General features: G+C 34.1%; 13 protein-coding genes across 15 annotated transcripts; 5 read left to right on the top strand and 8 right to left on the bottom strand.

The window, feature by feature from the left end:
- Positions 1-733: 733 nt before the first annotated feature.
- Positions 734-1,559, bottom strand: LOC106712541 (alpha-(1,3)-fucosyltransferase C-like). The gene is made up of 2 exons (XM_014505139.2): positions 1,219-1,559; positions 734-1,007 (listed from the first exon to the last, which is right to left on the bottom strand). The coding sequence occupies exons 1-2, from the start codon at positions 1,557-1,559 to the stop codon at positions 734-736; spliced, it is 615 nt and encodes a 204-aa protein (XP_014360625.2).
- Positions 1,560-3,460: 1,901 nt separating this feature from the next.
- LOC106712558 (alpha-(1,3)-fucosyltransferase C-like) lies at positions 3,461-6,815 on the bottom strand. The gene is made up of 3 exons (XM_014505160.2): positions 5,959-6,815; positions 4,012-5,099; positions 3,461-3,906 (listed from the first exon to the last, which is right to left on the bottom strand). Exons 2-3 carry the CDS (start codon positions 5,031-5,033, stop codon positions 3,642-3,644), a joined length of 1,287 nt encoding a protein of 428 aa, XP_014360646.2. The 5' UTR covers positions 5,034-5,099; positions 5,959-6,815; the 3' UTR covers positions 3,461-3,641.
- Positions 6,816-7,479: 664 nt separating this feature from the next.
- Positions 7,480-13,950, bottom strand: LOC106712542 (alpha-(1,3)-fucosyltransferase C). Its single transcript, XM_045683430.1, has 3 exons — positions 13,886-13,950; positions 8,107-9,181; positions 7,480-7,750 (listed from the first exon to the last, which is right to left on the bottom strand). The coding sequence occupies exons 1-3, from the start codon at positions 13,893-13,895 to the stop codon at positions 7,480-7,482; spliced, it is 1,356 nt and encodes a 451-aa protein (XP_045539386.1). The 5' UTR covers positions 13,896-13,950.
- Positions 13,951-29,675: 15,725 nt separating this feature from the next.
- Positions 29,676-32,106, bottom strand: LOC106712543 (glucose dehydrogenase [FAD, quinone]). Its single transcript, XM_014505141.2, has 3 exons — positions 31,950-32,106; positions 31,410-31,543; positions 29,676-31,241 (listed from the first exon to the last, which is right to left on the bottom strand). Exons 1-3 carry the CDS (start codon positions 32,104-32,106, stop codon positions 29,676-29,678), a joined length of 1,857 nt encoding a protein of 618 aa, XP_014360627.2.
- A 9,501-nt stretch (positions 32,107-41,607) lies between these two features.
- LOC106712569 (deoxycytidylate deaminase) lies at positions 41,608-45,295 on the top strand. The gene is made up of 5 exons (XM_014505172.2): positions 41,608-41,850; positions 41,936-42,085; positions 42,423-42,511; positions 44,387-44,600; positions 45,180-45,295. Exons 1-5 carry the CDS (start codon positions 41,810-41,812, stop codon positions 45,256-45,258), a joined length of 573 nt encoding a protein of 190 aa, XP_014360658.1. The 5' UTR covers positions 41,608-41,809; the 3' UTR covers positions 45,259-45,295.
- A 1,723-nt stretch (positions 45,296-47,018) lies between these two features.
- On the bottom strand, positions 47,019-128,074 carry LOC106712544 (N-alpha-acetyltransferase 15, NatA auxiliary subunit). The gene is made up of 16 exons (XM_045683582.1): positions 127,902-128,074; positions 127,541-127,625; positions 127,190-127,452; positions 125,758-126,065; positions 125,550-125,684; positions 125,056-125,196; positions 124,234-124,501; positions 123,499-123,655; positions 122,958-123,082; positions 122,107-122,320; positions 50,983-51,080; positions 50,555-50,653; positions 49,943-50,051; positions 49,612-49,775; positions 48,630-48,806; positions 47,019-48,028 (listed from the first exon to the last, which is right to left on the bottom strand). Exons 1-16 carry the CDS (start codon positions 127,956-127,958, stop codon positions 47,840-47,842), a joined length of 2,589 nt encoding a protein of 862 aa, XP_045539538.1. The 5' UTR covers positions 127,959-128,074; the 3' UTR covers positions 47,019-47,839.
- Positions 109,601-120,454, top strand: LOC106712576. Its single transcript, XM_014505180.2, has 2 exons — positions 109,601-109,841; positions 116,760-120,454. Exon 2 carries the CDS (start codon positions 116,760-116,762, stop codon positions 120,084-120,086), a length of 3,327 nt encoding a protein of 1,108 aa, XP_014360666.2. The 5' UTR covers positions 109,601-109,841; the 3' UTR covers positions 120,087-120,454.
- Positions 128,075-128,336: 262 nt separating the features above from the next.
- On the top strand, positions 128,337-129,196 carry LOC106712568. The gene has a single exon (XM_014505170.2). The coding sequence runs from the start codon at positions 128,469-128,471 to the stop codon at positions 129,150-129,152; it is 684 nt and encodes a 227-aa protein (XP_014360656.2). The 5' UTR covers positions 128,337-128,468; the 3' UTR covers positions 129,153-129,196.
- A 3,461-nt stretch (positions 129,197-132,657) lies between these two features.
- On the bottom strand, positions 132,658-134,959 carry LOC106712559. Of its 2 annotated transcripts, none has more exons than XM_014505161.2 (4): positions 134,770-134,959; positions 134,512-134,688; positions 133,889-134,233; positions 132,658-133,578 (listed from the first exon to the last, which is right to left on the bottom strand). In XM_014505161.2, exons 3-4 carry the CDS (start codon positions 134,224-134,226, stop codon positions 132,915-132,917), a joined length of 1,002 nt encoding a protein of 333 aa, XP_014360647.2. In that variant the 5' UTR covers positions 134,227-134,233; positions 134,512-134,688; positions 134,770-134,959; the 3' UTR covers positions 132,658-132,914. The 2 variants fall into 2 exon arrangements, with proteins under 2 accessions (XP_014360647.2, XP_014360648.2); XM_014505162.2 differs by having other exon boundaries at positions 132,658-133,575.
- A 441-nt stretch (positions 134,960-135,400) lies between these two features.
- LOC106712545 (nuclear transcription factor Y subunit alpha) lies at positions 135,401-140,528 on the top strand. Its single transcript, XM_045683568.1, has 9 exons — positions 135,401-135,516; positions 136,764-136,937; positions 137,634-137,697; positions 137,814-137,936; positions 138,219-138,310; positions 138,784-138,957; positions 139,336-139,418; positions 139,671-139,764; positions 139,959-140,528. Exons 2-9 carry the CDS (start codon positions 136,773-136,775, stop codon positions 140,028-140,030), a joined length of 867 nt encoding a protein of 288 aa, XP_045539524.1. The 5' UTR covers positions 135,401-135,516; positions 136,764-136,772; the 3' UTR covers positions 140,031-140,528.
- A 1,545-nt stretch (positions 140,529-142,073) lies between these two features.
- On the bottom strand, positions 142,074-150,671 carry LOC106712546. Its single transcript, XM_045683429.1, has 15 exons — positions 150,552-150,671; positions 147,703-147,887; positions 147,390-147,571; positions 146,723-147,251; positions 146,300-146,450; positions 145,852-145,990; positions 145,342-145,450; positions 145,194-145,273; positions 144,905-145,002; positions 144,339-144,459; positions 143,901-144,103; positions 143,473-143,649; positions 142,812-142,893; positions 142,589-142,706; positions 142,074-142,295 (listed from the first exon to the last, which is right to left on the bottom strand). Exons 1-15 carry the CDS (start codon positions 150,634-150,636, stop codon positions 142,149-142,151), a joined length of 2,406 nt encoding a protein of 801 aa, XP_045539385.1. The 5' UTR covers positions 150,637-150,671; the 3' UTR covers positions 142,074-142,148.
- A 684-nt stretch (positions 150,672-151,355) lies between these two features.
- On the top strand, positions 151,356-237,443 carry LOC106707324 (homeodomain-interacting protein kinase 2). Its single transcript, XM_045683402.1, has 24 exons — positions 151,356-151,652; positions 160,317-160,493; positions 218,681-218,823; positions 222,503-222,696; positions 223,600-223,669; positions 223,939-224,074; positions 225,202-225,420; positions 225,839-225,993; positions 226,817-226,993; positions 227,116-227,269; positions 227,382-227,483; positions 227,647-227,757; positions 228,128-228,304; positions 228,773-228,892; positions 229,926-230,146; positions 230,938-231,003; positions 231,910-232,017; positions 232,574-232,785; positions 233,685-233,866; positions 234,546-234,764; positions 235,067-235,144; positions 235,298-235,485; positions 235,839-235,943; positions 236,188-237,443. The coding sequence occupies exons 2-24, from the start codon at positions 160,320-160,322 to the stop codon at positions 236,372-236,374; spliced, it is 3,498 nt and encodes a 1,165-aa protein (XP_045539358.1). The 5' UTR covers positions 151,356-151,652; positions 160,317-160,319; the 3' UTR covers positions 236,375-237,443.
- Positions 237,444-246,868: 9,425 nt separating this feature from the next.
- On the bottom strand, positions 246,869-286,881 carry LOC106712582. 2 transcript variants are annotated; one of them, XM_014505192.2, is made up of 3 exons: positions 286,806-286,881; positions 285,194-285,657; positions 246,869-248,198 (listed from the first exon to the last, which is right to left on the bottom strand). In XM_014505192.2, exons 2-3 carry the CDS (start codon positions 285,639-285,641, stop codon positions 248,056-248,058), a joined length of 591 nt encoding a protein of 196 aa, XP_014360678.1. In that variant the 5' UTR covers positions 285,642-285,657; positions 286,806-286,881; the 3' UTR covers positions 246,869-248,055. The 2 variants fall into 2 exon arrangements, with proteins under 2 accessions (XP_014360678.1, XP_014360679.1); XM_014505193.2 differs by lacking the exon at positions 286,806-286,881 and having other exon boundaries at positions 285,194-285,876.
- Positions 286,882-288,358: the final 1,477 nt, after the last annotated feature.

The raw sequence follows: 288,358 nt of genomic DNA, 5'->3' as shown, positions 1-288,358 counted from the left end.
TTGAGATGTATATATCATAAGACAATAAGAAGTAAAGCATAAAACATGAAAGCTCTTTAGTTGAAGCAAAATCTAAACTAAACTGTTCCTTCTTCCTCGATGAGACACACCACTTTTATGTTTGCGCATGAGCGAGGTTAACCGTTTAGTGAAAAAGGCTCTTCAAATAATTTGTATTAAATCTACACCTAACCTAACACTAGTGTTACAACTAGCGTTTTATGTTACAAGTTCGTAATAGCATGACCAAAGGCGTTAAGTGAAATTATTATTCATTTCGTTTAAGGAATCGGGCCCTGAAGAATCCTTCATATAGTGCCGCTCGTTTAGAGCTGCTAATCAAAATAATTTGTAAAAAAATCGATTTTGAAAGAACTAGAATGCTTCAAATTAAAACAGGGTGAGTAAATTTCACTTAGGAAAGTTTTTATTTCAAGTATAAGACAATTTTCACGTTACACAAGGAAATGTGAAGGTCACAAAGTTGCAAAAAAATATCTTGACATTGTCGATCGAGTTTAAATATTAAATTGATTTAAAACTAACACAGCTGACATCGTAACAATACAAAAATATTATTTATCGGTCAGTATTTATAGTCGTAACACCCGTATAATAACAATATTATAATAACTCTCATTGACTTTGCAAAAAGAAACATTAAACAATATATTATAATATAACACAGGTGTCACGATAGACTAAATTCACGGAGCCCCAATGCAACCACAAATCACGAAGAATTACATCGTTTTCTATAACTGGGGTTCCACCAGATTCTAAAATCATCGTAAACCGTTCTTGTCTCCATCATGGTTTTGTTATTAAGCGCGGCACACACTGCGCACACGGTGTCCATAGTCTGCGGGTGTGCGTATGTGTACTGAGACTTCCACCAGAAATACTGACCGTACTGCTCTGGTGTAGTTATTAACTGCGCTATGGTGTTGGCCAATTCTTGAGGTTTCATCTGCAAAGCATCCAAGTACGTGTTCGGAGGTAAAAACCTATACAAAAAGATAAAATATATAAGTCACAATCGTTGACCATGTCTGGCGTGATTTTATTTTATTCAGTTTCAACAAAAGCATCGTTTTTCTTTATAAAAAGTTTTTTTAAACAAACGTAATAATAGAGCTTCATAGAAGAGATAACGGACTAGTAACTGTTGCGAGTCTAACAGTAACGTTGTATTCATTAATTGGAATAAATATTAACCTTGAATAATCTGCACCACCGTACACAATAGGTATCATGTTATGATTTAGAGCTGTTAAAAGTTTCTCAGTCACATAATCTTCTGCGAAAGAGTTCTCAAAAGATAAATAAAAATAATATTTCTGTCCTAACATGTTGAGGCAGCTATACATAAGTTCTCTAGGACATTTGTAGGGACCACAATATCCATATATATCTACGGTTAATTCATATCGTCGTAAATGTTTTTGTAGATGCTTGACAATTTCATCCCTTCCGCTTCTGCCGTTACAATTTGATACAAGCCAAGCAGCTGCTTTACTCTTATTTTGCACTATACGAAAATCATTTCTAAATGCCATATTTTTCACCCATTCCAAGTTCTTCCTTGGTCCGACAATTGCTCTATTACGATTTCTTATCTGTACATATGCGAACAAAATATCAGAATTCAATTTATATGTCGCTGTCCAGTTGAAAAACTCATCAAACTCACTGCTACAAACTGGATAATTATCAGCCGACTCAATGTTGAAATAAATATATTTCTGATGAGGCGATCGTTTTTTCGGAAGGCTGGATTTTGATAGAGCATTTATAAAAACCCCATTGAATGCTATAGCGTCAAATTTTGTTACGTCATCACCGAAAAAATATTTATCATAAGTGACATAGCAGTTAATCGCGGAACAATTGTTTTTGATAAAAGCTCGTTGTCCCTCGCCCAGTTGAATGAACGGGTCGTGATTTTTACAGTACCTCCACAATAATATGAATTTTAAATCTTTCGACAAACAATCCTTTTTGTTATGCCCATCGATATAACTTAAATCTGCGACATTATCGTGAGTCTCATTCACAAGATGCTCTGTTATTGTTATGTAACTATTTCTTGATAATTGAATAACACATATGAACATTATGAGACAAACCGAGATTATATACAGAAAGAATTTGAAGGCAATCGATTTGTTTAAAATCGAAGTTTTACGATATTGCTTAAGTAAAGACATATATGAAGCTAATTAATGTATTCTGTTGGTACCTGCAAATAAACATAAATCATCAAATCATAATGCTAGAAATGTTTTACCGCGAAATATCTACGTAATACTTTAAAATAATAGTTCACGCAGAACTGATGAAGAACACCGAAAAGAACAATGAGTGTGAACCAATGTTTTATCTAAAAAATGAATCCCAATGTTTCTTTATGGCTTTTTTGTTACATGCACTTACTTGATAGAGTAAATATTTGCTTGATGTTATTTACAATTCGCATATTGCTGTTTCGATCTCTTTTGGTTTTTGCATTTTACAAGATTGTTTCATGTGTTATTTGAACTCATGTGAATATTGTAGGTAACAGCTATTATTTTCAATATCTGTACAATATAATAAATAAATATTTTGATAAACTTAATTTGTCAGTTTAAATGTGAATGTCAGAAAAAAATGAAGCTTATAAAACTTGTCAATAGTGAGTCTATTTAAGGATGATTATAGTTTGATAATTCATTTGTCAATTCACCAAAGATGGGTCAAGTAAAGTCGGATACGAATCTTTTCAATTTCCGACGGTTGTTCTCGCAGAACTTGCTCCCAAATAACATCTAGTCTTGTGAAGCGCTGCTATCGGTTCATTCTGTCAGAAAATATGTCCAGTTCAGTTTCTTGATTATGGGTCTCACTCAGCGGGTTGGGCAAGAGAAAATATGTAAAACCTACATGGACATGGAAAATGGCATATAAGAAAAAAAACATGAAATGACAGTGACAGGACAAAAAGGATCTTTGTGACACTTTTTGGTATTAACAGGAGGGCGCTAGTGCGCTAACATAATTTAGTTTGACTCATGTTCACCGGGCAACACCGGGTCAGATAACTTGTAGATCTATACAACTAGAAAAATAAACCCGTACATTATGTTCCTCTCCTAGTAGAAATGAAACCCGGGACTTCTAACAAATTGACGAATGAGCAAGGCTTTGTTTAGAATAAAAATTATAAGTACAAGTCTAGTTGTTATATCTATGCTTAACCATCGCCTAAGATGTAAAATTATCTCATCTCACTCATCTGAATATATATTAAGTAGAACACTCGGTCAACAAATATTCAGAACAGTTACGGTAACAAATTATTTAATTATCGGATATTTAAATATAAAAAACGCTAGAAATTCCACTACATCATTTATTTTAGCACCACTAAATGGATTCTGGACGGCAGTGGAAAATAATATTAAAAGTTATGCTGGAGTAAAATACAATATATAAACTTTTTGAATGCTTATTAACGAACCATCAAATACTCTTGAGTAGCAATTAACAATAGTTATATGATTTATAAAACATAACACGTGATAATCTTTGGATTATATTAACATCACAAAAACTATCTAACAATATAACAACACGTGGTAAAAATCTATAAATATGCTTTAACACCGATCGCTATAAGCTGGGTTCCACCAGGTCCTAAAATCATTATAAACCATTCTCTGGTCCATCATAGTTTTATTATTAAGAGCGGCACACACTGCGCACACGTTGTCCGATCTTGATGGGTCCAGGTACGTATACTGAGATTTCCATGAGAAATATCTAACATACTGCTCTGGTGATATCATTAATTGCGCTATGGTATCGGCCAATTCCTTGGGACTCATCTTCAAAACATCCAAATAGGCGTTCGGAGGCAGAAACCTATGGACAGATGAAAGTAGAAAGTTATAGATCAATAATTGTTTTGTACCAATATGTTAGTAAACGCTTGACATAAGTGTTGCTTATTAAAATATTTTAATATACCTTGAATAATTTGCACCACCGTAAACGATAGGTACCATGTTATGATTTAGAGCTGTTAAAAGTTTCTCGGTTACATAATCTTCTGCGAAAGAATTCTCAAAAGATAAATAAAAGTAATATTTCTGCCCTAACATAGTGGAACAACTGTTCTTATCTTCACCAGGGCATTTATAAGATCCACAATCTCCATATATATCTACAGTTAATCCATAATGCTGCAGATACTTCTGTAGGTATGTCACAACATCCTCTCTTTTATTTCTACTGTTACAATTAGATACAAGCCAAGCAACTGCTTTACTCTTATTTTGCAATATAGAAAAATCCTTTTTAAATGACGTATTTTTCACCCATTCCATATTTCTCTTTGGTCCAACAATTTCTCCACTGCGATTTCTTATCTGTACATATGGGAACAAAATATCAGAATTCAATTTATATGTAGCTGTCCAATTGAAAAACCCATCAAACACACGGCTGCAAACTGGATAATAATCTGACGACTCCGTGTTAAAGTAAATATATTTCTGATGAGGCGATCGTTTCTTTGGAATATGATATTTAAATAGAGTTCTTATATTACGACCGTTGAATGCTATGGCATCAAATTTTGTTACATCATCACCGAAGAAGAACTTATCATCAGTAACATAGCAGTTGATCATGGAGCAGTTGTTTTTGATGAATGCACGTTGCCCTTCTCCAAGATTGTAAAACGGGGCAAAGTCTTTTGGTGTCCATAATAAAATGAATTTCAGATCTTTCGGGAGATGATTCTTTTTTCTAAATACATCTACGTATCTTAAATCTTTTGCAACATTATCCAGTGCCTCTTGTATAGAACTTTCACTTATAGATACGTTATCTTTGGTTGTTAGTTGTATAAGACATATGGAGATGATGAAACTGATGGAGATTATCAATAGGAATACTTTGATGGTAGTTGTCTGGATCAAAATCGATGAGAAACGAAATCGCAGTGGAATAAATAAAGACCTATCTGCAGCGTCTTGTCCAAACATTTTATATATTCATTAATTTTTACGGGCATTAGTCATAAAACCTAATTCTGACTGGTTGAGTGGTATCTGTAAAAAAAATAAAAGACAGCTGTATAAATAAATAACATAACAATACTGTAACAATAAGCTTAGCTGACTGTACGTAGGAGTACCTACATTCCGACGAAGAATAAAAATCGAATGTAACCTCGTTCGTCAAAATATGTTCATTTGTTCAAGCTAGAGGTTAAAATGCATTGGACGTACAAGCATATATAAATACTTCCGTATCCGCAAAAACATTAGACGTCATATTAATTACAAACTTAGGATGGTTTTCCACCTTCAACGATATTTATCTTTATGAAATAGAAAAATATGTAGATATTTAAACAAATAGTATTCAAATTTGTATAACATAGCTTTTGCCCACGACTTCCATTTAATTAAACCTATTTAAAAATAATATAGCCTACATTATTCAGTGATAATGTAGCTTTCTAAGGACACAATTATTTTTAAATCGCTCTAGTGGTTGTTGAGATTATTCGATACACATAAAAATTAAAATGTTCCAAGTGTCAGAAAATTATTGTTATTGTAATGTTTTTTTAACATTGTACAAGTGAATTTTTTGTAATTCTGTTCCTATGTATACTGCATTGTACTATATTATTAATAGTAATTGTAGAAGTTGATTACAACAATGAATATTTCACATAGTAAATATATTATAATGCCTTATTTATATTGTAACATGTTAAAAAATATATGTATTTTTTGTAACTTGGCTTTATATAAAAGAGTACCCATTTTTAGTACAGTCAGCTCCCTAATTGTGTAGACCATTTTTGACAAAAAAATTCTTAAACTGGAGGTATTTAATCAATTAAGATTTATCTGAATAATTTAAAAACGGAATTGGAACTAACAAACATACACTTACTTGTAAACTTGTCGTCGCTGTATAATCCAAACAAAAACGATTGCCGTTACGTGAAATGTGTAAACATTAGGTTTTCGAGCACTTTAAATTCGTCGAGTAATTCCGCACATGCGCATCGTATCCGCCCAAAACACACCGCATCATGATATTGGAAAACCGATAAAATGTCTTGAAAAACACAAATCACATACTTGTAAAGTCACAAGAATATTTTTAACTACATGTAGCATTAATTAGTAATATATACGATTCATTTATATGAACAATATTATTCGAAATGAATAAAAAATGACCACAACACGAGTGAAACGCAAAGACGGGTGAATTGTGCGGCGACCGCTTGACTACTGTTTCTCTGTCAAGGTCAATAATATTCACGTGACGTAGTTCTAGGGTGACTCAACTCACAACTCCATAGTTGTACTTCCACAAGTACAAAATAAATATGCATAAAAAAGCGTTACTAAGCTTGAAGGGAATATTAGAAACGTGAAATGTAAAACTGAATACACATCGTTTTCTACTATTGTTTCTCTTGTATAACAATATTTCTATTTCTCTCATCATCCCCCTGTCTTTATACCTCAAATAAGGTGGGCACACCAGGTTTTCGTTCTCCAGATCGATCTATCTTTCCTTTTCTCAGTCGTCACACCCTTCTTGATCATATATTCTTTCATGCAATCCATCTCTTTTTAGACCTACCCCTGCAGGTGTACCCTTCGAAATTGATAATAATGCCATTCCCCTGATCTTTTAAATAATGTTACTTAATTATTGTGTAAATGTAATAAAAATATTGTTACATTTTATAAATAGCGTAGATAAACAAGACATCTCTAAAGGCACCATGCATCACCTATTAGCTGCCAGATAATATAATAATAAAATAATATATAAAATAGTATTAATAGTTATATACCAGATTCACGATAATTCAAATTCACGGTAGTAAACACATTTTCTGCAATTTGATTATACGCAATATGGAGAGGTGTGCTATATTTCTGGGCACGACATAAAGTGCTTTCAATGATGGAAACTTTATAGATAATTGTTATAAATAGACAAAGTAGTCTGAAGTAGCGATACGCAATCAGGAAAAATACGATGCACTTAAATAATCAGATTAATGCCAATTCCCTTTACATCATGAGAACCGGTTCTTTCTTCTTCTCATTTTTCATTCACAATTTTTTTTCGTGATCTAATTGTTGGTTTTTGAGACCAACATCCCTGTATAAAACATATGGTTATTTTCGTTTTGACAAAGATAATGAATGACGATATGTTTTATACAGAGATTTCGATATCAAAAACGCCGATAAATTAACTGTAAATTTAGTACGAAGCAGGTATAAATTTCTCGCGATCCTTGCACATCTCTCTTGCTTTTTCTACATCCTTACATCACGTATATGATATATTATTTAAATTACAGAAACTAAACATATACTTAACAAAATCTTTGTATTTTTTCTAATTTCTAATTAAAAATATCTTATCAATATATTTAAAATATCACAACTTGCAACGCTTCCTATAATTAGGATTCCACCAGGCCCTGAAATTATTGTAAATAGTCTGTTGCTTCATAATACTTTCATTATTAAGGTACTCGCACACCGCGCACACACTGTCCGTATTTGATGGGTCACGGTATGTGTAATAAGATTTCCATCTGAAGTATTTTTTATATTCTTCCGGAGAACGCATCAACCGAGTCACAGTACTAGCTATGTCTTCAGGTGTCATCATTCTCGCATCCAGATATGTATCGGGAGGTAGAAATCTGTGTAGAAAATTATTTTAAAAATTAAATTAACACACTCAAGCATCAGTCATCCAGATAGACCCTTTGGGGTCTATAGGAACATAGTGGGGGTTAATGGTGGAAATTAAGGTCGTGGGTTCACGAGTTGAAAAATAATTAACTACCAAAGTTCACAGAAACCAATAAAATTTTGAGGGGTCTAGAAGAAAATAGTTTGGGCTTTCTTCTCTAGCATAAGGAAACTTACATCTTGCTAATGTGATAAACACTGATATAACATCTATGATAAAGAATCGGTGTGATTTGATGAGGTTTTGTTAAAGTTGAAAGTCAAAAGAGGTAATATGTGTAGTCCGTAATCGTGAATTACCTACCTAGAATAATTAGCGCCACCAAACACGATCGGTACAGCGTTATGATGCAAAGGTGTCAGAACTTTTTCAGTCACATAATCTTCCGCAAAAGAATTCTCAAATGACAAATAAAAGAAATAATCCTTCTCTAACATATCGTCGCATTGTTTTTTCTTATTTCTAGGACATTTAAATGGACCGCATTTACCATAAATATCTAATGTTAAGCCATACTTTTGCAAGGCCCTTTGTAATGTTTGCCCTAATTCCTTTCTTCCACTTCTGCTGTTGCAATTTGATACAAACCACGCGGCTGCTTTACTTTTATACTTCAAAATCGATAAATCCCCATCAACAGTCATATTTTCTGCCCACTTCATGTCTATTCTAGGTCCTACAACTTCTCCATTACGATCCCTTATTTGTATATAAGGGAATAGAATGTCAGAATCCAACTTGTATGTAGCTGTTAAATTGAAAAAATCATCGAACACTGGATTACACAATACATAATTGTCAGAAGACTCCATGTTGAAATATATATATTTCTGATGAGGCGATCTGTATTTAGGAAGATCAGATTTTTTTGCGTGTAATATATTTCGACCGTTAAATGCTATAGCGTCAAACTTTGTCAAGTCTCCGTCAAAGAAATCTTTATTATCAGTTACATAACAATTTATCTTTGAACAATTGTTTTTGATGAATGCAATTTGGCCCTGTTTAAGTTGGCTAAGAGGTTCGTAGTTTCTCGGCGTCCATTCCAAAATGTACTTAACCTCATTCGACAGTCGTTCCTTTCTTTTGTAGATCTCAGTATATCTGTAATCAAGGCCAACATTCCGGATTGCCTCTTCTTCAAGGACACTGATGGTTTTGTACTGATTCGTTCTTATGAATTGCGTTATGAATATAGTAATTATAAAACTAACGGAGGTTATCCATAGAAAAAACTTTAGAGACGTTACGTGGAAAACGATAGAAGATAAACGGTAGCACAACGACTTACAGAACGACGTGTCGTTTAGATCATAATCTTGAAGTAATTTGGCTTGTCGGCTATGACGAACATTGTTGTGAAAAGGTGGATCGTTTCCTGTGAACAATTGAAAACACTATTTAAAAAAAATAAGTATGTGAGGTACATAGATAATTAAGTTATACCAAATCGGAAATATATTTTATTTCTATTAGCGTTGGATCTATTAAATGTTAATAAGCATCTTTTTATTTTATTGTTCTCTCTACGAGGCGATCTGCACTGACGCGCCTGTAATAAAATATTAGCAATCGACGAATACTCGCCATTGCGGTAATCGCAATACACCACAAATATAATTTCATATACTTCTCGGTTTCCACTGATAAATGTGGCGGACATCTTTCCTATCCTTTCTCTCTTTACTGGAGACAAATAACAAACTCAATTCGTAAGACAAAACATACTTGATTTCATAAAATACCTATCATCTATACCACAAACTATAAAGAGTTTCAATATACCATTTTTAGGCGTTAAGTCATAACATTATGCCAAAAAAATATTTTTTAATATCTTCTTTGATAAAGAGCATAAAACGACTGACCAAAGTATTTCACCATGACATAAATGATCTTAAACCAAACTGTACAAGAAACGTGCACTTTTATTTATTTCTAAAAAATACTTCTTTGTGACAATAAGGTTGGCGCGACAATGAAAATTACTTGACAATGGAGGTCAGGCGCAACTGATGAATTAACTATTCAGTACTAAAAGATAACAAAAACAAACGGCATTAAACGTTTTCCGTTGCCAAAGAGTGCATATTAACCTTAGGTTTTCACTGCAGATATGAACATACAGAAACAATTTGTCATCCCTTTCATTATCTTTGAGAAAACAAAGATACCAATATGTTTCTTTACAGGTGTATCGGCTGTGAAAACTCACGGTAAGACATGGCGTCAAACAGCAAACAGATAAAAACCTGTTTTCTGAAAAGGAATTATCCGATGGACAACGATAATGACCTGAGTCTGTTTACAGTAATTACAATAAAAAGTATATACAAAATTAAGAATGTTTAAAAAAAAGTTATTTCTATATTATATTTAATTGGACTTATATCACACTTAACTCACGCCTGTAACCCAGAAAGGTAAGCAGAGATCACGGATCCTCCATTTGGTATAGCCAAATGAACCTCCGCAATCCACCATTCGCCGTTTCGGGAGACGGAACGTGACGGGTGGCGAGCCTCGTCGAAAATCAAAAAACACATTAGTATATCGCGGGATTCGAACCTAGGACCTGCAGATTGCAAGTCAAGTACTTAACCCCTACTTTATTATTGTATGTTTTATAATTATAATCATAGTTTTGGTTTATCGAATGATATTTGAATAAACAAGTTTTACATTTTGTAAAATAAATATTATGAGAAGTAAATAATTATTAATAACATATCTTTTCGATAAAGAAATTTAAGATATTTCATTTGAATGCGTATTTAAAACCATAGCAAGAAGTAATTGGTTGAACGTGTTTGAACAATTGTTTCAAAAATTCTGATTACCCTATCGTAACCAAAATACACAATAAAAATGATGTCATCAAGGAATGTAGACTGTTGATAATTTTACATTCTTAGGATAATATATCTTTAGAATTTTCTACGAAATCATTCAGTTTCATTGCAATAATGCATCAGCACAATATTAGGTTAAGTAGAAATATTCATTCCTTCTTAAACTAATAACAATAACAGACAAAAGATTGTGACATATATGTTAATCCAGCAAGATAATTTATAATAACAAAATTAACTCATATTTACTTATTCCGCTTTGCCTAAATATTGTTTGCCTGCGAAACACCACAGGCACTCCCCTTTTTTCACTGTCTACCTATCTAACAATCCGTCTGCGGCGATTATAACATAAAAAATTAGCTGTAGCTTACGACTCCGTCTGCGCGGAAGTGAAAAAACTCTATAAGTAGCCTATGTGTTCTTCCAGACTATGTTCTACATCTGTGCCAAATTTCATCAAGATCTGTTTAGCCGTTCCAAAGATACCTTCTAACAAACATCCATCCATCTACGCTTTCGGATATAGAATATTAGTAAGATTATTTTGTAATTAATATAGAAAATTCGTCAAACTCATTTCTTAATTCTTATCGATATATATAAATAGGGGTTACTTAAAAAAAACCTATTGTTGCCTTTGAAAAACCTTTCAAGTGTTTGATTAGAAAAAGTTTTTATTGGTACTTTGTAGTTCTTAATAACACTCATAATGTCATCATTAGGCTAGCTCGCTTCCATTTCATTTTGCTCGCATCGTTTCCGCCCACTCGCTGCCCATAAATGGTCAAAGAATATTTACCGCGTGGTCTAAAAATATTCGCCACATAATCTTTGAGTTAAAAACATTCGAAAAACATACAACGTCGGGGAAGACTCAAAAAGATATTTAATTATTTTCGTATGGGTCGTATTTCAATGGTTAGAAGCACATGTCAACGATCGAATTAATATCATGTTTGCCGCCCGCGCCTAAACAACTTTGTACGAACTCGCTACGGGTCTAATATAGTTAAGCGTTTGAGCGTTCAAACCCATTAACTAAACTACATGCAAACATATCTGAGGGCAACCAAAAATAAAATAGCAAATAACACAAAATTTAACCTTAATGTAACACAATAACTCTGAATAAACACCCTCACCTTTGACAGTCTCAAAAGTCACTTTCATTTTCACATAAATTTCCACAACCAATATAAACAGTTAAAAAGTTTGTCACTGTTACAACAAGGCCATGTTTTTTTTATATTTTAATTTGCACGATGTTTCGTGACTGGTGTAGATAACATACTGACGTGTGGTTATTCCAAATTACGTTAGCAGATTGATTTTATCGACCAGTATTGCTGATAAAACTATTGTGATAACACTACGATTGTAAAGTGCAAACATGACTCATGGTGTATTACATCTACATCCACCCACGGCCCACGGCACTATGGTAATAAGAAACAAATGAATAAATAGTAACTAAACTTTTGTATTTTGCTAACGGACGAAATCAATTAACTATCTTTAAACATTTTTGCTAATACTACTTTTTTAATAACCATTTTTAATCGTTTCATTCCACGGGAAGAATGGTATTAGGAGCACTAGAAACAGAATTGCATCTATGCGTAAATTTATGAATGTGGAAAAAGCATGACTGGTCTGGATCACGCTAAATGGAAGTCTGTAATCTCTGCCTAGCCCTCTAAGATACAGGGAATCAGTTGTATTGTTGTTGTTATTTTTAATCCATTTGTTTTAAATTTATGGATTTATCAAGGATCGAATATTAATTTCTGATCTACTCGTTGAAAAGCGTGAGTGCATTTTCAAACAATGTTTTAAATGTCGTGGCTATAACTTAATACTAAATCAGTTCTAATTTTTCAAAATGCATAAACTTATGAACTATTACTTTTTCGGTGTAATTTTAGACATAATAAATATCATTTTATCAAAAACATCTTATAAATGAGTCGAGTCCAAACACGTGTAAAAAATATTACGACCCTTTTGAAAAAAAACAGAGATACGAGAGAGATACATCTTCGTCGTAAGGTGGTATGGGGTTCGAAACTATTGAGTTTTGGACAATTGTTTTGACGTAAGAAACTTACAATCACATACTTTAACTACAATATCTATCTCTGCCTAAATGTAAGTTAATAATAGGGAATATGTCATAATATTTGAGGTAAAATAGCCGTACTATCGCATGTTCAAAAATGTCTTATCGTAACAGATAACAGGATTAACAAATTCAAAACCATAAATGGATTCAAATGCCGACTCGATCTTATATCAACATCATAAGATCTTTGACCATAGAGAAATGGATAATTCAGCACCGCCATAGTCCTAATAACTACCACTTTTCGCGGGGTGAGGTAAAGATGACTATCGTATTATATTGTCGCATACGTAAAATTGAAATTTCTTTGTATACGAATACTAAAATGATACGAACGGATACTGATGAGTATACAATCAAGCTAGTTTATAGCACTTATTGTTGTTGTTTATAACATTTTTATTGGACAGAGGAAATCACGCGCGCTTAACAGATCCTGTCTCTTATACGTCAAAGTCATAAGATAAACGACGCGACGTGATAAAGAATGTTGGACAATTAGTAAACAGTCACTATTAACTTATAATATTATTTTTACAGAAACAACTTGTGGGAAAGATAAAATTAAATACTTTCTCACAGAATGTTGACATTCCCTTTGCACAATTAAAGGTTACGAAAGAAAAACTGTAAAAATCTTAACACGTTGTGTTTATTGTATTAGTAGATGTATTGGACTTTACAAGATTTCGTTTATCACATCTGAATGCTCTTGTTACACATTTCCTTTTTCACACAATCCATCCATACTTCGCTCTTTTTTCGGTTCGATTTCTATTCTAGCTTTGTAGCCATTCACATTTAATCTTATTAATGTGCCCATTATTTCTTAAAATAATATGGCATTCTTTATTTTAAACCTTCTTGACCCACCACACATAAATTTTAACAAACGAATCTCAGCTGCATGCAATCTCCTTTCATCCGTAACTTTGGTGGTACATCTCTCAGATGTATTCAATACGACAGGTCTTACGAACGACTTGTAGACCTTCAGGTTTAGTGGCATTCTTGCATCACAAGTCACTGCCGTGGCCAGTAGAAACAAGCAAGCACAAATATAAAAAAATTAAAGTAATTAATTTTTTATTCAAATTAAACTCACCGTACGACATCCTATTGCACTTATTTATCGTCTGAGTATTATAATTTTCTAAAAACAAATTTTTAGTACACCCTTATAGTTTCATTTAATAGGTTCGTTCATTGTAGAGTGACGAAACGCGGTTGTATAACGTATTATTTTCAATGTAATCGTATAGCGTACAACGTAGGGCTGACGAAAACGAAATTCTTTTTTTTTATATTATTAAATTAAATATCTGGCAGTTGTTCTTTACATTTTGTTGTATTTTATCTTTCTGTCACATTGTTAATAATTTAAACATTATAATTTTCTTTAAGTAACGCCTTGGCTAATACGCTTAATTTTAATTTTTGTCACTGTTTATTAAGACGGTTATGGCAACCCTGATGTAATTAATTTTAGTTTAACTAGGTAATAAACACGCTACCAATAAGCACACATTTGTACACTATCATAAACACAATTTTTGTATTTCCTTTTATTTGCATGTTATAGCTTCAATGACACACAACAAAAAACGATGGTGGTATTTTAATGAGCAAAAAAAAAACAAAATGTACACAGGAAATTAAATTAATGAGATTTAGTTATAGATTCAAGTTATATCAAAGTAAAAATTATTTCAAAAAAATACACTAATTATAACAATCAAAAATAATTCTCGTTACGTAGTACTATTTGCTGACTTTGTCGGGTGTCCAAACAATAAATCTTTTTTTGGGATAATCCCGAACCCTGCTGACTTGCCGAGTGCTTCGTCCTGTAACAATGATAATCCTTATATTATTGGTGTAGATTTAACCTCCTTTATATATGTAATGTGGGACAATTTTTTTTCTACAATATCAGCCGAAAATGCTTTTTCAAGCACCGTTTGCTATGTTTTTTTTTTTAATAAAATAGAGAATGTAGGCACAGTTTTATGCTCTAATCCTACTGTTACTTAAAGGCGAAGTCAAAAAAATATATATAACTTTACCTTTAATAAAAGATTTTAGCATGTTATTAGAAAAGTCTGTCTACGAATTGAAACATTTCGCTGCCACATTTATCTGGAAGGGCAATCAAAGGGCGATGTTGCAAATTCTAGCACCCGTTAAAAGGGTTTTAAAGTGAGACTACGCAAAATTTCTGGCGTAACGATAATTTTGAGTCTGCGGCAGAGCTAAGCGGCTTAAAAGGGTGGCTTTTCAACCAACATCAGAATGTATGCGCGTGGAAATATCAATATATTTTACGAAAAATGAATTATGAGTCAAGAAATAAATAACATATTATATAAATTAATATTTAACAATTATAAAACATATGTACTCGGTAAAAAAATGTAATTACGTTTGAAATTATTAAATAACTTTTATGTCTATTGATTAATTCCTTTTATGAGAGTACAAAAATTTATTCGATAGCCCCATCGTATGTTTAACTCGGTTAAATTGGAACAAAATTATTAGATAAAATGGTTCCGGATCGATTATTAATTTCGATCTTTTAAATCCCTATGCATCTAATTATTATTATAAGAACGTGACGCAAGAAAAGACCACCTGATGACTACTGTCTTTATTAAAAATCTTATTTCTTATTTTCAATTGCCGATTCAAATCGTCGAAGCGAAAAACACAAACAATGCCTTCTTTGTAAGATTTACAATAGCGGTTGTATTGTAGGGGACAAAAGACACGAGACAATGCACAAATAATTGAAAAAAAGAATAAAATTACATAACTAAACGGGGAAAATAAAAGTAACTTAAATACAAGTAAAATTCATAGTTCTGGATAACTTTTGACAACTTAACTCGTTCAATAAGTTAAAAAAAACAACTTTGAACCAGGAAACAGGAAAACGGGTGTATAAATTAAGAAGTTGCAACTGCGAAAGGAAATAAAACGCGGAAACATGTTGACCACAGACAATATTCACGAAAACGAGGAGGAAGACCACAAAATAGATTCAACCACAATTATACCGAAAGCTTGTATTAAACAACGGAAGTTCGCCGCTTACTCGCCATCTGCATGCCGACACCCGCCATTTTGGCAAACAATAAAATAAAAGGACTAATCATAAAAAATAACAACACCTTTTCTTTTTTATTGTTATAACCTCAAATTTCAACTGTCACAAAGAAAAAAATATGCTTCAATAGCACTGCTTGTTTTGTTACTGAATACAGACTTAGTGAAGAACAATATTGTTCGTTTTGAACTTTAAGAGATGTTTGGATTAAGTTCATGTAATTCCTTGCATAAGTCTATAAAGATTTTTTAAACTATTGGATTATTCCAATGAATTTTTTTTTTTTTATAAGAATCAAAATTAAACCTCATACTTCATTTTGTTACACAAAAGATAAGTTTTGTTGTAATTACGTAAATAAACACTATTTTTATACGATTGTAAATTTATTATAATATTTTTGTTACAAGTACAATTTTCATCGAGATCTCAAACAATAACTCACTTTTTCAAGATTTTAGAATAAAGCTGAATATGATCGAATAAATTTAAAGTCGATAGTAGAATAGGGAACGCAGAAGACATTTTACTTCGCAAATGAACCTCTTGAAGGTTGCTTTGTTTCGCAAATCTTCTGAATACGATTTTCAAATGGATTCAAAGACGATTTAAAGATGAATCTGCAGCTAACGATCCACTTAAATATTGCAGATATTTAATTTAAGAGTCTACAATGTATAACGATGTTTGATTTATAATTATCGAAAGAACTTTTTTATAAAACAATATTCTTAAACAGCAATGGAATTGAAGGAGGTTGACATCAAATGCAATAATATTTATTTATATAACAAAATACTGTACTAAATTTTCGTAGTATAGAATAGCATTTAGCTTTCTAGAGTCGCAGTGAAATCGCTGACTATAGTAGGGAAGCAATGCAATATATCTTTGTAAGGATAATCCCAAATTGTGCTGACTAGCGGCCGAGCTTGTCCTGTGACGATATCATGAAGAGTCTCTTGCGGTCAGTCTTACAATTTATTTGGACTTAACGTTGTTATCTTATACAGAATAGATTTTTTTTTAAACAAAGTGATTGAATACGAAGAGTTATATTATTTCTCGCGCTATGTTCGTTCTATTGGATTTTTTACTTTCAAAATATAACATACACATGTGACAAACTGACCATTAAATGTTGTAGTAAATTTTTAAATATCTGTAGAGAATTATTTTGTTCGTAAATTGTTAAAATGATATAAAGAAACTTTATTCAATCCATTAGAATTGTTGAAAACATACAACCATACAAACTAGATACACTTCTCACTTCCATTCATGCGAAAGGGATCTGAGTATATCAAAGAGCGAACTGTTTCAACTTCAGTCAGTTGGAGGGTTTAAAGCCAGCGCAACACAAAATTTTCCGCGTGACAATAAATTAAAGATAGCTCTCAGTCTGCGGCTCTAATCGGCTTAAAACGGGCTGGCTTTTGAGCGGATTTCTAATTGACGGTACATAAATGGATGCAATGGAAAGATCGGTTGCCTAAAACCTATGCTTACAAACTCTTCATTAAATTAGACACATTAGTAATTAATTTATTCAATTTGATGCAATTATTAATAATGTAATTAACGTTGAATTTCCGATCAAGCTCAATAGATGGCGTGAATATCAAATTTATAATTCTCATACTAAAGCTACATAAATCAATACAAACATTAACAACATACATGTGACACTAATCAACGTGGTAAATTGAGCAAATAAAAAGGCCCCTATTATTGTGCTCTAGGAGATAAGATGCCTCGAGTCTCGAGGGAGGCAATTATTTAGATCTGCACATGACGCTAGCTTCGCAAAGATAGAAACGTAATACCCCGTCATGCTTGAACCGTGTACTGCGGAATGGAGTAACTTTAATTATGTAGAAAAAGATTTTTTATTCTATGTTTAATTATCTAGAATCTTGACAATCCTCTATAAGGTTCAATATCTTCAATACAATTCAAAGGTAACGTCGGAAACAATTCGTATTCTATCCCAATCGATCACGTTGTTACCACCTTTTGGATGTAGTAAAAAGTTTGATCCAACTATGTCAAATCAAGCATTTAAAATTAACAAAATGTGACAATGGCAAAGATGTTGTGTAATAGCCACGAAGAAAATGTAGTCCAATATGTACGTAATCCGTTCCCTAATATTACAATTGTTCTCAAGCGTTTAACATACAAACTCCTGGTTCGTATTGATCATATACCGTAGAAAAAGGTAGCGTAGGATATAAGGTATAAGACTATAGCGATTTCTTAAAAAAAAAAATTCATGAAGCGCAATGGTCTCCAAAATGTGATTCTACAAATTATTTGAAACTTATAAACAAAACTTACATAAATTCATTCAATCAGTTATTAAGATCATACATAAAAATAGATTACGGGTTTCATTAAAAAAAATCCTGACACATATTGTTCTATAAATTTTATTATAATCCTTACTAATAAAATTGATGCGAAAGTTTACATGAACGGCTCAACGGATCTTGATGAAATTTGGCGCAGATGTAGAACATAGTCTGAAAGAACCCATAGACATTAATAGCCTAGTACGTCCGCACCGAATCCAAAAAAAAAAATACTTTTTAAGTTTTTTTTTTTTTTTTAAATTCAGTGCGTACGTAGTTTCGGATGACAGCTAGTAATTAAAAATATAATCTCGTAACTTGCACCACAAGGAGTTACAGGCAGTTACACACAGTTTATTCACAACTTTGTACATTCTCGCAACATGTCGCCTCGTGCGAGGATAACAACCGATTTTATTGCAAGACTTTTCAATAATTTATAACATAACATATGGTGTTTTCCCCGAGCCCACGGCCCACCACCCACAGCAATATAGTCATAGCTCGAATAGGAAAGTTGTCAGGAACTTTATTTGTTTAGGCCAGTACGTTACACCTGTGTAATACCATTCTGTATTGCCGAATGGAATTTCGAAATTAAGGATTGTTCTTATCTTATTAAAATGCAAATGTTTAAATGAATGGGTGTATGGATGGATGCATGGATGGGTGTTTGTTAGAAGGTATCTCCAAAACGGCTGCATGCATGTCAATGAAATTTGGCATAGATGTAGAACATGGCTTGGAAGAACACATAATTATGTTTTTTTTTTCTGCGCAGTCGAAGTCGCGGGCGACAGCTAGTCATCAATAAAATTAAATCAATTTTTAATCTAACAATAGTTAATTTTACTGTGAAAGGTTTTACGTTTCTCAATGAGGTCAACCTAAATGTAAACTTTGTGTGACAAATATACTACTAAGGATCTATTTTACACGAATAGTCCAATATAAAAATGCATTAGGAATTTTTAACAACCTCCTAGTAATTTAATAGAAAACACTTATACCCAAATGTGTGTATAACACCAACCACTACAGTTGCAAAAAGGAAGGCTAAATGAATTTGATCCGAATAGAGACCAACTCCGGGCAATTCCCACTTTTCTCGATGCAATTTTACCCTCCAGGGAGTTGACGAGTTCAGTCTACAGTTTAAGCCTCCCAGCCTGTACACGTTTCACTATATACATTAATAACTAAGTATTTAAATAATAAATACGATTTTTATAAAGCTGTAAATATCCTCCAAAATATCAAACAACATATTATTTTTAAAAATTTATAAATGTATTACTTATCTTACTAATATTAGAAATGCGAATTTTTGGATGGATGGATGGATGGATGGATGGATGTTTGAAGATATCTCCGGAACGGCTTAACAGATCTTAATTAAATTTGGCATAGATGTGATGTCCATGGCCTGGAAGAACACATAGGCTTTTAATATTTTTTTTATTTCGCGCGGACGGAGTCGCGGACAACAGCTAGTGTCTTTATAAAAACTATTAAGTAAATCATGACAAAAATGTTCTTTTAGTATATTGACACAGAGTAAAACATGCGTGTGAACAGTGTGTAAAGACATATAATGACATTAAACTAGATAAAAACGCAGTAACAATGTAGTGATTTTGCTGTTAACACTTAAACACTGATTTAAAACCTATACATTTATCTATACATATCTTAATTTTATAAGTAAAACGGCAACACTCTGTATAAAGTCCAATGTTAGCCATCATCTTTTACTTTAGATATTTGATGAACATAATTGTCTTTTAATAAGAGTTAAAAAAGATTAATTAAATTCATGATAGACATTTATTTAACAGTTGCAAGGAAAAAAATCAGACGTAAGTTGGCAAAGAAAAACGGCGCCGCTTCTCGGCCCAACTGAATAATATACGAACAAAGAATAACGAAGTGGGAATACTAGCGCATAGTGTATAAGCGGTAGCGGAGACATTTTAATAAAGGTAAATTTTAGCAATAAACAAATACCAATGATTGAGAATTGTTTAAATAAATTTAAATTATTTTGTCTTAAAACATTCATAATTAACAATGTGCGTATTATAATAAACTACTCTGCAGGAACCTATTTTTTTTCGAAATAAAAAGTATCATATGCGCTCTTTCAAATTGACATATATTCCTGCTTTTTATTCATATGTGTTCAGTTGTTTTGAAGTTTCCTGGTAACAAACATCCTTCTACACTTTGGTAAGTAGTTATAAAATTAGTAAGAACAGGTAATGAACCACGTAAGAGTCATTAATTAATTCACCATCGAGTTAAACACGTCCAGTTAAGCTTTAAACAATTGCATAAATAAAAACAAAATCGCTTCGCTCATCACACTGTTAGCGGGCGGAGAATTCAATCAGTTTCAAGCGCGCGGTGATCTCGGCTGCTAAGGGCGTGTGCATAAATAACGCGGTGGCGTTTCGCGTCCGCCCTCATTCCGGCCATGGATCCTTGAGGAGTTATTGCCCCCGACTGCGATGGATGGCCACTGCATAAAACTGCTGAGGTTTGCAGGATCTTCTTAACGATTTATATGAGATTACATTTCCATTACTTACAACACAGAAAAAAATGTTATTTTATAATAGATGTTACAGTAATTATATAAGATTCAAATACAATTATAACGGCTCGGCCACGAGGGAATGACTTTGAGTTTTAACTACGGAAACATAATTAAAGCATATATGTATACATATTTGTAAGTCGGCCTCATTAAAAAAAACAGAAATAACTATGTAGTCAATAACTAATTTAATCAGCTCGAGGAAAATAGGTTCGTATGTAAGTATTGTACAAAAGTAAGGTAATGTATTAAGGTAAAATTCGTATACAAATGAAATAGCAAACAAATTCAAGTAAGCTTAGTACATTCTAAGCAATTGATTTAGCCAGCATACCTCTTTGTTCATTCACTTTTTCTTGTTTACGAATAAGAAAATGTAAATTGTTGTTCAGTCTTTGTACATATTAATTACTTATATTAATTACTTGAAGAAAGACGACAGAGACTAAAAGAAACAGAGACATTAATATTATATTTTACTTGTGGTACTTCTTTGATACTTCCAAAATCTAACAAAATTCCAGTGTTCGATGCCTATCTAGTCCCGAAAGGCCACCACATTGAACGGGGTGTAACTTTATAAGGGTACCGCAATAAACCCACTACTCTCTTGTCAGTTATTTGCACTTACACAACGAGACTTCGATCTTGTTTTTTTCTATCGCCTACCAGATAGGATTTTGGATGTTGAACCTTTTGTTAAGAACCTTAGTCACTGGACTGTTAATTAAAATCTAAAAATTAAATTATTCAAAGAAAAAAATTCAACACCAGTTTTTTTTTTCATAAAATAGTAATTGAACCTTTATGGAAACTAATGACATGTCTAGTACATGTCATTTCAGATCTATCTAACAAATTTAAGGGACTAAAACTACAATCTATTTACAATAGTTATAAAAATTATTTTCAGATATAATTTTATGATATAAATGTCTTTTGCTGCATTTCCACAAAACACTAGGTGATTTTAGTGAAAGACTAGTTTATTCTATTTATGTGTGGTCTTGTTATGAACTCTAGTAAACAAATATTACCTATACATTATCAATTCACATAATAAACATACGGCTAAATTAACAGAGCTTAAACTATGATTAATTCCAAAGTCAGTTCGTGAGGATATCACGAAATGTGGGATTAATCCCCTTGACGTGATACGCTGGAATTCTCTAAGCCATTATCTATAAGGACTAACATGAATTGAGTATGTTGTTAACAATTTCAAAAGCATGGAGTCTTTTCGCCTTAACTTATTGCCATAATGTAACGTTAATTCTTTCGTAGTAACAAGATGCCAACTACTAGTCACTTCGACACGTACAGTCAGCTTCATAAATATAGTGGCAGCCAAGATATCCAAATATATAGGAACACCTAAAGTGATCAATTATATAAGTACAACCAAAGTTATCAAATTAATTGAAGCATCCACTCTGCTCAAAAACACCGGCGCGTTCACATCGTCATATATATGAGTACATTCAAAGTGCCCATAATTATAGTAACAGACATAGCGTCAATAGTAACGAAGCATCGAAAGTGTGCAAAAATATCGTAACATTAGACAAAATTGAACTCTATCTCTATTTACTTAAGATACACTTTGAAATATACTACTTCTGTTAAATTCATTTGACGCTTTGTATCAACATAATAGGTTGTCCAATAAGTTCGTTCCGATTTTCAATAGGTATCTTAGAATAGACCCGAATATTATTATTATTATTAATTATTGAAAACATATGACATGTTTACATAACACATGCATACTGAAAAGCTTAACTTCAGCCATATTTTGAGAAATGGTAGGACACGATTCGTTCTTTTCTATCAGTTTTATAAAAACTGATTGACTTAATTTTTGCCGAAATACATAAGACGTTTTGCTATAAAATCGAACAAATATAATTTAAAAGACGTATGCCAAAACTTAAGGGCCTTTAAAATTTCCATTAAAAATGGGCACGAACTTATCGGACAACCCAACATTTTTCTTCTTATTATTATAACGTTTAAAATTTATAAATTGACGATACATGACAGATACCTAATCTACCTATCTATATATATAAAAGAAAGTCGTGTTAGTTACACTGTTTATAACTCAGGTTCGGTCGAACTGATTTAGCTGAAAATTGATGGGGACGTAGCTTAGAACTAGGAGACGGACATAGGAACTTTTTATCTTGTGAGCATTTTTTTTATTCCGCGCGGACGAAGTCGCGGGTAAAAGCTAGTAAGTAATATCAAATTTTATTCTGTCACAATATGTGCTAGTTTCAGTGTTTTACTATTTTCGCCGCAGTACGTAAGTTTAATGGTTCGAATCCCAGGCTTACAAGGTTTTTCTTTTTCAATATTATCAATATATGTATGTATAGAGCTTGATTTATTTTTAATGAAAAGGAAAAATCTAGTAATTTACTTAGAATATGTTTTTTACTTAACAAAAACAATTTTAAATTTTTATATTTGGGGTATTAAATATTTAAATAAAATTAATAACGATTAGGTTCGGCCATCTATACAACTTCTGTTAAATTAATTGACAATTTGTATCAAAATATTTTTCTCTTCCTGTTAGGTATCTTCAGTCCGGTTGCAGTAGAATTTTCCAAGCATAGATTTATTACACGTATTCGATGTCGCCAGTGACAGTCCGAACGGAATTTAATGACGAAACTTACAATAATAAACGTGAACAATAAAAAAACATGCTAATGACGTCTCGGTTAAAAAAAGGGACAAGGAATATTGTGGTTCCTTAATTTTTAAAGATGTCGAATAGTAACCAATAATTGTTGCGATAAAGTTCAATTTTATATAACGCTTTGATAATAAAATTAAAAACCTTAAAAATGTAAAAATAAGTTTGGGATTCGAATCGCCAAAACTGGGTATTACAGCGAGCAGTTAAGCCGTAAGGCCAAACTGGCATATATGGTGACAAATTAAAATTTGATATTGCTTATCTATCTCGTACCTATCTGTCATGCGGGACGTAAACTTGAAGTAAATAGGAAAAAAATATTTTCATATAAAATGTCAAATGAATTTAACAGAAGTAGTATATTTCAAAGTGTATCTTAAGTAAATAGAGATAGAGTTCAATTTTGTCTAATGTTACGATATTTTTGCATACTTTCGATGCTTCGTTACTATTGACGCTATGTCTGTTACTATAATTATGGGCACTTTGAATGTACTCATATATATGACGATGTGAACGCTCCGGTGTTTTTGAGCAGAGTGGATGCTTCAATTAATTTGATAACTTTGGTTGTACTTATATAATTGATCACTTTAGGTGTTCCTATATATTTGGATATCTTGACTGCCACTATATTTATGAAGCTGACTGTACCAATACGAGAGGGAGCCAATGCGCTTAAAGCACTGACAACTTAACCTTAACACAATATTTTCAAGTAAACACTTCGATAAGGTAGTAATAAAAATAATTTTCAACTAGCCTTATGGAAAGAAGAAACATTTCAATTCTTTTAAAATCTATGTCGGGAAAAAAAAATCTTCTTTCCTATAATTTATGTAATTTTTACAATCTATAGTTTATTTCTCTTTTTCCATAAATAAAAACACCCCAAAACCATTCCATCATTTAGCATCACTAAATGTTTTACCCCTAATGCGAAACATATTCTATTGCTATTCTCTTGGTATAGCCATTTTAAATTAGACGTAAATCCAGACAAACGACGCTAAGAAACAAAGGTGAATTGTTACTTCGAGTAGATTGAATGATCGACTACGAATCAAGAAAGACTTACTGTAAATACATTTTGCTAAGAGATTTTTTTTTGGTACTTTTAATCTTTCAATTGAATTTTTCCCGTGCATTGTCCCTTATATTTATATATAAATCGTACAAAACATTGTAACAGCATAAAATTACGTTTAATATAGTTCCTATTTCTCCAATATGCTTTTTAAAACATCACATCACGTATCTGTCAAACCAAAAATCCTTCGTAGCTTCGTAGCCTCGTAGCGCTACAAGGAACTGTCTAGTCAGGGTTGTCGAATAAAATATTATAATAATTTTTTATTATATAATATATACATACTAAATACTTTTTACACGACTACATTGTATACCAATGTCAATATATGAAAAAAGCTAAATCTGAGCTTAACTAAAAAACGAATTTCTGTAGCTTTTATTTAATAATTATGACATGCTTTTACATGACTTCGTCCGCGTGGCTGAGTGCAGAAAAAACTTAGTAAGTCTATGTGTTCCTCCAGACTATGTTCTATATCTGTACAAAATTTCATCAAGGTCCGACAAGCCGTTTTGTAGTAACAAACATCCGTCTATCGAAATTTTCGCATTTGTAATATTTAATATGATGTATTGTTTTGTTTTTATGAAGAACGTTGCTGAACCAAGTTGCATAAAATGCTGTAGGACCAGGAAAATAAGATTTTTTTAAATTACACCTTTACTTTGTCGACAATCCTATTTGTTACCGACTCGCAACGTTTAGCTCGTGATCGAGTGTAAGCAAAAATTGAAAGAAAAGCCTTTAGTTCTACTGACAAGTGAGCATTCGAGTTATTCTAACTTTATCTTGCCTTTTACAAGTATTCAATTCATCTTTATATAAAAATTATGCATATATTCTTTCTTTATATTAATGTATCAAGTACCTACTTAGTAATGTCGTATATATCAAAAGCAAAACGTTGTTTATCCGACTAGAATAAAAACAAAAATCAACTATAATGAAAGCCTTGTATTTTTCCATAAGCTTTCCGTTTTTTTTTTTCAAATGGGAACTCGCTTATCCTCAATCTCATTTGCCTGAGCCTCGTCCGTGCAAATTATTCAATTTAATGCTCGAATTCGCTATTTTTCGTCCATTATTACCCACTTCAGCAAAATCCAAGATAATTTGATTTTATTAAAATGGCTTCTAACAGTCTTGGAGTCCGATTACTCTCTGTAGGTAAGTTACAATTAACTAAACTATAATTACTAACTGCGTAATGTAATTCAGACAGAAAAGTTTAAATTTACAAAAGTTACATAACAGCAATTGCAACGAAACGAATAATTGCGATAATTATTTTCACAGGCGTTTTAATATTTAGAACATTGAATTGTGAAGTTAAAATCATATTGGTTAGCACAGTGACATACATACTTTATTAACAAAATAACGTCACTGTTATTTTTTAATATTATTTAATTGAAGAAAAGGAAATGAAATTAGTAGGTACTTAGGTACTTGCAACTTGCACTTTTTTTTCTTTTTTTTGTTTTTATATTTTTTTTTGTGTGTGGCAATAAATGTTTTTTCTTTCTTTCTTTCCTTCAATAGCGGATGTCGATAGGCAACGGTTTCTTTGCTATTGCAGCGAATCCATCCACCAAGCTTGCTCGTTTGCCACCTAATAATATAAACCTTGACACAAAGATGTTGTAACCCAAGGTTTCTTATTGTGATAAAAGGTTTTAGATAACGTAAACGATTAATTATTAAGACACCATCTTTCCATTAAGTATTTGGTAAGTGATAACCAGTTTGATCCATTCTTAATCGTAGAGGTTGTGATGTCACCATATTTCTTCTTAGCTGACTTCAAAACGAAGGAGGTTATCAATGCGACTGTATTTATTTATTTAATTTTTTAATGCAAACAAAAATTAACTTTTTTAGAAATCGTACTGATACTTCTCTATATTATTATTAAGTTATAATTACGATTTTTATTATTTAGTAAACAAAAATATCATGCCATCATCGATCGATCTGTTCATTAATAAAATTAAAATAGATTTCAAACACAACTTTAGAACAAATCATTTAATTTCCAGAAATACTATATAAATTTCTAGAATAAACAGTATCGCCAAAATTATTATAATTTAACTATAGAATATTACTATTAACAGCATTGTAACTAGATGCTGACTTAGCGTGAGTAACACTATACCATTTAATAACCACTGTTGACTATAATTACATCCTACAAGCGAATCTACCAAATAATTATCAACAATAACAGTCTGTAATTGCTAACAAGTATAAAATATTTGGGTTTCACGCTTTAGCGGTTGCAATTTACATAATATATTAACGAGGTTACAACTTAAGCTAACGGAAGTATTAATGTGTAAAAAAACGTACATAAAATATAACAAAATCATTTAATTTATACTGGAATTTAGTTTATTAAAATCTTTGATCATGTAAAATAATTTCTATTACAATTTGCAGAAATAAAATGCGTTATTATTTTGTAGAATCGCAGAGAAAGCGGCCACATCAAACTGTATTCCACAACATTAAACCCCGTTCCTACATAAACCCCAATGCGTCATTACCCTCCTTCCACTAACATTGGTTCTCGATTTAAGTTCGATATTCAAAAATCATTGGCAGAATGCATAGAGAATATAATAAACAAAGAACCTTTTTTATAAATACAAAAAATATAATTTTCCTTAACTTTTTTATATTTATTAATTGACTTTTTATATTTCAAAAGCATTTTTTACTATATTTAACATAATAATAAACATTGACAGTTTGGTTGCAAAGCAATAGGTTTGATCTATGTACCGAACTACGTTTAGGTACAATCCACCACCAAGAAGAAAATCTATGTCCTTTTATATCTTGCTTGGTTTTTATATTTAAATGAGTCTGAAATCGAGAAGTTTAACTAAAAATATCTTCATTCGAGTTGCGTTCGAGCGATAACCGCGCATATGGTAATTGACGGAGACCGAGATAATCATTTCCTAACAGCCCCGAACGAGACTTTGTCATGTAAACGAGCAACTTTACGATTGCGAGCAAAACTCAACGACGTCGCACTCAATTTTAAGGGTCAAGAGCTACGGAGGCTTCATTTTAGTAATCATCGAGCTTTAGCAATTTTCTTTATTACTGTGACAAATGAAATTAAAGGTCAACCGAAGTAAAGATGATTAGAACTTTGTCTCATTACGTTCCTCATCCGAAATAATTATACAATGACGGTTTATTTCATTGAATCTAGTAAAACCAAAACAGTTTAGATGGATAGATGGCTAGATGATTGTTTAAAGTTATCTCCGGAACAGGTCAACGGATCTTGATTAAATTTGGCACAGATGCAGAACATAGTCTTGAAGAACACATAGGCTACTTATTGAGTCTCTTAATTCCACACGGACGGAGTCGCGGGCGACAGCTAGTATTTAATAGATTTATAGGTGACAGAATTGAGGAGACCAGAAATATGTTGAAGAATAACTTACATTGTTACATTTTGTTTTTGAATGTTAAATGGGTGTTTGCATAACTAATTCATTTATTAAAAGCTTTCAAGAAATACTCTAACCTTTCAGTAAGTAGCGACAATAAATAATATTTTACTAACAAACATAGACCATTAAAAATGCATCAATCTCAAAGTAAGGTATTTTCTTCAAACATTACGGAACTCGGCAGTAGGTCGGGTAGAGTAGAGACTTCATTACCATAACTTGGCGTTGGGACCTTTGTCATGGTAATCAATACAGCGCTTGCACCCTTATAATGATAATGGCTCTTAAATGTAGACATTACGATACTTACGATACCCTACGTCAGCAAACAGTCGAATAAATGCGTAACTCCAGAGATTCTCATACCTCGCGATCCCACTTCGGGGCCTAGTTAATATTGAGTTCGCCGTAAATTGTATTGAATTCTAAAAAAATATCTGAACACGTTTTTTTTTAATATAGCAATATTTTATAGTTATATTTAAATTGCTAACACGTAAGCCTTATTTTTTATATTGACCCAAATACTTTAAATTCTTCAATGATAAGGTTCTTTTAATGATTCGCCTTAACCCAGTTTTGTAATCTTACGTATTTCAATTTGATTTTTTTTTTAAATGTCCTATATACTTTTGTTGTTTGCCATTAAAATAATTGTTACCTAAGTTATATAGTTAACGATTTATTATTATTTTTAATAAGTATACTGCAACTATATTTAACTTGTAAATAAAACATAAGAATTTTTTTAAATGTGTTTTTAGTAGAAAAACTAATAATACTACTTACTAATAATTCCACTACCGAAATACGTATATTAAACATAACTGTGACCTCTATTTATCAATAAGTATAATTGTGATAATGTGTTAAGGTGATAACATTTACCAAGAAATGTTATGGTATAGTATTTTAAAATAGTTATTGAAAATATTTCACCTTGAACCTTTTTAAATAACACATATTATAAAATTTAAAGAATGACCTTTAAAATATAGTTAGAAACTAGAAACTAATGTGTTCTTACGAAACTATGAAACCTTGACAGTTTTATTCTTAGTTATTGCTTAAAATAAATTATGTAATAAAATGTATATTTATAGATCACCTGTTATGCGTCTCCATTGAAGGTGCGTGCAATGCGTCTACACAAGAGTACCTAGGCCACAGTCAACCACTTGAACTCGAAAATCAAAAAACAGTGGTTCATAGCGGGATTCGAACCCCTACAGTTTACAAGTCAAGTGCTTAACCTCTGAGCAACCGATGCTCTAGCCACCGACGCTCACAAAATGTGAATTGTATAACTTAAGTTACTTTTTAGTAGTTCCTCAAAAATTCTAATTACCTAGTCGTAAACTTTTTAAATAATTTATTTTTTAAATTAGCGACTAAACCAATGGTAGCTAAATTTCGAAGAACAATATTAGAAGCAAAATACATAAAGATTTTTTTTTTATTTCAATACTTATGAAGATTAAGTCAAAAGTATTCAAAGGAATGATTAATGAAATAAAACACGCGTGAAATTGAAAGTTATTCTAATATTTAAATAAAATATTTATCTTGGTACAATGCATTGTAATCTGCCTTAATTAAATCAGCTGCTTTTTCACCAATCATCATGGTCGGCGCGTTTGTGTTCCCACTGGGTATTGTCATCATCACTGATGCGTCAGCCACCCTCAGACCGGACACGCCGTACACTCGCAGTTTCTCATCCACTACACCATAAGGCCCCATCTCACACGTCCCCACCGGGTGAAGCATTGAACCTACAGCATGCCTCACATAACATCTCCAATACTGATCCGTTCCCCATTTAAGATGGTTACAAGCCCTAACATCCAACTTAGCAATCTTTCCGCCAACTTTTCTGAAATATGTTGTATTTGAATAAAGCAACATGAACTTCAGACCCCGAAATGTCGTCTCAACATCTTCTTCATCTCTAAAATAACCCATGTTTATAACTGGATCATCAAATGGATTGGAACTTTTCAATGTAACTTCGCCTCTCGAACGCGGATGCACATTTATAACAGACGTTATATCTATTTCACGATCAACGTTAGCCTTGCTTACTGAATAAGAAAAAGGTTCATCGAAATTCGTAATAGTACGGAATCCAAATAATATGATAGGCGAAGCGGTAGCACCGATGCGTACGTTGAAGATTTGAAATTGTGGCCTTTGTGAACAACACCGTTTATCAACTCTAAAGAAACCTGATTGTAACGGCACAGGGTAAGAATCTAACTCGGTGGGAACTAATAAATTTTGTACTACACTATGTAAGCCTCGTTGGCCTGTAAACACGATCGGTGTATAGTGATGATCCTGTAAATTTTTGCCAACTGGTAAATCTACAATTACTTTTATACCGATCGGTGTTAAGACCTCTCTCGGTCCGATGCCAGACAACATTAGAAGCTTGGGACTGTCAATCGCTCCCGCTGACACAATAACTTCCAAATTAGCAAACACATTAATCTTTTTCCCAGAAACAAACACTTCAGTTCCATAAACTCGCGATGTTAGATCATCTATTAGGATTCTAGTAACTCTAGCATATTTAACTATTTTTAAATTATATCTTTCTTTTCCTCTCAAGTACGCCTCAGCTGTGCTCGATCGCCTTCCATTTGCGAAAGTGAAATGAGGTCGACTTACACCCAAATTATCTGGTCCATTCAGCTCTAGAATTTTTTTCATTCCCATTTCTTCATATGACTTCAAAATGATATCATTCACTTCGTTAAAATAACTATTTGTTTCAGGTCTTGTTACTAATACTGGACCGTCTGTAGAATGTAAATCTTGATGATCAGGATTTTCCGTTATAATTGGATCTTTCATACCTTCAAACTTTTTGAAATATGGTAACACCGAGTCCCAGTCCCAACCATTTGCAACCTGTCCCCATTCATCATAATCTTCAGGAACTCCCCTCGAATATACTTCGTAATTATTTGAAGATGATCCACCGAGCATTTTACCGCGAGTCATGTAAATTGCTCTGCCTGGATGTACTGTGCCAATATTTTTATCGAGATAAGCCTTGTAGTCCCAGTCATATTCTGTATGACCTAATGTCCCAAACAAACTCGGAGCCTGAAATAACAAGAGAACATTACGAAGAGGTTAATTGTAATGTATTTATTATGTAAAATGATATAATTATCTTTGTTACAGATGGCGATGACTAGCGCCACTGCAAGGTTAAGGTAAAACGGTAAGTCTTCATAGGTAACAATAAAGAATTCAAAAATAAGGCCGTACCACACTAGCAGGAGGTGGATCCCCTCCAGCTTCCAGCAGCAGGACCCTGAAGTGTGGCACCTCGCTCAACCGCGCCGCCACGATGGCCCCCGCACTGCCTGCACCCACCACGATGAAGTCAAACTTATCGCCATCTGGAATTTGCAATGATATCCTTACTATTTTTTTTAGTTCCGGATCCAGGATTGTGATTTGAGGGAGGGGCTAAATAAAAGGAATACTGAAAAAACAAATTACTAAGTTTACTATATTTTTTTCATGGGTGAAGTGTAATAATTTAGATTGGACATGAGGGTTAGATTCGCTAGAGTTGAATGCCTTCAAACTCACACTCCAAAAGTTAATTCATTTTCGCTTTAAAGAATATTCGCATATTCAGTCGTTAGGTTTGTTAGGAATATTAATTACTTTTTTACTTATTGGCGGGAAAATAACGCACTGCAACTGCAATTAGCTGGGACCAAATTTATCATTCAAACATATATTTTAGAAATCGATTTTTTTTTATTCCCAATAGGTTCCATGCAAAAAAATACTTACCACGTAGTGGATAAGACTGTGGCCATCCAGCTGGTATTATTGCTTGAGCCAAAGCCATCAACTTCAGTAACCATCTCACCCATGGCAAATAACTGGTCGACTGCACAAACCCCAAAAAATTATTCACGAACACATTTAAACCATTTAATTGCGACATGTTTAGTCAATTTTATTATTTATTATTATCAATTTTATTATTTTATAAAAAGCATTACATTTTGTTTACACAGATTAAACAAAAATAAATTCTTTAATTTTTAAACTTTAAATCGACCATTTCTAAACACGCGCTCTAACGCCGATTTTTAACAACAATACGCCAATTGGCGGCAAAACTGACGGTTGCGTTTATCAATTCGTTTGACGGACAAAACCAGCTAATATATCGCAACACGCCCGAATTAGAATAACTAGTTTTATTATTAACGAGCAAACAAAGAATTTTTACTTCGCCTTTATTACTTGATAACTAAAGAATTCATTGAACAACGTATATCCACTAACAACCAATACATACTGATCTAAGATTACTATCAACCACCACAAACCAGTCTCAAGCATTGAAAAGAGAGAAAAATCGTTAGAAATTTTTATAACTAATGTCAAGATCATGTTTACATCACTTTAAACTATTCATTGACAACAAATTGTGATGTTTTTTTTTATTAGAAGTACAGAAAATAGTTACAATCTATGCATACTTTAACATGATCTATTTCCGTGCAAAATGCTCATTTTCTATCATATGATGGCAACCAATACGCGCGTTCTGATAAATATGCAGATCATTCCGAGAAAAAGGACATATTGCTTTTAATACTATAAAAGGATGCAAGGATAACACCGTCTGTGACACTCAAACTAAGGTCTAATAATGTAAGTAGACTGGTTAAATAATCTAGTCTAGCTTTTAAGCGAGAACACTTCAATTATAATTTATTGCTAATAATTATTCGTTTTTAGCCGACTTCAAAAAGAAGGAGATTATGTCTTTTATATTCATGACCTATTTAACCAATTTACTAAAAACAAAAAAAATCATCATCAGCTCACTATACGTCCCCACTGAGAGGATCGGAGTCTACCCAAAGTTAGGGGTGACTAGGTCATAGTCAACCACGCTGGCCTAGTGCGGGTTGACTTCACACATATCATTTAATTTCTTCACAGATATGTGCAGGTTGTAACACGATGTTTTCCTTCATAGACAGAACGTCGGATAAATGTACATATGTAAATCGAGTATCGAAAAACACATTGGTACATGGCGGGATTCGAACCCAGGACCTGCAGATTCCAAGTCATTTGCTTAACCCCTGAGCCACCGATGCATATAACAAAAAGTATTGTACCAATATCTGCTTCACCATTAATATCATTTTGAAAGCCCTATTCTATCTATTGCTAAGTTAGACGGTATTATAATATTCAAACTTTATGACTGCTGGAACGTTTTAATAACATGTGGGCAACGCAGGTGGGTATAAATGTTTTCAGATATCTTTGCAAGTCCTAACTTCTCGGGAGTCTAATACCAGTTTTGCCCATTGCGAAACAACTGGAACCTTCCTGTAACCATGTACGTTCCGCAGAAACCTTATATCAAATTACAAGCCGCCATAAAATTTGGATAGCACTATAAGTAATGTATTGATACAATACGTCTTTAAATTGATAAAAAAGAATGGCTCAACAGCATTGACTTTTAGATTTATCTATGAAAAATGTATGTAATTTATGTAATATCCATAAGAACCTGATAAAACTGTTGATAGAATCCCTGGGTTCCACGACCGGAATATGTGAATAAAACTACCTACGTTTGTTTATTTATATTTTTATATTTTTTACGTGGAATGTTTGTTTTATCAAAGACAACGAAACAAAAAAAATGTTTTTCATAGATATATAACATATAAAAGAAATTTGCCCCGACAAAAGGCTTTTTTTTCGGCTCGCTATTGTGGTTCGGATTAGGTATATAAGTTACTAGCTGTCGCCCGCAACTCCGTCTGCGCAGAATTAAAAAACTTAAAAAGTAGCCTATATGTTCTTTCAGACTATGTTCTACATCTGTGTCAAATTTCATCAGTATCCATCCATTCATCCATCTAAACTTTCGCATTTATAATATTAGTAAGATATGATGTTTTCATAAAATTGTTTCGTGGTGTAAACTCGTAGTGATCGTTCTAGACTCACCTATTCTTGAGCTGTAATTTATTTCTAAATTTATCCAGTAATTATTCTAACTAGGTTACTAGGTTATCTAATTTCATTTTATGAAACACCTAAAATTAAGTACGAGTCATCAAAATCGTTTCTTTACGACTCGAATATCTTTAAATCAAAGTCTCTTTGGTTGTAAATCGACTTCGACAATAAAGGAAGAAAATTTAAAGAAAGGTTATTAAAGACCAATTAAAGTTGTGTGCATAATTTTTCTGATATAGACGTTTTTAGTATTTGTATTCCGTTGGCCTTATTAGATTTACAGAAATTGACATGATATCGAAATTGATATCGCAAATAGCAAAATTAATTGTGTTTAGCAACGAAAAAATAAAAATTATACATGAGTTGAACTCGACCACGATATTATCAGCAAAAGAATCTACGATTTTTTAAATCATTTCTAAGCATTCTGTATATATAATACGAAAATTTTCACAGACATGTTGTAACATTCAAATCTTGTTTTATTGCCCGAAAACACGTTACATACATCATACGTAGCACAGTTAGAATGAACTAGTACTATTCGTGCGTAATTACCCAATCAATCGATATACATACTGGCCACTTACATTTTGTTCATTGTTTTTGAAATTCTTTGCCCTTGAATAGATGTAATAGTTCGATAAGGACGTATAGTAGTAGTAGGGAAGGCCATGCGGGAATTTTTGGATTTACTCGAGCCCAGCAGCATAAAATCACGCAATTTAATGACAATTAAAATGGACCACAAAAGGGGTCATATTTAGAGCACCCGAACAGAATAGTATAAAAAACTTGAGAGGTGTGTTGGGACACCCGGATGGAACGAAGTTCCTTTCAATTAATTAGTGAAGGAACCAATGTTTATTCTATGAATAAAAAACTTAAGCCTTCACAAGAAGTACATTTTATTTCTATGAATTTTCGTTATATGTATATGTATTGTCACGTCGTTGCCATGGTGAAGTAGCGCTGATTCGTCTATAGCAAAAAGTGTCGTGACAACTTTTCGTAAGAATTTTTTCCGTCTAGCCCCCTTTCACAACGCGCGATAAGGAACTTCGTTCCAAAAATATACCGATAAAGTACATTTAGCCTCTCCCCCTCCCTATGAGCTGATGTTGATGGTGAATTGTCACGTTTATCAAATTAAAAATAGGTCCTAGAAATTTCTACATGGTTACAATATGGATTGGTTAGTTCGGGAAATGGCGATTTAAAATCAGGACACAAGTTCTCGAGTCAAGTTCTTATTGTGCCATGCACTAACGCAACGCATTCAAGGTTTGTTCGGCCCATAGTCGGAGGTCGTGTGGTCTATAAATTTTAGTCAGTATTGTCACATGCAAACTTTCAATTTATTCGATTGATGTAAGCCGTATTATGTTACTTAAGAGGAAGAATTATAAAATTATATTCTTGTATTTGTATTTTATGTAAACGTAGATCGTTAAAACGCAAATAGTCCCGAAAATATTTTATAGTAGCGCCATCTTTTACATAAATATTAAACTTTCCGCGCTATGAAGTTATGAACGCGCACAAATGGCGTTTTTAGATATTATATGAAAATTATGCCTACCGTATCAGATAAGATTTGTTTGTGTATAAAACAGTATAACATCTTACTTATCTTCTACTTACTTGCTTTCTGATTTGCGATTTTGTAATAATATCGATGGCCCCAACGAATAAACGTGCAATCGAAAAACGACAACTTTTCAGGAAGATATAAAAACGTTTGGAATCACATAACTTTAATTACATAATAAATAGACAAATATAATGTGTGATGAAATTAAAGGTAAAAAAGATATCTTTCAGCTCATATATTTATTATAAATGAAATATTATCGGTTTACTACATTATTTAAGAAAAACCGTATTAAATTATTATTCTAGTGAATAATATGTGACTTGTTAACATTATTGTATCACTGCACGTTTATTCGTGTCATAAATGAAGCTTAAACAAGTGTAGTGAAATGTTGCATGGTTATTCCACGTATATATTTTTTTCCCTGAGCCTAGCTCTGGTCATCTACACACTTATTCTTGTATATTTTGTTGCTTTTACATTTTTGTAAAGATAAAGGCCCGTATATTTGTGTTAACAAGATCGACTCAATATTTATGTAATACGACTTTATTAGTGCATGGTAAATAATGTAAATTAGCTATTTTTTGTGGAAGGTTCAATAAAAAATATTGTTAATAAGAATAATTACTATTTATTTATCCAATTTAGAACGAAGTAGGTACTTATCAAGTATATTATTACTAAAACAAAAACAAGAAAAATCTAGCAGAAAACAATTAATAAGTGGTTACTAATAATTCTCCTCGTCACTATCGTTGGTAACTGAGGTGGAATTTAATGGCACTAGATTTCTGTAAAAACACTGGTAATGGTTTGGTATGGCTCCCGAGTCACACAGACTTATTAAATCTCTATATAAAGGAAGAGGTATGGGTAGCATTCCAGTGTATGCGAGTTTTAGGTTTTCAGCGTGTTCTATAGGTTCCCCTCGTCGCCTTCGTGAGTTAGTCCTCGTAATAGCTTGCATTTCTTGTAATTCGTCTTCAAAACTGTATCTAAAGTAAACTGTATCAGGTTGATTATAAGGAAAAACTACTTCTTTAATTTTGCTCCAGTAAATTTTATTACCATCTGTATCTTTTAACCAATTCTTCCCTTTAATTAATTCTTTAAAATCTATGAAATCAGCTTGCGTCATTTGTTTTACTTGATACTTATGCCCGGTAACTTTGGCATTCTCTATCAAGGAATACATTTGATCAGGTGTGTAGATAGTATGCTTTTTCTTAGAACGCTCAATAGCAGCATGCATAGAATCGCCCTCCGATTGGCTATGACCTTTCTCCAAAAACCTATGTGTTATTTTTATCTTGTATTTCTTCGCCGCTAAAGAAAACATGGCGAATACAAAACGATTACGATTTTGCCCTGCGCATGAATCAGAATAAAAGGATATGTTTTTTATTCCTAATTCAACGTGTGCCTGGATAAATGACCAAAGACAACTAGCTATTTCTATCGCACCCCTTTTCGCAATTTGACAATGCCAGACGTAGCAGTAACCTTTCTTCTCTAAGATATTATAAATCGTGAAATTGTATACAGGATACTTTCGTTTATAATGAAATATGCCTACTTCACTTTGGGGGATATTTAACACCTTTTCCAGATCAAAACATGCTACAACACTGTCACCTGAACAAAATTTTTCCTTTTCTTGTTCCTTTAATTGCCTTACCATTTGTTTTTCTTTCAAGTGCTTTTCATAGTCAGCTTTTAACTGTTCTTTTCTAATATCATCAGAATTTTGGTAAATTGAACATATTTCACATAAATCTTTTTTAGGTTTGTGAAAGGATAGGTTAAACTTCGTATTAAATATTATTTCATATTGCCGTTTAGTTGCTTTGCATGTTTCATTGTACTGGTGGTTTGTATCTATCCATTCTAAATATAATCGGTGCATTTTAGAGACATTCAATGTTTCACACAGATATTGCTTTTGACTATCTTTACGAGTATAGTGTGATTCAACTCTTTCAAATAGATTTACATGGTCAATTATACTTTTCTCAGTCTCTTCTGACATTCTTCTTGGCCTATTCTTATGAGTTCCTCTGTAATCTTTTAAATAATTGTCATCTCCCAATTTATCAATAGCTGTGTATACTACTTGCTGTGTAATAGACAAGGTACTTAAAAACATAATTTTACAAACTTTAATCATGGAATTAGTATCATCGAATAGTTGATATGTTAATGTTTGAGTACGATTATTTTTACGTTCAACTGTAATTTTTTTGACGTTTTCTTTTTTTACATGGCGGTTAATAAAATCCCACTGTCTTTCGTGGTCCCCGATAGCCCAAAAATTTTTAAAAATTTTACTCCTCATATTTTGCTGTATCTTTTCGTAACATTTCAGTTTGCAGTTGCATGGTGGACCTATAGATTTTTCTACGTTTTGCTTTTTAGTTCTAACACTTTCATAACTTTTACCAGAATTTTTAAGAGTTTTATTTTTGCGATCTTTCCATAAATTAGGATCTATTTTTCTCTTTTTCGTAAGCGGTTCTATAGGAGTGACGGGTCTTTCCTCTGATTCTGTAGTTACAATATCCTGTGATATATTTTGTGTTTCAATACTATGTAAAAAACCCTCTAAGTCGGAGATATTTCTTAGATCGTAATCATTATTAATGTATAAAACAGTCGGCGTGGCTACAAAATCTATTTTTTGTTGGGTTGATGGAGTCATTACAATAGAATTATCAGTAGTATGTAAATCATCATTATTATTTACAGATTGCAATGGAGTAGGGTATTCCATTTCAGGTAGTAATGATTCAATAACATTATGAGAAATATCTAAAATGTCATTTGTTGGTACATTTGGTGGTGAGGCATTATTATCATGTGGAGATACATTTACTACTATTAGTGGAGCCGGTGTAATAAAATCATCAGGTTCTGAGTTGACTTCTTTTAGGTCTGATATGCCATCAATGGGGAAAGAACTTCGCGAAAGATATGTGAAATTTTCTGAAACAAATTACTCAAATGACTACATTACTATGTTTTCAATAACTATTTAGTTACATTTACACTCAGCCCCTCACCCCTTACGCAGCCCTTGGTAAGTATATATATATATATATACTTACCAAGGGCTTATATATATATATATACGTGGGACACTCAGAAAGTTTTGCGACTCTAAAAAAAAATGTTCTATAGGTAAATATATTTTTATTACATCTTTTCAAAGGACTCTTCACTAGCCTCTATACAAAGTTTCATGCGTCTGAACCAGTTTTCGAAACACATTTTCCAGTCCGCCGCAGACACCTCGTTTACAGCCTGCTCCAACGCTGAGAGCGCATCATCCGGCGACGAAAATTGAATCCCTTTGAGTTGATTTTTTATTTTTGGGAATCAGAAGAAGTCACACGGTGCTAGGTTAGGACTTTAAGAAGGGTAACCCAGGAGTTTGACCCGTGTGCTGTCTAGGAAGTCCCTCATTTTGATTGCGGTGTGGGCGGGCGCATTATCGCGGTGGAGCAGTAGCGCGCGGAGACCTGTGTTTGGTTGCTTGTTGCTCACAGCAGAGAAAACTTCTGCCAAGTATTTGGTAGTATACCATTCGGCGTTAATGGTTCTTTGGTTTCGTAAAAGAATTGACACCAAGTAGCCAGTCAATTTGAAAAAATTCACGATCAAAATCTTCCCTCCCCTTCTAGGTCGCTTTACTTTGGTAGGCGTCGATTCGTTTTGAAACACCCTAACCGTCGACTGGCGCTTTGTTTCTGGATCGAATTGATAAATCCAGGATTCATCACCTTTAACGATGTCGTAAACACGCCGAGACTAGCCTGCTTCAAATTTGGCTATCATATCATGGCACCAATCCACCCTTGCCTGCTTTTGAACATCGGTGAGGTTGTGCGGCACCCTTCGTGAAACTATGCTCTGCACCCGTAGATGCGCGTGTAGAAACTCGTTAAGGCTTCCTGATCCAATCTGTAGTATACGCTGAATCTCTTGATATGTAATTCGTCTATTGTCTTGGACCAAATTTTTCAGTGCTAGCACGTCTCCTTCCGTAACAGCCGTCAAAGGGCGACCACTTCTTTCTTCATCCCCCAAAGTTAGTCGACCTCGCTTAAATTCATTATATCAACGATACACGGTTGCCATAGAAGGGCCTTCATCCAATAATACCATTTGAAGTCTATCGTACGATTCGTCTGGTTTCAGTCAACATTTAAAATCGTAAAAAATCATAGCGCGAAAATGTTCTCGACGCAAATCCATTTTTCAATGAGACACGGTAATTTTAATAAGCTCGCAGAAAATGTGTAGGGTAGTTTTGAATTTAGAACGTACCTATTTTTACTTATAACTAATCATATTTTTAAATAAATTACAACAGACCAGTCTCACATACATAAAAACTTTTTTTCGCAATACTTTCTGAGTGACCTGGTATATATATATATATATATATATATATATGTATATATATGTATAAGGCAAAACTTATAGGAGGATTATATCTAACCAACAACCAAAGAAAAAGTTTCATCATTCTCACCTTTAATTTCATTTTGTTTTTCAAGTTCAATACTACTGTCGTCTTCATTAATAATATTGTCTGAAAAAAAAAAGTACTTAACATGGATCAAAAAATGTTTACTCGATACAATATACAATATATATACAATATCAGCTGAACCTGTAAAAGCAAATAATCCTTCTAAAGAGAATAGTTACATAATACATAAGACAATAAATTAGCTAAATAATGGGCAACTGCCGCGCGGTGCCTGTGTCAGGTGATTTTCGTTCTTATTACATTTAACTAAAAAAGTTGTCGGAGTCCACATAACATGGTACCACCTGTTATAAAGGGAAAGAATAATAAGAATCCAATTTCCATTGATTAAAGTGTGTATCCTCTTACTTACAAAAGTAGTTAATCAATAATATGTAGGTACATACATACCGTGTATTTTATAGTTCACCAATTTTAATATCTTTCTGCAACGACTTGAAGTACCTCTGTGTCTATTCATAATTATACTTATCACTCATTAATGATTTAATATGAATATTAACAACAATGCATGTGCCCAGTAAACATACGAAATTACGTAATAACTCGAGCAAGTTCGCATCCGGACTGACCTTACGGGGTCTAGCGATGTCACGCGCATCTTACATACCCCGCCCCCGCTTCGCCCCTTTTGTAACGAGCGATTGCAATAGACACTATTGGGAAAGTAACCGTTTATTAAACGGTTACTACCAATAACTTCAAATTCATGATCGAATAATATTAGGGCTTAAACCTTTACAATAGTAGAAAAAACAAGAGAAAATGTTAAAAGACAATAGCATAGCTGTAATTATTATATTCAAAGTTTTGCCGCCTGCAATGAGGCATTACTGATAAAAGTCGCTTGCGTTTTTACACGAAAAATCGTGCAAGAGTTATTACCCAAAGGAAAGGATAGACACGAGCGACAGATTGATTTAACAAGTTTATTCTGGTGAACTCAAATAAACTAATAATCGGCAATAAGCGCATGTTTTATTATTCATGTGATATGTAAATTTTTTTTTCCGTACAATAAAGAAATATTGTGCTATAAAAAGGCTTATTCGAAGTCTAAAATATTCAAAAAAAAAATATAGGTGTATAATAGGCCAAGCAAACGAAAAATACGAAAAAAAAAATTTTGGGTAAGAGCTCTTACACGTTTATTCGTTGGGGCCATCGATATGTTGGATTTACTTTTGTTGCAATTCAGAAAATTATCGTGTTTTTAGATTGGTAACACTGACGTCATTGCAAATACTACGAATTTGACATTTGACATATCTTCATTATTTCCCGCCTAAAGTTGTACACATTACCATATCAAGAATAATATGTAGTATAGTATGTACAAAGTAAATCAATTAAATATCAACTGTTTGAATGTAACAATGTCAAGTGCCAATTAATATAAAGTGTATTCCTCAGCTGGTCGGTAACAATTCAGTAGTCGCTCTTATCAGAGCCAGTTTCTTTCAATAAGTTGTAAATAACGACAAAACTATGGATCTAACCGAAGAGACTAAAAAGCTGTCTATTATCGAGTATGTTCTATAAAAATGTGCAGTGTTGTGCAAATAAATATGAGTGGTTGGTTTTATGTTTGTTAAAGATAATTTTCAATTGCAGTGAGAATTTACAGACTAAACGAACTGGGTATATAGACTGGCAGGAATATTTTATGGCAACGGCTTTCTTAGCGGCTAAACGCAGTAAAGATCCAAGTTTTCAAGTGGGAGCTTGCGTTGTAAACAGAGATAATAAAATTGTTGGAATAGGGTAAGTAAAATTACAAATAGACAAATTACTTACTTCAATCTATGTGGAATTGGTTCCTTTGTTGTTTTTGAGCATCTGTTATAAGTTAACATTAGATGACTGACTGCTGTTTTACCCATCAGTCAATAACTCAATAAAAAATACTAAGCCAAAACTAATAAACCTTAAAGCCTTGGGCGCTTACACCAATTGAGTGGGATAAGGCCAGGAAGATGATGTTGACTCGATAAAAAAACTCAGTATGTGCTAGTGTGATATTATAAATGTAGATAGCTGCAAGATAGAGGATTTGTATAAAATAGGATTGAATTTTTTAATAGTGGTTTAATTTTTCCAGATACAATGGTATGCCAATAGGATGTAATGATGATGAATTTCCTTGGGGAAAAAATACACCATCACCATTAGATAGTAAATATTTATATGGTAAGTTTGTATATCTAATAAAAAAATAGATTGGTCTAGAAAGGTTATTTACGGTAAACATAATGAAACAACATCAAAGAGATGGGTGATATTCATAGTAACCAGAGCTGGGCATTAACTCGTTAATCCGTTAATCGTTAATTAACGAAGTTAACATTTTGCTTAACGGATTAACTTTTAAGTTAACTTCAAAAAGTGTTAACGCTTTTGTTAACTTCCGTTAAACTCAACTTCCGTTAATAAAAGTCCGTTAATCGTTAAATTAGAAACTTGGAGACGTGCTGTCATTTTGTTTAAATTACACCCCACGCCACGCTGGTAAGTTCAGCTATGTTGAGCGACTGTCGGCGACTCGAATGGTGAACGAACGAATTGATAATTGATATATGTGAAGTTCGCGTGCAAGTGTATGCATCAGAGCGTCCGGGAAAGACGTGACCAACTGAAAAAAAAGGTTCGAAATAGTATATTTCATTACTAGTATATAAAAGCAAGAGTATGTAATAGCCCACATTCCGAACGCTCTTTGTCTCAGCAATACGCCACTTTTTGAGCAACTGTATTAAAACACTTTTTTACTCGTGCTTTTTCTTTAGCTTTTCCAAACTCGTGCGTTCTCTTTCCCAACTGTCAAAATAATGTATATTAAAAAGACAAAAACAACCGCGAAGTTTTTACAAAAAAATCATTGAAGTTTTTATCATTCATGCAAATATTTCTAAAAAGAAGCTCCTAATTTGTTACAATATCAGATTTAATGATTTGATTCAATGAATTAGGTTAGGTTTCATTTTATTTAATCTCATTAAATTTAATTTTCATTTCATATTAATAAAAATAATCTACTGAAGACTTGGCTGTTTGGACATAGTTACCTTTGCCTTTCCAGAATGGGTGAAGAAAAATCTCTGTTTATATTCTTTTACGGTTGGCGCCATTTTTCAAACATTTTAGTTAGTTGAGTTTATTGTGTTTTTATTATTCTATTAAATTGTTTCATTTTTCGCAACTATATTAAAAATAGTTGTTTAGTACACGTGCGGAACTGTCATTACAACTTGTTCCAACTGTCAACCCTCACCTTCGGCTACGCCTCGGCTCGGGTAGACATTTGTCGGAACTCTTTGCAATGACAGGCTTTCCGCACTCGTAATGAAATATACTATAATGAATTCATACTTGTCTCTAATACTAATGTGTTATAGAATGTATAGTCAAATTACTATTTTAAACAAGTGTCGCCACAATAAGTGTGAAATTAGTATGTACAATTTTGGTATGGTTAACTGTTAACGATTAACTTTAACTTGCGTTAAATTTTCGAGAATTTAACGCTTTAACGATTAACGAAGTTAATTTTTTATTTAACGAATTAACGATTAACGAAGTTAACTTTTCGATTAACTGTGCCCACCTGTGATAGTAACCAATAGAATTTATTACCAATATTTTTTCTTAATAAGTTTATATGGCATTCGGGTGGGATTGCAGTTTTAGACACCTTAAACAATACATTTTGAATGATGTACAGTCAGACCATGATAAGCAGGAAACATCTTTAAGTGTGGGTTATATACCAAGACCTGATGGATAACCTCCATAAGGGAGAATTTTGGTTAGAGGAAACCTCAGGGCGAAAAAAATATTGTGGTCCCTTGGACTCTCTTTTATCTAGTTTTAACTGAATGGATTTCATTTCTATCAACGTATACTTAAGATAATGTTAAAATAAATATAGATTCTTCAAAAACTATAACTCAAAACACCTTTGCATTATAAATGAAAATTCAAGAAGTTTCTTAACACATAAGGCATCTTAATACATTAATTTTTACATACAATGAATATTTAAGTAATTATAACTTCACTTTCCAGTTTGTCATGCAGAAATGAATGCAATAGTAAACAAAAACTCAGCGGATGTCAAAGATTGTATCATATATGTTGGATTATTTCCGTGCAATGAGTGTGCTAAGATTATTATACAATCAGGCATCACTGAGGTTGTCTATTTATCAGACAAGAATGGCCACAAACCAACATACATTGCTTCTAAAAGGATGTTTGATGCTGCCGGAGTCAAATATTGGTATGTAAATTTGAATATTTGAGAGTATTTTTCTCACATGGGTTCTTACTTATTATTTTAAAACCCATATAAGATGTATTCATTGAGACGTTTATATCATTAGTTAACAAAAAATTTGAATATCAGTAATATTTAGATGAGAAGTCAAAGTGGTCATTTAGATCCCACCGAAGCACTCAAGTTAGAGGTGACTAGGTCATAGTCAAACACACTGGCCCAGTATGAATTGATTGACTTCACTGATGACTTCTTACATGGTCTACTTAATTAAAATATTTGTGAAATATCTAGATTAGCATTCTAGTTCTTCATATTGTTTTATAAAAGTATAAAACATTCTTGTATTATCTGTGTGTCTGTTACGGACATAAGCCTCTTTCACTTTCCTCCATTCCTCTGTTGCCGTTCTGGTCCAAGTATGTCCCTACTGCCCTTATTTCGTCTACCCATCTTTTTACTGGTCTCCCGCGCTTCCTTTGCCACATTTAGGATACTACAAGTTAATTGTTTTACTTGACTTAAATCTTAAATAAATAGCATATAACAAATATGTATACTACTTTTAGTTTTTTTTTCCAGGCAATTCAAACCAAAGAATGATAAAATTGTGATCAATTTCACTGGCATTGATTGGGAAAACATGAGTCCATCAAAATGACTACTGTCATATGTGATAATATTTTGATATTACTATATTTTTATATTAACTTGACATAGTTTTATACATTAATAATACAAAGAAATCATATTTGAATCGAATAAAACAAAAATATGAATAATTTTTGTAAAATAAAATTTTATTACTTTATGTACAAGTTGACGTGGACACAAAATACTCCAAACATACAATCAAACAGAAAATCAACCGCTGTGTCCCAAATAAAAGATTTTATAAAATTTAAAACAGAATTTGTATCATTATTGAAATGAAATATGTTCTCAGGTGAGTCACTTTTTTATATATTAATTACAAATAAACAAAAAAAAAAAAACATTTTACATACATTTTTCAATACAATGGTTCACACGGGATGGATTATTTGTCTAACTAAAGTGCATGGTTACAACTCGGGAGTATTTAATTATATAATTATTGTCCAAACTTTACAAATATCTACAGAGAATTAAAAACAAAAATCATAGCATTTAAGTTAAATTTGACAACGTACTTAACATTTTCATATTGTAATTTAATTCGATACTTGCATAGATCTGATGTTCCAATGATATTGTACAGTAAAAACTTAAAAATAATAATTATATACAAAGCGTACCTCACTTCACATGTCCAAATATTGCTTGAGGTTCGTCTTTATTAAATTGCCACACAATTTTATTATTATTTTTTTTACATCTAAAAACAGTCATTAAATTACGAATCCTAAATACATATTGTTAAATTGCATTTTATTGAACACTTCAGAGGCCACACATTAATTTATAAAATAAATCAGATGGTAAAAAAAAAAGTTCTGTTTATATAAAAAAAAAACAGATGTGAATAAATTATTTTTTTCATCCAAATTTATTTAACAATGGTAGACGCCAACAACAACGAAATCTGTTGCACGAATTGTCCTCGCTCAGTGAAATACCACGACCTCACAGAAGACAGGCGTCAAGTGGAAGTAATTCCAAGTACAGTCTGATGAGTGTGGTGCCGGAGACCTAATTTTAGTTCTCCCTTTCCCTTCTCACCCTTTTTCTTATAAGGAAAGGACAGGAAGGGGGGGTGGATTTGATGGAAGGAGATGCATAGGAAGGTTAAATATTCTTTTTGTGTGTCTCCTCCTTCGTCGATTGAGGGTAGGCAACGCTTCTGCAATTATGAAAGTCTATGGGCAGTGGTCGCTTCGCCATTTTGGCGAATTCATGTGGCCGTTTGCTCGTTTACCAAATTGTAATTTAAAAAAATGGAATAAAATAATATTTTGAAATCTGACATTGTATAGCCTTGAGTTTTCACTGGAGAATATTTTCAAAAATATTTGCAATGTCAGAAAGACTGTACATACATATTTGATATTCACCGGATACATAAACAAGAACTTTGAAAAACATTAAAAATTTTAAAAGGTAGGCAAATATTTGGATAATTATTTTCAGCATAGGCTGTTAACTTTCAGTTTTAACACAATTGTAAAAAAAAAAGTGTTAAAACAAAAATTTTGTGATGGAAATTAAAATAATTAATAGCAAGTGGATTAAAAAATTATAATTTTTTTGAGTAATTCTTTTATAATTTGTGACTCAACTTTGACTGAAATTTCATTAGGATTTGTGATCTTAAATCAAAACTAACATCTCTGTAATTTTGATAATTGACCACAAACCATGACAATTAATTTATATATTGTTCAATTGTGTTACTTATAGTATATTTTTTTTACAAACAGTACAAAAAAAAAACAAGAAAATAAGACTTATTTCCGATACGAGAATTTTATATTAACTAGCGCAAGTTGAGAGGAAGTCAGGCCAAATATTTTCTAATAAATTCTGGATTTTGTGGGCGATTATGAATTGCAGTAATAATCGGTTTTGTGGGCATCTTAGTGTATATTTATAAAGAATCACTGGCTCATTGTCACAAGAGATACCACACGGGCGCAACAAATAACTCAATCAGTCTTTAAATTACAATAGAATTGAAATTTAACGCTATAGAAAACATTAAAACTGAGTTGTTGCATCCGTTTGGCAGCTCTCTTAACACCTTCGTATATAAAACAACGTAAATCTTCGAAATTAATATTGTTTGGTTGCGTCGCGACTAACACACATCTTTGAATCGTCGACGCAAGTCGTCAACGTTAGCACAGGTATAGACGACTTTTCTCACAACGATATTGACAAAAAAAGTCGTGAGCGACTGCTTTAGACAATTAAAGAAATAACCAAGTGTATGTACGAATCTATGACATTCTATTTCGTAAGTAACTTAGCAACTAAAATTGCTTGGTTTCGAAGATATACTTTGTCTAGTGTACGAAGGGCTTTACTATGACATCACAACTTAACTGACGCTCCCAATTACATGCAATATAAATAATATCTAATGAATAGATACGAAAACATCAGTCATTTAAAAATACTACAATAAAAAAAAATGACAAATATTTAAACAAAATATCTGTTAATTATCCAATTTAGTTGGCAACAAAACCGATTATCACCGCACTAGGGGACAATTCCCACAAGTAACTGAGGACATAATCACCCACAGACATCGCTGGGCTTCAGTTGGCTACCTCCTTGGTCTGTAGAGTTGTGTCCTCGCTGTGGCTGTCGTCCGGTTGTCCGGCGTCCGGTTTGAACGCCAGAGCGTACGGGAACTTCGTGTGACACGCATTTATATATTGCTCTATTTCGTTCTCACAAGAACCGAAGTCACCTTCTTTGAGACTATCTAACACTTCCACGCAACCCTGGAATATAATATTTTATTTATCACATAATTCCTGACAGACCATTTTCAATTAAAGTTTGAATTATTATTTTTAAACAATAACTTGTCAAGTTTAATGACGTTTAATAACTAGGATGATGCGATTTGTAATAGCTAAATTGAAAGAAACAAATACTAGTAGCGCTATACCGACAATCATTAAGTGCAAAAAGAGTATCATAAAAAAGTATATTTTAAAAAAGGTCAATTCTTGTTTTTAATTACTTTCGACGTTCTTTTTACGGTGAAGGAAAACATCGTGGTGCAACTTGCACATATCTGAGAAGAAATTCTAAGATATGTGTGAAGTCAAGTTGCACTGGACCAGCGAGGTGCTATGTCCTGGTCACCCCTAACTTAGGGTAGGCTTCGTGCCCCTCGGAGGGGACGTATAATGAGCTGATGATGATGATGAATTAACTTGTAGTTAATATTTTGATTTAGTTATACAATGCTATCCTACTAGAATTTTTTTTTTCATCCAATACCTATGTTGTGTCGGACAACAAAAAACATGTGATCCGCCATTTGTTATGGCGGCCATATTATATTTACAGTATTAAATATACGTATTATTTCACCTCAATGGTAAGATCAGGGTAGTGCATGGCGGTGGCGTGCGCAAGCGCATGCTGCGTGCGTTCAGGCACGAGGCGGGCGAGTGCGCGCGCGCCCCACAGCGCCGCCGCCTGCGAGCTCTGCGCCGCGCCACACATGAACTGCTCCGCCATCTGCAGCGCGCTGCGACCCTGCATCATCTACACACACAATATAAATAACACATAGAGTAAACAAATAAAGCCGTCGTCTGCGCATTTTCAAAGCGAAATTAAAAAAATAGTCTATAATATTTCCGCTTGCCTTCCTATAAAGTTCCGTAAAAACGGTCCAACCGTTCCGGAGAATCTATAATGCTCCACTTATTGAATATGTATACATTATTTATATGCATTTTATTTTGTAAATAAAAAAAGCTTGTTATAACTGAGTACATTTAAGTTTTTTTTATATTATAAGGTGGCAAACGAGCAAGCGGCCACCGAAATGGCGAAGCGACCGCTGCCCATAGACATTCGCAATCGCAAATGCGTTGCCTAACCTCTATGAACGAAGGAGGAGACGCACAAAAAGAGAATATTTAACCTTCCTATGCATCTCCTCCATCAAATCCACCTCCCCTTCCCATCCTTTCCTTATAAGAAAAAGGGTGGGAAGGGAAAGAGGACTAAAATTATGCCTCCGGCACCAAACTCATCAGACTGTACTTGGGATTACTTCCACTTGATGCCTGTCTTCTGTGTGATCGTGGTATTTCAGCCGACCAATTCGTACAACTGATGTTGTTGTTGCTGGTGTCTACCACTGTTAAGTTAGGGCAGTATAAAACATTATCGCTCGTATATTAGCTAGCTTAGGAGTGTATAGTTCAGTCTATGAAGACTGTCTACGAAGTCTATGATGACTATGAAGTCATCATAGTTCTATTGAAAACAGATTATCAGACTGTTCTTACTATTAGATTATAAGATTTTTATAAAGGATTTGAGGGTAAAATAATGTAACCTGTTGCGTCTCCGAGTCGAGTACAGCGGCGACGTGCTGGTTGAGGCCGGGCCTTGCGGCGTCGAGCCACACGTGGAAGCGCAGCAGACAGTCGTGCAGATGTTGGTGTCCGCTGTCCAGTCGCCACGCGCGCTTCACACTTTGCAACATCAACAACGGCTTTTCTGGAAACACATGTTACACGTATAAACACCTTTATAAAACATGCATTGTACCAACACTAAGTGAAATCCTTAGTGTAGATTTCTAATAGTAAATCTACATTAAGAATGACTAGCAGTTTGAAATCTAAACAAGAAATATTAAGTGTTTTTTAAGTCGTTGTAGTTACCTTTCCTAAAGTATATTTCGAAGGCCATTAAATGTGTTTCTATTCTATCCGCGGCGAGAGTCCGCAGCGGTAAAAGGAACTTTATTGCTTGCTCTAATGGGTCCTCCGCCTGGAACATATTAAAATACATTATATTCTGTGAAATAAATAAAATGAATTGCTGTATTAAAAGCCAATAAAGCAGAGTCTGTTGCTTTGAATCTTTGCGACCATCGATAATATTATCTGCAAATAATGTGCAACTAGAAAGGCAATCAGTATTATTGACGTATCACCGTCGACATTCAAGGATCATAATGCAGTTTTTTGACATTTCATAACTTTATTTTTTTGCAACTTATGACCTGATTTTTCTCTTAGTAATTCCTTGCAATTTAAATTGTTTAATCCAAACACATTAGAAAATTAACCTGCATATCAGAACATAATGCGTTATATTTTTATAGAAATAGCAACATTAAATCGTGCAGCTGCCGCTCCCTCATTGGTCAAATTATGACGCTGTCAAGATGATATTTCTAATCGATATATTTTCTTACTGTCATCAGATCCTTGTGGAACTATATAACTATATTGTTATGTGAAATTTGTGAATAAACAAATCATGATTACCCTGGCCAGCTTGTCAGGTACGAGCTCGTCAAGCTGCGGCGCCTCGGGGTCGCACTGCTCCTGCTGTTGCCGCGCCTTGTGGTGCTGCTCCCGCTTCACCTGCAACGTAATATAATATATTGTTAGAGCCATACTTGCCCATGCTAGAAAAAAATTACATTTCATTATATTGTGTAAAAAAAATGTAACTCTGTTTTTTGCATCAAAAAAAAATCTAAGTTGATTTCTTAGTTTCATTGAAAACAGTAAAACAACTTTTACAAGAATAACATGTAACATTTTTTCTTTTATTTGCCAATTGACAAAGATTTATTTACATTTGTTTTTGTGTAGATGGCGCTGTATTCAATTCGGAATTTTAACTTTTATTTGCTATTATAATCTGTTCGAAAAGCCTTCTGTCATTTTAGCTAATTCTTTATATATACCTGAACCTGAGCCGCCAACGCACTCTCTTGCTCTGCTTTACGCTTCGCTTTCCTCTGTTTATTTCTAAGTTTCTTCAGCTCGGACGGCGCTAAGTTTTCTGGAAAGAAAAAAAAAACCTCCTAAATTTTTTACCTAAAAACATTGATGCAATTTCTTTAAAAAGTTAATACCTAACTAATTTTTGACCTTGAATTTTAAGCGTTTACGTAACACTACAACTGCGAAGAATTAAATTAGCATATGATCTTATTCGTAACGGCGAAGCGTAAAAGGCTCGAAGACTTAATCAGTGGTATGAAAATAACAACAGACTCAGGTCGAGGCGCGAGCTATTCTTTGCCTTACAAGGGGCGTTTTTTGATGAGTGTCACTATAATTAAGCGCTGCTTTTAAAAATAGCAGCAGTACGTAACAATAAAAACTATTAAAGTTAGATTTTAATGTTTAATTTAAAAATGAATTACGTGGAAAACATAAAACTGGCGTTAACTACAAACACTCGTTATAGATGCATGATAAATTCTTGCAGTCCAGTAAAACATCCCGGTTCTCAGCCAACGTGGTAAGAAATGAAATTTATTATAGTCTCAAGTATTTATGTGGCGCCCAGGTTTTATCAACTTTAGCTTACTTTGTCACATTGATTTATACGAGGGGAGGTCCAAAAGTTCGCGGAATGAAAGGGTTGTCAATGAAATATAACAATAAATTTATTTTTCCTTTTCAATATAATCACCCTTAAGTCTAATACATTTATTCGATCTATGAATTAATTTTTCTAAACCATCGAAAAAATATTTTTTGTCTTTGGCCTCAAAATGGGCCGAAATTGCCTCCTTCACTTCATTATCGTCGGAAAATTTCCTTCCCCTTAGCTCTTTTTTTAAATTTGGAAATAAATAAAAATCGCTAGGAGCCAGGTCTGGACTGTAGGGTGGGTGAACAAGTGGTTCGAACCCATGTGTGTGCAGAGCAGCCATGGCAACTCGGCTCTTGTGAACCGGCGCGTTGTCTTGCAAAAGCAACACACCCTTGGCCAATTTTCCTCGACGTTTTTCTTTAATTGACTCCTTTAACTTTTCTAATATGAGTGCGTAGTATTCTCCGGTTATAGTGGTACCTTTTTCTTTATAATCAATGAGTAATATTCCCTTACAATCCCAAAAAACAGTGGCCATCAACTTTCCCGCCGATTCTGACACCTTGAATTTTTTGGGAGGTGGTGTACCCTTTTTGTGCCATTGCATGGACTCCTGTTTGGACTCAGGTTCAAAGTGATGAACCCATGTTTCATCTCCAGTAACAATCCGCTCCAAAATCTGCACGGGCTCGTCTCCACACAACTCCAAAAAGTGCTTAGACGCGTCGACGCGCTGCTGTTTTTGAAGCGGCGTGAGCATTCTCGGCACCCATCTTGCACTGACTTTTGTCATGCCCAGGTGGTCGTGCAGGATACGCAAAATAGTTGTATCTGATACTCCAACAAATGCAGATAATTGTTTCTTCTTCAAACGTGTGTCTTCGAGTACAAGTTTTTCGACTTTTTCGACGATGTCTGATGTGGTGGCGTCAGCTGGCCGCCCAGAGCGAGAGTCGTCTTCAATTGAATCTCGACCATGTTTAAAAAGACCATGCCACTTATAAACCATTGTTTTACCAGGGCACTGATCTCCATAAACGGCTTCCATTTCATTTAAAATGGTTTGAACGTTTTTTCCTTGCTTGGTAAGGAATTTTATCACAGCGCGATGTTCAATTTTCTCCATAGTTGCAGTTTGCTTCCGGATTGACTTGTTCAGCAGGCGAGTACTCGTAAACGAATGGCACTATAGGGTTGAAATGTTATATATATACTAATTATGAGTGCCCAATTAGTATGACACTAAGCGAGCTACCCTATCCCCACTCCATCCCCTCCATTCCGCGAACTTTTGGACCTCCCCTCGTACGTAGATTTATATCTTTATTTAATAAAACTTGAGCAAGAAAATAAATTAATCCTAATGGATAGATATATATTCTTGGACTAACTTGACGAAGTTGCCTTAAATATTACATAGAAACAATGTTTTAAATGAATGTGACTTAAATACATAAATATTTGTAATGTCCGCATTTATTTTGTAAAACTCACACCCCTCCATTTTTGTTTTTAGGACACTGCAAAAACATTGCCTCACGCCCGTAGCCCAAAGGGTTAGCCAGAGATTATGGATAGATACTTTTTGTTGACCTAGTGTGGAAAATCTACACCAATTCAGTAAGAGACTGTGAATCGTGTTACCTACTTATCATCTATAAAATTATTAAAATTCGAGTGTCTGTATGTAATATAAAAAAAACATATTTCTAGAAGTAATTTGCATTACTTATAACGAAAAAATAAATAAATGATTGTCTGTCTGTCTTTCAGCAAATCCGTGTATATTTCTGAAATCTCTGAAACGGCTGGATCGATTTTGACGAGATTTTTACTGGGAGGTAAAGTAGTTTTCAGATATCTTGACGACTCTTAACTTTGCCTGAGAAGCTGCAAAATACAATTTAGGTGTAGCCGGGAGAGGTCATTGCGCCGCGCGCCTTCGGCTGCCAAGATATTTGAAAAGAACTATAGTTGATGTCCACGGAAGTAATTCAGGCTTTTTTCTGCGCTGACGGAGTCACGGGCAATAGCTAGTAGGTTGTAAACTCTAATTACTTATATCTGGGAAAACTTTTCTAACGGGTGCATTGGACGCAATCCGTTAACGACGCCTGTCGAACGAACCTACGTTAAAATGCCTAACGATAACTATTTCGTTATGCAAATATTTAAATTGAAATTCTTTAATGTAAAATAGTTTTAGTATACGAAAACCTTGAAGCTGGTATGAGTTAGCATACTTTAATTTAAATTAATCAAGTAATAAAGTACACAACTTCTTGCTTTTACATCATACAAAATACTAACAATAAAGTCTCCTATAAATTATATTCATAAAAGTGGGTAACAAAACAACAGCAATCAATTCATATTTAAGCCCGGAAATCATCTTCAAATGAGCTCAACATCAACACAAACAATACACCGTCACTCTGTAAATAACTATAATTTAAGGCATTGTCGTAAAGTCCAGTAAACACGTTATGGGTTTTTACCCACTTTCAATGGGTGAAAGTTAATGGTGAAACTAAGAAAATAATGTGCAAATGCTAAGTTTAGGTGGCTAGTACGTAGCGACAGATTTGCGACGGTCACTAAATGTATACGGCGCGACGCATAACTTTTGTCTCGCCACTTTGTTTACAATTGCATAGGAAATTTAACACGCACGAAGATCAGTGACGAATTTTAAGACGGAATAACGAGTTCTATTATTGTATTAATAGCTAGAAATACCAAAAAAGAATACAATATGAAAATAACATAAACGGTTTAAATGAACAAATTCCTAAAACACTCAATATCTGTACAGTAGTGACTAGTAAGTAATTATCCTAAAAAATACGACAAGGTGTATTTTTTAAGTAACTGAGGGTCTATTACGAACGTTTACGATATTTGTTAACGTAACGTCATCGACAAAATTAGTATTAGATTTGTAAACGCCACGTAAAGTACAACGACAGATCTCATACAAATATCTTTTGTTCATAACGTTACGAAAACGCATATCGCAAATATTCGTAATAGACACTCAGATACGTGAGTTTACACATCTTCATATAAGTAATGGTCTTATTAATTTTATAATTTTAGTCTACAAATTAATCATAGTTGGTTACGGCTACTATTATATTTATCACTTTTTCAGCATATCGCCAATATCCTCGACACACTTTCGCTTAGGGCGTCCCCCACCCGGCACTAAGTTTTGTAACTACCGACTTGTTTATAGCAAATAGTAATTTCACGCTGTGACAATAATCTTATTAAACTTATGTCTACAGAGTGATATATGTACGTCATAAGAATTTTTATAACGCATAAAAAAACACGTGTTGGAAATGAGGTAAAACAAAATTTCAGCGTACATTTCCTTGAACTATACGTAGGTTTAATTGATTAACTATTCCGCTTCTCAACAATGCTGATTATAAAAGGCAAGGAGAACAGAGACTTCGGATGACTTCTGCCGCACTTGAATTTTTTTACATATCATAAGGTGGCAAACGGCCACCTGGATTCGCCAAAATAGCGAGGCGACTGTTGCCCATAGACATCTACAAATGCAGATGCGTTGCCTACCTTTATTCAGCGGAGAAGGGGACGCACAGAAAGAGGATTTCTCCTTCCTATGCGTCCTTCCTTCCGCCAAATCCACTTCCCAAAAAGAGACTAAAATTAGGCCTCCGGTACCACACTCATCAGACGAAACGCGGAATTGCTTCCACTTCACGCCTGTCTTCTGTGTGGTAGTGGTATTTCACCGGTCGACCCGACCAAACCCACACCCAACAAATATTGTTGTTGCGGGATCTACCACTGTTGGTTGACCATTTGATCAACACCATATCATCTTGAAATCGAATCTTCAATGTATAGATAATAAGATGTAAATCTCTGTAATTATTAATTATATTTTCCAATTAACGATTACAATCGGATATTGGTGTGGAATATTATGAAACCCGGAATTTAAACGTCTATTTCTTCGGCCACAATTCAACCTGTTCGATATCCGGTAGTTCGTATTTATTAACCGTCTAGTTGACCGCCGACAGATTGAGACCGCCTTTCCAATGCAGTTGGGCTTGGCTAACGGCATTTATAAATAACAATATCGCTTATCTATGTACATAACATCAGCTGCACGAGTGCCGTGAGAAACTGAATGTAAGCCATAAATATAACAGATGATTGAAATGATCTAAATTTAATTCCAATTTTATTACAGCGGTATAATTTTAAATGTAACTGCCAAAAGCATTAACAGGAAAAAATATACACAGTAATTTTACATCATTCGTCTCTACGTAAAAGTTATCAATGAGGGTCTACAATTTACAACCGCACCTCGAGTCTACTAGATCTAAATCCATAGTAAAGATCTCCTTTTGTGCTCAATCACCATTGCAGTAGTTACGTGGGCGACATAGTCTTACTCGATCCGTCGCGTTCCGTTCAAGGTTTTTGTATCTGTAATTGCTTCATTTCTCTTTTTATTACTATGTTCCATACGTGATCCTTTGTACATGCGCTAACGAGCAAATTATGAGAAAATAGGAACCACGTAGCCAACAACTTTTTGTTACATTTGTTGAATTGTCTTTTACCGTGTGTTATTTGTTTTCTCTATTTTAAAACAGTGTGGAATGGATGACTATATATTTTTTCATAAGAGATACGGCAATAGAATAAATAAATTTGAACCAAAAGTTTATGATAAGTATTTGATAGCGTGGTTTCAGTGCACAACACGTATTAATCGAGTCGGAGGCGGATTTACGTAAGAGCATTGTGCCCGAATGCGTCTAGGACACGTCGCATACAAATCTCTGCTCCAATTCACTCGGGTTTCGCAAAACTAATGAAACTGCGACCGTGATGCACGCCACTCTATGCCCCGACAGGGGTCGCCGGGGTCGGCCGTGTTCGTAATTAAAATGTCCAAAATTGGACATGTAATTTGGCAACTTATATCATTCACGAATTATTCGCTATGTGATTTCACTGGTCGTGTACTCAGGATTCACGTTATGATATTCCCTTATAAGAAATACTGTAAAGAATATGTCAAAAAACACACACATGCTGCTAACCTACTCCATTTAACTATAGATAGCTTGAAATAATTTCAAGTTTTATTATTATTAAATGTCTCATAGTACCATATACAGAGTTGGTTAACGTTTATTTAAACAATCATTTAGTGTAAATATCACAATAAGATATAGGATCACGACTCTGAAAAAGGGCAGACACATTAATGCGAAAAAACCTAAAATAATCCGCTTAAGAATCCATTTAATGACTGATTGTGGCAGTTAATTTAATGTAATAACTGAATAAAGCTATTCATTTGTTATTTATATCCATCATTGCGTTAATTGTCGTCACAATCAAACGTGAACACTTGAATTAACACAAGCGAGGTTACTCGTGTCCGTTAACCGAGTGTGACATGTGATGTGACGTGGTAAGACCTGACCTGACGTCTCTTATCTGCTCTGCTCCAAATGCACCGACACTTACTCATCCGAGATAAATATCATAATTAATTACTGTTCTATTCGTATTTTAACATATATAAAATTGATACAGGATATATGTATTTAAAATACGAAACTTAGCAATACTTTGATCGGGGGTGCGACAGTGCCCCCGCATATAACAACCGAATCATGGTTTTCTAACATAGACAAAGCAACACTGTTGACACCTTATATGTATACATTACACCTATCAAACTGTGGCTGCAAAAGGATATGGATTAATTTGGATTGTCACTCAGTAACAAGTTTTGTAAAGAGCAAAGTTCTTCAGTATTCAGATATAGATCGCTATTAAATCGCGCAAGTGTCATCGAACATATCAAGATATAGGTTTTAAAACAAATTCGCTGTCGAACAAAACCGATTAGGCTACAGTGACTTATGTTAAATCCGTTGTCGTTGTATAACAACTAAATCGACAACTAAATACTTAAACATTCCATTTAAAATCTGGAAGTATCTTAGTTGCGCAATCCGTACCATATATTTATAAGAGTGGGTTAATCCAACAATACAGTTGAGCCCTTAGCCGCCTTAGTGTCGCAACCTGGACCGGACCTGCTCTGAAACCGGACAACTTGCTCGAGTTTCACGTGCACTTCGTCAGGTTTCTATTAAGATACAGGTATTCGCAACCTGAGGCCCGCGTAATTTGAAAAAATTTATTGCGTATTTAGAAAGGAAAAAATTGGAAATTATAACTGCCATACTCAAGATTCGTTAAATTGAAAAGATAGTCTCTTTAGAGTGAATTTGTATGGAAAATCTAAAAAAAAAACAACAAATGACCTTTTTGAAGGTAAATTGTTAGCAGTAAAATATAAAATGACCAATAGGATTTTTCCAGGTTTTTAACAATTTAGGAACCACAGTTATCAAAAAAAATATGGGTAGCAATAGCAAAATGTTGAGCAGCTCTGATACAAACTGTTTGGAAACACCTCGCCCACCTGTCACAATATCTATCTTTACGCTTGTTTAAACAGGTATTCCGATCTTATGAAAATATTATAAAAGTGTGGAAACAATAATATACTACGTTACCATATATAGTTAAGATGATCGATCTACATCGCCTTGTTTTTTGTTTAATCGTGCTAGCTACTTTACCGTCATGGAATTTTGTTTATTATTATAATAAACAAAAATAAAAAAAAGAATCATTCAAGTAATAAAGCTTACTAATCTTACTTCTTACTAATATTATTAATGCGAATGTTTAGATGGATGAATGAATGGATGGATGATTGTTTGTTTGAAAGTATCTACGGAACGGCTTAACAGATCTTGATGAAATTTGGCACAGATGTAGATCATAGTCTGGAATAACACATAGTCAGGAATAACTATTCATCAAGTTTTTTTTATTCCGCTGGGACGGAGTCGCGGGCAAAAGCTAGTTTGATTATAAACAAATAATTTTGTATAGCCCAGATTTTATTTCTTTACTTACTAAACAGATGTTAAAAGTATAATATCTTTTAAATTTAAACTAACCTTTAATTTTAAAATTAACCGAACGCTGTTTTTAAATCTAAGACCTTGATTATACACTAGATCTAGTATTTCCGTGTCGTGCCTAAGTCAGACCAACGGAACTAAAACAAACCATTAAAGACCGGACCTAAGCGCTAATTACGCCCTAGATACAACAAAACTTGCAAAACAAGACCACGTTCGGAAGTGGCACGTACCTCGTTATCACACTAAAGCCTTATGGAATTATTATCTCTAATAAAACATCATTCCATAATTGACATGCATAATACATAATTGACATATCGTTTAATTAAAAACGTTGCACATCATATACTAAATTTCCCGTGTTATGTTTAAAGTAAGTAAATATAGAAATGTCGAACTCCATACATGGCGGCCATTACACTATTTAACGATTTAATAATAGTATAATAAGGGTATCTAATCAACATGTCAATTTTCTTCTACGTGTATTTGTCAACCAACATTTAAAAAGTACAAAAGCTACCTAAAAGGTCTAGATTAAAAATAATATTGAATAAATAATTGATTTCAAATATTCCGCATTACAATCCAACAAAATAAAACATGTTACATAGCATTAGAATTACAAAATAATCGAATATTAATAAAACAAACATTGTTGCGTTGCAAACTCAACAATGGATTCAACACGCCATACTTTACTAGACCATCATAAATATTACCATCTTGCTATATAAGGAATTGATATTGTAATTACTTCAAATAAACTTAAGTGATTAAATTATTTCGCGCCTTTAAGTACTCTGGTCAATTAATGCAAAATACTTTTTATATTTTATAGAATCTAAATTTAAAGTCTAAGTTTGTCTGGTCACAAACAAAATAAACATTGAATATACAGCCAATATAATGAACAGTCAAATCATTTTGTATGAGTCATTACATAATACTACGAATGTCAAATTTGTTTAACAAAATCGGTACAAATTGATCTTACATTGCGTTTGTCATGTGAATTACGAAACTGATGATCTAACAATGATAATTATAATAATGACGATTCATTTTTGTTTAAATAGCATAAAGAATTTTTACTTTTAATGGAATTACAGATGTACATTTAAATTAAAGGTGCTTGTTCATAAACGATAGCCGATTAACAGCTTGGGTCAGTCGTATAAATTTTAATTCCTTAGAAAAGACTGCTAAATAAATTCTAATTTCACAAAAAAAATTATCCATTGTAACAGAAATGTATAAAGAAATCTATAGTTAATAAAAACCATTTAGTTTCAAAACAAGCCAATATCCGTTTTTTTTTTTCAGTTAGCTACGTGACTTCAATATGCAAGGTAATGTGACATGTACTTGTACCTTTGGAAAACGCACTACGTTGCTGAATACATAAGCTTTTTTTATTTGTTAATACACCATTTTTAGTTTCCATTACTACTAATAGCATAATTTATTAACGGTATACACCAGAAACCCATATTTATCCATTATTATGCGGCAATAGCTTAATGGTTAAGAGTACGGATTACCTATCTCGCGATCGTGACTTCGAACCCTATACTATTTGATTATTGTAAAACGCACAAGCTTTAAGCTTTGTTGGAACGGTTACAAATAGTATTAGTCCATTAACTAGTCTATTTTTTTAAACATACAATATTATACCATGGTTTGAAATGATATGTCACCTTAGCAATCATAAATTAAAATATTTTTTTGGGTAATTATTCAAATGTTATCGTAATACTAAACCATGTATAAACCTTATATAAACTTAACACCTGCATAGAACAAAACGTGCTAGAGAAGTTCAAAATTACAATGATCGACGCAACAATGTTGTTTTTGGACAATGGCTCTCACAGAAAATTACACAATTTTTACGTAATCAAACTTGGAATAATAACAAAACACAGATAAACACATTTTCTCGACGATAATTCTCATGGGTCTTAAATTCTATTGATAAATGTAATCTAATGAATAGTACTCCGATTATTGTCGTAAACTTTATTCTAGACCGAGCTTTAAGCTGTATTAAAACGGGTACAATAAATAATCAAGTATGGCAATAAGCTACTGAACATGGGTTTCTGAGACCAAAATATCCGTTTAAAAACACATTGTTACCTCTATTTTTGACAGGGATTTTGGTTGGGATGGGATGGAGATTTTGGTCTTAGAAACCCACTGTAATATGTGTGATTGTTGTTAATTTTTAACTAACACATAGAACGACTAATTATATATGTAGTTGTCCGTCAAGGAAACGGTTATTTTCCTCTATTCTTGTATTTCAGAAAGCTACAGATCTCAAGCGCCTGCAGACAAATATCTGCGGAATGACTGTACTTGCGGGCGCCATAGGACAACTCATAGAGTTGGAAATGACCCGCGGAAAGTTTTAAGCACCCAGTTCTTAGATTTCTATTGCAGTCAACATGCAATTTAATCCCCTTTTTCTTGCTTATTGCGTACGTGAGTAAAGGGGAATTATGTCATTAGCAATTGAAATCAATTCGAGAAGTCAAAATTTCTTGAGATTGAAAAGTAGTAATGTTTGTATACTATATACTATATGTCTGTATACAAAATCAAACCGATAATCTCCATCTAGATGTTGTTCCAAGCATATATAGGCTAATCTACAACCTAGTACAACAAGCGAAGACAAATCGTTATTCAGGTCATTCTTCCAGGAAGTAATCGTATCCAAGATTTAAGAATAGTCTATTTTTAATTGAAATTAGTCATTTTATATTTAACTTGAAAACAACATAACTGCTGCAAAAATCTTTTCTTAGACTAGACAAAAGCACAAATAACATATTAGTCATTTTAAACGGAACACCACAAATATAAATTAGCAACAGTCGAGAGCAACGTGTGACGAATTGACACATGACACAGTGACTCGTCTGGATATGTTACTGGAATAGTATAGTGTCATAACCTTCCTTTACGTCACCTATAATACGTTGAATTAAAAAAAAAATCCCTTCATATGTTCTCTAACTGTTAAATATTTGAAGTGTAATATTATGAGGTAATGAAAGTTTAAAAAAAAGAATTGATTATCACCAGTCTTTTTATGCAAACCTTATGTAACTTTACAGGTTCATTAGAAAAAATTGTACTGTGAATTATTAGATACAATAATATTTATACAAAATATAAAGATAAAATTCAATTCATTCATAAAAGGGTATCATAAAAATCGTCAATTATCATTCTATATCCCACAACATACTTTGCCATACTTTAGATTGTAACGGCGTATGTTCTCAGACCTTGGTTACATACGGAGCCTGTGTCTGCGGCATGACATTGTCGTTCGTCACACCAATTATAAGAAAATAATACCTCAAATAACTACTCAAATTGAACCAGCTGTGAGATACATTTTAGTATTTGAGTACAGAGTAAACCTAAACTAAACAGCACTACATCTAACTATGTTATTAAACTAATTTAGTTCTTATTTAAGAAATTAACGCAAAATACTGCAAATTAATGTACATTCTATGGCTAACGTTAACTTAAAGTAAATACTCGAGAGGGTGCTCAATGGGGATTTTTATTCCAATTTGAACCCATAGTTTAATCCAATTAATTGGACCAATGGGAATACTTTTTTTTTAATTCTGTGGACTTAATCATCCCATTGCAAAAAAAAAACTATTTTGCTGATAGATCGGTATCGAAACACACTATACAAGTGTATACCGAACAATGAGCATGTTAGTCACTTGACTAACAAACATGCTTTATTGCTTGAATTTAAGGATAATTATATCTATCTATATATATAAAAGAAAGTCGTGTAAGTTACACTATTTATAACTCAAGAACGGCTGAATCGATTTGACTGAAAATTGGTGGTCAGGTAGCTTAGAACCAGGAATCGGACATAGGATAATTTTTACCCCGTTTTCTATTTTTTTTATTCCGCGCGGACGGAGTCGCGGGAAAAAGCTAGTTTTGAATATAATGAATAACTTAAAAAAATAGTTATTCCCTAGTTTTTTGTCTAAAAACGAATCTCACATCTTATCTAAGAAAACTATCTTATATTTAGCCTATATACTTCAATTTTCAAAACAGTTTCGTAATCAGTTTCCAATTCCGACATCAATTTTACCAAGTCATAATACCGCTCCCACATCGTGCAGTAGTCAAATAATTAATCTATCACAGTTCAATACTGTGCAATAATATTTTGACAACTTAAACACAGTTTGGCAAACATAGAACTGGTACACTAAGTGTCATGTGGCATGCTCCGATGTCGGACAGTTTGACGTTGGAATTTGGAAACAACTAATATTTAAATCTCTATGCAATAATCAATGTACTTTATTGCTTTTGTTATCTTTCATTTTTATCCTAGCTATATATAACATAAACAAAACTTACTTTTATAAATGCAGTGTAATTCAAGTATTTATGAAGTTGATTTTATGATTAGCGAATCACCTAGTCTAAAAATAGCCACAATCAGCATAATCAGTTGTATCTTAAAAGATATCGTGCGATAGAAGCTAACATAAAAGTGTTATACTAGTTCCACACGTGGACAAAACATGTAGAGTAGAAGACAATGCAGTACTGCTATTATTTGAAGGCACGATTATTGCCAAAACAGTATCTTCCTATTGCAGCGTGTGCGTTAAAATTATACTAAACTGTCTGCTGCTCTTTCTCAGTGTTCTGTCCTCGTGTGAAACTATTATTACCGAGAAAAGGAACGCCACAACAATTTACGGCCTCAGTATATGTTGGAGCAAGGCCAACAGGAAAACGCGGGCTAGGCTAAGTGATACGCAGGCGTAATGATCACTTGCATCGAATGTAAAAGGGCAGCGATGCAATCAATATCGAGATCGGAGATAGTTAAGATTCCTTTAACACTACGTGGCTGTTTAATGAATAGCTTCACTTTTATGTAAAGAAAAAAACATATTGAGCTTTTAATCTGATTTACAGTGATGTTTCATAGTAGATATCCTTATTATACAATATCACTTTATCTCACAATTTTCGCAATATAACAAAAATAGTCAAATATCGTAATAGCCGCCATTGTATGGAACTTGACGTTCCTGTTTACTTAATTTCAACTTTGTATCGAAGCGAAGATCACGGATCCTTCTCGCCGGTGGGTACACTCACACATACAAGTAAGAACCACACGAAACTTTTGAAAAAAAAAAGATCATAACTTCAACTTTCTTGTTTCCGATAAAAATGTAATTTGGCACATAATGCTTTTTATTAACCACCTTAACACGTAAAAGTGTCGATTAAATTCACATAAAATGTTTTGTTTTGCTATTAAATTGTATTTTTTGTTGAATTGATAAGCTCAAGATAATGCCAAAAATGTTTTTGTTGTCAGTTTTCTTTCGGTAAGTAGACGTTAATAAGGAAAGATTCATAAAAATGGCAAACGGCAAACCGTATGCTTAAAAGAATACTTGGGGAGATATTTTTGTACTTAATGTATTTAGTTGTTATTTTATAACATTTTGCAGATCATTTTGCATGTACAAAAGTTATTATTTTATTACGCTACCTTGTACCATAGGTATTAGGTGTTTTAGTTGACATAACTGGGAGCTGGTCGTCCTTCGATCGCTCACGAAACCGGTGTAAGGTTGCCGACATTTGACGAATGTCTGTCGTTTCTAATATTAGGGCACAGCGGTCATATGCCAGTATTAAATTTAATATACTTATTTTCTCAGCTTCTTTTGTTACTTATAATGATTTAGACAGAGATAAGAAAACAGTGATGTAAATTACTATCATTATATGGCCCACACATTGGAGTCCAAAAAGAGCTCAGTGTCAAAAAATAACAAAACAAGAATAGGAAAAAATGGAATACAATTTCATAAAAATTACTGTAACCTGTTAAAATTTGTGCAACGCTCTATCGGGCTTAAAGTACACGGAAAAATCTCATAGTAATCTATATATGTAAAAGAAAGTCGTGTTAGTTACACTATTTATAACTCAAGAACGGCTGAATCGATTTGACTGAAAATTGGTGGGCAGGTAGCTTAGAACCAGGAAACGGACATAGGATAATTTTTACCCCGTTTTCTATTTTTTATTCCACGCGGACGGAGTCGCGGGTAAAAGCTAGTTTTGATATAACTGACGGTGATGATACGAAGGTGATTGTCACAAATATTCGTGCTAGGTACACTAATTTATTATTGATAATGTATAATTTATTGAGTTTCTTTTACATCCTCTAGACACCTTATCGTCTACAATTTGATAGAAATCGTTCTATATCTAAATATGAAAAGGAAATAGTCGAGAAAAGCTTTTCTAAGTAATGACGGAGCACTTTTACTAAGTCAGTATTTACTGAACGATATCAATCGGCCAGCGATACCTTGTAATATTCAACACCGGACGTTGATATCGATTGCTTCTAGTATCATGTTGCAATACCACCTTTTTTATAGCTCTTTATAAACATTACCAGTCTTTGTTTTGAAATTATAAGTAAGAAGAAGAAGTTAACATGAGAAGTTATCCAGCATTAAAAAACAGTTATATCTGGAAGAACATATAGGCTACTTATTAAGTTTTTTGTTGATTCCGCGCGGAGTTGCGGCCGACAGATAGTTATACGTGAAATGAAGTCTATAAAACTAATTTTATTCTAAAATAAAATAAAAACTATTATTATCTATTATTATTAATTTGTGTAATTTCGACCAATTGGCGACCACTATGTTTAAATAGTTAATATAAGAAAACAGATAACCAAGGTGAAAACTATGACAGTTTAAATAAATTTTAATACTATTAAAATTAAAGACCAAAAACAGATGTCCGCTAAGAGGTGACAAACTCAAGACAAATACAATTCAACATTATGATACTACTACAATACAAAAATATAACGTAATTGTTAAAAATAACAACATATTTGTTCCTGGACTAAAATACCCAAGTCTACGTGATACAACCGCGCGATGATACGATACAATAAAAACATCGAATTTGCAGTCAAAAGCCGCGTCGGCTACATCAGCGGCGCCATGTAAACATTACCTAGAAAAACCCACACAATTCCTGTGTGACACGGCGCACAGAAATGGAATGACACGGAGCTGCTATGACGTATGCGATGCGTAGGCGCAACGCGTGCTACGCATCCGTACGACCTCATCGATTGAATTGATTGAAAATGCTAGTGACGAAGCTGTTAGGATATTGACCTCTTGTTTGATTTTATAATAACAATCCAAATTATTTGGACCAAATAATATATTACGTTATTAAACGTATGAGCGATCGAATTATCTTTACCTTTGAATTTTAATTCTTAAGCTCTAGACAATTGAACACAAAAGGATAGCGTAATAAATTTAAAGTTATACATGTCTTTTAATAAACAAAAAGAAAACGGAAAATTTTCCGTAAGGTACCAACATAAAACATATTAGTAGCGAGATATATCATACGAAATTGTTTGCAACAATAGCACTTAATATATCGCGTAACGGTGATACCGTAACGTAACTTTAAAATAACGTTACGTATCAATTTCATTCGGAATGCACTTAACAGCTAAGCAAACGGAACACGCTGTATAACACCCACGTCTTCCAACGTAACTTATAAATACAAACGATATAAGGGTCTTAAAATTATGAATCTGTCTTCAGTTGCGGTAAAAATTGGCAAGCCCGCTGACCGCAATGACATCAATTGCAAATAACCTCATATGGACCGTAACAAAGACGTCACAGCATAGTTTAACGGTGACAAAGAACATGACAGACTACTTATTAAACATGAGACGAGTAACAGAGAAATGAATCATCGTAGTCTCGACAGATCTTAGATTGGATAATCATTATCAGTCATAGCTCGTAATGAAAATCTGTCATACTTAAATACGCTCTAAAGCTACTTATTAAGAAGTCCCTCAGTGAAATTTTCGGACGCTTAGTTTCAGTTTTGATGTTTATAATTATTCTTTAAAACCAATAACGGTTTAAGCTGTCCTAGCGTTCTGGGTGGATCTATGGCGACTTAATTTTTTCCATTCTTTTATGGTTATATGAGACTGTGTAATTGCAGACTTGTGACGATTTTTTCTGTACAGCGTCCTGGACGATCGCCCAACCGCGATCTACCCTAACGCCGGCACTGTATACAAATTATATGCAAATCTCAAAAAAGATCAATGTGAGCGGCCACCGACCCGGATGCAAGCAAGATACGACGCCGGGTCAATGTAAGGAAACCAAACGGATATAGTTTTACGTTCAAGGGTAAATGACACGACAGTAAAGGTTAAATGTTTACAACGCGGAGGATTATTATATATAACCTTGTAATACATGAATAGAGGAGTGCGAAATGTTATTCAATTAAAATCGATTATCACGGACGTAGGAACTACGTCTACTACGAACTACTTGAACGATGATCAAATCTCACCTTAAACGACTGAGACAACAAATTACATTAAAATTACCATAAAAGCTTAACGCATGCTAAAACTAACGCGACACGAACAATTCATGAATCATACATAGAAAAAAACGTAATATAAGAATAGTCAAGAAGGTTGAATTTAGCAAATTATAAAGTATCGGAAGACAACAAAAAAATATTGTGACAACCCGGAACTTATGCACCTCATCAATAATCAAAGACTAAGGACGTAACAGATATCAGTTCGAGGAAACGATAATTGAGAATGCGTTCAGAATAGTTCATTAGACACGGGCCGTCGACTTTAGGTGAGGCGTCGCCCAGCTGTGGGAAAATATAAGTCTCTCAGTGACAAGGACATGGTATATCATTGTTCTAAACATGAACAGGGATTTTCCAACGTTAGTTATTTGCATAAACGTAGACCTAATCGAAATTATACAAAAGTTAAGAATTGAAACAAAGGGACTATTTATAAAGGAAAAACCGGTATCCGTGAAGCGTATAAATAGAAAACACATGTTAAGAATCTTGTAAATATATCAGTTGAACACTTTCCAGAGATCGACATCGAAGCTGATGACTCATTTATGAGCATCCTTTTGGGAATTATTCATCAACAGTGGTCAGTGAGAGAATAACAATTCAATTATTAGATCTGCAAATGTTAGTCACATCTGTTGACACACTTAAATGATACTATGATTTATGAACATCGAAATATAGCACCGTTCACGACTTCATATCGTAACTTAGACTTTACGTAGATACTACAGAAAAGATTCGTTTTTTAAACGTTAAACAATGTAAATTCATTTATCTTTACCCATTAAGAATCTGAGAAAAAGAAAGAAATTTTATAGACAAATAATATTGACAATCGAAAAATCACAAAATTAAATAAACGGAAGTTACAATAATTAACATAATTAAAAATTAGTTTAATTCAAAAAGATAACAATGTATCAATATACATAGTTAACACTAATTAATAGTCACCTATTAAGTCAACATATTGAATTAATTTAGCATAATATCAAAACCATTCCATTTGTTTCTAAATGATCGAATTAGTTTGTGGAAACAAATGAAAACGATCACCCGGATGTCATTATAAAGTACGTAGATTATACCATGAACTTCCTACGTATGGCATGAACAGATCCGTCTTCGTTGTAAGATCCTGTCCACTACGTAATTACACGCACCGGATGTTACATAGTCTAGCAATTAATTATATATTGTATACTGAGAAATATCTATTTGTAGTTCTAACATATTACCTACCAATCTAAGCCTTCCTTTAATTTTCGCTATCAATTTATCTATTTATAACAAATTTTTTTTTGAATTACAATACACTAGACCCCAAGTAAGCAATTGACTTGCAATGTCCTAGGTTCGAATTCCGCCATGCACTAATATGTTTCTCGATTTAAATATGTACATTTATCCAACGATCTTCCAATGAAAGAAAACATCGTTATCCAACCTGTATATATCTAAGTAGAAATTCAAAGATATGTGTGAAGTCAACCAACCCGCAATGAGTCAGCGTGGGCGACTGCGGCCTACTCACCCCTAACTTAGTTTAGGCTCCGAGCCACTCACTCTGGACTATAGTACGTTAATGATAATGGACTAGATGCAATCATAAAAATATAATTAAAAAAAGAAACCGTACAATTACACGGTCATTATCGTATTTGGCACCCACCTTACATTACCTACAACCAAAAGCAAAAAGCGCTCGAAACCATTAATTTAATCAGCTTTGCTAACATTACGACACCAAGTAACGACTTGCCTACATAAAGTACTTGAATATGATTTATATTCAAGTTACATTGAATTTACATTACCACTCTTAAGTTGTTTATTTTGTGTATTCAATTTTGCAGCTTCAATTGAATTTATAATTTTTGTTTATAAAAAGTTACGTAATTTTTTTTGGATAATTTTAGCCTGATCGTAAAGCTTAACTAAATAGTACTTATTATATTAATATTAACCGTGGGTTTCCGAGACCAAAATCTCTGTAAAAATATCGTAATGCCTTTCTTTCATTATCTGTGAAAAAGAGAGATAACAAAAACTTGAGAGGTGTCAAGGGACACCCGGATGGAACGAAGTTCCTTTCGATTAATTAGTGAAGGAACCAATGTTTATTCTATGAATAAAAAACTTAAGTCTTCACAAGAAGTACATTTTATTTCTATGAATTTTCGTTATACATTGTCACGTCGTTGCCATGGTGAAGTAGCGCTCATTCGTCTATAGCAAAAAGTGTCGTGACAACTTTTCGTAAGAATTTTTTCCGTCTAGCCCCCTTTCACAACGAGCGATAAGGAACTTTGTTCCAATATGTTTTAAACGTAGATTTTGGTATCAGAAACCCATGGTAATGCGTTGGAAATGGATAATACGCACTTTCGTCTATTAAATCATGACTTAACAATTTTAAAAGTAGACTTTTAATTTTGTCTAAAAGGCGTGATATGCATTATTTTAGAGTTGTTTAAACTCTACATTATTCTAATAGGTCATGATATTTAAACAAAGATCCATTAATACAGGCAAAAGCTACTGAATATAAAGTTATATCGATAAAAACAATAAATTTCATTTATACTGTACCAAAGGTAGGCGGCACCTTTTGTGACTTATTCATTCTAAAATTATTGGTACATAGAAATAGCACTACTAGTATTCATTTATTTACTTTCTTACTTCTATTTATATTTACTACTCGTATATGATTCACGAAAGAAATCTAAAAGTGGACATGACATTAATTATTTTTAAAGCCAAAACTCATCAGTTAATTTGCCTGATTAAGCATTATTGAAAATGTTAACCGAAGTTAACTACAAGCTGTTAAATAAAGTCATAAATATTAATCAAATTAAATTGCAAACTTAAATAATTTAATTAAAAATACATTTGTTAAGCAAGTCCTTTTATCATATATTCAGATAGAAGTCATTATAACGCTTGAGTTACAAGTTAATATAAAAAAAGTTTATGTTATCATCACTCAATAAATCATCATCGGAATAAAGTGTTATTAAAGTACCTAACAGGATGTTGGATGTTATTTATATAAACAATAATCATAAAAACGATTATCGTTACGTAACTACTGTATAAAATATGAATACTGCAAATATGATGCATTTTTATAAACCACTGTAACCGACATATACCTACACATATTTGATATCTATCACGGCGTTTTTTTTTACGGTAAAAAGCATCCTACGTAAAAAAAGAACGTTTCCTTCGTAAAAACTATAGTATGTGTTTAAAGTAATTAAACATTATATTACGATAAATTATGGCACATCAAAAGCAACATAAAACTTAAATTCAATTTTTTTTATTTTAAAAACATGAGGCCAGGTGAAAATTACATAATTGAAAGAGATAAGATTATTTACGTAGAAAACATCGATTTATGAAAAGTGGAAAACTTCTAGAATAATTCTTAATTTAAAACGTAACTTGTAAATTTAGAATACAACAATTTGCATCCTGGTGACAAATCAGTAGACCTACATGTACAATCATGGAAAATCTCTTGGCAAGAATCGAAAACGCGAAGCGTCCGGCAGGAGTTATTTATTACATTTCATTAAGGTTCCAACAGTACTAAATAAACAGTTAAATCACTTTAAACTATATCATAATAAAATAAACCTATTAAATTAACAAGATTTAAATTTAATTTCACCACAATTAATATTTTGAATTATGGTCTGAAACTTGTGAACTAACCTATAGTCATGCATTCCTTCGAATAATATTGTTATAATCTTTCAACTTTAACAATTCCCATTGAAAATCACACTAAAACACGGCAATAAAAAAATCCAATCATACTTCGTTCATTTTTTATTAATATTACAGGTAACAATTTGCGACGTGTGACATTTAATAGCGCTAATCTCCCAACGCCGCGAATTACTAAACACGTAAGTTTAGCGGTTAACGGAATTGCAGTATGGAATTAAACGAATACCTGCATGTATTCGACACCTGCTCAACGTGGGATTCCACTGTAGAAGTACATGTACAAAAACATATTACCATTCTTGTCATTATCTTGGATAAAAATAAAGATAGCGATATTTTGGTACATGTTTTTAGGCGGTTAAAATTCACGGTTAGCAAATCAATAATTATTACTTATTCCGAATTTCAATCAGGTATTTATAAGTAAGTAAGTGATTGCAAAACGGTTTTCAAAACGATTTCAATTACATTAACACCGTTTTATACGTGTCAGAAAACATGAACAGGACTTTCCAATTTACCAAAATATACCGAAAAGTAATTACATTAAACGAATGCTAATGTTTTTTTATTAAGTTGTATGTTTAGTATATTTTTGTAATAATTTAAATAATAACTTCATAGCTTTGTAGAAAAGCTTTACTGCAGGCAAGTAAAAGTTAACTTATTTATTACCTCTATTTGTTTCATACTGTGAAGTTTAACTAAAAAGACGTTATTATTGTAAGGCGCGGCATCGACAACTCCAATTTTCTTTTGTCAACTTTAAATCAATAACCCAATAGAATTAACCTTTGTCTCTGGTTCACCTTGAGTGCGACCATTACCGGTCAACTTTCGTACAATCGGAAGTCGTGACAGCTTTTCTCTACATTTAATTTACTACTTCCGGATCGTGCGTATACTGTTTTAATTTCAATTCATTGTTCAAAATTTAATAACTATTATAATTGCATTCCTTTGGAATTTTAATACATGTACACACCAAACAACTGCACTAACTCTAATCTGAATTTATAGTCTAAACTTAGCGTCATGTTACTAGCTAAAAAATGCAAGTTCAACTCTTCTTAATTTGCGATCAAAAGGACAATACGAGGGTAGTAATGTCTTGTTCACGACCAACATCGACATTATAATTAACCAAATGAGTAGAGTAAATCTCAGACTAATACACTTGAATACATTACCGTATTAATTAAACGGGACAGGTTTTTGAACTTACCTGAAACAAAGATAAAACGATTTGAATAAAACAAAAGACAGAACAAAGAGTTGTCTGATTTATTTAGTTAAACATATTATTAATCCAAATAACTATATGTTTTACAAAACTTTACTGCCATTTACTTGTATGGCTATATATAACTATATACAACTTGTGTAATGTAAATACTAACTTGACTATGTATCACCAAAATATAATTTGTAGATATAATTATTGTGATTATTACAATTATATGCATTGTAATGCAATTAATATAACAAACTATAGACATTAATAAATAGGTACTTAAATCATATCAATTTTTTATTAGGGAAAGTTTTACCAAAAGTCACCGTCTGTGCGGAATAATTAAAAATAAAATAATTAGTAACCTATGTGTTTTTCCAGACTATGTTCTACAACTATGCCAAATTTCATCGAGATCCGTTGAGCTGTTCTGGAGATTTTTAGAGTTCTTTGTAACAAACATCCATACATCCATTAGTCAGATGTGTATAGCAGTTAATATAGAAAGTGTGGATATTCAAATAGCATGCACATACATATAAATAAGTCAAACAAATCAGTTTTGCATATTGATATAGTCCCGGGATAAGGTTAAGTAAAGACCCGGAACTGTTGGGAGCAGTGCCAGCCTGCGGTCCGATCACTTGGGAACTAGCCAACAGGAACTCAACACTATCGTAGAGTGACGTATGAATTAAAATATCTATACATGTAGACACTTCATACTTGTCTTTCCAAGTTCAATTATTTATGCTTTTTAAAATGGTCGTGTGGTAGGTCATATCATTATAATCATATTAAATCAAAGATTATTAAATCTTTAACCCAATCTGAGTTAATACTAGTTATGATAACGGGACAATGTGATTTTAGACACACACGGGTAATTTTGTTTTTACAAGGGGCCTGTTATGTTTATATACAACTCACGCCTGTAACCCAGAGGGGTAAGCAGAGATCACAGTTTAGTGTCATTTTTTAGGCAGAGATCACAGTTTAGTGTGATTTTTTTTGACACCATTTAGTGTGGTTAAATTAATCTCCGCAATTCACTTTTCGCCATTTCGGGAGACAGAACGTGATAGGTGGCAAGCCACGTCGCCGTCATTTCTCCCGGGAATGCACACATACGTGCAGATTGCATCACGATGTTTTCCTTTACCGTAAGAGCGTCGGATAAATGTACATATGCAAATCGCAAACCGTAAAACACATTGGTATATGGCGGAATTCGAACCCAGGACCAGCATATTGCTAGTCAAGTGCTTAACCCTTGAGCCACCGACGCTCCATAAATTTATCCATTAAATTACATAAATTAAATCAAATTTAATTTATGCTTTCCAGTGCAAGTAGCAACCGCCTTGGCACATTTTTAATTTCGACAAAGCTCGCTTGTGTTTACAACGTTACGTTACGCATAACAATAAAACAGATAACAATAATAATTAAACCTTACGTCAAAGTTAACCTTAACCCACTTGAATGATGCAGAATTAGAAGCATTCATTGCTGACACGACATATTTTGTAAAGCAACATATATTTCCGTTCTTTCCACTTTAAATTTATAATGAAAACATGTATTAAGTTGAAAGGAATGGCATAATTTGACATTTCTTTTGACCTTATCACAGTTACTGTGATTTTCGACTGAAGTAACATAAATAAATGAACATTATTGTTCTATTCATCTCTGTTTTATGCGTTGATAACAAGAGGGATGTCAATATTGAATTGTCGTTATGCAGATGTTAAAAAAATCGACTCTGTGAAATCAATGCTTGTAATCTAATATGTAAAATTCTCGTGTCACAGTTTTCGTTCCCGTACTCCTCCGAAACGGCTTGACCGATTCTCATGAAATTTTGTGAGCATATTCAGTAGGTCTGAGAATTGGCCAACATCTATTTTTCATTTTTTTTTAACTGCGCGCGGACGGAGTCGCGGGCGACAGCTAGTATTATATATAATAATGTTTATAATTCGAATAGTTTATGAATAATTAACCAACAATGGATAAGTCTAAATGGATGTTGCAATTTATGAGATTTCTATGTATTTATCGCTTTAATGAAAAACTGATTAGAGTTGATACGAAACATTTGATATTTCACAATGGGAAGCGTTTTGCATATCTGCTTAAGAAAATTATAATTATTATGTTAATCATGGTGATTATCAGCACGCATATTTTTTTTCCTCCAGCACAGCGCCAGTATCATCTGTACTCTTATTAAGGTTAAAATTACAATTTAGTATTTTACATTTTTATCCAGAATCTATGCAAAATGTAGCCACGGCTCACTTTACAATCTTTAATATAGTTTCACTTGTTCTACCCGATGTTTGTCATCAAATTATGCCAAATAAAATTTATATCACTTCCCAGTTACTGATTAAGCTGAAATTTTGCATACATGTGTAAATCATGCACTGCAATATTATGATGACATAATGCTGATCTGATGATGGCGGTCTTCGCAATGAAACGACACGACCTAACCGAGTTTGGGCTAGTTTTATTCGTCTTGTCGAATGGTATATATGTCTTTTTGGAACGAAGTTCCTTATCGCGCGTTGTGAAAGGGGGTTAGACGGAAAAAATTCTTACGAAAAGTTGTCACGACACTTTTTGCTATAGACGAATGAGCGCTACTTCACCATGGCAACGACGTGACAATATATAACGAAAATTCATAGAAATAAAATGTACTTCTTGTTTTTTATTCATAGAATAAACATTGGTTCCTTCACTAATTAATAGAAAGGAACTTCGTTCCATCCGGGTGTCCCTTGACACCTCTCAAGTTTTTTTATTTCTTTCATTTTAATTAACAAGAACATAATAAAAGCTCGTTTTAAAGAAGTTTTTTTTTTAAATTATTACTACTACTTCTACTGAAACGAGTATACAACAGCTATTTGTTTCAGATACGTTGGTTTATTAATTAACATCAGAATACATTTACTCCACTTGTGTACGTGATATTACAACGTTAACGGCTATTTAACGTAATACAGTTACGTTGTCATTGAGTTCAAGTTTAATTACTGTTGCATAGTTATTCTAGTTTTCGTTTGTCTGTCTTGGTTTTTCGACCATACAAATTGTACATTTTAACAAAAAATAAGCGTATAAAGTAATATGAACGAGCAAATGTTCCAAAAATATATTTTGCAGATCTGCTTTATGGTTTCACGATAATTCTTTAAAATATTGATAACCAGACTTTTACAACTCTGGATGTATATAATTTGTAATGTTTTCTCTTTCATCTTGATGTTTCTAGCAATGACTATGTATGCAAAACATAAACACTGTGGATGTGACGATGGAATTAAATCAGCAATTACAACGCGGCATCACTCTGTACTTGTTAAGCAAAAAAAAATCGTAAATTATATTTAGACTATTTTTTAATTATTTTATAACTGAAAGAAATACGTTTAAAAATATGTTCCAAATATAATTTATAAAAACTAGTATATATAGATCACCGTAAAACATATAAGAAGGAAGCTAACTTTAAACTAGGCAACGTTTCAATTTCTTAACATGTAAGAAGTAAATAGCGTTTTTGAATTAAACCACATTTGTTTTTCTAATTGCCAAACATTTACAAATACAGATATGCAACAACAACTCAATTTCATCAAGAATACATAGATAGACGAGAGAAGAGTTCAAACAATACATTAGCGACGAAACTGGCTTGCGGCTATTGCGTTACTATTGTTTGATGGGACTCGTTAATTATTTTCGTATTAAAATGTTACCATTAACAATGTTAACATTGTGTCACAGCTGCTGCGATATGCGAACGCAATTACACAGAGAATATTTTACAGTGTCACAAGCATTATTCATAGACGTGTAGTAACTTCACAGTGCAGAAAAAAACCACTTATACTTTTTTATCTTTCTCCGTAAAACAAAAAACTTAGATCACATGTTTATATGTATATATTACGGGGGTGTTACACGGTTACACATTTTAAGACACACAACATTTTACAAAGGCATCGATAAGCAAGGAAGCTCGTAAAATCTTGAAGTTCTAGAGTTCTAGAATAAGGAAGGTAATCTTTAGTGTTTAGACGACATTATCTCCATAGTTTTTACATAGCTCATCAACATGAGGCGTTCCAGAACTATGAAACGAGGCCTCTAATATCAGCAGATGTAGGTTAACAACATTTTAATATTCATGTTTCCTATTTAGAATTTATTTTTCTTTATAAACGTGAACACACATTATAGATAAAAAGATAAAATGATCGTTCCAACATAGAAAGCCCCAAGGCGAATTTACATGGACTAAGTTGCTAATTTAATGTTAAAATGCATTAATTATAACAAACATGCAATGTAACATATATTCGATAACCAAGACCTTAATTAATTCATCACACGCAATTAAATTAAATATTTGCGAAGTAGATATAATATACATCTTTCAATATAAATTCTCTTCACACCAATATAAATTAAGATTGATATAAAGTGCTGCAATCATATCAACATTTCTCACGTGATAAACAATCTCTTCGTTCATTGATGTCTTCATAAAAAAGTGTGTTTAATTGAAACTTTCGTCTTGTTAAATAAAGATAAAATCAATATTAGATACTTTTATTAATTCTACGTTGATAACAGAGGTAAGAAACATTTTTGTACAGTCTAAAAATTAAGTTTATGAATACGTACTTTTACTAAAATACTTAGAAGAATAAAATGACTTAGCTTAACTCAGTTTTTCAGTCAAAACGCTAGAGAGTAGTAGTAGAGTATCGCAACCGATGTACCCCTCCATATTAATACTTAAACTTTTCCTTATCACATGCCATTCTTTACTTCACATAACAAAACAATTAACAAATTTACTAAAGAACAGACAATGAAAACCATTGATAGATTTAATTTCTATTTATGGTTAAATAGTTTAAAGACGTCAATAATAATTGTATGACCATTGTTATGTACCTACCTCAAGTTACGTGATAACTGGCTCATCCGCGTCAACTTACGTCCACATTAATTGGTCATTGAAGTTTTTACATATTTAATTGTCGTATTAGTTATTAGTATTTCTTGTAAACATAACAATGGCTTTACACGCAATTCCCAACTGACACGTGTTACTCGTACAAATGATTGGCGTTAAAGTAGAACGTTTTATTTATCTGTGCTAAAACATTGTTGTACAATTTTTTGTATTGTAAAATAATTTAGTTTACAATGAATAAAAAACATTTAAAACAAAATTCATTGTCTTTGCGTTGTCCGTGTTGTTGACTTTTTGATTTATGTATAAAATTCTTGTAAATAAATACCTATAATAATAATAATAATAATTTATTTATTTCAGATAAACATCCATTAATTGTTAGTACAGTGTTTTACTTAAAAACTATGTTAGTAATAACTTATATCTAAAACAATAACTTATACATACAATATATTTTATATCAGCACATGGGCATTAACCCAGTGCTTCCACAATGGGCTATCCACGCGACTCGCAAACACCTCCAGGATAGTGTTACGGCTGCCGCGCACCCGCTCCATCAGGGAGGCAATGTGCTTGCGCCGAATCGCGGCGAAACCATCAACCCGCGCCTCTGCAAACATCCCCGACGCACTGCAGTGGCGCGGCAGCCCCAACAGTGCCCTGAAGGCGTTGTTATATTGTACGCGTAGGGCGTTGTACGCGCGTTGGGTAAAATTGAACCACAAGCTGCATGTATAAAACGACTGGCAATACGCTCTGAATAAGGTTAATTTTACATCCCTAGAGCACGCAGCAAACCTCCTAATCAGCATGTTGCTCCTAACGGACAGCGCCCTACGTTCCCTCTCCATGTCGTTTTCATCTGTTTGGGTCGCTGTTAGCCAGTGACCTAAATACTTATATTTTGAGACCATTTTAATAGAAACTCCGTTTAGGGTAACCGGCGGAACATTTGAGTAATATTTGTTACCAGCGTGAAAAACTAACAATTCAGTTTTGGTCACATTGTATTTAAGACCATGATCTATTGCAAAGTTCTCGCATATATGGAGAAGTTTTCGGAGCGCGCCGATCGACGGGGCCAGTAGCACCATGTCGTCCGCATAATTTATATTATTCATAAAGATCCCATCGACCGAGCACCCGACCTTCGCACCGCTGAGCGCACCAATCAGCCGATCAACATACAGACTGAAGAGCTTCGGTGACGTCAGCCCTCCCTGTCTCACCCCGCACTCCAACCCGTATGGTTCCGATAAAGCGCCCGCCCATCGCACCACGTTGCTCTGGTGATTGTACCAATATTTAAACAACTCGATTAACTCTCCTGGCATCGTGGTTGCCTCGTATAGCTTCTTCCACAAAACCCTATAGGACACCAAGTCGAATGCCTTCGACAGGTCGAGGAAACACGCGTATACTGGAGTCTTTCTATCAGTATAATATCTTACAGTATGCTTGACACAAAGAATTGCCGTTTCCGTAGATAGGCCCGCTCTAAATCCGAACTGAGCATCGTTGAGGGAGATATGTTTGCCGAGTTGTTTGTCAAGCAAACTGTCAAGTACTTTCGACACTACGGTGGCCAATGAAATGGGCCTATAGTTATTTGCATCAGAAGCATCACCTGATCTGTCTTTTACTATTGGCACTACAATTGTCCTCATCAATTCATCAGGCAGGTATGAGTGCCCAATACAAAAATTGATAAACATAGAAAGTACCCTGGGTAGATGAATGCCGGCATTCTGGAGATGTTCTATACTCAGCGAGTCATGTCCAGGAGACTTTCCGCGTTTCATCCCTCTAATAACTTCAGCTACCTCTTTTGCTGTAAATCTAATGTGATAGTGGTCAGTTGTTTGTGCCACTGTCTTGTCGTCGACTGAACTTAATGGAGATTTAACAAAAAATCTATTTTTAAAGAGGTTGGCGATCGAGGCGGGCTCACTAACTCCGTCAACACTCACGGGGAGGCTCGACTTGACATTTAAAGCATTGGTTTTTCTCCAAAAGTTGGAAAAATCTTTTTTATCATGACATGAAGCTATACTATCCATTCTTATCTGCTGTTGATTGTTTTGGCACCATTTAAGTTTGTTTTTAAAACATTTCTTGGTACTTTGCATATTGTCATAAACTAAACCCACTTTTGGCTTACCATACCAAACCCACACCTTAAAGCCCAGCCGAGCCTCCTCGTAAGCCTTCCTTACGTGTTTATTCCAGCCGGACAGATTTCTTTTTCTACTCTGGTTAGTTGTACTTTTATAGCTATGGCATGCCGCATCCTTCAAAACTTGTGTTATTTGGTTATACATTTGATCTAAAACACGTCTATGGTCTAAATTATTACAAATCTTATCACTACAAAATCTATAGTCGCGTGGAAAGTCAATTGTCTTCAGTCTATTATTACAAAATTCTTTATATAATTCTATCTGATTAATGTCTCTATTCCCCCAGACAATTTTATTACATTTATTCACACAAGCATCAAGTTCTTTTTGAAATACCTCTAAATTACAAGTAATTTTTAACGGGAAGTGGTCTGACCAAAATACATCATACATAATGCTAACATCGGTTATAGATTTCCAAGCCGTTTCCGACACTACACAATGATCTAGCCAGCTGTGAGAACCGTGGGCATCACTGACATACGTATAGGCGTTAGAATTAAGTCCTAATAATTCAATGTCTGCACATCGCCAGTTAAGTTCTGTACAAAAATTGATAAGTTCACTACCGAAAGATGAAGATGGATTTGCGTTAAAATCACCTAAAATATACACTGAGCTTACACAGCTATCATCGACAATGGCGGCGATCTCACCCATACACTCCGTAAATTCTGTGAGATGTTCAGGTGAGTCCGTTGGCATGTATACCGAGAACACCAGTGCACACCGACCAGCTGAGTTAATTTTAACCGCCGCCAAGCGCACACTGTTGCATTCTATGACCGATACTTCTGCAAACATGCTCCTCCGCCACAATATTGCGACACCTCCGTAAGGCCGGCCGCGCAGAATACCCAAGCTGGTGTCGACTGCGGATCTCCCAAAGTACCCGAAGGCAGGATCAATATTGCCAAGTGCAGGTATGTCGTGAGGCAATAGCCATGTTTCTTGCAGTATGAGACTATGAGATGAGACTATGAGACTATACATTTCAATTTAAAACGACGTACAAAAGCGTTACATTGTAATAGTCATAAATCTGGAAAATGTTGACGAGACTGACCGTGGGCTCCCACTGAAGGAATCGCTTGTACAATATATTTTTGTATCGATGTTTTGGCAATGAAATCTCGCCATTAGATTCGTATATTTCCTACTTCATGTATCGGTAAAGTGAAACGAAGTTACGAGAAAACTTTTCCGACTTCAACTGTCATTATTCACATACAAATGATGTTCGCTTAGCACTTTCCCTTAGCCTTGCAAGAAAGTTTATTACTCGCGCTAAACAACTTTTGCCTCTACCGTGTAATTACTACAACTAGTTTTACAGAAAGCGAAACCGAACTATCAGGTACAGCCTATATAGTTGACATTCTATGGCTTACTTTTTTGGTTTCGTAAAATACAAAAACTCTACCTTTGCGAATCAAATAATTTCAATGTTTGTGTATAATAAAGTTAGATTTCGTTTGGCAGATTTAAATAATTATCGGACAGACAGACAAAGAGAAGAAGACATTGTTTAATAATTAATCATTTAAATATCAGTATGAAAGCCTCGTAGAAGTTAGAAAGCTAAGTATGAGTCGGAAGTGATCAACATGAGGCAAAGTTATTCCTGTAAGGTGTACTGTTGCATCGATATTTATAACTTCCTCAATAAATATAACATATACGTAAGTGGTTATGTTATAAGTTTCATCTTCATGTGGAAGCGGATATGTGCTTCTCTGTTTTATAACATACCCTGTCAATTATTTTTCAAATATTTTTTTTATCAGTACTTGTATTTAATGTAATAGATTTATTGTGTTGTTTACACCTTAACAAAAACTCTTTTAACTTACGAATCTTACTAATATTAGGTCCTTACATATGAAATTGGCGTTTTTCGTACTGGCCACTTTAATCACGAATTTCTCCTCTTTGGTAAGGAATTCCAAATTCAAATTTGTACAGCTATAGACTCATGTATTTGTGGTTCGATGAACGTCATTAATTTGTTTTTTTTCTTCTGTTTTTTTCTGTTTGCGTCACTCATTTTACAAAATGGAAAACTTAAAATATCGCATTATTTACGAGTACGAGTTCCGCCGTGGCACTAGTGCTGCGGAAACGACACGAAGGGTGAATGATGTGTATGGCGGTCGTGTTGCAAAAGAAAACACAGTTCGTTTTTGGTTCCAACGTTTTCGTTCTGGAAATTTCGATCTGCAGAACAAGCCCCGTGGACCGCCTGAGACTCAAGTTGATAATGAAGAGTTGAAGGCTATTGTGGAAGCGGATCCATCGCAAACCACGTCCGAGTTAGCTGCAGGCTGCGATGTTAGTGATAAAACTGTTTTAATTCACTTGAAGCAAATTGGGAAGATTAAAAAGCTTGAAAGGTGGGTACCTCACGAATTGACTGAAGCAAACCGGCAAACGCGCGTCGACTGTTGCGTTACATTACTAAACCGGCACAATAATGAAGGTATTTTAACCCGAATCATTACCTGTGATGATAAATGAGTTCTTTACGATAATCGGAAGCGCTCAGCGCAATGGTTGGATCCTGGCCAGCCAGCCAAATCCTGCCCCAAGCGAAAATTAACCCCAAAAAAGTTACTTGTAAGCGTTTGGTGGACTAGTGCCGGTATTGTCCATTACAGTTTTCTCAAATCTGGCCAGACTATTACGGCTGATGTCTATTGTCAGCAAATTGCAAACCATGATGGAATAGCTAGCGGCTAAACAACCTAGGCTGGTCAATCGCTCCACGCCACTGCTGCTTCACGACAACGCTAGACCACACACTGCGCAACAGACGGCTACTAAATTAGAAGAGCTTCAATTGGAAAGTCTAAGACATCCTCCGTACTCCCCGGACCTTTCTCCAACAGATTACCATTTTTTTCGAAATTTGGATAACTACTTGCAAGGGAAAAAATTCAACTCCGATGGGGCAGTCCAAATCGCCTTCAAAGATTTTATTGATTCCCGTCCGACTGGTTTTTTTAGTAAAGGGATCAATGAACTACCTATGAGATGGCAAAAGTGCATAGAAAATAATGGTTCATACTTTGATTAATTAAATATATTATATTAAAAAATATTCGACTTTTTGTTCCTCCCATACAAAACGCCAATTTCATATGTAAGGACCTAATATTATAAATTCGAATATTTAGATGGATGGATGTCTGTTTAAACGTATCTCCAGAACAACTAAACGAATCTTGATGAAATTTGGCACGGTTTTAGAACAGGGAAACAGTCTCGGGCGACATCTAGTCTATTAAATAATTTATTTCACTTTTCTATATCAAGCGGCAATTCATACAATATTATCTGTATGGGACATTAACTGTTTGAAAAACACAACACACAATGTAATGGCTTACGTGTCATATTAAGTTCGGATAAATCTTCATTTACCTGGACTTATTAATAGTATATTGAATCAATGCATCATTTGTGACAGACGTGTCAGTGATAAATAGCTTAACAAAAAATAGAATAATAACATCTTATTAAATCGATATCTTCTTTTTTCGTGAGAACCTTGTCACTCACTTCATTGTGAACATTTTCTCTAAACATTTCTAGTAATTCTTGCTCATAGAAGCTAAACAAAGGCATGAATAACTCATAAATTAAAATAAATAAATGCGCTTTTAATTGGTTTTTATATCAACATTATGATAAAAAAAAGAATGGATGATGTTGAGTTTGCAAATACAAAATTGATAACAAATTACAAAATATAGGCACCAAAATTTAATCAGTAGAACAACATAAAAAAAAAATTACTTTTAAAAGAATAAATTGTTTTAGGCCTGGCCCATTAAAATAGTACGTTAAAAAATTAAAGGTGTTTTATTACTTTACATTCCAATACTAAGATATAACATTCATTTGTCCTTCTCGTAATGACCAACATAAAATATTTGAATTGATAGCTCCAATTAAAGCAAAAATTCCTTCGTATACGAAACGGTACGGCAACGATCAGTCGCGTGTTCGGTACTATATAACGTGCCCACGAAAAACTAGACCTCGATTTCAAAGTAATAAAGTTGGGACATTTTGGATAAATGACATATAATATTTTAATTAAATTTTATTACAAAATGTTTTTAGTTAGCTAGAAACCATTTATTTTTTTAATTTAAAAAAAAATTATTTACGGAGATTCTGTTCCTTTGAGCTATAGTTGAACTAATTTAAAAATTACTGAATTATAGAAAATATAAATTGAATACTTATAAAAATTTAACTAACTTAAAGGTTATAAGTTATGTTTTCTCAGTAATTTGAATTTTTAAAAAAAACTGTAAATAAAACATCGATATTATATTCACACATTTGTAGCACAACACTAAAACAGCCTTCTAAATGAATACCATCTCGCGTCCATCAAACCTGTAGCCACTTGTCACAATCTTGCATAACATAAATTGTTACATATGTTTACAACATACATTTATGAATCGAATATCTCACATTTATTGCACAATAAATTATCTCCTTCGTACGCTAAATTGCTAACGTTTTGAAGAGAGGTCCATAATTCATGTTATTTTTATTTTGACACATTCTTTTGTTTTAGGATTGTATATCTTACTTCTTACTAATATTATAAAGTCGAATGTTTAGATGGATGTTTGTTTGAAGGTATCTCCAGAACGGATCAACGAATCTTGATGAAATTTGGCACAGATGTGGAACATAGACTGAAAGAACACATAAGCTACTTATCAAGTTTGTTTTAGTGTAGTAGTAGGAGTAGTTTTGTTTTAGTCTGCGCGAACGAAGTAGCGGGCGACATCTAGTAAGTCATTTGTGGAAAATTTATATCCCTAAGCTTAACAATTGAGTTTAAATAGGATACTAGCTGTCGCCCGCGACTCCGTCCGCGCGCAGTTAAAAAAAAAACTAAATGGGCGGGGCGGTGGTTTGAAAAATAGATGTTGGCCGATTCTCAGACCTGAATATGCTCACAAAATTTCATGAGAATCGGTCAAGCCGTTTCGGAGGAGTTCAAGTTCGAACCCCGTGACACGAGAATTTTATATATAAGATTTATATGACAAATAGTTTTCAATTTAAGCACAATTTGAAATTTGCTAATTTGAATGAATATGTCGATAATCAATTAAACATGTCTGTTGAGAATTTATTTCCTTATGCTGGATAAAAATTAGGACACTAATGTTAAATAATACATACATTAACGTTAAATAAACATAATTTTAAAGTTAACCACAGTTTGCTAACCTAACGGTTTTAAATATTACACAAATATAGTATACATTTTCACTTACACAAAATGTTGATTCATTTTAAGCTCTTTGAGTCTTGACAATTTCTTAAAAACATAAATGTGAACTTTAATACAATATCGAAATTTTATTGTTTTTGAAGTGTTATCTCGTAAGCATTGTCCTCACAAATCAAATGAAGAGTGCCTCGCGAAAATTTCATTGAGACTGAAATGCGAAATTTAACAACGAGCTTAAGAAATTTTATTGGGTTACTTACTTCATTGGTATTTCGCATAACTAAAGATTCAGATCAAAGGTGACGGAAAAATTCGATTTATTAAATTTAAAGGTTATGAAATCTGGTTATAAAAATATGGGTTTGTATTATATTTAATCAAATTGAAAATGAACAAAGTTCTGGTATTAGTCGATCTAAATTTTTATTATTGTAATTAATTTCATACTTAGAAACTCAAATAGAGCATTTCTTTTTTTTACGAGTATGAAAAAACAATAAAATCGTAATCTCTAAAATAAAATAATGCTAAAATTTACATAGAAAACGTCACAAATATTCCACTATTTCGATAGGAACCAAAGTTCATTAACCCTGATCCGTGTAATGACTGGCACAAATCGATTAAAGATGTGTAAACATCGATTCCGTGTATCAAGAGATGAAGTTGGGATTTTACGGTTTAAATCAATTATCACATAAGTGACGAATTCTTTACACGTTTAGCCTCCGAGAAGGTTCACGGCTCGCAACATTGTTTCATCCTATTTCCTTTACAAAATAGAAATCAATATAAAATTTAGAACTGTAAATTATAGTTTGTGATTTTATCAATAACATGTAAACTTTTTAAGGTTATAATAAATTTAAAAGTCCGAAACAGAGGGCTTGGTGCAAATTATTATCAATCCAATTTGTGTATCAAAATTTGAGCTTCGCCCGCCTCTATCGGTCGTAAAGTACACCAAAAACCTGATACACATTTAACATAAATGACGATGAAGATACGAAGGTGATAAATGATCTTTTCGGCGATCAAAACCTTTTGGGTTACGATACGCCAAGTTTGAATTCGTCATCAAAATAACCTTGAATCCATCAATTAAAACCTTTTTTGTTTCTTAATTAACTAAACAAATAACTTGAACGAAGAAAACAAGTCCATATTAAAATTTTCCAATAAAAACACAAGCCACAATGAATAATAATCACAAGATACTGGTATAAAATTCGTATATAGTCCAGGCGAGTGGCGCCGCGTCTGCGGGGTAAACATTATTAATTTATGTAAAAGGATGTCGCCTTAATTGAAACGGTGAAAGAATATTCCAGACTGGTTTTTGAAGACGTGCAAAAAAAACTCGAGCGCCGCCGTTATCACTTTATATTATGTCACATTAACATAATCACAGCATTCTATGAATAAATTTATTTCAACAGCGTTACAACGACGTTCATCCTTAAAATAGGGCGTTTTAAAAATGTTAAACGAGAAAAGATTTGATTGTTTACACTGAATATGTTCTTAAACTACTGAACCGAATTGAAAAATTATTTCACTGTTGGGAAGCTGCACTATCCCCGGGTGACATAGGCTATATTTATTTTATTCCGCACGAAGTCGGGCATCTGCTAGTTACTAATATGGCTGTACCTATAGTTTTAGTACACCTGTCTATCCTTACGGAATTCGTTTGAGCAGATGCATATCACACGATTTGACCTTGAGGTATGCATTCATGCGTACACCTTCATTGCTATAAATAAACACTGTACATATTTTGCGAATTCGTTTTATAAGGCACCACCACCGCACAGAATAACTTAAATTAATTTGTAGGTACTTTGCCAGTTCTTTGAATGAGATTAGGTTAAGATGACAGTCATTCTTAATTTTTATTGAACCGTATTGAGCCTGGATTTTTACCATTACCATCCAACCTAACACCAGATAAACATAGTAATTTTTTTTAATTACAAAGTGGCAAACGAACAAGCGGCCACCTGTATTCGCCGAAATGGCGAAGCAACCGCAGCCCATTGACATCCGCAAATGCAGATGCATTGCCTACCTTTAATCGACGGAGAAGAAGACGCATAAAAAGGGAATGTTTCCCCTTTCTATGCATCTCCGCCTCCATGAAATCCACTTCCCTTTCCCATCCTTTTCTTATAAGAAAAAGGTGGAAAGGGAAAGAAGACTAAAATTAGACCTCCGTCACCACACTCATCAGACGAAACGAGGAATTACTTCCGTTATTCTAAGTTTTTAATCCTACTAAAACCAGTACTTTAATTACAAGTAAACATAAAATCGTGAGCATGCATTCTCCAATGCGATGTATTAAGTTCATGAGACAAAAGCGAGCCGGTATTGCGGTAGTAAGCCGACTGCAGCCGCGCCCTACATTCTAAGCATGTGCCGCACATTGGCCGTGGAGCCGAAACAAAGAACCCCACATAGACATTCACTAAATCGATCGAACGTTTAAGACATTACATGAATTTACATACCACTATTTAATTTGAATCGATATCGAGTATTTAAAATTTAAATGCAACAAATGAAAAATACGAAGCACCACTAACTAGCTTTTACCCGCGACTCTGTCCGCGCGGAATAAAAAATAGAAAACGGGGTAAAAATTATCCTATGTCCGTTTCCTGGTTCTAAGCTACCTGCCCACCAATTTTCAGTCAAATCGATTCAGCCGTTCTTGAGTTATAAATGGTGTAACTAACACAACTTTCTTTTATATATATAGATGAATGCGTTGCATAGTTCATGGGGTTATCTCTGACAAAGGCCAATGAATAAAGCATACCATACTTTATAAAATGTCGATTGTAATCCTATGAATAATAAAATAGAATACTATTTTGTTTATGTGCTGAGAACAGAAACCAAACCTCATATCTAAGAACAAATTACTTAAAGAGTACGAAACTGTACCCTATCCATTATTTGTTACTCAGCTTCAATTAAGTTAATTATAATCAAAACACGTACAATTTGCGATAAACAAGCGGCTGTGTCGACGTTGCGCCCACGTGATGCCGGTGTTTTCGTAACCTTGTAAGAACTGAACCCATAATTCTTACCGTGATTCATAAACAATACATACGAGTGTACTTAAAACATAACTATACAAGTTAATGTTTTATCTTACTTGATACTTCAATAATGTTAAATATCTGATGTAGTTATGTTTCCAAAACATTGTTATCTCACACACTCTCTTTGAAAAACAATAAGTTTTTTGTACAGATATTAATTACAACGGTGGAAACTCACAGTGAATAATTTTTTACATGATTCAAAAATACTTCTAAACTTTAGTCAGTTACAAAATATTGCAAAATCTTAAGGAATATAAGTAAAAAATACACCAACAATAAGATAAGATCGTTGGCGTTTTAATGAGTTGAATTAATATCGCTTGAAATAGCATAATTATTTTTTTAATGTTGATAACACACAGCGAATAAATAAAATTTCAAAAAATCTACATTAATTTTATTATATTACACATGTTGCGAAATTTCAACAAATTACAAAATCTAAACCAAAGCCATTCTACAGCGGAATATACAAAATGCCAGTTAGTTTCAACCGGGACATACCGCGGCATTACCAAACGTTTGCTTACTAGGTCAACGTCTCACCAAACCTTTGGCTACACAAAAAAAAAAAAATCGTCACGTATATGTTTTCCACTTATCGTTAAGCTATATGCCCAAATTAACATAAACAGAAATATTTAAATCACAAACATACTGCACATAAATCGACTACCGAAGGTTTGACCGGAAAAAACGACATCCTGGCTGAGAGAAAAAAAACTCGATTTTAAAATATTTTCCCACAAATCACTTACGAGTAAATCAACACGTCCGAAACAAATTTTGTTACCGTAATGAAAACATAGTAACTAGAAATCAAATAAAACGTTGCATTTTCATTGGATTAATATATAAATTAAAAGTATAAGCAACTATTCCGCGAAATATAAAACATAAGTCAAGCATATAAGGACAATGGTATATGTAGAAAATCGGTAGAAATATATAAAAATATCTATTACTTATTAAACGGAAGAAGGTAATAATTGACTTCATACAATCATAGGATTAACCGATGACACACGATTTTTGCACTATGAATTAATTGCACAGGGAACTATTAACAAGATGATATTAATTAAACATAGTATTATGAATTATGTGCAAAATTATGTTATAGAAATACATCGACATAGTTCTTAAGATAAGCTGAAATCATGCCAGATAATATCAATCGTCCTCGACTTCTAAGTCATAACTAAATAGCACCATTAGGTATACTAAAATGCCGATTTATTAGAGCACATTTGCTAAATTACGATTCTAAATGCACTTTCATTTGCAATGAAGTATATCCAAAGTCTTTAGGATTGCAATGTTTAAGGCAATTAAATTCGAAGAAACCTATACTATCCATATTTTCTTCAACAACTAGAAAGGCAACAAAAAGTCTTTTAAGTCTTTTGGATGAAGCCAAATAATACGCACATAAAGCTGGTTATAAAAATATCATGCGCAATACATATTCTACATAACGCACGTAACAACAGCGTATCAAAACACGTAATAAACGGAGAACTAAATAGGAATTTGGGTGAACGCCTGATTGCATTTTCAACGGCTCGTTTACAGTAAAGCTCGACAAATTGCATTGGCGCGGTCATAATCCACAGATATATCCAGCACTCACCTGTTAAATCATTTCTCATTATATTTAATTTAAATAACTAACGAGATTTTTCAAGGCTTTGAAAAAGCTGTTTTGCTCTACTAATAAAAGTAAACACGGGTATACTTAGTGCCAAAATAAATGGTTTGATTTAAGATATTCAAAATCTCAATCATAAAAATTTCCTTGTTATTGGTACACTGTTTTCGAAATAATATCTAGATAGTAGCTATTGTTTCTTACCGGCAATTAGTAAAGCGCTTACTATTAAATCTCTCGATAACACGCATAGACAATTTCAATCATAACACATTAGTCATTACACAATATAGATAAGCCATACAAAAGTAGTTGTACACAGGATATTCATCACAAAGTGACAGGTAAGTGTACACAATTAAAAATGGCAGATTTTTTGTACGTAAATGATGGGTACAATGAGCACACTTTTTCCCACCACATTTACTACTGCGTTAAGTGTTCTCCTTTAGATTTAATAAGAGAAATCTGCACTAAGGCCCACCCTAACCAATTAATGACGCTGAGTACTTCAAGTTAAAGAATTTTTTTCATTCCGTCACTAGGGATCATATCAACCGGCCTTGTAGGCCTTGTAGAGAAAAATATCAATAACATGACACATTGCTAAAGATGTTTTAATTAAATAAATTTGATAATGGCCTTTGACTAATTATTTTTAATTAATTGAAATTAGCGATTTTTTCATAAATCTACAAATCTACTCGTTTATAAAACGGTTCACTATTCAAGTTCAAGGAAACAAACCATGTACTTTCTAGGAAATTCTAGTCCATTTACAGTGTCCTGTTTACTATCACTACTTTTTTTACTAAAACCCAATAAATAATGTTATCAAAATTGTTATATATTAAGCCTTAACGCTCGATCCTACTTCAATGTATAACCACCCTAATATTTACATTGTTACGGTCTCTATAACAATTTGCCTATAAGAGAAGCTAATTACGAACTCATTAGCACATTAATTAATTGTCGGCGACACGACACCGGACTATTTAACTCGTCGGCGAATGGAAAAATTTGACGGACGTCATAAAACATCAACATATTATGCAGAAACTAGTTGAAATATAAGCAAACGTATCCGGCGTCGGTCTATCGTCATCTTAATGGACCGGTCGCTAAGATTATCCGGATAATAAAACTCCTGGCAAGTGCTTGAAATCACTAAAATGTGGGTTATTATTGTGACACACAAGTCTGCGTTGTAATAAACTTGTACAGAGGCTGTTTACCATAAACAGTGATTAAGATAACAATTTATCAAAATATTAAAATAAAATATTATTATTAAATATTTGAGAATTATTGATTGCAGTTTTCGTTGTTGATAATAAGATTACTAGCTGTCGCACGCGACTCCGTGTTAGAAAAGAAACTTAATAAGTAGCCTATGTGTTCTTCCAAACTATGTTCTACATCTGTGACAAATTTACAACCCTTACCGTTTCGGAGGAGTATGGTAACTAACATAGGAAAAAGAAAATCAACCATATTATTTACAAACATGCAAATACGTTTCAAAAAGTTTTTAATTAATAAAAAAAATACACTTATTGCACTGCTTACCTAGAAAAATATTGTATACTGTACTACTAACATACCTGTATAACAAACAGTAAACATCTAAAACGGTTACAAGAGTTAGATAAAATCTGTGTACCAAAAGGTCAGAGAGAAGATCGCCTTGTTTCGAAGGCTGATGGTCGCTCGGACGCATCCTACGGAACGGTCAAGTTCAAGGTGAGCCACGGCAGAACTGGCACTTCCCACGTTATACCAACATGGGTTTATACAAATGTAACTTTAAATGGTTAATCTTACAAATACAAATACGAAAATTTGGATCTTTGGATATATTGTAAACATATGAACACATGACTGAAATTTGTATCAGAGATATGACTGTAGAATAATAGTATAGGTTTAAATAGTAGTTTTTATTCTACACAGACAAAGTCGCGGGCGGAAGCCAAAGGCAATTTTTTTTTAGTTTGGGGTAAAATTTAAAGTTTCAATCATCGCACACTAACTCTTAACCTAAGTAACGTTCTGAATTATCGTGACAAAAAAAAATACTAGATATCTAAGTACAAGTATGTCCGTAACACCAAGAATGCCGAACTACAAAACAGGTAGACGGACCATAAACATTTTAGCATAAAATAGTTTTTACGTTAACTTTAATTTTAACCGACTTCAAAAAAAATCTCAATTCGTTTATATTTTTATTCACTCGAATACCCAGTGGCCAATATAGGCGGATTATTTTAGCGTAAAACCGTTTGATATATTAAGGTGATTTAATAACAGACTCAGTAGCAAGGCCGTTGCTATAATTAAACCAAATCATTCATCATATTAATAAAACAAATTGAGCTATAAATATTATGATTTAATACTTTTGCACGACATTAACATCACCTATGACATTTAAAATCATGGCAAATAGCATCTTATCTAACCGTTGGTTTCTGAGACCAAATCTCTGTATAAAACATATCGCCATAACTGTCATTATTTTTGACATGACATAGATAACAATATGTTTTAAACGGGGATTTTATTCTCAGAAACCCACAATAAGAATATCATTTTAGTAAACTTTACCCTTGGGTTTTTATATGATAAATTTCTGTTAGCATTCTTTTATATTGACTAAGCTAGGTCTTGACCACAATCCCACCTGATGTTAAGTGATGTGGTGGAAATATGGTACGCGTTAGCTTAGTAAATACTTACTCACTCTAATCTTGTAAGCCCCCACGCATTACTTGTTTTATATCATACACATAGAAGGTTTAGGAATAATACGCAATTAAAAAAAATGTGAAACGTATAACTTAAAAGGTAAGTCAGTACTTAACCTAAGTACCAGTCTTAACTACATGTTGTGTTATTTGGTATTATCGAAATATAAAAAAAAACTTTAATACCAATTCTTGTATCTATCTTCCCTAGATTAATGAACAAAGTAGACTTATAAATTAAGCCGAATATCTGGTTTTAATAATATGTCAAGTAATCCGATATTGTTGACCTATCAAAATGAATACGATTGGTTATTGAAATTCTATTGAACAATTTGTATGAAACAAAGAACACTGCATATGTAAAAAATCAAGTTTTATCTTGACCTCTATACATTTTTCCTAATATAACTTACGCAGCTATAGCAATAATCATTGCAAGAGCTAACAACAAATCTATATCTATCTATATAAATAAAAGAAAGTCGTGTTAGTTACACTATTTATAACTCAAGAACGGCTGAATCGATTTGACTGAAAATTGGTGGGCAGGTAGCTTAGAACCAGGAAACGGACATAGGAACTTTTTTATCTTGTGTGCATTCTTTTTATTCCGCGCGGACGGAGTCGCAGGTAAAAGCTAGTATCTAATAGATGAAGAGTCGAGCCAAAGTCAGATTATGATTGAGTTGTAAAAATGAACTTTTATAGAATCTTTAACAAATATCATTATTAAAACACAACAAAAAAGCAATAATATTAGGTCCTTACATATGAAATTGGCGTTTTGTATGGGAGGAACAAAAAGTCAAATAATTTTTAATATAATATATTTAATTAATCAAAGTATGAACCATTATTTTCTATGCACTTTTGCCATCTCATAGGTAGTTCATTGATCCCTTTACTAAAAAAACCAGTCGGACGGGAATCAATAAAATCTTTGAAGGCGATTTGGACTGCCCCATCGGAGTTGAATTTTTTCCCTTGCAAGAAGTTATCTTAATTTCGAAAAAAATGGTAACCTGTTGGAGCAAGGTCCGGGGGAGTACGGAGGATGTCTTAGACTTTCCAATTGAAGCTCTTCTAATTTAGTAGCCGTCTGTTGCGCAGTGTGTGGTCTAGCGTTGTCGTGAAGCAGCAGTGGCGTGGAGCGATTGACCAGCCTAGGTTGTTTAGCCGCTAGCTTTTCCATCATGGTTTGCAATTGCTGACAATAGACATCAGCCATAATAGTCTGGCCAGATTTGAGAAAACTGTAATGAACAATACCGGCACTAGTCCACCAAACGCTTACAAGTAACTTTTTTGGGGTTAATTTTCGCTTGGGGCAGGATTTGGCTGGCTGGCCAGGATCCAACCATTGCACTGAGCGCTTCCGATTATCGTAAAGAACCCATTTTTCATCACAGGTAATGATTCGGTTTAAAATACCTTCATTATTGTGCCGGTTTAGTAATGTAACGCAACAGTCGACGCGCGTTTGCCGGTTTGCTTCAGTCAATTCGTGAGGTACCCACCTTTCAAGCTTTTTAATCTTCCCAATTTGCTTCAAGTGAATTAAAACAGTTTTATCACTAACATCGCAGCCTGCAGCTAACTCGGACGTGGTTTGCGATGGATCCGCTTCCACAATAGCCTTTGTTGGCGCCGTTTCTGCTGCGCCCTAAGAGATGGCGTTGTAGCGAGACATCGTTTGATTTAATCGCGATGTTTAGAGACATGTCTCGCTACACATATACCTCCCGCGGGTCGTGAGTGATTCTGGTGTTTGGTAGTTGTCTTGCGTTCTGTTGTTGTTATTGGTGTCGGTTGCGTTTCGTAGTTTTCGTTCGTTTGATTGCGTTGGTCGAGTCGTCTGAATTTTGGTTTCGGACAAAGTTGCGTAGGAGACAAACAAATGGTCCTTCGAGCCGGATATTTCGGTCTGAGTGTACTGCGTTCGACTTAAATATTCGACTAGGTTAATTGAATTGAGTTTCGAGTAGGCTGAATATTTTAATTATAAAACAAACTTGTGTTCGTTACTTTAGACTTGTCGATTGAATACAAGGTTTGGACAGTGGATTACGTTTGCCACAGAGGTGCTATAATACAAGTTTATTAGTGCATTTATTTGGTTACATGCCCTCTTGGTTTTCTTATTTTGTTTTTTATTTTGTTAAGTGCTTCAGCCTGTATTATTAAAATGGAACAAGTCAAAAGGTTAATAAGTCTTCAAGAGGATAGGATTGAACAAATACAAAAGGCTCAAACTAATTATTTGAAAACACCTAAGTCTCGAATAACATCAAGCTACGTCGAAACTCGCCTAGAAACCTTGGAACGTTTATATTGTTCGTTCACAAGAGGACACGAAGAAATATCGGCGTTGATTCTTCGTGGACAAAGAAGTTCTGTTGAGTATTTTAGTCTAGATAAGTTTGATGATTTGGATGAACTTTATACAATTTACAAGACTTCGTTAAAGGAAAAGTTAATTGAATTAAATAAAGAAATAACTACAAGTAGTGCACTTAGCCCGAGAACTAGTACAAGTACAGAGATAAAGTTGCCTGCGATACAGATACCCACATTTTCGGGTAATTATATAGACTGGCCATCGTTTAGAGATTTATTCACATCGATCGTTCATAAAAATACAACTTTAGATGATGTTCAGAAATTGCATTATCTAAAGTCACTCGTAGCCGGGGAGGCAGAACAATTACTCCGCAGTATTACTATTACAAATGACAATTATATTAAAGCCTGGGAAACATTGTACAATAGATTTGACAACAAGAGGTACATTGCAAATAACATTTTCAAAAAATTGTTTAGTTTGAAAACGATTGCTCAGGAATCGGCTCATCTATTAAAACAGTTGCTATACACAACTTTAGACTGCCTTAATAGTTTCAAAAATATGGGAATTAATACTGATGCATGGGATGACATAATTGTTTACATAACCGTTTCGAAGTTAGATCCGACGAGTCATCGATTGTGGGAACAACACATAACTGCGGACAGTGAAAACATGCCGAGCTTTCAACATTTACATCAATTTCTTGAGATGAGATTTAAATCGTTAGAATTGGTGGAAGATTATTCAAAGCAAGGCACGAGTAAGACCAAAACATTTCATTCGTCTGTATCAACAGTGTCTTCAGCGTCTTCAGCCCAATGCACATTTTGTAAGGATAATCACTTCATTTTCCAATGTAAACAGTTCGTTAGACTTAGTCAGGAAGAAAAGATAGATTTTGTTAAAGAAAATAATTTATGTTTTAACTGCCTAATTCCCTATCATTCTGCTAAAAGATGTTTGAGAAGTACAAGATGCAATATTTGCAAAGGAAAACATCATTCGTTGCTGCATCCCAGGAATAGGAAAACAACAACAGAAGAAAAACAGCACGGAGAAGAAATACACACCCAGGAACATGAAAACATCGCTACACATTTTTTAAAACAACCTGGACAAGTACTGCTTCCTACAGCACTAGTAGATGTCTTTCAAAAAAGCGGAAACACACACATCTACCGTGCCTTGATTGACCAGGGATCCCAGGCCTCGTTTGTTACTGAAGACATTGTGAAATCAGCAGGTCTTAAAAGAATTACAATTAACGGTGAGGTCACAGGACTCGGTGAAGGGAGCAAACTGCGTACGAAGTACGCAGTTGAGTTAAACATACGCTCGAGAACAAACCCACACTTCACTGTACCTGTGAGAGCCTATGTTTTGAAGAGAATCACAAACTACTTACCATCACAAAGGTGCAACGTCCCCGATTGGCGGGAATTGCATTCTATTACACTAGCAGATCCTACATTTAGTGAGCCGAACAAAATAGACATCTTGCTAGGCGCTGAAGTATACACAAAAATTATCGATGATGGACTGTTGAGGAGCTCGGCAGGTACGATTGCTCAAAATACAAAATTAGGTTGGATTTTATCTGGAATAACAGTAGACACGCAACCCGAAAGATCAGCAGCATTAAACAAGGGGAAAAGGGAGATTACTAAACCACACGTTAAGCACCTTGAATTAAATACACCATGGTGGGCGGTAAAGAACAGAGTTCTTGGTGGGCGGAATGTTGGCGCCGTTTCTGCTGCGCCCTAAGAGATGGCGTTGTAGCGAGACATCGTTTGATTTAATCGCGATGTTTAGAGACATGTCTCGCTACACATATACCTCCCGCGGGTCGTGAGTGATTCTGGTGTTTGGTAGTTGTCTTGCGTTCTGTTGTTGTTATTGGTGTCGGTTGCGTTTCGTAGTTTTCGTTCGTTTGATTGCGTTGGTCGAGTCGTCTGAATTTTGGTTTCGGACAAAGTTGCGTAGGAGACAAACAGCCTTCAACTCTTCATTATCAACTTGAGTCTCAGGCCGTCCACGGGGCTTGTTCTGCAGATTGAAATTTCCAGAACGAAAACGTTGGAACCAAAAACGAACTGTGTTTTCTTTTGCAACACGACCGCCATACACATCATTCACCCTTCCAGTCGTTTCCGCAGCACTAGTGCCACGGCGGAACTCGTACTCGTAAATATTGCGATATTTTAAGTTTTCCATTTTGTAAAATGAGTGACGCAAACAGAAAAAAACAGAAGAAAAAAAACAAATGAATGACGGTCATCGAACCACAAATACATGAGTCTATAGCTGTACAAATTTGAATTTGGAATTCCTTACCAAAGAGGAGAAATTCGTGATTAAAGTGGCCAGTACGAAAAACGCCAATTTCATATGTAAGGACCTAATATATTCATACATGTGATCAATATCGCTATAAATAATGATAACCTACAATTCGCGTTGCCCAGTGACCCCCAAAGACCCCCCAGTGACCGCAGTTTAAACATAACGGGCGTGTCAAGTTCAAGGTACTGTGCGCTCAATAGAAATTTCGACCGACATAGAGAAAGGCTGTGATGCGCATTGAGGTCAGCTGATATGATCGCACAAATCAGATATATTGTCGGAAATAAATGACCTTAAAACACGAACCGTTAATTTTCACTGCTGAAAGACGTGTAAAAAAAACAACTGTTATCTCTTTTTTTAAAAAAAGAGAATGAGAGTGATGACCGCATGTTTCTGTACACATGTTTCGGCAGTGAAGACCAGCAGTGAGGATGTGTCATTTTTAAATAAACTAAAGGAACTTTTCACCTAACCAGCATTGAATAAAATTTACCTACGGTAGACCGAGTTAGTAATTACTTATTAATAACTGCAATATAAACGTTTATATGTTTGCCATATGTTAATGTCAAGTACAAAAAAGATACAAATAGCATAGAAGGATTTATTAGACCTTAACCTATCATATCGATTTATCCAATTTTGTTGACAGATGATACGATCACGGAAGCGATATTAAAGATAAAAATATGACATTCAACAAATTGTTAGTTGCAAAAAAAATTGTCACTTCGATTGAAATATCAAACGTATACTCCGATGAAAAAACTCTAATGGAATTTTATCGCGACTTAGAGTTGACTATACATGTGCAAGAAAATGATACATAAACCACTTTATGTAAAATACAAGTATACATATCGGAATTCTAATTTGTATACCAAAAGATGAAATTAATGTACATTCAATAGCAATTGGAACAAGTCAGTGATTTTGTTGATTACTGTGTAAAAGACATTGGGTATTTTTTACTTACCAACAAGACCGTCTCAGTTACTCTTGTCAGTGAATTTTCACTTCCGAAAAACATGTAAAGAAACATATTTTTGTCTCAATATTTCCAAGATCAAAGACAGAGATCAATATATTTTTATACAAGTGTTTCGGCTAGTGAATAGGGTAGTGTAGACGGGGTGACATTCTTACCTGAAAAAAGTAAAGAAAATTTATTTACCTTATAGCACTAGTAAGCAGGAAGGTCAAAATGAAGCGTTTACTTTTAAATATTGATCAAACTGACCTAATGTTGCGATGATGTCAAGTTCACGACCCGGATTATGATTGGTAAGAACATTACCTAAACGTAACCAGTTTAAACGCTTGTTTTATTATCGTATTTCACACTTTTTTATTTAAATTAAAATATCAATAAGTAAAAATGTTATTTAGTACAGGTTCTAGCCATCTTAAGGATCACAAGTTTGATTGAAATTATTAATTTGTTGATTTATTTTTATAATAAATAACAAATAAGTAATTAAATTAATATTTGGATTGATTATTGGTTTCGGCCGTTAACTTTCCAGAGTAAAAAAAGTTAAAAAAATACATTTCATCACGTGTGCAATACTTATCCGATGAGCAATAAATCGGATTATTCATACATTAAACCACAATCTCGGACCGGGAATATTTGACTTAATGTGGTTTCATTTAATCGCTGCGGTTTAAACTATAACGTGACGTGACGCGTTACGTACCAACACGGTAACCAATTCTCCACGCTCTACATTATCCAACGATAGTTGTGTAGTATTATCAAACTCATATGCAATACACCTAACAGTAAATAGGTTTTATATACACAAGAAACAATAGTTTTTTGGTCGAAACGATTTGAACGTTCATCTCATCGAATCCACGTGACCAAATTTCACGGTTGTAATAATCAAGCCTACAGCTGCAGTAAAAAAAAAACAACAAGCTACGTTTCTACATCGAATTAGTAGAAATATTGATAAAGAGTTAGGCTCTTTACTCTCTTTAACAACGGTTTTATGCTATTTACAGTTTTTTTTATAAAGAAAAGTGGAATGGAAGACGTTTTTATCAAGTTTTCCTAAAAATGGAAACATACGGTAAACAATATCACTTCATATCAATGTTATATCTTTGGCTATTCAACATTGTTCCTCACATCTGTCCAGTTACATCTTGTTAACCTTGTTTAATAACGAACAGTTGCAAATATGGTTTGACGTCAATACAACATTTTCTAGTAATAAAGAAAATTTAACTACTAGTTTAGAAATTACATAATATAGTTCGCAGATAATCTATCTGAGCCTAAGACGCATATTGTTCCAAAAACAATAATCGTCCAAATTCCATTGCCGTCTCTAGTCATTACCTAAGTCTTTACAATGAATCCCTAAATCCAGTAAGAGAATATTAAACTTTTTAGACTTTATAAATCTATAAAAACTGTAAACGAACGTGTAACTTTTGACAAATATCTCGAAATAAATTAATGATACAATCACGAAAATTGGCTCAGAGTTTATAAACGTGAAAATTATTATTTGGCAAGATAGAACATATGAATGATCTTAAAATAACATATCAGTAAATATGACTGTAGACCCATTAAAACAACAAGTCAACATAAATTACATCTTTATTCACTTTCGTGGAAACTATCTTAAGTGTGTTTTATTTTTATATCACTGTTAACGTTAATTTCGACTGCCGCGAAAATACCATTGCTTCCTCCGTTTTTTTTTTTCAAAGCAAATGAGAATGATGACGATAAGATTATAGTCAAGTGCTCCGAAGGTCGCAGTTAAATATACAATTTTTGTTGTCCATCATAGATTTTTTACTATCTATATATATAAAAGAAAGTCGTGTTAGTTACACTATTTATAACTCAAGAACGGCTGTATCGATTTGACTGAAAATTGGTGGGCAGGTTGCTTAGAACCAGGAAACGGACATAGGATAATTTTTACCCCGTTTTCTATTTTTTATTCCGCGCGGACGGAGTCGCGGGCAAAAGCTAGTATATATATAAAAGAAAGTCGTGTTAGTTACACTATTTATAACTCAAGAACGGCTGAATCGATTTGACTGAAAATTGGTGGGCAGGTAGCTTAGAACCAGGAAACGGACATAGGATAATTTTTACCCCGTTTCCTATTTTTTATTCCGCGCGGACGGAGTCGCGGGTAAAAGCTAGTTTTTAATAAATCACAACAAAACATTTCAACATTCGATCCACACAATCATCGGCGTCACGTGGTCGCCAATCTTTATGAATAATGAATTCAAACACTGGCGCCAAACCAAAACCATCGACATAAATTAACGATGTATTAATTAAACAAAACAGCGGTAGCTAATTCATTATTCAATTTTAATATTAGTAACAAAAACAATCACCATTGACATCTAACAACAGTAAACTTATTTTATTTCAAAAGAATCAGCTATTATCCACTTATCGAATCCAAAGTATTATTGGCCATTATCGCCATAAATTCTAGAACGTAAAAAACAAACTAATTGTTACTGAAACCACAACAAAAACAATTTATTACGTATTTGGCTAAGGTCTTTTTCATCTAACCAAAAACAAATGATTATATTTTGCTTTATAATAAAAAAACTAAAAGAATCTTTAATGCCGAAACAGCACAGTAATTAAATCCGTTAAACGCATACCTATCGAGATACCTAACCATATTTAAAAGCGGTAAGAAAAACTTCACGACTAACTGGTTTGCTAAAAAGGCCGTGGTGCTATAGGCGGCAATCGTTGAGAAAAAACGCGTGCATATTAGAAGTCATTAAGCGATATGTCAACGATATAAGTCGTTGTTTTATAATAAAACCATAAATACATTATTTTCCATAAAAATATATTGATAAAAGCCCATTTACTAACTCCATCTAATACGGAGCGAAATTGTGGCGTCAAATGGCTGCAAGTCAACAAATATAGCAATAAATTGTAGCGGCGTCTGGTTTTTTGCTAATAAAATCACTATATTGGAATATTATTAGCCACATTGAACTCTGCGACTATCCCACGCATAGATCCAAACGAAAAATATGACATTAATCAGATTCATTTCTGCCGAATCCGTAACAGTAACATTCCTATATAAATTTTGGCGCCAGCATTCTTGACAGGTTGAAATTCCATTTTGTTGCCAAGACATTAAAGTCCTTATTTGGTTGTGGTTTAATTTCTTTTTAATATATGTTAACATAGTTGTTTCATAGTATAATGAACTCTGTTACATTGACATTGAGTTGTTTTTCCCCAAATGGTGATTGGTGTTGTTTTTAGCGGGTTTTCCGCGACCGGCCGGCGTCGAAGCTGTGCGGCCCGCGTGGAATGCGGAGATGACCGCTCTTTTCGGCAACTTTTTGCCGTCTGATTAGCATATGATCGCTCTATAGCGAGAATAACATCTGGCATATGTGTCCAGATAATAGGTATCGTACGACCTTAAGAATTAAAATGAAGATTCAAAAAAAATCATAACTTTTTCAAATCCATTTAAAAATTATTACACAATTTTGCTACTTTTGGCGAAAGCTTAATTTCAAATTAAGATTCACTATAAGATCGTCGAGTTTATATACTAGGATACACAAACGATAGACATATGTATCAGTAAACAAGGCATATAATTGTTTATATTAGATATACGAAAAGGATGTAGTAATTTGATATTATTTGCGTCTAGTTGTACGACGACCTTGTTATTGAGACCTCAGCAAATAAGGTGCCAATCTAAGGTGAGTCAGATTTAAAAATCTGTGCGTACTATAGCTCTGCAAATATACATATTATAAAATCGAGTATATTGTATATTCAGTTATTATTACTACTGTAATGTAGTAGTGCCAATTTGTCCTTTTCAATAATTCCGTCTGTATAAAATCTATAGTTCCAAGTATTTTCATTTCAGATTACTTTCAACAACAAATTCCTTCCCCAAATTTGTAATTAATAATCATAATCCATTTCTAAGAAGCCAAATCTTTAAGGTTTATAAAACCATGTGCGCCGATACCACGTGAGTTCCCACCCACTAAGGCCAGGGAGATGATGATTATGATGAATCCATTTCTAAAAAGCTTTAACGATTGGCGGTTACCTTTAAAACATTTTTCATATTTGATAGTCATTTTAGTGGTTGGTGCAGTTAAAACAGGAATTTATGAACTGAGGCACTTACTGTACAGCATTTGCACTTGAATACCAACACTCAAAACACTTGGAATAATAGGGATGTACATTAAAAATCTATTGCAACACTATTTTCTAAAACCAGCAAAAACTATGCACAACCAACACTTTCATATGTTTACATTATCTAAGTCGTGTGTCCGTCATTTACGATAAAAAGTGCATTGAGACGGACGATGTAATCGATCCATTCCCTTTCTAGCTCCATTTCCAGCACTTTCTCCTAGGATCTACATTGCGTCCGTAGGAAACACTTGTATCCGTCGCTATATCGAATATTCGATTAGTACTGGAGTAAATATAGCGGGAAAAAAGCAACACTTAATTTAAAAAAAATCCCAACTGACTGTTAATCTTACACTGTAATCTAATACAAACTTCCCATACAGTAGTCATTATCATAGTAAAGACGTCATGCCCTAAAATAATTCTTTTAAACTTCAGATCACGCAAAGATTTTGCGCTCTACGCTATCCGGTCCGGTACTTGCACGTAAGCTTCCAAATCTGCAATCCCGGCAGTGCGATCTATGAAGCACCAAGAGCACTAAAAGACTTAATTCTAGTATCGAGCAATCACGTTTCTGTTACCAAATGTCAGAGTTTCCTTACGACACGTTTTTTTATAATTATAATCATAATAAAGTTAATGACCAGTCATTGTACGGTTCAACCAATGGAACCCGAGAACAAAAAAAAACCAAAATAAGCTTCTTCCGGGATTCATATTATGGACAAAACAATCTAATCTTCACCGTCTAAAGTCTAAAGTCTTCTACCAGTAAATTTGGATATTTTTCCCTAACAACTCCAATGAGGAAATCTACTCTAATAAGGTAATAATCAAGTAAACAGATAGACCAAGAAAAAACATTCGTGAGTTCCTATATTTATTCGTAAACAATAATTTATTCTTAGATAAATGTTGATGTTTTCCTAGTACCAATACCATCAATAAATTTAACAACACTTTGACATGCTTGTAACGAAAGAATGTATAAAATTAATAGTAATAAAAAACACACCAATACAGGGTGTGTAGTGTAGTGTTTCACAAAACATAAGACATTGATGTTTATTAACATGAGTCAACATCATCAGCCTGACCTTTTCCTTACGTAGGGTACGAACGATATGTAGGTACTGATCTGCTATACATCTCTATCACATGACTCATATTTAATAAACAGTTATGTAATATAAATAAAGTCAGGCCTGTTGATAATTTTTATTTAATTACTCGCTATTATAATACATCAATAACCTATAAGGTGATAATTGATGCAAGTGAGAATGGAAGATACTAACAGACCACATGCTATTTAGAAAAGTCATAACTAGACCGAGGTTCAGAATTGCACCACAGCATGGGAACAATACGTAACAAAGGCATCACAGTGCGCTCATTGATATTCAATGTCGACTACGAATTAGTAAAGTTTTCGCAACTTTGTGTTTTGACTGCCGAAACAACTAGAACATACGTTCATCTCTTACCTCCTCGACAAAACAGAGATAATGTGTTACTGAACACGTATTACAGCAGCGGAAACTTAATATTACGATCAAAGACACAATGTTTACTTTAGTCATACGGAATCAGAGTCCCTGATAAGTTTTAATACTATTATAAAACATTCCAGACGTTACAATAACATTTTCATTTAACGGAATAACAATTTTATCATCATTGATTGACTCGTCATGAGCTTATTTTAGTAAAAATAATCAAAACATAATGACTTAGCGATTAAATGCAAAATAAAACACCGATACAACCAGTTATGACACGGCATACATTGGTTGGAATGTTAGGAATCCTAAACACACCTAGAGTATTGCCGAGACACAGATGCGTCCACTCTAGGATATGGTAACGCTACATCCGCTTCTAAATTTATATCGCATTAATGTATACAGCGCTTAATAATACCAACGTATTTAATACAAAATGCCATATTACATCAATTTATATTTTCCTTGTTGGAAAAAGCATCATTTACACGCAAAAATAAAATTCAAATTACAAAGAGTTGAAAGGTCTTATTTCAGATTACAAGGTGATATGAGAGACCATCTTATAAAATGTGTCACCGTCAGGAATTCATACTGTTACATATCTCTATTTTTCAAAGTGAATTAGAGGGATGACATCTTTGTACAAGTGTAGTGAGTGGAAACTCACATTATCATTTGGATAAAAAGCCGTTCTGTCTCATTTTAGTATTTTTTTCCTACGCGTTATGCAACCGTTTCTTTCTTATAAGCAGTTAACCTTCGAATCTATAAATTGTAACACCACTGTACGCACTCGTACCAATAATAATTTCCATTTTAGGAATGATCTATAAATCTGCAACACCATTTATCAATCTTCTGAACAGATTTTAGAACAGCACTGATTTTATAATATCTCCACAGTAAAGTAAAAAGTTTCAGATGCAAGTGAAACACATATTTTTTTGCGGTTTTGGATGATATTTCTATATGTTTTTATGCCAACAATAGAGCACGTCGTATTTGCAACGCTGTACGCGCTGTCAACCGTTTGATGTCAGTGTTTGTTTGTGCCAAAGAAACCAGGTCACAGGCGACGGCCTTGAAGGTCGTGTTCATATAATCTTTTAAATATTTATTTTATAGTTTTTTTCCTATATCGGTTAATTTAAAATCGTATAAAAATAACGTAAGAAAACTGTTACGTAATTCAAAAGCTTAAGCTTTGAGAATCTCTTATAAAATACAACCATCAAAAAATCTCCTATACATGTTAAGTCGCGAACTGCTAAACTCAGGTTTTTTCTTTACGTTAGATCATGTTACACACAAGCAATATCCTTACTTAGTCATTGTCATGCAGAAAACGACGACGATATATTTTTACAAATCGTGGCCAAAAGTGGGACACATACCTTTCCATCTGTCCACTCAAAGTAATAAAAAAAGGACATAACATTGTATCGGCTAGCAACACACGACCCACACATCCGGGTAGCGGCAGGCGATGTCCGATAAACCAGCAATGCGCCCAAAACCTCACGATTATACAATTGTATAATTTAGGCAGACAGACGCCGATGCGGTCCGGCGCCTGTGGGGAAGCTGCAGACCCTTACCATTTGTAACACCACATACTTTGTAAACAAAAATTATGAAATGGCCTTGAGACCTATTACTATCCACTGTATAAAACAAAATAATATTTTTTTCTACTAAAGTTTTATTTTACTTAGTCTTTTTTTATGATCTGTATATTATATTAATATTTTTAGTAAGTAAAAATGTTTTGCCACCAAATATAGATCAGCTTAGTAATGGTATAAATCTGAATCAGCTGGTTGACATGATCGATATAATTAAATAATAACACAAAAGATCATTGTCGAGCGTACTCACAGTTTAGATTTTTAAGTACCTCAATATATTCACGTAACTAGAAATCACATGAAAATCGAGGCTGGTATATTATCATATAACTTATTTTTTTAACTGGTAAATTATTAATTCTAAAACAAGATGTTAGTTTAAATCGATCGACTAATACCAGTGCAATTACTATACACAGATTTAACATATAAATATAAAGTTTATTTGATATACAATGAGATGCGTGATTAAAAAAAATAGAATATACAAAATTTACAAACCCCAAACTGAACATACAAGTCTATTCACATAAATAATTCACCGATCGAGATCTTAGCGAATCGAATCGATATAAAATCGAGTTCCGTTAGTATGGGTCGGTGTTGGCGGCAGAGTTATGAAGTGGTCAAACGGTCAAAGCCGAGCGCCGCGGTGTCGCGGAATGCGGTACGGACGCGTCTCACCGACACCGAACTCGGCACAAACATGATTCTGAGAAACGGACAACTAAACTTGAAACTCGTGCACCGGTACCACGGCACCGACGATCACAAACCCCCGACTTGGGGGAAACCGAAATTATTGTCATTTTTATGCTAATCACACAGTATACCTAAATTTGCACGGATTAGCAACAGATAAAACGAAGATAGTATAGACCGCAGAATAAGCCCACATTCACGCGGGCGCTTTTTAACGCCGCCGCGTAAAAACTTAAACAGTGAACGCTTTAAAATCGCTCTTGTTTCCTTCGCCCAGTAACGCAACATACAATACGCGATAAGAAAGGATCGTTTTTTAAAAGCGTTGCCGTATGGACAGATACAAACATACATGGAAATGTATTTGTTCTATTTGAAAGCGTTTTAACGCTGCGTAAAAATAGCATCCGTGCGAATGCGGGCTAATGTCTTAACTCACTAGGAATTCCGCTGTCTTCATCGAAAACAAATGAATATGAATCATTGAAGAAACAAGTAAAGCTTACATGATTCGATAATCGTAAACAAAAGCACAGATTATATGATGTAGTGATATCGTAAGTAGACGTATGATTTTTATTTTTTTTATTTACAATTTTCTTGTTCATCTCACTGAAGGCTAGCTATAAGTACAACAATAAATATACTCATTAAATAGCGGCCACAATACGTGACTGAATAATTGTCGTATAGCCGGATACATTCGCGAGTCGATATTAAGATCCAAGCGACTCATAGTATACATTAGTAAAATATTCCGATGATTTTAAAATATTTGACAAACATGTTATTCCAAAAAAATGTATGTTCTACGATATCTTAAAAGAAGTCATTGAACATAATATATTGTGTAAAAGAAAAAAAAAATATATATATATATATATATTAAAATTTTTGATTACGGTCTGGAAAAATACAACGTTGACTATCAAGCCGTATTTAAGAAGATAACAAAAAACTAGTCATTAGACTGAATTCTATTCGTAAAATTTCCACATTGAAGTAACAGTGTTACGTATTTATCTATTTGTATACGCGGATGTAATATGGTTGTCAATAAAAATATAATATAAACAAACCCCCCAAACTAATGAGTCGACGCGAGGAAAATCTATGACATTCCTCAACAGAGACCTCGGTCGGGTGGCACTGACGCAAGTTCAAAGTATATTCTGATGATAGTTTCACCATAATTTTTTAAATTTTTGAACCATTCGTTCATCTCACTACCATATTTTTAATTTAGTTAACGAAATTGCTCGAAAAGAATAAAACCTAGGATTTTATGACATAAGAAATACCAATTTGTGTATTAACCCTCCAAAACCTATGAAATGTAATCGATATAGTATGTACCAAAAGTTGTTATGTAACATTTTATAGTTACAATAAAAAATGTACACAAACAATATAATTTGTTGTACAGTTATAGAACTAAAAGTAAGAAAATAATTTATGTCGTAGAAATTGAACATTCCGACGATCAAGAAAACATTAACATGGCCCAACAACTATATTTGTTTCCATGGCCTCAACACATGTTCAAAAAAATTCGGTTGACATAATCTCATCCAACATGTCATACGAGGGTTTCGGAGATTGAAACTCGTGTTTATAAAACACACAATATTCCACAAAAAGATTCAGCATATAATTTCATCCTTTGGATTTATCAACCATAACCTAATTCCTATACTTTAAAATAAAAGCTTATAAGATTAGAAATTCTACAATAAAGCCACAAGTACATACTTAAAAGCTTTATAAAAAAACAATGATTCAAAGTACTCGGGTCCGCAAATTATAAGTGGACTAAAGTGTGTGACTAGTGAATTCTTAAGAGACGACAAAAAAAGATCCGGGATCACTCTTGAGATGAGCAAAGATTACGAGCGATTTTATCATAAAAGTAAAAATAATAAGGATTCAGTACACGTCAACATAAATAATTTGTATCAACAAACACTCATAATGTGGACGTTTGGCCAATTGTTACCAGAAGGATTATGTCAATAAATTTCTGCCTTTGCCTTGCCTGAATAATTCGTTTATTACATATATATGTTATATTTTATTTAAATTACGTTACTACATTTATTATTATTTTATAACTATTTTTGAAACCTGATTTCAACATAAACACAAAACCCAACTTATTTATATGGTTAAACATTTAAAAAAATAGATTCCCTGTATTTGATTATTACAATAGTAATCAAAAACATTAAACTATAATTAATACATTAAAAAAGAGGCGTTCACAGTATGTCGCAGCCCTAAATTATGCAAATCTCGCCTCAGTTCCCGTTCTGGTCGTCGGCGACCTTCCGAGGACGCGGCCGGTGTCGATGACTCTCACACCGCAACGACACGGATCTGGCAGACGTAAACACTTCCATCTGCTATAGATTCACCAAAAATATTTTTAGCCTATGACTTATATTACATAAATAACAGACGACGCATATAATAATTGCTGTAAAATTTAGATAAAAAGTCACATTGGTTATAATGACGTCGAAGAGACCGGCAATATTCATTCGTAATATCTTATATATAATCAGCAATCTGCGATTCCATTGTGTGATTGAAAAACTGGCCGTCATCTGTCGAAGTTTTTATTTTATGCTATGAGAATATATTTTTGAACATTGATTTGATTTGAAGATAAAAAAAAATTGGATTTGAATATTGTAGAACACTAGTAGATAATAAAGTAAAACACAATCTGCTAAAGTTGAAGAGATAAATCATCGACTTTCCCACAAAGCTTATTTGGATTTAGGTAACGTAAAACAATGTTCATCTTTATTATCGTAGTAGTGATTTATTCAACTTTATTTCATTATAGATTATTTAACAAAACATCAATAAAAATGCATATTTGTAACTATTTATCCAAATTAAATTGGAGCGTCTGTATGTAACATTGAAAAATAAAAACATATTTTGTGTACATGAATTTGCGTTGTCTATCTGTCCAGCAAAGCCGTGTTTATTCCATGTAATCCGAAACGGTTGATCAATTTCGACGAAAATTGGACTGGAAGGTAGCTGAATAACGCGGGAGTAATTTAGGTCAGTTTAATTTTTTCAACTTTTAATTCCACATTGAAAAAGTCCCGAGCGACTGCAATTTACGAACAAATTTGGTAACAATTCCAGCCAGGCGGGTGGAAAATATATTTAAAAATAAAATTTAAAGTAGCGAAATATCCGTTTTTCTATATATCCATAATGCATAATATTTATAAAAGTAAAGTATTCTGTGGTCGGTGCAAGAATAGTGCCATTTAGTCACTGGCCATAAAAATCTATTCACTGCAATCTTCGATTTAAAAACAACGTCGACAGCCAATTATAAAAACAATTTTATTAAATGAAACACATTTGTTATCCTAATAATAGAGAACGCACAATTTTGAAAAGCTTTTCACAATTTACATACAACAACATCACATCACGTACGCACTCAGTACAAACAAGATGAGTACTTCGCACAAAATTAATAAGTGACATCCTTTTACAGGGAATCGAAGTACTCGCATCAATTTCGTATCGATATCATCGTGGGTCTAAACGCACGACACGAGGCACGGTGGCGAGGCGGCGCGGGAACGACGCCTGCGTCTGTGTGCGTCGCCCACACGCCGGCACAGAAGTGTGCGTGAGCGCTGCGCACGCGCTTACGGCAGAGTATTTACACCGGCGCCCCCTACCACCTCGGCCACTCATGCGCCGAGCAATCTACCGAACACACGTGCACCCCACCAGTGTCCGGCGCTGCAACCCCACGGTACCAGCAACACATTCCGCCATCAACGGCCGCCGCAGCAGCCTGCTATGTGCCAGTGATCCCAGTGACATTAACAGTGAAGTGAACTGAGATGTGCAATTAAGAAGTGCAAGAGTGATTATCAGCCGCAGCCTCAGCCGTTATCAGTCAATGTAAGATATATAATGTCCCGAGAATTGTTTATTATTATAATGCATGCCAGCATACGCAATCCAGGCCCCCGACCCAAATCTCACGGGCCAAGACCCGTACAATATATGACCAGCAGACAATGCTCGTATCGCGACACGACTAACTCAAAATTTCTCATAGCACAGCCTTCAGTGCAATACTCAATGACGCGATGTAGAGAAACACCTGTGAGAAAATACAAACAAAAGTGTTCAGCCGACGGATTGTCGTCGCAAAGCTAGGCTACATACGTATATTGCAATAATGCAAGCAAAGGCTAAACCGCGACCCCACGACATTTATCGCAAGCTATAGAGTCAGGGATAATGGAATGTTCTCGATGGTAATGAGCACTGCAAATATTATTCACGATATAGTCGCGATGTGCTAATCCAAACCTACGCGACACTCGACCGCGAAGCGTATGTATTTCGAAAATATACACTTACCCCTTCGATAATAATCCATTCAGAATTCGATTCCGCAAACATCTTTCAGATCTGTGACTTCGATAGCAAATTAATAAATGCGGTTTACATTATTAGTGTCGAATTGCAAACGTACGCACTTACAAAGAGGTTCGAAACATTCTATTAAAATTTGTTAAAGTAATAAATACATAGATTCACAAATGCCGAAGCACTAGATTATTCACTGCCATAAATATGCTCGCTTAGTCAAAAGACCGACCGGCACGTAATATTGACCTTTAGCGAGGAATGGTACAGGATGTTATAACGGGAGAGCCGACATTTACGTGTAGACAATGCTAATTAATCGGACCGGTACTCTTAGTTACGTGAGTTGAGCCTTCATTGACTAGAACCAAATAGCAATTCTAATTTTGTTTAACGTCACTCGCCTCATCGAATTCCGAAGCGAGTTTTGAAGATAACGTGGTTATTAAAATATAAAATCGTCTAACATCCGCATGTAAAATATTTTACGATAATATTCAAGCACGCAAATCCAATGAATCGATTCTGATCTTACAGACGAAAGTAGCCCAATAGGCGATGAAAGTCGAACACGGTCTTAACACAAATGACATAATACTAGCAAGTAACAAGTTGATATTACAAATAGCCGTACTAAAAACTCAATCGTGGGCATTTTAAAAAAAATATCAAGGAAGTAGCGATCAATAAACGAATAGTTACACGAACAAATCTTAGATCGTGTGAAAATAAATAATTCAAACGAGGACACAGCGAACGGGTCAGATAATAAAGTCGAGAACAGGAAATTTACTTTAAAATAATACCTATAACGTTAGATGCCGTGCCGATATCAATAGGCAAATATTACCATTCAATATTTATTGCCACAACAATTTCCAATCCAACTCACTGCGGTTTCTGAGTCAATTTAAATCAGCAACAAATGTAATTGACTTGTATAAAATAGTCCATTCATTTTAAAACACATACTTTATGTTTAATATTAGTTTTCATCGAGCGACGAGCAAAAACGACTATTACTAACGTGTACACTTTTTCATACAACATTACCTATAGTATGTCATCAAAGCTTCGCCTTTACGATCACATTATACAGAAAATTATACTTAAGATATTAAAATACGAAAGCGACCGGTTTCTTTTCAGAATTGTATAGAAAAATTTTCGTTATATGTACAGACTGCGACCTCGCTCCAAAATCGTTGTGGTTCCGAAAAATACGCTTTTTAACGCCCAGTCGTGTATTGCTAAATTAGACGTGAGCTTGCCGGTTAAACTCAATAACAATTGCGCTAAAAGAGATATCGCATTAAATCGAGCCTATTTTATTTCAATATAAACTATTTCTGCTTTCTATAGCTAATCACTTATACACAAATATCGAATAAAAATATTTTTAGTTCTCAAAGGAAAACATAATGAATATCGAAGTCTCTCTAACTTAATGATTATAAACATGGCATTATTAAAGATGAAAACAAAAAGCGTATACAATAAAAATTATCATAATAGATTCTAGTATATAAGCGTGACTGTACATGACAGCTATATTTATATTTCAATCAGATCGTCTAAAGAATTTAGCTGGGATTTTACGCTATAGATAGAATCGAATGATAACCGTGATTGCGTCACTTGATCGTATGTCCGTAAACAAAAAAACGCATCCGGCTAGGATGAGCAGCGAGGCGATGTTATCAAACGAGAGAAAAAAAATAACCAAGCGCGAAACCTGTTAGACTCGTCCAATTTCGAAGACAGCAAGGTTTCGTTGGCCATCACAAAACAATGTATACATTATGCAAGAGTGCAACTGTCGCGAGAGCTTATCTTAACAATCATGTTTAAAACTACAATGTAGACTAATTCGACGCGAAACTACTTGGTGAAAAAAAAAACATATCACCAAATGCGCGCAGTTACAAAGACATAAATTACAAAACCACACCATTTAAATTAGCTTTCCTCCGAACCGAGCGAAGGACTCCAGCTGTTAAGGTTGTCTATTCGCCACGCTCCGAAAACCACCAAAAGGTAGCCACAGTGGCGGAAAACTTTTGAAATATATTGCACAAGTGACTCATATTAAACAATATGGAAATAACAAGCGACGATTATCTGATCGGTTAATTGGCGTTTACCTCATACGAGCTGTGTAAGGGTTCCCCGCCCACCCATTCTGCAAGATATTTTATGATCTAAATATTCACTTACCGAATACAGCCATTCGATCATTAAAATGCTTACCTTTAACAAAAGAAATTCAAAATTAGTTACAATACACAGATAAGTAATACTAATTTAATACGTTTGATAGACTATTTAATTCGTATTCTGAAACTAAAATAGTTGTACATATTGAATAACGAGTAGTACAATTCGCGTTCAGCGTTTAATTAAATTATCAGACGACAGAGGAAAGTTCAAAAGCTAACGACGTGCCCACGATTTCTTTTCGCTTTTGTTCAATTCATGTGAAAACAACGAGACGTTTCGAAACTGCGTAATTGCTATTACGGTCGTACATGAGAACGAATAATCGACCATTATATGGAAGATTACATACAATAAGAGATGTGACCGCTTTGCAAACGTAACAATCATGAAAGTCACAACAATCAGAAGAAAGCAAACAAACGCATACATAAAAAAAAACTGTCGCATAGAAGCCTAACAATAACAAAAGATTACAAATTACAGCGAAGATTTAATCTGTTTATAAAAACTTCTTTCTTGTTCTTCTTAGTTTTTTCTGAGCTTAAGTTACTCGCAACAGTTTACCATCGAATCAATACAGTAATTTTAAAATTTATTTTTAAATGATTTAAAAAAATGTAAATACATTATTGTACCTTGCGTAAGTAATGTAAAGAAAAAAACCTTGGGTAAGAAGCAGTATAATAAATAACAAGTCTAATATTGACACATGGAAGGCAGATTTAGTTGGAAACATTGGACTGGCCCCGGGCGAAGGCGCGTGCCGACTCCATGCCAACAGTCACGACACAAATCGGAGTAATTTTTTATTACTTGACCTTACTTTGCATACCGGTGCAGTGACTGAAACCGCGAAACTCTGACTAAACATTATTAAGACAACATAATTGAATAGGCGGAATTCAGATTGCGAAATACCATACGAGTACATTGACCAATTAAAAACTTGAATGACGAAACTTACATTATAATTAAAAGTAAAAACAGAAACGAAACGAACATTTCTGACTTGAAATAATAAAAAATACGATATTAGAATCCGGGACATATCTATATAATCTAAACATACGAGAATACACAAGTTTAGTAGCTGTCCAGTTAACCAACCGTGACTTTTAATTTAAGAACAAACAAAAAACGAATTGCATTAGATAATCTAGACAGATTAAAAATGTAAAAGAATAAAACTCCCACATTAAAACTCATGAGATTATAGAGAATTCTTATGAATTTATCGCTTACGCTTAGCAAGCTTTAGATTCTATGACGCAGCGAACTGAACAGACTATCTAAGATGCGTTTGCCTTGACCCTTAGCGCCTTCGCGACAATTGTTAAACCCTGACACTATTAGTATTTCGATCCATTCAATGAATCTAATAAATGATTGACGAACACGATAGTTTACCCATTTACGCAACATCCATAGAGATTAATTATCAAGATTAAAAACTAATCAGACGCTCAGCGTGATGGAATGAAAATGTAAAGGAAACAACGCATACGATAATTTCGGTTATACTTTGATACAACTGTATTATTTAACAGGAAAAAAAACTTATATCTCAGAGTTAAAATACGTGGACAGACATGTGATTCAAAACATTTTAAGTAACTCTACATTCACTGGATATTTTATAAAATGACAGTTCAAGGATTAAAATTAAATAGCTTAAGTCATAGAGAACGTTGGTGCACTTAGCTTTGTCTGTGAATAATTTCTAATTAACCGTGATTAATATAAATTCGTCCCGTTCTCGCTTGAAGTGATACCGAGTTACAATATAGAACAAGTTAAAGGACACTCGTTAACGAAGTAACCTTAGGTAAACGGCTTAGTAGATCTATTATTGGAATTAGTAATGATTGCAAGTATATATGTGTGTACACGCATTTTAATTAATAGCTGGTCGTATTAAAAATTTCGTAAGTTGATAAGCTATATTATAGTTTTTAAATCTTATTTAATTCATTAATATTAGTTAATTTGACATCATTATTTACGTATAAATTGTCAACTAAAGTGACTGTAGTTAAAAACGCAATATGTTTGTGAAACCGACATGTCCTGCACAATCTGACAGTAAATAAAGGCCATTGGAAAGTTAGCAGGCCGTCCGGCGCTCATTGAATACAAAATACAATACATCGAAACATTTCTCAACTTGCGCGACAGCAAAAGAAAGTTTTGGCATGTGTTGCGAATGCGATTGACTCGAATAAAACTATATTTCATAAAAAAAAAACCATTAATGTTTTAGTTGAAAAGCGCGGCAATAAGCTTACAAGGTCGTAAAAGCTATAACAACTGCTATTTTTTGAGCCATGACATTAATATCTAAATTAAAACATACAAAAACCAAGGAAAGCCATCACATCACATATACGTCAGAAACAATCACATAGATTTTTACGAAGGTGAACAAGTATCGGAAATGAAAGGATGCTCAGCGATGTTCCGAAGCAAATGTCAAACACGTTAACATTTGGTGTAAACCTACAAACTAAAGCTGCTGAAGCTTTTGCTATAAACTGTAGAATAAATAAATCAACTTAAAACACAGCTATTAAGCTTTTAAGTTACTGTAAAAGAAATTCGGGTTTTTAAAAGATTTTTAAAGGCAGAACTTTATTGACATGAGCCCTTTTTATATGAGGCATAAATCAGATATTAGGCGACCAAAAATTATAACTACAAGCTAAAAATATATACTAGTCAAACAGTCTATATTATATTAAAACGTAAGATAAATTAAATCTATAGTTTATTAATTAATTAATTAATTAAATATTTCTTTTAATCAACCACACTCATGTCTCAATAATATTAATTGCGCAATAACTGTTGCGAGGACATTTGAACAAATTATTACGGTCTCTATAAGGTCGCTTATAATGACACAAGTGTCTAATAACACTTGTGTACATATACCTGTCTACGTGAAAAAATTTCTTTAAAATTATCTACAGACCGCTTCTTCTTTAAACAAACTCGGAAACCATAAATCAACATAATATTAAAGTTTCCAAATATAATTATAGATTTCTTTGTTTTCTAAACTTGAAAATTGAAAAGTTATATTTACAAATAACATAATAACTTGTATTCATTAATAAATATATTATTTCTATTGAATGATAATTTAACAATTTAGTTTTAATTATTAACGTAAAATAACAAGCGTGACTTGATAACATTGATATTCAGTTAATATTTTTTATTAAAATGCACACAATACAACCATTCACCTATTTCACTTTAGCACAATCGGTTCATTTAAAAAGTCAAAGGCCGCATAAACTATTAGAATAACAATATTTCCAACGGTATACAATTGTAAAGCATTAAATCGTTCGATACGTTTGGCATAGCAGTTAAAATTGAGTGGAACGATTACGTGGATTGTGTGGATATCGAAGGCGAAATCGAACGGATGAATCGCCTTTCACACACCCTAAGTACACCTAATGCCTTAGATCAGACATTCTGACAACATTTTTTTACAATAATTAAATTTATAAGCATGATCTCAATTTGTATTAACTCACGAATACATTCGTACGATTCTTTACACAATTTCCACCCACGCTATTCGTGCAAAACTAAATGAATGCTACGTAGTCAACTCAGACATAGCCTAAATCAACACTGTGATTACCAATCATGCGCTCGTGCCGACAAATTGCAAGAGTTAGTAGAAACAATTGTTACAAAACGATCAACTATTTCTACGTAGATGGATGTAGATTACTTCGCACAGTATCGCTATTTGCTCGTACTATAATCGTAGGACCAAGCGAGGCAGCAAAACACAAGGCGAATGCGAACGGGTTTAAACAAAAAATAACAAGACCGCTTTGTCGCAGGCCTCGATCGGCCTTCCTGTCTCGCGGCCATTACTTGCTAATTTCCAAATTAAACGCTTTATTCTCAATGCCAGCCGGGTCGGTGGTGGCCGGCGGTGGTCGCCGCGCGAGTTGATAAAAGGCGAGCATTGGCGCGCGCCACGCCAGTTCCTAAATAATTACCGGCCGAAGTTTTTATCTCCGTCGGTCCTTTCACTCGGCTCACGTACAATACCGAGTTGATTCGATTAAAAACGCGGCCAAACTTAGATAAGTGATTTATTAATTGTCACTCAATAAATATAGACTTGTAAAGTGAAATAGTATTTAACCATTACTTTGCTTCGCAACTAAGAAATGCCTTTTAAACTTTCAGATGGTGAGAGGGGCGGTGTTAGTGGTGACGCTAGCGCTGGCATGGGCGTGCAACTCGCAAGCCAGCGTCCTGGTGCCTACGTACGTGTTGCCGCCCGACTCGTTCGTGCGCGACCAGCGCAGCCTCGCGCCTTCCGCACCGCACGATTCACTGCCGTCGGACTCGCAAAGAACGGTCAAGCGACTCGTCGGTGGTCACATGAAGATAAAACACGACAAGGAATACGGCGCCTCCAAAAACTACATCGGATACGAGGGCAAGACTGAAAGTGGAAAATTCGCGGGCGTGTACGTGGCCGATCCGTCGGGCGGCACCGTAGGATGGAACCAGGGAATCTGGGACGACGGCATGCTCATGTCTAGCGCTGGCGAGGGTAAAGACGCCGGAAAAGTGAAAGAAGACGATGAAGAGAAGAAAACGTTATCGGATCAGGTGGCCGAAGGGAAATATGGACTGATACAAAATGAGATTTTTGCTAAAGCCCCGAAACGACCGGGCATTGTTAGCTATGAACCTGATACAGAAACTAGAACGAAGGATAATCTCCAGAGTCTCGGAGGGCTCAAAAAAGACGAGATTTGGTTAGCGGAAGATCACCTTTTAGTTCTCAAAGGGGGATCATTCCCGGAGCGCACAAAGGACACCGGAGTAAAACCTTGGCCACCGATCGATAGCTACGAAGCCCCGAGAAGGCAAGTAAAGCTCCCACAGAAACCCAAAGTACCTCCGCCCTTTCCGGTACGCCTCTCCGACGACGGACCGCTCGTCTTCCTTACTCCTAACGGTAGCGTCCCCGCGTCCCTTTTCCCTCCCTTCCCTACGGGAGAAGGCGATGGCCCTCTACCACCACCGCCATTCCTCTTCACAGCGGGAGCGCCATATCCCTCGGGTGAAAATCAGAGAAACTCTACTGCCGGGCAAGCGCCGCTGCCAATTCCTCCGTTCCCATTCCTACCTGGGAATGCGAGCGAAGGACCATACTCCTTCCCCCCATCCATGAACGGCTCTTTTCCAGAAGGCTTTCCTCCGGGCGCGGCGTTTCTACCACCACCGAGCAACCAAACAGACCTATACGACGAAGACGACCCTTCGATCTATTATCCGCCGCCTTACAATTTTTCCTACCATTCCGAGTATAACAACAGTGTACCTGCGGGTCCACTTGTGCCGGGTATAATCTTACCGCCACCTCCAGACTTCTTCGCCCCTCTCGATGAAACCACTACAACAGAAGTAGTGTACACCAAAAGACCCGCTACTACTTCGCCTCACTTAAGACCAAAATACCATAGAAAACAATCAACCACGCCGTCTGTTGTGCATCGACGTAAATACAAAACAAGACCAACGACAACAACTGAATCTACCAGAACAACAGAAGATCCGACCACGTTTACAACTGTCCCGCCAACTGAAATTATGACTACACTTAAAGAGAGGACGCCACAACGTGTACCAACTCCGCCGCCTAGAAACCCAATTAGAGTACAAAACTTACCGGACGAACAGACTTACAGACCAAAGACAGAGAAGCCGGTGTACAAGTCAAGGACAAAGCTCACTTCCAAACCGTTGTCTGTATCTGTATTATACGATTATCCAGAACAGATTTACAACCAAAAACCGCCGGCGACTTCAGAAAGTCCTTACATTATTTATAGATTATCGGAGAAAACACCAAATGCAATCCAAGACGATATAGTAACATCTACTCAGGTACCGCTCAGAGCTTACTATTCTGACAATCAGAACGATGGCATACCAGCAACAAAACTGCAACCTGTGTACAGACGTAAACCGAGTCAGAACGCCGTGGCCTCCTTCTACTTTTATGACGAGCAACCCAAAACGTCTCCAGCTCCTGAAACTTACTTTGATGGAAGAAATTACTATAAAACTGTACCATCAAATCCGGCTCAACAGCCGCAACAACCAAGCGTCACTAACAATGGCTACAGTCCAGTGGTTGATGTTTCTTACGGCGCAATCGATGACTCCGACGGACTATTTCTATGGCCGCAAAAACAAGGCCCCAGAATACTCACTCAAGAATACTTTAGTGTGCAGAAACCTCGCCCACAACCTGTTTACGTCCAGCAACCGAAACAGAATCCAAGTACATTCTACCAAGAAATTGCAGACATTCGACAAACGATCGACTTGTTTACTACCAAGAGACCCAAAGCACAAGCGCCGCGTAATATAAACAAGCAAAAGCACGGTACTCCACGACCTGTCTATCAATTCAGTTATCAATCCAACCCGAGGCCTGAACAGCTAGCGTTCCGTGCACCAAAACTTGATCCGGAACCCTTCAGGCCAATGGTTAGCTACAGCAAACCTTTCAATATCGAAAATGAATTCAATGCCATAACTCCATCTGTTTCGCCGGTGTACCATCAGCAGTATCTGGTAGAAAATGTACCTGTAACGACAGAAACGCCGACACCGAGCAGATATTATGCGAAAACAAAGCCCACCCAAGAAGTCTACGACGAAGGTCAAATAAATAAAGAGGCAAATCAAAATAGAAATCACATTCCCGTACAGACAGGGAAGCCGGCACCTATACATCAAGTAAATAGATACCCGAGCACTACGCCGAATCCCATAAGTAACGGCTACTACACTAAGCAAGACGAAACTTACTTTGACGACATCACAAGAAATTCATTTGACATTTTCGGGCAAAAGGTTGAAGACGGCACTCATGATGTAAACGGCCTAGCGGTAACGCCTCCTCTAGAAACCGTGCGCACTCCCGTCAACAACAATATAAACTTGCAATACGACTACGAAATCGTGCAATCCCCTAGACCAACTAACCCTACATCATTAGAGGGGGATATACTGGTGAACTATCGTCCACAGAGGCCGCAGATCAACCCAAACAGCGAACCGATTGCAATCAATCCTAGTGCGCAATTAGTACAGCCACCCAGACCCCCGTCACTATTAGACGACACTCGAGTAAATGATAAATATCCGAGGCCGACGATCAACCCCGACAGTGAATTCATCCCTATACCGAATCCTAATTATCGGAAAGCGGCTCAGTACGCGAGCGAATTGGACGATTTGAACGCGACGCCGGCGCCGCCGTCATTACAAGGGGACACGGACGTGAATTACAAGAATCCAAGACCGAGCATCGAGCCTGAGGCGGAGTGGATCCCGCATGCGGGCGCGGAGGAGGGGCGGCGAGGCGCGTTTGTGTCGTACCGGCTGCCCGGAGAGGGCGCGCACGTGTACTTCCTAACACCGCAGGCGTCGCAGGCCGTGCAAGCCGCGCACGAGAGGCGCAGGCCGCCCGGCTACGGACGGTGAAACCAAAGCTCTAGTCTGAACTCTACGCCGCAAAGGAGGCGACCACTTGTGTAAATACAAAGCGCAAATGTGATGTTAAAGTGTCCTAAGTAGTTTAAGGTCAGTAAAGACTAGCGGTGCACGCCGCATTGCCATAATATTTAAAACGAAGCGCTAGGTTACAATCGCGCGAAATATGTGAGGAAATCTTTCCAATACGAAATGGACGCTACTAACTTTTAGAACCTATTTATTAAATTATTTTATTAAGTGACTGAGGTGCAAGTGTAGTGATAATTAATTTATTTATGTATGTCAGTATTCTGTATGAAAAATTAGGCTCGATGCGATGTGATATGCGAGATGGTGTCTGAGAGCATCGTCGTAGACTATTAATAAATGTAATATTTGTTATTATAATTGTTATGTAAATGATGATAATGATAAGTTATTGTGATTTTGTATCTGTATTTTCTTTTAAAAAAAAGAAAATAACATATAATATTAAAATGTTTAAATCAAAACGCGTCTAATTTACATCCTTAACTGCAGCTTAGAACTATGTTAATGGCAACTAGAATAGTAAGGGCAGATAGTACGACTATAACTCTAAGGTGCAAAGGGAAGGCCTAAGTCCAGCAGTGGGCCGAGAAAGGCTGATGATGATGATACCCAAGCCCATATTACTTTATACGGATATGTCGTCACTACATTGTTACAACGTTACAACGTAACTATGTTATTCAATAAAACTTATAAAGAACATTACCAAGTTCGTTAAAAAAAATGATCACAAAAACTGTAAGCTTTGTAATACTAATAGCAAAAAGTGGTGATTTAAAAGGGCTCGCGAAGATTTCTACTTTGTCATAATTTGTAAAATGTAATTTTAAAACTTAGGCATTTAATGTATACGTAATTAATATGGGATATTACACACCTTATTGGTTTTATAATTTTCTCAGATGGCATTAGAAAAACAATTAAATTCTAATTAAATCGTCTATTTATTTTTTAGTCTAAAATAGGACCTTTGCGATAGATAACAAATCTAGAAACAAATTGAAATTACTGATTTTAAGGTTGCAATCGAGCAAAAGGTCACCTAGATTCGCCGGAATAGCAAGGCGACCGTTGCTAATAGACATTCGCAAAAGCAAATGCGTTGCCTACCTTTAATCAACGGAGAAGGGGATGCACAGAAAGAAGATATTTATCTTTCCTATGCATCCCCTCTTCCGCTAAATGCACTGTACCAAAGACCAAATCTAAAAGAGTAATAGTTTCTTAGTAAAGTGATACTAAAGTGATAGTGATACTAAAATGTGTACATGGGGGAATACTATAGGGCTATCTTCGCTCGCTCTGATAAACAAGCTACCACAATAAGCGTTGAATGTTGAAATATGTTTACATAATAAACTATCTTCGCCCAATTATATAACATGAATTTAAAAATATCATTGTTACACTGTAATCCAACAAACGTTTTTTAAGACACAAAACATCTAGTAAACAAATCGGTAATAAAGAATCATTTTAGACTAGTTATCGCCCGCGACTTCTCAGATATACCATTGGTAAAGTTTCAGATGTCTCATTTAAAACAAGTAACAGATTCACTGACGATAATGTGTAATCATGCTAAAAATATTTGAAGGAAAATGCTCTTAATATCCGCTCTATACCAACCTATTTTGAAACTCTTTAGTTTTAGCTTTACTCTCAAAATATTCTTCAAAAAATTTCTATTAGTCCTAATACTTTCTAAGTAATTTAAACAGAAGAAAATACATATATATTTTTACAATAATGTAGAAAACGAGCAAGTAGCCATCCGAATTCGCCGAAATAGCGAAACAACCGCTGCCCATAGACATCTACAATTGCAGATGCGTTGCCCACCTTTAATCGACGGAGTATGGGACGCACAGAAAAATTTCCCCTTCCTATGCGTCCCGCCATACATAGACTGAAATTAGATCTCCGGATACTTATCAAACAAAAACAGTAGTATCCAAATTATCATACTGCAACTAACCTGTATCAGGCTCAGTAGTCTGCGGCACATCTTGCAGCGGGTGTGTGTACAGTCGCAGGTACACTTGTATCGCAACACGAGCACATCGGAAGTAGAAGGGATGAGAACGCAACACGTCTTCAAGTCTCAGCAGACCGACGTATGACCGCAGCGTCATCTTACGCATACAGTACGAGTGAAAGTCGAACTGGTCTTCCATTATTTCTGAGAAATGCTGAAATTAAATGTACCTAATATTAGTAAAAAAAATTAAAATTCAAGTAAAATGTTATGCAGTTGATGAGCCTCGGTGACTCAGGGGTTAAGCACTTGACTTGTAATCTGCAGTTCTTGGGTTCGAATTCAGCCATGTACCAATGTTTTTCGATTTACATATGTACATTTATCCGACGTTGTTACGTTGAAGGAAAACATCGTGATGCTGCACATATCTGAGAAGAAATTCAATGATATGTGTGAAGTCAACCCGCACTTGGTCAGCATGGATGACTATGGCCTAGTCATCCCTAACTTAGGGTAGGTTCCAAGCCCCACATTGGGGACTTATAGTAGACTGATGTACAGTCAAACCTGGATAAGTGAGAGTCAAAGGCACTGTGATATATTTCTCACTTGGAAAGGACCGAACAATGACTCTCGCTTACAAAGGTTTCTCGCTAACCAGGTTCAACTGTAAAACTCTGCCTATAGATCATGGGAAAAATGCTTACAATGTACATATTAAAGCTGAAGGAAATCAATTTGATTACGATCACAAAAAGAAAATTAATTAAAGGATTAATTATTTTTGTTCTTAGTTTTATCTAAAAAGCGAACTAAAACAGATCATAACATGACTATATATAACTTACTCTGTCAACTTCATGAGCTTTTTTGAGTGCTTCACCCCACTGCTGCAGGCGCTGGTACGCGGCCGCAGCCTCCGTCTGGAACCACATGCATTGCATCTCGTTCAAGTTCTCCGTCGCTGGTACACCTGGTAAACAAATATTGATCAATTTAATCAAAAATTAGTACGAATTCAGAATCTCCAGCATAAAGATGGGGGTATTACAGAAAAAAAATCAGGAGTTTAAATGTATAAGCGATTAAGGCGCCTCCTGGCCAGGTAATGCTAGTGGATAGAGGTTTGATAAAATAAACCTCTATCCACTAGCATTATTAAAAAACGGGAGTTCAAAAAAAGGCCTAATCATATCTTAAAAACTAGATGTTTTTTTTTAATATGAGATGGCAAATGAAAAAGTAGACAAATTATAACCCTAAAATAGCATTACAAATGCTAACCTTTAATAAAATAAAGACTGTACAGAATATACCCTTTATACATCCCCTCCCCTGCCAAATCCCCTCCCCTTCCACAATGTATTAGAAGTCAATGTAAGTACTGACCTTCCCTGGTGAACTTGGCGCACATCTCCTCTGCACGCTTGAGATGTCCAGCACGCAGCATGTAGCGAGCACACTTGCTGTTCACGTAGCGGTCAGCTGTGTCCATCGCCTGCGCCTCCTCCAGCAACTTGTACGCCTGCACTGGGTCACCCGCGTGCTGTACAGTAACATATATGTACTTAAGTGTGTGTTAACAAATTCAATGCCACCATGATGACACCATGACATTTTGAGAGGGGTAAACACCAACAGCTGTTGCATAAATAGACAGGATCGGCCACTCGGCCACAGAAAATAGGTAAAAGACAGGTTACTCCTCTTTCCCTTCCTACCGTATTCTTGTAAGGAATGTATGGGAAGGAGAAGTGAATTTACCGGAGGAGAGGATGCATAGGTATTGGTAATATCTGTTTTCTGTGCGGCCTCCGTCGATTAAAGGTAAGCAATGCATCAGCAATTGCAGATATCTATGGGCAGTGTTTCAGATGGTCACTCGGTCATATTCCACCTTATATATATTACATACTAGCTTTTACCCGCGACTTCGTCCGCGCGGAATGAAAAATAGAAAACGGGGTAAAAATTATCCTATGTCCGTTTCCTGGTTCTAAGCTACCTGCCCACCAATTTTCAGTCAAATCGATTCAGCCGTTCTTGAGTTATAAATAGTGTAACTAACACAACTTTCTTTTATATATATAGATTTTATATTACATAATATGAAAAAAATCAAACCTTATATATTTTCCCCTTAACAATAAATAATTCTATAAGCGTAGGTGTATGTTCTATCGCAGCATCAATATACTGTAGCGCTCTGTCCGTATCCTTCTTGTGGTCAAAGTGCTGCGCCGCGAAGTAATACGCCCACAACAAGGCGCTCGCTGGAGATTTCTCTTCCTCAGTATCGGAAGAGAAACGATCATGCTTCTTTAAATTCTCTATATATTGTAATATTAACTTTTCTATTGTATCCGCTTTACTTTGATCTTTGTATAAAGTTCTGGAAATAAGATAAATATTATGTAAGTTTTAACTTAGTGGTTAGACATCTTACTAATATTATAAATGCAAATGTCTAGATAGATGTTTGTTTGAAGGTATCTCCGGAATGGTTCAATGGATCTTGATGAAATTTGGCATAGATGAAGAAGCTAGTCTGGAAGAACACATAGACTACTTATAAAGTTTTTTTTTAATTCCGCGCGGACGAAGTCGCGGACAACAGCTAGTTCACTATAATTATTTTATTCTTATAATTAGAATTTCTCCAATAATCATATTACAAATTTAATTTAAGACATATTGTAAAGATATATATCACAATATAAGATTTTCAAAAATTATTCTGTGTAGTGAATATTAACAATCTCTCGGCATCTATCAATTTGTAGGCAAATTTTAAATATCTCTTCTCCCCTATGATACTATGTTTTATATCACTTCTCTGTCATGTGACAAAATATTCCTTAATAATCCATACTTTAGTTTTCAATTATTAATATATTACCAAATTTCTTTAATAAAATTACGAAATTTGCATGAAGTTTTACTAACCTTAAGTCTACAAAAAGAGGAGGTACACCTTTGTGCAAACCTTGTCTTAAATATTGATCAACAAGTCTCTCAAACACCAACGGATCATGAGCTTCATTCAGTTGCAACCTCCTCGGTGCTATTGCTTTTGGATATTCTTTTCTGAAATATAAAAATAATCGCTTAAGTAAAAGGAAACATATTTCAAAATAATATTAATATTAAAACCGTATTTCGATCTCATTAATTGAATAATTTTAACAAAATAATTTACATGAGATGCTCAGCTATAGTCAAGCCATTTGGTTTTTGTTGTTATTTTGGTATTTAAAAATCTTCAATGTTATAATTTAAAACAAAGAAATATTACATATTTTTTTTAACTTTAGCAGAATGTAACTAGTGCCATAGTGGTACTAACTATATTATGAAGAAGAGTAACCGCAATTTTACCTTGACTACATAATTTTTTTATATAATAGTATGCTAGTTAACTTAGTCAAATGTTAACTTACTTATATACATCAAAGAATGCCACAATATCTTCAGATTTACTAAGCTGTTTAGCTTCAATTAATTTTTGATAATACATTACATTCTCGGGATTTCTTTTTATTAAATCTTCATACACTCCCTCCGCTTCCTTAAACCTGAAGATTATTTTAAACATTTTTAATAATCTTTTATTACCAAATCAAAACATAGTTAAAAAAACATACTAACCTCCGTAGTTTCAAATAATATTCACCAGAGGTCTCTTTAATTGATAATTTGTCAAGAATTTGACTTTGGAACTTATGTAAATGTTGTAAGGCCCTTTCGTACTGTCCTGATTCAGCCAGCACCATATTTTGATATAACAATAGTTCAGAGTGTTCGTAATCATATGGTCCCTTCATCTGGTTGGTGCGGAAGGCATCTAAAATGCTATTCGCCATCTCATAATCACCAAGGAGATGGTAACTCATCGCAAAGCCAATCCATGATGCCCTCTGTGTGGGTCGCAACATAAATAACTGGTACCTTGTGTCCTGAAAATGTTACAATGATCCAATTAAAAATAATTTATAGTCACTCGCTTATTGATGACAATCTAAGGGAAAAGCTTGCTAATACAACATAATGGTCTGTTTATTCTGATAAAAGGGTTAGAGAATTAATTACCTTATATTCTTTTTGAAAAACAGTGACAATATAAGTTAAAACAAATGTTATGGCATTTAAATTTCATAGTAAATGCTCAATCACAATTGCTAAGATTATTATATAAATAGATATAAAATATAAAGTAATCATTGAAATTCTTACAGATATTTTTTTTTCAAACCTATAGTTTATGTAAATATTATCAACATGTTATTGTTCTCACCGCTTATGACAGAGACATTTTAATTTGAAAACAATGGATAATTCACATTCATGTAAAAGAATTGCATCAATCACTCCAATAATAAATGTTTAATTGTTCACAATGTATGTCATAATGCATTTACATTATATTTCATAAATTATCCTATCTGTACCCACTAAGTTAAGCTCTAAAGAAATACACAACTGTCAAAATAGATGCATGACTTTTAAGCATTTATTTAGATTCATATCAAAACCAATTAATCTTTCGAGATACAATAACAAATTCAATTTTATATTATTACTAGAAATATAAAGCATTCCCAAAGTACATAAGATATGTGGTTATATCAAAGCTAACTAGATTATGCAATAGAAACCACAATCATACGATTCAAACCACAGTTACAACACCACTTTGAACTGAAGATAGTTTGTTTGAGGGTAAGTTAATTAACAGATGGGGCCACAAGACGGATTGAAATCCACATATCTATGAATCAGATAAGCAAGCAAAGATAAAACAAGTCTTTTTTTATATTTATATATAAAAAAAGATTTTTTATATATATATATATATATATATATATATATATATATATATATATATATATATATATATATGAGCATGAAGTCTATCCCATGTGCATGAAATGTAATGCCAAAAAACCAATGAATCTAGTTTTCCATTTGAGTCACAGTAGTGGTTATAGTTTCCACAGTTCATTTTCTAGCCCATAGTTTATGTATACAACATTATAAACCATTCAACCTGGCCAATATTGATATAAATTATTAAAATTACCTTATATCCTTCCAAATCTCTCATTTGAATCTGAAGCAGAGATAGATCACGGAGGATTTGTATATTTTCCTTCTCCCACTTGAGTGCATTACGATAACATTTGATAGCCTCATCGTATTTCTTGTCGGAGCGCTGTAGAAGACCATAGACGTGCCAGCACACTGGGGACTTCAGGTCGTTCCGTAAACCACGACGCACGTAATCATACGCTTCTTCTTTACGACCAAGGCAATTCAGCGTCAATCCTTTCATTGCCAAAGTTTCTAGAAACAAAACACATAGAATTAAATTCGAAACACTGAATCCCTAAAGTAATTTTAACACTTTGTTATTGAAACTTCAAACTCTCACCTCCATGCTCCGCAAATTTTGGATTCGACAATATTTGCTTCGCGAATTTCAACCCATTTTTATATTGTTTATGTTCATAGCATCTCTGTAAAATAATATTTGGATTATACAAATTGTTAACCTATATTTATTATTAGATGCACTTAAATAGTGCAAGGCCGACTATAATTTTTTGCTACATTTATTAGGTAAATAACAGTTATAGGTAAACAATAGTAAACTGTAATAAATGGAAGAAGGATTTGAATAAATATAAAACATGTCCAAACTATACTTATTAAGGAAATATTTTTTATTTGGAATTAAAAGCCAAGAATGACAAGCCACTCGAACAAAATTTAGTGTTTACAACAAGACTTACCAAAATTCGTTTAAATAGAGCGTTTTCTTTTGGTGGCAATGGGTTACTGGGAGGCATTTTGTACTGCAGATATAAAGTATCTGTTTATTATTCCACCGATAAATTGAAATATTGCTAAAAACCTCGTGGCTATAAACCAAAGAAGTCGATGAAGAATTTAGCCTATGGTACACAGACAGGTCACGTGATCAAGTAAATTTCTTGCCAGTATGATACTGAAAGAACATTATTAAAAAATGAAATAAAAACAAAAACAAATAGTTAAGATTTTTGTAAAAGGTACCGTATCGTACTTTGCTAACCTGTAGAAAACCCCAAAAACCAAAATACGTATATTTAAATGTTAAGATAATGTTAAATCCTTTCCTTTTAATCAATACAATCAATTTTTAATGTGACTGTTTACAGTGTGACGTGATTAACGGCCAGAAACTGTCAACACTTTTACGGAACGTCAAAGTTTAATCTTATTTATATAGAAGAGTTTGTCTCCTTTTGTGTCCTAGAAATAGTTCTTCTTGAAACGTACATAAATCGTACGTATTTAGTTTTTTTGTTTGTTTTAATATGGGAATAGAAAACATGCGTCGCTGGCCTATGTACATCGTGTTTGCGGTGTGCATTTTACTCACCCTTTCACTTTTTAATAGCTGGAGCTTGGAAACTGAATTACAAAACAGAGTCGTTGAAATAAGTTCACAATTACAAGAATGTTCAAAAGCCCAAACGTCATGTATGGAAGAGTCGTTAACCCTGCTAGAACAGCGAGATGGTTACAATTCAAAGATGAATACCTTGGGAAAAGAAAAAATAAAACTGAACAATCAACTTTCGGAGTACAATAGTAAAGTCTTAAAAGCCGAAACTCAAGCAAATCGTACTTTAGTTGACCTTGATTTTTGTAAGACTGAGCTGCAGAGCTTGAAGAATCTACAAGTGAGTAAGACAGCAACACTGGAAACATTGAGATTGGAAAAAGATACACTTTCCACTCAGTTAGCTGAGAGAAAAGAAAAGATAGAGGAGTTAGAAAAAGAAATATTGAAATTAAAATCAGCTTTGACCACAAAAAGTGGACCAAATCCATCAGTTCCTTCTAAAGTAACTCCTGCCGCTCAGCCTCCAAAATTAAGCCCAGCATTAAATGTACACAATCAAATCAATGACCCCGCTTTAGAGAATGATGCTAAGGAAGAAATGGAAGACCCGAATGCATTAAATGATGGTAATGATTTTGACCAACAAGTCTAGCAAAGAGGAGAGTCAACCGTCACTATGGTGCGTTACTCAGATATTCAATAAAATAGATGTTAAAAGATTCAAGTGAATTGGACATTCTTCTTATTTGACTTCTATCTTGTTATGAGTTCACTATCATTTGTTAATTCCATATATATCATATTAGCAAATATTAGCATTTTGAGTAATTATCGGACATTAATGAAGTTCTTCATTTGTAAAGATGAAGTACAATTGATAGAAGTTTTGTAGAACTACCCTGAGGTGCTGATTTTTTTTGTTAGAATTTATTATGTTTAGACTTTATTCTTAAGACCTAAAGTTGAATTTGCATAATATAAATTGCTTATTTAATGCAATGTGAGAAAATCATTTCACAAATATGTGATACATTCTATGTTTACAAACTTTAGGTCTTGAGTTAGAATAAACTATACCACTACATATCAATAGAAAAGTAGCTTAGAAATATGGTTTTGTTTCTTTGCATATTATTTAACTTAATTGATATTCACAAAATCATTATTCTTTAAGCAAATGGTATTACTTTAAATTTACTAATGTATTTGAAATAATTAAAATTTCACACAAATAATTACTCTATACAATTTATATTTCTTAATGTAATATTTTTTTTATTATGAGGCTCATGACATTTTTTATCTGATAAAATTATAAATCAGACTTCCATTTATTTAATATTTTATATCCTTTAAAACTATCAGTATCATTAATAAATAATATTGAATTTTTGCATCTATTTATAATAGCTGTATTTCTACTCCACTATATTTTAACAATTATAGATTTGGATAATGTTTCAAATATGTATGATTAGTTAAGTTATTTTATAAGTTCCTTCAATCATCACAAAAATTATTTAAAAAAATTGTGCTGTGCGATTTTGTTTTTTAAATTGCTGGCCATTATTTTATGACTATAATTAGGTATTGTATTTAGAAAACTAATATTAAGATGTTGCCATCATGGTGCCACAATGTATTCAGATCTGACAATTATGAATTTTCTTCTTTGCTCAATACACTCATCTATTAAGAGATCATGAAATTTTAAGATTATGTTCAATATTTAACATTTTATCTATTTTATTTTTTAATTACTAAAAAAACATTTTGTTCACAAAATTACTAAAATCAAGCTATATTTTATAATTTTATATTCTTCGGTGATATGCAACTTCAGGGTAACTTATCCAAGTGCTGTCTCAAAGTCATTGAAGAAAGAATTGTGACATTCTGTTCTCTAATTGTAAGGTAATAAGAGATAGATTGAACACTTCTCTATTTAGTGCCAATGGTAATAGGTGGCATATAAACTGCTAAGTTTAATAGCTTTCTTTTAAAAGTAATGTATCATCTTTGAAGTGCTCATTGTAATAATATGGTCCTGTTTTGTATTTAAATAATTGACTTTTTTATTATGTATTTCTCTGCTTAAATACTTTACTTTGTTGAAGGCATAATATGTATATATGTTCTAATTTCTTGTTAATATTGTATCTTTTTATATATATGTTAATTTGTGTATTGAGTATGGAACAAATAAATTAATGTACAGATGTGTATGTGTTTGCAGTTATTTTATCTTATTCACGGAAATACTTATTGACCGACAATATTCTTATCGTATATAACACTGATTGTTATAAAAGTCATTACTGATGCTGATGCTAAAATTAAAATGAGGTCATTATGAGCTAGGATGAAACTGCGATCTTTGAGAAGTATGATAGGAGCGACTATAAATGATAGGATTAGAAAGTGATATAAGGGAAGAATATGGTTTGAAAAGGGTTGTTGTTTGTAGAGTTGAAAAATTTATGCCTAGATAGTTAGGACACTTTGGAATGAAAGGAGATTAACGAACTAAATTTACCAAATCGAAATTTAAAAAATCAGGGACGGTCCCTGTTCAGGATATCTCCGAAACGGATGGACTAATTTTGACAGGACACTCTGGAAGGTAGCTGATGTATGTGGAAATATAGGCTACTTTTTTTTAATCTACGCTGACGAAATCGCAGGTAATCGCTAGTTTTAAATTGATTTGTTAAGTAGCGCCGTAACCAACGCTTTTGTTGGCACGTCCAGTAAGGGAACACTCGTATTCACAACGTGCCAAGTTGTGATTAATAGAAAAAGACTATTTTATTACTTTCTAAAAATATTTATTCAGCTTAATCATCTCTAGCATATTCGAACAAAAATCCACCTCAACTCCATTACTTTATAAGTAATGTCCGTAACATAATAAACTTAAAATATGTTTTAACACAATAATAATCTTAAACGAATGTAATTACATTAGAGTAAGGAGAAATAAAAATCTTATGTTTCTAAAAAAAATATTACACCTTCAATGTGTAAATAAATTTGAGATTTTAAAAATAAATCATTATTCACCTTCACTGAAAAGGTAACCTTTTGAGAATCGAAAGTCGGCGGAAAAAGTTAAGATATAAATGTATTCATGCAACTTTACAATGGTAGATAATCAGGTATAGACCAACCAAAATGTCTGACACGGTGAACTTACCTCAAACTAAACTATGACAGCTCATTAGCGCCTTTTTGTCAATGTCAAAAAAAGTGTCAAGATGCTATTCGTACTGTGGCTGTCATGTTTTCCTTTTATGCTATTTTCTATGCCCCATGTATGTTTTTCTGACAGAACTAAACGCGATAACAGTGCCTCTCACCGTCTCAGATAACTTTGTTGAAGTATACATATGTAAAACTCACTTAGAACAAAAATATAAGACATCGGTGGTTTGTTTCCCTGAGATAACTTGACACAGCAATATTTGTGACAATATAAAATAAACATATTCAGATATCAAATAAAGTATCATCAAATAATAATCAGATAAAGTAATAAAGGAATGCAAGTATAACATAATTAATTAAATATGGAACCATCATCTTACGGAGCTGTAAAATAAATAGTAAAAACTATAATTATTAACGTCAACTTACAAAAATTAAACTGTAAACGCTAACTTGGATGTATTGGTCATAATGAGAATCAACTTTTGTAATTACAGGAATATTCCATTTCATAAAATGTAATTTCGTTACAGAAAATTAATGACTGTGTCCCTAAATAAATGTATGACTTAATTTGTATATTAAACTTATTACCGTGCGTTTACACTGCCAAAAAACTTGTACCAAAACATGTCGTTTTTTTTTCAATGACAATTTTGACAGTTTAAATTCATGGTCACATAAACTTAAGTATAGTTTAACTATAAATTTCATAATACCTAAAGGTATTGTTTTGTCATAAAAATAAAACATATCAAAAATACAATCTATTTTATATTCTACTTACTAAAGTATGTATCACATGGTTACAAACAAAATTTTCTGGAAAATGGAAATGGAGCAATAATTTCATAAAAATAAGTAAATATTGCTACCATAGATTAAAAATAATATCTATTAGTTTTGACATATAAATGCATAGACAAATAACAATTTTTCACTGGATTCTTTTTCTTTACTCTAACATTGGAAACAATTTCGTAATTTGTGCTCCAACTTTAGCCTTGGTCCGCGGGATACCCAAATCTATTGTCTTAAAACGCATGTTTAAAGTTGTCCTATGACTATGGAGAAATTTGAATTTGAATTACATATATTTCATGATATTGCTGTAATAAATATTTCTTATATAGTTGTATAACAGTTGTATAATTAACTAGTTGCTAGACATGAGGCAATGTGTATATTAAAACTATTTGACCACAATTCATACATCATTCTTTTTTAACTCTTCTTCCTTAGCAATTTCCTCAAATGCAGCCAAGAGATTTCGCCTGCATTTAGTTTCATCATTATACCGAATATTCCAAATTATGTACTCACCAACATTTAATGGATCTTCGGAATATGATATTTGAACTTTACATTTCCGTTCCCATTTCACCGAATCAATGCTATGATTTCTTGTTCTATTAAATTCTATATAGCCGTCGCATTCTACCGCTAACCTTGGCAATTGGGCATTCAAAGTATCATGTGACCTATCAGAGTCTGTACCACTAGTGGAAGGAAGGCAATCACCTTGACCTACTTCTAAATTTGGAGGTGTTACAGTGCAACACTTCCGTTTCATTGCTCGCTTAATAAATGCAAAATCACCCTTATTACTAACACCTAAACATTCATCCTTATGCAAATCTTTTTCAGTACTCAGTTTAACATTTATTTCATCTTCATTACTTAATTGTACGTTATTATTCCGTAATCGTTTTCTTCCAGTGGGTTTCAAATCACTGTCCGGCCCACAGTTTTCGGCCCACTCAGGGCTGTTAGAATTGGATCGTAATAAACGCTTTTTACCTCTCTCTGGTCCTGATTTACAAATTTCTGGTGAGTTTTCTAAAGGGCTTGCTAGAGCCGTTTCATTCCTTCTGAAAAGGATTATACATTTTGCTTACAAACTGTTTGTTTGTGAACTGATTGAAATAATGCAAAATATGGGGAAATAGGTGTACAAGTTATTTAATTTGGTAAATAATAAACCAGTATAAGAAATAAAGATTTCTTACACAATTTTGGGATAACAAGTGTGGAAAAATAAATTTCGTTCTTATGAAATATTTCATAATACAACTTTCAAGGGAGCTATTAAAAAAAAAACTAAATAATTAATGATATCTTTGTTTATTAAGGATAAGAATTGGTAAGAAGGTAAGATTGAAAACTATATTGTATACAAACCTCAATATTGGTTCATATCTCTGTGGTATGTGGTCTATACAATCAACACTTCTGAAATCATGTCTTGAGCATTGCATATCATACCGTAAAAATGCAGTAACCTTTTTCCTGGTCTTTATTGTCCGTCCAAACCATTCCAATGTTGCATCATCAGATAAATACAATGCTAGGTTTTGTCTATCATCATCTATCATGCGTTTGTACCACGCTACAAATGTTCTTGCATTTTGTCTTTTAGAATGTTTAGAGTTTGTATTATTATTATCTTCTTTAATTAGTTTTGTAGATAATCGTCTTGTTTTACTTTGCTTTCGCGGAGTTGTTGGTGATTGTGACATATTTAGTCTGTAATATACAAGATATGTGTTATAACCGAATATTCTTTTACATTTTTATTAGTTAAAAATCATTATGATCCAAATTGAATAGAGAATTTGACCCAACATGTCATCTTATACACATATAAAACTCTTCAATCCTTCAACGTTTAAGATTACAGATCGGTATAAATCTCAATATCAGGTTATTCAAAATCAATACTATGTGGCAGATGGATGAAATGGATGTTATTTGACAAACACAATTTAATTTATCAATGTTTGTGTGTCGATCGTATAACTTACCTCTCCCCGACAATATCTCAGCAACTTTTATGGAACTATTAGCTCGGTTGGCCAATTCTAAACGAAGAGCTTTTAGACGAATTTTACTTTCTTCAATATACGTTGTTATTGATAGATTTAGTTCCAATAACTCTTTTTGTTGTGCACTAATGTTTTTAGTATTTTCCGCAATGTCTTCTGAAATAAAAACACAACTTTACTGTCAAAAATACTAAACAAACGAAAGAAAGACATACTTCGAATTTTGAAATAACCTACTCAAACAATTCGCAGCTAACAATGCCAAGTGCTGCCGTGGTAAATCGGTAGATATTGATGAATTCATCTTATGTTAGCCTTTACTATATTAATATTCGCTTATTACATTAAAAGATAAAGAGAAATTATTGCGATCATAAATATTCACAATTTATAAAACACAAAAATAGTAATTTCGCGTCCTTTATGTTTTTAAACCACAAATTTCATTTTAGTCTTGACTCTATGGTCTCATAGACAACAGATTCCAAAATCTTCACTCATTTTACATCTAGGTTCTGTATGTTAACTTTTGGCTAAAATTAAATTACTTCAGCTAACTGAATTCTAATGTAATTAAAATAATCATATATCTTATTCTTATTAATGTTAACAATTTTGTTAGGAAATAGTAAACCAAAAATAAAATTAAAATCTTTTAATATTTCCAAATAGATTTCATAAAGTTTTAAAGAAAACAATACAATTTACTTGTTGGACACAATACACTGGAAGGGAAACACGATTTTATCTCATTTTCATTTGTTATAAACAAATTAATTGTTAAAAGAAAAAAAACGTGGTATCATTACGGGACCATAGAGCATGTTTTAATTACGACAACGAGTATTGGATAGTAGAGCAGCCGCGCTTCTTTGGGAGTGGTAATGCGCCGAACCAATCTACAACGTTCTTGTGATCATTGACACCGGCCATTGGTCTATCCTTTGTCAACCAATCATCGAAAAACCAGTGAGGATATCCAATGTAAGTTTTCAATTTTCATTGAATATTACCCGGTGATGGTCGGGCTCTTATGCTTTCATAATTTTGGCAAAACTTTTCCAACATTTTCCAAAGTTTTTTATTTTTTCGCATGGCGTTATGAACATTTTCTAGTTGAAAAGCAGCCATTTTGTTTGCGTTCTCTGCGTTGCGTTGGCCTCGCACGAGTGACGTAGTATCTTTTATGATAAAATTCTGATTATTTTGGGTCTAAGTTAAGCCCATTTTTGAAATATACTTATTTCTCAGATCCTGTTTAATTTTTAATAATAACATTTACCTTTTCCTATTATAACCTAACTTGTTTTCCACATAGCGCTATTATTTCGTTGTGGTCCACTGCTTGTAAAGAAAGAAAAAGAAATCATTTTACACATTATCTAGTAAAGTAACTCAATTATCTCAAGTATTGGAAATTTATTTTAAGTCTAATTACAATTTCTTGCGCTATCAATTGCCGGTACAGAATTAGTATCTAAATAATTTAGGTATTAGTAAAATTCCTAGGCCTAGTAGGCAATAATCTTGTTTGTATACATGGTTGATACTTTCTAGAAGCTATGAGCATGCGTGGTTTGCGTAGTCACACTCAAATTATAATGTTTCATAGAAATATTAGTTAGCATTAATATATTGTTGTGCTGCAAGTTAAAATAAGTCTTGGTAAAAAACAATGTGTAAAATCTCCTTGGTTGATACTTAATTTTAGTAAATAAACGTAAAATAAAAATATGTACCGTAATTTCTCAACCAACTTGGTAAATGTTGCTAGGATTTACGGAGAATCTTACATACCTATAAACTACCAATTTAAAACTACTAACATGGAGTGTGGAAAGAGAAAGACAGGTAGTTATTAATCTAGGTTAAAATATCATGGAATATAAAAGCTTGTATCCGAAATTTAGGAAAAAATAAATAAAATAATTGACTACAATATTTTTTTTTATCTCAATGCATTGTTGATACAAACAAAATCGTTTCGATCGAGAAAATACCATATCAGTATACATTGCAAAAGCGTTGTACCTCAAGCGAGAACTTTTGTAGACCTCTAGTACATCAGAGGTTCAGAGGAACCGCAGAAGGCAGGCAATGCATCTGCGGTTCCTCTGGAGTTGTGGGTATCCATGGTCGTCATATCAATTAATATTAAGAGATCCGTTTCTCGATCTATATAAAAAAATAAAAGACTTGGAACATATGGAACAAATTTCTTATTTTCTCAGTGTAAGAATATGGAGCACGCTCAGATCCAGAGCTCGGAGGGTCCGCAGATGGTGACCCTCAACGGGCAGCAGATGCAGGTGCTGCAGATGAGTAACTCGCCACACATGGTGCAGGGGCCCAATGGACAGCAGATCGTCGTGCACACTATACAGCCAAACGCACAAGCTATACAGGTTAATAACTATGTTCTACATCTGTGCGAAATTTCATCAATATCCGTTGAGCCGTACCGGAGATACCTTCAAACAAACATCCATCCATCCCAACATTCGCATTTATAATATTAGTGAGATATAAGTTTCTATGCTGTATTAAGATTTTTTTTAAAAATAATAATTTATTCTTACATGCGTTCAGATTGGGACCCCTCAGATCCAGGTGGTAGTATAATTTTCATATGCCTTTTTTTTTAATTATTTGCTGTTTTTTTTTCAATTTTAATTTTTATCACCAGCTTTTTATAGTTTGTAATACCTATATAAGATTTATATGTAAAATCAAGTTTTCGAGATAAAAAATATAAACAAAGAAGGGTTCCCATTTTTAATTAATTAAATTAAATGTAAATTTTACTTATATTATGGATTTCAACTATCACATTCGTTTTGAAAAAAAAAAAAACAGGGACACCAATGCGTATTGCTATAATAAATCAATTATTATTTAACAAGTTCCTTTCTACGTTTTGTCTATATTTTTGCGCAATTGTAATCTTGCACTCTTTTATCAAATCACACTTTAGCGTTATCAAGATATTGTCATACGTGTATTAAGGCTAGAGCACACATACCAATTTGTCCAAAAAAATGTATAAAATTTAAAATTTAATTCTATATTTTTTAATGTTTTTATTTTTATTTTATTAACAGGTAGCGACACCTAACGGTCAGCAAATACAACAACTTCAAGTGTTGCCAATGTCCAGTTTACAAGGTATGTATTTGTATACTTAAATTTATATCGAATTTAATCGGTAACCGTGCGTTGTATGTCCGTTTATGACGCGTGGTTGTCGCGGCGACATGTTTTCAATTACTATGGATATACAGGTGCAGGTAACAACCTGCAGCCGATGCAACTAGTGCAGACGGCGGATGGTCAGACTTTCATATACCAGCCGGCCAGCGCACCTCAGCCTGCCATTGACCAGCATCAGATAATACACCAACCGGGTAAATTTACCACACATTATCATTTTCCTTTAGTATTGTCCTTAACTTTGCAAAATTGTATAACAACTGAAGCTTATTAATTTATAATTTTCTAGAAATTGGGTGATAAAATGCAGAGAATACGTAATGGATTCGATACCTTTTATTCTTATAATTTGGGGGAAAGTTGATTTAACAGATAATGGTCTTTAGGAAATATGTGTATAATTATTATTTCACATTAAATTAATCAGTAACACAGTGTAAGGAATATAGTTAACCAGATATATAATATTGTTGCAGTGATAAATCTGAACGGAAATCTGGTACAGCTAGCGGGTCTGGGCGGCGCAGTGCCACAACAGCAACTGCTCAACCAGTCGAACATAGTCATGGTGAGATCACCCCTACTTATTACTAACTTTTTTATTTTCTTTCTGCCATGAGGTCGTACTTTATCGGTCATTTGTACCTATTACTTTATATATCTCAGTTTGAACCTTTCTATTAGATAACGTCATCGCGTCGACAGGATAGGTAAAGGGGGCAGCTCCTTTCCCTCAGAGAATCGAAAAACTATAAAATAGACATAAAACTACTTCGAAATATTAAAATCCTTATATTTTCTATATATTCACATTAATAATCCGATAAGTGCTTGTTTTCCATCACCTAGCTAATAAGCATTGCCTTCGAAATACATTAAAAAAAAATTGCAACCTGTCCCTCTCTAGATCTAACCTAGAACATCGGCTAGCGACGCCCTTCTATTGACTATAAGAAATGTAGTTTTTAAGGTTTATTAAGAAGAAATTTCTTAAACAATTATATCAAAAGAGTGGCAACAAGTAGGGCGTACTGTGTGCAGATGGTGAACGGTTCTGGTGGTGGGACGTCGAGTGGGGCGGAGTCCTGCGGGGGCGCGGGCTCGGATGAGGAGCCGCTGTTGTATGTGAACGCGCGCCAGTACCAGCGCATACTGAAGCGTCGCGCCGCACGAGCGCGCCTGCACGACCTCGGCAAGATACCTAAAGAACGTCCGGTAACTAATGAAAACTCATTATGGGGGGATTTAATTGAATTCAATGACTCACAGATCACTTGTATGAAGCAGATCAGTGAGCTCGCAGCTCAGCTCATTTTGTACTTACATAGAGTTACCGCACATTGTATATTATCGCACACCGCGGTATAAACACGGCGTTTACGCGTGGTCTACCTGTTGCTTCCTGTTTGCCAACAAGTTTTATTCATTGTGTAAAAGTGGGTAAATGGCCGTTGACCTTTAAATTCTCTACGTGCTCTTTGGAAACAACAAAGTCGCCTTTTGGCGGTTCATTGTCTATTGAATATCGTTGTCTATTTTAATTTGATAATTTTAGCAATAAATGTATAAAAAGAATATTTGTCAATATTCCAGAAATACCTGCACGAATCACGACACCGGCACGCCATGAACAGAATACGTGGTGAAGGTGGACGCTTCCATTCAGGCAGCAGAAAGTTAGTACAAACTATATTCTAGAATTTTGGAAAGTAAATTTACTAAGACACAGATTGGCAAGACTTTAAACATTTTTCCTTTAAATTTAATGAAATTCAGAAAAAAGTTACTAAATAATTTTAATAATATTAAATATTACATATTTTTTATTCATATCTTAAATATTACTTGGTAATCCAACTTATTACTTTCAAATATCTGAATATGGACCTAAGTCCGACTCTTACCGACCCTTGACTTATTACTTTCAGGAACCGCGCTGGAAACTCCGAACAGGGTGCGGTGGACCCTCACAAACTGCTGGAGGACATCAAGCCTGACACTGTTTCCATTACTATCATACAGGTCATTTAGCTTTCCATTCTCTGTCTACCCTTTTTTATAGTATTTGAAATAGAACTTAAAAAATTCAAACAACCCACCTTTTGAATTTAACAAAGCAAATTGAATCTTGTTTACCTTCTTTTTATCAAAGATATTATTATATGTTTATTTGCAACTTGTGTTTTCATTATTTTCAATTGTAATTTATCTTGCAGGAAGAAGAAACTCAAGAGCACCAGCCGACACAATGGAGGAGGCTCGCTCCGCAGCCCATGCCCTCCACGTAGCACATCAGTGTTAAAGTGGAACACGATGACTGCACTTAGTGCCAACTAAGTGAGGATTTCTCCACTCAGTGTGGATTTGTGCAAATAGTGTAAATTTGTTCACTAATTGTGGACTTGTGCATATAGTGTGGACCTGTGAACCTTATTGGAACTTGTCCACTTTATGTGAACCTTGAGTATTGAGTTGTCAACTAGAGTGATAGTTTACGGATATATGATAGTACGGGACTAGAGAAGTGTGCAAATTAGTTAATGTGATTTTGACATAACTATTAGTTTACACTGTGAAAATACTTGTATAAAAACTTATTCAACTTCAATTGTATTTAAAAAAAGAGATGGCAACATTTTGAGTACAAGTGTTACAGCGGTGGAATTTCATAGTTTTGTTAATATGTGATTGTGTTATGTGAAAGGATTTCAATACCAAATCAATTCCTACAATATGGTAAGTTTGTCTTTCATTACCTTATGATGTATAAATATTAAGTTATTTCTTTTTTAAAGGGTAAATAAGATATAAAAGTATAATTTAAAGTGTTATCATTTATAACTCCAGTGATTTTTTTTTGTTAAATTTTTCATCATATATTGTGTGTAAAAGGGGTCATTTTGTTTGAAAAGTTCTATAACAGTATTTGCTACCAATGCAATATTATTAAGCTTCAATAAACGTACAAAAATGTAATATAACACTGCCATTCTTTCAATATACTATGGTAGTCAATGGGCTATATAAAAAACATTATGAAGGATTTTAATTGATAATATTTCAAAATGTTAATACTGTTTGATAATTTTTAAGTTTTCAATATGAGTGTAAGGAATAAGTATTTATGTTATTTATTATTACTGAAATATTTTAAATGAAGGTAAACTTTAACTATAAGCATATGTAATTTTGTAATATTTTATACAATACACATGATTATCGCAGTAAATAAGATTTAAGAAGATATATTGAAATACAACCTCACTCAAAGACATTTAATGATTAACTAAACAGTCATTAAGTGTAGATTTTTCACTCTAGAGATTCCTTAAAGGCCTTTATTAGTGAACCCATAGACTTTGAGTGCGGCAGATAGACTTATGAGTGTCAAAGGAAATACAACTTTAGAAAATAGACGCCTCAAATCTGGTTCTTGGTAGGTGGTTACATTATTAATTAAAAGAAAAATATTTGTATTGAAGTTTTCAAATATCTTGAAGGCTCAGTACATTGCATAAGTCTTTGTATATACCACAATATTACACATATGTACAGAGATGTGGAGGCACAGTGTACTGCACAGTTCAAGGTTAGCTGCTAAGATATTTGAAAAGATGTTTATTTGGTATTCAATTTTGGTTATATTTTATTATTTATGAATGCAATCATGAGGGGTATAAAAGGATTATTAATATGTAAATGTTGCAGTTTCAATGTTTCTGTATATATGTAAATATTGAAGGTTTTAACATATTACAATTTGATTAGGTGTTAAGGTTTTATACATTAAAAAGTACAAAATAAAGAACTGCACAAAACTGTCTGGTTTTATTTCTTATATAAGAGATTCACTTGATTTGACAAATTTAATATTGTCTTAAATTTAAATTAATCTAAGTTTGTTACTAAATTCTTAAAACAACTCTTAAAAATTAGTAATTAAATAAAATACATAACAATAATATCAAAATGTGTTAGTTTAATGTTCAACATGATTAAATTTGTGCATTTTAGAAATATCCACATAAAAATAAGTTTTTATGTTTGTTATTCTATGGTTAATTCTATGTGAATATTTCTCCAATGCAAATAAACAGTAAAAATGCAAAATTATAACATAAATAATAAAATAAATGTTTTTTTTTTTTTCAATTTGGTGATTTTGTCTAATTATTGTTTACATTTTGTTAAGTTAATACAAATTGATTCTTTGTTAAAATGAATTGTGTTAAATCTGATTACTACAATTATTTTATCTTTGGCAATTAATTAATAGATACTATATCTTAATTTCTACTAAAATAACTGATAAAAGGTGTCTAAAGTAATTTTATCAAATTGTTTTTTTTTTTCAAATGATTTTACTTTAATTTTTCATAGACATTGTTAGCCTAAGTTAACTTAGCCTAAGTTTTATTACTAGCGTTGTCTCGGACGCGTTTTATTTCGTCTTTGATGGCTGATATGAGTGGCAATGCTGGGTCATCTGCTGGCAAACGACCCTCAGCTAGTATTATGCTCGGATTGACCACCGGCACACGAGATGTTAACGACTGTTGTGGATTAAATTTTATCAAATACACACTTACGAAATAAATATTACAAACTAGCTTTTACCCGCAACTCCGTCCGCGCGGTATAAAAAATAGAAAACGGGGTAAAAATTATCCTATGTCCGTTTCCTGGTTCTAAGCTACCTCCCCATCAATTTTCAGTCAAATCGATTCAGCCGTTCTTGAGTTATAAATAGTGTAACTAACACGACTTTCTTTTATATATATAGATTTAAGTTTAACTTTTCGTATTTATGCATCTTATGTTACTGCAGATGTACTTTGTGTGTTACCTGTGGAGGTGTGTGTCCCCAGGCGCGTGCTGGCGGTGCGCGAGGCTCACCTACCCTCGTGAATGAGGTGCGCGGCCGCGGCGCTTCGCCCCCGCCCGGCCCCGCACGACCTCCCCGTCTGCAGACAACGTTACTAATAACTATGACGTGTGTACTTTTTTGCCTATAAAATCAAACTCTGATTAAATTTCAACGTATAGTGTAAAATTGCGTTTGTAGTTACCCTGCGCCAGCAGAGCGGCCCCGTGCGGTGTCAACTGTGGCCAGTCGTACGTTGTCGTTGCGAGCTTGCGTAACGCCCACCTCTGTAAGTCAGGGAATTTAGTAAAGACATCTTATCTAATATATAAAATTCTCGTGTCACGGGGTTCGAACTTGAACTCCTCCGAAACGGCTTGACCGATTCTCATGAAATTTTGTGAGCATATTGAGTAGGTCCGAGAATCGGCCAACATCTATTTTTCATACCCCCCCCCCATTTTTTTTAACTTCACGCGGACGGATTCGCGGGCGACAGCTAGTTATTAGATAAAAGAAACAGCTATTTAGATCAATTTTGCAGGACATTGACGTATGAACGCGTCGTGTTAAATAAGTCAGAGAAACAAATTAAAAAAAAACTATTTAGTACAAACGTTTTCAGATATCTTGGGGGATCTTAATTTCTTGAGAGTCGCTGTAAGAGAACACAATGTAAGATGGGCACTGCGTAGCGCCGATGACCTTGAGCCGCTAAGATATTTGAAACGTCCTATATCAGACTTGTTTCAGTGCCCTAACCGCAAGTATCAAGGGATAATGGCGTCGTCGATGCGGTGAGTCGCTGTCAAAATGTACTAAGCTATTTTTTTAATTTTAATTTTACAGGTCATGCAAATACTAACCAGTGTCCCCTCTCCTATCATCTCTATCCAGCGTGTATGTGTCGTGTGAGGCGCTGGACGCGCTGCCGAACAATGTGAACGCGTCGTCCACGAGCTCGTTGAAGCGCTGGCGCATGCGCGACGGACCTCCCGCGACATCTTGAGGGACTTGTTTCACTGGACTCTTTGATTTTGATGCTAGGAATTTTAATTTCAAATCGATATTAATGTAACTTTACAATTGTTATTTAGTTTTTTAGCGTTAATTGATGTTCAATTTTTATTAGGTGTTAGGGGATCGTTTGGAGGTTGCTGTTCTTTCAAGTAAATTAGGTGGATAAAAATTAAAGTGAACTTTCCATAAATTGACATTTAATATTGTATAAAAAGACTTCAATAGACCAAAAACCTTTATCTTCTTATTTTTTACAACAAACCTTTAATCTCACCACTCTTGATCCTCTGACAGTGCAGGTCCCAGACCAGAGGTCCAATGACCCCGGGGTCTTTATCGATGCTGCCCAGACGCACTAGCTGTGACGTCATCTGACGACGCGGCTGACCAGAGGGCTTTGGCGGAGGACTGTCCATGTCCAAGTGACGCACCGACACCGGCTCCAGGATACGAGATAGAGGCTCCACTGTGTTACCTCTGGAGTATTGGATGTGAGTTTGTATTGTTTGCGGGAACAATCTTGAAAAAATGTTTTTTGCATACGCGAAAAAACTACGTAATTTAGAGAAATGTACATTAAGGGACATCGCTTGTGATTCTGAGAGCAATTAGTCTTTTGACATTAGGAATTTAAGTGGAATCGTGGTTCAAGGGTGTTTCATTTCGCTGTTAAAAAAATACTAGTCTATCTTATTCTCCTAAGGATACCGACCTGGGAAATGCAGCTATAGAAGGCATTGAGAGATATGAGGTGGGGGTGTGGGGCGCTGTGGGGGGCGCACTGTCCGAGCTATCCAGACCAGCAGACACCAGCAGGCTGTCAGTAGTGCCCACTGCGACACATACATACAGAGGATCCGCACAGTATTCTTTCATAATTAGTCGTCATAATGAGTTCACTCCCTTCTTACGCATATGCTTAATTCTTCTTCTTACTAATATTTATAAATGCGAAAGTTTAGATAGATGGATGAATGTTTATTAGAAGGTATCTCCAGAACGGTTAAAGGGATCTCGCTGAAACTTGGCATAAATATTGAACATAGTTTGAAAGAACATATTATGTTTTTTTTTAATTCCGCGCGGACAGAATCTCGGGCGATAGCTAGTGATATTATAAATGCGAATGTTTAGATAGATGAATGGAAATTTTGCACAAATGTAGAACATAGTCTGGAAGAACACATAGAATGAAGTTTTTTTTTAATTCCCTGTGGACGATGTCGGACACCTAGTAATGAAATATGAAAATTCTTCTACACTGTTAACTTATTCTACCTCTCTTCTTGTGCGACATTTTGAGGGCGTGCGGTTTCCTCTGTCTGCGGCGGAGAGCTGCTGCCACTTCTGACACACCCGATGACGTGGTGGATGAACTGGTTCATAATTCAATATATACAGTTTTATTAACAATTTCACAGCGAGAAGTCATAAAGTACGACTTACTAAAAGACTAGGATCTAGTTTATCTTAACTGTCTTGTAATTAGACAAGTCTTTACTGCGGTGATAAACTATTTTTATTCATGAAAAATTGTTTGCAAATATAGTTAAATTATAAGATTTACCCCGAAGCGCTGCCCGCTCTGTACACCGGCAGTAACGTACTGCTGGGTCTTGTTCTACTCGGTGATACCACACTTATAAGCTGCAAGTAGAAGAACAGTTAGGATTTCAGAACTTTCAACTTATGTGACAAAAATATCAGTAAGAGACCTTCCCGTCCCGTTCTTCATGCACTTGTTTCATCTGACTGCGTTCCACTTCCCTCATCAGCTCGTTGCGGTATGCTCGAAATGATGCTGCTGATTTCTTTGATTTACGTCTGGAATCCAAGTCATGTTTAACTTTAACAGTAGTAGATCCCGCAACAACAACATTTGTTGGGTGCGCGAATGGGCCGCTGCAATACCACGACCACACAGAAGACAGACGTCAAGTGGAAGCAATTCCGAATACATACACGAGTGTGCATACCGGAATCCTAAATTTAGTCCACGTCCTCCAAGTGATGCTTCTTAAGATGTCAACTGTTAATGACCAGATCATAGTACCATGCACTACTAGGAACAAACCTTACATAGCTGAATGTGAATTCTCGCTAATCGGAAGATTGACCAGGGAATTTCTAGAAATAATTACTGTACACGACTAATTATAGGTTATTAATTGCATTTATGAAGCGTCAACAATAGATATTTAGAAATGAAACAGATACCAGTTTACCTGTGAGCAAAACACAGCAGTACGATAAGGACCAGCAGAATGAGGACCGCGACAGTGGCGCCGACGGCGAGTGCCCACAACTCCACACCGTGCACCCCCTCCTCACCCCCCTCCAGCCCCTCCGCCGCCTTCAGGTACGCTGCTAAATACCACCGGTACACAATACATCCATACACAGACAAAGAGGTGCATTGAAATTGGTACACGTAGGATACAAATTAAAGCTATGTATGTCTCCACAGAATTATGAATTCAAAAGTACTAGCAATGTTTAGAAGTGTAGTTAGACTATTTATTTTAGGCGGAATTTACATAAAGCCATAAACTATGACAGGATTAGAAACTAGGACAGATTAACTGTCACACACAGCAATTTATGGATATGTCATTAAATCTCTCCTAAGTGAATACTGAACAAGACAACAGTGAGTACGACAGAGATACTCACGCTCTGCTTTAGTAGTGACGGCAGCACCCAGCTCGCTGGCCACCTCCGCATCTCTGACGAGGCGCATATCGCGTGCGGCCACCGCGGCAGGAACTGCACGCCCCCCCACCAGCACTACGTACACTATCTGCACGCTACCCGTCTCAGATGACTGTCGTATGTGCACGTGAGATAGAAAGAGACAAATTAATTCTAGATGGATTCAAAAATCATATAAAACTCTTTTACCATGGGTTTCTGCGACCAGTCTCCGTTTAAAATTATTGTTTTTTTTCTGATTTGTCAAAGATAATGACTGGGAAGACGATATGTTTTACACAGAGATTTTAGTCTCAGAATCCCGCGGTTACATTGCTTAGTAAGCTGATAAAAAGATAAATTTACCATTTACTATACCTAATAGGAAGAAATTCTAAACTTTACCTCTGTTATATTTTGGATATGAACACGAACTGGTGGTTGCTGCTCAGGTTTTAGTATCTCTCTCTTAAATAACATTGTTTCATTGCTCTTATCCACTTCTAAAGGTATGTCGATAAGGTCTGGAACATTCTGTGTTTCAGCTCTAGATATTTCTCTCTTCTTTAAAATTACGGTTGGTGTTACCAGTACCCATAATTCTGAGTCATTCAACTTTGTAGGTTCAATAAATTTTTCAGGTTCAGATATTTTGGATTTGTTGCCTGCTTCTAAATTTTCTGGATATACACGACTAAAGGTATTCGAAGTATTAGAAGATATATTTTCAGATATAGTTGTAACCGTACTCAGTACGAAATCACTGACGTTTATTAAAGAATTGTTAATATCTAAATATTTTTCTGGTTCAGAACTATTGGCGGAAAGATTTAAATTGTTTTCTTTATTAACAACAAAGGAATGAACATCGTGTTTCTTTCTTGGTGTAGGAGCGTCAAGAGACTTTATAATTCCGAGATGTCTTTCTTGCTGCCTGGAAAATATAAATAGGATATGGAAAGATAAATTCACTTCGACGTTAATGTGTTACTAAGGGAAGAAATTTATAATATTAAATCTTCACGAAGAGGTACCACTTAACGAATTTGCGTGGGGGCAGTTAGAATCACACCTTAAGAACGCTTTCTGGTACAATCTTGCCAGTCTCAGTTGTAGACTGTCTGGAGTAGAACCTTGTATGACGGTTAGCAACCAATAGCGACGGTCTTCGGGTATTTCGGGCTCCAAGCTGTCAGGCACGCTCAACTCTCCACAGTTTAATATGCAGTCACCGGTCGTTTTGTCTGTCACCGCCTGGTATGGATTAGACATTATTGAGTCTCACTTAAAGGTAGATGAATTTGCATTGTGTAAAAAATTTAATGTTTCTATTCTTCTAATATCTCTTTCTCGAAACTATATTCATATCTACTTGTTCTAATAACCTGGGGTGGATAAGAATCCAAGTAGACAGTAGCAAGCACGGTAGTGGTGCGTACGATAGGTGTGGATGGCGAAGGCGCCGGGACTGCGCTGTCGGGTGGCGGAGGCCCGTCGCCGGAGCCCGTCCAGAAGAAGTCCTCGAGCCGCGGCGTACGTAAGTGTTGGTCAGGTGATACGAACATGTACACTAGAAATATGTAGGCACTTTATGTAAGCAAATTATGTATTACTATTGAAACTAAAGAGTGACTTAAATCAAATCTAGACAGATAATTAGAAGTTTTACATTTTTATGTAAGTGCCTGTGGGAAAGTCGCATAAAAATAGACGAACCATTTCGACCATGTCCCCTTTTCGTCATATTTTCTGCATTTAAGTACTTTGTCTATATCCACGTTCCTATTAAAGTTTTCTCAGTGAAATTGTTCCGGAAGTAATAGTATGCAATAAGTATCGGGTTGTAACTATAGGCTGACAGGACGACAATCGACAAACATTTTAGGGCGGGCATCGCGTGATCTCCGGAATGAGCGTGATTTAGAGTTTATTGGCCTGTATAAGCTGTCTTTAACTTTGGATATTCTTCAGGCGATTGGTGCAAGTTACATTAACAAGTTGTTCCTCATTAGTACTAATGTCTCGGCCATAAAAACCACGGTGGCACAGTAAAGAGCTGGCATCGAAATGAATTTTTATATTCTCTGTGTGGCTGAAAAAAGTAATTATATACATATCTTATGTAAGTTTAATATCTTCTTTCGTCGTTTTGCACGTGATTACAAAATCGCTTCCCGCTTGTGAATCGGACTGTACGAAGACATACTCCTAGTGCCACCCTGTACCGAGCTCCAGGTCAGATACAAAGGAAACGCACTGCCGCTTATCTAAGTATAACTCACAGTATAAACTACTAATGTAAAGAATTATGTTTTTGTTTACTGAAGAGTTGCATAACCTGTATAGCTATGCACCTGGTTAAAATTAAACCAACTTTTGGTATTGATCATCAAAATCAAAGAGTAAGTTTCCACAGCCAAGGCACCTGAAGAAAAATATATTGTAATGTCTGTTTTTGTACATGTTTCGTTTCAGTAGTGAAAACTCAACGGACATTCAAATTCAAATGACACCCTAGATTTCGTTTTTGCATAACACAGTTCACTTCGTAATGTCCGTTTCATGTAGTCTTTACGATCTTCGTACGTCTGGGATATACTTTGTAATGCCTAAAGGTGAATATACACTAGAGCATTTTCTAAAGCATTTCTATGTAATGTAACGTTTTAACGAACGATATGATACATGTAAAAGCATAGTTTCCAAAGCACGTCTGGTTCGTGAAAGTGTGATACACTAGAACACATCATAGAGTGGCTTGTTGTTTTGTTACAAGTAAATGCTCTAGTCTATACCCACCTTAAGTCATAATCCGTTTAAAACCGATATACAAAATGTATTTTTCAAATACAATAATAGAAATGTTTCGAAATCGATATATATGTGATTATCTGAAGCCAATTTGACACAGTTTAAATAATCCATTAAACGGCAAGTTTCCGTTTGTAGGTCGCTGTTAGAGCACACATCCTGCCCGAAACCAGGTTTCGAATCGTACAATTGAATAAAAAGCCATATAAAAGCGTTGTAATTCACCTGCGTATAGGGTTCACACATTTTAGACTACGAAAGTATTTACACCTGGTCGAGAAGAAGCGCCTTTTTACGAAACGTAACAAAAAGTATGGTTTAAGAGCGGAGTCTGATAAGTAAATAAAAATATTTTGGTACAGGTTTTTCGATAGAAAACTGGAGTAGTATAGAGGTTATTGTTAACCATCTGGAATTTCATATTTATGATCTGAGTGACAGCCCTAAAATAATAGTTTCGTACAGACGCCATCTTGTTAAATACGTGGTGGTCAACGGATGTGGCATGGGCATTGGACAACGGCGCGGGCGCCTCCAACCGTGACGTCTCGTTTTAAATTTGGAATGTTCTGCATAAAATATGAACGTCAATAAATTATTAAAAAAAATTATAATCACACACATTGATAATATACACTTTTTAATTTACGTTCAAATAAACCAACTAAAACGCCTTTAAGTAAAGAAATAGTTCTATATTAGGTTGGGAAATACAAATCTATTATTTTAGGTAGGCTGTAGTGATCGATATCTAGTAAAGTATCGATCATATAACTTTAGATTTAAGCTCGTTATAAAGGTGACAGTTCATACTAAAAAATAATTTAGCTGTTCTTTATTTGGTCCATGAAGTTGTTAATTACAGGGTGTTAAAAATGGACGTCATAAAAATAATTTCGCTTCATTTTACGATATGTTTTTGAAGGTCAAAATGCAAGGCGGCTGAAATTGTGAATAGTGTTTAAAATCCCGCAACTACAACAGCTACTTACGATAAATTTTCGTTTCGTTCGTTCTGTTTACAATTTTTTTCTATTAAGTTGGCTGGATACTTGTCAAAAACGTCGATAAAATCACAGAAATAATGGAGATTTGCTTATTTCTAATCTTTAGTTCGATTTCATTGTCTATTTAATTATATTTTGTTGTTACAATACAAAAAAATTAACAATAATGGATAACTATTGCCCAGGGATAAAATATCTAAAATAAAATTTAACTTTTATAACTTTAGTTAATAATATTTTTGTGAATATTTTTATTTTATTTAGTTATACAAAAGGAGAGGAATTAAGATAAATATTTTTAAAATCAGACATTAAAACAAATTTAAAATGATAAAATACACATTTTTGCTGTCTAAAGTTTTAACGCATTTCATTTATTTAATAAACAATTAGTAAACAAAATAAAAAGTACTTACTGTCATCATCATTGTCGTATTCTTTCCCAAAAACACTGTATGATAAAAGAAATACAACTAATATTAGTGTATTTATAACTATCATATCGACATCGACTATTTACATTCCCTTTTGATAAACAATGCTACTTATTAACAAACAATGAAAATATGTCGTTAGAAATAATTAATATAAACATGATCTAAAGTATATTTTCTCCGATAGTAATAAATAAATAATTTTAATAAACCAGTATCAAACAATAATTTATAATGTTGGAAAAGCAACCATCTATTAATATCGTCAGATTGCCACTGCGCTTTTTGGATTATTACCGCGTTGCGTAGCAACTAACAGCATAATTGAATCACCCGCGCTCTTTACGACTGTACACTGTACCTTTTGACAACCAACTTCACTTCTTTAAAGGTGAAGTGCTTATCAATGTTCATTAAATAAGTAAAAAAATAAGTTATAAAATGTAAATTTATTTTTATTGTTTCCTTCATATTGTTATTTAAAAAATCTTTTTAACTTGAAAAAAAATCTATGAAGTTCACCATAAAGTCATGTGTCAGTTTGTCTCTGGTACGCACACATTTTTACTTAAGATTTTTTCGTTTAACAGTGATTATTATTCTAGATTTTTTATTTTCTAGAATTCATTACGAAATTTTTTATTTATGATAGCCATTAAATATTATTTAAAGCCTTGATCAACATTTATGCAACATATAGTAGAAATTTATTTTATTGATATGGTAACACTTTTCGCCGTCCATTTTTCGTGTTTTGCAGCTGTGTTCACTTGAGTTCGTCGCTTTCGTTCGACGGATAGCGCGACGTGGACGGGTGTGTGCGAAAGTATGAAGTGAAATCGTACTAGTAGTGTGTGAAATGTTTAGTGTTAGTTTTTACTGTGCTTGAAGACAAAATGAGTGCGAACGGATAACCAAACTAACCTTATTTTCAACCCTTGAAACTTTACACGTTCGTGTCACACGTAACATTTTATATGAACGGTTTCAAAATGGCTGTGTTTTGAAGGACCCTTTGTCCGCTTTCGTGTGTTTCTTCAGCATGGTAGTGGCATTATACGACCATAAATTTGTCTTCAAAAGGTAAGAAAGTTTCTTTATTAAGACTCCGCCTACATTCTAAAATCATCCAGCGGAAAATTACTGGTTTAAACTGAACCGAACTGTCGCCTACCTTTCTATGCCAGCAATATCGGATGCTTGCTCGCTACGTGTTAGTTTCTATTAGCAGTTTTTACCTCTTGTTGAAGAGTAGACTAGCTTGTGACGTCTTATAATTGGTAATTCCATGCGCTTTAAAATCATAAACATCCGTTGCAAATATTTTAACGGCTTCATATAAGACGAGAGTATGTTTACTTCGCCGTATGTTTTCCATAACAAATTAGCTTATTGGAATCCACTACGTTACTCATATGTTTGCATTAAAAATATATCGTGTTATAAATAATTCATATTTCCTAGAAATAAATAATTATATTATTTATTTTTTAAATACTTGTATATGTATATATGTAATTGTAACTGAAAAAATTAATATTTATATAAATTTTTAACTTTTAAATTAACTAAAATTGTCCTATATCTGTAGTTAATATATATTTATTAAAAAAATGTTTTTTTTTTAATAGCAATAAAAATAATTATTAAAATGTGAATTTTTGTTTGTAATATAAGGGTGTATAAATCTTCATATTATAACAATTGACAATTCCAGCTATTGTCATGCAATCATTTCGATTAAGGTGTTGTGCCAATCTTTTGGCACTAATTTTGCCTAACCTGAGACTAGGTTTTTTTTGTATATATGAAGGCATTTCTAACTATGGCTTTATATTGGTAATTCACTTGTATAAAATTCATATTAAAAAAAAAACAGAAATAACATTATGTTTTATTACAAGTGGATTGGCCTTGACAATTCACAGTTAATTATAAATGTTACCTCAACAAATAAAGTGTTATTAGTCTGTGTTTCTCGGGCTACTGCCGATGAGAACCGGACCAAACTTGTGTCTGAACTGGAGACCCTACTGGGTGAAGTTTCGGATTGGGGTCGACGAAATCTCGTTGAATTCAATCCCAAAAAGACACAAGTGTGCGCCATTACCGCTAAAAAACAACCCTTTGTCGTGGATCTTCGTTTTGAGGGCACTCCCCTGGTTGCCTCAGCCAGTATCGGTATTCTCGGCGTTGACATATCGAGTGACGTTCAGTTTCGCGGTCACTTGGAAGACAAGGCCAAGCTGGCCTCCAAAAAGCTGGGTGTGCTCAGTAGGGCGAAGCAGTATTTCCAGCCGGGCCACCGCCTACAACTGTACAAGGCGCAAGTTCGGCCCCATATGGAATACTGCTCGCACCTCTGGGCGGGAGCACCCCAGTACCAGCTTCTTCCATTTGACCGCATACAACGGAGAGCGATTCGAATCGTCAACGACCGAGCTCTTACCGATCGGCTTGATACTCTGGCCTTGCGGAGGCCTTTTATCGTTTATACCACGGGGAGTGTTCCGAAGAACTGTTTGGAACGATTCCTGCCGCCGAGTTTCGTCATCGGACGACCCGACAGACCGCCAGGTACCATCCATACCATCTGGATGGCTGGCATTCCACAACAGTGCGGTTCTCGCGAAATTTCTTGCCGCGCACGGCCGCGTTGTGGAATGGTCTGTCCTCGGCGGTATTTCCAAACCACTACGACTTAGGGTCCTTCAAGAGGCGAGCGTATCACCATCTCAAAGGCCGGCAACGCATTTGCGATTCCTCTGGTATTGCAGATGTCCATGGGCGTCGATGAACACCTTGGTGTTCCCGCTGCTCGTTTGCCCCCTTCTCTTATAAAAAAAAAAAAAAAAATAGTCAATTATTTTTTTTTAAGTTCTGTTAGTTTTAGTAGGATTCATAATAAGACAAGACTTAAGAGAGGTAACAAAAAAAATAACTATTTTACAACCTTGTGTTATTAATGTCCGTTCCAATGTGAACACTTTTAATTTTACAGCTTGAAATAGATTAATACTTCCAGTGTTGTTGATTTTGCTAGCATGTTCAATAAAAACTGTAGTAGCATGAAATTTGTTAAAGTATTGCTTCTACTGAGTGTCATCTTGTATATAAAATTCTCATGTCACAATGATAGTTACCATACTCCTCCAAAACGGCTTGACCAATTTTTATGAAATTTTATATTCACATTCAATAGGTCTGAGAATCGGCTACTATCTATTTTTCATACAATTATTAAGTTTATTTTAAATGCGCGCGGGCGACAGCTAGTATGTATTATAAAATTGTGATGAATGATGAGACTTGTAGTACTATTGTTTTAATTTAATAGACTCCATGATATTTCAGTTCAATAGACAGAGTGAGATAGGTAATAGTTCTTTCTGAATTTGAATCTATGAAAATTTACACAAAAATTGATATCACATCATGTATCTTATGTAAATCTATTTTATTAAAGGCAATTTAAATTATTATTTTTTTGGCATACCTGTATAAAGTTAAATTACAAAAGAATTTTTCTATGTAATTTATTTGAAATCATGAAATTCCTTTAGATGTATTTGTTACTTTTCCAAATTATCAACCAAATTGTTAAATAACATAAAACTGTACTCTAAAATGATCCAATTTATAGAAATTTAAAGGTAATTTAAATAAAATGCAGTTTTCTGATCGTGAATGTCGCCGGCGCTGTTACCTGGATGCGGACAAATGTGAAAGGGTGACCATGTTATAAAACCACACACTAAATAAATTTACCATTTTTATAATACACTTAAGATTGAGGTATTAGGTATTTGGTATAATTTTAAAGTTTCATAACACACAGAAAACATGTAACAGATTTTTAACTGAGATTTGTGTAATAAACGTGAAGGTATATATAACTATATACTTTTCCATCTGCAGCTATATAATGTATCTTTTTTTTTTTCGTAATAATGTTCAAAATAGGTACATACTTGTTAAAAAAAATACAATTAATCATTAATAATACCTGTTTAATTTTTATTTATTTCTTGCAATAACAACGTAACAATTACCAACAGCAATATAAATAATGTACTGTTAAAAGTTCTAGGTTATTACAAAAAAAATATGCATGTTTATTAACAGATTATCTAGTTAACCTAGATCCATCTTGACAACAAGATTCGCGGCCTGTAACGGGCATAAGATTTTCCGTGATCCGAGAACACGCACATAAACGAAACATTATCTATGCCAGTTTAAGATTTATTTTCGCTATTTCATATCTGATATTTCGATATTTTGCAAGGTTCATTCAAATTATATTCAATGGTCTATACGACTTAGATACATGTAAAATGTAGGCTTCAAAAATAATATCTGGACGTAACCGTTATTAGATTTCTTTTAGTCGTTCTTTGGAATGCAGGTATCTAAAAGTCAAGAACTTTTAGCTGATTGTAGCCAATAGGTTACCTAATAATGTAGCCATTAAATGGTTTCGTAGAACATTTGCGCAAACAGTTTATATAAGAATGCTCTTGTTTCAAGTTTTGGGAATTCAATGCATCTTTGAATTGCATTTAATTTCAAAATTTGTTTGTTCTCAGTTTATGTGGAAAGTTGACAACATTAATGTCGTAAATATTCATAATAGATTGATGAGGTATGCAAAAGATTACTTGAATTATCTTCAGTGCATTCGATTCGATCGTGCGATCGTCTGTGGTTTTTGAAAAATTTAGTAGTCTGTGAACAGTATCTATGCTTAAATCAATGATGACGTTCTATCTAGTAATAGGAGTTTAGTGATGTACCCAGTTAAAATGTCTGTCCAATGCCTAATTAGGCGCAGGATGTGTTCCATTAATTCTGTCTTCAATTACTGGCTCATTTATTGTCTGGATTAAGAAATATGCCTATGCGTTCATAGTTGCCTAAAATTACAATGGTGCCTTTGTATGAATAACTTCTTCTTTTAACGATAATTTTAGAAAGTTTTACCATATTTTAAAATGTGCATTGTACTGTTAACTCCATGTACCGACGTTCATATTTTCACTTTCGCCATTTTTTGCGCTCGTAGTAAATACGTGAGCGTCCACAGTTCGATTTGAGTGTTCAGTTAATTTAATAGTTGGTTTGACGAGGTGTTTTTACGACGCACATTAAACGTACGCTATCAATATTTTTATGAGTACGGATTCAATTTTATCACTTTTAATATAGCTTCGGTTTACCTTCAATGATTTTCAACGCTTAAAAGGCTTTGCTAAAATCAGTTACATCTCCTTTAATAAAATTAAAGCCTCGACATGTTTTTATGTGAATGTTTTGACAATGGGATCTCACAGTTAGGCAATCGTATTACAAAGACGACAGCTCCTATAGTTAATTAAATTTATTCGTTATCACAACAGGACACATGATGTTTTTCTTTATAACGACTCATCATAATGAACCTTTATTAATTACTAGTGGTCGTTATTGGTATTAATACAATCTAGATCGGTAAAGTTATTAAGAACAATGATTTAACAAGGTTTTATATCGTGGAATAATTAACAAATATATTAATGAATCCATGTAATTTATTTTCTAGCGATTTATGATAATATTTTCGGAAAATATTTGCCAAGTAAAGGCAGATGTAAGAATTTAATAATTGTTATTTATTAAAAAAAATTGAACAGCAATAACTATGTTTTTCTGCCTGATATAAGGTTTGTGTGGTAGGGATACCAGAAAACTAATGTGATCCTAATTAAACAAAAGGCATTTTTTCAAGTGCGTGTTTTTTTTCCTTATTTCTTGTTTCTCAAGATATGCGTAGATATCTTAAATATCTACATTAATATTGTAACGCCCTACTTTTATTTTTTATTTTCGAGTCCCACATCAAGTTAAGAGAAAATATTTGTGATAAAAAATTGTTCAGGTCGCAGTTTTATTAAAATATGATTGGTATATGGATTCCATTACAGCCCTTTTTTCCTAAAAAAAAATTAGGCTTATAGCATTTGGTAATGCATGCGTAAATTAATTCAAAGTTTTTGGTTTATTCAAAGTTGACGTTAGTTAGCTTTTAAGGGAACGTGGCATGTATAGTTTTGTAGTTTAACAAGCGAAAGCCCGGGTACGGCTCGAGCTCACTTCAAACTGCACTCAACCTGTTTGAGGGTAGGCAGCAGTTTGCATAGCGCAGGGAAAGTTGGTTAGAGTACTCTATTTAATAGCGTCCTTTTCACCTCGTTTAAATTATACAAGAACTAAAATAACGAGTCGTTTAATCTATGAGTTTCTACCGGTAGTTTACGTTTTTTAGTTTCAGAGTAATTTACATTGTTTACTTAATTGTGTAAGGTACGTTTTGGCGGTATGGTTCGGTTAATGTTGAGTGGTCGCCTCGCAGACCGCGCGCCGTCCACCCCTGCAAGCGAGAAGGGCATAACGGTTTTGCTTACAAATTTATATCTTTATCCCAGTCCATCAGCGACGTCGAGGTGCCGACAAGTGGATGCCGCAGCCGGGTTGGCAAGGAGTTGATGAGTCGGCTTCAACCCTTCGTCGGATAATTCGAATGGTTTTTACCTCGTAACGATGAAAAAATACTGTGCATATAATTTCTTAGCATGGCAGTTAAAAAGGGGAAATTGACTTTTTTTCACGATAAAATCCATCAACCGCTTTTGATCATATAAAAACTTCACCAGTTCATGAATTGATACGTCAAACACTGCTTCATTAAATGAGATTTACTATATTAGCTTTCGACCGCGACTCCGTCTGCACGAGATTGAAAAAAACGTAACTAGCCTATGTTTTCTGCCAGACTATGTTCTACATCTGTGCCAAATTTCAGGAAGATCCATGCAGCTGTTCTGACGATACCTTTAAACAAACATCCATCCAAATATTAGTAAGATTAGGTATTTTAGCGTAATAGCCTTGTATTCATGGATCTTATATAAGCAGCATAAATAGGCGAAAATAAATACTTGTCAGTAAATTGGGCAATATAAAAGTTTCTTTTGGATCAGATACTGTTCATGTATTCTGGTATTTTATGATGTCAATAGAATAATTCGTATATTATCGTCTACAAAGATTTCAAGTGTATAAGATATGCCGGCCGACGGAGATTTCATTGGCCTTTCGCCAGTAGACCGTGATTTTTAAATATTAGTCACGAAAAACAATCTCTTACCTTGTATGCGACTTTGGGAACACGAAAACAATTATGATTTAATGAGATAAACGTGTCCGCTAAAATATTTATTGAAAAAAAAATTGCAACAATAAATGCGTGATTGTGGCATTATAATGAATCTAATTTCAAGATCTGAAGATATAGCAATTAATGTTATTTTAGAGAGCACAAACCAATAATTGCCGACATGTTAAAGTTCTTGGTCTTAAGGCCTCTAACACATTGTCGTTAAAGCTGAAAGCGAACCGGAACCCAAACGAAGCATATAAAATGAAGAGAAAATAAAAATCATAGTTTGCTCTACTATTCACTTTCGCATTGTAGTCAATTATTACAAAATCAAATCTTAACACAATGTTTCTTGTACAGGCCTATACATCTTGTAGTAGACGAAGTTGTGATGTATCGTGATTAGAAGTCTAAAAAGGCGGTATGGTCGCGAACAACCCCATTCAATAAATTAAAAAAAAATCTGGCAGTAACATATCAGATTTGTTAAACCTTCACTAAGTCATTGAAACCTTGCAAAAGAGAGCACGGCGTTCCATTCTAATAAACGGATTCCGGAGCTCATGCGGCGCTGGTCAGTCGACGTGACTCCGTCGAGTCCAGTTACACTGTAAGTCTAGATTGTTTAGACGCTCTCAGGTTACCCGCGCCGGTCGCGTCGCCTTGCTTATATCGGACACCGATGTCGCTTGTAACCCGGTCTAGATGACGCCAAGGACGGGTTAGTGTAAGATGAACCGTGGAATATAATGGACTCTCTTTTTTAATTAATATAAAAAAAAGTAAACCGGTGAAGATACATTTTAACCAAATTTATATTGTAACCAAAAACATAAATACTCTATAAATATCTGTAATGCCTTTTTGTTCATTAAAATTTCAATATAAAGTCAATTTGATAGGTATTTAATTTAAATTTTGTGGGGACAATTTATTCACTGAATTAAAAAAGAACGTTAATCGTTCATATTTTTCTTATTTCTCACTTACGATTGAATGGCACAAAGCAGAAAAGGATCGTCTGTGGTAACTTATATCACATGTTATTTAAGGCATCATCGGTCCGAAAAATTACATGTCTGAGAAAAAGTATATCTAATATAGCGTAAGCTGAGTAGTGTTTGCGCGTTTGTGGTAATAAGGGTTTTGATAGGTTTTTGTTATCTCTACTTTTATTAGCCCTGAAATATCTCGTCTATTCTACTTGAGCTGAATTTTCGAACCAGGAATATATATATCTCATATTTGTAATTAGTTTTTATCCGACGGACAGTCGAGTTATGTCTATTGCTAATTTACAATTAGGGGCGCGTATTTAGTTTTAAGTTACGATTGGTATATTTAGCAATCGTATAGTCCTTTATTTAATATCTTGGTGGCCCAAGGTAATCAGCGCAATGTGCAGTGCCCTCTCCCGGCATCCCGCTACGCCCTGCCACATCTGAAATTTTGTTCTACGCAGAGACTCGTATGAAGTTAAAACCCGTCAAGATATCTGAAAACTACTATATCAAGCTATAAGCGTGATATGTATTTAATTTAGTCGGCTCTGCGAGTTTTTTAGTAACTGCAATTAGGTTAATGAGGCGCGTCTTTATTTTTACGTGAAGCTTTCGTGTCGCCCGATATTTACGACGGGCCATCACGAAAGTCAAGGATCCTTAGTAATGGTGGCTCTTAGGGAATGAAAACACGATTCTACGGCGCACTATACGGGATTAAGAAGGAAATATTAAAATTACTCCTCCCCCCTTCCTCCTTCACTTACCTCATCCTACCTCCCCTTTCATTTTCGTGGGTGTCAGTGTAGGATGGTCTTTTTCTCTCACTAATTGTATTATGTAGCTGAAAAATTAGATAGACTCTGCGTTCGTTCCAGACGTTTATCAAATTCTCTGACGTTAATCTTTTTTAGAGAATTAAGGTTAGTAGGTGAGATTATTTACACCGTAAAAATGGGAGTGGTGAATGAAATTTGGCTGAATGTTCAGTTCAGTCTGAATTGGTTTAATATTTAACAGGATTATTGTTTATCTATCTTGTTATTAGAATATGGTTAGTGCACAATCTTTCATATGATATTTTTAATGTTACATAACCTTGTCAACTTTATTTATTTTCAATGCTATAAACATGTAAAAGCCTATTTATAATTTATGACAATAATTGAACATACATTATTAGCATTAGATATTTTAACAATACGGGATTTAGGATTTATAACTTTTAAAGATGGTAAAACATATCAATAGATACCAGTTATCTCGGCGCTGAGGTAAATGCAAGTGTTGTTATTTTTGGGTAAATTACGTCGATTGAAAAAAAAAATATTAACACAATATGATTATATCATGAAAATAAAGAGATATTTAAATAAGATATTCTGTTATACCTATTTATCTCAACTTTTAGTACATTCAGTGAATAATTATGAATAATAAAAATTTGTTGTAATTGTTCGACTATTCTCATGAAGATGTTATACATTGATGCATTGGTTCTATAACATAAATATATTCCTATTCAATTAAAATGTTTCCGTTGTCCAGGGAATGCATGTCATGTACCCGGAGAGCTGGGTGCAAGATCGCAGCAGTCAGCCACTCTCGCAGCAGCAGGCAGGCTCGCCCTACAACTGGGCGCATCCAACCAAGAAGCGCCCACTGAGCCCTCATACAGCACTCTACCACTCCGGACTAGTGCAGCCGGATCACACTATCTACAAGGTCAGTGTTACAGCGTGTTTGAAATCACAATGTGCATCAACCATCAAAGTGTTACGGCACAGGTTTTAAATTGAAAAAGTAACCATATGTTCCTAACAAACCGTCAAGGCAACAGACCATCACAATAGAACGGCCATTGCCAGACAAATATCAGTACTGTCAGTGAGCAATTAGACAAAAGAGATAAAGGTAGTTTTTTATTTCTAATTTTCGTACAACAACCCTCCAACAAATAGTTGATTAACCGTTGGTTTTCTGTTCCTTGTTATTATACTTGATAAAACCGGAATAACAATATGTTTTAAATGGAACCCGCGGTTAATTTAACTAAGAGACGTGATGAACTATCTAAGTTGTAGGTTTTATATTTATTTCACTATCATCTATATCAGATAAAAAAGAATCAATGTTTTTATCCGTTTCATTAAAGATAAAATATCACATGTAAAACCCAGAGTACCGTAACTGTTATCATGAGGGAAAAAGCGGAATATTTTTTATACGGTAACAATGTTACGCCCACGGCCCTAAAATATTTTCTAGCTACATAATGCATACGTGAATATTTTATTAAGCTTGGTTAAAAGGCCATTTTCCTCTAACAGTGAGATTAAAATTATTTTGGAAAATGATATTGTGGCTTGGCATTGTTCTATCGTTTGTCGTCACGTCTGTATACTACACACACATAAACACAGTCGTCAGTCTTACATACCGAACTGTTGGTACAAAACATATTGCCTTTCCTCTCGGTTTTTTTAAAAAGAAAGTGATAACTAAATTTTTTTCACTGCAATCTCGGTACTGGTAACCGACGTTTACAAAGTAGACTTTAACAAATCACCAATCTCGTTAGTCTAATTAGAGCACCAAAATTTGTTAACCAAACATTTGAAAACCAAAATTTCATAACAATCATAATTAGTTAAGGATGTTATTACCCTTCTTGGTGAAGTTATTTCTATTTTTCTCGTTACCTTTTTGTATGATTTTTGATTACATTAAATAAATGAAAACACAAAAATAATATGTTCGAAGTTCAAAAAAGTGTGGAATATACTCGACCATCTGTGTCAATTGTTGTCAACCGTTTTATGTGATAACCTTCGTATGTTAGTCTTTGTCGATTATGTTCGTTTCTGTGCGTAATCGATTTCAATATAATATGCCATGGTGTAGTACAATATTTTAATTATGAATGTTATCGTATACCTTTACTGTAACCTTTACGCTTATCGAATTGTTTTATAAAAATATTTTTTATCGAAACTCTTTTTTTTTAAGTGTTATTTCGAAAGTATTATTTAAAGCCAGTTACTGAAGGATACTTAACTGGTTTTATGTTTACCTTGAATTTATATTTATAATAAAAATATTAATTATCGTTTCCGTTTTTATATAAAATGGTAAAGTTATTGCCATACGAAGATTTTTATATGAAGGTTAAGTTTTCATAGATTTGTCTATTTTCTAGTTTGTCAAGTCGGTTGGTACCTACTTTAGAAAGTTGAAATTTGCAAGTTGCGTAAAATAGCAAAAATTTATCTACGACAAAAATGGAACTTATGCCATTTTTTTAGTATATTTTCTAGTTTCAATATTCATTTTAGTATAGATTAGATAATAGATAGAAAACTAAAATTATTTTGGAGAAGAAATACCAATAAAATATTTAAAACAAATCTTGTTGTTTTCATGGAAAATTTTATTCTTGATAAAGTAAGATAGCGACATTCCGTTTAGTCAGTGGTCTTGAATAATGTTGCCTCTAGTTGTCCGATGAGACGTTTGGACGTTGGCGGCCATGTTGAATATTTAAAAGCGTCAACAGTCTCTTTGATAACAAACGATCTGATTTGATATGAATCGCCGCCTTCAGTATCATGAATAATTTATTTGTTATTTTAGAATTATTTTTAAGAAAAATTTTAATATGTTCGATAGGTTCTAACAATAAAGTAAAAGGATTCTGAATATAGGTACTAAGTAAACCCAAAAGAATAAAGATATTTAGGTGATAGACGAGAAAAGTTTTTGATGATGAAAAATCTCACAAACTAAAAATATTTATTTAGTACGTTCATTGTTTCTACGAATTTTAATTAGTAATGTGAACTCGCAGGGCAGTAGTGTTTCTGAAGATACATTTGCTCCTATGTATCATACAAAACGAAAATAAAATATCGTCAAACATCCAAATGTTGAAGCAAAGTCTATACCATCACATGTCTGTCGATGAATCCTTTTGTAAGACTTGTTGGATTCAAGCTTGACTGAATCCAATTGCGAAGAAGTTGCCAATTGATTGCTTATAACTTTTTATTCTAGTTTCTAACATACTTGCAAATTATGGATAAACTTGTTGCGGTATTTTATATTAATGTGGAGTGGGAAACATTTTCCCTTTGCGAGTTGTTTCATAACTCAAACTTTGTGAATTTTTGACAAGCGATACGACAAGCGCACTAGGGACGCAAATAATGAGTAAAAAATACACAGTAGTAAACGACTGTTTACATCACCATGTAGTTTTGACATAGGTGAATCTTATTTACGCAATACAGCTGAATTGCAATGAGCACGTTCGTAGTCCGTCCTCGAATTCAAAATCATGTAGCATTTCGAATACATAATGGATGTGTGGAAATATCTGGCTGGTTTCGTATCCTGTTGTTATCTGGTACTGGACTGTGGCGTGCTGTGTGCGCCTGCGCATCTGTCGCGATTGTCTTTGTCCCGTTACGCGGCATCTGGGCCAGTTTTGAAAGTAACGATGCTCTGCAACTCGAATCTTTACCTTCACCCCGGTAGGCGATTTTGTAAGTTTTCGTTCACTTTATTCTGTGTCCCTCAATCTGTATTCTCTTTGGGCATATTTATATATCAATCTGTGTGAAGTTAGTTTCGTAGTATAAATATTTATTGTCTACTAGCTGTCATCGAGGACTCTGTTCAGAAAATTAAAAAAAAAAAAAACGCAATATGTAACCTATGTTTTCTTCCAGACTATGTTCTACATCTGTGCCAAACTTTATAAAGATACATTGAGTTCATCCATCCATCTATACATTATAACATTAGCATTTATAATATTAGTAAGATTGTGAGTGCGACAGTGAGTTTTACAGACATTTCTTTATTTGTAGTAACATATATTTTTCATACGGCCACTGGCTAGATGTAGCGAGTGATCACGCGGCTAAGTCACACGTACAGCTTGCTGGTTACGCAAGTAACACGTGCCCGCCGCTCCCCATGAGGTGGCAACGTGATCCCCGTGTACACGGGACTCCGGGAATGAGGAGAGAATATTAAGTTGGGTTTTACTAGGGAATTTATCAAGGTTATTTTGTTGTATAGCTATAATTTAGTTTGTTTTGATTGTTTGAATTCTGTAATTATGCGAGAGCAGTGATGTAATAAGGAAAATATTATAGCGTCTTGTTGAATTTCAAACATTTATCTAGATTAAAGTCTTTGGTAAAGATTATTTCTGCCTCAATGTGATGTGGGTTTAATTTTCGCAGTTGCTATACTTTTTATAAACGTTATAGAGTTGTGTGAGAGTGATAATATACGTTTTTCTTGTAACCAACGGTTTTCTTCTGCTGTAGGCTGAGGCTGAGTTGATGCCTTGAATCGTATGTGATCTGTTTTGAGAGAAAAGATGACTTGATAAAGAAATATTTGTTTAATTAATTTTACAGATAGTCATCATCTATATATATAAAAGAAAGTTGTGTTAGTTACACCATTTATAACTCAAGAACGGCTGAATCGATTTGACTGAAAATTGATGTGCAGGTAGCTTAGAACCAGGAATAGGACATAGGATAATTTTTACCCCGTTTTCTTTTTTTTTATTTTTATTCCACGCGGACGGAGTCGCGGGAAAAAGCTAGTGATAAATAAATAAATAAATGGTCATGTATTACTCGTTTTTTAACATTATATTTGTAGAATAATATTAATTTATGTTATACTGAAATTGTTGCTGTGGTTAAAAAATCGATTCAAGTTTTAAAATACGGAAATTTTGCTATAATTCGTCCCAAATTATTGTAGCGTGAAATTTGAAAATAACAAACGCACGACTCATTGAAATGTAAATTTAAACGCCATTGTCATTAGGGTGTTAATCGAATGTGAGACGGTGTGACGCAATGTTTACTGTGAGCGGACGAGTATGAGCATCGGGGATAGGGTTACCATTTCTAAATTGAGACAAGTCTCGAAACATTACTGAGCCATCTCTTAAGATTTCATTAGTGATGTGACTCTTTTCGTTGGATGCGTCGATTTGTTTTACGTTTTGTGTTGTTTACAATCGTTTAAAATTGGAAGGAAGAATACTGTGCTGTTGTAAAGTCACATTTTAAACGATTTTCTAAATTAAAGTATATTTTAAAGATTTGATAATATTAACGGTAAACAAAAAAACCATAAAAGATAACGCACAGAATAATATTAATATTTGTATAGAATTAAAATAATAATATAATTAATTAACGGGTTAAAAGGTAATTAACATATTAATGGAGCGTGTTATATGTTGTACTGGTTAATGGAAGTGTTAAAGCAATAAAATTTAACTATCTGCCGCACTCAGAGACGTTAATTGGTCCTTTTAATGAAGTATTTATAAGACAAATCTCAACTAAAGATCGCATTTAGTGGCCATTTACGAAACTGCGCCGTTTTAGTTTTGTATAAATATTACATAAAGTTTTTTAAACGACTCACTGTTAAGATGGTATGAATGCGTTAGTATTATACATATGTACTTAATACTCTTTGCCAATCTGCAGTGAAGATAAAACTTTATGATGCGGTCCAAAGATGTTTATTAATGTTGCAACTTTCTTTACAACCGAATGGTTGGCGATTGCATCATTTTGATATCATGGTCTTAAAGTCGTGATCAGATTTTGAATAAAAGATATATATATAGATATATTAGGTCCTTACATATGAAATTGGCGTTTTGTATGGGAGGAACAAAAAGTCGAATATTTTTTAATATAATATATTTAATTAATCAAAGTATGAACCATTATTTTCTATGCACTTTTGCCATCTCATAGGTAGTTCATTGATCCCTTTACTAAAAAAACCAGTCGGACGGGAATCAATAAAATCTTTGAAGGCGATTTGGACTGCCCCATCGGAGTTGAATTTTTTCCCTTGCAAGAAGTTATCCAAATTTCGAAAAAAATGGTAATCTGTTGGAGCAAGGTCCGGGGAGTACGCAGGATGTTTTAGACTTTCCAATTGAAGCTCTTCTAATTTAGTAGCCGTCTGTTACGCAGTGTATGGTCTAGCGTTGTCGTGAAGCAGCAGTGGCGTGGAGTGATTGACCAGCCTAGGTTGTTTAGCCGCTAGCTTTTCCATCATGGTTTGCAATTGCTGACAATAGACATCAGCCGTAATAGTCTGGCCAGATTTGAGAAAACTGTAATGAACAATACCGGCACTAGTCCACCAAACGCTTACAAGTAACTTTTTGGGGTTAATTTTCGCTTGGGGCAGGATTTGGCTGGCTGGCCAGGATCCAACCATAGCGCTGACCGCTTCCGATTATCGTAAAGAACCCATTTTTCATCACAGGTAATGATTCGGTTTAAAATACCTTCATTATTGTGCCGGTTTAGTAATGTAACGCAACAGTCGATGCGCGTTTGCCGGTTTGCTTCAGTCAATTCGTGAGGTGCCCACCTTTCAAGCTTTTTAATCTTCCCAATTTGCTTCAAGTGAATTAAAACAGTTTTATCACTAACATCGCAGCCTGCAGCTAACTCGGACGTGGTTTGCGATGGATCCACTTCCACAATAGCATTCAACTCTTCATTATCAACTTGAGTCTCAGGCCGTCCACGGGGCTTGTTCTGCAGATCGAAATTTCCAGAACGAAAACGTTGGAACCAAAAACGAACTGTGTTTTCTTTTGCAACACGACCGCCATACACATCATTCACCCTTCGAGTCGTTTCCGCAGCACTAGTGCCACGGCGGAACTCGTACTTCTAAATAATGCGATATTTTAAGTTTTCCATTTTGTAAAATGAGTGACGCAAACAGAAAAAAACAGAAGAAAAAAAACAAATGAATGACGGTCATCGAACCACAAATACATGAGTCTATAGCTGTACAAATTTGAATTTGGAATTCCTTACCAAAGATGAGAAATTCGTGATTAAAGTGGCCAGTACGAAAAACGCCAATTTCATATGTAAGGACCTAATATATATATATACATATAATATATATATTATATATTTTATTGTTTCGAATTTGTTTAGTACGATTTGATTCGATTTGTAATTTAAATTTTATAATTTCAGGTTTACTACATTATTTGTACTTCTTTATAATTAAGAATGACTTACTACTAGTAAAACCAATTATAGCAATTTTATGGTAGTCTGGTGAATATAAAGCAACAGAAAAACATTAAGAGTTACATAAAATAAATCAAAAGTTATTTTTTCCATTTTACGCATATTAATATAGTAAAGATAGAAACGATTAATTTATAATTCAACGGTTAAAGCGATGAAATCAACTTTCAATATTATTTCTGGTGTCCTCACCTTCGGCTATATGAAGATATATTTGGCGTCGCCCAACGCAAAGAGCTACAATAAACACATTATATAAACATTTTATTTTCGTACCTGAAATATGTAATGTAAAATGGAATGGGTTGAATGCATCATTGAGTATCCTTACGCTACGGAATGTTCCCAATAATCATAAAGTCAAAATTATTTGATATTTCTTTAGAAAAATGACACGTTGATATCTAAAGGTTTGCCACCCCAGTTCTACACCTATATGAATCAAAGCGCATCTTTTTTCATTTTATCGGCGCTTTTTAGATGGTTTACTAGTCTTCCTCTTAATACAATCTAGTCAGTATATCAAATGACAACATCGTTACTTGAAGTTAACGGTACACTTTCGTACTGTTGAAGCCAGTCTTGAGTATTAAGCAGATATGGCGAGCAGTAACATAAGCCGATTATTGTTCATTACTCTTGCTCTACGTGCCGTGTATGCGACAAAGTTTTAAGGCTTTGTCAGTAACTCGTGACAAAAGTATTGAGTAAAATCGACCAGTTGCACCTTTTTTTTGTAAGACATATCCTATTAACAAAGAGCTAGACAAAACAGAGTGGAATTTCTGAATAATTTCCCCTACAAACAACTATACTGTCGTCAAGAGTGCAATCTGCAATGGGAAACAAATGCCATTACTATTTGACATGCGGGTATGTTATACTAGACATATTACTTAGCTGTAAGTCATGGATTCCTGATTGATTAGTGATGTCTATTTATATTGAATGACTTTCATTATTTTAATATCATTTTAATCTTTATTTATGTTCATCTTTTAACTTTAAAAAAATATTGTTAAGGTAAACAGGAACTCGTGGAAGTGGTTTTTGTAGTTTTAATGCCGAGTCATTTAATAGCAAGGACAGAGATGCGTGGTCATTTCGCTTACACTTACAAAATTATGAATACGAATGTTTCGATGGTTGATGTTTGCTATCACGTAACAACTGAAATGGTTCAACGAATCTGATTTGTTACAGAGGTTACAAACCTAGACTGCTAATTTTAGTTTTTTTTATTTTATTTCCAAGCGGACGGAGTCAAAAGCAATATTTTCTAAGTCCTTTTGTAATTAAATTGGTTGCCTTTATACTTCCTGTTGTCTGAATTAAATAAATGCATCATGGTGATCTACATTAAAATTTGACAGTATGTGACAAAATGCTTGCGTATTTTACTGCTCTTTTGAGTTTTAAAATCGAATGATGTTCATTGAACGGAACAGTGCGTCCGAAAAACGTGTCCAAAGCGTCGTGTCTCGAAGGACAGGTCCCGGATGTGGGCAACTGCGACAATTACGTCGCTGTCGTGTTTCCTTGCTCTTTTTAAAAGGCCTCGAGCGTAGGCGGAAAAGTATACCGAAAAAACCCGCGTGTCGACTTGTCGTTTACCTCGCTCGTTCGCTCGCTTGCTAGCTGGCTCACAGCTTGCAGACAGGATTTTGGATACTTATTTTTGTTTAATTTTATAATTAGGTTTGAAACGAGTAGCTGTTACCCTGATGCTAGCTGGCAGCCTACAAACCTAGTACTTTATTTTACACGCGATCCATCATGTTATATTTTTCGAAAAAATTATGGTTTAATAAACAATATTCTACGCTCTCTAGTTCTGATGATGAAACAATATGTAGTACATATGTCATAGAATTATTTTTATGAGGTTGAATATCGGTTACTTACTGCATAATAGTCAATTATTTGCAAAGGTGCAATTTTGTTTAAATCTACCTTCTTGCCAACTCTGCGATATAAACAACTTAGTGCTTTAATAACTGGATTCTTTAATTTAAAATTTATATTGCTTACAGCTCGATACCTATGTTACCACGATATTCGTACCAGGCGAGCATGTCATGACCCTTGACATCATTCCTCTATCCGTCGTGTTTCGCGTCGAGTACGAGTGCAGCGAAGACGGTGCGATGTGATGCGATGAGCAAATTGGCACCGGCCGAGCTGCGGGTCACTCACCCGACGCCCCCCGCCCGCGCCGCGCCGCCCCTACCCGCGCCACGCGTCCCGCGTTACGTAACATCGCGCTGTTGCCATACCGGGGCACTGTCAAAGTCGCTACACCTACCTACTCCTTTTTTATTATCGCCTGGTACTTTTAGTTCGTATGAGCACACATCCAATACTGGTAACGTTTGAAATTTTGTTACTAAATTATTACAAAAATTCAGTACACAACATATTTAATCTCATACTAAAAGTATATTCCACATAGAAGATGAGGTTTTGAACTTATTAAGAGCTAATGTAGCTGAAGTTAAATAACCATGTATAGAATCGTGATAATTGCTAACCAACCGTGAATTTCTAATACCAAAATGCCCGTTTAAAACATAATGTCATCTTTGTTTTGTCACAGATAATGACAGGGACAACGATATGTTTTACAAAGAGATTTTAGACTCAGAAACCAACGGTTAGTGTCAGATTATAAAAAGTTATGATCACAAAATCAAACAAGACGTATTTAAATCTGATACCAACTAAGTATTTAACATGTTACAAATTATAAAATATTACCATATACATTTTGGTCAATTATTCTGGTGTTTTTTTTGGATCAATACTTATTTATTTTAGTTAGAAGTATACGTGAAACATTCTACGATTAAATGAGTCACGCAAGTAGCTGACAGTATTAATTATGTTGGTAACTTGCAATTTTTCCTTGTAAAATAGCTTAATGAAAACTATTCATTTCTCCGGTTATTAACCGCTAGGGTATAATTTTTTATTTATTTACAGTCACAGAATATAGACCTATTATGTTACAGGAATCATTAATAACACTGTCTACTCTCTAATATTTTTTTGTTTTTTACTTTTATTGTACTATTTTATAACAATAAGAAATGGAGTAGGTAACTGTGATACATTATGTAATGACATATCAACTATAATGTTTGAATGAGTCAATCTCAGTATTTTTTTTTTCAATTTGTCATCATTATAATAGATACAATCACACCTGTTAAAGATGGAATGACGTAACTAGATAAGTTGCCGTAATTACTTCGTCTTTAAATTGATGGTTTGATTACTTTAATAGGTTTTCTTGTACTAGTAGTACCTACTAAATATGTGAACATACGATAGATGAGTTTCCACTGTCGTTCTCATTGGAAAAACAGAAACAATTGATAGTAGCTCCATAAACCTAATGGTAATGGTAAATATCCAGCGAGAAGAAGTGTACAAAGCTGTTATTAATCCGAAATAAAATCTTTGATTAGGTACTGTGGTCGAATTACGACAAATAGGCGACCACTAGTATCAACTTACTTTCGGTCCGTTGCTCGTTTGCCCCTTCTCTTATAAAAAAAAAAATTAAAGCTTTATAATGTGAATGGGAAATAACCCAACTTTTCGAGCTCGGCCGAATTTGTAAAGCCTTTGGCTCTATGTCACTGATTAGTCACAGTCACAAACTTTCACCTTACATTACAGGATATTGTATCTCCGTCGCAGGACGTTTAACTTTCACACTGGCCAACGCTTTGTGTTCGATTCGCATGACCTCCTACACTCATAACAGATCGCTCGGGAAATAAATCTAACCGAAGGTTTCCACAGCCAAACACCGATACCAAAACATTTTGTTACCTCTGTTTTTAAAAGATAACACGAGAAATTTCTATGGGTTTATTGTAAGCTTCGATTTTACATGTTGGTAGATGTACGCTTTTTTACATTAAAATTATAAGTATTTAGTTTGAAACTCATTACTGATTTAGGTTGTGTCTAAAAAAGTTTAAAGTCGTAGAATGACAACTATAAAAGGTTAGTGGACGAGTTATCTGCATCCATTATAGGCGGTACATAAGTGAGTGCCCTCTATGTAGACCCAGCTCTGTTGCCATCGATGTCAATGGATACTCGACGAGGCAAGTGTGCCACGAACGCTTTATCAAGCTCGACTACCTTGCTACAAGCAATTATTGCAGTTAGTTTTCATTGCCGAAACAAATGTATAGAAACATATTATTGTTACCTCTATTTTTTAGAGATAATGAAAGAGACGACAGTATTACATAAGTAACATTTGTTTTAGGTTGTATATATTACCAAGGTAATCTTTAAACGCATTGAATGGAGGCATTGACCTAAACTGTTAGAAAAAATAAAACTAGTTTCGGTTAAGTATGTGCGTAGATTAATTCAGTTGATTATTTCTTATTAAATTTATTAATTTCGTAATTGAAATTATTTTGTTATTGACGTAGTTGGAGTTTGTTTTTCGACTACGCTGAAAATTGGTTGAACCATTTGACTTAGGCGGTTAAACAATACAGAATAAACAATGTTTATCAGATACGAAATTACGTTTTAACGTTATTTAAAATTCAAAGCAAATAGCAAAGCTTGATTAGCTGTTCCAAATGTTGGCGATGTCTGTTAACTAACGCCTCCTATTTGTCTTTCTGGGAAACCTCTTGGGTTTGAATCGTTCGAGTCCTCGCTTTGATGCATATCTTGAGATACGTTGAAGGTAGCGCAAGAGCAGTGCGCGCTGTTTGCTAGGATGTTAGCCGCTTTAATTAAATTCTCAAGTCAATATGCTAGTTTAGAAGCTCTGGATTATTATTTAGGTCTCTTCGATTACCGAAGGTTTGTCAACTTTGTATACCTATTACTTATTATTATTTACTATTATCTAATTTATGTTTAAATCTGTACCCAGTGTGAATTTTAATTGTTTCTAATAAGTTTCTACCAGTTGTTTTTTAACTTGAAATCTCTATCACAAGTCCCTTAAAGTACTTTTAAAGTGTAATAAATTATTAATTGGTATACCCACACAATTTTATCCATTGTAAGGTTGTGTAGTTAGGTGTATATTTGCGTAGCAATTTTAGCTGCTTCAATTATGATGGTCATGTTATTTACTGCAGTTAGATCTGATCAGGTCAGCGGGATTTTTTGATGAACATTGTTCCGGGATGATTAGTAAACTTTCGTGATTAACTGTCTATCATTATGAACTCCTGGTCATATTCGTGAAGGAAAGTGGCAACAAGCAATTTCAAAGTATGTAACTTATATTCGTTGTGCACGTAATCGGCGTATAGTAAACATCGAAAATGTACCAGCTAACAAATTATCATTCAGATACTAATGCAGTGGTTAAATAAAAGTATTGGGAGCGGAGGTCGACGTTGGCACGATCACAAGGCGACGAAAGTGGGGAAATCGGAACAATATAACGAAACGTGCTGAATCGTTTTGATTGTTGTGGCCCCATAGCAATTCTGTTTGCTTGGTACTTGTACCTTAAGATAATAAACAAATCTATATAAATAACGAACTAATAAACAAAACAATGAAAAGAGCACTAGAGTAAATGAATCTTTATAGAGAGGCTGTGTAATTAATTAATTCACGAAAGATTGAATATTTTTGTATTATACTTTATTTAGATGCATCTATCTGTAATTTCAACTGCATCATAAGACCAACATCTTAAATAAATTTCAACATAAACACAACGAAGATACGATACAAATGAAATGAAAGTCATCGTAAGTAATTGAAAGTCAAAATGGACTCCGAGAAATTTGATGACACTTCATGAAATTTAAATCGTTTAAGTGTTTACAACAAAAATTATTGTTGTTTTTTTTTAAATTGTAGTGCCTTGCTGTGTAACATTTTGAGATTAACTTATTAAAAAAAGAAATTTTTGTACGTTCTTATTTCATTTAAACCGATTTCCAAAGGCAGATTGTAAAAAAGGCTTTGGTTAATTTTACTTGCCCAAGAAAATGTGATAATACCAAATAAATTATTATAAAAAGATGCACAATAACCATTGTTAGTTACTCTCCGTCTCTATTTTTGTTTAATATTTTCATTTTAGATCATAAGATTGATAATTCAGAAGTACAAAACATTTTCTTATATCTATGGAGCTAGTGAGGCCACGGCCTCTATTATCTATTGTGCTAATGTGGCCTGGCTTGTCACTGCACAGATAAAACACAACACACCAAGTAAAAAGCCTGTCAGACGGACTAGGCGATGATTATGCCACCATTCTATGCATGGCCTCTTTATAGAAAATACAGTAGTACAAAGTAAGTATCTTCTAAAGAAAAGAATTTTGTTTTATTAAAACGAGATGTAATACCAACTTTAGAATTATGCCATTAATTTCTTTTGCCTGCATTTCTATTTAAAAAAATCATCTTGCACTTTATATATGTGTCTTGTGTTATTATTATTAATGTTTAAATTAAATATATAATAGTTATCAAGTTTTTAAGCTTTAAATTGTCCGAGATGATACTGCCCAAATACTTTGAAAGTTATTACGGGTAGGTGACCAGTTGGATTGTAATCAAATTACAGACAACGTAACATAAATAATTATCATTGACTCATTTTAACTGTGACTCATCATTAATTTGTTTAATTAATTTGAAATCGGTTTACACAAGAGTTATCAATTTAAGCTTTAACCATAGTTATTAAACATACAATGTGCAAAAAATCTAGTATACTAGTTTTATAACGCGACTGATAAATCATACCAGTCAATTTTGGTATCAATAAGCTATAATTTACACTTAGCATGCAACACTTTTTGTTTCGTATAATTTCAAGAATCATAAAGTCAATTACAAAGCACTTAATTAGTCTTGATTCATGCTATTGAGTAGATTTGTGTCAACATTGCTCATTTAAAGTCCATTTAGTTCGATTCATTACTCAAAATTAAAGGAAATTTAATCGTCAATTAAAAGTATTTTATTCATCGGGGAAAACATTGCATTTTTACCTTAATTTTTTCAATTGAATAATGTGCACTTACTAATAAAACCACGAATGAAAAGCTTTTGCAAATCGATCGATCGATGTTATAGTCTAACTAAATCAAACCTAACCTAACACTTGATATAAGGTGAGTTATTTTTATTTAATATAGATCCTCCATACATTCGGGATGTTGCGAGGTATTAGAAAGCCTAGCGGGCTCTGTAAGCCGGCTACGTATGTATATGGAATTTTATATAAAGCGTAATGAAAGTCCCAGTCAAGACTCAAGACGCAGTCTTTGTCGTGGGCGCCAACTTTGTCGTTGCGCTATTGTTTCTTGCATCGCTCGTTTACGACGCTCCACTTTAATGCAAGTTTACGTCGCGTCGTTAGATTTTTTTCACGTTGGATGACATATCTTTCGTTTTTAGATACCCAGGTAGATATCATTGCTGACTTTTAATCTCTGAAATTAATTTACCAGACATTGGTATGTTCGAATATTGTTTCAAGAATTTACTTCATTTTACAATGCTAATCCTATCTAGTTTCCATCTTAATATTCAGATGATTAAAACGCTCTACCAAGAATGGCCTTCGACTAGCAGTGCCTCGTTAAATATGTACATAAACATGTTAATCGACGTTTCTGTTCATCTGGTACAGTTAATAGTGTACCGTTTGAAATACTTACCAGCTAAGAATTTGATATTTGTTAAAAATTGTTTATTGCCGTGGAATGTTTTTGGAACGAAGTTCCTTATCGCGCGATGTGAAAGGGGGATAGACGGAAAAAATTCTTACGAAAAGTTGTCACGACACTTTTTGCTATAGGAAGTATGTTAACGACGAATGAGCGCTACTTCACCATGGCAACGACGTGACAATATATAACGAAAATTCATAGAAATAAAATGTACTTCTTGTGAAGACTTAAGTTTTTTATTCATAGAATAAACATTGGTTCCTTCACTAATTAATAGAAAGAAACTTCGTTCCATCCGGGTGTCCCTTGTCACCTCTCAAGTTTTTTTTGTCTAAGATTTGTTAAACTTATAAATATTTACCTACTACAAACAAATCATGAAAAGGTATGCAAGGATAATATTGTAGTAAATTATAAATCTTGATTGTAAATGCTTAGGCTTGTTTATAATATGTAATAGCAGACTGATGTCTTGATTCGCTTGTTATCGTTATATTCCATTGCCTAGAGTTTTGTTTGTGTTGAATATCTATTGAGCATTGTTAGATGGTTGTGACGCATGTAAGCGAGGCCGCGGCGGCTGCATTTGGGTGCATTGCTCCCGCCACGAATGTTCGCGTGTTTGACGCACAGATAAACATTTCAGACACGACATTCATAGACAAGGTAGACATGACATTCATAGACAAGCCAAGCATAGACAGGACTATGCAGTACCGTCTTGCAATATAATGCAGGTCACACACATTGGGTTTTGCATAACGGTTTTGTGTGCTAAGTTAAGATAAGCTAACGTGTGTGGCCAACATATAGCCAAAACAACACATGCATACAGCATGCCAGGATAGTTAATATGTTCAATACACATTTGATTCGTTATTTTATCCGGCGAGTATCGTCGTCTTCTAACAAAACATATATCTGTCCAAATATTTGCATTTAGTAATTACTAGCTTTTACCCGCGACTTCGTCCGCGCGGAATAAAAAAAATGCACACAAGATATAAAAGTTCCTATGTCTGTCTCCTAGTTCTAAGCCACCTCCCCATCAATTTTCAGCTAAATCAGTTCGACCGATCTTGAGTTATTAATAGTGTAACTAACAAGACTTTCTTTTATATATATAAGACTAGCTTTTACCCGCGACTCCGTCCGCGCGGAAAAAAAATAGAAAACGGGGTAAAAATTATCCTATGTCCTTTTCCTGGTTCTAAGCTACCTGCCCACCAATTTTCAGTCAAATCGATTCAGCCGTTCTTGAGTTATAAATAGTGTAACTAACACGATTTTCTTTTATATATATAGATTAATAATTATTAATAAGATAGAAATCCAGAAAAAAGTCGAGGTTTCTATCGTTTGATATTATCCTTTTAGAGTCTCAGATTGAAGAAAACTTAAAGGACAGTACATTTTTGCTGTATTGTAAAATTTTATCTATAGGTAATTAAAAAGCTAGGGCTGATAACCTATTAATTAAAAATAGGTTATCAGCCCTAGAAGAGTTTCCTGTACCACCCCACCCTACATAAATATAGTCTAGATTTATCTATGCCTTTTTTATTTGTTTAAGGATGCGAGTCGAACACGGCACCCGTAGAAAAATTACCATCGAATACGCATTTAGCGTCGACCGTATCGATTACGATTTCAAATCGATTCCTAAACGATTCAGTATTGTAAATGCGCATTTTCGATCGACGGGAAAGGTGACCGCGTTGTATCGTGTTTTTAATAGAAACACGATGACAGAGGACGAGAGAATAACATCGTTTATGAAATTGGTTTATTTAAGTTTATTCTAGAAATCTTGAGTATTTTTTTATCGTGTTAAAATAGGAGATTATACATTACAGGTAATTCATATAGGACTATAATTTATATGGAAGCATAATATATGATTCGGTTCATAGATGCTCAGCAGATGATCGATTTATTCGTCTTTTAATGACTACAGTAACGTTTGTAACAAACACTAGCTGTCGCCCGTGACTCCGTCCGCGCGAAATTAAAAAAAAACGTAATAAGTAGCCTATGTGTTCTTCCAGACGATGTTCTACATCTGTGCCAAATTTCAACAAGATCAGTTGAGCCGTTCTGGAGATACCTTCAAACAAACATCCATATATCCATCCATCCATCCGTGCATCTAAACAATCGCATTTATAATATTAGTAAGTTATATATCTACTAGGACTGATATTTATTATACGTGTTTGTTTAACAACCGCTTATTTCACATCATTTGCCAAACAAAAGATCTTGTTAAAATAACATGTATGTAATAAAAATAATTGATGCATACAGTGATGCAATGAGCTCATTAAATTGTCTGAATACTGCTGCTATAGAACGCATTGGGTAACCCATGTTGGTTATTGCAATTGCGCGTATGAGATTATATAGGTGGACATTACACGTTTAATACATACATCTTGTAAGATATAGTGCCATTAATATTAAAATTCAAACAAAATGGCTGATAGAGGAAATGAAAATAGGATAGAAAATTGAACAAGGAAAATAAATATTAAATCATCGTAGAGAAATTTAAACAATAAGATAATTTGAATCCATATAGTTCATATTATGGTTTTACTTCAAACAAACCAAGAATTCATTTGATTTTACTTTCAACTTTTCAACGAACTTGTTTGTTTGACTCTATTAAGTACGTAATTTAATTGGTACATATCTTTGGTTTCAGGTAAACAACTTACGTATAGAGTAGAGCGTCGAAAGAGGTCGGTAAACAACGGTACAAATCTTAAGAGTAGCCAGGGGAGCGGGTAGCGACCCACTTTCCTATATCTACACAAACGAATTCTTAGCAGAGATGTGTTCTCAATTTCGTTAGGTATACTTCTTGTAAAAACCTTATATTTCTTTGCTCTTTATATCTTTTTTTTTTATTTTACCTACGTACCTTACAGTATGACATATTTGTAGCAAATAATACGTTAATACAGTTTTGATTAACTAGATATCAGATAGCTAATTGAAAGAGACTGAATTTGTATTAAACGTAATTGTTCACTGCCGAACATTCATACAATAACATCTTTTTATTTTTTTATTTCAAGGAGAGTGAGAGAAATACGATGTTTTTTTTTTCGGCAATCAAAACTCACTTTAACGTTGTTTGTACAATAATTTTCTATATAAAACAGTAGTTGTTCTTTGTACTTCATTTGTCGACGTTAGCGCGTGATTTACGAACGTGTCTCGCAGCAAGCAACCTTCCCGTCTCGAGGAAATTAATTGAATTGTTTATTTCTTGTTGTTGTGCTACCGTTTCTATTCTGTCCGATTTAATACCTGTTTGTTGACGTCATGCCGACAAGATCCAACAAATTTGTTATGGAAATAAATCCTATTATTTTGTGGCTTACTTTTGACTTTCTGTCGTCGGTATAGCCACTTTCTTGTTATGTATTTCATCAGTAGCATGGTATTATGTGAACACTATAGCTAACGAACTTCAAAACGAGATTGAATAGGATAGCACTATTGTTTGTAAGACAGGTGCTACGACATTGGCGACACACAGTTCTAATGTTATTGTACCCATAGATAACTTAATAGATCATTAAAACAGTACTCAATTAGACGTAACGATCCGTTCCATATTAGGCGTTATGATAGTATATATATGCTACTAGTTCACATAAGGTTATGTTGCGGGCTGCGACATACCGCAAACGAATGCCTTGTAAGTCGGTGCAAATTAGATCGTGACCGGTTAAGGGGTACAAAAATAAAGTCGGTGCGTGTTCTCACCGTCTGTTTGAAGTTCATTAGTTTTTGTGTTTCGAGACAATATAAACAAACGCATCCTACACAATAGATGTCATGTGAAACTGCACGCACGTCTAACAAGTGTTGTTATAAGTGTTCAACTTCAACTATTTTACAATTGTGGACTTTATTTTATAAACTATAAGGTTGATTTTTTTAATAAATTGAAAAGCAATTAAAATACACTTTAATATGAAAATTTCACATACTTGACAAGTTAATACGACCTTCTAGTATTATTATTGGGACAAAAAAATGTCGAATTTCATTATGCGTATACATTTATAGCATTATTATTTAAATAATCAATTCTTAAACTATTAGATACAAAGAAAACCTTGTTTATTTTGTCGATTCTGAATAAATTTACAGTTCATCAAGTAAATCTATAAATAACAATAATAACGTTATATAATTGTGATCGTTATTTTTTGTTACAATAATACCTCGTAATGATACATTCGTGCAGTAATGTCATCAAGTCGGTATAATTATGTTGGTGAATCATTCGATGTAATTGAGACAATTTTAGACGAAATGCTATTGGCTTGTCGGTTTCTGGTACACGGAGTGTTCCATATCTTGGCACATGCTCTGTCGGGTTTTGTCTAAAGACAAGTTAACGCATGGCAAGTGTCTCTTTTAATTAAAATTGTTGGTCCTGTTCACCTGTCATAACCCGAAATAAAATATGTTTAAATTAATAAAATTTATCAAAATGATTTTGGCACTACATCTTTAGGATATTCTTTAAGTTTTTAAAAGGTTTCAAGCCCATGTTAATGAAACAGAATATTCCCAGTTATATTAGAAACAGTTATGTAACTAAGCATATTTGTTGATAATTTTCCAGCTGTGAGATTGTATCAGGCTCTACTTTGTTGTTTTAAAGTATCAATTTGTCATCTTTTATCATAGTTATCGTTATCCTTTGACATAGGTTTAACAGATAGTGAAGCTGATAGCTCGATTCAATACCAGGTTATATCATAGTAAACACAGCATCGATTTTAAATAGAAATATCACGTAGGCGATAGATGGCGAGTATTAACTTCATTACAGCATGAGAATATAAGGCTTTTGCTAACTATATAGCATATAGTTCTTCGCATCCTTGTAACAGGTTTTTATAATACATTGCTACTATTCTATGTTCTTTCAATCTAATTCCGCTGTATAATTGATACGAAGACAAGCAATGGACATCGAAGCGGATCTGTATCAACAGAATAGCTCTTGACGTCATATAAGCAGAAATAATCACTTACCAAGAACGGTATCAATAGCTGTTATTGTTCTCTTGTGCGAGAAAACGACAACATTGTTCGATGTACACGTCGCGAAATAAAGTCGTCGCTTCAGTTTGCTGAAGAAATCTTTAACAGAATTAATGATGAGGCATCACCCCTATATCACTCTGTATACTCTTATTGTAGTCAACAAAATGTTTGTCATCCCTTTTATAATCTTGGAAAGAAATAGATAACTACGTTTTTTATACAGTTGAAGCAGTGGAAAGTCATTCGCATGGTTCCAACAACTGCTTACCTTACATTTTGGTTTACCCGATTAATCGTTGGTTTCTGAAAACAAAATCCATATACATATATATAACATGTTGTTATTTCTGTTTTGTCAAAGGTAATAAGAGGGATGAAGATATGTTTTATACTGGGATATTTTGGTATCAGAAACCAACGATAAAACTTAATATTTTTCAGGTTGTTTTTATACGTAGCAAAGAATTTAACTTAAATGTGAATAAATTACGTAAGTAATCTTACTATAGATAAGATATTCTTTACCCGACGTAAAAATGGCATGGGTTATCAACAATGTAGTAGTAGTTTGGTATGGACTTGATAAATTTTTATTTTTTAAAGATACACTTGAAAGTTTAAACGTAGTTTATAAAAATTAGTAATAAACGATTACTCTCTCTCTGCGTATCGTTTCTGAGGGTCACGACCTCTCCTCTTGACCCTGTCACGAAGGGTGGTTCTCCACTCTGTGCGGGTCTCGGCTATTACTAAAAGCTTAGTAAATAACGACTTCTACATGATTCGAAGTCAAGTAGTAAATTTTGTAATTAGTTTTATACAACATGATATATTTCTAAATGAAAACATGGCTCCAGATAAGGCTTCTCGTGAATGTGCTACGTCTTAGCTCGCAGTTCAATGTCTCCGGTACTCTATTCTGTAATTAATAAAGTTTCAACGACTACTGTCTTATCTAAATAAATAACAGCTCTCAACAATAAACAAACAAAATTTTCCACTTCGAAGTCAACGAGCGTAAAAGTAACGCGCGACTCAACCTGTTTCCTCGCCCGTCCTTTTCGTGGAAACCTCCCCTTAGAGCTCGGGGTGAAGGGTGGGGGTTGACGTCAACCTCACCCCCTATCTAAGCTCCCTGGCCCCTAAAATAGACACAGCCCCGGGTGCCGCTCAATGGAAACCCCCTTACCAAGGGGCTGCGGGGTGGCACCGACGAATGAAAGAAATCTTTACTTATTGCTTATCTTGTTAAAGTGAGATTTTTCTGCTAAAATAGGATCCATCTAAGAACCTCTTTTGTAACTTATTAACTTTTATACTTTCGCGCAGATTAACTTAATTTTAATGTTTTATTTGTTTTGATAAGAAATTGCTAAAAAAAATATATTTAAATGTTCCTTCTTATATTTGATTCAGCAGATAACGATTTCCAATGTGCGTATGAATTTTCAGAACCTTAATAAGAAATACCTAAATATATTCACAATGTAACATAAAGTACCTAACAATTGGCAAACAAAATCAAAAATTAACAATACAAAAATTAAGTAAATATGTATGTTTGTTAAGAGTGTTCAGAAACTGTTTTTTTTTTAAATGGTATCATGAAAAGTTGCTTAATAAACATTGAGACTGACGAGGCCGTATGGTCGTTTCACCTTTGCCTCAATGCCTCCCGCTCGACGGAATTAAACGAATAATACATTTTTGTACGTAATAGTACCTTGTATTTGTATACCTAGGGGCAAATGCCGAGAAAAATGTGTAAACCATTTTTGACAGCCTTGATATGTTCCATGCTATTATAATTTTTTGTATGGAAGTGATCTCGTCAGACGAGTCGGTAACATTGTTATAAAAGTTTTGAAAGCGGTTAAAACTACGTTTATATTTGGAGGCTTAAAAACTCTTTTGTTATAATGTGGCATAGGTTTTATTACTTGGAGGCTATACCGTAACGGCTTCTGTTATTTGCGTATAGCTTTTTATAAAGATTTAATATGGATACTATTTGAGGCTAAAGGATGTAGGTGGAATGTAACATGGCATCGATTTCGGGAACCCGACGTGTCTATTGTCTGCGGAGGGTCGGAAGGTACCCCTTTTGTTGTGGCTACGTAAGCAGTGAATGAAGCGCTGCTAAAGTACCATGACGTCATGGACGGTGGGGTCTCTATTTGAAATAGTTTAATGTTACCTTAGTATGAAATAAAAGAGTATCTGCTATTCGATCAGTATCTGAGTTATTTCATGGTTAGTGATTGAAACCATTTGTCTAAAGACTTGTGCCATCTTGTAGAAATTCCTTAATAAAGAATCTACTTGCCAGCTTATTCTTTTGGTGATTCTGAATATTCATAACTTCATATGTTGTCTCGTGGCTTTGCTCCTTTCGCTGCAAATAGTTATCTCGTTATCATGTTGATAGTGGTGAATAATACTTGTTACTGATAACGTTATCGCCAGCCAGATCTGTATACAATGCGTTGGAGAAATATCCCTAGGCTATGCTATTCTTGTCGGAATGTTAGGGACATGAAGTGCATGTGATATCCACCGCTTTTTATAAGTAACTTATACAAAGACAACAGACGAACGTTTGGACATTGAAGAAAATATTCTGTTTTTATTCTTTAGGTATGACTAGAGTGATGTGTGGGCATTCTTCAGTGTAAACTTCCAGGATTCTTAACACATCGATATAACATTGAGAAGAATAATTTTAACATCTTTTTGTAAATTAATAACGCAATAACGAAATATCCATTATTGACCGTAATTTGAAATTAATTTCGATGTACGCAATTTCAATAATGTCTGTTCGTACCCTTATCATTCAGTAATGCGGCTCTGCTGGTTTATCCACAGCGCTCGTTTATCTACAGACGGTCGGTTTTGGTGTGCGTGTGTGCGGCCTCAATGAGCAGCCGTTGTGCTGTCGTTGTGTTGGGGTGAAAAGGCGGGGTAGAGGGGCGCGCGGGCCGCCGCGCCGGGGGCCGACCTTGGCCGTGACTCCCCGCAGCTCCCGCGTCCCGGCGCACCCTGGGGGACACGCACCGGCTCAAATTGATTTTTGTGTCCCTACTCCTCTCTCGCTCTGAGAATAGCTTGGATGAACTATCTATTGCATGTTCTTAGTGTGGGATGAACAAGTGTATAACTGCCGCACTCTGTTGTGTATGTTGTACTCTATGATTTTGTATGAATAATCTGCACTTAGATGCGCCCTTAGTGGCTCTTTAGCGACTGAGTGCCGTAGTAAGATGTTGAAAAGTTTGCATGTTGCATCACAAACTTATTTGACATAATTGGCGCTGTTATCGCATTTAGTTATAAAATAAATTTGGCAAATGTTCTTTCGTTTTATCTAAATAAGGCACAGAAAATGTTATAAAAAGGCAAAGGCAGGTACAGTTCGTAAATGTTTTATGGCATATTTTTTTATTGGCTGTGAGTTGCCTATGATATGTTGTACTTTACGTGTTGATCTTTTACCTACCGAGCCAAAAATGATTGTCGGACTATAAAGTGACAGTAATTACGTATTTTCAGTCAGAGTTGTAATGATACATTTTAATTTCTAGATATTTCCTTTTTATTGTTAGTACAAATGGGCTGCTATCATCAATCTTGTTACAGTTCGCTTATTTTCATTGACTATGTGACGTCCGAGACTTGACCTTCGCGGGTTATAATTTTGGGTTATTGTTTTTTTTTACTTTTTAATTATATTTTTGCTAGCTAAGTAACAGTTGTATACCTTTTTAAATTAATCTCAGATAAGAATAAGGTTAACTTACGTTTATGTACTCTTTTTAAACCGCAACAATTCAATATTGTGACAAGAAAATTAATGTTTTGTACTTTTAATGTAAAAATTAAAATTCTGTTAAGTTGTACCGCCCTATTGCATTCCCATTACTTATTCATTCGTTCTTTACTCCCATTTTCGTCCATTCATAACTTTCTGAATGAAATCGGGATTTTATAAAGACGGTATGTAAGATGAATGAAGTAGGATTTAATGTTGAACGTTCAAGAGTATAAGTAACCTAGGTTAGAAATATGGATTAAAGTTTTTGTGACATATTTTTGCAATGTTAAAATATTTTATTGTGTTCTGATTACACTTTACAGATTATATTGAAACTGAGTGATATCAATGGTATATATTAATGTTTATAATAATCATAGAATAGTCTCGTAGAGATTTTACTTTAGTTATAAATTCATAAATATCGAGTTAATAAAATCATTCGTACCTCAACGCTCGATTGAATTAAGTCATTTCGATTAACACTCTTGAAATTGCGACGTAGAAAACTCGCTAGGCATTCATAAATAGACGGTAAGGTATCTTTGTTGGAGGCGGCCGAGAATAAATGGTGAAACTAATAATAACTAGTAGGCGTACCTCGTCTACTATAGAGTGCTCTCTTGTGTACTCCAGGGGCCGGCCATTTTGTATTTGTGGTGCTGTCACGTGGTGAAGTGACGCTGCTAACATGACTTAACATTTTACATTACTCTTACTGTGTGTTTCCACGGTCAAAACACGTATAAAACATACATATTGTTATCTCTATTTTTAAAGAGGATAACAGATAACAGTATGGTTTTAGAATAGGGGCTTTGATGGTAAAAACCCATAGTAACATTCAACACATTAACAGCAAACAATGATGTTATTGGTTGGGCCAATCTATTAGCTTTAACGTCATTATACGTATAAACAATATATTAAAAATACGGTGAACTATTTGATAATTTATCCTGTATTCTTTCTGTATACCAAGAATGTAGAATTAATAAGAGTCTAATCCTCTTCTCTCTTCCACGTAGTAACGTAACGTAGTCAAGTAGATCTGTAAACATTGGGGCTGTAAGGATGGCGTCCGTGGGTCTTTTAAAAAAAAAAAGAATGATTACACTTTGCTAACTTCTTTATTTGGAAACACTATTACAATGTACTGTTTTAATTGACTGCTCTGAATGGAATGCTCTCCGTATTGCCACGAGTCGGACAATTTATACATTTTATGACGTCAGTGATGTTTAGGGGTTTTTTGCAAATGTGGCAGTTATGCCCTATTGTCATTTGTTCATAACAGGGCGTTTTATTCTCAACAAATCGATTCCCACCAATGAAACTCATTGGCCGGTAATCATTGTTGCTAAAACAGTTTCGTTTCATAAACACCGCCGACGCTTATCAAGTGTTATCCGTTCCCGCGATCCGGCGCAATTCAAACATACCTTTTTTTGTTTGTTTTCAAAAACATTTGATTCGCTTGAGGTTTTATAACATCTAATTTGTTTTTTTTATCTGTCCTATTGTTTTTGATCGTATTATTAATGTTTTTTGTATGAACACCTTAATACAATTTGTGATCGAACAAATATGTAAATTTGCTTAGATACGAAGATTTTACTGCAATAAATGCAGTTGCTGTTTACTTGTTGACCAACTTTATATTATTAAACTCAAGCAATAAATAATTTGGGCAACCTAAATTTCTCGTGAAATGCAAATGAAAATTTTAACACCGTGCATATTTCTCTGACCGCAATAAGACATGTCGCCGAATGCTTAAATTACATATAAAATTTTACAATCGGCATTCTTGGGTTTATGCAGAGTCGATTGTTTGATCGTTTTGCAATGCGATGTTTGAGAACGTTTCATTTCGCAAGCGATCGATGTAGCAGAGAAACGCTTCCCAGAATATCGCCCGCTTTAAAGTTGGATTCCACTGAATTGTTTTGGCATCTTAAACACATTGGGACTACACATAATTTTTCTTTACAAAAATCCAAAGCTTAGCCTTGTGTGACTTTATCAAATTCAATATAATCAGAAGATAAAAAGACACTAATAAAAAGCAATCGTAAATCTGCTCCACAACAGTGGATACGCTGCCTTATTTTTGGCGACGGAACTTATAGGCGACGCAAGAGACGATAAAAAAAATCACGTGTGTTTTCGTTCGAAACGGCCTTGCTTTATTGTGAGCTGCTACAAACAAGTTCTATTGATAAAAATAACCTTTGTCAAATATTTGTATCTAAATACTATAAAATAAAATTCTATAAAGGCTCCTTACCTCGCTTGTTATTAATTTAAAACCAGCTAGACCAAAGTTTGATCAAGTCGCAGATACTAAGTTCGATTTTCTATAGTTTTTTAAATGATTAGTTGTCGCCGCTCCGTCCACGTGACGAACACACGAACACGAAATGTCATTCTGATCCATGCATTCTTTCTGGATATAAACTATCTTCTCATAAACATCCAGCCATACATTTATTCAAACTTTCGCCTTTATATTATTAGTAAGATTGTTTGACAAATACGCAGACATCATATTTTTGATTATTAACTTACAAAATTGACATTTAACTAGTAATTATGATGGGTTCGAAACGTTTTTAAGAGACTTAGAAATCTTACTTCTTACTCATATTATAAATGCGAATGTTTAGATGGATGGATGGATGGATATTTGTTTGAAGATATCTCCGGAACGGATTAACAGATCTTGATGAAATTTGGCACATATGTAAAACATAGTCTGGAAGAACACATAGGCTAATTATTAAGTTTTTTTTTAATTACGCGCGGACTGAGTCACGGTTAAAAGCTAGTAAATAATAATTAAATTATAGAGTATGTCGAGCTTGTGAGAGTCGTATTTCTAATTAAGGACTAAATATAATTAACAGCTTACCTTCAATAACCGCAAGAAGCAGTAGAGTTTCGTGCGGCTACAAACAGGATATCGAATTACTTGTAATGAACCTACGATAGGCGGCTAGTTGTTTGTAAAGCGTATCATGTTTGCGAGAGAATGTTGTAAGAATAACTCCACTTGTGTAATTTTATGAGTAAGTAAGAAAATTTATCTCCAGATTATTTAAAATCTCTTATATTTGGTGGTGATATTCTTATATTTTGAAATTGAAATCATTGAATAAAATATAATTTCCGTTAGTTAGGCCTTTGGTTTCTTTGACTTCAATTGTACACGGTTATTTATAAGACACGACGCTTATTACCTTTTGATTATATATATCTTAATAGTCAGCCTTCATATGAATTTTTGCTGGTGTTTTAGATGTGCGTGGGTTTTATACGAACATCGGTTTATCACGCCAGCGCAGCCTCGTGCCGGTCAAAGAACCGGTCGCAAGGAGGTTGCACACCACCGTTATAACGAGACCTTCACCAATGTATTAGACTGTAGTGTTGTTGTCAGCGCCGGAAGGTCAACTTTACCCGGACATGTCAGTCCAGTCGGACAACACGCACTTGCGTTAAAATGTTCGATGCGTTTTTTTTTTAAATCTCCCCTTGTCTTGACTCTTCCCGTGACTACGAGTTTTGGTGGACTCGGTACCATTGCGCTTGTTTTTATTTCTTCTCGTGTTATGTTTTGAATAAATTAAACACGAAAGCGCTTAAACTTTGCGAAAATTTGAGGAGCAACGCCGAATACAAAGTGCGGTTTAAGCTTCTCGACGATACCAAGTCAAGACCAGAATAATCTAAGCTAATTACGTTTGATTTGTTTTGCTTGGGAAAGTGAAGATTTATGATAAATTAATGAAGATAAATTTTACACAGAATACTTTGTATACAAATATAAATATTTGCCGATGAAATTCTTAAGTCTCTATTTATTTTTATTTTAACTTATAGCTTTTTTTAAAATGGGTCGTCATAAACTCCTCCATACGTATGTACCGGCCGTCATATTTGAATTCACCCCCTTACGCATATCCTTTTTGACTGAATCCATGCATACTTTCTTTGGTCTTCCTCTACCTTTATCTCCATTCACATTTAATCTCATTACTTTTTGATTATATGATCATCACCCCTCCACATAATGTGCCCATACCACGCTAAACTTGTGTTTCTCAATTTCTTCATCACTGGCGCTTCTTTCAAACTTCCTCTAATATACACTGTTTTAACTTAATCCGTCAAGTACACCACAACAAAAATATAAAAGTGACTATGTATACCTCGATTTCACTAACTACAAAATACTGTGTACTCAGATAACTAACATTATTAATATCTGCCTACAAGTTTCCATGTATATTTATAAGAAGCGAGGTGTCTAAGGGCGCTTTCCATTAATTACATTAAGTACCACTCGTCAACGTGTTTAAATAGTGTACCTTTGCTTAATGATCGTTAGAGATCGACCTTCGTGCTGACGTGACGTGACACGCTGTCCCGCCGTCCCACTCCGTGCCGCCGTCCCGCGGCGTGATGCCAGTGTGCTGATTGATGAACCTTGTACTGAAGCTTGTACTCGTTGTTTGGTATTTTTATCATTCAACCCGGCTCATACGCCTCACCTGAATCTAAGTTTAACTCGCTGTCTTTGTATGTTCGGTTAGTGACCGGTGATATTTAAATAGCGTTTTATTGTTAGACAACTACCCTATTACAAAGTTTACCTTATATTCAGGACTTCACCTGTCTGAAAGGTATGAAGCATAAATTCTTTTGGTATATTTCCAACGCAGCTATAAGCGATGGAATTCTTCCGTTTGACGTATTTCTTGATCGATAGGCATTTGCGTGAGGCCTTCAGGCTTGACGGACGTCAGGTGGGAAGAGTTCAAGGTTTGATGTAGTATAAACCATATAGTGCGATTATAAAAATACCTTATCACAATGACATAAGGCGTAAGTTAGTTTAGAGCATTATGTAAAAATATTTTATTGAATTTTTACGGAGCTTTTTCCTGGCTATTATTCGAGATTACCCGTGTTCGAACAGGGTTGAGTTTTTTCAACTTTGTTGAAAATATTAGTAAACAATATCACGTATTTTTATTGTAAGCATAATTAATAAGGCCCACAAAATCGTATTGGACGTGTCAAATGTAGAACATAAAAAAAATATCAGCAGGAAATATGAGAGCTTCAAATTCAGCGAAATCTTAAAGTAGAAAACTCTTTGAAAAACAGTTCTGTAAATAAACTTGTTTTTCTGTACCTGCCGCGTGTTTTTGACACGCGTCTAATTTGGCCTTGCTACCATAACCCTGGGTTTAAACTGTCGAAACGTTTATAAAAAAAACGAAAAACAATAGTATGGATTTTTCGGATTAATACAAAAATGTAAAGTGGAAAGGTCATTTCACGTGGTCACCGTCAATCGAATGAAAATAGGTCTTCACATTATTTTGTGCCATAAAATTAAATTTTATCGCTCGTGGCCTACCGGTAATACGAACCTTGACTTTTAAGTCAAGGATCGTTTATTCAAGTATCAAGTGAAACAACACTCATATTTGACAAAACTTTCATACTAGTGTCAATACAGTATAATATTTGAGTTCAACAAATTAGAGGGTCAGTAGCGATGTATAAAATGTATCAATTCGAAAATGTGTTTGTGCAGTTCACATAACAAATGATCACTATAAATTAGTAGCCTATGTTTCTCTCTCTTATGTCCGGACTATGTTTTATATGTATGCTGCATTTCAGCGTGGTTTTTTCGCTGTTTTAGACTTTTAAAACTTACGCATTTATATTCGTATGATTTGTATGAATCTTGTAATAAAACTTTATAAAGTTTTTAAATACATCCAATGTCAACTTACGTGTAAATGTCAAATGTTTCTTGTGGTTTAATATTATTAGATGTGTCTTTTATCACGATTATGTTTAATGATGAACTATGATACATAGTTTTTTATTATAGACTCCGACCGCGCGGAATAAAAAATAAAAAATATAACACACCTATGTGTTCTACATCTGTGCCAAATTTCATCAAGATCCGTTGAACCGTTCCAGAGATACCTTGAAACAAACATCCATCCATTATAATATTAGTAAGATTTATGTCAATAACAATTTTTTTATGTGAACTATCAAATTCCCTTTGCGTAATAATTATAATTGTCAATAGCATTTTATGTGCAAATGACGACGTTTTAATTGTCTAGTTAAATGTTAAAATATTAAATATAGCTTTGCCCGCGACTTAGTTGGGACAAAAGCTATATTTAGTTACTCGGTGATAATGTGGCTTACTAATGCCAAAAGAATTTTTGAAATCGGTGCAGTAGTTTTTGTGTTTATTCTTCAGATACAAAAATAAAAATCTTTCCTCTTTATATTTGTATAGATAAATCTTTCTTTACATGTGTTTATTGTAGCAATTAGTACATATGTAGTCGAGTTGTTCTGAATTTAAAAAAAATAGGAATCAAATGACTGAATACTAATTTAAAGTTTCCTGTATTCCTTGTTTGTGTTGTTTTATCGTCTCAAAGTTCTTAAGCTGTGTTTTCCTGTTGTCCTAGCTGCATACATAAAGATCAAATGTTACTTATTTTACAAGTGTATTAATTAATATTATGTAATATAAATTACATTATAATTTAATCATGTTATCGTTCGCATGACCACATTTCACGTGAGAACGGAAATCGTTCAATGTAACGGAATTCGAATCATAAGTATTTCATATCAATCATAGGTTTGAAGACAACATCACTGTGATAGTTTTTTATGCCATCAAAACCTACGTACAAAAATATTAGACCGATTACAAAAACATTTATAATATTCTTTTAATAAATCTTATCGTAGGTTTATAAAAGAAAAAGAAAATTTTTAGTATGTCGAAACTTTCGTACTAGTGTCATTACAATGTAATATTTGAGTACAACAAAGTAGAACGTCAGAAGCGATGTATATTTCCTCTGGCGCCTTTCAATATCGAGCAAATTAAAATACCATTCCGATCGACCTTCATTATTGCTTGACCGGTTTGTGAACGTGGCGCCGTTTAATTTGAATAGCAACAACACGCACCCACCATCACCACGACCAACTACTTTTATACCATGTTCCAAATGCAATCCAGTACTTTGTAAAAAAATGGACATACCGCGCATTTTTACGATGAAATTAGTATATTATCTCAGTTTTTTTTATGTAAAGGAGAGATGACAATAGTATTTAGTACGAGTGCGTCAGCTGTGTAAATATAACCTAACCTTACCAATATTATAAATGCGAACGTTTAGATGTATTGATGGATGTAGAACATAGACTGGAAGAACACATAGGCTACTAATTAGGTTTTTTTATTTCCGCATGGACGGAGTAGCCGGCGACAGCTATATTTTAAATCAAAATTAATATGTACTTATCTTTTTGTTCCAGGTAATGAAGAGTCCACAACGTGTATTTTGAAAAGAAACTGGGAATTTTATGAGAGGTAATTAAACGTTTCTGACCGCTATAACGTTAGCAGCTAACGTCTAGTATGCTTTATTGTGCCTCATTCATGCTAAAATATTTAATCCTCACTGATTTAAAATTAGAGCCATATTAGATGGTCCACAAACATAATGTAAATGTCTTAACAAAGAATACAAAATTATTATGATTGAGTAACTATTTTTGCTTATGTTATAACAACTCTATACGCTGAACTTTTTTACGATAATTTTAGTGTATCAACCATATCTTGGCATACTAATAAGTTAGGGCTGGTTAGATAGTCCGTTCTTAGACCAATGGTGTCGTAAGATTCCCACATCCCTGCGACCATTGAGAACGGTTGTTTTCCCAACCGAGCTGCTGTCGGAGTGCTCTTGTTAATAACAATGCTCTATTTTCCTTTCGCTGTTTACCAATTCGATTTGTGCGGTTCGTATTGTTACGTTGCGGTTTGGGACATTTTCTTTTTGTGTTACCAATGAATGCTAACCGCTTTGCTATGAAACTATTGTTTTTTTTTTCTAGTATGCTGCTAGTACGTAATCCAGTGTGCTCTAGTTTTCTTAACACGTTCCATGCTGATATGATTTTTATCGTGTTTAAATGAATTCTCTTCAGTCGGTGTTATTTAACGTGTTAAACTTATAGAATATGATTATCTACTGAAATCCAGAAATTTTATGGTTTTAGTTTTATTTCATATCTTGAGATGATACTTTTTAATTTACAATTTAACGTGATATTGAAAATATGGTTCTACGTTTTGTATAACCATAACAAAGATATCAGTTAAAGGTTATCTATCAGCTAAATATGTACCTACGTTAGTACCTTTAATCTGCTATATCTCTTAATTTCAGTAAGTAACATGCTTCTGAACGTAAATAGTGTATCTCAACCAAGGTTATAAGTTATATTTATAAACAAGTTTTATAAAATGTTATAATTACTTGTTTACACAGCGGTTTCATCGACCAATCTATTATCTGTGTTGAAAAGGGTAACGTGTAATTTCATATCATAAATAACTGAAGCTAAGTAGAAAGAGATGGTTTAATTACGATCATCTATGTAACGATAGAAATCTTTTTATTTTGAGACCAGTCGCCTCATGATAAGATTATTTGCTTAGTCGGATGTAAATGCACAAGTAGTTCACCCAGTAAGTGACCACCGCTTTCCAAACAACAGTCGGAAGAATTGCAATTCTGTTGCAATACAAATTACGGAAGAGATGGCGAGTTTATGGCATCAAGATAGAAATGACATTGGACATGATAAAAAAAGTTGTTTCACTTCAGATGTATCTATTAGCGAAGTCCATTCATTAGATGCAGTAAAGATATAACGAAATCATAAATTAGACTGAGAAATGTAAATTATTACACTCTGGAACTTATTGAAGTGACAGAAAATTGTTGTTCTGTGTTATTTTTTAATAAATTATGCGACAAATTAAAGATGACAAAACATCATACTTCAAATTTTAAACAGTGTATCTCTGAATCAAGATGTCTTATACTCATGTCACGCTCAGTAAGCTGCCCGCCCGCGCACCCATTGCTTACCTATATTGTGAAACGCTTTGCTCAACACCCCAGGTGTTACAACGACACGCAACTGACGAAGGCCACACGGCAATCGAAGTCAAAAACTCTTAGTTCAACCGCCCAACTAAAAGACCGCCTTGTCACCTGACCACAGAAATTATACCATAATGACGAAAGGAGTGTTGTCAAAGGAAATATTGGAGATTTGGCATTTGTCACGCTGTACTGTATAACGTAGACATATTATTTGTAATTCTGTTGCATAAGAATAAAATGTATTTAAAATCTGGCACAGAATTAATTTAGATTGATATTAACTTAATTGACATTTAAGTAAAAGGACATAAAGGTAACCGGTTAATAAAAAACTTTCTATGTTGCCTTTTTGCTTGATTCCGTCGTGAAGCAAGTAACAATTTATGCTTTAACGCAGGAATTTAAATCTGATTTAAATATTGTACTTGATTTTCTTTTATATTTGTGAACGAGTTTTTACTAATAAATAAGACATCCCAGAAAATTATGACAAAAAATAAATCAAACGTATTTCGCCATCCGGATGAAGTCGGAGCGGGACACTAGTTGGTTTTAAATGTCCTTAGAAGTGTATCAAGATTATGTGAATTAAAGATAATGTAAGGTGATACCTGAGTGTCATATTATATATAATCTTTTAGATTACATTTTTAATTACGTGTATAAACATGCCTTAAGCCTCGATGATATTATGAGCAATGTTACGTATAACGACCTAACAACGAAACTTGATTTTGTATGTGACAGGCTGGATGAACCACTTTGAAACGTGTCGGAGCCTGTTTTAATGTTCCTCTTACCATGTGGCGTTGCATTTTGTATTTTTTATTATTTTATTTAATACAAAGTTGTTTTGAAAGCTCTCAAGTTGAAATTGCCCGCATTTAAATTGGAGTGTGGGCGCCGTATTCGAACAAGTTTCGGTTTTTAGGCATTTATGATGCTCGGATACGATTTTATCTCGCTTATTCGTGCAGTAACGATATTTAAAAAAAAACTATATTTATGTATGACGACTTCCTTATACGAATATTTGAGTTGCTGTTTCATTGCACAGATTCGTTTCTTGTCATTGCACACATAATATTAAATATACATCTTATCGAGGATTTTTTATTAAGTACAAACATCGTGTATTAACTTGGCAGCTGTAGTTTCCTTGTATCCTTCGCCTATTTATACAACCTACGTTTTATTAATCATACATTAGACTTCAGTTCAGGAATAGTAAATACGCATTTATCCTTGTCTGGTTAACCAGCGAGAGATGTTGCAGCGAACACTCTGGTATATTTAAGATAATTGCCAGAAACAGTCGTTTTATACCTCAATTGCCTTCCGCTTAGATAGCGCTTGCACTCAGTTGTCTGAGTGCGTGACTCATGCAGGTCGAGGGGTCGTATTTTGGGGGAGAAATTGTTTAGTCATGACAGTGAAGTGGAGATGTATTTTGTACGAGGTAAAGTGTTGGGAGTACAAATTTTCAATATTTTGTTTATAATTTGAAGTATTCTGTCAAACTAACTTTATCAATACGTCATCGAGATGTATGAAAAAATAGTAAATAATGCATCAATCATCGTTAGGTAATAGAATATTTTTTTGTAAAAGAAATTATGAAAGACAGCAAATAATTGCTTGTAATCATTCAAGAGATAAAACAATTTTGTACCGAAGTTACAATATTCGACGTTACAAGAATTGTCATCTTAGTTACAACTCTCATAAATATTTTTACCTTCGAAATTGAAATCTGCTAATCCTAAAATTAAACTAATTCGACTGGAAGATAATGTTCTTTGAATCTTTGAATATTATATTCTTTGATATATCAAACTAATTCGTCAAAGTTAATCCTGTCTTCAACGTTGACGACGTGATGTTCCTAAGAACATGTAAGTCAAATATTTATCTTGTTCAGTGCAAGTCGTTGACCTGTGTCACTAATAAATAGAATTGATTGCCTCTATCTTCTCTTAACTGAGAACTTTAATAGCTTTAGTTTCAGATAGTGTGATAGAATTAAGGCAGATATAAATTAAACAATTGAACTTACACATGACTTATCGAATTTATCTGTTACCAGCTTTTGATCGCGACTTCGTCTGTGCATAATTAAAAAATAATTTTGTGGATAAATATGATACAGCCTTTGATACTCAATGGTAATGTAGCTTTCAAACGGCAAAAGATTTTGTGAAATCAGTCCAGTTGTTACGTCTCTTAGTGAAATTAAAATAAATTCCGACTTTTTTAATCTAACATAGAGATTAAGTTTTCAAGTATAAGTTTAACTGTCGCCCTAAGAGTCCTTAAAAGGCTGCTAACTAGGGATTACTCCTTAGAGGAGATTAAATGCGAGAAAACTACACTAATGAATTATAATACTAGTTACAAGTGGCAGTCGGTGTATTTTTATATTCTTTACATGTCAATAATGTTATTTGTTGTGGATAACATTTTGTTATAGTAATCATTATTAATGATAAACTTTAGACCGTAAGAAATCTCATCAAAGTAATATTACAAGATAATCTATTAAGAGATAAATCTTAAGATAGCTTAGATGACGTTTATAATCGTGTTCAGCATTATACATGTGTTAGCCTCTTCCTCTGACAACGATTGCATTATTAAATATACAATCCTTTATTCATCACTACACGACAGGGGATAAACCCTTGCCAGTGAATGACATAAGAGATAAAGGTAAAACCAATCGCTTGGCAAAGATTATAATTTTAAATTTATTTAGGTTCTTGTATCTTCCATCTAATGTATAGAAAACAGTAGCATCCTTTTATTGATACCAACTTTATTAAAAACAAAAAATAAAAATGGGGAAAGAGTTTCTATTCGAACTTCTTACTACGTAAAATTTGAAACAAATGAAAACGCTCCACGTGTCCAAATGTCCTTTATAGGGTAAAAAGCTACTTCACTTATGTGCTCCGATTAGATATCTAGGTTATATAACATATTTAGCTTCTCATCTCCCTGTCGATATCCCATAGTTTGTTAGTTATGAAACAGTCCACAGATAATTAATGACTGAATTTAGTAGAGCGTAGACTTAAACAGCTGTATATCAGACGTCCGTGTATTCAACGGGTAACGCTGAATGCATATGTAATGTACTTTCTTTGAAGGCGTCACGACACGATGATCGAAGCGTGACATAGCGTACTAATCTTGGTCATCCGAAAGTAAGAGACGCAAATGCCATCTGGCAATGGTTTGACTTAACGTTACAACGCAATGTAAAGTAATGGACCATGAATGATGTTCTAGGCACGAATTTTTTTGGGTTGAATTAGAACAACAGTAGAAAAGGTTTTTTTGTTATCGAAGACCGGTCTTGAAATCCTTATGGACAGTTATGTTCAATGACCTGCTGCGATATCATATAATTTTTTTATCAATGTAGTAGGAAGTAGGTATTTTGATATTTTGAGAGTGACATAGCACTGTTTTAAATTGAAATTACTTTTTTTTTACCTTTTATGAAAGCAATCTCAAACTTGGAGAAATGTTTAAGATTGTTAGGTATATTTGACATTAAACTTTACATACTTTAATACTTATGTAAATAGATTACGTTATATCTTGTGCGAATCAATATTAATAAAGGCTTAACGGTAATATCGATTCTGCTATCGGTTTAGTTGCTAAGATACTATGGAGATTAATTGGCTCTGTGTGGGACGAACAGCTTTGTTCGTGTCCGATAGATCGAAAGCTCTGAGTGTAGGCGACGAGCCTAACAAGGGAACGGATTTAGTCAGCTGACTTGACGACAATACACGAAATATCTATTTAAGTATAGAAATCTTGACAATCCGCCGAATATTCCGGTATATAAAACGGTTACCTACTGCGACCAATTCTGTAGGTCCCGACTGACTGAATGTCGCAAACCGTAAACAATACTAAACTGAATATTTTAGGTGTCTGATGTTTTAGTTTTTTAACTGAATTTGCGTGTGATCGGGAATCTTTGATATCTGGCACTGGTTTATCACTAGAAACTTAGCCCCGAATTAATTAAAATAGGGGGCTCCAAAAGGTCACATTGAATATTCCAGAAATTGGGCCGAGACATGACCCAATACCAACATAGAGAAACAAATAATGTATGTCGGTATTTATTTTCATTAATTAAATACGTAGTGCATGACAAACACTTTAGCCATTGTTCGCTATATTTTTTAGTAAACATCAAAATAATAAATCTGCATAAGGTAGAAACAATGATCGAAGATTTAATGTAGGAAAATAACCGTTGAAAACCGAAGAACATTGTTGAATTAGGAATCCCAGGACTATGAAAAAGTAGAGGATAGAAAGCGGTATCAACTATTTTTATCTATGTTTAGGGTGTGAACGTGTGGCTGTCTATGTATTCGCTAGCTTTCATTTAGCTTCTCGTCGGTGTGCTAGGCTAGCGGTGGTGGCTTCGAGCTGTATGTTTGCTACGGCGCACCGTTTCCCGGTCCTCGTAACTCAATTGGCAGGCAATCTCGCACCGGCGTCGCTCCGAGTAATTACTGGCAACACTACTCTGCCTCCGCCCCACCCGGCCTCACCCCTCAGCACACCGCCAGGCATCGATGTGATGGGAATAGTGCTGGGACTGTCTTAAGTAACTGAACGAAATGTACGGATATTGTAGATATATTTGTTGGTCATAAAGTTATATTACATTGGTAGCACCGTTGGTATTAGTAATTTTTGTTAATAATCATATTGCAGTATAAAATTAAAACGAGTAATTTGAACTCCAAGTGTAATTCTTTTGTTTAAATTATTGGAACAAAATATGACCCACGCATAGTTAATGCTCCCAAAAACCAATGAAATCATATTTTTGTGGTAAAATAAAACAACTTTCAGAGTGTCCAAATGTTTCGATTTATCGATGAAAAATGAACATCACTGAGCGACATGAAAGTCTATTTCGCTGTGAGAGACGAGCTGAAATCATATCGAGTTGTTGCCGCGTCGGCAGGCAGATTTATCTCATTTCCGATTGCCTGATGACAGCGTAATCACTGCCACGGTATGCACTCTCTACATCTTGTATAAACATCAGTACGCAAATAAAATGCATTTCTTGCAGGTCAACAAATATTTGTAAAAAACATATTTTTAATTTTTTTAAGGACATGAGAGGGTTGAAGATATGTTTTGTTCGTGTGTTTGTACAGTGAAAACTCATAGCACTAACAAATTATTGCTACCTAATGCAATTTACCTTACAAAGTTTCAAATCTTAGGTGAATTTACTCACTTTAATCTAGTTTTTCTGAGTTTAATATCATATGTACATATTAACCGCAGATTGATATATATTCAAACATATTACAGATTACGCGTAAGGTTTTATCCTTGGAATGTATTAGCAGGAATATACGTTAGGCAACGTCTCTTCTCAGGAATCTCACGCTCCACGCACTTTCCATCAGCCGGGTAAACCGCATTAAGACGCAATCTACGAACCATCCAATATGTTCTCGTCACATGGGATTGCGACACAATTCATCGTAGAAATAGAAATGTATATTTTTTTTTGGTACTGTGAAATATTTTTTTAAGTCTAGTAATAAATCATAAATATTTAACGTTTTCTGTAACCAAGTTTAAGTTTCAACTACTTGAATAAAAAAAGTATTCCGAAAGTGGAAACTTACTGTCAAAGTTATTTTAGAATCTTACCTACCTTTTAACAACAAATACAATTTGGGTGAAACTGGAGGTCTCATGGAAAAGTAAAGCACTCATTCAAAATTTTATTAGTTGCATTTGTCTATGTATTATTAATTATTATTGATTAATTTTTCATGAAACAGTCTCATTGTATGAAACTATACGATTTAATAGATTTTGTTGCGGCTGAGACATGTGTGTGGGCTGTTTCGAAAGTATCGAACTCTGCCAAACATTGATACGCTTTGCCAAAGACCACTATGAAATCAGTTGCGTTGTGTTAAGGTTGCCAGTAGTTATTTTAAAGTTATGTTTTTTCCAAAGAGAATGAAACGTACATTAAACTTCAATAGTTGTGGTATATTTCAACCTAATTAGAGTGAAAAAGTGCATATAACTTTGGCAAATATTTTATTTAATTGTAAAATAGAGTTTAATTAATGTTGTCTACTTTTAAACAAAGCCTTGGCAACCCTCGGCAAATCTCGGCCGCTTTCACAATGCGATCCGCTCACCTGGCCCTGCCATTGTTGGACAGTTCACAATCCTAGCGATTGCTGTTTATTTTTGTTACATATTAATTTTCATATATTTTGTTAAACAATTTTTAAACGCGGTGTTGAATAATTTTTTGTCGGTGTAAGTTTAGTAGCGAGCCCTTTTACTTCGTCGCGTACTACACAATTTTTGCGTTTCATGAAATAATACATCGTAGTATTACAGGAATAATGATGTTTACATTAATGAAATGTCGATATCGATATCGACAATATATATTAAAAATCACAAAACAATATCGATATGGAAATAGTGAAAGTTACAGACCAAATCAAATGATGATAAAAAAACTCCTTTAGCACTTTAAAATTTATTTATAAAATCTACAGTCAGGTTTATTTACAGACTACTGTAAGTCCCACAGTAAGCCTGTCATGACTTTTGTATTGACACATATTGTTGTCTCTGTTTTTTTTTTTTAAGATAAAGTGAGGCATAACCATATGTGCCACTTCAAATGTCACTGTAGTCAAAACCCATACGTTAACATCGATAATATATGTGTCGATGTTCCATCCCTAACAAGGGGTCACATTAAAGTGACGCGCCCTAAAGGGAAGTCATAACGTCGCATTGTCTGCAGCGTAGTTTTCGCTGCGTTATCACGGACGGGGCACAGAATGCTCCGCAGTTTCCCTCCAAGTCTAGACTTGTTTACAAGTGAATTGTGAGTGTCTCGACGTATACGCATAACTAAAATATTCAGTTTTCTACTAGGTCTTTGTTGGCAGTAATAATCGCTGTGGATTAATAAAAGAAAACACTGATCCATTCAATTGCAATTTTCTTGTTAATACTTTGAATTTAGTGTCTTCAACTAGCTGTTGCGACGTGTATATATACTGAACATTTTTTTTCCGTCAGCTCACAGTTCTACGAGGTACCTATGTGGTTTGTCTATCTTAGTTTTAATATAGTTTATTTGTTATAGTTATTTGTTAATTCTAGATTATTAGTAATATAACAATAAAAAAAACAGTAGATGTCATGAAAAGATGTGTTTGTTATTATTTATTAATGAAATGTTTCTATAACCAAATGCGAAATTAGATTGAATGTAAACCCCAGTTATTTACTTTTATTTATTATTTATTTATAATACGTGGTTTTTAGTTGTTTTTTAATTGTGACAAAATGCGATCCTGTTATGGGTAAAGGATCAGTGTGATCAGAAAACTCTATTATTTTATAGTGAAATTTAACTTCTAACCCTATGACATTAGAATTAAGGTTTAAATTCATATTGTCGAAGTGGTGAATGGTTATTTACTGTTGTTGAACAATCGTGCACTGCGGTGTAACGGAACGCCTTTCATGTTCGCTTAAACGAGCTCTAAAATGCTATCTTAAGTAGATAAAAATGTTTACAATTGCCCATATTTGAGCGATGTATAGTCAAATTTTAATATTTCATACCGCAGTTTACTTACGTGACCGCGTTATATAATAAATCATTTTAACGTACATTGATGTTTTTCGTTTTTGTTTATTCCTTTCTCTTGGCAGCGGCAACAACTAGGCTATCTCTTGGCCATAACTTCTTTTAAATTATTTATAATTAAGGATGTCCTTAAAAGATGTATGCAATAATTACTATTTTAACGTTAAAACTAAAGTTGTTTATAAACTTTTTGATTTACGTACAACTAGCTGTCGCCCGCGACTCCGTCCGCGTGGAATTAAAAAAAAACATAATAAGTAGCCTACGTGTTCTTCCAGATTTTGTGCTACATCTGTGTCAAATTTCATCAAGATCCGTTGAGCCGTTCCGGAGATACCTTCAAACAAACATCCATCCATCCATCTAATCTAAAAAAAGTACAGTATTATAATATTAGTAAGATTATGTTGTGTTAAAGTTCTGTGTAAGGAAATCTGTTAAGAAAAAGAGTAGAATAGCAGTTGAGAGTTGTAAGTGTATTAATAATTAATATCTTTTCCTAACCCATTCTCGTTTGATAATAAATTACATGTATATAATTTTATCGGCAATGGAATGGGCATTGACTTGCAAGTCTGTGGGAAAGCTGGTGTTATGGCCGGGGCGTTTGCCTGCCAGCGGCACCCTTCCTGCGCTGATAACACGAGATATGAGACATGTTAGCTTGTAACCAAGTCAATGTCTGTGACGTATGTATTTTTGTAATCATGACAAAGTGGGATACATACCCTGTCTTTAAAAGAGGGCAGACATCAATTTGTAAAAATACTGATAAACACTTTGAAGTATTCCAACTATCTTGATTGACCAGCGTTTAGAATACGTAGTACATATGTAAAAAACCTACCCAAGAATTACGAGTTTCGTTATTATTTTCGCATCCTTGGACATTAAGTTTCAACTTATTAAAATTTTGCTAACATCGTATATTTCTGATCCTACAAAATAAATAGTTTGCAGTTTTAAGTCCCTTACGTGTTTTTCAAATGGCTTCTAAACTACGGTTTGACGGCCCAGTTCTGTCCATCTCCTGTGCCCACTTACCGTAATATGCAATTGACAGGCCGGCCTATCGGGTCGCCCCCTGGCGGCGCGCGGCGACAATTTTCTCGGCCGATCGCGAGGTCATGATACCGTTACGGTATCAATTTCTACTTGCGAAATTAACAGACTGTATTATAAACTAGATATACTAGTAGCTAGTTTGGCTTTTTCAAATCCGTCATTAAAATGCGTTAGGAGTCTTGCACAAGAGAAGAGACACGGACTAACAATAGTGCTACCGCACTTTTTATATTTTTATTATATTGCATTGTACTGATTCCGTTATTACGCAGTCCCTACGCACTACGAAATGTTATAATTTTTTACCCATTTCAGTGAGTTGTTATTTGACGATCGTACATCGAACTCATACTCAATCTTAACGGGGAGTGAATTAAATTCCTTCACTGTGACGAGATCCTCTTGTGATCCTAAGTGAAGTTGACTATAAACGTCTGCCCAATACCCGTCCCAACGCTCCCACTTTAACTATATTGATAAATTGTTTTCGCAACTCGCAAACATTAGCCTGTCAGCACGCCGCGTAACTGAAGCACTGCGCGAATCAACAATCGAGTTATATGCAAATGTAATTCATATTTGTATACCTGACAGTATGTCTGAGAAGTTTCTCGTTTTCATATCGAACATAACGGTTTGTACGTCTTTGCAAAGGTAATGATATATTTTGCTCTATGATATTATTTTATTAAACTTTAATTGCTACGTAAAACAGTTTTATATTGTAATTTTAAGGTGCGTAGTATAAGAACTTCTTTTATAATCACATCTTTTTTAATCAAGGAAAATTCTCGATAGTCACGTTTATATAAAAAAATAGAGAAGAAGAACACAGAAGAAGGTAAACAAAGCGTTCTGACGCATTCGTGTTATAGTCAAATTTATGTTCAGGCAGCCCATGACAGGAATTATTATATTAGGAAAAACCATTATAGATTAAATGAAGTAGCATTACAATAGATCAGTATAGCGGTAAATAATAATTAATGCAAATGTATCCATTGTTGGGAGCACACTATCTGTGAGCCACAAACGCCTATTTATTTTATAGGTAAAGCTTATTATATATCGAGTGGGTTGTTGTGCTGACGGCCCTTTGTTACATAGGCATCGCGTTCACGTGACCTATACATAACAATAGCCCGAATTGATGCTATCCAATTATAACGGATAGCGTGTAATTGGACCGTACGTGACTCGCACGTTCGATGCAGACGCGTTTATGCTAATATTGATTAACGTCGTTGGCGGATGCGACCGCAAGATTATTGGTTATTAAATGGCATAAAAGTAATTCTTCCGAAGTGAACGAATCTCTATTGTAGGACTAAAATACGCCGTCGCACACAAAGCGATGTAAATTTTTAAAACCTGCCGATTTAAATAGCTAAGTGATACAGGCAAGCGTCGTCGACATTTCTATATGCTAAAGTAGCCAAAGCTAGTCTCTCGCAACCTGTTTGTGAACGTCGTCGTGAGAGAAGTCGCTGCTATTTTGGAGATAGCGGAACAAATCTATGCAGTTCACATTTTGTAAGTACGCTTCAGCCGTGTAGTCGCTACGCGATGTTTGCGACGTTAGGATACAATATTAGTTTCATAGATTTACGTCGTCTTGTGTACGAAGGTCCTTAGTGTCCATTTCCACTTTCGGTTACGGACTCTCTCGCCCGAATGTCATATTGACACAAACATACATTGCATAAAAACTTTATATTTTTTGTAAGGAATTGATGCTTAGAGTATAAAGGTAAAGAAATAAGACAACTGTTACTGTTAGAAACCCAGCACATTGTGCGACGTTTAATTACATGTAATCAAGATCCAAATGGTTCTGATTATTCCCTTGTGAAGTGAGATAAAATCTGTTTAGAAAGGAAATAGAGGTCGTATTATCTTCAAGTACCATCTTATGTCACAAAAGGTCTCTTGACACCAAGGGAACTCAGAACATATCTCTGCTAACCTAACAGACTTGTATACTTAGACCTAGTTCTTCATAAAGTGAATATGTTTTACACGAGTTATATAATTTATTATTTTGGTCTAGGTTTCTGCTTTGAAGTGGTTGCAAAAATACGTAGCTCAAGTTATGAAGAACGCTATAGTTATGTCAAACAAAATTGCTATGTTTTCTGTATATATTTCTGTTCAATTAATATAAATTTTCTCGTGTATGTGAAAAGATAATGTGCTATCAATAAAGTTATACGTATACAACACACACGTAATCCGTTTTATCTCTGCCACTTATTTTTATTAAAGTCGACATGACATTGTCTCGCCTTTTCGACATTACGACCTTGCGATAGAATATTATATTAGTGTCACCTCAGACCTCATCTCAATATCGGCGAATAAACAATATCGGCGTGTACAGACTGATGAAACTAACATGAAAAATTTATGAAATGAAGTGAAAGGCAGAATGACACAAGGTATGTTTCACCGGTGTGTATACGCCTTTAAGAAGTATTCACAGTCGAGCGATCGCCCTCGAGCGGTCTGATAATCCCGAAATATTGAAAATTTTACACCCGTCTACCTTCATTATGAATTGCAGGGAAAAATTCAAACAGATGCTTCAAAATAGAACCTAGTTTAAAATTGACGATTGTATTTTTTTTAACATTTATAGATGAAATTTTTCAAAAAACCGTGTCGCGTGGAAAATAAATCATCACCTCTCTGTCTTTATCCCATTCATTATGATCGGCGTACCAGTTTGTCCTATCTTCCGTCATTTCATTCGCCCATGCCTTCTTAATCATGTTACCTTTCACACCATCCATCTCTTCCTTGGGTTAACCCTATCGGTGTACCCTTCCACATTGCAAGTATTGAAAGTTCTCCGTTCTATATGCGATTCCTATCTAATCATAACATAGCTTGGAATATGAGTTTAAGATGGTTGTAATAATTATTTCTTTGACACATGACAAAGTTATTATTCTGTTTCATACGCGATTAACACCTATCTATGCGTGATTAATTTTATTTCTGTATTTTATTAGGTTTCACTTGAGGAAAATACGTGAATAAATAAATCCGTATAAAAGAATAAACAGCCACTCATTTCCAATGAAACTGGCGAACTGAATTTTCTATTTTCAGTATCGAGCCAAGGTTAGGCATTTCATGTTCTTTCTACACTTTTGTAGTTTCAAAATAAATTATTCTATTTTCAACGTCTGCGTACTTTCAAATAATAAACTGCTAGTAGAAGACAATTGAATAACCAACGTTCTAAGATGCTTAGCTGCTGCATTAAGGGTAGTCAAATGTTCACTGTGGGTGGGCCGTCGTAGATTTAAAAATTTCTGACCATGGGTTTCTGAGATCAAAATATCCGTTTGTAAAAAATTGCTATCCATATTTTGTCAAAGGAGATCAAAGTTATGACGATATTTTCATACAAAGATTTCGGTCTCAGAAACCCACGGTGAGTTCAGCAGTTTGGCAGTTTAATATGGTGACGTCATTGGGGGTTTCCTTGTCTGAATCATAACTAACCTGCGACTTGTTTTGTTATTTTTAATGTTAGGGGTAGTCAATGCATCATTCCTGTGTGTTGTGCGATAAACAACCTTTGGCTATAGTAATAAGCATCATATTTCTTTGATAAAATTTTAACAGATTTATGAAAAGTTACTATAAACCTCACATTTTGCTAATAAATTTGTTTTCAAGTAAACGATAATGTTAGTAAAAATAATAAGTAGCCTATGTATTTTTACAGACAATGTTATAAATATATGTTAAATTTCAGCAAGATCGTTGAGCCGTTCAGTAGATACATGAATTCTAACAATCATCCATCCATCTAAACTTTTACATTGATAAATATATAAACACACTTGCTGTCGCCCGCGACTCCGTCCGCGCGCATTTAAAAAAAAATGAAAAATAGATGTTGGCCGACTCTCAGACCTACTGAATATGCTCACAAAATTTCATGAGAATCGGTCAAGCCGTTTCGGAGGAGTACGGTGACGAAAACTGTGACACGAGAATTTTATTTATTAGATATATCACAAAACTTTGCTAAACCCATGTGAAATAGGATATTGAATTTAGTGGTAGGTCTTATTTTGTGTGTGATTTTTGTAGCATAATATCTGAACAATATACAGTCGAACTGTATAGTTAAAACTGAAGGTTTATTACGGGCTTTATAAAACTGGTTAATCAAATTCCTTATGTTAAATATAGCAAAGATTACGGGCAGGTAAATATAGCCTCTCAAACATACGTAACACCTCACGTTTTAATTAAAGAAACGTGAGCCCGTTCCGCACTCAGTCGATGACGTCAACCATTTCAGGCATTTCCACTAGGCCTGTCAAGGCGGGCTTTCACTGTGAATGATTCTGTAGACCGACGAACCAGCCCGACGCACTGTCAAGTGTCGTCTATGGTCAATTCCTTATCTATTGGATCAGCCACGAGTCTCTAATTTCAGTCATTAAATGTTCATTAAGTGAGAGCCTCAGTGTAGTTATGGTACAAGAAACTTAAACTAGAGGACACGGTATGATTAACATCTCTTAGTACGGAACTAATCGTAGGGTGATGCTTAGTTCGTGGCTAACATGGACGCTGCTCGATCGCGTCCGCTATAGACTCGAATCTCCGTGGAAACCCACTTTTAGAGGGCTAAAAACGTTTAGACTGCCGTTTGTAGCGATAAAAATTGTATATACAATATATTTGATACCGTTTTCGGAGCCTGCCCTTAAGCGTCGCATGCCGGGAACCTAGTGACGTGACTAACGACTCGAGTTTCTTTTACGTTGGAAATATATAGACAGTTATGTTTTCAAACGGGGAATTCTTTGTAGAAATGGGTGACAGTTATACAGAATTGGATCAAGAAAACATGTATGAAGTATTTTTGCAAGACTATCCACAATCTACACGGGCTTGGTTTATTAAGATACAAATAAACGCTAAAATATCATATTTCTAATATTATCTGTGTAACCTTAGTCTAATTTGTAGGTTAAAAAAATATTACACGCTGTTATGCAATGTGATCTGTAAAAAAAAATTGGTTGAATCACTATTGAGGTGATTCCGTTTTGTTTTGTTGTTTTTTGTATAATGGCTCATCGAGTGTTGCCATGTTTGGAAATGTTACCAGTTATACATATTAAGACGTCACCGCTAAAATTAGACAAGCAGAAAATAACGCAATGAATTATTACAGACGATCGCCATGAAATTATCTTTACTGTGAGAATTTTGGAACAAAGCCATCAATAACTCGCTGTTTAATTATTCAATGGATGAGTATGAGTACTTAGGTTGATTAAATACAACTTGCAAGATGATATATCATAGAAGTGTAATAATATCTTTTAAATTATAGAGATAGAAAAATGAAGAAAGATAGAAAATAGAGATAATTCCACTGAGATAGATTACAAAATAAATTAGTCTACATTCGTAAATTCTTGCTTATTATTTATGCAGATGACGTCTTTTTTTGCATTTTGTTTAAAAACCAGTATATCCGGATTTCAATATTAAAAAACTATCAACAAAACTTATTATTTATTCTCTTATCGACTTAAAATGATTGTAAATTAAAATATGTAATTAGTAAATTTTTGTTTTATCTGTTTTTGATTTGCATACGTAAATCAACTTCGCTTTATTAATAAATAACAATTTTGCTGTTTATGTAATTTCTATTACGAACGTGAATACTTGTACTGTCGCATACAGAAGCAGTGATACATAATGTAGTAACAAAACAAGTCACCTTGTCTGTCTTTGGCACGACCGTCCCAACGGCGCTGCGGGGGCGCCTCCCCTGACGATGACAAACAGGCGGACCCACGTTTTCATGTACAGTAATTTAACATGTAGGTATATAAAATATAAATAATAGATCGAACCACATAGAAGCCTCAATTATTCTATTTAGTATCAAGCCAAGATTATTTTACACGAGTCCAGCCATCACTAGATAGGTGTCTGTTTTGATATTCATTTAGTCTGTCTCTAAAATAAATTGTGACGTCTTTGAATTTGTCGACTATTGTTTTGTGTTTCTCGAGTACTCTAAATGTAGAAATGAGAAATAAGCACGTCTCAGCTACATCCATCTCTATCTTCCTTAGCTCTCTTATAGTATAATTATTTCTTTGTGCAACTGTATATTATACTCAACAATGAATATACCGTTCTGCTAATATATCTTAACATAGATCTTATCGTAACCATTGTCTGCAAAGTTTTGAGAACACGTACCAATTAATATAGAGCTATTAAAAAGAATTGCGCTGTATTAAGGAGGTACGCGGACTAGCTTTACCAGATATGGGGTCAGATAGAAACTCCTTTAAAGTCGACGATTTGAACACGGCACGATGACGCGACGTAGTTAGATGTTACGATAGTGATCCTTGACAAGATAACACAGGGCATGTTACACACTGAAGCGTTTACGAAATGTGTAAAAAGGTTTTACTTCTTGTTTGCTATGCCTTAAATATATATGCCTTAATAAATTAGGTATTAATTTATTGCTTACTAGTCTTTGTAACACGTCAGTACTAAATACTGGATAGTGTAGAAGATTTTGCGACGAAACTTCTAAAATATTAAATTTGTTATACTCGTACAAATACTAGAAAGAAGACGATAGGATATTTTTGCATCACTTCTTTCAATTGCTGTTAAATAGTATAACAAAATTTAATCTTATTTTCAGTTATTGCTATAGTATAAAACTTCTTTGTCTTTTACTAAATATTTAGCCTTACCATAAAACAGAAATACTAAGTAAGCCCAAATCTATGTCAAGACTGTTCTATTCATATCGATGTATGTACTTAATGTGTGACATGGACGGAATGTGTTACAATTATTGATACATATACAAGGGGAAAGATTAATGTTCATTGCTAGTTGCAAAGATAATGCCACATAAATATAATATACCGCTATCATATTGATTTTGAAGTGGGGTGTTATTAAATTTTTATACCCTGAGTATCATAGGGGTACAGATGTTATTAATTGTAATAAATAACTGCATGCGCATGTACTAAAATTTTTAAACTTTACTTTTTTGCAACTGAGCGAATTGTCAACGATATTCGTTTTAAAAATGTTTGCGTTTTTTAGTTTTATAGTGTAAAACTAGAGTCACAATGTTACGCTCTAAGGTTCATCGTATAGACCATAAAGCAGAGCAATAGCGAACCATAAAGTGTAGCATCGTAAACGATACGATTCCGGAGTTCCACATCAATGTATTACGGTTCGGCGGGGCGGCGTGGGCCAGTCCGGTTACCTCCAATTGTGGGCAGCGCCGGTCGTAGTCACGACTAGACACCGTGGGATGTAAGACTGCAATAAATCTATATAAACCACTTTACAGTTGTCTTACAGTTTGAACGGTTTTTCTATTTATTTTCGTATAAATATTACTTAACTGCTTTTACTATTTGATTGGTAAATTCTTTAAAAAACTATTAAACTAATTGTACCACTGTTAGTTGTTCACTAGAGTAGTTCAATGATTGCTTATGCAGTTTCTTAGTGATTTATTAGTTACTCTTAGTTTGTGAAATTTTTACTAGTTGCATGTAGTTTATATGGCGAGCCTAAAACTTGCCTGCATTGCATTTTGTATTTATGCACGTTGATTGCACGTTGACAGCGTTTTGTTATTATACTATGGTTTGAGACACTAAAGTAGAAATGCGAAGAAGTCATGAACTTTACTTGCTCAAGAACCTTTACAAGATTTTACTCTAAGTGTCATGTGATTTGACTTTAACTATCATGTCATTTTACTTTAACCGTCATGTGATTCTATTTTCTTGTCTCGAGATATATTTGTGCGCATGCTTTAAACTTTAATAGATGCGTATAGGTAGCGTCATTACTAGCTGCCTGCAGTGTACATCGCTCCAGGCAGATTCCTCGACGCGACAGCAAAACTGAAATGTATACGTCATTGCGGATCGTGCGTTCGACACGCTGCATTTATGTATTTCAGGACATAAACTGCATGCTGTGTGAATGCTTATTTACTTACGTAATTATTGCATGGAATATTTTTTATTTGAACGCATTTTAGTTGTTTTTAGTATATAAATGTAGTATAGTATTGGTAGTATTAGACACTTCTAAGATTTTTACAATAAAGTAATAATTAAACTGTATTTTAGTAACAATGACATTCTGCAATGTTTTGTTCTTATGCTTAGAGTTTCAAAACAATAGTGAATAGAAGTCGCATGGCCTTTAGAATGGTATAAAGCCGACTGTACTTCTGTTTTATAGCCCACGGCAATCCTTTTGCAGCGGCCTTTTTAAATCTTTCTCTTATGTGTTTTGTTATCTACGTCGTTTTTATCCGTTTTAAACATCGTTTTTATGATAAATATACAAGTTCAATATTGTCTCGATTCCCAAATAGTAGCAGTTTTATTATAACATCTTTTGCAAAATTCTTCAATGTTATAACCGTGGAATTGCACTGTCGTAATTTGAGAATTTGTCTTTGAGTCTGTGGGCAGTGGAAACCCGTGGTTAGTTATCAAATAACTTTATAAGGCTTTATTCAAATGTCATATTTAATATCAGCATCGATCGTGGCCCCTTTCGACCTCACTTCCTATTCAATGTACGTTAACTTGAACTATTTAAAGCACATTTCCTACCGCTACGCCGGCGGCCTCGGTAACGTTTAATTTTTAAGTCGGAACACGGCGAACGGTGGAAAATCATTGTGGCCACCGCCCACGTATGCCGGTCGATATCAATCTATAATATAACAGAATGAAACTCCACAAGGAATAAAATCTTGTGGATATTCCGATATAACTGCTAGCCTCCGTTGTCATGACATTTGCACAACAATATTGTAATTTGTTTCAATAGAACTGAGATAAAATGTCAAACATATGTTGAGACAGAAGTTTATTTGTATAGATGTAAGATAGTCCATCAGTAGTTATTTTATATAGAGGTAGTTAATTTCATGTCAATTAATACGACTTTATTGCATATTATTATATATTTTGTTAACATCTAATAACTTATGCATTTTTAGAGAATTATTAGTCAAGATCATCTCGAGCGTATTGCGCGCTAAAGTTCCCAAAACCAAGTGACAGATAGCTGTAGTGAGGCGACGTAAGCGTTGATATTTGACATGTCTAGTGCTGCGCCGATACACCGGCACAGTGTTGATTTTTGTCTCTAACAGTTCGGCCATCCTGCATTTCCTTCGTCCTCGAAGGAGTATTGATCCTTGCTGCATCGTTTTACACGCTGTCCCAAGCGCCATGAAGAGCCAGAACACCTCCAAGAAAAAGGACCTAAAAGCAAATCAGCCCCGTAGGCAAACATACAGCCCCGTAGGCAAAACATATAGCCCCGTAGGCAAACATATAGCCCCGTAGGCACAACTTAGCCCCGTAGGCAAAACATATAGCCCCGTAGGCAAAACATATAGCCCCGTAGGCAAAACATATAGCCCCGTAGGCACAACTTAGCCCCGTAGGCAAAACATATAGCCCCGTAGGCAAAACACAGCCCGGAGGCAAACATATAGCCCCGTAGGCAAACATATAGCCCCGAAGGCACAACTTAGCCCCGTAGGCAAAACATATAGCCCCGTAGGCAAAACACAGCCCGGAGGCAAACATATAGCCCCGTAGGCAAACAATATAGCCCCGTAGGCACAACTTAGCCCCGTAGGCAAAACATATAGCACATTTTGTATCAATCATGTATCTGAAATAAAACTAATAATAATTGTTATTAAACATACGCCCGGAGGCTAAACATACGCCCCATAGGCAATCTTTGATTTTCTTTTATCAATCATGTGTCTGAAATAAAAGTTTTATTAATCATACGCCCCATAGGCAAAACATACGCCCGGAGGCAACATATACGCCCGGAGGCTAAACATACGCCCCATAGGCAATCTTTGATTTTCTTTTATCAATCATGTGTCTGAAATAAAAGTTTTATTAATCATACGCCCCATAGGCAAAACATACGCCCGGAGGCAACATATACGCCCTGAGGCTAAACATACGCCCCATAGGCAATCTTTGATTTTCTTTTATCAATCATGTGTCTGAAATAAAAGTTTTATTAATCATACGCCCCATAGGCAAAACATACGCCCGGAGGCAACATATACGCCCGGAGGCTAAACATACGCCCCATAGGCAATCTTTGATTTTCTTTTATCAATCATGTGTCTGAAATAAAAGTTTTATTAATCATACGCCCCATAGGCAAAACATACGCCCGGAGGCAACATATACGCCCTGAGGCTAAACATACGCCCGGAGGCTATCTTTGATTTTTTTTTAATCGATCATGAGTCTGAAATAAAAGTTATCATTATTATTATTTTTACTACCATGTCAAATACCTGGCATTCCGCGCACCCTGTACTCCATGACATCTATACCCATCAAGACCCTCCACAGGTTCGCGGCCTCGGCCTGCTCGCGACAGGCACATCACAAGCGCCACTGCTAACGACAGGCACTTTACAAGCGCACTGCTCACCACACGCGTTTCACTGGTGCGCTGATTGTAAACAGGCACCGCTCAAGCGCGCTGATCGTAGACAGGCACCGCTCAGGCGCGCTGATTGTAGACAGGCACCGCTCAGGCGCGCTGATTGTAGACAGGCACCGCTCAGGCGCGCTGATTGTAGACAGGCACCGCTCAGGCGCGCTGATCGTAGACAGGCACCGCTCAGGCGCGCTGATCGTAGACAGGCACCGCTCAGGCGCGCTGATTGTAGACAGGCACCGCTCAGGCGCGCTGATTGTAGACAGGCACCGCTCAGGCGCGCTGATTGTAGACAGGCACCGCTCAGGCGCGCTGATCGTAGACAGGCACCGCTCAGGCGAGCTGATCATAAACAGGCACCGCTCAGGCGCGCTGATTGTAGACAGGCACCGCTCAGGCGCGCTGATCGTAGACAGGCACCGCTCAGGCGCGCTGATCATAAACAGGCACCGCTCAGGCGCGCTGATTGTAGGCAGGCACCGCTCAGGCGCGCTGATCGTAGACAGGCACCGCTCAGGCGCGCTGATCATAAACAGGCACCGCTCAGGCGCGCTGATTGTAGACAGGCACCGCTCAGGCGCGCTGATCTCGACACGCGCTTCAATGGCGCGCTGCTCGCGACACGCGCATCAATGGCGCGCTGCTCGCGACCCGCGCTCCAATGGCGCGCTGCTCTCCACACGCGCTTCAATCGCGCGCTGCTCTCGACACGCGCTTCAATCGCGCGCTGCTCGCGATATGCGCAGGTTCGGACCCTTAGGCGGTAACTCGATTTACACGATTTCTCTTGTCATCTCAAGCACCAAGTATCTTTATGGATCTATAACATTCATCACATGACCATGTAGGGCAAGCATGTCATGACATACCAAACAATAAAATCAAGTTTTAATTCAGAAGTATCCTGGTGACACACAAATTAAAATAAACTGAACTTAGAAAGGACATCAATGACTTAAGACATAATGATATCCATCTGACTCAGGTAATGGCTTTAATTTTATCACAACTCTGCTTTACCAGACCCTCACTAATAAACTGATCTATATTCTCAATTTCAGTTGTTAGGAAAATTCTTTAAATTAATTGAAAAACCTGAACTTGTCTTATTAAACATCAACACTAAAAATATAATAAATGTTGGTTTGATCTTACCGCAGTACAAATTGAATAACAATCATGCTATCTGTCATATTACATGACATGTGACATGCCAACCCAAGTTTGTCATAATAAAATTTTACTGAATCCTCACCCTTTGGTTTAACTCAATTGGCATGTTCCTTAGTCTAAACTACTACTACTGGTCTTAATAAATGGAAACACTTGAATTAAATTTGTCATCAACTGACATAATGAATACATGGGGTCCTCCATTCATATTTTGGCAATGCATGCAACAATGCAATGCAACTAATCTTTGCCTTGCAATTGCATTTTAACATCCTTTCATCTCATGCATATTTGTCACAGCTTCAAAATTATATTCCACATAATACACCACTGACTGTATTTTAGTTTTTGTACCAACTACTTTAATACCTCAATTTGACTGTCTTTTTTTTTCTTTATTCCTCTTTGTGTGTCTTAAAATACAGAAAAGTATTTTTAATTATCCTGTTAAATTATAACATAACTTGTACTCTTTAAAAGTACTGTCTCAAAGCCAACAGTATATTTAAATATTCTACACAAAACTTTTATCTATTAACCAAATTATAATCTTAATATTAAATGTATGATTCATATTATTTTACACACCACTTTTGTGTCTCAACATAAATCATCAAGGTATGATTTTAAATGAATTTAAATGACATTTTAAAATGAAAGGCACTTTTAATATTTTACACAAACTTTTGTGTCTTGACAAACCATAAAACCAAACCTTTAAATCAAACATTAAAATAGAAATAAACACAACAAATCTTGATTTTGTGTTTTCAAGCCAATGGTCTTTTCATGGTCTGTTAATAAAACAATTTTCGTAATATGACTTTATGATTGTACGATTACGGACTTTAGGAAAATGTTTTCAAGTCTTTTAGAAATCACCAAATTAAGAAATCAGTAAATAATTTTGTACAGATAATTAGAAACATGGAACAATCTCACCAAATATGAAGATTTTCACGCTGGTGTGCGTTTTAAGTTTACCATTTACTCGAAGTTCTCAATATCCTTACAAATTTAAAAATCTTACTCTCCGGTAAACATTACGATTCTTTTATGCAACAAAATCACTTTGTGAGTTTGGGTAATATCCCTCTTCTGAACTTTTAGAGAATTATTAGTCAAGATCATCTCGAGCGTATTGCGCGCTAAAGTTCCCAAAACCAAGTGACAGATAGCTGTAGTGAGGCGACGTAAGCGTTGATATTTGACATGTCTAGTGCTGCGCCGATACACCGGCACAGTGTTGATTTTTGTCTCTAACAGCATATAAATAATATTGTTTTTTTTTTCTCTCGTTGTGCGTTGCATACCCTAGAGTAGCGTTTCTCACAGTGTTGAAGCCTTTCTTAGGAGTCCACAAAAATATGTACTGACCATGATCCATAAAAAAAGCTGTACTATAAAGTTTTAAAACAAAAGTTTAATAATACGTGTCTACAAAAGGTAAACTGAATTAGCGAGGCGAGAAAAAATTACAAATAAATCGGTGTTTGATTATTCTATGGCCTAGAAAAATCCAACCTAAAATATAGGGTCTAATCAACTTCTACCAATTGGGTTCCGTAGCCACAAAATTTTGAAAACCGTTGCACTAGAGTCACAAAAAGTAACGCTTGTCGAAGGTCATATAATTTTCCAACGCAATTAAAGTTATTATCTGCAAATAAAACTTTGTTATTATTAGCATGTGCAGTACAACGTGATAGAGACGTCGTTTTGACGTAGTTAATCTTATAATTGCTTTTGTTCGTATCATCCTATCAATAAGGATTTACTATGTAATGATCATACCCTAAGCACCTGTGCCATATTGCCTATCTATAAGCTCTAGTCATTTTCTTCCACTAGCAAGGTTAACCACGCAAATGATATAACTATAAGCAAAGCATGTACTAATCCTCTAGTACCGCAACTGACAAATACAATGTAAATGCTGAGTGGAAACCCTAAAAACATTATTTATTTCTTGTTTTTGTAATAATAAATTTCAACGTTGTAATACTTCCTCAACAAAGGTAACGGGACTCCAGGGATTAAATTTAGAACAAACTGTATATAGGTAAGTTTATAAAGAAAAGGAACTTTGTAAAACAAAGAAGTAAAAGTTTATAACCCGGCAATCGCCCGTTATGTTTGTTACCTCACGGCGCTAGGGCTGCGGAGAGGCTTTGTTTTGCCGCTCTCTTATTACCGGTTGAAAAAGTTTGGTGATGAACTGCAATGTAATACAAAAGTTTCTTACTCAACAAATTTTGATAGATATTTCTCAACTAAAAGATTTTATAATATTCGCATAAGAATTGGACAGGATTAGATTTTGCTCGTTTTAACATTTAATACCGGCGCTTCACGTTACACTAGTTACCGACTCCCAACACACCTATGTATTGGCTGTTTTGCATAGCCAATGTGAACCCGCCTTGTGTTGGTTTTTTGAAAAGATTTTAAGGTTGAGATTTACAGAGAAATTAAGGTTCAAAGGCGAGCGGATTGAAAGGGGGTAGGCGGGAGCGCAACTCAAAAGGCATTGCAGCGAATGTGTATATACCTTAGTTACAATAATGAACAATTTGATTTATAGTCAAGCTTGGAGTCAAATAACTTATAATGTGAAGTGCCAGCATTAGACATTTTGATAGCACATTGTTATATTTACAGCTAAAATTTAATCTATACGGGACTCTATCAAGGCTCTCCTTTTAGAGGATTGTTTAAATCAATATTACCACGTCTAAAAAGAGTGAAAAATAAATTCGTCCGGTCAAAGCTGTGAGTCTAACAAATTGGCGTCAATGCTCCCAACCATTATGACGTCCGACAAGAGAATAAGTGTATGTAATCAGTGGGTACCGACCTTTAACACATATAGAACGATTGTATTTATTGTTAGCTAACTGTAGTTGTCAAGAAAGTTTTCAATGCCTAAACACAAGTACAAAATCTGTTACATCTGTTTTTTTCAAAGGGAATGTGAAACAAGACACTGTTTTATCATAAGTGTTGCGTCAGTGGAAACCAATGATAATATCTATTATGGACTAGTTGTCGCCCGCGACTCCGACTGCGCGGAATTAAAAAAAAACTTTATTAGTAGCCAATGTGTTCTTCCAGATTATTCTCTATATTTATGCAAAATTTCATCAAGAGTTGAGCCGTTCCGGAGCCACCTTCAAACAAACATCCATCCATCCATCCATCCATCCATCCATCCATCCATCCATCCATCCAAACATTCGCTTTTATATTTTTAGTAAGATAAGATGTTATATAGTTTTACTCTGTTATAACTGTTATGTGTGGCTCTTAATGCGGAAGTACTATGATTTCCTAGAAAACCGACATAACGTAGTTTTATTCGCTGGAAAATGCTCCGGATTTCCTCCCGTTTTCAATTTCCTTACCTTTGTAGGAGACAAAGGTCAATATAACTGCAGTTTATCCGGCTTTGCGGATTTCTATGTTTGTTTTTTTTTTGTTTGATGTAATTTAAATATAGTGCTGGAAAAGGGAAACAACAAAAAACGAACTTTGTCTCTAATCTCCGCTTAAAGATTTATCTGTATCAAATATCAATAATTCTAAAAAAAACAAAGTTTTATCGATATCGTTTCGTGAAGCAATGAAGCATATCGTTACCGGGTATTGTAAGGTGTACTTTGTGACTGTGTACTTTGTTTTATATTGCTTTGTCATTTAGGAAGTTCCAGAAATCTCATTAATGTTATAAATGCGAATGTTTGGATGTATGGATAGAAGGACGTTTGTTAGAAGGTATCTCTAGAATGACTTAACAAATCTCTGTGAAATTTGGTATAGATGTAGAACACAGTTTGAAAAAACACGTAGGCTATCAATGATCCCGATTTTCTGGGCTACGTTAGATTTACATATTTATTCGATAATACGGCAACGGTTCAACACATGTTATTGAAATGTGGTACAGATATAGAACATTGTTACGAGTAACACATGAGATAATTTTCACCTTTTTTTTTAATATTGCGCAGACGAAGTATACGGGCAGGAGCTAGTGTACAAATGACATTAACATAAGACATAGGAATCGCATCTATGACAAAGTTACCATATAGGGTTAAGTATTTTACTTATAAAAATGTAATCGTGCGATTTTAATATAGTAATTGAAATAACTATCAATTGTTTATTTAAATAATATCTTGCCTATATCTATGTCATAATCATAAACTGACATTGGCTTTATCTTGATGTTCCACTGTCGTACGCATGAGCAGTCTTTGGACGCAGGAAGTCTTTGGTTAAATTGAATAAATCTAAGAACCTATGTTACATCGGAACAAGTCTTAAATATACATAATGCTCGCTTTTCCGCATTACGTCGTATAGACTATAGATTATCGCCGGACGGGTTTTTAACCGGATGCCTTTAAGTCGTTAGAACTGATGGGTACAGCGTTTAAGTTGTCGATATGAGCGACAGCCTCGTTCTTTGTAGGGCTGTCACCTTCTTGAATTCATGTTAACTTAGTGCATATTGGCTAAGGGTTTGATATGTCTTCAGATCAGAGTGGCTGGTGTGGAATTAATCATGCTGAAAGGATCAAGGATGGACGTTTTCTTCACCCATTAAGTAGTCAAAGGTTGACTTTACGGCAGCCCTAGTTCTTTGTGTTCAAAGTCATAAATGCCAGCGTTAACGGCTTTCAGTTTCATTTGCGAAACGAAATTACTGCACTTCAATTATTTCACTCACCTTTAATCTTTGATTTACGCCTAATGTCGTGGATGACATTTAAAACAAAGTACAAAACCAAATGTGATTTCAGAGCTAAGCATGTTTGTGTAATGACACAAAGAAATAAATAATATACTTATTTATAACCATTTAATTTATTAAGACGAAACCCACCCTCAGTTACAAATTTGAATATTTAAGATTAAGTGTTTGTATAATAATTGAGTATATTTTGTTACGTAAATGTATGTTTATCACTAAGATCGTTGATAGCGAAAATATTATCAAAATTAAATCAGTCATGATTGATTTACTTGTTTGTGATTGTATGTTGTCGCTATTTTTGCTAATAGCATTAAAGAAACATTATATATTTTAAAATTAATAGTAATACATATACACTACTCTAACTATAACTAACCTCATCTAATATGTACAATTTTCTCTAGGTACTTATAGGATTAATAGTAATTAATTCGTGATTGTTAATCGAAAACTGCCTCAGCGTATTAACTACTAGTGGTCGACCGCGACTTCGGCAACGCGGTGTTAAGGGATATAGCCTAAGTTACATGTAAGCTCCAGTATATTTTTGTATTGCACTGACGATGATAATTCTGTCGTAATTCAAGAGCATAGAGCGGACAATCTTTTTGCTGGTTGGAGAGCTGCTTTGGCATTAAGGGTCTGCAAAGCACCACACTTATATTTAAAAAAAGTTTGTTTTCAAAATGTTTTCACTATAAGAATGGTAAATTTTCCTGAATTATTTTGAATATACTAAAAATATTACTACTTATATTTAAAAAATAATACTGATCCACCCGTGCAAAACCCGAATGATACGTTAGTCTTTAATGTAGGGTTATTATTTGCTATTTAGTTGTTACGCTGTTGTGCAAAGTTACTATGTGGCCCCCCGATGGCTTGCAGAACAAGTGGTGGGGAGTTGTGCCGGGCTGCTGCGGCGCGCCCGCGGAGCCAAGTCGTGCGTGCGATGCGGAGCGGCGTTCGCCGGCCGCGCCGCCATCCGCTCCGCGTCTGCTTTGCGCCACGCCCCAACGCCGACCGCCGACGTCAGTATATACTGATACAAACGACATATTTGGTGATTATGCTATAGGATTTTGTTTACTTTTATAATTTTAAGTTTTTATACATTATTTTATCAAAGGCAATGCTCGTAACTCGTGACGAATAAATTCAAAAATTATTGGATCGATTTCAAGAATTATTTAATGATTAGAATGTAAAATATCTCTCAGTAACAGTGGCTATATTTTATATTGTTATTAAATTTAAAAAAATGTCCACGCCTGCAAAGCTGGTACTGGCTGCTAGCTAGTAAAAGTATAATGCTATAAATATAAAGGCAGCAAAACACACCAAAAAATGAAGTGTAGCAATGAAAATACCCCTTCTTAACCTTTTCGTCAGTTACCAGGAGCCCATAGATTAGTTCTTTCGAGATAGAGTCGTCTGTCAGCCATAACTACTAAAATGGAATACTCTGCTACCAACAATTTAGTGCAAAATTGCTTTCTTTCGTATCGCTTGGTATTATTTGTCGAAATTTTATGCAACATGCATGTTTTATATACTTTCTTTCATATTATGTACAGTTAAATAGTGTGTATTAATAAGTTTAGGTTAAATTTTTTAATTATAATAACTTTTGAAACGTCAAAAAAAAACAACGCCTACTTTTACGCTTAATCAAAAATATGCAAATATTATCCTTTGTATTCGCATTCGAGGTATTTTTGAAAATAAAGACAAAAACATTGTTTAAACAAAAAAAAATCATATTAATTTAGTAATTAGAAACTTTTGACTAAAAAGTTTGCTTTATCCTCGTGTTTCGTAACTAATTAACGTACAAACTTTAACATTAAAACATTTTAATGAGTTTATGAACTCATTACTGTACTGTATAGTATTTTTAACTAACGTAATGACGCAGTAATTGATGAATTATTAAATTAGTAGTCGGACAAAACTCTTAGTGGAAACAATAGCACTAAGAACAAAATTACCGCAATATGAATAGAAAACGGTGTGCTAGCGCGTACTAGTCCGCTTTGCTTTCAATACGTAGAATTTGGGATTTGTTCGACCCTACCTACCTGGCACCCCCACTACGCCAGCCCCTTGTTGAGTCCCTTTCCCCTTCGTCATTTCATTTCATCCCCAACGCTTCTACAATGCGCGGACGCAGTTTTTTAACGTACCCAAAAAGTAAAGTGCTATATTTGAAAATAATAGTGGCAAAATATAGTTTGTGATATTAGTGATTCGAAAGTGTATATATGTAGTTGTAAAACATAGTGTTATTGTATATAAAGATGGATCTCTCTCTGCCGAGGATCAAATATGAAGCCGAAGAATACTATGACGATGAGTTTGAATTGCTAGAGGCAGATCTGTAAGTTATATTTTCCAAATTTGCACTGTGTCTTTGATAATAATATGAACCTAGACCAAAAAATACGATGCTCAAGCTTTTTTAAATTATTTGTATTTACTTAAAATTGCATTAGATAAAAGCCGCCAGCGTTTGTGACTCGTATTAATACTTAATTTTAGATCAAGAGGATATAAATCCAATCTACAAATTTGATTTTACAAAGTTTTTTTTTGTATTTTAATAACCAATAACGTTATAAGCCTCAAGTTACAAAGGCGGAGGATTAGCAAAAGACAGATAATTTATATTTACTGGTTAGTTACGATATATTGAAGATGAGACATTTTAAAATGTATATACTAAGTCAATCAATTACTCTGTAACAAACTTTTAACAGTAGCAGGTTGTAAGGTAAAACAAATTTTTTGCTCTACACACGAAGAAATTTCCAACCGACCGCGTCCGAGCAAAACATTCGTGTTCATAAAAAAAGGCGTTCCTTTTGCTTGATCCTACAAACGCGCCGCAGCTGCACCTTGTAACCGATTGAAGTATATTTTGAACTTTATTTGAAATTATAAAACAATATTTTTTACAATAGAAACACTTACAAAACATACTGTTGTCTCAATTTTTTTAAGCAGAATGTGAGCGATGACATTATGTTTTTGTTGTAGTTTTTTTGCAATGGAAACCTAATTCACTGCGTGGTGTTTTGTTTGAAGTTTTAGTCTGCAGTTAAACACTCATACGTAATTAGTTGATCATCTTATGTTTATGTGAGTGTGGACAGCAAGGAAGGTACGTTAACACTGCTGACACATAAAACATGTTTTCTATCTAAAAAAAACCGAAACGACAAAGTTTTTATGCAAACGTGCGATAATAATTTAATTTGAATTTTATTAATTGTGTATTATTTATAGGCGAAGTAAATAGAAAATATTTTTAAAATGATTTCTAATAAAATGTTTACAGGCCTTTATTACTTGTTCAAGGCACATTCTGCCAGGAAATAATTCGATTGTGTAATTAAATCATTTAAACTGCCAAGTGGTCACGTAACTAAAAATACGTGCGTAGTAATATACAAATATTGTCACGTATACAGCAATGGGAAGTTTTACTAGTTAGTTAAAATGAATTGGCTCAATGATTATTTTGTAGTACTGTCATCAAATTTCGACCGGAACCAACGGACGGAAAATAATTTCAATTACGATTTGTATGAGGATTACAAGAATTATTCAATCTAAACAATAGATTATGTTTTTTTGATTGCTATTGCGATCTTTAGATTTGTTAAAATTGAATTAAATTTATTAAAATGTTAATACTGCGGATAAGCAAAAATAGTTTGAGATTTAATATAGATTTTGGCATTAGAAAAATGGGTTTGTGTCGGCGTCGGAATGCGTTACGTCGAGATTACAATGGAAATTGGGAACCTTAATATACCATATTATATTTGTACTTTGAATGGCAGGATTGATCTAATTTTTTATCGAACCATATGGTAGGAAGGAAATAAGAATGTATAACTATTATCTTTCAAAGAAATGGAATCCAAAGGAAAATACAAGTATAGTATTTGCATACTTCTTATTTTATCTTATACATAACAAGTAATGCTTTAACTACTGCATAAAAAATATCGTTGATTTCTTTTTAAGAAAATAAATATTTCTTATTAGTTAGGGAAAAACCTGGCTGATCAATATTCCGTTATCCAAATATTTTCCTTATCAAAGCATGTTAGATTAATTCAGTGAATTGTTAACTTCATTATGTAGATATGTTTGGTACGCATAAATATTCCTGTGATTATTCGCATGTGTAATTTAATAAGGTATTCATGGGTTATTTATTAGACATTACGCCGGTCTTTGAAATGTGTTCGCGCGATAAATCTATTCGACCTTCATCAATATTTCCTAACATAAGCGATCGATAGTATATATTTGTGAGATAGTAAACAACATTGTCTAAACTGTTAAGGTTGAATCTGATTAGTTAACACATCTTTATATATAGATTATGTTCTATTTATGGTGGTAATTACAGTTTTTACACAGGAAAGTGTTTCAAGCAAAAGTTCAATAATGCATCACCAGTTTTTACAAACAATATGTACGTATTTCGGGCAGAAGATTGAGTTGAGAATAAAAACATGAACACGTAGCGTATAATATACTACATACTTAGTCTGTGAAGTCGTCATAATTCCCAGTAAAGCTGCAACTCATCCAATGTTTGTTATCGCAGCATGTCCAAAACTACATTATCTTTAGTGATAACTTTTTACAGTGGGAAGATAGTGTTAACTTAATGATTTTGTATTGTTGCAGTGTGGGAGATAGCAGCGATCACTTGGCGGACGGGAGTGGGCAGGGCGTGTGCGTGGGCGCCGCAGGGGGCGCGGGCGAAGTCGCGGGGGGAAGCGGGCGCCACCGCGCGGCGGCGGTCGCAACGACGACGGCGCACAGCAAGCAGCTGGCGGCGGGCGGGCCCAACCACCCGCCCCAGCCGCAAGGTAACAAACGTAATGTCCACATTGTTTGTTAGTCCCTCTGCCCCACTAGCACATAGCACACACGAAACACTACGCGCACACAAGAAACACAACCCGAATACACGAAACACAGTTCGCACACACGAAACACAACCCGAATACACGAAACACTACGCGCACACACGAAACACAACCCGAATATACGAAAAGCTCTCTCGCAAATGAAAGACGCCAGCGAGAAACATTCAGTCATTAAACGCATAACACAACACATCCCATAGTTTTAATTGCTCTTGTTGGTTGGTTTCGATTTTCGATCGTGTTTGGTCACTAAAGTAAACATCGTACTTCATTGCAACTTAAATTACAAAATAATTTCTTAAAATTTTTATATGTTGCTAAAAGTTCATACTTTCAATCGAATTTTGAATCAACTTTTTATTTATCCCTAATTTTATCTTTTATACCTTTTTTAAGCAATGTTTGCATGATTATTTAAAGTTTGCACGAATAACAGTTTAATTTAGGTAACGGTATTGTTCTCAAATAAATTAAAATTAAAAAAAAAAATATAAACCAATTTAGATACTTTATGTATAAGGTCCATATACAAATCTTTGCTTATTTGTATAGTTTTCAGTTTTTATAAAATAATTTTTTTGACGTCATGTATCGAAACTTGATCATGATGTGATTATGAAAACTTATCTGACTTGGTGAGAAGTTATACTTAGTCATAGAAACAGAGCGAAAGCTACATTCTGACAAGGATCGTGTGCCATTTTTTAACATTTACATAATGGCGTTAAACTACTGTTGCAACCGGTTCAGATAAGTTTGTCTGTATACAAGTTATTATAGTGTGTAGTGTGATTAGTGCATACGTAACGTGGGTTGTTCCGTTTGTTCTCGCATGCGGCGATGTGGACGCAGGGTCGGGCTGCGGCGGCGATGGCGACTATCAGCTGGTGCAGCACGAGGTGCTCTACTCCTCGTCCAATAGGTATGTATCATTGCATTATTATAATGATAAGTATCTCGCGTCTAATCATTACGTCATCAAATGATTTGCTGACAAATTTTGTTTGATAAATAATGATTAATAATTATTTCGTTGTAGTAAAATACCTCTATGTATTGATTGATGTACTGATTACAGTAACCTTTGAACCAGGAATTGGGTTCTTTATAGCTTTTTTTAATTTGAATGTATTAATTATTAGTTTGTAATTTATAATTTCGTTTGTTTAATTTTCAAACAATGTGTTCCAGGTACGAGGTGCTGGAGTTCCTCGGTCGCGGCACATTCGGGCAGGTGGTGAAGTGCTGGAAGAAGGGCACCAATGAAATCGTCGCCATCAAGATCCTCAAGAACCACCCCAGCTATGCACGCCAAGGACAGATTGAGGTAATACAATATGCATATAAAAACAATACAACACATACTAGTAATCCAGAGAGTACGCGGAGACTATGGACTTCCATTTAATACATCTCTTTCGCTTTTTCGACCTTGAAACATTTAAGCATTAGGTAAAAATAACATAATGCAAAATGTTAAAATTAAAAAGCTTGCACAAACCATAGATTAATAAATTAACAAAAGAAATCTGGCAATAATTCAACATAATTTAGAAATGCAATTCTAAAAATACTTTAAAACGCCTTGTTCTAAAATATATTTTCAGCTCTTAAAAGAATTCCCACAAATCATCTGACAGAAGCGCAGTTGAACGCAGCACTTATTAAAAACACCTTAATCTCGGCATAAATTACAGTCGCAACGGGGCCAGGCCGTTTCTTTTCTATTTATTTTGCGAAATTTCCACAGAAACTCTTAGCTCTGGCCGGCTTCCAATTATACGATGTTTTTGTTTGTTTGCTGAAGTGCTTTTCTATAACTACGTATCCGTAGAGATGAAAGATGAACGTTCAACTGTCGAGTTTCTATTGGTAATTGTAGAAAATAAAATATCGCTTTGTTTTGCGAAGAGTTCACACGAAATTATATGATCACAACCTGATGTTTATGTTCTAATAACTTTTGTACTTCGTCCGCGCGAAAAAAAAAACAAGATGAATTGTAGTACTATTTGTTATTTGTAACTACTTTTTTATTTGTGCAAATTTTTTATAAGATACTAGCTTTTACCCGCGACTCCGCCCGCGCGGAATAAAAAAAAAAAAAAAAAAAGAAAACGGGGTAAAAATTATCCTATGTCCGTTTCCTGGTTCTCAGCTACCTGCCCACCAATTTTCAGTCAAATCGATTCAGCCGTTCTTGAGTTATAAATGGTGTAACTAACACAACTTTGTTTTATATATATAGATGTTGAATGGTTGCTGAGTTATCGAGTAATTATGTAAATGAAATGTATCTCGTAATGCCTGTGTTCTTCTGGATTATGTTCTACGCTTATAATAAGTTTAATTGAGATCTCTTTCTTAGAGAAAAGATTTTATTTGGTACATTTACCGTCAAAGTGTAGAGTAACATTCTATAAAGCAATATTTAATCTTAGCTGTTGTCGTCAGGTGTCGATCCTGTCGCGGCTGTCGCAGGAGTCGGCGGACGAATTCAACTTTGTGCGGGCGTACGAGTGCTTCCAGCATCGCTCGCACACCTGCCTCGTATTTGAGATGCTCGAACAGAACTTGTACGACTTCCTCAAGCAGAACAAGTTCTCGCCGCTGCCCCTCAAATACATCAGACCAATACTGCAGCAGGTGCTCACCGCTCTACTCAAACTTAAAGTAAGTTTTGTTGTTTGAATGCTTATTAATGTTAATTATGTCGACTCACCCAACGAAAAGAGTCACCTTGTGAGAGATCGCAAAATAGATGTTCAAAGAAATGTTTTCGTTGCCATGCTTATAGTAAAAATTGAACATCCTTGTTATGCTTTAATTTGTTAGTAATTTATTAAATTTCTCATATTGTTCTGTGAATTATATCTTGTTTAATCTCCACAGTGGATTTAAACTGTGCTCAAGCGAGATTGTTACATTAATTAGACTGCCCGTTTTAATTTCACTTCACTTTGAATTCATTGACATTGCAAGAAAATTGCCTTTTATACGTCTAGTCAGTTTTCGTTAATGTCTTATGGCATTAGGTTCTTTCATTCTAAGTATAACCTATAGAAATAAAATGAAATGTTATAAATTCCAGCAACTGGGTCTGATCCATGCGGACTTGAAGCCGGAGAACATAATGCTGGTAGAGCCGGCGCGGCAACCTTACCGCGTCAAGGTGATCGACTTCGGCAGCGCCTCTCATGTCAGCAAGGCTGTCTGCAACACTTACCTGCAGAGTAGATACTATAGGTGCGTATACGTGCACACGTGTACTTAGACATATAGTCAAAATCTGTTATAACGACATCGAAGGGACTACTCATATTGAGTCGTAAAAACCGATAGTTGTAACAACCGGTGACAGGTATTAATAGGAAAGATATGTATGTAACATTCAGCCAGGACCTTTGATTTTGGTCAATTTAACCGGTATGTTGTTCTAAACGATGTCGCCATAAACGGTTTTGACTGTACTTGTATTTGAAAATATTTTATTTAAGACTAAGACTTTGTCAGCGCAGAATTAAGAAGCCTATAATATGCCCGCGTCCATCACCTTCCTCTCCAAGTTCCGTCAAAAACGGTTCAGCAGTTCGTAACATCCACGGTCTTGCGAACCAATAAACTCAAAAAAAATTAAAATTGGTTTTTAGCCGACTTCATAAAGAAGGAGGTTATCAATTCGACTGGTTTTTTTATGTGTGTTACTGCGAAGCTCCGCCTCTGGTGCTACGATTTTGATAAAAATGATTTTAATCGAAAGGTAGTGCTTGCAGATGGGTACTATTTTGATGATTATTTTTTAAAATAACTAGCGGACTAGTGGATTTTGAGTTTAGCTTCAAAATGCGTTGCGAAAATTAGGGCCATTTTTTGCTTTATCAGCTACATAAAAACATAATTTGAATATATATTTTTTTCCGATATTACATACTCCAATCTTTATCAATATGTTTAGACTAGGATTGTAGGAGAACTTTTTTTGCTGTGCTTTTCGTTAGCCAGATTGGCTCAACTCTCGATCTAGCAGCATTATAAGATGAAAAATTCTACAAATTTTATAAATTTGCAGAGCACCGGAGATAATCTTGGGTCTGGCGTTCTGCGAAGCTATCGACATGTGGTCGCTGGGCTGTGTGGTGGCCGAGCTGTTCCTGGGCTGGCCGCTGTACCCTGGCTCCTCGGAGTACGACCAGATCCGGTACATCTCGCAGACGCAGGGCCTGCCCACTGAACACATGCTCAACAGGTCAGTGTCTATTAGAAAGGAGAGATTTCTATACTAAATCTACACTAAGAGTGGACTTAGTTTAACTTTAGTCGAATTTATAATGCCTTATATCGCTTTATAAGTAACTTATTGTATTCCAGCGCATCAAAGACTGCGAAGTTCTTCTACCGGGATGTGGACAGTACGTACCCGTTCTGGCGGCTGAAGACCCCCGAGGAGCACGAGCTGGAGACCGGCATCAAGAGCAAGGAGGCCAGGAAGTACATATTCAACTGCCTCGACGATATAGGACAGGTAAATACATGCATTAGAGACTTGTTAATGCAGGGATTTATTTTTAACTTATTGTTTATTGGTTTTTTATTTTAAACACATTTATTTATATATTTTTTTAATTGTTCTCCAGGTGAATGTGCCAACGGATCTCGAAGGCGGCCAACTGCTGGCTGAGAAAGCTGACAGAAGGGAATTTATTGACTTATTGAAGAAAATGCTTACAATGGACCAGGTTAGTTTATTTTTTAAATTATAAATTATATGGCATTTGTTCTTGTTTATGTTGGGACATAATATGGATATGTCACCCGATATGAAAATATGTAATTATTTTTAATTTCCCGTGTTTAAAGTCGTAGACAACAGCTAGTTAACATATGTTTTTTTAATGATAGGAAAGAAGAATAATGCCTGGTGAAGCTTTAAACCATGCGTTTGTGACTCTCGCGCACCTTGTTGACTACGCGCACTGCAATAATGTCAAGGCGTCGGTGCAAATGATGGAGGTAAGCAATCCCTGACTATTTTTTGTAGTAAAAAAAAGACGTGTTAAAAAATTTTCGTTTTTTGTATCAAAAAAGTAGACGGGGAATCTTTCCTGGGATTTTAAAGCGACATTTGCAATAAAGCTGCGTCAATTTTGTCATGGAAAAATGTACAAAAGACAAGGTTAAATGAATTAAGAAAGATTAAATGGATTTTAATCGCAATTATTATAGAACCCATAATATTCGTAAACATTCTTGACTGCGCCAATCCATTCAATCTGCACGGATACAAGCGGGTCTAAAAAAATAGAATGGATGGAAAATTACACGATTTGAAAGTCGTGAAGACTGAAATAAAAAAATAAATAACTAGGTATGTTGTTCCTAGGTGTGCCGTCGTTCTGGCAGCGGTGTGGGCGGTGTGGGCGGTGTGGGCGGCGCGGCGGAGTACGGCGTGGGCGTGGGCGTGGGCAGCGTGGTGGCGCCCGCCCCCGCCCCCGCGCCCCACCACCTCGCGCTCACCATCAACCAGCAGAGGTTAAGAGCCGCGCCATACGACAACCTGGTATGTCTTAAATAAACACAATACTAAACATGCCTTAGTTCACATCTTATTAGTATTTTTTCAAAGATTGTTTTAATTTTTATACGTCTTTGTGATTTTGTTAAATAAGGTGTTATTGCATTTATATCATTAACTTAGTTGTATAATTCTTGGAGAGATGGAATCATATGTTTTTTAATGATTATTATTTAATTTTAAAAGTTGTTTTGTATAATGTACGTCAGTGATTGTCAAACTTATTTCTTTCACCCCTTTGAAAATCAATTATATTTCAGAGCGCCCCTAATTTTATTCAGCCCTAAAACTTAAAAACCAAAATTTCATTACTTTAATTAATTTCAATGCCCCCCATTTTTTGGGCCTCTTATCGCCCCCTCCTAGGTTAGTAGGCCTCTTAACGCCTCCAAGGGGGCGTTATCGCCCACTTTGGGAAACACTGATGTATGTGATTGTATGTTTGTGTGTCAGTACCAGCTGTACCAGGGCGGGCGTGTGGCTGTGGGCGGGGCGCGGCAGTACGCGACGCGCGCCGCAGAGCCCTTCCCGCATCAGTTCGTCTCCTCAATACTCTGCCAGCCAGCTTATCAGGTATTTACACATTTCTATGTACCTTTCACATTGATAAAATATTAAAAACTAGCTTTTACCCGCGACTCCGTCCGCGCGGAATAAAAAAATGCACACAAGATAAAAAAGTTCCTATGTTCGTCTCCTAGTTCAAGCTTCCTCCCCCATCAATTTTCAGCTAAATCAGTTCGACCGATCTTGAGTTATAAATAGTGTAACTAACACGACTTTCTTTTATATATATAGATGTGTAAATTCAAAACATAACGCGACTTGTCCATTTTGAAGTAATTTGGATTATAAATATTACTCGAACGCCTGTTAATTAAAATGTCGTATGTTAACTTTGACTGTTATTTGTTTGATGGTTATTTAATCCGAATATAAAGTTGGATTAATAAAAAAAATAATTGAAAAACAACTTTACAGTTACTTTTTTCAAATAATTGTAAAGTAAACTTAAACTTTAATTAGATTTATTGAAAAACGCCTGGAAAAGGCATAAATCTTACTTATATTATAAATGCAAATGGATGAATGGATGGATCTTAGTTTGAAGGTATCCCCAAAACTGTTCAACGAATCTCAATGAAATTTGGCATAGATGCAGAGCAGTTTGGAAGAACACATAGGCTACTTATTAAGTTTATTTTTAATCCGAGCGGCCGGAGTCGCGGGCGACAGCTTGTGTATATATAAATAAATTTAGATTTGATTGTAAAGGAATTTTCGATATTTTCATTATATGCCTAAAAACATCTAAATTTGTTAATTAATAGTTATTTGTTGTTGTGTTTGCAAATTACGCATTTCTAAGTAATAATGAAGCCTATATCTGTCGGTAACTTGACCTCGTATTAAGTTACATAGTGAAGTAATCATTTCATTAGAATTTTGTGTAACTTGATGACATTTGCTTAGTAAGCAAACAATTATTTGATGCATGAACTTTTATATCATAATTAATTACAGTCTTGCATTAATATTGAAACTGATCGTTTCAATGGCACATTATCAAGTCCAAGAGTTGATTTATTCGATGACACATCGTCAGGTGCAGCAATTAGCAGCAGCTGCAGCCGCCGCGGCCGCCGCCCACCATCAGCACGGTGTGGGCGTGGGCGTGGGTGGCGTGGGAGTGGGCGTTGGCGGCGTGGGAGTGGGCGACGTGGGCGAGTGGCGCGCTCCGCTCATCGTGGAACCTGCTCCGCTGCCGGACGCCGACGTGTGGGACTTCCATCCTCATCATCCGCAGCATCATCACCCTCCTAAGAGGTGAGATATTGAAGTATTCTAGATTGTTGGATTATTGTTCTAGGTTTTTCTAGTTTGTTCCGTGGCGCTGATTATTAATATCTTTAAGGATCGATGAATTTATGGGAGTAGGTTTAAATTTGCAAGAGAATGAAAAATCAGTAATTAAATATATTTAAAAAAATACGGATTTATTTTTATCAGACCCATTTAAATATGTTTACGGATTATTTTAATACTAGCGACCCGCCCCGGCTTCGCACGGGTGCAATGCAAAATATACCTACTACAGAATAAATGCACAATTTATTTAAGGTACTTAAATGGATAAGGATTAATGCTGTATTGTTTAAAATCACTTCGTAAAAGAATAAAAATGGTTATGCTGGGTTATCCCTAAGAGATAGACATATACCATCGCGGACTTTTTTGTTGAACTTTTTAAGGTGAACAATACTGTAGTACATTATTTTGGTCTATCTCGTAGGGTTCAGCCAGCGTTTGCAATATAAGCGCAAAAAAACGTGCTTATTTACGACATCACATTAATCAAAATTCGTTGCGTAGTTTTAAAGATCTAAGCATACATACGGACATACAGCGAAAGCGACTTTGTTTTATACTATGTATTGATATTGATTTGCGCGTTTACTTAGGAAAGTTTCCAGCGTTCAAAAAACTATGGCAAAAGTTTTTTTATTTAAATATATTCCTTAATTAAAATGTTTAGGTTTCGTAATTCCTTATCAATGTGAAATGGCCCTTGTGTCAGTATAGTTAGAGCGTAGTTTTGATTGCGCGCTTGTCGACAGATCAACAAAGCAGCAGGCGAGCGCCGTGCCCCATTACCAGCCGCACCACCAAACGCATCAATACAGGTGCAAACATATCTTAATGAATTATTAATAATTAGCCCCTATTATTATAATAGCACATATTGTATATATTTTTGCCTTTAAAGTTTATTAATTTAATTTTCTCTCCGGATTTATTTATTTTTATTTGATAACCCACTATCATCTGACTTTATGCACAAACTTTTTATTTAATTTATTAATTTTAATCGTTCACGTTACGTTGCCTTTAAATTTTATTTATGTTACAACTTCGTAGTTTTAATTTCGGTTGCTGTGGATTATCTATTTTGTATAATAAAAATTCTCTTAATCATTTATTAATTATAAAACATCGGCTTGTAAACTATTGTATTTAGTCATTTTACGTTGCATTTAAGATTAATAAATAATTATTTGTTTCATTTCGTTTTTAGTACATTTTTGTTAATTCGTCATCGACGTTCAATGATACTAAATTTTAGTTAGTCGACATGTTGGTCAATATAAGTACAGTTGAACCTGGATTAAGCGAGAGTCTAAAGAACCGCAATATTCTCGCTTATAGAGGTTTCTCGCATATCTAAGTTCTAATGTTCTATTAATGAGAGTGAATTTAAATATGTCTGATAGGGAAACTACTAACATTCATAGTGCTGACTTTCTGATGATAAATTTATGAAGATATTTGTTAAAATAATGAATTAAAAAATAAATCTTATTAATATTGTAAATGCGATTATTTAGATGGATGGATGGATGTTTGTTTGAAGGTATCTCCAGAACGACTCAACGGATCTTGATGAAATTTGTCACAAATATAGAACATAGTCTGTAAGAACACAGAGGCTACCTATTAAGTTATTTATTCCACGCGAACAGAGTCGCCGGCGACAACTATTATGTTATAAAGTTGTTTGCGTATCAATAATGATGGTGTAATTGTTCCAGTATGGTGAACAGTGGCGGTAAGAAGGAGCCGACTCAGCTATCGCCGGTCAAGAAGAGAGTGAAGGAGGGGACACCACCGTCACGACACAGGCACCACCATGACCACACGTCAGTATATTGTGTATATAATCTGACCTGGGGGGCATAAGCCAAACTAAATTATGACAGCCCACTAGCGCCCCCCTGTCAATGTCAAAATGTCACTATATTCTCTTTGTACTGTAGTTGCGTCATGTAATTTTTTTTTGTGTCATTCTTTAAGCTCATGTAGGTTTTATATATCTTTTGACAGAACTACCTGCGGCTTATTTTTCGTATTTTTATCTCGAACTTACGTAATATGAACTGTGTGATGTAACGTAACTCAGAGTTCTAGTACGGGGACATTAAGTCTAATTTTTTTATTATCTGAATAATGTATAAGGATAAAGTCTGTCTTGTTTTTTAATGCTTCCTATAGCTATTGATTTTTAGTATCTTAATAGTTTGTGTTCCCGTTTATATATGTTTAAAGAAAGCTGCAATTACTTGTGTCTTATACGATTTCTATTGTCTGACCAATTGAAGGTCACAAAAGCAAATATTTTAAATGGCAATGAGATTTGACGATTACAATACTTCAATGGATTCACGGTTTTTGTATTAACGAATGTATCTGGTACAGGGTTCAAAGTGGAGGTGTATCGGGTACGTGGGAGGGCGGAGCTGCGGCGGGAGGCTGCGGCGCTCACACCATCACCATCCGGGACACACCCTCGCCAGCTGTCTCCGTCATCACCATCTCTGACTCAGAGGATGAGGAGGCATCACGCCGCCCTCGCCCCGCACACCACAACACGCAGCAACATCAACAACAACATTCGCACAACAACAGAGGTAATATTAGATCAAACACTTGTCATCTTACTTATTACTAGTATTAAAAATGAAAATGATTGTATGGATGGATGTTTGTTAGAAGGTATCTCCAGAATAGCTGCATGGATGTTGATGAAATTTAGCATAGATGTAGAATATAGTCTGGAAAAAACACATTGGCTACTTTTTTTTAAATCTAGTAACATATGGATTTGTACTTAATTATACAGTCAAAACCGTTTATGGCGACATCGTTTAGAACAACATACCGGTTAAATTGACCAAAATCAAAGGTCCTCGCTGAATGTTATATACATATCTTTCCTATTAATACCTGTCACCGGTTGTTACAACTATCGGTTTTTACGACTCAATATGAGTAGTCCCTTCGATGTCGTTATAACAGATTTTGACTGTATTTCGAAAATATGACATCAACATTTTTTTTTTAAATTAAAGATAAAAATGTGTAAAATAGAACATCCTGTAGGTATATTGTAGTAGTAAATATCGATTTTTGTGTACAAATATGTGTCTTTATGAATGACTGATGTTTAAAAAATAATAAACATTAAAATATATAATGGCAATTCAATTAGTAGCAAATTTTTATTTTTTGTTATTGCAACATTGCCACAATTTTATTTCGTGTGTGTGTCATGCACAATTTGTGTTCAATTAAAGTAAATTTTACTAATATAAATGCGAATGTATGTATGTATGGATGGATGGATGTTTGTTTGAAGAATCTTGATGAAATTTGGCACAGATGTATAACATAGTCTGAAAGAACACGTAGGCTACTTATTAAGTTTTTTTTTAATTCCGCGCGGACGGAACCGCGGGTGACAGCTAGTGTTTAATAAATGTATTTAAGCTTGCAATATACAACTGAACTTGACATATTGTTGTTGTAGGAAGTGGCGAGTGTGCAGCAACAACCGCAACGACAGCGCACAACAACAACAACAACAACACGACAGCAAGCAGCGGCGGCGTCATCTGCAGCGCACGTACACCACGTGACGATAGACATGTCAAACATGAGCCTCATCAGCACCAGCAGCATCAGACCAACAGCTGCCATCATCACAACCAGGTACAACAATTGCAGCAATAAACAACTTGTACTCTGATGATACGATCCCGTGTTTAACAGTTGAGAAAAAACTGCTTTTTGCTTACTATAGATGGCAGCATAATAAAGAGTGACACTAACTGTATATATATACCACAGATATACAAAAAACATTTTATTAGGTTGTTCGGAAAGTCATTTCGTTGTTATTTCTATTTTCTATATTTATTTTTATGTTTAATAATGCCTTTATCAGCTCCAATAGACCCAGGACGTGGTCCATCTTCGTTGAAAATACACGAATCCTATAAGTCGAGAAAAAATGAAATGATCTTCCGAACGACCTAATATTTTAAATACAAAGATCTCTGTGGAGTGAAGTCATTGTAACGATTGCCGTCTTTCATTCGAAAACCAAAAAAAAAAAGTTATTTATTTAAGACGAATTATTTTAACGTAAAAGTGAAATAGCAATACATTTATATTTTTTTATAAATCGCTAAAATAGAGCGTAAAAATTTGACAGATGATCTCTCTTGACACTAGTGCTACCTACTTAGAGCTTTTAAGTACCACTTTAAAACCAAAATAACCATTCTTTCCCCTAATATATTTACCTAAAGAAAAAACTGTATAAATAAAATTGGTCGAAATTTTATTTAATGAATTTGCATTGTAATAAGATTATTTATAATTCCAGCAACAGCTGCAGCAACAACAACAGCAGCAGCAATCGAGCGCACGTAGCCAGCAGTCGACAACAGCGCAGTCTGTGCAATCTGCGCAGTCTACTCAGTCTGCTCAGTCGGCGCAGCCCACGCCTCAGAGCCAGAAGAAGCGGCTGCTGGCGCTGGCGCAGCAGGAGGCGCAGGCCAAGCAGGAGCTGCTGCCGGAGCACCAGCCAACACACTACATATCGGTTAGTTCAACACATTCACAAACATTTTTCTATTAGACCTTTTTCGGGTCTTTCGGAAGCCTTGGAAGTCCACCTTGACCAATTTTTATTCTAGGTTAACTCTAGATTTAACTCTAGATTTCAACTCTAGGTTACATTGTTGTGTATCTAATATTTGCAAGATTGAGTATTTGTATTTTTGGGATCGATATTTGTTAGTTTTAAATTGCTGATCTGTGATAAAATCTAAATCTAGATGTAATTGAACACAAATACATTACAGTATGAAATATAGTACTAACTTTTTTTTTCGTTTGTTCTAGAGCGGCGCAACGATCCGCCAGACGAACGATTACCAATGTAATCAGTATCTACCGCCTCATCACACCAAGCGGGATAGCGTTAGTATTTTGCACTCAATTTATAGTTATTTAATTAAATTTAGTGAGATAATGTAATATATTATAGTAATTATATTACACCACATCCAACAAGTTCAGAAAATTTTTATTTTTCCCACAATTTTTATAAAAAAATTTAAATATCGTCTATAGACTGGAGGATGCCGTGACTATCTGCCGGCGACGAGCGGCGCCATCAGTGCAGTGAGTGCGGTGAACGCGCACGCTGTGGGCGTGGGCGTGGGCGGTGTGGGAGTGGGCAGCGTGGGCGTGGGCCCGCCCGCTGCGCACAAGCACGCCGCCGCCCACGCTTGGCACCACCATCCGCATGCGCATTACAAGTATGTGTATGTTTAAATTATCTTAGAACTTATAGCTACATATTAAACATTTATATTTTAGATTATGATACTTTATCTTAATCCTTACTAATATTATAGATGCGAATGTTTAGATAGATGGATGGATGTTTGAAGGTATCTCCATAACGGCTCAACGGATCGCGATGAAATTTGGCATAGATGTAGAACATAGTCTGGAAGAACATATAAGCTACTTATGTTTTTTTTTATTCCGCACAGACGGAGTCGCGGGCGACTGCTAGTACAATATATGTTAACAAATAAACCGTGAAAGGAATTTAATTAAAATATATCTTAAATCAAATTAATATGTTTGTGCTTGTGTGTTGCAGGACGGGCAGTGGGGGCGTGCTGTCGCCGGGCGGGCCGGGAGGAGGGGTGTCGCCGGGATATTTGCCACCCCCACCCCTCTACGTACCCACATACCACTACCATACGTGAGTCGCATACCATCGTACCTAAATATATTATTGTCATGAACCAGATTTTTTGGTATAATTTTAACCCCTAGACACAAATGTACAAGCTGATACAACAAAAATAGATCTGATTTTGATTCGTTTCCTATAAATTCAAAATTTCTGTAAATAAATTTAAGTATTGGTAAGTAAATTAAATTCTTTTACCAATAACAAAATCTTTTACCAACATAAATATAATGTGAATTGCATATATTTCCAGCGGGGGCGTGACCGGTCCACCACCGGCACACCACGGCAGCGGCGCGCGTCTGCCGGGCTACCTGCAGCCATACTCGCCCACGTACCTGGTGCCGCCCCACGCGCCACACCCCGCGCACCCCGCACACCCCGCACATCCCGCGCACGCCACGCACGCCCCGCACCAGCAACACCTCTGGTACGACTGAGAGTGCCACGCCCCCCACGCGTGCCACGCCCCCCACGTTGCCACCGTCACTAAAACAACGGGCGTAAATCTCCTTATACCCAACGTGTACAGTGGTGTGTACGGCAGCTGGCGACTCGTGAAGGGAGTGACGTCATCGATTACTGAACTGTCATGTGAGAGACTAGTAACCGTACAAACGGTTGTTTTGTAAATGACTCGTGTATTTGGTCGGTTAATATAATATGAAACAGTGTTTGTGTGCGATTTGAACACGATATAAATCAATTCGCCGCCCTTATAAATCAAGGAGGCGGTAGTCTATGGTTGGATATTCTCCGCCATCTTTGGTCCATAAGGCCGGTCGAGTGATTGGGGACTGACGAGATCGATTCCTATCACACTGCAATTTTTAATTCAAAACTCTGACTAGTGTGTCGTTATGTAGGAAGGTTCTATGCACCGATGTCGCACTTAAACTTTACATCTTGTACAAATATAAAGTACCATAAGGTACTTATCCTATTGCCGTAGTTAGATTTTGTTCGGTTTGTTTTTTTACTTAGATGTTAGTGAATCATTATGTAATATGGATTTATATATATATTTAATTTTTCAATTGTAATTCTATCGAAGGAGCGAGTGGATTGCATTTACTAATATTTTATTTTAGTGTAGTCGTTTGTACCAAATGGTTTGTATTGCGCACGCGCAATGTCCTAGATGTTTTTAAGTTCCACCTGATTGTATGTCAATTATGGTTTTTAATTTTAACGTATTTTTTTTTAGAATTTTAGTTTGTTGAAATCGTGAGATTTGCGGACGCGAAATTTTGACTTGTGTTTCGTATTACGTAGCGTTTAATCTTTGAAATACAAAAAAAATAATGCTGTGTTTTAATAACTATATGATATAAATAATGGGGATTTTATTAATGTATAGATGTAATTATGTGTGTAGGGTGTTGGAGTACTCGATTAGGTTTAGACAAGTTTTATTTGAAATGGTTAAAAAAAATATATATAACTTAGTTTTCTTAGCACAGTCATAGGTAATTGTCGATTTTAAAATGCATGTGTACTCGTTTTAGCGAAAAAAATTTACAAATAACGAACGATTAATCGATTTAATTTTTTTTTTTTATTAATTGCATTGTATATTAATTTTGTAGACGATAGTTGTGTAATTTGAAGTGAGGTTTTAGTGTTGCGGGTTTTTTTTTTAATTTTTCTTTTTATGTATTGCCAATAATTTGATAATCCCCTGATAACTTGGCAACACATTAAAAAATATTACCTATGCTAAATAGAAGGTGTATTTTTTAAGATAGATTTTTTTTTTTCATATAAGTAATTCTATTTCGAACTATACTAAGGTATTGTGAGTTGATTTTTTTTTATAGTTTGTACTTTTTAGTACTGCTGTGAATTTTCTTTTTTTTTTATTTAAGCGACTTACCAATCAATTTGTAAATAATTTAGTGGAATAAGTGTTTTACCCTTTGGGGGTTTTCTTTTTATGTTGAAGTGTCCATATGCTATAGAGGTACACCATATTTGATAATTATTTTTTTTAATTACTAAGTACGTTTAATTTAATTTAAGGCGTTATTAATTAATATAATCGCTTAAACAGATTTATTACACTATGTAACATTAATTCCTACCAAACTTTTTTTTTTATTGACAAGACTAATTTAATTTTTAAATTTAGTACATATAGCATTGCTGCCTGACAATAAAAAAAATATAATTTTTAAGTTCTTTAGTTTTAACGGTTGTAATTTGATTACTGATGTGTTTTTTTTTTCTTTTCTTTTAGTATTATGTTATAAGTTTAGAAAACGTCACTTACATATATTTAATATGTTTTTTTACTGTACGTTTGCTGTCTTTCGATCATTTTTTTTTCTACACGTTGCTTGAATTAATTTGGAATTACGAGATGTGTTTTTTATATATTCAGTAATAATCCAAACCGAATAAAATAATGTAAACATTTTTATTTAACTAGGAATATTAATTTAATTAAACTTGATAAAATTATTTTTTATTAAGTATTTTAAAATACAGTCAAAATCTGTTATAACGACATCGAAGGGACTACTCATATTGAGTCGTAAAAACCGATAGTTGTAACAACCGGTGACAGGTATTAATAGGAAAGATATGTATATAACATTCAGCCAGGACCTTTGATTTTGGTCAATTTAACCGGTATGTTGTTCTAAACGATGTCGCTATAAACGGTTTTGACTGTATTATCAAATAATAGTCCTATCAATTTTATAAAAGCAATAGTATATTATGTCCTAATATTAAAAAAAAGCAAATAACACATCTCTTAATTTAAATGGTAATCAGAGTTAACACTTCAATCGATCTCTAATTTACACGGTGTCTATGAAAATGTACCACTTTAAATATTTAAAGGGATCTCTAGATTTTTTTTTAACTTTACTATGTTTTACTTTGAAAATAATATTTCATTGAAAGAAATTCTTTCTTGTATATGTCTTTCTTACATGTTAAATTTTCTTTTAAACAAAAGTTTGGAGATCCTTCGTTTGAGTCGGTTGTCTATGATTATAATAATTAAAAAAAATATTGTTTCTGAGTATCGGCAGTGCCCCCGCCGAAGGGAGTACGGCCGAAGTATACTTTTCTCGAAGCTGCTCACACTTAAAATAATAATATTTACCAATTTTCTATATTAATTTATAAATCTAGTAAAAAATGTAGCATATGTTAGTCAGTGATAATGTAGCTTTCAAATGATAAAAGAATTTTTCTAATCTGTCCAGTAGTTTTTCAGTTTATTTGTTACATACAAAAATACAAATCTTTTCCTCTTTCTAACTTTATAATATTAGTATTGAGATTATATTTGTCTTGTTCTGCCTCATTTAATCTATACTTAAAACAATCCCTTAGTGTTAACTCAATAAATCTACACTGAATTTAGTAAATATGAAATGACCTTGAGAATGACAAACTTTTATTGTCATTGAAAACCGACTTAAACTAAAGTACGTTTTCATTTTCAAATTAATGATATAAAATATTTTATTTTTCCATCGGCGATTTTAGTATCGGTGCGACTTTTTTTTGACTCATTGAATACGCTTATTATTGTTTTGGGTTGATGCAATTTTTCTCTTGATGTACAAAATTCCATAGGGATGTTGATTAGGTATGACTATTTCTGTGCGTTTACATTGCCGATACACTTGTATGAAAACATATTGTTATCCTTCTCTTTCTTGAAGGAAGAGAGATAGTAATATGTTTTTGACAATCATTTGCACAAATAAATAAATTGTAGTAAAATTATTTGATTAAAAATATAATAAAATATTAGATATCTTGATTGGATGATAATAAAATTAATTTAAATATAATTTAATCGATATTTTTGATTATCGATAGTTGGAGCATCCCTATTTTAAGTTGCACCGACAACAAGTTTGTCGCCGCTTGTTTATATTTATTTGACTGTGGGTAATGACTGCTGTGACACTAATATTGACACGTATAGTCATCTCTCTATATGTCTTTGATAAAACAGAGAGAAAAATACACGTCCTTACAAATACCACAGTCGAAATTCATAGTTGTAATTTGAATGTACAAACAACTGTAATAGTGATGTATCATTTTCATTTATCGATATTTTTTTTGTTTCAATTAAGTCATCAATTTCCTCTGTGATTATATTTGAGATAATTGTAAAACGGAGGTGTTTATAATTTACTAATAACGATGTATGTTGAACGTTTTAATATAACAGTGGGGGTATTTTTAGGGCTTGTGTTAGAGAAGGAAAATATTTAACATTATATGTAAATTGTGGGTGATCAGGGGATGTGAGAACTGATGTTAAGTTTTATTCTTCTATAATCGCGTAGTTTTAACGAAAGCGTTGTAAATAAACATCCAAATATCCCTTTTTTTTTATTTTACTTTTATTTTTGACCTGTCCCTTGTCCCGTAATGCCGCCTTGTCTTTGTCCCGCGGCCTCGCTTCTCTGTAGTTTGCTATGTGTTTGTGAAAGTTAACGGACTTACTGAGATATTAAAACAACAAAATTAAGTGATTTTACATCGATAATAAATAACATTTGGTGTTTTTACACCGTCATCATAAAAAATGGAAAAGTTTTTTCACGATGGTTGATTGACTATCGTAAGCTACCATTTTGCTATTTATCTCATATTTGTAACATATTTGTAAATTTGAAAGTAACGCTAGAAAAAAGCACTGTAGATTTTAATTGTATATTTTAAGTTCATAATTTTATAATTGTTTAAATTTTTGCCTTTTCAAACTTAGATAGTTTCCGTAGGGACCATCGTTAGTTTATCTTCGTAAGTTTATATGAAGCTTTTTAATTACTTTTTTGTTAAATTAACCGTAGGGTTTTACTGCCGTATCACACAAATCAAAACATATAGTAACGTAACGAGTATAGAGTAACTGCCACTTAAACTAGCTAGCTCAAAGTAGCAAACTAACTGTGGGTTTCTAAGACCATAATTTCGTTTTAATGACTGGGACGACGATATATTTTATACAGAGATTTTGCTCTCAAAAACCCCCGGTAAATAATGTCACTTACTCTGAATGCAGTATATATTTAAAAGTTGAATTGTCAATTATTATTTCAGTAAGTCCGTGTATCAAAGTAAAACATGACTAGTCAATAGTGTGGCGCTCGTCGCCAGAGCTGCTGTCTCGACAATAACCCAGTGTCAGACAATAATGATTCTTATTATTTGCTTCTCAGTAGTTATTTTCGTTCACCTCTTGTAGGCCATAGTTTCTACATGTACGTTAGGTTCTATGTAGTCCTTTAGTATATTCATTGTTCTAATACCATGGGATTTATTAATTAAAATTTGTTCCATGTTAGTTACTTTTTCAAAATTAATGATCTCCCATTATCATAACTATTTATTGTATATCTTAAAACAGTTGTCTGCAAATGTATGATATTTTATTTTAATGTGCACTGTAATCAACACTCATCTCAAAAATAGTAGAAAATACGTGAAAATATAAAAATAGTATATTTGTCGATAAGCAAAAAGCTGCTATTAATTTTCTACAGGCGTTTGAAATTATGTCCAAATGGTATTAAAACAACGAAATCCTTAAAATAAATATGAAATTTCATGATAGAATGCGTTATGATCAAGCAAAGGTTTAAATGCGTGGTCGCACAATGATTGAATGTAATCAACCACTTTCATAAAAATAATAACCTTTGAATAATTTTATTACTAGTGTATAATAATGTACATATAAAATATTAGATGCGTTTGATTGTCGGTTGACATTAAGTATTTAATTTTTTCATTCACAATAAATTAGATATATGATTTTGTGAAATCAATGTATTTGATACTTGCTAAAAACATAATGTTCACGCACAATATCAATCTAATCGTCTCCTATGAATTGTAAACAACATTTTTAATATTGACTGATTATCCTATCTTACCTTGTCCTAAATGTGCTTAGAAATCAGCTTTTGTAACGACCACCTGTGTAGTAGTTTTTGCACTAAAGTGTATAATATGTAGTACTTTGTATGTGGGTATATAGATGTGAAGAATATGTAAATTTTAACGTTTAAATGTGCGCACCACGTTTACTTAGAATTTTTGAATTATATAGTGAACAGTGACTGTGAAATTCTAAAAGGGACATAAACAAAATAAATTACGGCGCCTGCCGAAATGTTGGAGGCAAAGTTGTGTAACTGAAGTGGGAACAATTTGTCACTCCGTACTCGAAATATCATAGGATTTACTCTACAAGTCTGATGTCGTACATTTGTAACGTGTCATTATCGGCTGTTAACTTTAGGCTCTACTGTTTAGTGTAAACTTTTGTAACACTCGACGTTATCTACCTGATAGGTATGTGTGATAATATTAATAAGCTTTCTCAACTAGTTGGAGTACAATGAATTCTAATTAACTTATAGGCCAATGTTTATAAATATTATTTTTACACTGTCTACTAATATTAAATGTGAATTTGTCGGTAGTTGATAATGTCTTAGATTACTGCGCGGTCCAGTTGTTCAGTTCTAACTAATCTTATGCTTTTTTATTGCTGTCTCTGTCGATTTTCTTCTCCTTTTTTACAGACGTTATCGTCATAAATTGTCTTGGAGCATTTTCTAATATGCTACGGGTGAGATTTTCTTAATGTTTATTGCTGTATATTTTTAATAGAACTATAAATTGTCTTATAAGTGGTATAAATATTAAACCTATGACAAAAAGGGCTGTTTTCACCAAGATAATTTTGCCGTCCATATATCGTACTCTCGAACAACTGGATTGTTATTGAATAATTATATTTATTTTGAATTTTTAAACTACCTTTCAGATTTCAACACCAAATTTATGAAGTCAGTTTTTAATATTATATAAATGTCTGAAATATTTTATATTTACCTATAGAGCTTATAGATTGTATAGGGCAGTAGTCGTTGTATGGAGTGAATTAAATGTTGCCATTACACAAAACAAACTTAATCCACACTTGTGTATAGAGTGGCAACATTTAAATCACTTTTCCTGGATTAGAATATCAGGAATTTAAAGTAGCCGTTGCTTTTAATTGGAATACATGTCAAATGATTTATACAAGCTGTGGGTGTAGTTAATACTGCATAGGATTAGATGTTCGTCTATGTTTAATCCCGTGTGGACGGCGGACAACACGAACATGCTTTAAGTTGTAAGATTTAGACAAAATTCGTGATGTGCATTTTAATATTTCATTGTGAGTACTTTAACTGTATTGTATAGTTTATTTTAGTTAGTCTGGAATTTAAGTTAATACATTTTAATTTTAGTTTAACTAAGTTAGTAATTTAATTGTTAATTTGGGGTAATTTTATATTTCAATGAATGTTTTGTTGTTAAAGTATGTATTTTGTATTTAATTGTGCATCATAGAATTTATTCCCAAAGTAAAAAATTTACGATTGTTTATTTTTCATGTGAAGTTTACTTTTAGATTAAATAAAAACTTTTTAAAATTTATGAAACCGTCGTCGTCCACCGACCGCACCCGACATTTGTAACTAATTTAACATTATGTAATATTTATATGTGATTTCAATGTCCAGATTAATCGAGATTTGCTGTTTTCTATATATTATAGTGTAAGATATCGGATATCCTCGTAGCGTCCAACATGATCCTTGTATTGTGTACTCGAGAGGCGCGGTGTTTACACATTACGTACTTACTATAGACATATTTATGCTAGTTTAGTTCGTGCAATGTAGGTTTATGACCAAATTAGCAAGTAATTATATATCTTATAAACACAAATATAACGTTACCTGTTGCTAATACGAAGCACTGATTGAGATGGGAAACTTTAAAGTACAAATTTATCAAAACATTTCCCACTCCGATACGCTTTCGAGCTCTTTCCTTATGTGTATTATATAAGTGAAAGATGTTGCATTGTCGTCGTTTTTAAATGTTTCAAATTTAAATAAATGTTGAATTAGATAATTCGTAATATTTCTGATTCGGTCGTTTTTTCATCGTTCGGTTTAATAAATCTATAGATTATAATTAAATAAATGTCTTTAAAAAAATTAAACGAATAACCTCACATTCAGTATGTAATTTTGTAATCACTTATTGGTGTTAGATTCGTGGTAGTATAGCTGACGGTGACAGGATCACGTTTTCGAATTAATTCGTAATTTTATAAACAATCAATGTGCCTAAGTGTAATATGTATTCTAATCGTTGTAAATGTATATAAATTAATAGTTATTATATGTCTCAAGTTCTTTTGGAGCACAATGGCGGCTATAGCTCGTATAAAATTTATCTATTTAGCAGTTTTAATTGTATTGTGGTGGTTTTTAAATCGTTTTTGAGACAATAACTTCTTAAATTGCAACTGTATGTGCAGTTTCTTAATTTTTCTTCTATAAAACTTATCTACGTAAATAATTGTATTTATTACTCATTGCTGTGGTTTATAATTATTATGCAAATTTAATTAATACATTTTTGTGAATTTAAAATTTTTGTCACTTTTCAAACTAGCATTGTACTGATTAGCTGCGAATTTTTCTATGGAAAAAATATTTTTTTTTACAATTTTCATGTGAAATTTAAATGTGGGGACACGTAGAAAATTTATTGTCGTCGAACACTAGCTAATTAGAAAATTAAAGAAAAAAATTCCGTAGCACGCCAGACTTTGCTTTTAATTGAAAAAATTTAGTATTTTCTTTTTCATTGTGTAACAAATCTAATATGTATTCAAATTTTAGATACTAGCGCCACCGCTGCGGTGCGGTGCTTCTGTGTACTACATTTATTGGGTATATTGTATTGTATTTGCATGTAAATCATCAATATTCGACGTGTATGCGACTAAATGTTGGGTAAACGGGTAGATGTGTAGATTTGATTGTGATATCAGTAAACATTTTCATACGAGCATCCAAATATTGTTTTATTTTACAACAATTTATTCTCTTAAATTGTTTAATCTTTAGAGACATTATAACAATATAATTAAGAACGGCTTAACTCATATACCACGCTCATTTACCCTTCAGTGGTCCAAAACTAGTCAGTGTCACCGGACTATCTATACATTAGCCGTTCTCAATTATTAACTTCTCTTATTTGACTCCGATTCCGAAGTTATTACTGCTTCAAAAAATCTTTTTCTTTATAACGGTTATTTGCAGGGATTTTTTAAAAATAAAACACATCAATAGTATGAAGTAAGCTTTTTTTAACTATTAAACTTTTTATACATTATACAAATTATAAATACACAATAAGACTCGATACATAATAAACATTGGCCGAAGTATATACAAAAGTGCGAATGTTCGCGGCCAAAGGCTATGTGCTTCTCGGACGTTGCCGATATTGCCGTCGGTTTCCACTGACGAAACACTCACAAAAACATAACTCAGATGATTTTGTACGAATCTTTAGACAGTGGAAACAAACGGTTTTTAAGCACATATTTATATCAGCGTATACTTAAGACTATGGACCACAAAATATCCCTATTTTTAAAAGCTTTTAATCTTGTTATTGGCATAATGACATGATGTATCGCATTTATTAAATAAATATTGCTTTAAAAGAAGTAATTATAACGGTAAATCTAAATTTTTACAACAAAATTTTAATTGATATACCATTTAAAATTTTGTTTGGTGATAAAACAATTAAAAATTAATATACTAATTATGTCATTTGTTAAAGTTATGCGGAAATGACATTGAAATTGTGTTTTAATTAAAAAAGAAATTATGTAAAACAATGTCCTGTATAATTTAGTTTTGAAGTAAAAATACTCAATTTAATAAATTAATATTTAAGATATTAAAGTGGTCATAGTCCGTAGTGTTCGTTGTTGGATGCCTCTGGAGCTTATATTTATATATTTTTTTGTTGTATCCCTTACAAAGTGCAGTTTGCAGCACTTGTTAGCAATAAATACACTGGTGTTGCCATATTTACAGTGCCGCCGCCAGCGCCATCTATACGCTTATTACTCTATATTATTATTATTAAATAATTTGATGTATTAAATTGTTTCTCATTGCCTCTCAACAGGGATACAGTTTTTTTCCTCGCTACAAGTTCGTAGCATATTTAAATTATGACATATGCATACAGTTAAATTATCTTCTGAGATCATATTTAATACATCACAGGTGTTGAACAGAAATAAATTAAGATCGTGACGTAATCAGTGAGCCCCGAACATCGAGTGTTGCCATCCCCAATAATTAATCTAACTTAAAAACCATACACTTATATGACATTATTCTTTGTTTCTAATAAAATATTTAAACACGATCGAACATAGCAACCCCGTTGAAAACTTAAGATCAATATTGTGATGAAAAAATCGGACTTCAATTGAAAGGAGCGTAAAATTTGCTCAGACATTTTTCAAAATAATCTATAAAAGTGTCGCCTCGAAAATAAAAGTTGAATTGTTATTTAATAAAAATAAATATTCGTCTAAAACGATTATGAAGGTTTTAGACGATTATTTAATAACATTTTATAATAAAAATAGTTGGTATTTTATTTAAATAGTGTAACATTCGTATATTATATTTAATAAAAAATATCTATTCAATGTCTTACGTAAACAACAATAACATCTATCTCAGAGGCGACACAAACACATTTTATAAATTTCACAAACAACTTCAAAAATTTCTTACCAACAAAACTTAATCATTTAGAATCATTACAAAGGTAAAAATGTCTTATAACAGGCGTTCTATAAATTTAATTTTTTATCGTCATATAGTCAAAATAAGAAATTCATTAATAAAAAAACATTTCATTACGGCCGAGGCCTTGTCAAGTTAATTCTTAACTTTGGTTCAACTGCGATAAGACTCGCTCCAAACATTTTTAAGACTAAAGCGAATTGAATGAATTCAAATGATATAATGAAAATGAATTGTCTTTTCTGTAAGTAGGACGCGACTCTCCTAACTAAACTGAAATGAAATAATTTGTACTCAAACAGAGCCGCGACCCAACTGGCACCCTCCAAGCGCCGGGATACAAACGCCACAATTCGTAAAACTATCCTGGTAAAATGTTTAAGACATTTATAAGAACAAAAAAAAAACAAATCCTCTACAGAATATACTCCATCAAAATGCAACAATAAAACGAATATATTAATAAAAGACAGGCTCAATATACTACAATTGTTTCCAAACACAAATACTCAATTATTATAGTTAAAATAAAAATTTGTTTTTAACTTATTAAATAGTATTGGCAAAATAAAATATAATTTTGTTGCGAACAACAAAATTAACATCTTGAGTATTTGTATTTTACTACTCTATTGCCTTGCTCAATAGTTTCCGTTCTTCGTGTCCCCCCATGCGCCTGCGCAATAGGGGGACGCAAAAAGCGCGCACCAAAACGCGCGTCGAAAATGTTCGAACGCACTTCGACTGAAATCTGATTCCCGCCAACGTTTTAACATTTTCAAAGCGAAACGTTTAAGTTACGTTTACTTGCACACAATCTCCTGAACTAAATCCAAAACTTAAAATGTACTCCCGACTTCTATATCCTTATTAACTTATCACTTAATCTATTATAACTTAATTAATATGTCAAAGAGATCATAATAAACTTAAAACTATGCGTCACACTTCCATATTGCATCTGTGATAAGGTGAGAAATATTGCATAATTAACTGTGAAAATTTTACTGCAAAAAACATGATGTCTCTTTTTTCCATAGAGAATAAGACAGTATATTTTTTACAGGTGTTTCAGCAACGAAAATCCACAGTAACGGACACAAGTTTTGAGATATTGATTGTCCGTTGAGCAACTTGAACTTTATGTTGTACCGAGTGACAGAAACTATAGAGAAATATATTTTTTATCATACATGTATCCTAAAGTATAATGGTTGAATTTATCTTACGAATTACTTAAATATGTCGCCGGAGACTTGTTAACGTCTGGCATAGAATAAATAAAGAGATATAAAATAATGCACACTGCATCTCGCGAACCCGTGTTCAGTTCGTTACACGGGGATAGCATTGCACGTGGATTGCAGTTGCCGAGGCGTCCGGTGTTAGTGTCCGGCTGACACATCCGGACTGTTGTGTACCGGACGGGCCTAGCTGGAGCGCTTGAAGTGCGTCTGGTTGAGCCGGGCGACCTTGGGGGGGCGTATGTGTGCTCCGTGCCCGCACTCGTGTTTATGCACGGAGGGAGATTTCTTGCCATTACTTGCCGTCCTCTTTCGGGGCTTGAGGAAATCTGGAAAGATAGAAAATATGATAAGTATAATGATAATTTTAACTTTTATTTAAGGGGTGCGTTGTTCTTATGACATTAAAGATGTCGTAAAAGTCAGAAGCAGGCGTGGCAAGCTATTCGTTGTGCGGAAGGTACGTTGAGACAGTTGTGGGGTGCGCAGTAAGACGATTTGTCCCGACAGTTTTACGATTCTTTTCAAAAGAATAGCGACCATAAAAAGTACCCTTAAATGTGTAGGGTGACCATGGCAATTGTGTTTAATTTTAATATTCCGGGATTATCAGACATCAATAAATAATTATACAAATAATTGAACCAAATCTATATTCATCTCATAAATCGAACAAATTGTAGGTTAGTAAAAAAATAAAAAACTAAGAAATTTTCATGTTTAACATAGTATGTTGTACAATAGTTTAATGCAATGTCTATGAGAATTTTGTTTCTAAAACTGTGTAAAGTAAAAAAATCAGCAAAAATATTTTACTTCTAAATACATACCAAAATGGTCACCTTATCTCTAACATATTTTGTACCGAAATCCATTTAAAATTCGTCGCAAGCCGGGCTCTTTGTAGTCCTCTTTGAATTTGAAAAAAATTCTATGACCTTAATAAGTATAAAAGTTTTACGAGGTTTTTACTACTGTTTAATCTGCGTTGTAATGGCTGTAGGCTGTGATACTGCGAGCTGGGTACCACTCCGAGCAAACACACTGAGTACGAAGTTCACGGACAACTTACAGGAACGTTTAGATAAGTAGAGTCGATCACTTTTGCTATAATTTAAAAAAATCATATAATTCGCACCAATGATTTACTTGACGATAACGCAAAACCAGTTTTTAAAATTCCTGTCTGTTTGTCTGTTTGTTATGTCTGTCCGCGAGACCCGATTTATTCCGGGTTATCTCCGGAACGGCTGGATCGATTTTGACGGGAACTACACACGCGGGAATATTCAAGGCTAGTTTTAATTCTGCGCTGACAAAGTCGCGGGCGATAGCTAGTTATATCTAAAATTTGTCATCAGTGAGTGTTTGTTGTGTTAGGACCGTGCCAAATGGAAGTCTAATCTCTGCCTACATCTCTGGGTCACGGGCGTGTGTTATATTGCATATAGGTTATTGTGAGCAATTGCAGTAACAGGATTTTATTTCATTTTCTATTAATAATTAATCTCTACTTAGGTCTCAATTATCGTCATCTATATATATAAAAGAAAGTCGTGTTAGTTACACTATTTATAACTCAAGAACGGCTGAATCGATTTGACTGAAAATTGGTGGGCAGGTAGCTTAGAACCAGGAAAAGGACATAGGATAATTTTTACCCCGTTTTTTTTTTTATTCCGCGCGGACGGAGTCACAGGTAAAAGCTAGTATAAAATAAAATATGATTACATTCAAATGCTAATTTATTTACTATATAAACTAACAGAGAAGATCGCAGGTCGAATTAAGAAACTATAGATAAGGATGACTGACGGCCGTCTGTCGACTGGTTACAACGACATGGCAACACACGCTCAAGGCCACGAGTTTCGCGCCAAACAACTTTATTAATATACTATACTGTTTTAAATTCACATTTAAATTTTACTTATTATCTGTTAAGTCAGTATAACTTTGTCATCATTTACAATAGATTATATTCAAGGTCCTTCAGTCTAATTGGCGCATTAAGTGTTGGTTTCTGAGACCTTTTTTACCTCTGTTTTGTCAAAGATAATGAGATGGATGACGATAAGTTGGTGATTTTGGTTCCAGAAACCATCGAGAAGAGTCGTCTGCCTTATTTAATAAAATATTTACACTAAGAAACTCCTTCAGTAATTAATTACAGACTTAGTAGTCATTGAGAAAGTTAGAAATATTTTTTTACTTAGTAAAAAAGTAATTGTTTTCTTATTAGGCAAACAACATTTGCAAACGTTATTGTTACGTATCGAACATTCAATACATAATTGTGCTACAAAAGCAGAAAAAGGCGCCAAAGTTTTTACTTTAATAAAAAGCGCGCGGTCTTTTGATAATGTTTGGTGAAGCGTCCCCACAGATAATAACGATCTGAAGCAGTACGAAAAAAAACTAAAAAGGCCAATCCGATGTGTCTTGCAGCCAGAACTATGTCAATGACGTCACAAGGCCCAAGGTCGACTGGACCACGCCGATCTCGGTTCCCGCCAAATCAAACCACGTGGACACTGGCAAGCTATTTTTATCAAAACTACAAAACATTATAATAAATTCCAAATGGATAATCGAAAAAACATGTTAATTTACTTTTAATATGTAATCGTATATCTCGTCAAGTCAAGGAAAAATACGAATTGATAGAAATTCATATGTGTTATGTAAGTCAAAACATGCTTGGAATCTAACCTAAAAATATCTATTGTTGATTGAAGGATTTATGGATGAAAATATCTTTATCTTCTGCCAATGTAAATAATGTATGCTACTGAAAACTGGAGAAAATACTTTCATTCGATTATGCAATAGTTTGCCGCCAAACGTTCAATGAAGCGTTTCCCGCCATTTCGCGTTAGCTATTATACGACCGAATTCGAAAGCGTATTACATCGCCAGTTTTACATTCGATGGAAGATATCCTCAATTTAGTCGGGTTATAAGCTTCGGACTGAAGTAAACATGCGGGTGTGCGTAAACAAAATGGCCTTGGTGGATCCGCGCGTGCGCCTAGCGATGATTTTATATAAACAACTCACACACGCTCACTACACTCGTAACGGTGGCCATTATTAATCTTTTATTGTTTTTAGGCTGAAAAGAAAATAGTAAAAGACAAAAGTTACGTTATAAAATCTACAACAAAACCTTAGATTTCTATTTTAGAGGTACTCGTTATATTATTATTTACATGGTATTCTTCATTACATAGAAACAAATCCCGTAGAAAAGTTTCAATATTTAAAATACACCCGGATATATCGAAAGGTATGTTTTGTTATTCATCAATAGTTTCCAGTCATTCAGAGTGGTAATTTGTGTTGCAAACAAGGTGCTTTAAACGAGTAGTCCAATGCCCAGTTTTATTGAAGGCGAGAAGAGAGCCGTGGTTATTTTGGTCGACCTAAATATCTGCGGGCGAACGACGCCCTCTCGTACAATTCACTTGTTTACCGGCGTAAAGAACGATTTGCTATACGAGTCTATACAATTTGTGGTCTGTACTCACCATATGTCAGAACGATCACGCGTGTAATTTTAATACAAGTATTCTCTTACTAAAAAATTATAAAGTTTTGTTATGGCAGTATCTTTCTTGTTACTTCTTGTGATTTACTTCAACTTCGCAAGTTTTTTTAATAATTATACTTTGAAATGCTATTAATTTATTCATGCAGTGTTGACAGCTCTGTCAGTATATATGTTGGCAACATTTCAAAAACTAAAATATAACGAATGCTATGCACGGAAACAAGATAGATCCGTCTTTCGTCCTTCTATCACACGAACGGAATCCCTAAGTGGAAGAAAAAAAGAAAACTAAAAACATGAAGTATCCTCGTGAGGTTTTTTTACGTCACGCTTTTTGAAGCGAGGGCGTGAATGTACAAGTAATTTTTGGGGGTTGTTTTGTCACTACCCTTTGTTAATAGCCGCATATAATAACGAAAGAGACACGACATAAATGAATAGATTTTTCTTCGTCAGAGAGGTAAAAATACGCAATTGATTTTGAAGGAGGGAATTTTAATAAAAAGGACTATAACATCAGGAAACAGGCTTTAAAAATTACAAACTACTTTGTAAGTAAATTTCTTTACAAAAAAATATTAAAAACGTATTCAGATACTGAGCTTTGTTACAAATAACACTTTTAACAGATGTTATGAAACGAAGTCTTATTTTAATAACAATGATTGGCATAACGTTGCTTATATACCTTAAAATAAAGAGCAATTTCCAATGTCGACTATTCTGTGAAGTTATTGTAACATAACAATTTGAGATCAGTAGAGAAACTTGTAGGGGGGTGTAAAAATGTGAATGTAAACGCACCGGCAGACAGAACCCACGCAATAGCGGTTTCACATTGAATTTGCGACGTGTGAGCTTTTTTAAAAGTCGACATTGCGTAATGCTATTAGTCAGTGGTTGTCAACATTTTTTCAACATAATTTATTTTTATTCTACTATGACATAGAAACGTTTTATGATAGAAGATAAAGCTTATTTTAGATAGAAGTCAAAGTTAATTTGAAAGTTGTCATCAAACGTTGCATAATAAATTTTTCTTGCCCATTATAACTAAATTCTTCATCCAAATGTTGGTATCCCCGTAACACGTAATGACAAATGTGACGCATTTCTTCATTGTGGTAGAGAACTCGTATGACGTGTGCCATTTGTTGGGTCACTCCGAAACACGTCTAAACCTGATCGGGCACGGTCGCTACGAGCTTAGTATGATTGTATGAAGTAAGGGGGCAGAGGGGGGGAGGGTCTAAGAAAAAACTGGCGCTGATTTGTTGAGGCGTAGGCGGCGTCCAAACAGGTTGCCTCGGAGCCCTAGCGCGATGCTTTTTATTTTATTTATATTCCAGGGCTGCTATAATTGGGTGAACGGTGGCACAGCTGTCATATCTTGTACAATTTGTTTACTGAGAAACTGTCATGAACTTGTTGTCGTACATCAACTTTACAATTTTTTTGTATTTATCATGTGCCACATGTAATTTATAACATCCAGAATATGATAAAAACTTTTGAATCGCATTAACAAGGTTAAAGTATGTCAAAAATTATGGAGGAGTAATTTTCTTTATTCATTGTGGTTACCTAAATATAATTTATGATAGGAAACGTCGATTACAATGCGAATAAGATCTATCTGTAGGGAATGCAAGCTTGCATTGTGATTACGAACCAGTTCCCAAATATCCAGGTCAAGTGAAAGGCGACTCGATGTCAAAACGACGGTCGCGGATACGGCGGTGCGTGCAGAGGCCAGACCAAAGCCAACGCCTCCATTCATAGCCAACGAACTGTTTATGTTCTATTAAACTATCTAGGGTTTAGATGTCACGGCATAATACTACACATGTGTAAATATGACTTCATACACACACATACGTAATAGAATAATATGCCTTCTATTTTCATATACTTTCTTCCAGCTTTGTTGCCCTCCTTGCCTCCTTTTGTTGCCCAAATAAAGTCGAAAGTTTTCTATATTTTTTTTTGTTAAATACAAATTCTTTATAATGTTTATTATCCAAACATTTTAGAGATATTGAATTCATAATATGTAACATTACTACATTTTTTTTATAAACAAAATTACAATAAAAGTTATATCACAAAGTTGTCAACCCTAGGCTAGTGCAACTGGACGACGATAAAAAAGTAACAAAAAGCCCGCACCGTACATAGCTATACGGTATACGTATAGTGGCAGCTACTGGTTTTTAGTGGAAGCCTAAACAAATAAGTGACATGGCACCAGAAACATTGTATCCCTTTTAACATTTGTTAAATATTATCTTGATATAGTTTATCATTCATAGACCCGCGTTTAAGTTTTATAAGTTTATTAATGAATTGATGTATCGTTCTTTAGTTTTTTGTGATATTTTAAACAGTTCCAGATTTAATAAAAGTAAAATAAATCTCTTCCAATTGGTACTCCTAATATATAAAATTCTCGTGTCACAGTTTTCGTCACCGTACTCCTCCGAAACGGCTTGACCGATTCTCATGAAATTTTGTGAGCATATTCAGTAGGTCTGAGAATCGGCCAACATCTATTTTTCATAACCCCCCCCCCATTATTTTTAACTGCGCGCGGAAGGAGTTGTGGGCGACAGCTAGTAGAATTATAAAACTAAGTTAATAACACTTCCCACGTAATAGTATACAATCAAGGATAATTAAGAATTCTTGGCACATTAAATAAACATGTCCATTTGAGTTTAGTTTGCATGAGCAAACAATGGTTCGCTTGCGCAGGAAATTGCGTCGCAGTTGGAACCATTATAGACAACTGAGTCACGGGACAAAAGCGATTTATTAACCTATTTCCAATGATTGTTGTACAACAAACACGATGTTGTTGGTTCTAACTTTCCCTCTCAGAGACGGTTGTGCGTGTGTTCTCACTGTCGAAAACCTGTACAAAAGCATTGTTTAAAGAGAATGTAACTGACTACGTATGTTTTTGTATGAGTATTCAGACAGTGGAAACTCAAGATTAAATACTTTCATTAGGTTTTTGTTTATTTTCAACTTTTTCTAATCAGTTATAGTGCAATGAACTTAATGCGTTTTTTTTAGATTACAAATGTATTTCGTCTAGTCCATTTGTTTAGTTGCAAATGTATATTTTATATTTCCGCATAGACATAATGTTTTTTTTATTTAGCTTACTTTTTTTACGGCGGTCAATAGCGGTGTAAGCAAACCTAATTATTTAATAATTAGTCTAATTTTCTTACATCTAGATTTGTTATTGTTCATGCAATACACCGCAATTATTCAGATTATATCTTCCCAAAAGTTTAAATTGATGGTTTGTTTGGAATGGGTTTGAAAATTTAGATATCATTTGAATATATTTTCATAAAAATCCAAAGATTTAGGTTGACTAGTTTGTTTATTTAAAAATTCTTGAGAACGCAACTGAGATTATAAAACTTCTTAGTAGGCCTATTTCTATATCTTTTTCTTAGATGAAACTCAATAAAATAGTGAAAATATTGCATACAAGTTTGAGTACATAGATCGTACAATCATATTTTTAGTCAACGGTTGTTGGTTACAAAACATTTATTTGTAAAAAGGTCTATAACATCAACTTGACCTATTTAAGTTGGTCGTGTGAACGTAACTTTGATATAACGATAGGCAAATATTGCGTGGCTAAAGTAAATACAAACTTCGTACTTTCGCGTGCACTTGACAGAAAACTTCTAGGGTTTTTTAAAGATAAGGAGTGATAGCGTCTTGACATGTTTACTTTGATTTCGTGAAGCAATGTCATGGGTGTATTGTTGCTTTGGATTTGGAAAATCTGACTTTTAGAATCAATATTTGCGAGATTGTTGTTATGCAGATATTTGGTAACGGTTTGTTGAATCGTGTTTACATATTGACGAATAGTTTATTGACTTGTCAGAAGTACGAAAAAAGTGACGCTCTTACGATTTTTACCCATGGGTTTGAGTATAACTTGACAATTACAAGTTAGTTAAGTTACATTAGACCTTTCTAATAAGTAGAAATACGACAACAACAGCAATAAATTACAGTAGATAATTTCTGAATCCATTTCCGATCGAATATTATTAGAGAACAGTTAGTATATAAAATATAAATTACGTGCATATCGTTGCAAAAAGGCCGTACAACCGTTAGAATAAAATTGCTATACAATTCAATCATACACACACGAAATAGCGAACGTGTCTGATTTGTGTTGAAAACTTTCATTGGAGTGCGGCCATTATAGAAACTTTAGAAACTGCTTCGTGTACGTAACTGTGAAAGTGAGGGAGGTGTTGCGGCCGGCCATTGTCGCGTGTCGAAACGAAGTTACCGTCCACTCGCTACTGCTGGCAATAACAACTTTAGCCGGATTTATTGCACCAAACATTGGCATAAGAACGGATAGTTTGAGTTGCGTTTAATTCCTCAAACGTTACGATCTAGTACTGAGTTCAAAATACCAACGAGGCCTACGCAAAATGTCGTAACTAGTTTTTGAACGAAATTTTTGTGCTCATCAATACAATTTCTTTACAAGTTTTTTTTTTAAACCTAGAGATGGTATGGGATTTTGAATGAAGATTTTGAAAGAATAACAATAGAAGTCGACATTGTTATTTCTTTGTTATTATTTGACTGTGTGATTTCTGTATTACTTATTACTCTCACTTTAAATGTGTGAATGTAAAAACATTTAGTAACCATTTAAAGGTTGACATTAATATGCCACATATTAGTACAAGGTTAGCCAGTCGCGTTGGTATTTAAAAATACATGAAAGACTAAATATATTAACACGGTTAACTGGTGTTATTAAATGTTAAACTGTTAATGCTACATAGAAAAGAAGAAATCACATTTCTTTTTAACAAATTTTATAAGACAATAGAGGTGTCCATCCGCTGGAAAAAATTATAAGTAGCCGATGTTTTTTTCCAGACTATGTCCTACATCTATGCTAAATTTCCTCGAGATCCGTTGAGCCGTTCTGGAGATATCTTCAAACAAACATCCATCCATTTAAACATTCGCATTTATAATATATTTATAATTTATTTCGTAATTTATTTCTTTTGTTGATCCTTTTCAATGTGAAAGAGTTTCTCGTTCGAATTTAAATTGCGGCATAAGTTAAGAGTGTCGAAATTTCACGAACAGAGATAAATACTCTGTCACGAATGCAGATTTAAAGCATTTTTAAAATGTAAAAAAGACTGCAAAAGATTTTTAAATATATTTCCTTTGTATGTTTTATCTTAACAATACAAAGGAAATTAAGGTGTTTTATAAACAATAAATAAAGATTCTCAGTAAAACCACAAGAGTATATGAGATTTTTATCACGAGTTTTTATCGGTAACTGTAAAATATTTTTTTCTTTATACAAAATTACGCCGCAAGAAAATTGCCTCTTACAATGAAATCCACTGCTGGACTCCGTGTAGAGAAAAATATTGACAGCCCTCTCGTTCTTAAAAAAATGAAACATTTTATATAGACGTATGTTTTATAGAAAACTTTTTCTAGATATATTGAAGTCTAATGGATGAATAAAAAGACTATTATTAATTCCTTCTCTCCATAGGGTTTCGTCGTAATCCTTAATGCGAAGTTTCTGCAATAAAAATACATACAACGTTCTGTACAAGCAAAAAACCAATTTAATATCCTTTGGGTTTTTTCGCATTCTGCTTTTTGTAACGAAGCAAATAAGGACTCGTACGCGTGTCCGCATACTAGACGAGGCATGAAACCAAAGGTAGAGTGACAACGGTGTAACTGAAACTATTTAAAACATATAAATATGGAACCATGTCATTGTAATTTTTATTAAAATTGCAATTACCACTTTATAATAGGAATGATGAATAATTAGAGGTTTAAATAGAAATCACATTAGGTGAACTCCCTTAAACTGTGGATTTCTAGGAGCTCATGAAGATATGACCAAAGTTTATTTAACTTTCTCAGATTTTACAATATATTAATATTCATAGACATAATCTAAATTCATAAATATAGATCGGACTGTCGACTTCCTTGTACACAGAGGCTGTACTGTTTGATGTTTGCTTTTGTAAACGAAGCGCTGCGCTGTCTATGGTAATTCAAGGAGTTACGTTGTAAAGTCTGTATTTATTAACGCACTACTGTTGTGTACACTTTACTGTGTTCTAAGAGGGTTGAGTTTTACTGAAGTTAGTTCAAGAATATGATTCGTTAGCTTTTTACTTGATGGTTTCTTAAAAGCTTAAATAATAGGTATTGCGTAAAGAAAAAATTTTTACTGAAAGCAAAGTTTGCTTACGTTGAAATCAATAAAAAATTCGAGTAAGTAACAGTCGAACCTGGATAAGCGAAAGTCCAAGGGGCTGCTATGTTTTTCTCGCTTATTCACGTTCGACTGTAGGCGGAACAAAGATAATTAAAAAAAGATCTTAAAACTTCTTTTGCTGACATGTTCGAAATGATCTAAATAATACTGTACTCAAATGTGAAATGTATCAATAGATTAACGCGTATAAAATGTTTGCACAGTGAAAATGGTCCTAATCACTGGATAATAGAGCACCCGTGTGTCGGCGAGATGAAAGTGGTTCCCAGCCGGCGGACATCAAAGTGATTTATCCGCCACTTGTACTGTCGATAGTTAAGCTACCGTGTACCGCCTCTATCTTATAATCGATACATGTGTGATGTAACTTTATTTTTTTTTTGTTAAAAAATGTGGTAACACTTATTTCTTTAGTTAACTTTTAACTAATTTTTTAAGAATGCTCAAAGCTCTCATAAACACATGCCCTTTTAAAAACCACTTTTACTTTACCATTAAGGATTTAAAAAAAAATATTTTTAAGTGTTTTGAATGTAATATGTTTTGAGTATAATATGCATAGTTTAACCGTTAACTGTGGATATTTATAAGATCATATTTTTTGCTAATTTCTAAGAATCTCTACAATATAAAGAATATAAAAGATAATACGAACTTTACAAAATTGATTATCGAAATCCTCAACTCGATTTCAGTTTCGATTTAAATCAAACAAATCTTTACTGAGTTTAGATTTATTTTTTGTGTTTATGTCAAACTGGTAGTGAAGAAGCTATTCCCATCGTTTAAATTTAAATTATTAGAAAACGGGAGATAAAATTACATCATAAATCTATTCAATAAAAAGAGAGATAATACCGAAAATACCGAAACAAGTAACGGACAACGGTAGCTAAACGATCTATAGAACAAAAGGTTCCATTGTTTGGTCACTATTAACCATTGTTAAAAGTTTCAAAACTAGAAGATACGCGCGTAAATATCGGTTTCTTATAGTAAACAAGCTCACTCGCATTGTCTGGGTGACCTGAGCTCTGTAAGATACGACCTCTGGACCAATTTCGGCAGCCACTGTCCTCTCCCATTGTCGCCTAACAATGGGAAGAAAGGGGATCGGTTAGGGGAGAGAGATGCTAAGTATTACATGAACAATAGCAACAAAAAAACGGTGTATGTTTACTCATGAATACTGTGCACAATGGCCAGTGCTATGTTAATAAGGTAACAGGTTCAAAGCTTTCATTCTCAAGATAATTCAACTTGTATAACGAATTCGCGTTAAATCGTGCGTTTCAAGGGAGATGCGATCTCTGTGTAATCCTAGCTGTAATAAAATGCAAGAATATGAACGTCTATTGTCATTTTTAATACGTAAGGATTAGACGAACGCACACCTGATGGTAAGAGATCCCGCGATTAAAAAACGGTAAATTGAAACGTCATATAAACTAATAAAAAAGGTAATTTTAGGAATTGATACAAACGGCTTTGGCAATAATGAATCTTTTCTTATAATGTTGGAGAAAGAAAATAAAGTTAAATTTCACTTTGTAAACCTAACAGCGTCTGCTAAGTGTACTTTAAGTGTAGTTAAGGGCAAAAATAGTATACTTCTAAGTAGCTATCGTTAATACGATAGGTACAGATGTTACACTGCAACATTTGGCAGCCCGGGCGAGTGTTGTGAGCAATTATTTACCGGTGTAATGACTTAGAAGTCCGCTCGGTCACCACATGGTCTGGATTAGTCCTCCTCGAGTTACCTTCTTCGATTACCAGATCGTCTTCCTATCTAGTCGTGAATAACAACGCCATTTTGCGACTAGATTAAAACTCTTAAGTGTTCCCGGCAAAATCTCACCAGACATAACGATTTTCTAAGTGGAATTATTTTTTCCACAATTTAAATCTGTGCGAGTCGTTAGTGCTTAAAATGTTTAAGTGTTTCAACTTGAGTGGTTTTTTCCCAAGACACGAATGCTTTTTAGAATTGTGCAGCACTTTTGAAAAGAAAATTTTTTTAAACGACTTAGTAAAAATATTCTTAGCGGCCAGTGTGCGTTAAAAGTTTAAAAAACAAAGACATAAAGGTACCATATGGCTCGGGCCACCCAAGTTGACTGTTCAAATTAGTGTGGATTATGATCATGATATAAGTTTTTTTCAAGTCAGTATTCTATTTGCTGTATTAAGGTCAATTAGCATACCTCTAACATACACCTCAAAGAATAACGTGAGAGAATACAGTTCAAATATAGAACGTAAATCAAAATTGTTACCTGAAACTACAATAAAAAGAGGCAATGACAACCGTCCCATTCTGCCACATGATGATTTTTTCACATAAATATTATATTTTTACGACATTATTATGCGGGGATTGTTTGACGTTTTAAATATTTTTTTAACTAACGAGGTTTTACGAGGTGACCGCTCGTTAAGATTGGACAAATTCTGTATTTTAAAACGTGTGAAAGTAAAACATCAGGGGGTCGTTGTACGTCAATAAAAGTATAATATGACGCGCAGTGAAAGGCCGGGGTCGAATCATAAAAACGATTGGTCAAGCATTGACGGATCATGAACATAATGATTTTATTCTGTAATTTTGTGAATATGGGTCACCGGGTGTCTTGGGAAAGGAAATAGAGTGACGTTATTTAACGGCCCTATTGGCGATTTTTCACTTAAACGGTTACTTTAGTTAAAAATAGTTATGACTATCTTTGTGTATTCCGGTTGTATTCAAAAAGTCAGTATTTAACTATGGGTTTAAATCAAAAACCCAGGTAGCTATAAACTTTATTTTAATTTCGTAAAAAAATACGAAACATTTTTGAAAAACGATTGTTTATGTGTTAAAAAGTATAAAGTAGGTTGATTACGAATTCGATAATCTGTTTTGATGGTACGTAACAGTACGGTACGTTCCGACACGCAGTGGAACGTGAATCGAAAGTTAATTTAATATAACGGTCCCGTTTGTTTGTCTGTTAGTGTCCGAAGCGCAACTATTTGTTTTGAATCTGTTATCGAGTATTGTACACAAATAAAAATTACAAAACAAACCGAATTAATGTTTTAATATTGAATCGATAATAGCTTCATTACAAGACCATAACAACGGATGACCTCAATTTATATTTTTAATTAAAAACATTCGATGTTTTTAGTCTGTGCTCAAAAAACTCAAGTTAAAAAAATGGCGGTATTTAAGTTTCTTATTATATCCGAAAATAACTTAATTTGGGACATTTTTATCTTAATGTGATATTTGGCGGCAAATTTCTCTAAATACCTTTGGAAATACCATTGTGTTATAAAATTTGACATTTGTTTTTTTTTCAACAAACGTCCCGTTCATATGCGTACGAAACTGTCTAATCGTCCGTGGGAAAGAGATACACTGAAAACCGAACTGACCTGTTTCGCGACTGCATCTATGCAAATTTTGTGTGAAACTTTTTTTCCTCCACTTAGATTAGGTCGATAAAACCCGATGTTATCTGTGTTTTATTTATTTTTATTTGAATATGCTCTCACTGATTTTTTATCGATGTCATAACAGAAAAAGATTGTGATTTTTATATTTATCGATAATGAGATGTTTGAAATAAGCTATGGCAACTTCGATGTGAAGATTATTTTTTTTCTCTAATTACTTAAATAAGCTAAAGTGGCCAGTACCAATATAAAAATAATTAAATAAAAAAAAACAATATGGTCTTAAAACCTACTTAGATTTACTTTATTCATACAACATTGAGAAGACGTGATTAGGTCAATGCTAGGTCACTGATGTAGTCAAAACGTTACATTATTAATTCCTAAGAACTATCGCATTTAACAACTTTGTTCTTAACAATAAGATTTAATAGTTCTATATAAGTTAATTAAATTTTAATTGATGCTTTTAACTCATACAGCCGAGGATGTTTATTAATTACCCATTTCCCAAACTTATAATAACAACATTTCATGCTACATTTGTAACTCTTACGGTGACTCATAAAGTGGGAAGTGAATTAAATTCTTTCACTGTAAGTTGCAAAACTGTATCCGAATAGATTCGGTTGCGGTGTAATGTAGGTTGTGCCGCCAAAATTTCTAACGGTCTTGCGCTCATTACTAGCGGCGATTTGCTTGGTAGAGGCCGCGCAATTTGCAATGTCAAATTGTACGGTGGGTGTTCAATTCGGTTAGTTTATAATCTTGATATTATAAGGCCAATGAACCTATTATACTAAATTTTAAATTGACTATACCGCAGTTCGGAACTGAGGATAGTGTCATGACAAAACATTACACATTCAACAAGTTAAAATACAAATAAAACCGCTTTCAATTAAAAACAAAACAATAATTTAACATTGAAAATAAGGTACGGTTCTCACGGACACGTACCTATGCATATTGTAGGACTTGTTCGCAGTTTAGCATAAATTAACAAGTCGTTCTCGTCGATCAAAACATTGCAAAGGGTAACTGAAATTATTACGCCTCGATTACTTTAGTCTTGTAATTACAATGTACTTTGTAATTATAATAGAAACTTTATAATAATTGCATGTATTTGCATAAGACAATGGTATTGTAACGAACAAGAATTTGACCACCTGTAGTTTTATTCAGGTTGAAATATTTTATTGTTGCAATTGTACCGGTATTTATATCATTATTTTTAATAAGCATCTTAGAAAATAAATTATTTTGTTCTTTCTTTATAAGAACTATATTAAAGTTGCCATTAAAGCGAGTCTTTTTTTATTAATCCATCATTTTATTTTTTTATTTTATTTCTATTACAACTAGCAGTTGTCCGCGATCTCGTCCGAGCGGAATTACATTAAATTAGTAATAAATATAGCTGGGGATAGTGTAGCTTTCCAAAAGTAAAAAAAAAATCTCAAATCGGTTCAGTAGTTTTGGACCTTATTCAATGCAAGCAAACCAACAGTCAAATATTTCTTCTTTATATTATTAGTATACATACATACCTACAACAATTTAGTTGAAAAAGTTTTATTAACGGGAAGTCAATGTGTGTATTTGTAAATATAGGATACCACAAAATGGAAGGAAAAATAAACCTGTGATCGTCATTGTTTAAACAATACGAGAACATGTGTCTTAAAACAAATAATATTGTTACACTCCTATCTAAAAAAACTTGGGCATTAGGACAATTTTGATTCTTACTTGCACTGGTTAATTATTACTAACCACTTGGCTAGAAATTAAAATTTCAAAAGAAACAATATTGTTCCCACAAATTGCTGCCCCTTCTACACGCCACGTTGAATTCAGGGGGTGGGCACGTTTAATTATTTTAAGCAAAATAATAAGCGGATATGGGAGTGATTTTAACACGTTCCATGCGACTACGGTTTTTTCATAGTAAAGTAAACTTGCGTTTTCATTAATTCAAATGTCATTTTTTAATTCTGATAAGAATTCTCACTATAAAATTATAATTATCTTTCAACAAAGCAAAGTATCTCAAAGAAATTGTGTGTCGTGTTAAAAATATTACTAAATAAATTAAAAAATAAAATTCGTAGGTAAGAGATACATTGTTTACAAAACATTGTAACGATAGCGAGTAAGCGGGTTCGTGATAAAGCTATTAATAGACAATTGTTGCAGCCAGCGACGCACATTGCCGACATGTATTGATTGCACGAGTATTACCACTTTCAACATACTTCAAATGCACTTTCACGAAAAACAATAATTACGCTCTTACGTATCACTTTGAAATTTATACTTTGCGTGTGTAGAAGTTTGATGGATGATAGAGTTTTTTTTTTAGGTGTAAAAGGTTAGTAGACAACAATTTGAGACAGTTATCGTGGGTTTACATTAACATAATACCTGTATAAAAATATTGTACCTCTGTTGTTTCAACGGCATCGAAACCCATTGTTATTCAAACTTGTTTAAAAACATAGAAACGAAAAAAAATGTGTTCTTTCAGATTATGTTATACATCTATGCGAAATTTCATCAAGATCCGTTGAACTGATCCGGAGATACCTTCTAACAAACATCCATCGAAACAATCTCATTTATAATATTATTAAGATAGTTATAGTTACAGTTACAATGTTTACTAGTAAAGCGCACGTAGCCTTGTAGACGTGTACGTATTGAAAGCAATTGACGTATTCCTTGACCTTAGTTCGCGGCCATTTGTATGTGTTACAATCTGGTAATGATAAAGTGCGTACAGACGGTCTGTCTGTCCCACATGCAATATATAGTTTTGCCTTATCCGTGTTTGTTGCCTATAAATAGAATATGCTCTTTTGTACAAATAATGATTTGAAGTACAGTTGAAGAATTAAATTTGTTTACCACTGACTATCGGATATCGTACACCTCATCAGAAGAGTTAATTTAGCAGAGGTTTTTGAGGTAATCCATTGAAAATTCGAAGTTCGTAGTCTTTTTTAAAACGTTATTTCGTTTATAAATTTTGATTCTATCATTCATGTCTTACGCTTGGGAGATTTGATCTATGACATTTAGTTAGATCCCAGGCAGACAATCTGACAATGATTTCATGTAAAAATGTTTTAAGTAAATAAAAAAAAAAAGTCATAATTGCTATATACAAAAAAAAATTAAATCTTGTTTCATGTGTACGTTTATTATCTAAGCTTAGTCTTTATTTTAAAGCTTAAAATGTCAATTGTACAGGTAAACGACCTGGATGTTGTCCTGACATTCATAAGATTGACATTTGATGAACTTAAATGTGGGTTTCCACGGGCTAAACTGATATAAAAATATCTCTTTCGGTTATTTTTTTTACTTTAATTTTATCAATCTTCCCCATTTCAAGTAACTTTCGACGCGTTTACTTATTTTTTTTAACTTCCTTTACACATCACATCTGTTAACTGTTAATAGTGTAAAAACTTGTCGTAGCGTCAGAACAGGCGTTCATTATTGTATATAATGCTTTGTTGTTGCCGCTACCCACTACCGCTAGTCGCACGTGCTTATGTTTACAGATATACCGACCTACCGCAGGATATGTTATGAAAACGGTCTGTCTTGTCTGTTAAGACAATTTGTTTTATGATAAAGACACGATGTGGTTTCCTGTCAAATATACCAATATACCTTGAAACGTGTTTTATCTATACGATTACGGAAATAAACAATAGATTGTGGATAATCACTATCAAAATCCATTATAATATGAAAGATTTGATATGACACGTCGTTAATTATGTGACGTTGATTTTGGTCTTTTATATAAGCGGCCACCTAAATTCGCCGAAACAGTGAAGACTGCTGCCCTTAGACATCAGCAATAGTAGATGCGTTGCCTACATTTAATCGTTGGGGGAGTAGACGCATAGAAAGGGGAAATATTTCCTCCATTCGTCAAATCCCATCCTTTCCTTATATGAAAAGGATGCAAAGGGAAAGAGGACTAAAATTAAGCCTCCAACGACACTCTTCAGACGAAACGCGGATTTGCTTCCATTTCACGCCTCCCCCTGTCTTCTGTCTAGTGGTGCTATAGCGAGCCGGGCAATTCGTACAACAGATGTTGTTGCTGACGTCTACCACTGTTAGATATTAGATTGTGTTCAAGGTTAAAAAAACAACTTAAAAACATAATAACGAAATCGTTACACGAAAAAGAACTCATCACTTTTAAGTTTCGACTTCGATTAGTTTTAGTAATTCTATAGTGTTTTCGCGCGTGTAAAACATAGTAAATGGTAACATCTTACTAATATTATAAATGCGAATGTTTAAAAGAATGGATGTTTGTTTGAAGGTATCTCCAAAAAGACTAAACGGATCTCGATGAAATGTGGCATAGATGAAGATCATAGTCTGGAAGAATACATAGGCTAATTATTTTATTTAATTCAGCGCGGACGGAGTCGCGGACGACAGCTAGCATGATATACGTATGACAAAGGAAAAATATAGCATAGTCATTGTAATTATCGCGCCTTGCGACCTTTGGGTCACTGCGAATCCATCATTCCGTCCATTATTGAACTCAATTAAATCTCATTAACATAACCTAAGAGAGAAATAGGGTTGACCATTCTCTATCTTTAGACATGTCACCACCTTTGTCCCCTGTAACCTATTCCCATTCAGAGGGGACAACTTAGTATAACAATGGATACAGTTTGACCTACAAAGACGGGTACTGGGTGCAGTCCCTATTTGTGTATTTTAAGCAATAAACAGTACGTTTTATGCGATTGTGGAGATTTGAATATGAATGGCTGAAAGAGCATTGTCGGTTGCGTGAGCTCGTGGTGTGCAGGCGCAGTAAGGTTGATGCATAATCATTAGAAATTATCGTAGCGAGAGTAACACGCTCGCCATATTGCATGGGAATCGCTCGCGGAATGCGTTTGGCGGGAAAAGTGATGCGCCATTGACAGATGGCGTACGAAACTTGTTTATTTTTATTTTTGACCAACAGAGCAGTAGCAAGGTAATATTTTACAACGAAATGTATGTGACCTGTATCCCAAAATAACCTGACCAAAAAAATAGTGTCATTGTTTTTTTTTAAGTATTTTTGGTGTGTAATAAATTAACATAATCTTTAATTGGTCACAAGGTTATAAATATTCTTTTCTTAGTGTCGAAGTAACCTTTATAGAACGCTCGTGTATATTGATTATGCGTGAAGGCAAAGGCGTTTTATTATTTCAAACATAGGACGGAGCAAAACGTGTCGACATTATGGGAACATGAATCAAAGTTGGCAATAATCCTTGTACATAATAGTTTATCCTATTCACAAGGTATTAAAACTTTACAAAATACATTGGGTATTAAATCAAGTAAGAACAGTTTAACAGGTATAAGGAAGCTTTTGTATTTGATAAATACTTTTGAATTTAAGGCATAGTTCTAAAGTGTATTAATAATAAATACGTTATTGTAACACACACCTACAACTTCGACCTGCACACAACAATATCAAACAATAATACACAATAATTTCATTCCTTTTCGGTGCGTACGCGCATCTCTTGCGTTTCGCTCTTTCGTATAGAAGTATCCCGCTTGCACGGTCACTGACCGAGCATCTCCGAGATTGCATTGGCCGGGCAGCTTCCTTTAGATAGCTAGTTTCTGCTCAATTAAAATAAAATTATAAATGAAAACATTAGGCACTAGGCAACTTAAGTAAGCTGCCTAAGACCTAATAACATCTTACTACGAAAGACTTTGCTATTATGACATTGTATCGTGGACTTTTCTACTCTAAAATAACAATCCAATGTTAAATAATGTTAAGTCACTGTTTACATAAAAACGACTTTGAATACAGCGATAGATAAAAATGTATTTGGCTGAATATAAAATACTACAGCGTACGTAAAAAAAAACATTAGATTAGCTGTGACCTACTTCACGTTGATAAGGAAAAAAATAAAACGCAGTACCATACGCCACGCTCCAAAAGTACTAGTGACCGTTGCCTAAACAGATTCGAATTCACGCTTTAGAGAAAAAAACAAGCGTCCCGTAGTAGTTTATTTACGACGTAGTACAAAATCTCGAAGAAGCCAGCTTTTTTTTGGAGTCGATGGCCCGCTGTGAAAAAACCAAAACAATTTTTTTTCGTTCGCTCCGAAATCAGTTCACGAGCTCTCTCGAATAGTAAATGAGGGAAAGAGAAGGTTGTATAATAATATCGCTCCTTTCAGCCACACAGGTAACTTAAAACCTTCACTGGATGATTAGGCTATAGGGTTGTCGTAAACAAACAAAATGGACGGGAAAAATACGTTTTTAAATAATACATAATTTATTAACACTTGACTACGAACTTTACCTATGTATAGGTACTTATTTGGTCACAAACACCAATTAAATTTTTCGGAAAATATTTTTTTTGTAAAAAAAAAACTGAATTTGCCAACCCTAGGTGAGTGTTTTCTAAGAAAATGTCCATGTGTATCCTCTGTCTTAACGCACCCAATCAGTTCGTATTCAGAGAAGTATAACAGTGTGAGGCGATTATGCTCGAGCAGATCATTTGAGGCACAATAAACGGTAATAGTAATCGTAATACAAGCCGCGCACGTGAATTGTTATCAGACATTATATTAGCCGTTGTCTGTCTGTTGTTTTTTTAAAGGAAACGTTTTCAGTGGATTTCTACTGTGATGAAACTTGTTTTAATACACTAGTGGTCGGCCGTAAGCTAAGAATTAAAAAAAAATAGTAGCTTATAGTATTCCCGCGTGCATCGTCATAATCAGTCCAAACGTTCCAGAAATTACTTGAAACAAACGCAGTCTTGTTTGCGGACAGTCAGAAATTAAAACAAATATTTTTCGTTGTCAGCAACGCCAATCATGTGTACTAATTATTGTTATTTTTTCGATATTACGTAAAGACACTCTAATTTTATTAATATGTAGAGATAAGTGATGTTTCAATCATGGCAATTTCGTAAAAATACATACTTTATACTTCGATATCAAGATAGATTACCTCGTCTGTAAAGTCAATTATGCTCTTGAAACCAGTTCTAAAAATAGTAGTGGATTTGTCATTAAAAGTAAATTAAATTAAAAAGCAATAACCTTATATAAAAAGTACATGATAGAAAATTATGTCTCTTAATGTAATAAAAAAAGATTCCTAAGAAAATGTAAGATATTTTCACAGAATCACATTATTTTCGAACGTAGGATACTTTTTTTAACTAATGATACTATTATAAATATCATAGATCAGTTCAAAAGCCCTCGAGGGTTCAGTAAGAAGACAAACGTCATCAAATAAAGATTAAGCGTAATCTTGACAATAAAAAAATTATTATCTCGTACAAGGAAAGGGGGTTAGTGGGCCACAAAAACTACGAAGGTCCCATTTAGTAATTGTAACTCATTGATAGAGACGAGATAGCCCTTGAACTCATTATCGTAAGGCCATTGTTATTTTGTCCCAGTGTACGTTGTGTTTTTGGAATTATTTTATAATAAAATCAGTTTCTAGTAAGAAATAAATTAAAATAACCGTGCTAAAATCAAATTTTAAAAGAAAATACAAGGTGATTTGCTATATTAATCGTTCTTTTCTTAGACCAGAATCCATATATAAAACATAACGTCATCCCTTCCATTATATTTTGAGAAAACAGAGGTAAAAGAAAAAAAATTGGTCTCAGAAACCAACGGTTAAAGATCTAAATTAGAGTTTTAAAATTGGAATTAGCGACTGATATAAATAATGGATTCATAGATTATTTAAATTTGTATGTAATTGAGGGAATACAGAAATAAATCGATCGATCTCCAAACAATTGATCAAGTTTTGCGATTGAAATTACAAACCTAAGATAGATAAAATTTGATAGTGAATTCATGATAGAAATCATGATAGTGCGAGATCGATAATCTTCGGTTGCAAAAACGAAAGTAAATTTGTCGTTATTAACTCTGATTGTATCAAGGAAATCTCGGTTTGCAAATACGAGAGGGCAACATTAAATTGTCTCAAATGTCTTGACATCAGAGATGTGCAGTAAAACCACACAGGGATCCGTTTCGCATTACGCGGTGAGTACCACACGTTATTTGATCTTTATACAAATCAGATTGCGGTCGCGTATACATGTACGCAAGTAACGCCCTGTTAATTTGGATAAGTAGGATTTAATTACATTGATTATTAAATGCAAGTTGTATTAACTTACGAGATAGGATTGTTGGAATGGAAAATAGCTGAACTAATCTAGTTCAAAATATTCTTATATATTTCCCATCTACCTCTAAATGCAAAATATGACTTCATCTATGTTTAGATCTTTATAACCACTCGTATTGTATATTTTTACTTAATAAACAACTGTAATACAACCTTTCCTATCAAATACGGCACATTCAACTATCTAAGTGGGACCCGCACTTGACCCAAAAAGCAAAACAGTGCTCACGGCCGGCGCTTTCACAGTATTACGCATAAAACAGTAACAAGTGCCGAGACAAAACGTTACCCGATAACACGCACAATAAACAATGAATGTGTATACTACAAGCGAATGCAATGCCAACAAAACGTAAAACGGAACGAACTTCTCGACCGTTTAAGCGCTATTAGAATGGCGAGAAAGGGTGTTGTTAACTAAACTAACGGATTGAAATAACAGTAGCATACAATTTTCTTACAACGACGAAGTAGCATACTCTGTCCACACCTTCATATGGTTGATAGGATGAGGGGTTTTACTATCCATTAATTATTAATACAAATGAAGAAGATATTTTATGTAGTTTCAATCTCAGATCATAGTATCGTATTATTTGAGTGGTATATCGTTTAAAAAACGTAACATAACAAATTTTGACTGATGTTAGTAAATATTTGAGACTCGTTGCATCTTAGTTTATAATAGAAAACAGGGCCATACTATAAAATTAATCTACAAGCAAGATATGTTGGTGAGATCGAGTTTGAATGGAAAATTACGATTTCTAACAACTTACGCGTACCAATGATGCACCATTTTAAATAACGTAGGAATCTCTTACCTGAAAGAAAACAAAAACACATTATAAAAATTGTAATATAAAAAAAATTAAGCTATCTTTCAATTCTATTAAAAAAATTAACAAGTAACAGAATAAATGTATTTTCAACTTATATATATCGTAAGTTGAAATTCCCACGAACTGTAAACACGCTAAGGCCTAAAAACACGTAATTCGTAATCATTTACTTCAATCAAGTCAATTACATTTTTTTTAGATTTTCCACTGGTATTCTGAGTATTCGAGATAATTGTACTAGGACCAAATGACCGCTTATTAAAATAATGGACTGAAGTGGTCTAATATCAAACAGTTGTAACTGTAGGAAGTGTGCATCAGAATATAGCTGTTTATAGTTTTTTAATACTATGCGTCTATAAAATGTTACAATTATTAATTTTAGTATATTTGTGAATTCGAATGGCTGATATTATTCGTGATGTACAAATTTATTGGAATGATTTTATTTATGTTTTTGTATATGTGTTTCGACAGTGGAAACACGCGATAAACCTTGTATAGACAGTGTTAAAAGCGTAAGACAATTTACAGTTACGAAAGCCGAGCGAAGCACTTTCTCTGTCCTAAAATGGTATAATTACACTTGCGTGTAATCTGTGAAGGTCGGATTTCTACCGCTTAGAACAGTAACGCCTAAAAGTATTTAGTTATTATGAGATTATTTTTCAATTATATTTGAGATTTGACATAGTTAATATATAATAAGTTTCATTTTTACTTTTAAAACACGTTCACTATCATAAGGGTGTGAAGTATTTTCCATATCGGTATTAAACATCGTTGACGACTTTTTGCATAACATCATCCATCATCCAGGCATCGCAGGACGTTTGTTATGCACATTATATTTAATAATTTTTTTCTTTATTGACTGTGATGATATGAAATTAACTTCTTACATACGAGAAGTCAATAATCAATATTATGACGTATATTTTTAGAAATCGTGTATATTTAGTGGACTTTATTTGTTAGTTTAATTTCATGACATATCGAACTTAAATACCAATACATGACTCAACATTTTTTTTAATTAAAACTTTTGGCTTCAAATATTTTTTTAATTTAAATGACCAAGTTTTAGTTTGCATAGTGAATAATATCAATTTAAATGCAATAAATAAGTTAATTGGTCGTAAGTTTACAAAACAAATTATCTTGTGTACATACTACAATACTCGTACAGTTGAAGTCATTACAAATCAAACGATAATGGCAAGTCTGTCGCAACTGTAAAAACATTGAAAATGGCGGGCAAATTGCGTCTATAAATATAGTAATCTCGATTTCACAAATAATAAAAAAAAACTCAAATTAAGTAAGGCTACTAAAAAAAGAGTACCTATTAAAAATAGTGACAAATTAGTAAATATAAAAATAAAAAGTTGAAATTTGTAACTGGCCAGGTTTATAATATTTCGAATATAGAAAGTCAACTTTTCTAAGATCCATTGTCATTGTAAAAATAACCTAAAATTACGTCAATTTTGTGCAGAAGCCCGCCAAAGTTGAATAACCCCTATGCCCAAACATTTAGCGGAGGCGTCTGTCTTTCTCATTCAGTAGTAGAGCGAGTGCGACAAACTTTATTTGTTTGTAAACTCTGTGTTGTGGTGTCGATTTTGGCATGGAACTGAAATCACTGAAATCATAAATATTTACTTGCAAATAAAACAAACATTATTCATGACATATTGAAGTACGGTTTTGGTTATTGTTTTGGTTTACAATTGTCAAAAGCATGTTTAGTTGGCATTAATTCAACACCATCTATATATATAAAAGAAAGTCGTGTTAGTTACACCATTTATAACTCAAGAACGGCTGAATCGATTTGACTGAAAATTGGTGGGCAGGTAGCTTAGAACCAGGAATAGGATATAGGATAATTTTAACCCCGTTTTCTATTTTTTTTAATTCCGCGCGGACGGAGTCGCGGGTAAAAGCTAGTTTCGTATAAATTATAATTATTTCAAACTTGAAAAACTTTTTTTTAACTACTTCTCATTGAATTTCATGTTTTTATACACATTTCGTAAATATGTCCATAATTGTTTTAAATTTAAAAATATTCATAAAAATACGAGTATAATACATATTACAAAAGGAACGTTTAACTAAGTAGAGTTCACTCACCTTTCTGACATTGTCTTAAACATCTAGCGAACTGAATTACTTGAACTAAGTTACCAACATTTACTGTTATATAAAAATGCGATACAGTAACAGCCACAGAATAAAAAAATACAATTTCAAACAAAGAACACAATTTTTGTACAATTTATAATGTCTTTATTACTACAAAAATATTTGGCTCATTTTCAAAAATGGTTTTATCAGATAAAATTAAAAAAAGAATACGTGTCGTTGACCTGTTAACAATGCTAAATGTATACTGTTTTCTTTTTAAATAATTTTACATCGCCAATGTCGAAGCCTAAAGGATGAAGGTATTGTTTATGTTGTCGAAATGCATACGTTGTTATTCAAATTTAGTGTCGGGCTTCGAAAGGCGTTGTCATGTGTACCGTTAATACCAACATAAGGTTACATACACACTAGATTTTTTATTTAAATCACGACGTAAACCACTGACAATTACTAAAATTGTATAACTGTCGTAGATCTTATAAAATAATTAACAGAAGAAAATAGCTTGAGATTGTGTTATTTTATAGAATGTGGCCTCCGTTTAAAATATTTTAAATTGTATTGTGAAATTAAATTGAGTTTTTAAACTTATGAAGGTTTGTATTATATGTAGGGGTCAATTATTTCTTTTAAACATTATCATACTAAGTAGTGAAATATATTTTAAATCATAGAAGAATAATGTTAAAAATATTCTATATAGTGTTTATTTCTTATCAGAGGAGCATAAGAGTTCTGTGTTAACACGTGTGCGTAATCGGTTAACAAAATGCTTTTGTACATGCAAATGGTATCCCATGGCAACGTTAGGGTTGCACCACGTTATCAAAATATTTCAATGTGATGAAATTTATACTAAAATAATTTAAATACTGACAAAAAATTACACTGTCTAATCTCTAAGTTCTGTGTCTAACGACTGTTATATATTAATTAGGGTAGTAAGATATGGAAAGACGTTACGATTTTTCTTTATAAATCCTTCTATGATCCAAGCACAAATTAGAAGACTGGCGCTTTAAGGCATTTTTCGTACAATTATGAAAACTTTTTTTTATAGTTTGTCGTAGGCCAGTTACAACAATGGTAGCCCTGTATTTGCCTAGTGCGTGTTATGGTAGTGGCACGTTCAATAACATCAGCTTGTCAGTTCGACGACCCCAATGCGCAGGCGCCGCCAGACGAGCTCCGCACTGCGCGAATTTTTTTCAATCGTCACACGTAGTCTACTTTGTAAATAAACAATTGAGAAATAACGTTTTAAAATTATTGTAAACACCAAAGGGATTTTAGGTTGGCGGTATCATGATTTATGCGAAAGGCAATAAAAAGGTTTACAAACGATTTGTCACCTTATACGTATACACACACACACACACACACACACACGTTTATATTATTCAATGGGACAATAAGCCAAATAGTGTAAACAGACTAAGGTCAAATAGACGAAACTAGTCACTACTATGACACATCCTTCATTAGCTTCAAAATTCAAATACGCGTAAGTCAACTCAAGGTTCTATCTATTGATAAATGCTATCATTAGGGGTGTCATAAGTCGTAAAATGCGTGTAATCAGATATTTTTTTCCGTCGTAACAAGGTAAGGTACAAACGTATGAAGTTAAAAGTAGGCAATTCTTTACCGTTAGAAGGAAGGCCATACCTTACTAGGGCCTCAGCCTACAAGATAACGGATTCGCCATTAAGAAACAGTACATACGTTTCTCGTTCTCTTGTTTTTCAAACTAGTTGATACCAACGAAAAGAGTTACAAATCTTACAGTTACAACTCTTTTCGTCGGATGGGTAAAAGATATAATGCTAGGGTTGCCAAGTTCGTCGATAGGTCACTGTTCTCTAATAATTGTGAAACCTTGCGTGCATCCTGTTAATTCACGCATGAGCTCATTTAAAATGAATCATAAATTAATTCAGTCTATACTGTACTGGAGTTAAGGCACCGAGTTAAGTTCCACTATGACAAAGAAATCGTATATATCTTATTACGAAAAATAACCTATGTCTTCAAAAACATAGTACGTACTCAATAAAAGTTGTCTTAACCCAGATTACGTCATAGTTTATTTGAACCAATATCAAGGGTATGACAATATTTATATTGTTACGATCCAAAATCTACAGTTCGACGACTAAAGCCTAAAGTAACGGTGCAAACACTTTCGGGTATCAACCCAATTGTTCACTGAGGCGTTAATTGCAAATTATAACTTCTGTCTTGGGAAACCAAAAAAAAAATTTACCGTCTTTGTATTCATGTTGGTGTTTTAATACAAAGTCTTACGATCGTTGTAAATTAAGGGGTTAACTCTTTATCATTAACTTCCTCAGGTATAAAACAAATGAAATCTGTGGATATCATTGGTAGAAGAAAGAATACAGACGAATTGTGAACATCCTCCTTCTTGAAGTATCTTGTTTAATAAAAAATCGGTTCACAACCCCTTGTCAAATATCAGTTTAATTAGCATAATCAATATTAATATTTCATAATTCGTTCACACACAATTAGCTTCATTATACATAATATTTGTATGGATTTAATTTTAAATTCATATCGTAACTCTATATCTTTAATTGTCATCTTGAATTCAATGAAATATGAATTTACGTCTTCAACAACGGGTTGTTATTATTGTTGTGGCATCTATTCAAAGACCATAGATTATAAAAGTAACAGACATGACATTTTTAATCCAAGTGAGGAATTTAACCGTGATTCTATTGAATTGTCGAAGTCATATACGGAAAGGAGAGCGCCCGCTTTCGAGATGGACCGATGACCTCAAAGTGATGAAGGTAATCGGTGCCAATGCTTTTTTTTATATTGTAAGGTGGCAAACGAGCAATCGGCCACCTGTTTCGCCGAAATAGGGAAACGACCGCTGCCCATAAACATCCATTTTTATCGATGATTAAAAAAAAAACTACTAAAGTCAAAACCCTTTAAGGGCTGCAGCCTGCAAGCAAGAAAAGCCTGAGATTTTGGAGAACTTATTACTATTTTTAATCATTATTTTATATAAGATTTTTTTAGGTTACATTCTAATGTATTTGTTTACGAAGTTGAGTCCGGTTCGATTTGTTTCAAAAACATAATGCACAGATGATGATGGTAATAAATCATGTTACTGTCAGAGTGCATGGGTCAAAGGGGCATGGCCTTTCTTGATACATTATGGTACACTGTAGTTTACGTTTGTTTTTGTTATTACCTTACAAATTAACTTAAACGAATTACTAGAGAAAAATAAATTGTTTATCACCTTTAGCCATCTAATTTTGATTGATTATTTTTTTACACTGATATTTGGAATATGTTTTCGTAATTAATTGTTCTTGAAGCTTCAACAATAACAATATGTCTGTTAACAATGAAACTATCTTAAAATAAATAATACGTACAAATACAAATAAAACGTGTGAAACTGTAAATGACCATCACATTTATTATTTATTCAGTTATACATTCAACTCAATTATTATCAAGTAAATTAACATTTCAATTTGGTATTAACATAAATATCTATTCATCAAATGCTATCCGTCAAATCAGGGTCGTAGATTTCAAGATGGACGACATCTCAGATGACATTTGTGACAGATGAATTGGCGCGAAGAATAGAAACACTGGATTGACTGCACAGATTAACCCTACGGAATTATTTTTCACACGTGTTTTGTTCGTCTTTTGTAAAATTTAATGTACATGCTTTAATTTTAAGTAAACTTAAAAACTGTTAAGCAATAAAGAAAATCTAGTAGAGAGATACAAAAAAAATATGGACTCTAAAATGGTATTAAAAATGATTCAGAATTTTAGACACTTCAAAGTAAATATACAACACGTTAAATTTAAAAGTAAGTACAATTTTCATCTGGTAAACTCCGTGTTTGGTAATTCAGCCAAGATGGAAGGTATTGTAAATACTTAGTACCTCTCAAAAGACATTTTTTCTCGTCCTACGCAAGTACGACTATTGAAGGGATCACGTACAGTGCAGTACAAATAGTAAACGACAAACATTTTGAAACTCAACTCTGTTGAGTGCTTGTTTACTTGTTTAACTATAAATTAAGTTAGCAGCCTGATAAGTAAACTGACTTTAAGTATTGTATTAGGCTTAGTGTTTGTATGAAGATATGTTTAATATTAAAGGACATGAAGACAGTGACGTCTTGATATATGAGTTAAAACTTATCTGCTATTATGTTGAAAAAATTGTCGACCCATCCGAAGTTGGGACGCGTCGCTTTTTATAAAGTTATTGACCCTTACGAATGTTTTTTTTTTTGTCAACGTTCGGATGTAAATGATATGATTTATTGTATAACAATAGCGAAATGCGTTAAAATGTAACAATGTAACGAAACGCCTAATCCGACCGCGTTTCGAGTGGCGATTGTAATTTCAATTGTAAAATTCCATTCGGAATAATGTTGATTTATAAATATTATGTATGTTGTACACTAGGGCTTGGTAATTCATCACGCATCTTCACGCCTTTCCAGGAACATACAACAGATGGTATTTACATAATTATGGGACAGATTCGTCCCTTCAAATAACTTTCTAAGCGTTTCTCTTAATTATTTCGTTACATTTATGGGAGTGTAAACAACCAGATGGTCGTCCGAGTTTATATTTATTTAAGTGGTAACGGAAAGTGTTAATTGCATTATTTTATAGAACATCTTTTAATTTACTACGCAATTTAGTTAAATAACTATGTTATATTAGAAAGTGCGAGAGAAAGTATATAAGTTATTTTCTACTGTTAACATTATTATATTATTCGATTATTTGTTCATTTGTTTTGTTCTACGTTTACATACAGTTGAAGTTATTTATTTAGTAAACAATGTGAGCTCTTCTTTGAATGAATACTAAGTGTATGCAATAATTTATACTACAAAGTAAAACTAAAGAGCTACACAACTTAGAACATGATTTTCTTTTTATTCTTCAGTTGCTTTGTCATATTCTGTATAACATACTAGCTTTCGCAAGCGACTCCGTCCGCGCGCAATAAAAAAAAACATAATAAGTAGCTTATGTGTTCTTCCCGACTATGATCTACATCTATGCCAAATTTCATCGAGATCCTTTGAGCCGTTCTCGAAATACCTTCAAACAAACATCCATCCATCCATCCATCCAAACATTTGCATTTATAATATTAGTAAGTTATACTTATTTATCTCTTAGCTAGCATATAAAATGCGTAGGCGAGTAATGATACAAGTTGGGTTGTGTTTACGAAACAGTATGTAAATTTTATATAGTTCAATCACCCTCAGACCTAGATACATAATAAATAGAATTGTGCTAATTTTTAATTGCAAGTTAACATAAAGTTTGTAATTATTTACAACTACAACGACTATTTTTCACATACTTAACACAATCACGATTAAAAATGTAAACGTAGGTACTTCAAGTACTTAATAAGTAATTTACGAATGTTATGACCCTCAAGGGCTGTTGAGTAGTCCTTGTGACGTGAAAGGGTGTTGGTTCCCACGACTGCCACTTCCGCACTGTTTAAGACTATTTCTGTATTGCATGTAAAATAGTTTTTTTTTTGTATCCGTCGATTTCTTCTATTACTTTCATTAAACTATACCATACTAATATTATAAATGCGAAAGTTTAGATGGATGGATGGATGGATGTTTGTTTGAAGCTATCTCCGGAAGCTCAACGTATCTTGATGAAATTTGGCACAGATATAGAACATAGCTTAGAAGAACACATAGGCTATTTATCAAGTATTTTTTAATTCCGCGCGGACGGAGTCGCGGGCGACAGCTAGTACTTTATAAAATAGTTGACTTCACACCTACAAATAAAAGTTTGTTTTCTATAGTTTTTTGTGTTTGAACTTTTGCAGTTAAACGAAATGCTGGCTGTTTTTTTTCTCTGTTTAAAACAAAACGCTTGGAACCGTTATTTACAAAGTAAAGTTCCACAACTGCTTATCTTGTGCAGTATGCGGAACTTTACGGTTTGCACAATTTCAGACTACGAAGAAATGACGGCTTGTCATATTTTTTTTACTTTTTACTCGTTAAATTCACTAACCTGAGAGTTAACAATCCTTTTAAGTCTACGACTATAATTGTATTAAAATATTGTAACTAATAAATATACTTTAACACGTTAACTGCCACCGACTCGCCCTTCGAGTTCACTTTAACAAAATTACTAGCATTTAAAGAGTTATGGTATTGTCAAGAAAGATTTCTAATAGTTGTTAAACAATACAGCCGATTTTTTTTCATTGGAAACGTATATTTTGACAGAATGGCGTTACCCTCTTTGTCCGGTTGTCAGGCGAAACAAAAAAAATCCGACATTTTGCCTGATTGAAATTGACGCGTTGCATTAAAAAATAACGCTACCGAGTTTAAATTGAACATAATGAAATATGATTGATGTCGGAATTGTATGTGTTAAAGCTTGTCACTGAAGTGTAGGGGTAACCGACCACCCCAGTGCAACCGACATCTTAATTTAACCAGGTAATATAATCAGAAAACATTAATTTATCCGTAGAAATATAAAAGAATTGAAATTGGTATTTTAAAAATGTACATACTGCTTTTGACGGTAAGTATATAAAAGATTCTAGGTTCATTTCTGAAAGACATGTCAAGTTATTGCTCAACATGTCAATTTAACCGTCATATCAAATAAATATAATGTATAAAAAATACATTCTTTCAAGAAAACATTAGATATTAACCGTAAATCAAATTGATTGATACAAAGTACAGTTATTCGCAAAAAAGTTTTATCACTTATCTGTACTTCGTACTATCCAACAAGTAAGTGTCCGTGACTGTACTAATTAAATATCCTCAGCAAGAGCATAGGTCATTTTCACACGAGGTTCAAACACCGGCGATTATTTATTGATCCGGTGCAATATATGCGAATCCATAAAAAAACTCCCCTCGCATTGTTTGAACTGAGGTGTGCTTGGGGGAGTTTATTTGTGCGAAGCTTTGCGTATTTTATCGATAAATATAGTAGACTAGAGCTTGCAACAGCTATCAATCGTCATTTTCATGTCAACTTATTTGTATTTCTTTATTCGATTATCGATAAAAATAAATAAAAATCGATGATTATGGTACATCCCTAGTTGGGATATTGGGCTCATATTCATAAACAGATGCGTAGGCAATTAAATAGACTGCATCTGTCAATGTGATTGGACGTACTGTTTACCGGACGATGGGTGCAATTGAGATAATCCTGAACGGCTACTGTTCAAGGAAACTGTATTCATATCGTTTGATTATATACTTTATTGAATGTGCTGTAAAGTTGATAATCGATTAGACATATGATATGCATCTAAAAAATAATAATACCGATTTATATTCGAATATATTATGTTTATAGTCTGAAAGAGAAATCGAGATGGGAAGCAACTTGGTCTCTAGTCTCTATATTTAAATAAAACTAGTAACCAGTAATGTAGTGACATTACTTAAACACATAGTGATGGGTTTAAGCATTTGTTCGATAAACATAAGTAATAAAATAGAAAGTAGAATGAACTAACATTAATTTAGTTAACGATGTAATTTAACGGTTGACCAGTCGTAGGGCAATTACGTAATAAAAGGATCATTGTTTAAATGTAACGAAGTACTCTAATATCGGGTCCCACGTGTTTATCTCGCAGTCATGGGAAAGCTATTAACAGGAGCGATATATTGATAGTATCAATTATTTGGCCCGGAGCGATTGGGGTGCCACTGCTTGTTAGAGGTAAAATATAGATTAACAAATCGTTATATGAGAATTTAAATATTGTAGAAAAATAAACTATTTGAGACAATCTTCTTCTATATATATAAAAGAAAGTCGTGTTAGTTACACTATTTATAACTCAAGAACGGCTGAATTGATTTAACTGAAAATTGGTGGGCAGGTAGCTTAGAACCAGGAAACGAACATAGGATAATTTTTACCCCGTTTTCTATTTTTTATTTCGCGCGGACGGAGTCGCAGGTAAAAGCTAGTGTTGTATACAATCAAGTACCTTTTTTATTCTAAGATACTGGACACTATGATATATTATTTGCAATATCTTCTAAAGGGTTACGTATTGAAAGCAAAAGTCGAAAATACCACTTTCACTGGAACTTAAGGGGAATGGAATTCGAGATTTTACGCTCTGCGTCCTCTGGCTTTCCCATAGAAAAACATTCGAGGTCCTTCGCCCGTGACAGAACTTGATTTATCAGCTGTTTTTATATATGCAATTTTACTACGAACTTTCTTACTAGGGTGAAGAAAACTGCAAAAACAAACTATAGAAACACTTTGAAGTGTTAAAGGTTACATAAATACTATTATTTATGTAACCTATTCAGATTTCAGATATTATGAAGTAATAAGGTAATAATTATTTTTCGCAGTAACACCCAAAAACTTTGATGTTAAAGTTTTGGAATGTCCTTGAAATTAATCTCAAAAGGAGTCTGTGTTTTTGACTGATTTTCCAGTCACGATACACACATATCATAACATATTATGTTACATTTCATAATCTTTAAGATATTTTCTTACAACACGGGAATCTCAGTTGTTCAATATAGTCATAAAACATGGCTGTTGAATTTAAAAAGAAGCTCGACAACTTTATCTGTATGGATGCAATTATATCCAAATAGGTATGAGGAAGTGGTACAAACGTTTCTGACGTGTACAACTCGTTACTCGGAATTGAAGGTTCAGAGCTGGCCATTCGTGGCATTGGGTATAGAAAAGCTTGTGAAACCGTACTTTTTATCCGCAAACGTTCGCAGCCGTTGGGCGCATTGAACCATATCTTACACTGCTAGCTTCCTTAGGGTTGATTCACACGTGAGCGCGGGCGGTTTCCGTGAGAACTGTAACGTACTTTGACGCATTAGTCCCGTACCGGTGGTCACCGATTGCAAAACGTTAACAAGTGCAAGTGTACTCCGCAATTAACAAGTGTCGTTGGAAGTGACTCGAAACAGGACAACGTGTAATTTGTGCCCATTTGCTTAATGTGTCACTACTATGTGACCCAGATGTGAAGTGTTTAGGTACTTAAATATGACAAACACGGACTTGCGAATTAAAAGATATGCTCAATTTATTCAATAACATGCAATGGCTGCGTCGTATGGTTTGTCTTTCTGTCCAAATGATAAACTACTCATTAAATTCTTGTAAAAATATATATTTCAAATATGCAAAAAAAATACAGAAAAATTGTATTTTGATCTATTTCCCAATCTATCCAACTAAGCTGTTACAAATTAAAATAATAGATTAGAAATTGAAAATAATAATACCGCAGCTATACGCATCCCTCGCAAATGCAACACGGTAAACGAACGTAGGGTAGGCTATAAATATTGTGGAGCAGCAGATGCAGGGGAGACCGTTACCGGCCCCCGGTCTTTCCAAATTTGAAAATTCACAACACGTGCGCTGACAGCATATTCATCACCCGCATATTACAATTTTTACTCCAAATTTCGTTTGCACCAATAATTTTGTACTGAAGTATACTAAAGAAAAAATTTTTTTTTTTCTTTATTTAAGTTTAAGATATATTCGAAACAAAATATAAGTTAGTATAAAATAGATAAAATTATAAATTGAATTTGTACACAACATATGTTTTTATTAAATTTTATTGCTATATACAAGTTACAATAATAAAGGTATAATTTATTACTTTTAGAACAATATGGTTCTGCTACAGTGATCTTTGCATTTCAATGACGGAAAAAGGATAGAGGGAGAAATGACAGTTAAAAAATCGATACGACCGTTGGTGGTGTCATGCGAGGGTGCCAACACAAAGGGCACGAGCCACCGCGCCTGCGCATTACGAATCACAATGCAGATTTATTATGAACGCATGCACTTCTGTTCGGATACAACGATTAATAATATTTCGCGTTCTAATACTGGACTAGCTCAATTTTATTTTATTTACTGCCGAAAACCTTTATTTATTATGTTAATTTCAACTGTTACAATACATGTACAAGAACTTTTTTGTACATGTTTTTTTTTATTAAATGTTAACGTTTTTAAGATTATTAACGGTCAATTGAAATACCAAATTGTAATCTGATCTAAACATAAAACTAGACGACAAAATTTCAAATGCAACAATTGTGCAATACAATATTAGAAACCCCGCAGATGTCCACTAACATTCCCATACGCAAATCAAATCGTAAAGTTCGATGAACCCCGTAAAAGGTATAATTATGTTCCGTAACAAGCAAAGGGACGCAAGAAATTGGGCGACACGATTATTTCTTAGACCCCCTACTTAGTTTCTACGGCTGGTCAGTTTCAGACAATGAATCCGTGACCCCAAAGTGCGATTAGAGTACTCTTAAGAAATTCATAGTAAAAACACACATCTGCCGAAAAATAAATGCTCTATTTTATGGTTAAGAGACTCGTTAAATAAATTTACTAATAATAAATAATTATATTTATACAAAAATTAAAGGAATTATAATTAAGTCGGTCATTATTCAACTAATCGTCTTTATGATTTGCGTCAATTATATTTATTAAGATAGAAAAAATGAGGTCGCCATTTTGCAAAATGGCGGCAATTGAGCCAATTTGCCCTGGTGAGTCCCCCGCGTGGGTGCGACAAGGACGTGAAATATTTACTACGCAACGTACGATAGTTCCATTACGAAACATCCATTGAAATATTTATACTCAAAAAAAAAACAATAGCTCAATGGTTGTGTAAATTCAATGGATTACGAAAGCGCGACTAGTCGTCGAAAAGTAGGTATTCGTCTGAATGTCTCTGCAGTATGTAATTTTTTCGTTGAAAAAGTAATGAAAAAATATTTTTTCTGACATTGATGAAAGTTTTATTTTTATGTAGACAGGGAAAAGATAGATTTTCGACTAAAACTACTCCTATCTTTTAATTATGCTTAGATATACCTATCTTACGTTACATAGTATTAGAACGATCGCCTTATGCAACGTATAGACATTCAGAGCGTAACAAATGAGATTGGTAACGTTGTTGGCAATTATATTTGAATTACACAATCGATTATAAAAATTACATAGAAGAAAGATTTGTATTTCTGTATTTTTACATGTAACGAATAAACTCAAAAACTAGTGAACCAATTTCAATAAATCATTTTGCTACATAATCACTGAATAACGTAGATATGCTATATTTATTGCTACATTTTTTTTTAACCCCCGCAGACGAAGTTGCGGTCAAAAGCTATTTCTATAAATTACAATTAAAAATTATTAATCCAATGCAAAAAATAATACATATGTGAATTTAATAAAATAAACACTCGAATTGTTAAATGGTGACTTAAGGCGTTCATGTGTACATATATAAGATAAATTTACTGTTAAAGCCTACATAAAAAGATACGAAATTTTTCCGAATGTTGCAGCAAATTATTGTATTAAATTTTGTGCTTGTGTTTTGCGGACTATACAAGTGATATTGTGACCTACATAATCCGTTTGTTTATAATATTCCTTCGCTCCCACACTTGGCCTATTTTAGTTCGCACATGTGTCGGACAACGCGAATCAGACTAATGCGTAACAGACGTAGTAAATATTATAATAAATTAATAATAATAACTTTAACGCACTTCGACATCAATTAAAAAAGAAATGTAAGCGGGAATCAAATGCAAATACCGTTTAAATCCGACACCCGGCATCTTAACCCTTTTTATTTTTTTTAATGAACAAAATACCTACGCTAAATAATTTAATAAGCAGTACGACAACTTTTTCATAAGTAAAACAAGCCTGTACCGGATGTCAAATTAAAAAGCAACTAAGAAAGGATTAAGTTATAATTTTTAATTACAATGTTATAAATTACGCAATAAAGGACTTCCTACTTCCAACCTTTATGAACTTAACACCCAAAATGGACAAAAAATTAGGCGACCGACCTCTACTGCAAATGAAAGTAATTTAGCATTGTTCTGGTGTAAAAGTAGGACAAAAGATTCTAAAACAAAAAATAACCCTATTATTCGATATGATTTGCAGTTACATTAATAAACAAACGCATTAACTAATATTAAAACGATGATAATTTGGGTTGATAATGCAAATGTAATACAAAATAAATGGCTACGTAACGAGTTAGTTTTCACTCCATAATAAAAGGAAATTTTCTACTTTATTAAATTTAAAGTTCTTAATATCACTCAAAGGTGATGCAAAAATGTATTTAAAGTATTTTTAATACAGTTTTTCAGTACATTACAAATCACTGTACACATACATTATGAGTCTGTATGCATTAGTAGGATCAACAAAACAATTGCATTGTCCGATAAAAGTCGCGTCGAACAAAACGCGAAATGACCTTGAGTTTGTTCCATTCTGTTACCACGTGCTATTGCACTAACTCTAATAATTTCTCAAGCAATTTTCTTGCTTCACTCAAGACGCATAAAGACTAAAATTGTTTCCTTTTACGTATATGGATAAATCATAAATGTCAATTAGTCAACAGCAGAGCGAGATAGAACTAAAGTGACGCTTTGCAGAATGTTTATTTTTGTAATTATGCTTGTGTTCTGTTGTTGTTATAGCTACGAAGTTAATAAAATACGTATGAATATTAATGTTGACCACTGACCTGTTATCCTTTTTTGTGTTTTCGTGTTTTCTGGACTTGCCACTTGAGTCTCCTGCGAGGGTGCATTCGGCTTGGGAGTAGCGACCGTGATCGGTGCTCTTCTGAGTGCCACTGGGATACTCGATATAGGGACCAGTTGCCATGCGAATCTTTGCGGCCCCGGTAAAGGTTTCTCATTTGCGAAATCGAATCCCCATCTTTGACTGTCTAATTCCAGCTGTCGAGCCAATTCACGTTCAACAAATCTCCTATTCTCTTCTCTATCGGTGCACCCGAATAAATTTCTTCGCACTGTGTCAATGTTAGTGACGCCGCGCACTCTGAGAGACCTCGTGTCCAGCATGGTGGTAGCCTGGATGCCAGGGGCACGTACACTCAACGTAGACATCTTTGAAACGGAGTCCAACTGCACAGCCGAACACAAGGCGAACGCACTCCCTGATCGCATCCGCGACGCTCTTTGCCTAGCAGAAACCAAAAAAATATTTGTGTTTAGTTAGGCGCGATTAATCTATCACCGTAATAACTTTAAGGTTCATCACGCACTAAAAGTTAAAGTTGATGTCCAATAAGAGTAAACAAAACGTATAAAACGCGCCGCTACGGACGACGATAAAATACGTCCGTACGCACGGAATCAAATTCTCGACTGCGCAATCGAGGCACGCGTCGCTCTGTCCGCGCTTCGCGGCAGCGGCGTGGAGCGCCGAGGCGACGCGTTCCTTAGTTCCCCTTTTTGCCACAGCGTGGCGCTGAAACTCATGGTATTTACTTAGTTGAACTATTAAATCACCACATGACCAAATTAATGTAACTAATTCTGTAATAATATAATAAACAACGTTTATAGATTTTATCTAGAATGACTTGGCAACTAATCGATATTCGTTTCTTATCTAAAGAAATAGTTTTCCTAGTACATTAAAATATTTTTTTGTAAATTTCTTCCTATTTCCGTAGAAAATGTCATATAGAATTGTTTCAATTCTGAACACTAATTTTAAATCATTTGTTAATAATTTACCTTATATTACAGTATTAGATACACAGTAGCATATAGATATGAAAATTAATTTTATTGGAAATTGAAAAACCAAATAATCATAGCGTAAATATTTCCCAAACTTCGAGCAACATTATTGTGTAAAGAATGGCAACATTGTCGTCGGACTTGTTTACGAAGAACGAAGACGTGTCTAGTTACGTGTGCAGCATACTTTAAATCTACTTATCGGAAATATCGCCGTCTCTTTTGCTCTTAGCTCAAACGGACTGTGTGCAAAGAGGATAGAAGATATATTAATAGTACTTGACATCGCCGCCATTTTGCCGATGCAAGACTGACTAGATTTGTATGGTACGATTAAAACCGATTATTTTATCTTTACAGTATTCGTTTCACGACAATATTTTAAAACATAGACAAATATTTATTAATAAAAGTGATAAAATATTATTTAAATCCTGCTCGCGTGTTCTTGAATTCTTATTCACCGTCACAGCAGAAAGAAATTGTGGAATATTTTCGATATATGCAGATTTCCACTCGTGTAAATCAGAAAATAATATTGGATGAACACTTTTATGCTAAATATTACAAATTGTAACTCACCTTTAGATATATACTATGATATTTCACGGAAAAATCGTCAATTAACCGTCGGGGTTCACTGCACTGTTGTACTAATTTTTGAGATATGACAATGACGCGATGGCGAGAACGCGGGATCGACGCTCATTGGTGGAAAATGGCGGCCACTTGTCTGATTGGATATACGATTTTAGGCGGCAAATTTCGGTTGGTCGAGGCAGCGGATGGCGCGAAATAAATGTAAGACTTTCCGGTGCGCATAAGCTTTGTTACGGAAAATCTTATTTGGCGCCTTTTTGTTCAACAGTGTTTTCTTTTAAAATGGCTGTCGGTACTATTATTCGATTAAAGTCACGGTTTTGTTTGTTTTAATATAAAATAAGCAGGTTTAAAATGACAATTGCAATATGTTAAATGTTTAAACGTTATTATTGATACCTTCACAAAACCTAAGTACTTTTTTATTAGTTACACATAATTAAAATTATCTGTTCTTCATTTTTTTTTACTTTGTTAATTATAAATTGAGATTGATTGACATTAGAATTAATTATAAATAACCACTGCATTGGTTTGAAAAATTTAAAAGAACAGATTTTAAAAATTTAAGGGGTAAATTGTAAATAGCTTAGTGGCTTTTAATACATGTGGTAAAAACTATAGCTAAACCTAAAGCAAGTTTCCAATAACTACACGTTAAAATAAATAGTATCTATCTGCAGCATTCAATTCAACCAATTTGTAAATTTGAATTCCCGCCCAATTTTATAAAATTTCTACGACATTTCAGGCAAGTGCGGCATTACTTTTTAGCCGACTTCAAAAAGAAGGAGGTTATCAATTCGACTGTTTTTTTTTTATGTGTGTTACCGCGAAACTCCGCCTCTGGTGGTCCGATTTTGATAAAAAATATTTTAATCGAAAGGAAGTGCTTGCAGATGGGTCCCATTTTTTTTTTGTTTATAAATTGCACAAAAATGACAACATTATTTTTTAGTAGGCGCTTATAAATTATACGAGTATGGGGTTTAGGATTCAATATATTGTTATAAGTTAAAATGCTAGGCTTCAGTTCATTTGTTTATATTAATTTGATGTTTATAATTTATCACTTTACGCTAACGGAAACTTATGCTTTACCGAACGGTAAACTCACAAAAAGCGTTTCCGTTAGAAGCAGATGTTTTCAGTAGATGTTTGAATTTTAAACAAAAAAAAATTACTTACTTCGCAGGTGCTTAGTGTCATCTCAAAGTTTATATGGGGATCTAATTATATTGCGCAAATAATTATATATTTTGGAATAATGAATTTCGAAAATATTTGAAAGATTAAGTGGTCCGTCCCCGCTTCGCAGTGTTGGACATTTATAACAATACTAGCGGTCGCACGCGACTCCGTTCGCGCGGAGTATAAAATATGTAATAAGTAGCATATGTGTTCTTCCAGACAATGTTTTACATCTTTATCAAATTTCATCAAGATCCGTTGAGCTGTTTCGGAGATACCTTCTAACAAACATTCATCCATCCATCCATATAAACTTTCGCATTTATAATTTTAGTAAAATTAAG

This window comes from Papilio machaon, chromosome 22 (assembly GCF_912999745.1).
Source record: "Papilio machaon chromosome 22, ilPapMach1.1, whole genome shotgun sequence".
Lineage (NCBI taxonomy): Eukaryota > Metazoa > Arthropoda > Insecta > Lepidoptera > Papilionidae > Papilio > Papilio machaon.
The sequence above is the reverse complement of the archived record's forward strand: the minus strand, read 5'-3'. Positions and strand labels throughout refer to the sequence as shown.

Coding starts and splice junctions, on each gene's coding strand:
- LOC106712541 (XM_014505139.2), bottom strand. CDS start 1,559: ATGGCATTTAGAAATGATTTTCGTATAGTGCAAAATAAGAGTAAAGCA. Junction 1,008..1,218: donor GGTGGTGCAGATTATTCAAG/GTTAATATTTAT, acceptor CTTTTTGTATAG/GTTTTTACCTCCGAACACGT.
- LOC106712558 (XM_014505160.2), bottom strand. CDS start 5,033: ATGTTTGGACAAGACGCTGCAGATAGGTCTTTATTTATTCCACTGCGA. Junction 3,907..4,011: donor GGTGGTGCAAATTATTCAAG/GTATATTAAAAT, acceptor ATCTGTCCATAG/GTTTCTGCCTCCGAACGCCT.
- LOC106712542 (XM_045683430.1), bottom strand. Junction 7,751..8,106: donor GGTGGCGCTAATTATTCTAG/GTAGGTAATTCA, acceptor TTTTCTACACAG/ATTTCTACCTCCCGATACAT.
- LOC106712543 (XM_014505141.2), bottom strand. CDS start 32,106: ATGTCGCAATTAAATGGTTTAAATGTGTTCGTGAATAATTTTTTGGGG. Junction 31,544..31,949: donor ACAGTCTTATCCACTACGTG/GTAAGTATTTTT, acceptor TGCAAATTCCAG/ATGGCGATAAGTTTGACTTC. Junction 31,242..31,409: donor ATCCACCTCCTGCTAGTGTG/GTACGGCCTTAT, acceptor TTGTTATTTCAG/GCTCCGAGTTTGTTTGGGAC.
- LOC106712569 (XM_014505172.2), top strand. CDS start 41,810: ATGGATCTAACCGAAGAGACTAAAAAGCTGTCTATTATCGA. Junction 41,851..41,935: donor AAAAAGCTGTCTATTATCGA/GTATGTTCTATA, acceptor TTTCAATTGCAG/TGAGAATTTACAGACTAAAC. Junction 42,086..42,422: donor AATAAAATTGTTGGAATAGG/GTAAGTAAAATT, acceptor TAATTTTTCCAG/ATACAATGGTATGCCAATAG.
- LOC106712576 (XM_014505180.2), top strand. CDS start 116,760: ATGGTGAGAGGGGCGGTGTTAGTGGTGACGCTAGCGCTGGCATGGGCG.
- LOC106712544 (XM_045683582.1), bottom strand. CDS start 127,958: ATGCCTCCCAGTAACCCATTGCCACCAAAAGAAAACGCTCTATTTAAA. Junction 125,197..125,549: donor GCATTCTTTGATGTATATAA/GTAAGTTAACAT, acceptor TTTATATTTCAG/AAAAGAATATCCAAAAGCAA. Junction 48,807..49,611: donor TCGACTCGGAGACGCAACAG/GTTACATTATTT, acceptor TTGTGTGTGTAG/ATGATGCAGGGTCGCAGCGC.
- LOC106712568 (XM_014505170.2), top strand. CDS start 128,469: ATGGGAATAGAAAACATGCGTCGCTGGCCTATGTACATCGTGTTTGCG.
- LOC106712559 (XM_014505161.2), bottom strand. CDS start 134,226: ATGTCACAATCACCAACAACTCCGCGAAAGCAAAGTAAAACAAGACGA. Junction 133,579..133,888: donor AGATATGAACCAATATTGAG/GTTTGTATACAA, acceptor AATCCTTTTCAG/AAGGAATGAAACGGCTCTAG.
- LOC106712545 (XM_045683568.1), top strand. CDS start 136,773: ATGGAGCACGCTCAGATCCAGAGCTCGGAGGGTCCGCAGATGGTGACC. Junction 138,311..138,783: donor ACCAGTCGAACATAGTCATG/GTGAGATCACCC, acceptor TACTGTGTGCAG/ATGGTGAACGGTTCTGGTGG. Junction 139,765..139,958: donor TTTCCATTACTATCATACAG/GTCATTTAGCTT, acceptor TTTATCTTGCAG/GAAGAAGAAACTCAAGAGCA.
- LOC106712546 (XM_045683429.1), bottom strand. CDS start 150,636: ATGATAGTTATAAATACACTAATATTAGTTGTATTTCTTTTATCATAC. Junction 145,003..145,193: donor AGAGCGGGCAGCGCTTCGGG/GTAAATCTTATA, acceptor ATTATGAACCAG/TTCATCCACCACGTCATCGG. Junction 143,650..143,900: donor CTGTCAGAGGATCAAGAGTG/GTGAGATTAAAG, acceptor TAAAATTCCTAG/CATCAAAATCAAAGAGTCCA.
- LOC106707324 (XM_045683402.1), top strand. CDS start 160,320: ATGCATGTCATGTACCCGGAGAGCTGGGTGCAAGATCGCAGCAGTCAG. Junction 227,270..227,381: donor GCCTCGACGATATAGGACAG/GTAAATACATGC, acceptor ATTGTTCTCCAG/GTGAATGTGCCAACGGATCT. Junction 230,147..230,937: donor CATCATCACCCTCCTAAGAG/GTGAGATATTGA, acceptor GCTTGTCGACAG/ATCAACAAAGCAGCAGGCGA.
- LOC106712582 (XM_014505192.2), bottom strand. CDS start 285,641: ATGCGATCAGGGAGTGCGTTCGCCTTGTGTTCGGCTGTGCAGTTGGAC. Junction 248,199..285,193: donor AACACAAAAAAGGATAACAG/GTCAGTGGTCAA, acceptor CTATCTTTCCAG/ATTTCCTCAAGCCCCGAAAG.